Source organism: Panthera onca (assembly GCF_046562875.1).
Source record: "Panthera onca isolate mPanOnc1 chromosome E1 unlocalized genomic scaffold, mPanOnc1 haplotype 2 h2.Chr16_ul_5, whole genome shotgun sequence".
In the NCBI taxonomy this organism is placed as follows: domain Eukaryota; kingdom Metazoa; phylum Chordata; class Mammalia; order Carnivora; family Felidae; genus Panthera; species Panthera onca.
Window position 1 is genome coordinate 748,368 of NW_027675819.1, and position 288,358 is coordinate 1,036,725.

The following is a 288,358-nucleotide window of genomic DNA, read 5'->3' on the forward strand; positions in this document are numbered from 1 at the left end:
CTGTTGTTATTTCCTGGGGATACTTTTGAGGGGAATTCTTCCATTTGGTCATTTTGGATAGTTCCTAGAGTGGTGCGGAACTGCAGGGCACTTCCCCTGTGCTGTCTTGAATAACTCGCGTTGGCAGGCGGGCCGCAGTCAGACCTGATGTCTGCCCCCAGCCCACCGCTGGGGCCACAGTCAGACTGGTGTGTGCCTTCTCTTTCGCTCTCCTAGGGGCAGGATTCACTGTGGGGTGGCGTGGCCCGTCTGGGCTACTTGCACACTGCCTGGCTTGTGGTGCTGGGGATCTGGCGTATTAGCTGGGGTAGATAGGCAAGGTGCATGGGGGCGGGAGGGGCAGGCTTAGCTCGCTTCTCCTTCTGTGATCCGCTTTGGGAGGGGCCCTGCGGCAGCTGGAGGGAGTCAGGTGCGCCGCCGGAGGTGTGGGTCCGCAGAAGCACAGCGTTGGGTGTTTGCGTGGTGCAAGCAAGTTCCCTGGCAGGAACTGGTTCCCTTTGGGATTTTGGCTGGGGGGTGGGCGAGGGAGATGGCGCTGGCGAGTGCCTTTCTTCCCCGCCAAACTGAGCTCTGTCGTCCCGGGGCTCAGCAACTCTCCCTCCCATTGTCCTCCAGCCCTCCCATTCTCCGAGCAGAGCTGTTAGCTTATAACCTTCCAGATGTCAAGTCCCGCTTGCTGTCGGAACACACTCCGTCCAGCCCTTCCGCTTCTGCCAGCCAGACTCGGGGGGCTCCGCGTGGCCGGCGGGCTGCCCCTCCGCCCCGACTCCCTCCCGCCAGTCCGTAGCACGCACCGCCTCTCCGCCCTTCCTACCCTCTTCTGTGGGCCTCTCGTCTGCGCTTGGCTTCGGAGACTCCGTTCTGCTAGTCTTCTGGCAGTTTTCTGGGTTATTTAGGCAGGTGTAGGTGGAATCTAAGTGATCAGCAGGACGCGGTGAGCCCAGCATCCTCCTACACCGCCATCTTCCCCTCCGTCCTAACTCTATTATTCACTGATTTAATACAGAATATTTTTCTCCAACATAGAAGAGGTGTCATATATTAATGTCAAATTTAAAAAAAAAGAATTTGCTACCAAGACACAGAATTGAAATTATTTATTCTTATTTATTATTTTGAAAGAGAAAGAGAGACAGAGAGAGAGAGAAAGAATGAGTGAGGGAGGGGCAGAGATAAAGAGAGGGACAGAAATCCCAAGCAGGCTCCATGTTTTCAGGGCAGAGCCCCATGTGGTGCTTGATCTCATGAACCTCAGACCATGACCCGAGGCAAAATCAAAAGTCGTCTGCTTAACCAACTGAGCCACCCAGGCACCCCAGAATTTAAATTTTATTACTAACATGCAGAGATTTAAAAGTCTAACTCTAAGAAATTAGATAAAAAACGATCTATTAAATGAAGGATAAAATGGTAGAATAAGCAAAGAAATAAAAGTCTTTGAAATATAATTTTGAGTATATTCTTAGATTTATATTAACTTCTCACCTGTAAGAGTTTTCACTCCATCCATCAATTTATCAAGATCAACCTTCCCATTATCTATAAAAAAAAAGGTAAAGATAAAAATAATAAAATGATGCAGACTCAGAAAAACAGAGTATGAAAACCTTATATTGTGAAAGTCCACTTCTCTTCGTTGTGCTCTATGTCAATCCTCAACTTATAAATCCAGTTCTTCAGAAATCCTGTGATAGAAGACGTGCCCTATTCCCTGTCAGACATGAGCCAACTATCGTCCATTGGCCAAATCCAGCCCACTGCCACGTATCTTTTTATTTTTTCACCACCTATTTTTATATGGCCCATGAGCTAAGAATCATTTTTACATTTTCAAATGATTGTAAAACCCAAAAGGATATTATTTGTGACACATAAAACTTACACAAATTTAAAATTTTAGTGTCCATAAATAAAATTTTATTGGAACACAGCCACACTGATTTGTTTACACATTGTTTACAGCTGCTTTTGTACTACACCAACATAATTGAGAAGTATGACATCATCCACAAAGCCTGAAGTATTTATTATTTGCCCTTTATAGAAACATTGCTGACCCTGCCCTAGAAGATAGAGTCCACTCAGAGGCAATTTATACTCCTGAATTGTTTAGATTCACCCTACTTTATAAACCTGGAAGAAACTATTATTGATGTTGGCCATGTTCTATGACCCTCCTCAATTATGGTATATCCATAAATCCTACCTATCATTGTATAATAAAAGGAAAAATGAAGTAATCTTTCATATATTCCCAATATAATTTTTTAAAAAAGTCTTTTCAATTACTATGATAATCATGGAATGGCTAGTGACATATGACTGGTGTATTTTTGAAGCAATTGTTAAAAAACTTCATTCATCTCATTATAGGCAAATTTCCCTTTTTTTTTTTTTTCTTATTTTCCACTACTTTTATTTACTTAGTCATCATACATTAGTTACTGACAAGTGGTCAAGAAGTTCCTAAGAAGAGGTATGGTATTTAACAGGATCACAAAGATTGCCACTGAAACTGCTAGGTTGGCTCGTCACATTTCCACAGATTTTGATGGTAATGAGACAATGAGCCCAAATGGATTAAGATAGTTTATTACTTATACCCAAGAAGTAAGATCAGCATGGTGTTGGATCTCTGACACTTTAGTCCCAGAGTACAACACGGAACCAGCTGGACAGTGGACTGGTGGGACATACGATGAGTTGTTCTGCTGCTGGGGAGCTCACTCAAATGGTACGCAGCAAGTTTTATAGACTTATACAGAAATCTGCAGCTGTATCCTAAGGGAGAGAGGCGGAAAGTTGTGTTCAACTGAAACTAGGGAGATGAATGAGAAATGACCTGTGACTGTCTCCTGTAGATAGGGAAACAGATGGAGACACTGCTTGGTGGCAGCTCTTCACAAGGCTGTCTACTTCTCCTTATTCCAGGAGGAAGTGTGACGCTTTCAAGAAAGACTTTGGTAAGATTGTGGTCAAGATATATTTATGTGGCCTAGGTGGAGATGTGCAAAGTTGTTAGAGAAGAACCATTTCCCTCAAATTACATATCTAATATTTGAAATATGCTAGGTCTTAAGGGTACAAAGATAATTAAAGTACACTTTCTACTTTCAAGGACTTCAGAGTTTAGAAAAACTGGTATGCTGAGTAAATAAAATTCAGAGATAGTGTACTTTTATGGAAGACTCTGATCAAATTGCCTGAAATTTTCCCATATACACCACATAGTAATTTTCCTTTTCCATAAATAACAAGTTAAATTAGGAGATTATTATCTATTATTGTTGAGTCAAGTATTTTATTTATTTATATATATATTTTAATAGAATTTACTATCAAATTGGCTTACATACAACACTCAATACTCATCCCAACAAGTGCCCTCCTCAATGCCCATCACCCTCTTTCCCCTCTCCCCCACCCTCCATCAACCCTCAGTTTGTTCTCTGTATTTAAGTATCTGTTGTGGTTTGCCTCCCTCCCTCTCTGTTTTTAACTATTTCTTTTTTTTCCCCTTCCCATCTCCCATGGTCTTCTGTTAAGTTTCTCAAGATCCACATGAGTAAAAACATGTATCTGTCTTTCTCTGACTTACTTATTTCACTTAGCATAATACCTTCTGGTTCCATCCACATTGCTGCAAATGGCATAATTTTATTCTTTCTCATTGCCAAGTAGTATTCCATTGTATATATAAACCATATTTGCTCTATCCATTCATCAGTTGATGGACATTTTGGCTCTTTCCATAATTTGGCTATTGTTGAAAGTGCTGCTATAAATATTGGGGTACATGAGCCCCTATGCATCAGCACTCCTGTATCCCTTGGGTAAATTCCTAGCAGTGCTATTGCTGGGTCAGAGGATAGTTCTATTTTTAGTTTTCTGAGGAACCTCCACACTGTTTTCCAGAGCGGCTCTACCAGTTTGCATTCCCACCAACAGTGCAAGAGGGTTCCCATTTCTTCACATCCTGGCCAGCATCTATAATCACCTGATTTGTTCATTTTAGCCACTCTGACCACTCTGATCACTTGGTGTGACGTGGTATCTCAGCGTGAGTGTGGCTTTGATTTGTATTTCCCTGATGATGAGTGATATTGAGCATCGTTTCATGTGTCCATTGGCCATCTGGATGTCTTCTTTGGAAAAGTGTCTATTCATGTCTTCTGCCCATTTCTTCACTGGATTATTTGTTTTTCAGGTGTGGAGTTTGCAAGTTCTTTACAGATTTTGGATACTAGCCCTTTATCCGATGTGTCATTTGCAAATATCTTCTCCCGTTCCGTTCCATCGGTTGCCTTTTAGTTTTGTTGATTGTTTCCTTTGTAGTGCAGAAGCTTTTTAACTTGATGAGGTCCCAATAGTTCATTTTTGCTTTTAATTTCCTTGCCTTTGGAGAGGTGTCGAGCAAGAAATTGCTGTGGCTGAGGTCAAAGAGGTTGTTGCCTTTAAGCAAAGTATTTTAAATATACATATGTCCTATTGTAAAAGATAGATTACAAACTGTAAGAAGAATATGAAAATCATCTAGGCCTGGAAATCGGCTAACTTGCTTTTTTTTCCTTATAATTTAGAATATTTATTTTATATCATTGAATGATGTTTAGAGTTAAACCGATTTTTAAAATATCACTCTTATGCAGGGGCGCCTGGGTGGCTCAGTTGGTTGAGCATCCGACTTCGGCTCAGGTCATGATCTCGCAGTCTGTGAGGTCAAGCCCCCCACCTCGGGCTCTATGCTGACAGCTCAGAGCCTGGAGCCTGCTTCAGATTCTGTGTCTCCCTCTCTCTCTGCCCCTTCCCTCCTTGTAGTCTCTCTCTCTCTCTCAAAAATAAATAAGAAACATTAAAAAAAATTAAAAATTAAAAAAAATTAAAATGTCATGCTTATGTAAACATAAAAATATGCGAGATAAACTTGCAATTACTATAATTTCATATTTAGAATCTAATTCTTTTAAATTGCCGTTCAGCTCTTCAACTCAGAATCACTGGTGTCTGCTTTTGTCTCCAAAATATTGTCCAGTGTGCTATCAACAGCACTGGTGACACAGCATTTCTTAGATGAGGGCTCCACTAGAGTTTTTTATTTAAAGCTAACAAGAAATTAAAAATGTTTTTTGAGAGTAGTTGACACATAAGGCTACATTGGTTTTAGGTGTACAACGCAGTCATCTGATAGGTTTTTACACGTGATGCCATAGCACCACAGGTCTAGCTACCATCTGTCACCATACAACACTATTACAATACAATTGACTATATTCCTTATACAGTGTCTTTTATTGCATGACTTATTCATTCCATTACTGGAAGCCTGCATCTCCTACTCCTCTGCATCCATTTTGCTAATACTCACATCCCCACCCCTCCGGCAATCAGTTTGTTCTCTGTATTTACAGGTCTGATTGTTTTTTTGTTCGTTTATTGACTTTTTTTTTAGATTCTACGTGTGAGTGAATTGATATATTTGTCTTTCTCTGACTTACTTCACTTAGCATAATACCCTCTAGGTCCATCCGTGTTGTCCCAAATGGCAAGATTTCATCTTTCTTGATGAATATGGCTGAGTAATATTCCAGTGTGTGTGTCTTCTTTGTCCATTCATCTATTGATAGGCACTTAGGATGCTTCCATATTGTGGCTATTATAAATAATGCTGCAATAAACATAGAGTGCATCTATCTTTTTGAATCAGTATTTTTGTTTACTTTGGGTAAATACTCAGTAGTGGAATTATTGGATTATATGGTATTTCTAGTTTTAATTTCTTGAGGAACCTCCATACTGTTTTCCATAGTAGCTGTACCAATTTACATTCCCATCAGTAGTGCACAAGAGTTCTTTTCCTCTACATCCTCACCAACAATTGTTATCCTCACCAACACTTATTATTCTCATTGTTTTGACTTTAGCCAGTCTGACAGGTCTGACTTGATATCTCATTGTGGTTTTTATTTGCACTTCTCTGATAGTGATACTGAGCATCTTTTCATGTGTCTTTTGGCCATCTGTATGACTTCTTTGGAAAAGTATCTATTCAGATCCTATGCTCATTTTAAAAATCAGATTTTTTTTTTTGGTGTTGAGTTGTATAAGTTCTTCATATATTTTGGATATTAACCCCTTATTGGATATATCATTTGCAAATATTTTCTGCCATTCAGTAGGTTGCCTTTTTGTTTTGTTGATAGTTTCCACCACTGTGCAAAAAAGGCTTTTATTTTGAGGTAGTCCCAATAGTTTACTTTTGCTTTTGTTTCCCTTGTGTTAGAAGACATATCTAGAAAAATGTTGCTACAGCTGATATCAAAGAAATTACTGCTTGTGTTCTCTTCTAGGACTTTTATGGTTTCAGGTCTCACATTTAGGTTTTTAATACATTTTGAATTTATTTTTGTGTATGGTATTAAAGAGTGGTCCAGTTTCATTATTTTATATGTAGCTGTCTAGTTTTCCGGACAAATGGTCCAACAATACCATTTGTTGAAGAAACTGTCTATTCTCTATTGTATATTCTTGCCTCTTTTGTCATAGATTAATTGACCATGTCATCACGGGTTTATTTCTGGGCTCTCTATTCTGTTCCTTTGATCCATGTGTCTATTTTTATGCCAGCATCATACTGTTTTGATTAGTATGGCTTTGAAGTAGATCTTGAAATATGGAATTGTGATATCTCCAACTTTGTTTTTCTTTCTCAAGATTACTTTGGCTATTTGGGGTCTTTTGCAGTTCCAAACAAATTTTAGGATTATTTTTTCTAGTTTTGTAGAACGCGCTTTTGGTAAATTGCACTGAATTGTAGGTTGCTTTGGATAGTATGGACATTTTAACAATATTTGTTCTTCCAATCCCTAAGCATGGAATATCTTTCTATTTGTTTGTTGTGTCATCTTCAAATTCTTTCACCAATGTGTTATAGTTTTCAGAGCACAGATTTTTTTCCCTCTTTGGTTAAGTTTATTCCCATTTCATTCTTTTTGGTGCAATTAAAGTTAACAAGAAATTTTGACAAGTTGATGTCTGATGTCCATCCTCATTGCTTTGAACTTTATTTTACCTTTGTGAGGGATTTGGCAGTTTCTTTTGCCTTCACTTACACTGTATGGTGTATCATAGGCAATTCTTTTGTGTATGCATCATTAACAACAGGTAGTATAGATTTTCTACTTGTGGGTTTCTTTCTTTCTTAGGTCCAAAAAGCATTTTGTTGTAGCTTTGCAATAAAATTTTGAAAAACAGAATTGTGGTCTTTCCTCCAATGGTGAGATGTTTTCTTCACTAATCATAAATTTATACTTTGCCACTGTTTCCATGCTTTTCCTGTAGACACAACTTTCCCTTCAATTCTTAATGACAGCGCAATTTTTTTGGAGAAGTTTTTAAACAGCAATTAAACTCCACACATGGGGTACCAACAATACACAACTTAAAGTGGTAACGTGCCACAGTGACAGGCTAAAACCAAATTCACAAATGCAGACTCAATGACAAGAATGTAATAACTCTACTATGTGATTGGTAACAATTATAAGATGCATCCTGATTCACATGCTAAAATGTGAAAGTATTATTTACATATATATATTTTTTAATTTTTTTTTAATTTTAAAGAATATATATTTTTTAAATAATGAAATATGAGGCTGATTCTGATTCTGCCATGGCCGTATCAGCTCTCTACAATCTATTTTTCCTGATGATTAGACTAAAAGTCTAAAGAAAACACAAAAAGCAACAACACTAGACTGTAGAAGAGAACCAAAACTTGCAGAAGTGACTGGCAAGGGGAGTGAGCCTTCTGTTTTTGTTTTCTCTTTTCCCTAATGTCTTTGTCCTGAGGGTGGGGCCCCAATCACAGAACTGCGAGGCAGAGCAGGAAGCTAAGATTGATAAAAACTCCATCTCTTTGACCAGGGAAACCTGGAAAAGAGGCCCCTTCAGGTTGGAAAATATGGCGTAATTCCAGAGAGGAGAGAACAATGGAGAAAGGGATCCCCTAATTCTGTGTATGAATCTGTAAAAGTCTTGGGCTCACTTTTGAGTTGTGCATGCATGAGACAGATACAAAGAAAGCATTCTTGCAACGGCTTTGAGAACTGAATTAAGATTTAAACCAGGGCCCAAGTCTCAGACTAACCCAAGTGGCACATGCAGACAGACCCACAGCAGTAAAACAAAGCTTTGTAGAATGAACTGAGACTGGAACCATCCAGAGAAATGGGAGATGGAATTTGTGTTCTGAATCTCAGAGTTGATTACCTGCTAAAACAAAACCCACCAGCATTGTTCAATGAATTTTAAAAGGACCCAGAGTCTACACAACAAAATAGTTGACAAAGTTGAGGATACAATTCAGAATTATTTAACATACAAAAAGTTAGGAAAATGAGATCAATTATCAAGTGAAAAGGCAATCAACACATGCCAATCCTTGGATGACTCAAGTGTTAGAATTATCAAAAAAAAAAAAAAAAAAAAAAAGGCTCTAAAACAAATATTTTGGTCACAGAATCCCTTTACGCTGTTAGAAGTTTTTGGAGACTCCAAAGAGCGTCTGATTGTCTTGTATGCTAAATCGTAAAACAAGTGTTAACAAAATTCAAAGGACTGAAATCATGCAAAGTATGCTCGCTGACCACAACAGAGTTAAATTAGAAATGAACAACCAAAGGAAATCCGAGAAATTCAAATATTTTGAAATCAAACAACACATTTCAAAGTAATCCATGAGTCAAAGAAGAAATTACAAGAGAAATTAGAATGTATTTTTATCTGAATAAAAATTAAATACATGAGACACAGTGAAGGTGGCGCTTAAAGTAAAATTTATAGCCTTAAATAACTATGTTAGAGAAGAAGAGAGATCTCAAATCCATAATTAAGTCTTTATCTTCATCTAGGGAAGTAAGAGCAAGCCAAACCAAAGACAAGCAGAAGGAAGAAAATAATGAAGATTAGAGTGGATATGAGAACAATGACAGAGAAACTCAATGCAACCAAACATTTAGTCTTCGAAAACATCATCAAAATTGACTAGCCAAGAAAAAAAGAGAGAGGACACAGATGACTAAAATTAGTAATGAAAGAAAGGATTAACCTATTGAACTTAACAGTAATTTAAAGGCTAAAGAGGGAATACTGTGAACAACTTTATGCCAGAAATTAAACAACTTACATGAAATAGATTCCAAAATGGACACAAGCTGCCAAAATGGAATAAAAAAGAAACAGAAAATCTGAATAGTGTTGTAACACACAAGAAAATTAAGCATTGGAAATTTTCTCAGAGAGAAGGGACTATGTCCAGATGGCTTCTTTGGTAAATTATTACAAATAATTAAAGAAATAATATCAGTCCTACATAAATTATTTCAGAAAACAGAAGTGGGAAAAAACACCAATTCATTCTATGAGGCTAGTGCTACCTTAATATGAAAGCTAGACAAAGACATCACAAGACAAACTCCAGTGGTGATGCCTTGTAATGATACTGGGAAGGAATGAGTTTTAGTAGAAAAATCAAGAGCTCAGACTAAGACAAGTTAAGTTACAAGTTATTTGAGCTATCCAAGTGGAGATTGCAAATAGGTAGTAAATAAGCCAAATAGAGATCCAAGGAGTGTTTTAGGTTAGGAATATCTATCAGTGATTCATTACCATACAGATAGAATTCAGAGCTCAAAAAGTAGGTAAGATCACTTAGAGAACCCATCAGAGCCTTGAGTTATTTCAACGTTTTGAAAGAAGGTACAGAAAAGTAGAAGAGGGGAAGATAAGATGGGGAGAAAAAAACCCCAACTAGTTTCATAGAAATGGATCATTCTGCCCACTGTGTGTAGAGTGGATTTAAAAGTAACAAAATTATAGGCAGAGAGAGAGAGAGTTATCTAGCAGTCTAAGAAGAGATAAAAAGAAATAGAAATAAGGGTAGTGATACAGGGCTAAAGAGTAGGAATGGATTTTAAAAATATTTAGGAGTTTAAATAGGCAGCAGCAAGTAATTAAGTGGACAGAGATTTCTGGCAGGGTCAGTGAAGGAGAAAAAAGGATGATCAGTTTAAAAAGATATGGAATATATTAGATTACGAATTTTATCCTTGAACAGCTATTTGGGGTGGACTAAATAGAAATGTCTCAGAAGATTTAGAATAAAATAGTTTGAAGACTGGGGAGAAGACTGGAAAGAATATAACTGATGGTTCAAACAGATGGTTAAAAGTAGGGGTTCATAAAATCACTCAGGGAGAACACATAAAGCAAAAAAGCAAATGGTTCAGATTGGAAGAACTAAGAAATGAAGCGTTAGCAAGCGTATGATCACTTTTAAATTTAATCCGTAGAAGTTTTATTCTACATTCTGACTATTCCTCAGATAAACATTCTGGCTTCTCTGGTTTCTATATGAAAACATGTTGATAACTTTACATTTTAAAAATGAGGCAGGATTTCTTTTTACTTTAGAATGGGTTCTACTCTAAGATACATTTCCTTTCAGCATCAAATAATCCTAATTTCAAAAATTCTCATATGCACATTCACAGGCAAAGCTCTGCAGAAACACAGAGTAATAACCACAGTGCTTACCGTTAACTGGTAGGTTATCTGTTAGACTTTGAAGCTCCTCTCCTGTGAGCACGATTCCCATGTTTTCTAGAACAGTATTGACCTTACTTCTTTCAACCTTCCCTCCTTAGGAAAGAGACACAAAGAATGACAAAAAATATTAAAATATGAAAGAACATTAAATACTAGAAATCTATCAGTGCTCTGTTACTATTATATTGAAAATGTTTTTACTATTAATATGAAAAAACTAGGAATAAGGAAAAATAGAATCCTTTTCAGTACTATTAATATTGCTTTGAAACATGAGTACCAAACTCTATTTTAACATTGTGTTAAAGAGCCTTAAGCTTTACCTTGATGAAACTATGGACAAGAAATAATTTATGAAGGGATTTTGCAACTTAAGCTAAAGACAACTAATTGAATTTGCAGTAGAGAAGGATTTTGAAAAAAAACTCTCAGTTGCCAAAAAACTTGTACTGCTTTCCACTGGAACCTGACAATTACTTTATGCCTGGTTTATCCATACTGTGAAACAGTTTATGAACACCGAGTTTTTGGTGAATATTTTAAGATAGAAAACTATTTGTATTAGTTAAAAAGAATAGATAATTATCTTGTAAACTACCTAGCATGGTAGTTTACAGAGGGCTTTAGTTAAAATGTTAAAAATTTAGTTAAAAATGTTCTGAAGCTGAAGCAGGAGCTGAGGCTCAGAGTGCATGGAAAGGAAAATTTATTATTAAAATTGTAAAACAGGAGGCCTAGAGACTAGAAAAACTAGATAGGTAGGGAAAGAGAACTACAGGGAGGCCGACAAGTATCTGGCTATCATTGTCTCATTGTTAAGGTGACGATTTAGTTGATAAAGACACATAGCAAGATGCTATCAAATGGGCAGCATGGTGGACAACTTCCACATTAAATTAAAAAATAATCCTGCTCCCACTCTTCTGGAGGGCCTAGGAGTGCGAAGAGGCACTCTTCTTTTGACAGGTGACTCCTCTCAATAGGTACCAAGTGGCAGAGCTTTTAAGTCATTTCTTCATTCTCTTTATGTTCTTCTCTTCTTTTGGACTAAGCACTAGGAGGGAAAGCAAAACCAAAACAAATCCTAGGCACAAGTTGGTACCTTTGCCTACATTTTTTTTTTTTGTCTTAACTGAATCTCACACTAAAAACACATTCTTTTTAGGGGAATTATAATGAACATTAATTTATGATTTGGATTCTATCAGGAAACAATGTCCAATATTTCTAACAATAGAAACTATTTTTATTTTCTTTGCTTAACTAATTTTCAGACTACCTACCATTCTCTTCATGTTTTGTTTTATCTACCTAGAATTCAATTTACACTTTCAAGATTAAGTTATGAAAAATACAAGAAAATGTGGGACCTACAAAGATTTAAAAAAACTCATCACAAAATACCTCTTTTAAAATAAAGAAACTACATTTAAAAATCAGTTCATAAAAGGATGGCTTGGGTAAAGCTCTAATGATATAAATTAAAATGTTAAATCTCAAACTGCTCATTAACTCACCTTTGAAAGACTTCAGACCATCCAACAATCTATTTTGATAGATCTTCCCAGAAGCTACAATGCAAATCACACTCTATGTCAGACAAAGCATTATATAGATGCTCAGAAACATAATACATATACTTCAGAATTTCAGGGAGGGTTTTCATTTACTGAGTAAATATGTTCTTATTCATCCTCTAATAACAACAAAAAAATGAGACGGGATACAATAGTGACAATTATGCCATTCTAAACCCCTGACAGAACACTTGACAGTCTCCCTATGCTGGTTTCTTTATCCTTTGATTTCTCTTGTCCAATTCTTCTAAAATTCTCTCCCCTAATCACATTCCTTCATTTTTTTTCTTATAGTTTTGTCATTGGCTAGAGGGCATGACATGACAGCATTTATTTTGCCCCTGGTGGCCTGGGTTATATAGAGAGATAGAGATATATAGATTGATAGATATAACTTAAAATCTGCCTTTTCTAATTACTTTAAATATATATATATATATTTTTAAATGCTAAAAGAGAAATAAAAAAAATTAAGTTTATATATTTAGAGAGAGAGAGAGTGAGTGGGAGATGGGCGGAGAGAGCTAGGGAGAAAGAGAGAAAGAATCTCAAGCAGGCTCCATGCTGCCAGCACAGAGCCTGGAGCAGGGCTCAGTCTCACGAACTGTGAGATCATGACCTGAGCCAAAATCGAGAGTTGGACGCTCAACCGACTGAGCCACCCAGGCGCCCCTAAAAGAGAACTTTTAAAACTTCTCCCATGGTATCATAAAGCTAAGTATTCTAGAAAGCTACTAAAGTATCTTTATGGCTCACCATCAACTGGAAGCTTCTTTAGCAGCCTCTTTTGTTCTTTATCTGTTAGCTCAATACCCATGTTCCTCACAAAATCTGATAGATGTTGCACATTAATGTTTTTTCCTTTGAAAATATGAAACGTGATCATTCAAGAATTTTATAGAATTATTTCAAGTAATAATTTAATACTGTTAAGCATGTTTCTTCCTAACTTGAGGAAGTTCAAAGATATAATAAGATATATACATCCATACAGAATTGAGAAGGGTCATAGATCAAATTTGCTTAAAAATACTGAAAAGTATGATTTCTTAATCTGACAAGAAGTCAAAGTCGAAGAGAATAGATTTTACCTAAATAACTGTCTGATTAATGAAATATCAACATCAATTCATTTATACATCTTACCAGAGAATACTATATATTTAAATTTTTTTTTCTGAAATATGTTATTTGCTCTTGATACTGACAACAAATAAGCTTTTTTAAATGAATATAATCTATTGTCAAATTGGCTTACATACAACACCCAGTGCTCATCCCAACAAGTGCCCTCCTCAATGCCCATCACCCATTTTCCCCTCTCCCCCACCCCTCCATCCACCCTTAGTTTGCTCTCTGTATTTAAGAGGCTCTTGTGGTTTGCCTCCCTCTCTCTCTGTTTGTAACTATTTTCTTCCCTTCCCTCCCTCCATCATCTTCTGTTCAATTTCTCAAGATCCACATATGAGTGAAAACATATGATATCTGTCCTCCTCTGACTTATTTCACTCAGCATAATTCTTTCCAGTTCCAAGAATGGAAAAAAAAAGCTTTATTTTGCTGTTGCTTGATATACTCTGACTTGGGAATCTATTAATAATGTTGAAGTGAGTATTATTAGTATAAAACTCCAGAAAGTTCAGAAGTTATTAGTAAATTATAGGCTTTTAATTACTATATATAAAGGTAAACTGGGGGACATTAGGAGCAAATGTTTCATTAGAAAAGGTTGAAAGCTACAATTTACAAACCAGCAATAGAATGGTAAAAAATATGATTTAAAACTATACTACTATATAAAGTCTGCAGATCTTGGTTTTATATAACTTCCCACTGACCTGTAAAAGCGTTTAATCCACTACACAACTTTTTCATTGTAGCTCTCCCATATACTGTAAGAAGAAATGCAAATAATAAGAAGAGACAGTGAAACACACAAGTAATAGGAGAGGAAAATATTCCAGCAACACTTCCGTACTAACAATATTCTCTACTTTTACCCTCTTCTTGAGAATGAGTGTAAAGAAGTTGAATATGAAAAATATAACGTCAACAGTACAACTATGACTTAATCCTTCTATAAAAAATCAAACCTACAATAGTCAAGGGATAAGATTCAAAAGCCATTTGCTGTCCAGGGTCTACTTTTTAGCTCTAAGACTTTGAAGAACTTTCTTATTTCTATCAGGCCATGACAACGGGTTTATGTTTGGTACATGCTATTCAAAAATGTTTAAACTTGGGTTTCAGCAGTGATTTTCTCAGGTAATGTGTTCTCATTCAATATTCCCTGATGTTTTAACAGACCCAGAAAGATTTATTTCCTCCATTTGGATTACAAGATAAATTATTAAGCACTTTGAAGACAAATCCTTTATATTAGCAATTGGGGGGGGGGCAGTTATCACACTGATAGACTAACAGATTTTATTTCCAATTTAATATTTTTTTTGAAAATTTTATTTGGGTAATTGTAGATGCATATGAAGTTAGTAGAAAAAAATAGAGAGAGATGCCTTGTACATTTTTGCCCAGCTTCCCTTAATGATAAGACTTACAAAGCCATAGAATAATACCAAAAACAGAATACTGGCATTGAGACAATCCACCGATGTTATTTAGATTTCGTTAGTGTTACTTGTACTCATGTGTATGTCTCTGTATTATTAAATTCCAGACAATTTTATTACCTGTGTAGGTTCATGTATGCACTGCCACAGTCAAGATACTGAACAGTTCCAGTCCCACAAGGACCCTATTATAACCACATCCACCTCCTTCTGCCTCCACCAATCCCCTATCTCTAAATCCAGGCAAGCTCTAATCTGTCCTCCATTTCTAAAATTTTGTTATTTCAAAAATGATATGTAAAGATCTTACAGTATGTAAGCTCTGAGGTTGGCTTTTTTTAGCTCTGGATAATTATCTGGAAATTTGTCCAAGATGTTGCATGAATCAGATAGTGTACTTTTACTGATGAATAATAGTATTCCATAATATGTATGTACCACAAGTTTGTTTAGTCATTTACCTGTTGAAGGAGACTTGGGCTGATTCCAGTTTTTGGCTCTTACGTTCATGTACAGATTTTGTGCGAACATAAGTTTCAAATGTGTAATTGCTACGGTAGCTCTATGCTTAGTTTTGTAAGAAACTGGTACTTTTTCTATAGTGATTGTATCACTACATCCCCACTACCAAGTATGAGTGGTCCGGTTTCTCTAGCATCCTCATCAACATTTGGTGTTGTCATTATTTTTTATTTTAGCTATTCTGATAGGTATGCAGTGATATCTCACTGCAGTTTCAAATTGCACTTCCTTAATACCTAATGACGTCAAGCATCTCTTCATGTGTTTATCTGATACCTGTATATCCTCTTTGGTGCAATGTATTTTCATTCATATAGTTTCATATATTTTCCCCATCTTCTTATTGGTTTGTCTGTATTTTATATTGCTGAGGTTTTCTCAAATCAAAAAAAAAAAAACCCTTTTAATGTTTATTTATTTTTGAGAGAGAGAGAGAAAGACAGAGCACGAGAGGGGGAGGGGCAGAGAGAGAGGAAGACACAGAATCTGAAGCAGGCTCCGGGCTCTGAGCTGTCAGCATAGAGCCCAAGACGAGGCTCAGCCAAAGTCAGACGCTCAACTGACTGAACCACCAGATGCCCCTATATTGCTGAGTTTTGCCATAGATGCTGCTTCTTTGTCAGATGTATCATTTGCAAATATTTTCTCCCAGACTGTAGGTTGTCTTCCACCATCTCCACACAGCTTTCCAGAGTGAAAGCTTTTAATTTTAATGAAGTACAATTTATCAATTTTTTCCTTTTGTGAATCATGCTTTTCGCATAATATGTTTCTAAATCAATGTATTCTTACTAGGCAGCATAAGCATAAATTACATAACTCAAATGTTACCAATAAGAATACAGTGAAAAATATATCTCCTTTATAAACATCTCCATTGTCAGAATTCTCTTCCTTCTAAGGAACAAACATTGACATTTTTTGTGTATCTTTTTTAGAGATATTCTATGCATATGTTTGTATATAAGAATAGAGCTGACTGGTTCTTTTGATGGCTCCATATATTAAATTGACTAGATGTTCTGTAATTATGGAATCAATTTTAAAATGCATCAAAATGGGTATAAATTGCTTTTCCTTGCATTTTCAGATACCATTGTTTTAAGAGAATATATCTTGTTTGTTCAAATATTCTCTTCCCCTCTGTATCAAGTCTGTCTTATGGGAGGATTATATTTCTGTTCCCAATGATACCATGCAATTTGCTTTGTCAAATGAAATATTTGAGTCTCTTCTGAGTAGAAACTTTAAGAACTATCACATGGCTCCATCATCTCTCTTTTTCCTGTTACAAAAGTGACACTGTCCAGACAGGGACTGTTCTTGCATCCTATGCCCTATAGTAGAGAACAGATGGACAGCCAACCTATGGGCAGTATCTAATATTGAGTGTCATGCAAAAAAACTCTGTTGCCACTGAGATTTGGGGGTTGTTTGTTGCTACTGCGGCATAGCTAGCTGATAATAGGAACTGGAACCACAGGGCGCCTGGGTGGCTCAGTCGGTTGAGCGTCTGAGTCTTGGTTTCAGCTCAGGTCATGATCTCACAGTTCATGAGTTCGAGCACAATGTTGGGCTCTGCACTGACACTGAGGAGCCTCCTTGGGTTTCTCTGTCTCTCTCTCTCTCCCTCTTACTCTGCCCCTCCCCTGCTTAGGCCATCTCTGTCTCTCTCAAAATAAAGAAACTTAAAAAAAAGGAACTGGAACCACAAGTGTGTTGCTGTCTTAGCAACAACAAAAGTAGTAGCAAAAACACCAAATCTATGTGGCATTGGCTCTGGTCCTGGAAGTGTTTGGTGAAGAAATTGTTACTGGAGCCTGGAATGAACCCATGCCTTGCAATGGTGTTGGTGAGTTTATCAATTTCAACAACTTAGAAGGCAGATAATGTACTGAATATGCTTGTACTTTAAAAGAAGAAGCTGGGTGGGGCGCCTGAGTAACTCAGTCATGTAAGCCTCCAATTCTTGGTTTTGGCTCAGGTCATGATCGCACAGTTTGTGGGTTCGAGCCCCACATCGGGCTCCATGCTGAAGCCTGCTTGGGATTCTCTCTTTCTCTCCCCCTCTCTGCATCCCTCCTCCACTCCCTCTCTCTCTTTCTCTCAAAAATAAATAAATAAACTTTAAAAAAAAGAAGAAGAAGCTAGGAAATACAGTGTTACTAGAGTATCTGGTTGATATTGGCAGCAACGGACAAGTTACTACAAAAAGAAATGAACCCAGAAAACAACTGGCTGGCTAGCAAGCAAGGATAAAGGAGAACAGAGAGAATCCAGAGAGTCTGGGTGTGACATGGCACAAAAAATGAACTAGTTCTCATCTTCTACAAATCGAAGATAACACCTGGAATTTCTTTTAGTGACCAAGGGCATTCAAAACTAAGGCTTCTGGCAAAGACAATATGAAGAGTGTGATCATCATTCCTTTTGTTGAAACCTCTGATTTGATTAACATGGTGCCTAGTAAATCCTCCAAATTTGAAAAAATAATTCAGGAACAAGCATCTTAGGTTGTGCTTCTCCTCAGGGTAGTCTGATAAAACTCAAGGGGTCTACAATTAAATCTAATGAGAAGCACATCTCAAAAAGAATTGTAGATGTAACTACTGGCACATTAAGCAAGTCGTAATCAATCAGATAAAAAGTCAACCCTATTTTAGTGTAAAACTTAAACTAAAAGGTACTCTGTTCATGACTTAAAGTGGGGTTCCTGCCCTCTACAAATAGGAAGTACACTAAGAAAGTTGCCCCAGCCCCCAAGAAGGGGTTATTCTTCAATGCCTTCTTCAGATGTGAGAAGAAGAATAATGGAAAAGGGTAGAACTTCTTCAATCCCATAACCAAGATCCATAAAGAACAATGAGCTGGGAATCTAATCATCATGGTAAGATTTTTCCCAAAGAACTTAAAAATATTTTCAATGCTCACCATCAGTGGGCAGGTTGCATTTGAGATCCTTAATTTCATCTTCTGTGAGTTTCCATCCCATGGTTTTCAAAACTGAATCAAGTTTATTGGCATTAACAATCCCTCCTTAGAAAAGCAAAATGGTCAAGAAATAGCCAAAGGAAAGAAAAATACAGTTTCTATATTTAAATAACCTATGGGCCCACATGGCTGTAGTGTAGGTGGAAATATAAAGGGTGTCCCCTGTCAGAAATATTTTTCTTTTGCAGGCAAGGGATCTTTTTCTAAAATTTTTGTTTGGGGGATTTTAGTTCTTAGAAATTTCCGTCTGCAGAAAAAAAAAAAACAAAACTGAAATCTTGAACTAATTGTCCAGAATGCATTTTATTATAGTCAATTAGCATGCTGTATAGTTTTTAGATTTAAATAACTTAAATAGGCTCATATATAGCATGACAGTTGACTTGTTTTAACAAATACATCAAATTGTTGACATATACTAATGTTATTTTCAGCAGGAACATCAAGTGTCTATAGTACAAAGAGGGTCAATAATAGATAATAATAGATAATAGCTCTTTAAAAAGAACCTCTTTCTTTAGTGGGATCATGGGGACAGGTTTACAAAGCATAAGCTTTAAAAGGGCCTGCATTACTATTTAATAATTCATAGTAATGAAAAACATTATTTTATCTTCTCACTAATAAGTGGGCTCATTTTTGTTTATTTTATTGATTGTCTCAACGCCTAACCAAATTCCCCAAATATTTTCCCTTTAATTTTACTGTTCTGACACAGACTTTATTTTCTCTTATGTAAAATATTATTTAAATTTCTATATGGAGATGATTTGCTCACAGGTCTATATCAGAAGCTAGGAATGATATCAGTATTTAAGGAGGTTAGTGAAGTTCACAATTGGATATCTAGGACATAGTATAATGTGTCTCTTAGAATCAACTGGCTTTGTATTATGCTTCTCACTTACCATTAAGAGACTTCAAACCATCCAGTAACCTATTCTTGTAGACTTTTCCTTTAGCTACGTGGAAACATAAATCAGGTCATACACAAGTAAGTGATGTGGAGATTCACCAAGGCAGCAAGTCATTATTTAATGTAAGGAGGATTTGTAATTTTCTCTAGAAAATTTCCAATTTACTTTCAAATTTTTAAAAATGATATAGCCACCAATGTATCCACTCTATTCAATTATTGACACTTAAGCATGTTAATCTTGTAATCTTAGTGCTTTTTTTTAAATTCCTTTTCAGCTCTCTAATGTCCTTTTCTGTTCTCTCACCTAGTTAGTACCCAGTATAACTTTTACAATTCCCCATCTATAGAACCACAACTACAAAAGGTACTTCTTAGCCCTGATGGCAGGTTGTGAATAAAGCAGCAACTGATTTCCAACTAAAAATTAATGGAATTCCTTCTTAAAAATCTTCTCTTGAAATGTTTTTATTGTAAAGAATTTTAAATATATACAAAAGTAGAATAGAAACAATGAATCCCCACATACACTCAGCTTACAGTTACTGATGTTCTACCATTAGATAGCATCCTTTTAAGGTGAAAACGTACCATTCATTTTTTTAAAAAAATTATTTGCTTACATAAGTGTATAAATTGAACCATATCACAATGGCTGTACTTTTTCGGTCTTTGTTTTTGTTTAAGTGCCTTTTTCTATTTCTTCCTTCGGAGTCTATGGTGCAGCCACAAGTCCCTAGATGATTCATGTTAACAACCTAGAATATACCTACATATTATCTATCAGTATGTGAAGATACATAATTACATGAGTGAAATCATTCATACTAAGTAGTTTTTGAAAGCATTTTTTCTATGCTATCAGAAAGTATATAGAAGTTCCCATAAACAAAATAAGAAATGCGTGCTTCCTTCAAGACCATATTAATATTTTAAATGCTTACCATTAACTGGCAGGTTTTTTACGAGCTCTACACATTCCTTATCTGTGACAGTTACTCCCATGTTTTCCAGAACATCTCCTACATCACTGACATCAACCTCTCCCCCTTCAACATAACAAAATGGTCACAGATTAGTAGAGAGAAGGGCCTAACCACAGCCCCCCCCAAACCTGTTGACCCTTTGCAGCTTCAGCTACAATAGCTGAATGAGCAAACACACACAATATGTTAACTGTTCGCCACTGTCATTAATTGGGGGTAGAAATAGAATTTCTCTCTTACGCTTAGTAAAGTAATAGACATACTGATGCAGTTTATATAATACAAATTAGGACACTGTAGGCATAAGATCCATTTATTTTCTAAGGATATCATCTCTCCCCTAATCTCTTAACGATAACGGAATTTTATCTCTGTGAAAGTTTGCTGTATCATTAGCTATGCTAATTCAAATTTAGGCTTTCAAAATCAAGAATAGTGACTATTCTTGGCAAATATTCCAGAAACTAAGAAATTTGCTACTATAAATTCACACTGAAAAATTAGTGCTAAAATGCAAATGTTCTAATGTGTAATTCTGGGCAACTGTATGCAGATATTCATCAATATAGAAGAAAAATGGGTAGAATAGAATAAAAAAGGGAATGTGAAAATGATGGTTCTCTATAAAAATATAAATTAGCTAAAGAATAAAGACATTAGATTTATAGAAACTTCTAATTAACCTGTAATAGTTTCCACTGCTTCCATCAATTTTTTGAGCTCCGTCTTCCCATTAGCTGTAAGAAATATCATAATTTGGCAATATTATAAAAAGATAAAGGAGCTAAATTAAGAAATAGAGATTCTCCCCACAATTTAATCTCACCAGCCAAAAACTTCTATGCAATGGATTGATTGCAAAGAATTCATTCTATGGTAGATAGAGGGTTAACCCAAGAAAGCTTTCTCTGTCTTATGCTTGCAGGAATGTTACAGTAGGCTAAGTATGTTGTTTGGTCTCTGATAGCCCTTCTGATGCAAACGCAAGCTTCTTCCCATGGTTGATGTTGAAAACATTTTTCATGTTCTATCTTTTACTAATACTTTTCTTTAGTTATTTCAACTATTAACTTGGAATGGCTGGTTATGTGTTCTCAATCTTTTGTTACCAGCACATGCATAAAGTTTGGGTAAATGTTTCTACCTTTCTATGTTTGGGAAAAAAGAAATCATTAGCTAAAGCTAGAGAGTTATAGCAATATGGCATTGTTCCAATATCAGGAAGGATTGATCAACCCCCTAAGACCAGCTACTTTATTTACTGGGCCAAGTACAAAATGAAAACGTGGGACCCCTTGTTCAAAAATCAGGAAAAAAAGCTTTGCTTTTTTTTTTTCTTCCACAGTCTTGTTCCCAAACTGTCATGGTGGTGTTTTTGTTTTAGTTTTTGTTTATAAGTCAGCTGGTAAATGTTGCACTGTCACAGGCATGGCATCTTCTAGGGTTGAGTGCAGAACCTCACAGGCACCCTGGGTGGTCCCATTACTCAGCACGCACGAGGCTCACTAGCAGCAGACTTCCTTCCTTCCTCCTGCCGCCAGAACCACACATCTGAAAATTGAGTCACGTGTCTCACTTTCCTATGCACTGGTTGCCTCAACTCACTATGGACAGGCGACTCCCAAGAGTAATGCAGCCTTGACATGGGGACACACTAGATACCTGGAAGGGGATGAGGAACAGGCTTGACCCTGCCAGCCCAGAGTGGGGACTGCTGCTGCCATGTCTTGTCACAAGATGCCTTCAGGTACAGGTTGCCAATGCCAGCCCTCCCTGCAACCATGCCCAGGTCCCTGCTGGGGTCACGGGATGCAGATGTTGCCAGGCATGGTGGTGAAAGGGAGGTTGGCCATACCAGAGGCTGTGGAGTGGTTGATCCAGAATACATCCTGGGGACTAAATGGCAGGGGCAGTAACATGCCTGAACCAGGGTGCCAAGCCCCAGCCATGCTCTAGTTTCCCATCAGACTTCAATTAGGAAACACAAATTCAAAGATAAAATTGTGAAGACTCTCTTGTGGCACTTGGGCAGCTCAGTCGGTTGGGCGGCCGACTTCGGCTCAGGTCACGATCTCACCACCCGTGGGTTCGAGCCCCGCGTCGGGCTCTGTGCTGACAGCTCGGAGCCTGGAGCCTACTTCAGATTCTGGGTCTCCCTCTCTCTCTGCCCCTCCCCTGCTCACGCTCTCTCTCAGTCTCCAAAATAAATAAACATTAAAAAATTTAAAAGCAAATTATGAAGACTCTCTTGATGGCCAAATCAGAGCACTAAACCCCAAGCATGGCACTCTTGAGATCACGGCTCTGTCCAACTAACCTCACTGGTTGCACACCACCATTCCTCAAAGCAAAATAAAGGAAGGCCTACAATTTCACAAATCTATAAACCAAAAGCCTCAAGAGGATAGCTGACTGCATAAACCATAACCCCTGTTCCTTAGGTCTTTCTAACATTTCTGAGTGATGTTTTAAAGCATAATGAGAAGGTAAGTGATTCGACTTGAAGAACATGAAGCTGGAATGGGCAGGTGACAGAGAAGCCAAGCGTGTGCAAGAGAAGCAAAGAAGCCTAAGACTACACCTTTTTTCTTTTCTTTTTTTTTTTTTTTTAAAAATTTTTTTTTTCAACGTTTATTTTTTTATTTTTGGGACAGAGAGAGACAGAGCATGAACGGGGGAGGGACAGAGAGAGAGGGAGACACAGAATCGGAAACAGGCTCCAGGCTCCGAGCCATCAGCCCAGAGCCCGACGCGGGGCTCGAACTCACGGACCGTGAGATCGTGACCTGGCTGAAGTCGGACGCTTAACCGACTGCGCCACCCAGGCGCCCCGACTACACCTTTTTTCTATTAATGAGCCAGTTTCCCCATTGCGGAACTTAAGGCTTGTCTAAGTTGTGGTTGGTTGCAGGCTCCTTTAGGCATTAACAGTCCTCAGCTGGGGACAAAGCAAAACTATCTGCTGCAATCTGGTGTTGGGCTTGTTACCTGGAAATATATACTGTTAACCTCAATGAAGATGACTAGGAAACAGTGTTCCTTTATTGATTTATTTTGATTTGATTTAGTTTTATTTTATCTTCTTCAGTTCTAGTCTCACGGAGACTTTTTAGGGAAGGCCTCCTGGGCTTCAAATCACATGGTGCATGTATATTTGAGGCAACTGTCAATGAATACAAAACAAAACACAAAAAGCAGCCAACTACCTACCGATACTCTGATTTCCTCTCAGAGCGTAGAATCATAAATGGAAGTGGATGCCCAGACAGATACTACATCTCTACCGCCCCACCTCCGCCTCACGTTTATTTAGGTGCAGCCACGTGACCGGTTCTCCACAAAGGGATGGCTAAGGAAATAACGTGTGCACTCTCTCTCCTTCATGCTCTCCTTTCCATTCCATTATTCGATAGAAACGATGACAAGGCCTTAAAAAGGAATCCAACAGGCAAGGAACCTGGATCCCTGTATCGCTGAATGGAGAAGAGCCACTGTCCGTTACCCAAAGATACTCTCGCCTTGGACTTTCACGGGGGAAAGAATTTAACTTCTGCTGCATTTAACCGGGACATAATTTCAGGTTTGTTTTTAAATAAAAATGTAGTTTACCCTAAATAATACGTGATCTGTTCTTAAATGAAGACTGTTCATCCCTATCTTTGCAAATGCTTCTAATTTCTTTTGGTATACCAAATATCACTAGTTAATATACATTCTCTTACACAAGCCCATAAATGTAAACTCCTAAGGCTCATTATTATCTACAATGCTTACCACTAAGTGGCAGATTTTCTGCCAGAGCTTCACGTTCCTTTTCAGTGAGTTCAATTCCCAGATTTTCCAGAACATTGTCTAGGTTATTGGCTTTAACCATTCCTAAGAAACAAACAGGAAGTAATCATAAAAAAAAATATTACGTGATTTCCAAAGATTATATATAATTTTTTTTCTCACATGCATTTTAGTATGATAAAAAAAACAAAGGAAAAGGTACAATTTATTTGTATTAGTGAACAGGCATATAAGGTTGACTCAGTAAATCACCTAAAATGATGTCAAGAACAACTTAGATAAAATGTTCTGAGGTTGGGGGTGCCTGGCTGGCTTAGTCAGTAGAATGTGTGACTCTTGATCTTGGCGTCGTGAGTTCAGGCCCCACATTGGGCATTTAGCCTACTTAAAAAATATTCTGAGGTTGAAGCATTACTGGGTGACAGGCTGTGATTATGTGTTTAAAGTTACTATTTGTAGTATTAAGTAATACTCATCTGTTAAAAGAGGGGCCAAAAGAATAGCAATGATAGGACTGTCCCCATGGGGAATACAGAGAGAATACTGTGCAGGTCTGTCCCCAAAACAAAGCCAAGGTATCAGCTGAGAGGGATAGTTCAAGATTCAGATCATCAATGTTCTGCTATTGCAATATACAAAAAGTATATTAAAGATGAAAAGACTATAAAAATGGACTCAATGCTCTCAAAGAGAAGTGTCACGAATAACACATTCACCACAAAATTCTCCAAGGAATGTTGCTGACTGGAATTATTCCAAGTATCTGGCATGTCAGGAGGCCAACTGCCACCTGCAAGAGGCTTCTCTCATTAAATAGCAGCAAACCTTCTACCCTTTTCCTCTTTCCCTTCCTACTTCCCCTTCTGGTCTCTTTTTCTAAGGACCTACAGGAAGAGGAAGTAAAAAAGCATTTTGGCCACAATACCATGCTTCTTTTCCACATTTGCTGTTGCTGCTATTGTTGTTAACTGGTCTTTAGGAAAGAATGTTTTATAGAAAATAACTTGAGGGGCGCCTGGGTGGCTCAGTTGGTTGGGCGTCCGACTTCGGCTCAGGTCATGATCTCACAGTTTGTGAGTTCGAGCCCCGCGTCGGGCTCTGTGCTCACAGCTCAGAGCCTGGAGCCTGCTTCCAGTTCTGTGTCTCCCTCTCTCTCTCTGCCCCATCCCCACTCATGCTCTGTCTCTCTTTGCCTTAAAAATAAATAAAATAAAAAAATAAATTAAAAAAATAAAAAATAAAATAACTTGATTTGTGCCATAAAATTATTAAAGATCACTCCAAAATCCTTTGTATTGTTGTTGGGCAAACACTCAGAAAAACTGCCTATGATATTCTGTATATTATGTGTTGTATAAATTAGATTTCAAATGATTCTTTGGGGGTGCTATTTAGAAATATTCTCCAAGAGTGAATGGATCCCTTGCAATACTATACCATGGGTGATTATGCAAAAGTACTTAACATAATGAAATAAAAAAAATCTAAATACAGGAATGTAGACATGACTCAAAACCTGGGGGTAAGATGTTTGTGTTGATATTTGTGTTGACATTTAGCAGACTTTTCTGCTAATCATGGTTCTTAAATACCTTTTACAGACTTCACACCATCCAACAATCTGTTCTTATACACCTTTCCAGTAGCTATTAAAAAAGAAAAACCATAATTTATATCCAAAGGAAAAGAACATGGACACACAGTTTTTGGGCAACTGGGTAATTCTAGGAGCAATCTTTTTTACTCTTTCCCTAGGAAATCTGTTCTATCTCCTCATCAAATAAAAATTATTTTAGGAAAAAAATTGTGACAAAAATGTACCCAGTGTTCAGCAACAAAGAAGACTGCTGGGAAGACTATACTGTGCAGGAAAAAAAAAAAAATCACTACTTCTTTATGTCCCCTCCCCCCTTTTTTTTTTAACCTGTGTCTCACTTCCCTCAGTTTCCTTCCTATCATGCAGGCCTCTCAGGGGCGTGACTGGGTAGTGTTATTACAACCTGCATCAACTCTGATGGCAATATGGTTATGGTTAAAGAGCTGGGTTGACAGGTTGAATCTGTACGTCAGCAAACTTAATTTGTTTTAAAAAATTATTTTCAGTACTTTTTAGGAGATACAAAGAGACAACAATTTAGAACTGCTGACAATGACCCCCAAAACCAATGTCCCCGGAAAGGCTGTTCTGAGACTTATATGGCTCACCGTCGATAGGCACCGTCTGTCTCAGCCTCACTAGTTCCTTTTCAGGGAGCTCGATCCCCAGGGCTCCCAGGACCTTTAGCAGATCGTTGGCATCAATCTTTTTTCCTTTCAAAAGACAGGAACATCAGTGCGTGACAATTTGGAATCTAATGATTCCAGATAATGAAAAAATGATCACCTTCAGCTCGGAAGTAGCGAGCGAGTAAAAGGAAACACATACAACTACACAGAATCACAGGGAGGCCACAAATAGAACACAGGTCCTTAATCTCCTAAAAGGCATACTCTCTTAGTGATGGATCTGTGTGCATCTAATGCAGCAGAGGGTAGATTTGCTTTTAAGATTGGCCAGCAAATTAGAATGATGGAAATCATGGAAATTTATAATTTTGGCAGGGGAACTTAGAATTCTGGGGAGATCCTAAATTATGTGATTTTTCTCTTCATATATGCCTATCAAGGTATGGGATTATTTGAATATTAGTGAGGTAAGTGATATTATTGCTTTATTAAAAACATTTGGGCCAGATTTCTTACCAAGACACAGAATTTTCATTGTATTTTTAAAATTTAAGTTGTACAAATAAATACAGCATAAGATTCTGAAAACAAGTATTCAATGAGACATAATATAAAGACATATAAACAGTTTGGGGAAGTCGAGGAGATATTTTAAAAATAGTACAATTTTATAGTAACTTGCCACTCACCAGAAAACATTTTCAATGCATCCATTAACTTTTTCACTTTAACCTTCCCATTATCTGTTAAGAGAGCCATGTAAATCAAATACAAATATAACACCGGCACTCATTAGCAATATGGAATTTAAAAAAGAAAGCAATATATGTATACTCTAATATTTTATCCTATATTCATCTTGAGCCAGAAGTTCTAAAATATTACTAGAGCTTTGAGTCATTGAACTACAGAAAATTAAACCTCTGGTAGTTAAGGATGAGATATAAAATTAAGTCACCGTTTCCCACAGAGTCTGCTTCATGACTCCTATACGTTGGGAAACTCTCCACTGTTTACATCATGCACAAGGAACAGAATTTACAATTTTTGTGTGCTACATATTAATGTTTGTATCTGGCTCTTACAATTGATCTCCTTATGTAATAGGCTGGTACTTAGTAGTTCCTGACTTTTTTGTTTTTTTTTTTTTGACACAGAGTTTCTTACTCCTTTATTCCCTATGAGTAAATTAATGATCACTTCAGTGATTGGCTTGAGATAATTTTAAAAGGAGAGATTCTGTATATTTTTAAATCAATATTTAAAGACATTAACATGAAAGCATATTACAAAGATAGAAATTTGGGATTCTATAGGATCTCAGATTCATTTTTCCTTACTAGACCAAAAACAACTAAGACATTGCATTTGCACAAATTATTATTTTTTGTCTAATTTGTAGATGACAAATATGTAAATAGAAGCTTCATGTCATCTTTGTTCTTTATTATCTTCTGGCTCTAAAAGTACAGAGCAGGCCAATACTCATTTTTAAACAATTTATTGAGATATAATTTGCATACCAAACAAATTCATCCATTTCAAGTATACAAGTGAACAGTTTTAGGATATAGACTGAATTCTGCAACTATCACTGTAATCTAATTTTGGAACATTTTCATATTCCACAAAAGAAACCTCATTATCAAAAAAGAAACCTCATACCATTAATTTGCAGTTCCCATCTATAGCCCCAACCGCAGTCCTAGACAATCACTAATCTATCTGTGTCAGGGAAAGTGTCAGGACTAAGTGTCAGTATATTATATGAGGAAAAGATTTCTAAAAATCCAAATGGAAACATTAATATGTAGTACATACAGATCTGCTTATTCTGGACATTTCCTATAAATGGAATCATACAATACGCGCTCTTTTGTGACTGGCTTCTTTCACTTAGCATAATATTTTCATTGAACCACTGCATTTCAGCCCTAATTCAGCTTCAATTGTATTTCAGTGTTTCTAGTTCTCCAAGGGAGCTGCCTGAGAATGTGGCCTTTATTTAGATCATGGAATTTGAAATAGGAGTGGGATATTATGTAGCTTCAGAAAAAGGCAAAATTCCGTATGTTATAGCCTGAGTGTTTGCAGACCGCTCTGAGAAAATGAATGAGTGCTATCATACGGCTTTGGAATGTGCCTCTCATGTTTAATCTCCCACATTTTCTCTTTTATTTTCCTATTTTTTTCTGTATCTCCTCTAGACCGTTTTTCATGTTATTTTCACCCCTAATTATTTATCTATTCCCTCACTTTTTGTAGTCCTAATCAAACAACTATGTTTTTAGCATTCCTTTGGATCCAGAATTAAAAAGATTGATGAAATATGTTAATAAAATGACAAGAAAGAATATTACTTTATTTTCTTTCTGAGCTCATTTTTAAGTTTTTACAAATATCTTCTTACTGGCAAACAAACTTCTTCAGAGATGATTTTATAGAAGCTCACAACTCAAGTTATATTCAGTGATGCAAAAATTTATATGCTTACTCACCATCAACAGGTAGGTTCTTTATCAAATCGCTATTTTCCATTCCTGTGAGATTCATTCCCATGTTTTGCAAAGCAGTGTCTAGGTTAGCAACATCAACAATCCCTCCTTGGAAGAAAGAGAAGAATGTAAGCAACATTGAATAACCTTAGAATGTGACAATAGCTATGAATTACTGTGTGTTATAGATATTGGTTTCACCTTAAAGAAAAAGGTCGAATGTATATTCGGTTGTATCTAAGAGTGTCAGTAATAAAGGTGGAATTAGAATTTCCTCCAATGAGTAATTGTGGGAATCCATTCATATAATTAGCTTTTAAAGACTGTGGCAGAACTTCAAGATGATTTACAGAAATACAGAAAACAAAATTCATATGCTTCTGCCAGTAGGAAAGTATTATTTTTGTTTGCTGAACAGTTTACATGGTTCTTTCCTCTGAATAAATTTTCCCAAAAATGTCTAATAATTTCTCTCATTTTGTGAGACTGAAATATATATATAGTAGAATATGCATGACATACATTTACCATTTTAACCATTTTTCAGGATAGAGTTCAGTGGCATGGAATATACTCACCTTGTTTTAGAACCATCACCCACTATCCATCCCAGAAGCTTTTACCTTCCCAAATTAAAAGTCCGTACTCCTCAAACAATACTCCTCATTCCTCCCTACACCCAGCCTCTGTCTCTACGAATCTGACTGCTCCAGGTTATCTTACGTTAATAGAATCATACAGTATCTGTCTTTTTGTGATTGGCTTATTTCACTTAGCAAAATGTCTTCAATGTTCACCATGTTGTAGCCTGTGTCACAATTTCTTTCCATTTTAAGGTTGATGAACACACAGACTGAGCCCATCTCTTGGCTCTTTGAATAGTGCTGGATATACAAATTTGGATACGCACTACAAAAGTCTGAATGTCTGTGTGCCCCCCTACCCCCTGCCATTCATATATTGAAAGCCTAATTCTCAAATTGATGGTATTAAGAGATGGGTCCTAGGGGCGCCTGGGTGGCTCAGTCGGTTAAGCGGCCGACTTCGGCTCAGGTCATGATCTCCCGGTCTGTGGGTTCGAGCCCCGCGTCGGGCTCTGTGCTGACAGCTCAGAGCCTGGAGCCTGCTTCCGATTCTGTGTCTCCCCCTCTCTCTGACCCTCCCCCGTTCATGCTCTGTCTCTCTCTGTCTCAAAAATAAATAAATGTTAAAAAAAAAAAAAATTAAAAAAAAAAAAAAAGAGATGGGTCCTTTGGGAGGTTATTAGGTCATGAGGGCAGAGCCCTTATGAATGAGATTAGTGTCTTTATAAAGGATAACCTGCAGAGATCCCTTGCCCCTCCCACCTTGAAATGATACAATGCGAAGTCACTGTACAAATACAACCCAAAGGAGGGCCCATGCTGGCATCCTGATCTTGGACTCTAGTCCCCAGAACTGTGAGAAATGAACTTCTGTTGTTTATAAGCCATCCAGTCCCTGGAAATTTATTATAGCAGCCTGAATGAACTAAGACACATGCCCAGAAATGGAATTGCTGAATCATGTAGTAATTTTAAGTTTTTGAGGAACTGCCATACTGGTTTTCATAGTGGCTGCACCATTTCACGCTTCCACCACCAGCGCACAAGTGTTCCAACTTCTCCACATTCTCACCAACACTTGTTATTTTCTGTTCCTTTTTGAAAAATTTTATTTTTTTAAATGTTTATTTTTGAGTGGGGGGAGTGGAGAAAGCATGAGCGGGGTGTAGTGGGGGGGGGCAGAGCAAGGATAGAGGATCCAAAGCACAGCGTGATGTGGGTCTCAAACTCACGAACTGTGAGATCATGACCTGAGCTGAAGTTGGATGCTTAACTGACTGACTGAGCCATGCAGGCGCTTCTGTCCCTTTTTATAAAATCGCCATCCTATGGGGTGTAAGGTGGCATCTCATTGTAGTCCACTATAAGTCTAATTGTTCATTTGTAGGTAGTCAGAATGCACTGTGGTTGCCCGTAGGGTTTTTTGTTTTGTTCTGTTTTGGTGTTCTGTGACTTCCTTACGATATGATTAACCAGAGACCTCTTAAGCAACATTTTAGGACTCATTACGTGCCCTGTGTTTTAGGACCCATGTCTTTGAACAATCACAAAAAATTACCAACTGTTAGGTCTTCAAATTAGCATTTTCTTTCTTTGTCTCTGTTAGCTCTTTTGTATGCTGTTGGATAAATTGGCAGATTTTTCACTCTGACCCTCAGGCCTCTTACTCCTCCTTCCTGTTTGTAACGTTTTTGTCTCTATGCTGGAATCTTGGTAATTTTTTCAGAGTTCTATTCCAGTAATCCAATTAATTCTTCATTTACATCTGCTAATAAAACCATTATGTTTTTAAATTTTTCAGGCTAGACGTTTCATTTCTAGAAATTTTGACTCCTTTCAAATCCATTTTTTCCTGTGCTAGTTTTTAAGAGTATTTCCATTTTCCTTTTGTGAATTTAGTCATTTAAAGCATACTTATTTTATGGACTATCTAAAATATTTGTATCATATGAAGTCTTTGGGGGTTCCATTTTTTATCGTATATATTGGCAAATTTTTTTTAAATATACTTTATTGTCAAATTTGTTTCCATACAACACCCGGTGCTCATCCCAACAAGTGCCCTCCTCACTGCCCATCACCCACTTTCCCCTCTCCCCCAACGCCCATCAACCCTCAGTTTGTTCTCAGTTTTTAAGAGTCTCTTCTGGTTTGCCTCCTTCCCTCTCTAACTTTTTTTTTTCCTCTTCCTCTCCCCCATGGTCTTCTGTTAAGTTTCTCAGGATCCACATAAGAGTGAAAGCATATGGTATCTGTCTTTCTCTGCCTGACTTATTTCACTTAGCATAATACCCTCCAGTTCCACCCACGTTGCTACAAAAGGCCAGATTTCATTCTTTCTCATTGCCAATGTAGTATTCCATTGCATATATAAACCACATCTTCTTTATCCATTCATCAGTTGATGGACAGTTAGGCTCTTTCCATAATTTGGCTATTGTTGAAAGCACTGCTATCAACATTGGGGTACATGTGCCCCAATGCATCAGCACTCCTGTATCCCTTGGGTAAATTCCTAACAGTGCTATTGCTGGGTCATAGGGTAGATCTATTTTTAATTTTTTGAGGAACCTCCACACTGTTTTCCAGAGCAGCTCTACCAGTTTGCATTCCCACCAACAGTGCAAGAGGGTTCCCATTTCTTCACATCCTGGCCAGCATCTATAATCACCTGATTTGTTCATTTTAGCCACTCTGACCACTCAGCGTGAGGTGGTATCTCAGTGTGGCTTTGATTTGTATTTCCCTGATGATGAGGGATGTTGAGCATCGTTTCATGTGTCTGTTGGCCATCTGGATGTCTTCTTTGGAAAAGTGCCTGTTCGTGTCTTCTGCCCATTTCTTCACGGGGTTATTTGTTTTTCAGGTGTGGAGTTTGCGAGTTCTTTATAGGTTTCGGATACTAGCCCTTTATCCAATATGTCGTTTGCAAATATCTTCTCCCATTCCGACGGTTGCCTTTTAGTTTTGTTGATTGTTTCCTTTGTAGTGCAGAAGCCTTTTATCTTGATGAGGTCCCAATAGTTCATTTTTGCTTTTAATTCCCTTTTGGCAAAATTTTTTCATCTTTTGTAATTTTCTGTTTCAAGTTCATTTTAAGAAAAGTTTTATAGGGAAAATTCTTCTGACCATGATGTGAGGATGAATTTCTTGAATACTAGAGTTACTACAATGCTGGTGCAAACTTTAAAAAAATTTTCTTTTAATATTTATTTCTGTTGAGAGAGAGAGAGAACGCACGTGCATGTGAGTGGGGGAGGTGCGGAGAGAGACTGAGACAGAGAACCCAAAGCAGGCTCTGCACTCTCAGCACAGAGCGTATCATGGGGCTCAAACCCACAAACCATGAGATCATGACCTGAGCCAAAGTCACACACTCAACTGACAGAGCCACCCAGGTGCCTCACTTTTTGTTAAATTTTTGTGAGTTCCTGGGCCATGCAGGGAGTGCAGATATGAATTGGAACCAACATGAACATAGGTCCATAGTCATGAATTTTCAAAGAAGACATTTCTTCATGATCTTAGAATCCATGACTATACACATAAACTTCCTTTTACCTACTTGTGCTGATTAGACATTTTTCTAGTTTACCATTTCCTTAAGGGTGAAGTTATTCAAGAGTTCTACTTTTATGTGGATTTTTGCTTCCATCTTAAGGTAAAAGAATGGTACAGGAGGCCATTTCGTAAAATAAATACAGAAAAGATCTTTGGAAAAAACATGAATGTAGTTTTACACACACATACACACACAGTGGTAAAGGCTTCTCATCTGCTTTTCAGATTCAGATTCATCTGCTTTTTTGCTATACCTGTCACTCACCTTTAAGGGTTTTTACACCATCCATCAACCTATTTTGGTACACCTTTCCAACAGCTGTAAGAAAGAAAGAAATCAGACCACACCCATGAGAGATTAAGTTAGGCATTTAGGAAAGACAGACATCATAATTTACCCCCAGAAAAGGCCTAATTTAATTGTAAATAACCAAGAAAACAATTAACAAGTAGAAAAAATTTTCAATATGGCTCCCTGGCTTCTGAGGGAGTTATTATGGGCACTCTACTATGCTGAAACACACACATCTTAATTCCCTAGGCCTCCCTTTAATTTCCCCATTTTCCCTTTCTGGTATTTTCTCACTCTTTTTACTTTCCTGTATGTCCCTGTTTATTCTTGAGGATGCCTTCTGACTAGAATCAAAAGTTAGAATAGACACTTCCTTGACTTAATACCAGGTTAGTGACCGAAGGGGCCAATGATTCTATAAATAAAGTGGCACTGCTGGGGTTACTTCTTAAACTGGAACTGCATAATTCCTTCTAAATCCTGTTCTTATCAAATGGAAATAATTCTAGAACTTCTCAAAACATAAACACAAGTCTAAGTTCCTTAAAGGCTACATTGTTTTTTTTAAATACTCACCATTGACTGACAGATATTTCTTTAGTTTTGAGCACTCCTTATCTGTGAGCTCTATCCCCATTTTTTCCAGAATACTTTGAATATCACTGACATTAACTTCTCCTCCTTCAAAGAAAGAAATGTAAGTAGATGAAAAGTTTGGATATGACCTAAAATCTCCAAAATATGAAAAAAAGAAGTCATTTATCTATTTAGCAGATCATGCAACAGCTATGAACAAAGTAGCATGAGACCTTTGCGCCATCAGACATCATGGAAACAGAATTGTTCCCTTTACTCAAAAAATTCAATATCTATAATTATGGAGTAAAGCAATTTTTTTTGAGTAAAGCAATTTAAGCAAGATATAAGTGGCTTGGGGGATTCCAAGTTATTTAAAATATCACAGATATTTAAAATTCAGTGTCTCTGTTATTACCTTAATTATGAGTGTTGTGTCTGGTTTTACTTCACTACTTAATATGTTAATTCAGCATAATGTGCATTTGCCTTTGAGAACATTTAATTCTATTACACAAGTGAAGTAAGTACATTAGTTCAAGTTTGTAGTTTACAAAACACGGGCTACATCTTTTAAGATGTTTTGCAGTACAGACAAGTAGTTAAGTAAAGGGTATGTAAGTGAGATAGAAGGGAATGAAAGAACTGAGCAATATTTAATACTCACGAGGCATTACATGCACATGGAGAACCTGTTCACTAAATATATGCTAGGCTAAATGTATAAGAAGCGTTAAATATTTGCGATACTCTAAAATTGCTTGAGGCACCAAATATTCAAGATGTGGAAAATATTTATGACACTTGTTCAAATGACTCTAATTTGGCAATCCATTGGTGACACCATTTTTAGGTCTTCTGTGTCCTCTGCTCAAGGAACACAAAACCTATGGCTCTTTGATGGCCTTAATGGCAAGCTACAACTATTAGCTACAGGTACTTGTCCTTGTGTCTTTCTTTTTTTGTTTTTGTTTTTTTTTTAAGTTTATTTACTTTGAGATAGAGTGGGGAGAGGGGCAGAGAGATTGAGAGAGAGAGAGAGAGAGAGAGAGAGAGAGAATATCCCATAATGCAGGCTCTGTGCTGTCAGTGCAGAGCCTGACATGGGGCTTGATCTCACGAACTGTGAGATCATGACCTGATACAAAGTCAAGAGTCAGATGCTCAACTGACTGAGCCACCCAGGTGCCCCTAACCCTGAGTCTTTCTGAAAGAGTTTGTGTCACAGGCTAGAGCACTTTCCATCTGTGGTCCATCTGCTTGAATCTCAATTCTGGTCCTTATAACCACATCAGCAGCAGGGAAAACTAATGCTGCTGAACAGAGAGAGACACAAAACTTATTATGCACATCACACACCTTAGATTCAAGTAGTGTAGTCCTTCCATTCACTCTACCCTGAATTTGTTAATGTATTCCATATTTCTGCCCCATTTTTGCTGTGTGTTTTTATTTTATTTTGTTTTGTTTTGTTTTGCTGTGTGTTTTTAAATGATGTAATACTGTGTGACTCAAACATTTTAACTGGGTCCATGAGCCTTTCTGTCCTGCGCACTCTGGGCTAGTACTTTGAGGCTACGTTTGCAGAAAGTCAGTTTCCCTTCATGACACTCAGATTATGCATATCGAAGTACTGTTTGGAAGAAACCTCAGAGGATAAAGAATTTTTTATCAAGCATTGCACTTCAGTATATAGTGTAAATATCAAAAGTTAAAATTCCATACAATTTATCACATATACAAGGACTACTTGGAGTAAAAGAGGGTATTAAAAATAATTCGTTAAAATTAATCTCCCTCCGTGGTAAACCATAACAATCGAGGATGTAAGATCACTCTGAAGTTAAACTCTAGGCTAGGAGTCAGCCAACTTTTCTATAAAAGTTTATAAACAATAGGAAATATTCTAGGTTTTGTAGGACTTATGATCTCTGTCACAACTACTCAGCTCCACCTTTGTATGGTAAAAGCAGCCATAAATAATGCACAAACTAATGGGCTGGATGTGTTCCAATGAAATTGTTTACACAAACGGAAGCAGATTTGGCCCAAGGGTCAGAGTTTGCCAACCCGTAGTTTAGACAATTAAAGTAGAAACACTTCCCCAATAAAATGGTAAAATGGCAGAGTAAAAAGGTAGTGAGGGAGAGTTGGAATAGAGCATTAAAATATAACTTAATGTACGAATTAGGAGCTTAGAGTCACAGTAATTGTTCACTAACCTGTAACAGTGGCCACTGCATCCATCAATGTGCTGAGCTCAACCTTCCCATTAGCTACAAGGAAAGCCAAAATAAGGTAATAAGGCCAGAGAGCCATATATAAACAGACAAAAAATAGGGTAAATTGGGAAATAAGAGATCGAAGTTCATTAGCTCCACTGCTTTATCTGACTCAACTATAAGGATATAAACCCTGGATTTAAAGAATTAACTCCACATTAGTTGAGGGAGAGTCTTTATCTCTTGGACAAAATGGAGTCTTGAATGAACCTCTTGAATTTGAAGGCTGCTCTCCATCTTACTGGCAGGGTGAGAGGTCCCAGTGACTTATTTGGCTGTGTAGCAATTTATCAGCTTTGGTTCAGCCACATTTGTCAGAGGAGTCTTTGGGGACCACCTTTCTTGTCTTCTTACCTTTTCCCAATTTGTCTTTCTCTAGTTTCTTTGTCTATCACAACTGTCTTGGGATTTTTGATCACATAAATTGGTGACCTGTTTCTTCGATTAACACTATATACACTTGTGTGTAAAGATACGTATGTATTTCTCTTTAACCCTAAAAGATGGGTAGATATTTCAGAGAGTCTCCAAACTGAAAGGACTTGTGGTAACATAATAACTAGTTACAAAGGGGATTCAACAGTTCACTGAAAGCTAATGGGTTAATAAAAATTCTACGTGATGAGTCGAATGTGCAGACTTGCTCTCCTATGTCCTAAGGCTTCATGAAGTCCTTGTGTAACACTAGTAATTATTTTTTTTTTAAAAAAGGGTCATGAGTCATAAAAAAAGCAATAAACTTTAGAAGAATATTATGCCTTATTGGTAATAACTTGGAAGTAGGATGGTTCTGAGGGGGGGTTTCAAGAGAAGGCCAAGTTTGCACCCGTGTGCTAAGTATGAACAAGTATTCCCTTGTATACCAATGAAATTGGCCAGGATGTTGCTGGTTGTTTCAAAATGAGTATAATTTCTGCCAAACCTTCTTTGGAAAGCAGAAAACTGCATGACTGATGATTAGGCAATTGTCTTTTTGCTTTGATAACATTTATACCAATGATTTGGAGCCCTTTGGTTATGTACTGCTCAAATGAAGTGTTAGAAGGCCAGCCTATATTTGACGTTCCTCTTGAAGACTTTCTGTCACTTTGAATTATTTGTATTTTTCACTGTTTTTCATTTGTTTAGTCTAATTATTCCATCATTCCATTCATTCTTCAATATTTATTGCCTCTAAATATAAAATGATGTAGGTATGGTTTCTACTTACAAGAAAATCACAGTTCATAAACAAAGAAGAGTGACATAAAGACACTCACTTTTTATACAATATGCTGAGTATATAATAATATATGTGTGAATAGGATGAATTTTAAACTAAGAGGAAGAGTAAATAAAGTGAATTCCAGGGATCAGGGAGCTCTGGAAAAGGTAAACTTTGAGATTAATTTTATAGACAAGAATTGGCCTGGTGAAATATGCCTAAGTATTTTTGTTCTAGGAGTTGGAGAGTATGTGGAAAAGGACAATTGGATAATCAAATCAGATGCCATGGTACAAGCATTAAATAACAAAGAAGATCTGTATATTAACTGAAGAAAATTTCATGAATTATCTACTAAATTTCAGGCACCATATGAGGCACTAAAAATTAAAATATATTTAATAATAAATTTAATATAATTTCTGAACAAGTCAGTTTCTGGGGTGAGACGGACAAGTAAACATACTGTAATAGAGCAGTTGGGTTGACGTACAGCAAATGATAAAATCAGGAGATGCTCCCGCTAAAATTCATCCATTTATAGCTACTGCTTTGCAACAGGGTGGAGAGCCGACTATATAAGAATCTTGAACCCTGCCTATATCCAATACTATGGTTCAGACACTGAGGTGTTATAGGGCAATGTGGAAGCAGGAAATAATATAAGATAAAGCCAAAAGGAAAGCAAGGGTCAGATCACAGACGTATGAAATAGTCAGCACTCCTAATTGGTAGGACTTGGTATTCAATGAGATGTGGCACTAAGAAAAAGTTGCAGTGAAAAATACCAATTCGGGTTTTCTAAAAAATATTTATTTATTTTTTGAGAGAGAGAGAGAGAGAGAGAGAGAGAGAAAGAGAAAACGAACAATTGGGGGAGGGGCAGAGAGAGACACACACACAGAATCTGAAGCAGGCTGTAGGCTCTGAGCTGTCAGCACAGAGCCCAGCACGGGACTCGAACTCATGGACAGCGAGATCATGACCTAAACCAAAGTTGGAGGCTTAACCGACTGAGCCACCCAGGTGCCCTGAAAAATGTCAATTTTTAAATTTGTTTTACTGAGAACATGATGGTGCCACCAGCTGAGAAAGGGAATGTATAATTAGGAGATAGTTTTTGGTAGGTATTTTTAAATATAGTGAATTTAAGATCTGAGGCTTTGCTGAGCAAGAATGAATTTGGCAGATACAACCCAACAGGAATCTGGATGTGGTTTTACCCAACCCATATTTGGGGAGGAATTTGGGCTGCAGAAAAACATCTAGAAGTTTTCAGCATATAATGACAGTTGGAAATAGGAGTGTGGATAATACTGTCCACTGAAAATTGTAACACGGAATTGTAAAAGTTAGAGTGATTAATGGGGCTTAGGACACAACTATTTGAGGGATACTAATAATAGGGAAATTAGTCATATTTTTCTTCCTTCCTTTCTATTCTATAGCCTATGAGATTCATTTTGCTTCTTGTAAATTCATTACTGGGTCAGAAAGTAGTTATAATAGTTCTGTGTGTGATGCTTGGAATCCAAAAGAGAAGAGGTTAAAGATATGGGGCTTATAGAAATGAAGAGAAGGCTAGTTTCTTCTCTAAGCTTTGCAAAAATGTCATTTCGATACTAGGTAAAACTAATTATGGACACACTCATGTACAAGTGCAGAAAGTCTCCTGTAAGATACAGTAGTATGTGAAACACGCACCGGTAAGTGGTAGATTTTCTGTCACATCTTCGTGTTCCTTTTGTGTGAGCTTGATTCCCAAGTTTTCCAGGACAGTGTCCAGGTTATTCACCTTGACTTTGCCTCCTTAGGAAACATACAGGAATGAAACATGAAAAAAAATGAGTTTAAAATATTAGAAATATATTTTTGAATGTGAATTGTTATCTGAATATATAGACTTTGTCATTATTACAATAAAAAACAAAAGAGAAAATGTACTTATGTGATTATTACTTTTCTGTATGAACTCCCATTTAACATGTCTAAGAGCATTAAATAATCAACAGAAAAATCAGAATTAGTAATTCTTCCTTTAAACCTTGAATAGAAGCCTGTATTATAAACAGCTCATGAAGGGATAGGCTACATGATTTGATTATAACCAATATTAGAGAGAATAGGAATGAGCTTTGATGATAGGACCTCATTAATTTATTAACTAGCTAATATTAAAACAGAGTGAAGATCATAAGGTAACCTTAAAAACAAGCAGAATCTTAGCACTTTTTTAGATAAAATTAATCATTTTAAAGTGAACACTTTAGTGGAATTTGGTACATAGTCACAATGTTGTACAGATATCACTTCTAGTTCCAAAACATTTTCATCATCCCCAAAGGAGAGCCCATACATATTAAGTAGTCACTCCCTACTTCCCTCTCCACCCAGCCCCCCGCAACCCTAATCTACTTTTTGTTTCTATGGATTTGCCTTCGATCTTCCTTCATAACAAGTTTTCCTTACACAACTCCCTAAAAATTTGGTAATCCTTTTCTTCATAATTTGCTGTGTATGATTAGATTTTTTGGGTTGTGAGTATGGATTCCTAGAAAGATGTATTGAGACATTATAGCATAAAATATTATGATGATGAAAGTAACTAAGTAACTGGGGTGCCTAGGTGGCTCAGTCAGTTAAGCATCTGACTCTTGATTTCAGCTCAGGTCATGATCTCAGGGATGGTGAGTTCAAGCCCTGCGTCTGGCTCTGCACTGTCAGTGCAGGGCCTGCTTGGGATTCCCCTTCTCTCTCTCTCTCTCTGCACTCCCCCACTTACTATCTTTCTCTCTCAAAGTAAATAAATAAACTTAAAATAAAAGAAAGTAACTAAGTAATCTATACATAGGAAGCTAGACAGGACTCGCATCTAAATGATAAATGTGAACCTTGAAGATTTCAGATGTCTCTGCCTTTCTTATCAGGCTTTTAACCTACCCTTAGTGGATTTCACCCCATCCAACATTGCATTCTGAAATACGTTTCCAGCAGCTAGAGGAAAAGGAACAATTCATGTCAGAAGGGAAATGGTATGAACATTCACTTACTTACAACTTCAGTAAAACAACTGTAATTGAGTGGGAAATGTGTTCTGTCTCGGTATTAAATTTAAAAAGAAGTTATGGAAAAGAAAACTGTCTCAGTGTGACAAATATATGTATTTTCTGGCAAGTAGGCGACTGACAGCTGAGGGAAACACTATTATGTTGGAACAATCACACATCTTTCCTTTTTCGGTTGACTTCCCCTTTTATTTCTTTTCCTAGTCCCCTCCAGTTTCCTTCCTTTTCTTCCTTAGGATATAGGCTGATCAACTACCTGACACTCAGATGGCAAAGCTATGGCTGAAGGGTTTGGTAAACTGCAGACTAAATCCAAATGACAATGCCTTTTCCTAATCAATTTCAGGATTTTTCAGAAAGCCCTCGACAGGTAAAAATTTTAAATTGTTCACACGGGCCACAAAACCAAGTTCCCTGGAAAGTCTTTGTGGCTTCTGTATAGCTCACCATCCATTGGCAGAGTTTCCTGCAGCTTTTTAAGCTCCTCAGCTGTGAGCTCGATCCCCATGCTTCCCAGAACTCTCTCCAGATCACTGACATGAACCTTTTTTCCTTTGAAAATACAAGAACATTAATGTCTGAGAATAATCATTCCATGAAATGGTGAAAAATTCATTCTCATTATAATGCATCCCCCCCATCTGAGGAAATGGAAGGGGAAAAGGAAACACGTTTACACAGAATTATGGGGAAGTCACATAATAGAACATAACCCCTTAGTGTTTACAAAAGGAAGGTCTTTTATTTCTGGGAACAAGTCTGCCCTGCTGAGAACAAATTTGTTTTACAATTGGCCAGCAAATTAAGATACTAGATGGAAAACATATAAATTCAGCTATCATTTATTGTATTTATTCTTGTCTCTGAATAATGTGGCTTTTTTCTACATAATGACAATAATTTGATCCTGTCAAAGCTTTACAGTGTAACTGGAATAAGTGTGCAATGCACAATATAATGATTCCACAACTCTAGACATTAATCCGTGCTCATGATAACAAATGAACTCTTAATCCCATCAACTTATTTCACTCATCCCCTCACCGCCTCCCTTCTGGCAACAATGTGGTCTCTATAGTTAAGAGTCTAGTTTTTTTTTTGGCTTGTGTTTCTGTTTTGTTTTGTTTTGTTTTTTTAAATTTTTTTTAATGTTTATTCATTTGTGTAGAAAGAGAGAAATACAAAGCGTGAGTGGGGGAGGGGCAGAGAAAGAGAGGGAGACACAGAAGCTGAAGCAGCTCCAGGCTCAGAGCTGTCAGCACAGAGCCCAATGAGGGGCTCAAACTCACGAACCATGAGATCATGACCTGAGTCGAAGTCGGATGCTTAATTGACTGAGCCACCCAGGCGCCCCATTCGTTTGTTTCTTAAATTCCACATGAGTGAAATCAAACGGCATTTGTCTTTTTCTGACTGATTTATTTCACTTAGCATTGTACCCTCTAGATCTACTTAAAAGTAATTTCTTATTGAAAGATTGAGCGACATTGGCAAAAACAGCTGAGCAGTGAGTGGGTTGCTTCATGAAACTATCCTTCCACCGAAACACTAAATGAGTGAGAAAGAACTACCAGAATCAGTTGATTCTGGAACTGATTAGAACTGATTAGAACTCTGGAAAAGAGTCCAAGTTTGGTACATCAACCAAGTGAAAGCAGAATTGAGAAAAAGGTGACTTATAGTAAGAGAGCTTTGTGGCATTTTGACCCCCTTCCCCAAACTGTTTTTGATCATCCATCCCTGTGAGCAAAATATTTTCCAGGACAAAAGTGACAGTCTCTTATTTACCTGTAAAAGGTTTCATTCCATCCATATGCGTTCTCATTTCAACCTTCCCATGAACTGTAAGAAAATGGAAATCAAATACACAGTGGTATTCACGGAGAAATGCAAAACAGGAAGCACAATGGCATTCATTGGCTACTGAATTTTATCCCCCACCTATCCCAAGGAGCACAAAAGGACATGGAAAATAATCATTCTACTTGTTACAAAGGTGCCTGTTTTAACAACTGCTTTCATCCATTGTCATATGGCAAAACTCTAAAGGTGTGAGATTCAAAAGTCACCTTTTCTCATCAGACTTTATTTTTAGCTTTAGACTTTGGAAAACCAAAGATGATTTGGGCCACACCAGGGAAAACAAAATTTAAAACTGGGATCTTATTCACCACTGTTTCAACTGGACTTTTGAAATTATCTCTTTCTTTACTGAGATTCTAATTACTATTTCCTTTCATGTTCACTGACCCAGGCAGACCAGTTTACTCTTGATTTGCATGACGTATGATTTGCTTGAGGGCAATATTCATTTTGAGCTTAACTTCCCAACTCTAATGATGTGCATAGTTTTCATAGTAGACACCCAATTGAATTTCATACAAATTAATATTTAAAAAGACATTAATATGTTAAAGAACAGAAATATCTCACAAATAGATGATTTTTGAGATCTATATTTTGCCAAGAAAGAAAAACGACCTAAAAAACTGTCACTGTTGGTAAGTTACTTGAAAAATTCCTGATTTTAGATTGTAAGTAATAAATTATAGTATACAATATCTAAAAACCCCTATACGGTGGAAAATTTACAAATGAAGGTCCTGGATAACTCAAAAATATTTACTGAAGTATTAGAAGTACGCAGTGACTCTTAGCAGAAGCTGTGTGACACTTACATGTACACAATAACAAGTATTAGAACAGGGAGCAGGATAAATATACATGTATTCATTGGTTGCTAAATCTAGGCTAACGAGAATCTTCCTTGTTTTTCTTCTGGATCTTTTGAGGCAGAATACTCCAAAAGTTATTTCTGTAGTAAAACCATTTAGTGAGGTCAGGAAAGCATGAAGATACATGTCAGTTTTATGGGGCCACTGGAAATTCTCAGAAACAAAGATGATAACACCTATTGGGTGTAAAACTTGCTATTTAACTTGGGTCCTACTTCAACTGAATCTTGCCCTCTCCAGTAAATTCATATCTCCGTCCTGACAGACACAGTATGAGAAAAGCTTTGCCCTAAATGGGGTCTTTCTGTCCCAAATGATATAATTGGGGCTCTATGCTTGAGCCTTAATCTTTCACAAAACTTCTTTTTAAGCTCAATACTGATGGTAACTCTTCAGATGAGCAGATCACCAATAAGCAATAACTTAAAAATTTTAACTCTGGGGGTGCCTGGGTGGCTCGGTCGGTTACGCATCTGACTTCAGTTCAGGTCATAATCTCACGGTTCATGAGTTCAAGCCTGCATCAGGCTTGCTGCTGTCAGCACAGAGCCCACTTTGGATCCTCTGTCCACCCCCCTCTTTGTCCCAGCCCCCGCTTACGCTCTCTTCGTGTCTTTCAAAATAAATAAATTAACTTTAAAAAAATTCTAACTCTGACTTAAAGAAAAAAGGATTAATCATTCCACATGTCCATTTTATTTCATGTGTACTTTTTAATCTCACAATGATTTTCATTATGTTGGTTGATCTGAAATTATTATTTTAAAATAAGGAACAGAAATCAATGGCAATACCAGAGGATAGTTTCAAATAATAGCTATTATTTCCACCCATAATTCTGCTTTTTTTAGCAATATTAAAAAAAATTCCACCATAATCTCAAATAGACAAAAAATAGTTTTCTATTATGAAAGCTGATTGTTCCATATCTAGTCTCATTCATGGATACACCATTGCAAGCAAAGAAAACAAGACAATGAAGACCACTTGCATGGTCCTTCTTGTATACTACTAGTGGTAAAAATTAGAGAATAAATTAAATGAATTAACAAAAATATTTTTAAGGGTACAGTGCTTATCTTACACAATGATGTGAATAAATGCGCCTTAATAAGATGAGCAAGTATTGATTCATCTAAGGTTATATGATAGTTAAGGAATGTTCCAGACAGATACTTCTTAGCCCTACTATAACGTTCTCAGGCTGATATTTAACATTTGCTTATTTAGCTTGAGAATTCTTTTAGCCCCAATTCAGAATGTACTAAACTTTAGACTTTGTCTCTAGCCCATCAAGGGAGATTAGAGCTTTGGGAACAGTCAGTCCTTGAACCATGGAATCCAGCTCAGAATGAGGGGATGTAAGCAGAGGCATAGGTGGGGGCCACTGAGCATTCAGGCATTCCACACATTCAGGCCTGAGTGGTTACTGTTCCTTTTCCCCTCAAGGGTATCTGGAAAACTTGGTCCTATTCCTTTGGTGCAGGAAATAGGTCCTACACTTCATATTCCTCCTTTATCACGCTTTTTTTTTTCTTTTAAGAGAGAGAGAGTGAGCGCGCGTGTGCACGAGAGAGACAGAGAGAGAGAGAGAGAGAGAGAGAGAGAGAGACAGTCCAAAGCAGGCCACACTCTGCACAGAGTTGGATGCAGGGCTCGATCCCACATCCCTGGGACCATGACATGGGCCGAAATCAAGAGTTGGACGCTCAACAGACTGAACCGCCCAAACGCCCTTATTCTGGCTTTCTACATGTCCTTGAAAATGGTGAGGCGAAGACAGAAATGCTATTTTAATAACCTCCCACTTAGGGGTACCTGGCTGGCTCAGGTGGTAAAGCATGCAACTCTTGATCTCAGGTTGTGAACTGAGCTCCACCCTGGGCCTAGAGCTTACTTAAAAGAAATTAAAAATAATTTCCCACTTTGGGCTCTGCTCTCTTTTCTCTATAATTTTTAAAAATTTTTTCTGTGTTAAAGCTTCTTCTATTTAATGCACCCCACTCCCTTCCCTCCACAGCAGGGTCTCTCTCTAATTTTGTTCAGTTCTAATAGTGGCCTTGGCCTTGGCCATACTCCAAGTGGAAATGAAGTTATTGAAAATGTCAAGGGGCAAAACATGTTTACTTTCAGTCTGAGTCATCTTTCATGTTTTCCGTCTTCTTAATGCCAAAGTAGAGTTTTCAGAGATTCTTTTATAGAAGCTCAGATTAACCAATTCTAACCAATTCAAACATATCTTAAATACTCACCGTCAGCTGGTAGATCACGTGTCAGATCATTAATTTCCTCTTCTGAAAGGTTCATCCCCATAGTTTGCAAAGGAGAATCCATTTTATCGACATCAATAATCTCTCCTTGTGAAAAAGTAAAGAATATGGGGAAAACTCACTGATTCCAAAATGTGACCACTCGCATTACTCACAGTGCATTAATGATTATCAGTCTCATGAGGAAAACAAGATGTAATATAGTCTATTCACATATATCAAGGGGGTCAATAAGGATGTTAGACTTCGAATAGAAATCTTCCAGGTGAATGAGCAATTTTCAAATCTTTCACAGCAAATGGTAAAATCAAACTGTGGCTGACAATGAGGGTTTTTTTTTTTTTTTTTCCTGAACTCCCAGATTAGATGCCTCAACTCCCGACAAAAATCTATAATCAAGTTCTGTTTCCATTTATGTGGAGGACGATGTTATTCAGACCAACCTTCCTCTGGAAACTGAAATCTTGGATAAAATGTAAAAAGCATCTCCTCAAAAGTACTAAAGAGCTGATAAGAGAGTAAGTTACTAGTGCAAAGTCTCATCAAAAGTAGGAACCTAGGGAGGTAAGCAGAGCCCTGTTACTGTTTCTGTTCTAATGATACTTGCTCCATCTGGATTTGAACTGTCATGTTGATGACCTCATGGAGTGTGGGTGATTCTGTCCAAGTGCCCAGCAGCAGCAAAGGCAAGTATTCCTTAGGAACATGCTTCCATCCTTAGCCTCAAAGGTTTCTTTCTATAATTTTCCAAGGAAAATAGCTCACGCTCAAAAGAACCAAACACAGAACGAAACAAGTTACCTGAGAGACAATAAGCAGAAATAACGGGCAGCAGCAACATGCTCATAAAAACTTTAGATTTAGAAGTTATCAGGCACAAATTACAAAACTATTGTGCTTCCTATGTGTAAAGCAATGGAAAACAAGCTAAAAGTATCTGCATCTGCAGGAGATAGGAAACAATACAAAATGACCCAGGATAGCCGAAAAAGAGAAAAAAAAATGTTTAGAAATGAAAAGAAGGGGGAAAGAGGAGGAAGGAGGGAGGAAGGAAACAAGACAGCTGTATGGGAACATGAAGGGGACCTTGAACCACGTGGAACTCATCCTCTACCCACTAGTGAATCTAGGGCTGTGGGAAAGTCCTTTGGGACAATCCTCGGTTTAGTGCCAAGTAGAGGTGGTGTGTCTTTCCCGAGCTTCCTAGTGGGCAGCTCACGGTGTCTACGGGGCACTCTTACTGGTGCACACCGTGCATATGGCATTGTCTGCACCCATGGAGGCCGGAGCTACAGCCAAGTGGGTACATCACCACGTGGTTAAATCTTGACTCACAATAACGCGGATCTGTATTGAATGTGGAAGATTTCGATGTTAAAGTTGAAAGGCTAGTCAGTATTTCTATACCACAGAAAACAAGAAATAAGGGTGCATGATATGCTTTCATATTTCTTCATTATGTTGGGATTTATTTATTTATTTTTTTTAATTTTTTTTTTTAAACGTTTATTTATTTTTGAGACAGAGAGAGACAGAGCATGAATGGGGGAGGGTCAGAGAGAGGGAGACACAGAATTGAAACAGGCTCCGGGCTCTGAGCTGTCAGCACAGGGGCCCGATGCGGGGCTCGAACTCACGGACCGCGAGATCGTGACCTGAGCCGAAGTCGGCGCTCAACCGACTGAGCCACCCAGGCGCCCCTATGTTGGGATTTAAACTTGGCACAACAGTAAACACGTACATGTGATAAGTCCTCTCATAATATAAGTGGTTTTCAAACCCTAAGAAATCAATCTTCTCACCAGGAAATATGTCACACAGCAAGTGGAAAATGAAAGAAAAAAAACCAAGACAAATACACTCCTACTAAAAGTCACACAAAAAAGATGTTTCTATAAAGAACAGCCAGAACTGGGCGGGGTGGACAAGGGAGCGTGTGTGTGTGCGTGTGTGTGTGTGCGTACAAGGGCTGAGGAGTGAGGGGTTAGATCTACTCATAGCAAAAGATTATAAAGCTGTTATACTCAACACAATTTAGAGCATGAATAAGCAGACCAATAGAACAGAATGGAAATTCTCAAAATAGACAAGTGCACGTGGAAATCAAGTATATAGTTAGGATGGCATCTCAAATTCAAGGATGTGGTGACAGACTTTTAAATAAATGATTTGGGACAACTGTAGAGCCGTTTTCAAAAAGATAAACTAGATCTGTATTTCCCGATGGAATGCAATGTGAAATAAACGGTATTACTTATGAAGTATTCTTGTGAAAAAATGTTGAAGATGAAAATAACTAAGCCATCAGAGCTGACTCCTGGTTTATGAGGAATACGGACAACAGAGAAACAAGAGAGATGAGAAAACAGACAAAAACGGGTAAATTTAGTATATGGGAAATTTTTCTTTTTTTAGTATATAGAAATGCTACAAGACAATTGGCAACCCAGTTTCTTAAAAAAAAATCAGTGCCTAAAAAGAAAAGACGAAGAAGGTAGAGGAATAGCTGTAGAGTACATGAGATTTAAGTGTCATAATAGATGCAGTGTGTAAAGCTTGTTTGGTTCTTTATTTGAATAAGCTCACTGTAAAAAATATTTTAAAGAAGGGAAATTTAAAAATTAGCTGTATAATGGTATTGCAGTCATGTAAAAAAATCCATACTTTTAAGAAGATGTATACTGAAGTATATAAGGACTAAATGAAAATTTGCTTTGAAATATTTCAGTCAGAAATATAAAAAATAAATCAGAGGGGAGCCTGGGTGGCTCAGTCAGTTGAGCATTGGACTTCGGCTCAGGTCAGGATCTCGCGGTTTGTGAATTCAAGCCCCACGTCAGGCTCTGTGCTGACAGCTCAGAGCCTGGAGCCTGCTTTGGATTCTGTGTCTGCTTCTCTCTGCCCCTTCCCCGCTCATGCTCTGTCTCTGTCTGTCTCTCAAAAATGAATAAACGTTAAAATTTAAAAAATAAATAAATAAATAAGAAGCAAGTGAGATGAATCTTCATAACTGTTGAATCTAGGTTCATTCTATTATTCTTTATTCTTTATCATTCATTATATTATTCTTCCTACTTTGTATACATTTGGAAATGCTCATTATAGCCAAAAGGCAGAAAGAACCCAGATGCCCATCAAAGGATGAGTGAATAAACAAAACATATACACATACAACAGAATGTGTTATTAGGCAACAAAAAGGAATGAAATTGTATACCCATGTTCACAGAACATATTCACAATCACTAAAATGTGGAACCAACTCAAGTATCCACTGATGGATGAATGAACATATATACATATAGTAGAATATTATTCAGTCTTAAGAAGGAAGGAAATTTTGACATATGTTACAACCTGGATGAAACATGAGGACATTAGGGTAAGTAAAATAAACTAGTCACGAAAATAGACACTGCATGATTCCACTTATATAAAGTATTTAGATTAGTCAAAACCATACAGACAGAAAGTAGAATGGTGGTTGTCAGGGGCTCGTGGTAGGGGAGAATGGGAAGTGTTTGTTTAATGGATATAGAGGTTTTTTTTTTTTTAATTTTTTTTAACGTTTATTGATTTTTGAGACAGAGAGAGACAAAGCATGAACAGGGGAGGGGCAGAGAGAGAGGGAGACACAGAATCTGAAACAGGCTCCAGGCTCTGAGCTGTCAGCACAAAGCCCGACGCGGGGCTCGAACTCACGGACCGTGAGATCATGACCTGAGCCGAAGTCGGACGCCTAACTGACCAAGCCACCCAGGCATCCCTAATGGATACAGAGTTTTAATTTTACAAAATGAAAAGAATTCTGGAGACGGATGGTGGTAGTCATTGCACAAAAAATGTGAAGGTGCTTAATAACACTGAACTGGACACTTAAAAATGGTTAAGGTAATAAACTTTATGTTATGTGCCTTTTACCACCATAAATAAATTGGAAAAAAGGAAGAATCGAATATTGATACATGCTACAATATAGATGAACCTGAAACCATCATACTAAGTGAAAGAAGCTAATCATAAAGACTACATACTATCCCACTTATATGAAATGTCCAGAATAGGTAAATCTATAGGGACAGAAAATAGATTAGTAAGTTGCCTAGGGCTTGTAGGGTGGTGGGGAGAGAATAAAAGGGTGATAGCTAAAGGATATAGGGTTTCCTTTTGGGGTGTTCTGGGTATTCACAAAGTCCTTTGATAAAGCTACTAACTATAATGAAATTGTAATTAGTCCCAATAAAGTAAATGATAACCCAAAAAGGGACATTCAGTGACTCAGACTAGAAGGACATGGGGTAGAATGGGGAGATGACAAAGAAGAAATTGGAAGAAAATAAGAAGAGAAGTTTCGGTCTCTATCTCTGTATTGTCTATGAAACCACCTTTTTACCATGTCATTGAGAATTGAAGAGACTGCAATAGGTTACAAGGTTCCTTGAGCGGAGCACGTGGGTAGCTCAGTCACTTAAGCATCTGACTCGATTTTGGCTCAGGTCATGATCTCAGGGTTGTGGGATCGAGCTCCACGTTAGGCTGTGGGCTGACAGTGTGGAACCTGCTTGGGGTTCTCTCCCTCCCTCTTTCTCTGCCCCTCCCCCGCATGCTCGGTCTCTCTCTATCCAAATAAATAAATACAAAATAAATAAACAAGCTTCCCTCAGAATACAAGTTCCCAAACACAAACAAAATAGCAGTACTTCTTATAATGTCAGAAGACAATTGATTCTGTGTGGGATAACCAGGAGAGCGTCTCGGTACCAAAGAACAGTTGGTATAAGATTACTACAAAGGGTTTATTCAAGTACAAAAGTCAGCAAATATTTGAGGCATCTGTTAATATTGTACTATCACTCGCTAGGATTGCCATTCTTTTTATTTGTTGCTCTCATTTGGGGAAGAAACTCCTTTCATTTATTCTATTCATTAATCAAATATTTATTACATAGCGAATATGTAAAAGATACTTTGCTGGGTCGGGGGAGAAAGATTTACAATGAAGGATCAGGCAGGGTCTCTGACAAAAGAAGCTCACGTTTTATAAAAGGCAAGAGTGGTACTCATTTGTAATACAACTAGTTAAGTCAGAGTGAGGTGAGGAAAGGTCTCTCGGTGTTTTAGCTTATATTACTAGGGTAATAACGATAGTACCACAATTGTAAAAGAGTATAAAAACAGAGTTTTCTCAGCTACTGGAAGAGCCACTGGCATCTTCCTGAGGAATAATTCTTCATTGTGTTGAAAAGCCCGATGAATTGCACAGCACTGAGTATCCTTGACGCTCAGGGAATATGATGCTAAGAGCATCCACTTTTACAATCACTTGGTGACAACAGTTTGTAACAACCAGATATGCCCCCAACATATTTCTAAAAGCCCCATGTAGCTGCTTTGGTCAAATACCACAATGAAAACTATGAATTCAGTTTCTGACAAAATCTATGATGTCTGAAGGACAGTCATAGAAATGTCCTACGCAGCACCTGGGTGGCTCGGTTGGTTAAGTGTCTGACTCTTGATCTCAGCTCAGGTCATGATCTCATGGTTCGTGGAATTCAGTCCTGCGTTGGGCTCTGTGCTGACAGTGCAGAGCCTGCTTGGGATTCTCTCTCTCTCCTCGCTCTCTGACCCTCCCCCACTCTCTCTGTCTCTGTCTCTCAAAATAAACTTTAAAAAGAAAGAAGTGTCCTATAAAACTTATAACACACAATATTTGAGTGAGAAAATTGATCTGAAGATATAAATCTAAATATTTTGAGGATATAGGGATGATGGGAGAAAGGAAGTTTTTTCAGAGAGTGTTAAATGAAACAATGAACTACAAACAGAACTTCATTCTGCTCCCTGGAGTTTATAAAAATGAAGAAATAGGACTTTTACATTAGGAATTAATCCCTCCTTAAGATCTGCAAATATCTTCTGAGTGCTTTAGAAATTCTGGTATGCATGTTCACAAGCGCTAACTCCCTTCAAAGACACAGTTATTTCTAAAATCCTCACCATTAAGTAGCAGGTTTTCTGTCAGTTTTTTCTGTTCCTTTCCTGGGGGCTTAATCCTCATTTCCCCCAGAATGCTGTCCAAGTTACTCACATTAACCTTCCCACCTTAGGAAAGCAATAGGGATGGGAAATAAGAAAAATGGAATGTTTCCACAATATTAAAAATGCATTCGTTTCTGTGTATTATTAACTTAATCAGCCCGTGCTAATGATATGAAAAAAGAGAGAAAGTGTAATTTATGTCTTCATATTATCATTTAACATTTTAAATAGTAGTACCAAGACTCATTTGACTTTTCTAATTATCTGGAAAAATTTAATAGGATGGGTAAAACCAGAACCTGTCTCCTTTCACCTTATCTTGGGACAACTTGAGACAGCAAAAGGTGCTAAGGTATATTTTAGCACCTTAGGGCTATTAGACCACAGATCTCATTGCTGCAGACAAGAACAGGAGCCATTCTCATTTTCCTGAACTCCCAGGTCACTTCCACTGAACAATTGCCAGTCCTTCACTTCAGTGTCTGCGGTATAGACCTAGATTTGATTTTCCAATTTAAGATTTTTTTTCATCTTATTTCCATGCTCCCTGTCCCCCTGACTCTTCTCTGGCCTTTTGTGGCCTGTGGAAACCTCAGCATTACTTATGATTCACAGTGAAAGAAGTTGTTGATATAATAAACTTAATATAAGTTTTTAGGATAGCATTCATTTCTATTTAGAGATGTGTTCTGTGAGTTTTTAAAATGTCTTCTTAGTGCCAAATTAGTGGCTTTCGAGAGTCTTTCCATCACTTCATACGCCCAAGACTTCCCAAGTGGTTCAATGCTATATTAAATGCTCAGCATTAATTTGTAGATTCTGTCTCATATTTTTAGGTTCCTTTTCTGTAAGATTCAACCTCATGTTTTCCAGAACAGTGATTGTTGTTATATCAACATGATTGTTGATATCAATCATCCTCACCCCTAGGAAACTGAAAGAAATAACACCAAAATGTAGTCACTCTTAAATGTGACCAAAACTATTAATTCGTGTATAATATACAGTTACAAGTTCTAGCACAAAAAACATAGCTAAATACATTGTTCAAATATTTAAAATATGTTCAATAATAGAGTTAGAGTAAAATATCTTCCTTTGGTCAGTCCATAGAGCAGAAAGCTTTAAAGGTAATCGGTGAGCTTCTCAGTGAAATACACCAGTGGGGATAACAAATTTCATCCTTCCATCCAATAAGCATGATTTTTTTGTTGATGATACCCAGAGAAAAATTTCTTTTTCTGAGTAAATTTCCTTAACCATTACTAATTTTTTTGTTTATTATAATCACTTTTCAGACTAGACTTATGTTCTTCTTTGCCACAAATTGTAAACTTTTCAATAAATTATGGAACTCTATCCCCCAGGATAGAACATACATTGTCTGCAAAAGCACGGGCGGATTAAAAGAAGCATAAATATCTTATCAAAATATCTGAAAAGTGGCAAGTATCAAAATTTAACATCTTATGTATATTTTCATCTTTAAAGGCCTTCATTGCACAGCAAAGGAAACCATCAACAAAACAAAAAGGCAACTACTGAATGGGAGAAGATATTTGCAAATGATATATCCAGTAAGGGGTTAAAATCCAAAATATGCAAAGAACTCATACGACTGAACACCGAAAAATGACAAATAATCCAATTTAAAAATGGGCAGAGCACATGAATAGACTTTTCCAAAGAAGACATGTAGATGGCCCACAGACACATGAAAAGATGCTCAGTATCACTAATCATCAGGAAAATGCAAATCAAAACCCAATGAGATATCACTTCACACCAATCAGAATGGGTAGTATCAAAAAGATAAATAATAAGTCTTGGTGAAGGTGAGGAGAAAAGGGAGCCCTTGTGCACTATTGGTGGGAATGTAAATTGGTGCAGCCACTCTGGAAAATAGTAGGGAGGTTCCTCCAAAAACTAAAAATAGAAGTACCATGTGGTCTAGTAATTCCACTTCTGGGTATTTACAAGAAACAAATGGAAACGCTAATTTGGCAAGATACTATGCCATTTTGTTTGCTGCAGCATTACTTACAATAGCCAAGATGGGGAAGCAACCTAGGTGTCCATTAACAGATGAATGGATATAAAGAAGATGTGGTGCACATACACATAATGGAATACTACTCGGCCGTAAAAAAGAATGAAATCTTGCCATTAATGACAACATGGATGGACCTGGAGGCTATTATGATAAATGAAGTAAGTGAGACAGAGAAATACAAATATCGTATGATTTTGCTTACTTGTGGAATCTAAAAAGTAAAACAAACAAACAACAGACTCATAAATAGAGAGAACAGGTGGTTGCCAAAGTAGAGGTGGGTGGGGGATTAGGTGAAATAGAAGATTAAGAGGTGCAAACTTCTAGTTATAAAGAAAATAAGTCAGAGGGATGAAAAGTATAGCATAGGGAACAGAGTCAATAATGTAATAACTATGACCACAGAAGGCAACTACACTTCCCATGGTGTTTCATAATGTGTGTAATTGTTGAATCACTATGTTGTACACACGAAACTAATGTTATATGTCAGTTATCCTTTGGTTTAGAATAAATTAATGAAAAAGGCCTCCGTGCCAACCATCAGCCTATCCTGACAGATGTATCAGCTTTAAGAAGCATACAAATCAAAATCTCACCAAAATTCGTTATTAAGCAACAGAGAAGCCATCATTTCACAAAGTCAGATTTTACATTTCCATACAGTACAAATATACTCTCAATAATTTTTAAAAATATATGAAATGGAGAAAATAAGGCCACTCTTCATTCACTGGCACCTAAGGCAGTTATTGCTGGCCCTCTAACAGGCAGAACCCCTCCCATCCATTTATTCTTTGTAATTTCTCATTTATTTCCATTTCATACTTTTCAATGCCTTCCTTTTCCTCTTCTCATTTTAAAATTTCAGAATCACAGTGTATTCAAGAATAATAGCCAGGATTTCTCAACCATGGTCGCAGGATTTCTGACTAAAGCCACCTCATTCCCAACTAAGAATGAGATGACACCGTTGGTATTTCTTCGTAAGAGAAAACAGTCATTACCTTGTAAAAGATTTTTTTGGACAATCTTTTTCACTTAGATATGAAATAGAATTATTAGAGAAATTCTCACCATCGACTGGCAGATTGTTCACCAACTCTCCCTGTTTCTTATCTTTGAGTTCTATCCCCATGTTTCCTGGAACTTTTTTCATGTCATTGACCTCAACCTCTCCTTCAAAGCAAAAGAAGGGAGACTTCTGGTATTATTGTGAATGATGTCGTGATTCCACACAATTAAAAAAAAAAAAATTGCCTTTGTAGCATTACAGCTAACTGCTGAATGAAAAGAGACCCAGCCTAAAAAAATAGGCCTTTGGGCCTACAGAGAAGGTTTCTCGTTATTTCTAGCATAATCTCTGAATGATAGGCAGGGCAACAGGGCATGCGATTTGAGTATAAACTTTGCAGTACATTAGAATGATACAGATTGCTGATCTAAATAGTTTTATCAGCACCTTTATTGCTTTGAGATCACCTCTAACTTTACCAAAACTTTCCTTCACTTTTTACTGTGTTAAACTGGAATTTAGCTTTCCGCCATAAAAGAAGGTATGCTAATTATTGGCAGAGATTTCAGATAATGACTTGGGAAACAACAAAGAGCACTGAAGTTTTATTGCTAAGAGTTCTGATAATCTATTATCTAACTGTAGGCATTTATACATAAACATTTTTATAAGATGTGTAAGACAGATTTTAAAAGTCCATGCAATCATGATGTGGAAAGAGCATTATATTGTAATTTAGTGGAAATAATTTGGTTCTTAGATTTCTAGTAGCATCTTACTCTTAGTTGTTATTCTATTACCTGTTTTGGCTTTTATTCCACCCATTCCATCCATTAAGATACCAACATCAAAGTTCCCATTAGTTGTTAAAAAAAAAAAAAAAAAAAAAGACTTAGTTGGGATCCAGAAAATGATAGAGCTTTAGAATGAAAACATAAAGTACCCATACTGTAAAAAAACTTAAGGCAGAGTCCAGTATTTCCACTATTTTATTTGAGTCCATTTTTAATTTTTAATTTCAGGCTTTCTGGGGTTCAATTTGTATTTGCAAAATGGACTCGGAGTCTAGGAAAAACATTTTATGATGCCACACTAGTTCATAAACTCTACAGGACAGTTCATGCTCTCTGTGTTCATCTTTGTTCTGGCAGGGACAAGACTCATGCAGGTACCAAGAGTAAAAGAAGTAAAGGCCATAATTCTCATCTCATGTCTTTTACTAACATACTTTCTCCTCTTCTTTCTAATCACTGCGTCCATTTCAGTATGGCTGCTGACTAATTATTACTCTACCACTGCAGTAATTGCTATTAGTTCTTTATGACTCCAAACAATTATTATTTTTTCTTATTCTTTTCTGCTCTTTTCAGTTGATTCATCTTTCCATACTCATGGATTATTCATTTATCAATTCATACATAAAGGGAGACAGATATAAAGCCTCACTCCAAGGAACCACCAAACAGACCAAATAATGACAGTTCTTTGGCAATAAGGCTTTGAAAGAGCTCCAGTTCCCCTCTGCTCCCTCCAGTGGTTTCCAGGCTACTAGTTTTCACTGCAAATAGAAAATGTTATTTTTCAAGGCTATTATGGAGCTGTGAGACAGAGGATGGGAATAGGGCAAATTAAAATATCACAAAGCTCACTATTCTTACTGAGATTCAGTCTTTTTTCTCTTAAATCCTCCCCAGATTGCAGCAAACCTTTGGTTAATTTCCAGTTCTGAAAATGTTAATTTTGACAATTTTTGCCAGTTTGCTCATTGCTCTTATGGAGGAGAGAGTTTTTCGGTGGCTCCTATTCTGCCTTTTATCTGACATCGACAAGTGAGTTTCTGAAGCTAAAAATAACCTCTGGCAATTGTTGATAGTCCCACTTCATTATTTTTTCCAGATGTCCCAGGGAAACTTAAAAGCATAAAGAAAATAAGCAAATAAAAAACTAACTACAAGTTTTTCATTGGTACACAGTAGTACTTGAAAATTAAGGAATGATTTAATAAAAATATCTTTTGGGGAAAAAAAAACTCACCCTATCAGAAGGGTATAAAACCCATGGCAAAGACATAACTAAATAGTATATGAATCAAGTGAAAAAAAATATTTTTCCAGGTAAGAGGCAGTATTCAGTAAAATGTTTCTAGGTGATATTGCTTGACCTCAGTGGATTGTGCTCAGCTAAATATATTCTTTTTTGGTTTATTTAAAGTGGGGATTACTTTGTGATACATCACACTTCAATCCTTATATTTTATTTAATACATACAATACTGACCTTGAATCGTGAAGTCTGGTCCAAGGATATGATGATCCATACCTACATAGAAGTAGCAAAAATGTCATTCATATTGGCTGAAACCAAAGCCCTTGTTCCTGTGAAAACTACTAACCTGACTGAGGCCCCAGCAACATTCTCAGCCTCTACTAGAATACTAAGAATTGTGATACACTAGACATTACGTTCCTTGGGTCAAGGACTATGTCTGTATTTCGTGGTCACTGTATTTCTGGCACTGAGCAGAATACATGATATATAGTGCTCAGTAAATGTTTGTTAAATAAACGAATAAGTATCAACTTTAGATTAATATATTGAGAGAAAAAATAATTCTTATTTCAGCTACATAAGTCCTATAAAAAATGTCAGCTGCAAAACCCAAATTTTCATGAAGGCATAATGATATCTAAATCATTCACCATCAACTGGTACATCTGAAGCATCTGAAGCAACTGGTACATCATTAAGTTCCTCAGCTGTAAGTCTGATTGCCATGTTTTCAAGAATAGAGTCAAGGTCATGGTCATCATCTTGCAACCCAACAAAAGAGAAAGATATGAGGACATTAAAATAAAAATCAAAATATAATATAAATTCCTAATGTATGGTGGTATCAATTTCATCATAAAAAAAGAGGCTAAGGACATTTAAATTTTTAAAGAGAAATACTAATGGACTAAAATTATCTATTCATTTATACCCAAAATATCCTACACTGAAGATAAGCTTACATAACACAATACATCAGAATAAGGCTGAGACACCACTCAGGTTAATTTTAGCAGCAAAACTGCAAACATAATAGTTTTTTTTATATAAACATTTATACAAGGAGATTCAGTTTGGTCACTGTATTTCAAGATATACTATCTTAAATTTTTATAGCTGGGCCTAAATTTTATTATTTCCACATCAAAAATCTAGGTAAACCTAAATATTTAGAACACCTTTTAAAAACAAGACAAAATTATTTAATCAGTATGAACATATGTGTGTATTAAAACTAATCGTGGAAATATATATGAGAATGGCAGGGGGCAATATTTAATAAGAAAAAAAGCAAAACACAAGAGTCTCAATCTGACATCTTTATTTGAATCTCACTCACCTTTTACATCTGCACAATTCAGCAAACTAGTCTTATATATTCTTCTACTAGCTGTAGCTGCAAGAAACACATAATTTAGGTCATAGAGAAAACATCTAGACATGCTAAAACAATATCAAATATCCAAGTTCAGAAATATACAGCATAAAATAATTTGCTCCTAAAATTTACCTAGTATCTTCTAGAAATAATAAAACAAAAAATGTAAACTAAATTCTTAATATGGTAAATCAATTCTTTAGCACCTGAGACAATTATTAATATTTACCAGGCCAAAGAAAAAACACTTCCTTATGTTGTATTTTTTCTGAGTCCACATTTTACCCCCTCTACTAGTAAGTATAGTTCTACATCTCTCCTCGTCCTCCTCTCCAACCCAAGGCATCTCAATGGAAGGAAAAATAACTATCAATATTCCTTAGTCCAAATGGCAAGACTGATGATTGATGAGCCTCTTGATTTAGACATATTTTTAAATGGTAATTTATGTATTCCTAAATATTAAAAATAATTACCTTTAGAATTATGGGTATTTTTAACTCTAACTTCTAAGTGATCTAGAATAAACATGGAGATTTGGATTATAAAAAAATTGTAGGCTATAATTCTAATTCCCTCAAGATTCTACCTGATACTTGCAATGGCTGAACAACTCCCTGGATGACTATATTAACTCTCTTGAAGACTATTCTGATATTTGAAATGCCCACCATTAATTGGAAGTAATTTCTTTAGCTCCGAATGCTCTGGTGAGGACTCTATCCCCGTATTTTGCAAGACATTTTCCAGGTCACTGAGGTCAACTTCTCCTCCTGCAGAACAAAAGAAGTAGAGAAAGATGACATTTTAAAAAATAGCATAATTTCCAATTATTAAAGAGAAATAAAGCATAATGATACCTGCTAAAAAATAAGCAGTCAGTTACAGACACAAAATGAACAGTGTTTCTTTAACACTGGTAAAAGAGATGCTCCCATAATAATGGTTATAAAGTAATATTTCACAATTGAATAAGGTTCATATAATTTAAAAATTATTAGAGTAATAAAGATGATCGGTACAAATAACATAGGGTATGGAAATTAAGCTAGAAATCAATAGCAAAAGCTACTAGGAAACTCCCCTAACTTTGGAAACTAAAGAATGCCTCTCTAAATAAATCATGTGTCAAAAAAATAAACCATACTGGAAGTTAGAATATTTTGAATTGAGTAAAAATAATAATATTACATATTAAAACTTGTAGGATATGGTAAGGTCGTGCTGAGGGAAATTCACAGCCTTAAATGCATGTAATAGAAAAGATGAAAAGATCAATAACCCAAGGTTCTATCTTAAAAAGTTAGGAAAGAACAGCAAATTAAACCCCTCAAAAGGAGAAGAAAAGTTCTAAGGACAAAAGCAGAAACTACTGAAATGAAAAGCAAACTTTAAATAAAATCAATACAACCAAATGTTGGGTTTTGGAAAGACCAACAAAAGTGATACATACCTGCACTAAGACTGACAAAGGAAAAAAAGAGAGAAAGCACAAAGAATAAATATTTCTAATGACAAAAAGGACATTACTAAGAATAGCCAAGAAGAGTTTAAAGAAGTAAATAAAATTGGGAGGATTTATGCTTCAGATATCAAGACATATTAAATCTACATTAAAATAGTAGGTATACTGGTGCAAGGACCAGCAAATAGAACAAAGAACAAAAAGAATAAAAAGTCCAGATATAGCAACACATTTATTATCTTTCATTTATGAAAAAGCTAGCCTTACATTAAAGTAGGGAAAGGATCACCTTGTCAATAAATGGTGAATATCCATTTAGAAGAAAAAGGGACCCTTATCCCACATCATATAGAAAAATCAATTAAGTGGATTATAGATCTAAATGTGAAAGGAAAATAATAAAGCTCCCAGAAGTTAAATAGGAGACGTTTTCATGACCGCGGTGTATGGAAGGATTTCTTCAACAGGCTCCCAAACATTCTAACTATAAAAGAAAAAAGGTTGACTAATTCAACTACGTGTCAAAGAGAAACTTTTGTTCATCAGAAGATAAAATACAAGAGGAGACACCACACGGCACTGCCAATGCCCCTGCGGAGAAGCTGAGATCACCACCGAATTTGAAATATTTAAAGTGGATACAAAATTGTTTCAGTAATGCAGACAATTAAGTGCGTTGCTGTGGGTGACGGTGCTGTTGGTAAAACGTGTCTCCTGATATCCTACACAACAAACACATTTCTGAATATGTACCGACTCTTGGTGACAACTATGCAGTCACCATTATGATCGATAGGGGGCCATACGCTCTTGGACTTTCTGATACTGCGGGGCAAGAGGACTATGACAGATTACAACTGCCAAGTTATTCTACAAACGTATTTCAACGTATTTACGAATACATTTCTACAAATGTATTCCAGTCTGTTATTCAGTGATCTCTGCCTCCTCACTCGAAAATGTGAAGGAAATGTGGGTGCCTGAGATAACTTACCACTGTCCCAAGACTTTCTTGCTTGTTGGGACCCAAATTGATCTTAAAGATGACTCCTCTACGATTGAGAAACCAAGAACAAAGAGAAGTCTATCCCTCCGGAGACTGCTGAAATGATGTGAAAAGCTGGCCCATGACCTGAAGGTGGTCAAATATGTGGCGGGTTCTGCACTCACAGAAAGGCCTAAAGAATGTATGTGACGAGGCAATATTGGCTGGCCTGGAGCCTCCAGAACCAAAGGAGAGCTGCTGCTATGAACAACTCTCCAGAGTCCTTTCTGCACTGCTGGTGTCAGCATTGTACTAAAAGCAATGTTAAACTAAAGATGAAAAATTAAAATTCATTTCTGCAATAATGACAAGTGCCTTGCACCTACAAACATGCACTTGTGTGAGACAAGGCCCATAGGTATGATTCCCTTCCCCTTCTCAATATTAGTTAATTCAGTAATTGTGTATTGTCAGAAAGTGATTAGTACTAGGTTTTTATCTTGTTGTTTCAAAAATATTTTTTTTGTTGTTTAAAAGCAAGGCATGCTTGTGATGACTCTGTAATCGACGAATTTGGGTTGTTAAAGCTACTCCCAGGCTCCATCCACTCTCGAGTTGCAAATATTTATGTACCCAACATGAAAGCAGCCAAATACATAAAGCAACTATTAATAGATATGTAAAGGAAGAAATTGATAGCAATGAACTAACAGTAAAGGACTTTAACATCCCACTTATACCAAATATATAAAGCAACTATTATTCTGGAGAATAATCTGGGAAATCCAGGTTTTTTCTTTTACCTTTATTGGGGGGGGGGGGGAGGAGAGAGTATGTGGGGCATTTGTTTTTATTTAGTCATGTTTTTTAAATTCATTAGCCACTGGACAGCTCTTAGAGGGAAGAGGATGGACTGACTCCACATTCCATTTCCTAGATCAAGTTTAGAACACTTGTCCCCCACCTGGTACTCTTAGGAAGGAGTATAGTAAACGCCTCATTTAATAACATACTCATAGTTAAAAGTTGCCTTTTCTCTCCACCCATGAGTAGGTCCAGTACTTGATGAAATTCCTGAAAGTAGGGAGAACCTGTCTGGCCCCTCCTCTTTTCTAGGATGTACTCTATACGTGACTGTGACTTTCAGGGAAATTTGATTGCCATATGCTATTTTTTTGACATTACTTTCTAACTTCTTTCACTGATAAATGAAGAAAAGTGTTTTGGGGGGTATTTTGAAATACATCCAATGGATTGAGTGTGTAATTAAAAAACATTTTTCCCTATCAAAAAAAAAGAAGATAAAATATAAGTGAAAAGTTAAACTATACAGTAAGATATTTATAATTTATATAACCTGCAAGGGACTTGTATCTAGAGTACATTAAAAAAAACAAACAGGTAAAAGATAAATGAAAAATGCAATATGAATTTCTGGGAAAGATGGCAAAGTAGGAGGATCCTAAGCTCATTTGTCTCATGGATACCCCTCGATACACCCGTATCAGTGTAACCAACCCAGAAAACAACCTGAAGACGGTCAGAACAGACCCTCCACAGTTAATTGAAGAGAAGAGGCCACAATGAAAAGAATGGGAGGAATAATGGAGATGTGGTTAGAACCAGACCCCCAGGAAAACCAACCACAAATGTGAGGGATGCCACAAGCACGGAAAAGGGAGAGGAAGAGATCTCCTGCCAGGCACCCCAGACATGGGTGACCTGCACTGTAGAGACAAACCCCCGTAATATTTGTCTTTGAAAGACAGAGGGGCTTAACTTTTTTTTTTTTTTTTTTTTTTTTTTAACTTTTACAATCACTGGAGCTTAACACCTAGAATTTTAAAAATCACTTGGCTTGGCTCTGGGAGAGCTGGAGGGCAAGAGGAAACAGTCTCCATCCTTAAAGAGACAGCATAACAAACAGCCCTGCAGGGATACAGCATAGAAGTGGCAGTTTGAAAAGTGGCTGGGATATTGAGAAAGGAGATTTATTTACTAATCTCAGAACTTCTCCTGGAAGGGCAGGGATTTTTAGGAGACTTCTCCAAGAATAAAAGACCTGGCAGGCACCATTTCTCTCCCCTACCCCCACCCTAATCCAGATACCCAGACAGCTGCAGGAACCAGCTGGAACACTTGCCATGTAGCTTGCTAACACCGCTTCACCCACTCCTGCATTCTCCTGCAGGCTGCCCCCTCCAACCATCCCCACTGGGCAGGAGTCCATCCAAAGCAGCACTAGATGCCTCTCATCTTGTAAGCAGCAGGCAGCTCCAACACTGTCCAGGACCACTCCCAAGTGACTCTTGCCCTGGGAGAGGGAATATAATCACACACATCAGTTTGACTATATTCCCAGCTCTGGGATGGGTACAGACCTCTGACTGCCAGCTCTACCCACCAACGATGATCTCACAGCAGGCAGAAGAAAGTGAGCACCCTGAAGTTTGGTACAACCACAGTTCTGGCAAATGGGGTGAGGCCAGGCATCTGGTCTGACCCAACTCAAGCCCAAGGTGGCCCCAGACTGGCCCTTTAACATCACAGGGACCAAACCTTGTCCACAACAGGCAAAGAAGGCCATTGCAGATGACAACTGATGGCAAACATGACTCAACAATCACAGCCCTAGGGCATGCAACACCCAGAGAAGACACCTGAAATGCTAGTTTTTGGTGAACAGGGGACATTACACAACAGGACACTACAGGGCCTCTTCTTCATAAGACCACTTTTTTCAAGATCAGGGACATAGCTGACTTTCCCAATACATAGAAACAGACACAGGGAGTTAGACAAAATGAAACTGCGGCTTATGTCCCAAATGAAAGAACAGGTCAAAAGCACAGCAAAAGAGCTAAATGAAACAGAGATAAGCAATATACCCAATAGAGAATTCAAAGTAATGGTCATGAAGATACTTACTGGATGTGAGAAAAGAGTAGAGGATCATAGTGAGAAATTCAACAAAGATATTAGAAAATATAAAAAAAGAACCAGAGATGAAGAACTCATTAACTAAAATTAAAAACACACTAGAGTGAATAAATAGTGGACTAGAGGAAGCAAAAGAACAGATCATTACTGAAAGAACAGTAATGGAAAGCAACTAAGCTGAAAAGGAAAGAGTAAAAGAACAATATAAAATGAGAAGAGAGAACTCAGTGACACCATCAAATGTAATAACATTAGCATTATAGGGATCCCAGAAGGAGAAGAGAGAGAAAAGCAGCCAGAAAAATTTGTTAGAAGAAATAATAGCTGAAAAATTCCCTAATGTGGAGAAGGAGACAAATCAAGATTCAGAAGACTCTGAGTCCCCAACAAAATAAACCCAAGGAAGTCTACACCAAGACACATAATAATTAAAATGGCAAAAAATAGTGGTAAAGAGAGAACTTTAAAAGCAGCAAGAGAAAAAAGTTATATGCAAGGGAAACTCCTTAAGTCTATCCGCTGATTTTTCAGAAGAAACTCTGCAGTCCAGAAGGGAGTGGTATGATATATTCAAAGTGCTGAAAGAAAAAAACCTGCAACCAAGAATACTCTATCCAGCAAGGCTATCGTTCAGAATAGAAGGAGAGATAGACAAACAAAAGTAAAAGGCATTCCTCACCATTAAACCAGTCTTACAAGAAATGTTAAGAGGAATTCTTTGGAAAGGAAAGGCCATAATCAGGAGCAAGCAAATTAGGAAAGGAAAAAAATTCACGGGGGCATACAAACATAACCAAAGTGGTAGATCAATCACTTATAAAACCAGTATGGAAGCTAAAGCATAAAAGCAGTAAAATCAATTATAGCTATAGAAATCAGTCAAGGAATTCACAAAATAAAAGGAAGTAAAATATGAAATCATACATATAAAATGTGTGTGTGTGTGGGGGGGTGAAATTTAGTGCTTTTAAAATGGGTTCAAACTTAAGCAACCAGTACCTAATATAGGCTGCTATACGCATAGGATATTATATATAAACCTGATGGCAACCACAAATAAAAAAACGTGTAATAGATATGCAAAAAACAAAAGAAAAAGATATTGAAGCATATCACTAAAGGCCATCAAACCACAACGGAAGAAAGCAAGAGAAGAAAGGAACAAAGAACTACAAAAGCCACCAAAAGCTACTAGAACCGATAAATGAAATCAGCCAAGTTACAGGGTACAAAATCAATATACAGAAATCTGTTGCATTTCTACACGTTAATAATGAAGTAGCAGAAAGAGAAATTAAGAAAACAATCCCATTTTCAATTGCACTAAAAATAATAAAATATTTAGGAGTAAATTCAACCACAGAGGTGAAAGACCCACTCATTGAAAACTATAAAATATTGATGAAAACATTTGAAGATGACATAAACAAATGGAAAGATATTCCATGCTCATGAAGTAGAAGAACAAATATTGTTAAAATGTCCATAGTATGCAAAGCAATCTACAGATTTAATGAATTCTCTATCAAAATACCAGTAACAACTATAACAAAGAGTCCTAAAATTTATACGGAACCTCAGAAACCCCAAACAGCCAAAACAATCTTGAAAAAGAAGAACAAAGCAGGTGGTATCACAATTCCAGATTTCAAGTTATACTACAAAGCGGTACAAATCAAAACAATATAGTACTGGTATAAAAGTAGACATATAGATCAATAGAAAAGGGTAGAAAGCATGTAAAGCATATTTAGGCATATAATCCACAATTATATGGTCAATTAATCTTTGACAAAAGATTATACAATGGGAAAAAAAGACAATCTCTTCAACAAATGGTGCCGGGAAAACTGGACAGCTACATATAACAGAATGAAACTGGACCACTTTACACCCCACACCAAGGTATACTAAAACGGATTAAAGACCTAAATAGGAGACTTAATACTATAAAAATCTAGAAAAGAGCACAGGCAGTAATTTCTCTGACATCGGCTGTAGCAACATTTTTTCTAGATATGTCTCCTGAGGCAAGGGGAATAAAAGCAAAAATAAACTATTGGGATGCCATCAAAATAAAAACTTCTGCATAGCAAAGGAAATAATCAACAAAATTAGAAGACAACCTATTGAATGGGAGAAGGTATTTGCAAATGATGTATCTGATAAAGAGTTAGTATCAAAATGTATAAAGAACTTACACCAAGTCAACATCAACAAAACCCCAAATAAACCAATTAAAAAATGGGCAGAAGACACAAGCAGACATTTCTCCAAAGAAGACATACAGATGACCAACAGACATGTGAAAACAAGCTCAATATCACCTATCATCAGGGATACACAAATCAAAACTACAATGAGATATCACCTCACACCGGTCAGGATAGCTAAAATCAAAAACACAAGAAACAACAAGTGTTGGTGAGGATGTGGAAAAAAAGGAACTCTCGTGCACTGTTGGTGGGAATGCAAAGTGGTGTAGCCACTGTGGAAGACATTATGGAGAGTCCTCAAAAAAACTAAAAATAGACTATCCTATGATCCAGTAATCACATTACTGGGTATTTATCCAAAGAATACAAAAACACTAATTCAGAAGGATATGTGCACCTCTATGTTTATTGCAGCATTATTTACAATAACCATACTATAGAAGCAGCCCAAGTGTCCATCAGCTGATGAATGGATAAAGAAGATGTAGTGTGTGTGTGTGTGTGTGTGTGTGTGTGTGTGTGTATATGTATGTGTGTGTGTGTGTGTGTGTATATATGTACACATACACACACACATACATATATATATATACACATACATACACATACATATGTGTATATATATATATATAATGGATATATGGTATATATATATACATATACATATATATATAATGGACTATATATATAATGGAATATATATATAATGGAATATATATGTAATGGAATATATATAATGGAATATATATATAATGGAATATATATGTAATGGAATATTATTCAGCCATAAAAAGAATGAAATCTTGCCATTTGCAACAACATGGATGGAGCTAGAGACTATAATGCTAAGTGAAATAAGTCAATCAGAGAAAGCCAAATATCAAAGGATTTCACTCATATGTGGAATTTAAGAAAAAAACAAACAAAGAGAAAAAAAAAGAGTGAGAGAAACTAAGGAACAGACTCTGAAGTACAGAGAACACACCGATGGTTACCAGGAGGCAGATGGGTGGGTGGGTTGGGGGATGAGTGAAGTAGGTAATGAGGATTGAAGAGTACACTTAGCTGATGAGGACTGAGTAATGTATAGAGCTGTTGAATAATGTATAGCTGTCACTAGAATGTACACCTGAAACTAATATAACACCTTATGATAAATATACTTGAATTTAAAAAACAAATAAAAAATGTTTTAAAAATTCAGTATGTAGAACACAGACATCCAAGCAAATAGGCAACAGACATGAAAGGAGCTTTATCGTAGAGGTATCCAAATAACCAGTAAACATGGATGCTCAACATCATTAATCATTAGGGAAATCCAAAAATAACAGTGGTATACCACAGCATGCTCACCAGAATGGCTACAACGGAGAAGAGAGATAATACCAAGTATTAGCAAGGATGTAAAGCAATGGTTGATGTGTCAAATGGTACAACTGCTTTAGAAAATGGATTGACAACATCTAATCAAGTACACACAATCCCATCTAACAACAAAGAAATTTCATTTCTAGGTGGATGGCCTAGAATTGTGCACATATGTTCACCAAAAGGCATATACAAGAATATTCATAGCAATATGTTCTTCATAACTGCTCCAAACTAGAAATGTCCTGTGACGGTAGACTGGATACATATCTTGTGGTATACTGATGCAGTGGAATATCGCACGGCAATTCAGGTACAACGAGCTAGTCAGAAATCATTTTACCTACTACCGCACATTCTCTAAAGATCTCCTTGACTGTAATTTGGTAGACTGTACAATATGCAGCAATGAAAACTAACAAACTGCCGCTACATGCAACAATGTGGACAAATCTCAGAGAATAAGATGTAATACAATGTTACGTGAAAGAAGTCAGACATCATGGAACACAGATCAGATGACTGCATTTATACAAATTCCAAAAGCGGGTGAAACTAATCTGTGGTCCTAGAATACAGGATGCAGTTACCTCCAGAGAGTCCAGAGGACATGACTGTGAAGTGGTACAGTGGATCTTCTGTATTACTGATAATGTATTTCTTCATCCAGGTGATAGATAAATATGTATGTCCACTTTGTAATAATTCTTAAGCTGGACACACTATACAATGTAGTAATTACGTGTTTCATACTTCAGTAAAATATTTATCACAGGAAAAAATATAATTTAGTGTAGACTTGGGATCTCATATTTATAGTAATTTCTCACTGACCTGTAATAACTTGTACTGAATCTATCAATGTTTTTAGATCAGTCTTCCCTTCAGCTAAAAAATAAGACATAATGGAGATACAAAGCAGGTTCTTTAAAAAATTATAAAATAAGAAACCAGAAATAAGCTGAATTTCATTATTCCACATCACCATTTGGGCTCACTTGAATTGCTTAATTCTTAGTTTTATGACATTGATTCTATGTTACTTTTTAAAATTTTTTTAATGTCTTAATTTATTTTTCTTTGAGACAGAGAGAGACAGAGTGTGAGCAGGGGAGGGGTAGAGAGAGAGAGGGAGACACAGAATCCGAAGCAGGCTCCAGGTTCTGAGCTGTCAGCACAGAGCCTGACGCAGGGCTTGAACTCACGGACTGTGAGATCATGACCTGAGCTGAAGTCGGACGCTTAACCGACTGAGCCACCCAGGTGCCCCAAGACATTGATTCTATTTTAGTAAGCTGGCCTTTGACCCTTGAACCATAAAGTCTGGCCCATGGAAAAATATGCTTTTACTCAGCTATTTTAGTCCTTATAAACAGGATAGAAAATACCATCCATGCAAGTTAATTCTCTAAAGGCCCTCGATTCTGGTAATGCTATGACTCTTAAGTATGAGTCTCTAGTGAAGAAAAGTCTATTTTCATCTCTGGTTTACTGCTAATATACTCTGATTCTCCCTGTTGCTCAGAATTGCTGCAAATGATTACAATGTACAATGTATTAGAAGTAAGTATTAGTGGCCCGACCAAAGGCAGTTTTTGTTTTCCTTAGGAATCATTCACTTTTTCGCTCATTTACTCTATCATCTCTCACTCAACATTTATAGGGTGCTTACTTATAGGCCAGACACTCTGCTAGGTACTAGATACAGAATACCCTTTTCTATTCTAAGGTCACATTAAAGTGACAAGACAGGCAAAGAAGCATACATTTACACAATGTGGCAATTATAATGAAAAATGTATGCAGTTATTGTGGAAACACAGAGAAGAGACATCTAATGGAGCCTGGGTATTTAAAGAACTTACTAGAAAAAGTGCCCTCAACTCTAATAAGCAATGGTGAGGAGTAGGTCAAACAAAGGGGAAGGGGAAACTCTCTGAATAGCGGGGAAAGTATAAGCAAAACAAAGATGCGACAAAAAGCATGATATACGTATGCTTGGAATAAAAGTTCAATGTTAGTGAGGGTAAAATACTAGATTGGACAGATAAGGCCAACCCAGATAATGAAAGAACTTGTTTGCCATAAAAAGGACTTGAGACATTCCCAAGTACCAAACTGAAAGCCATTAAAGGATTTTAAATTGGTGCAGAATGTCATCAGATTTGCATCTTATATGGATCACTCTAATGTCTAATATTTTGTGGAAGCCCTTGTAGTAGCTGAAGTCAGGAATGAAAGGACCTAAAATAGGGCAGTGGTAGCAGGGAGTGAGAGAAACTGATGGATTTACATATGGGATTTTTTCCAATGGTTTATTATGAAAATTTGTCAACATATAGCAAAGTTGAAGGAACTGTGCAATAAACACCCATATGCCCACCATCTGATTCTACTATTTAACATTTTACTATACTTGGCTTGTCACATATCCATCCATCTACCCATCTGTGTGCAGCAATTTTTAAATTTAGGTTTATATAAAGGTAAAACTTACAAAATTAGGTGGCAGATAATCCAGATCGTGGTTGACAGGAATTGGGGGAATCAAAAATGAATTCCATATATCTAGCTTAGGTGAATAGATGGATAGGGAGAGCACAAATGAGATTGAGAATACAGGACTAGGAGACTGGACAGGAAAATACTGAATTCAGTTCTAAATTCTAAATTCAGTTCAGTTGAGAAAAAGAAGCGTCCCACGGAATATCCAAGTAGAAATGTGTAGCAGGCATTTGGATACACCAGTTTGAAGCTGTATAGAAACACAGATTTACAGTCATAAGCATGTAGATGATAGGTTGAACAAAAGACAGTGATGAGATTACCCAGGTAGAGTATGCAAAATGAAAATCAAAAAATGAGAAGATCCAGGTTAGGAGGAAAAAAACACAGAAGCCAAAGGAGAATAATTTCAAGAAGGTGAGAATTATCACTGATACAAAAGACAGTAGAAAGCTCCAATAAAAAGTCAATAATGTCTAATGCAACTAGCAAATGGCAGGTTACTGGTGCCCAGAGAGAACTTTCAGTAGTATTATGGGGCTGTGTCAGAAGAGAGGAATGATGGGGAATGTGAGAAGGGTACACAGTGGGCTTGCATTTATTTCCTTTTCCGTCGTTTAACTGTGTTTCCTCAACATTCCCAGATGTGAAAGATGGTCTTGGAATCAGTCTAGTCAAGTGCTTTGTATTCTATATACATTCAGAAAATGGAAGACAGGATTAGTTCTTGTTCTAGAACTACATTTTTCCCTAAGATTTTACATCACAAAATTAATCTGGTTTCAGAATAACTCTTACATAGACCCTCGAGACCAAATTTTCCTGAAAGACTTTTTATATCTAAAATGAGTCACCATAAAGTGGAAGTTTTCTTTTCATCTCTCCAGAATCTTCTTTGGTGAGTTCAAAGCCCATGTTCCCTAGTATCTTGTCCAGGTCTCTGACAGCTACTGTCTCTCCTTAGGGAAAGAGAAAAAAATATGAAAATGCCTACTAATGCTGAAATGTTCCATATATTTTACCCATTCATTATAGACTTGGCAGAAATATGCAAGATCCATGGAACATGTTTCAGTTTAAGGCAGAGCTTCAATATGGTTAGAATTAAGCTCACTTCTCTTAAACCTTTTTGGAAAAATAACCATATACCCCATAAACTTCTAAAGGAACGGAATTACTTTCCAGTGTATAATTTTTATGATAGAAACAGGCAGGGGGCGCCTGGGTGGCTCCGTCAGTTGTGTCCGACTTCAGCTCAGGTCATGATCCCACAGTTCCTGGGTTCAAGCCCCACATCTAGTTCTGTGCTGACGGCTCAGAGCCTGGAGCCTGCTTCAGATTCTGTCTGTCTGTATGTCTCTCTCTCTCTCTCTCTCTCTCTCTCTCTCTCTGTCCCTCCCCCACTCATGCTCTGTCTCTGTCTCTCAAAAGAAACTAAATGTTAAAAATTTTTAAGAAAAATAAATAGGCAGTTCCAGTGAAATGAGAAAATCACCATGGTTGGAGTAAGAACACAAGGGTTGAATATTGTTCTCTACTATATATTATCTACTGGAACTTAGGTAAATAACCTAACTTTGAGTCCTAGTTTTCTGTTGTATGAAACAAAGATGAGACTATCTCTCAGAGCTTCTGTGAAGATAAAATAACACTTATGAAAAGATCTAGAACTCTGTCAGGTATGTAGCAGACGTTTGATACGTTTTGTTTTAATTTTTTTTTTTTTACATATATTTATTTTTTAGAGACAGAGCGAGACAGAGCAAAGTGGGGGAGGGGCAGAGAGCGAAGGAGACACAGAATCTGAAGCAGGCAAGCATTCAGCACAGAGCCCAACGTGGGGCTCGAACCCACGAACAGGGAGATCATGACCTGAGCTGAAGTCGGTCACCTAACCAACTGAGCCACCCAGGCGCCCCACGTGATACATTTTAATAACTACATCTAAGCCAAAGTAGCATTGGCTTCCTTTTTTTTTTTTTTTTTTTTTTTAGCTCTAACTAGATCATTGCCTGTGCTAACCAAAATCACAGAATAATTACATTCTTATTCTGCGTTTCACAATTAACCTGCAATAATAAATTCTGTCTCTTGGAAAATTTGTTAAAATTCATATCAATAAGATCAATATAAAAGCCCCAAAGAAAACAACCTACCAAGATAAAATAATTTCAATTATATTGAATCCATATGTTGGAGAGTATCAGGATTCTTTATCACATGATTAGGAAATAAGACAATAAGTGATACATTGCGAGTGGTTTGTTGATTCATCATCAGTCTCACCTTGGAAAGGTAAGATTTCATAATGATACAGCTTCTTGTTAGCTAAAGACAAGGCAAAATTCAAATCACAGAGAAAGAGAAATGGAATTCATGAAACTGCTTAAGTTTCATAAAGAAGCACTTTTCTGATTTGGCTTATACATCTCGAATACCTATCTCCATAATAATATAAAAGCTAGGTCAAAATCTTTTCCCCTTGAAGCAGCTGTGAGTGACATCCTGCCATGTTGAAACATGTGGTACAGGTATGACATCGTAAATTGTACTCATGTATTTTTCTTTTTCATATTCCTTTTCTTCCATAAAACTTTTCTATTCAGCCATAGAATTTATATAACTCAGAGGAAAGAGGGTTTTTTTTTTTTAATTTTCAAAAGCTACTTTTTATAAAGCAAACCTGAAAATCTAACATTTCATTTTACTGTGAACCAGAGGGTTGAAAGGGAAAAAAAAAATGACACAAGGAAGCTCCCTTTCCTCCTTCTTCCCATAGCCTGTTTGGTAAGAAGAGGAGGGGAAAAGTCCGTTAACTACCTGAAGGGAGTGGGTGAGGGGAGGAGAAACAGGTGATGGAGGAGAAACAGTTTCACATCTGAAACTGGTATCACACTGTATGTTAACTAACTGGAATTTAAACAAAAACTTAAAAAATAGAGTTAACCTAGTTTCTTCCGGTTTAAAATAAAAAGTTCCTTTTTGGTTGACCTAGTTTATTTTGGGAAATTCTCAGTTTTTCAAACCTTTCCGCACTTCCACTCTGAGAGGCCTCCTCGTAGTATCAGGGAAAGCTTGGGGGTCCTGCTGCCCGTGAAGGAGGGCGGCCAGACCTTGGGTTGCCCTCTGGATTCTCGATAGCCTCTTCAACAAAATCCACATTTCATGAGTCCTGACATCTCCTGCTGAAGCTGATGGCCTGAGAAACTTGTGGTCTGTGTCGTTGTGGTCTGTGTCATTGTTGTTTTGTTTTTTAGCAAAGTCAAGGTTCTTTGGTCCTTCCTTCACTAACTTGGTTGGCTAAGCCCTAGCATTCACTGGTGATGAGGTCCTCTGTGTCTCAGTCAAGTATTCTGTTAGTCCCCAGACCATACTGTCTACTCCATAGCCTCTGGAGGGATCACCTCTCCCTTTGACTTGGTGTCCCATGGCAGACCCACTGACCCCCATCTCTGAGAAACCTTCTACATTGCTTACTGGGAGTACGTGGGAAAACTGGATATCCTTCATACCACACAAAGCCAAAGGGGGCAAAGCGGTGGCCTGTTTCCAGCCCTCCCTCTGCCTAAGAACACCATACCGCAATATCTATTCTGGTGAAAATGGCATCCTGTCTGGACACTCAGTGAGGTGGTGACATCCCAGAGTTCCAAATAGGAAGCACGACAAAAGGTCTCCTTGGTTTTTTCTATACCCTCACTCCCATCCCATCAACACATCTAGAGTTTTTCTTCTATCTTACCTCCTATCAGGGTTTGATTAGAAAGAAGGGTTGAGGGTAGAGATGATGGGGGTATGCAGCAGGCAGCAAGAACACTTGAACCTTCTTTTGAGAGAGAGAGAGAGAGAGAGAGAGAGAGAGAGATCTTTATCTCTATTTCTCCCCCCAGTTGCACTTTCTTAAACCATAGATTCATAAATACAGAGAACAAACTGTTGGTTGTCAGAGGAAAGGGGAGTGGGGGGGATACATGAAATAGGTGAACAGAGTCACAAAGATGAAAAGTACAGCATAGGGAATATAGTCAGTAATATCATAATAACGTTGCATGATGACAGATGGTAACGACATTTACCATGGTGAGCAGTTAGTTAAGTAGATAATTATTGAACCACTACATTGCACACCTGAAACTAGTATAACGTTGTATGTCAACTATACTTCAATACTTTAAAAAATATTGCTGAGAATACTCTTGCAAAAATATGTTTTAAAAGCATTACTATCTCAGGTGTGCCTGGGTGGCTCAGTTGGTTAAGTGTCTGACTTCAGCTAAGGTCATGATCTCATGGTTCGTGGGTGTGAGCCCTGCATCTGGCTCTGTGCTAACAGCTCAGAGCTTGGAGCCTGCTTCTGATTCTGTGTCTCCCCATCTCTCTGCCCCTCCCCCCCTCGCAAATCAATAAAACATTAAAAAAAGTTTAAAGCATTGCTCTCTCAGTTTTATATCAACTTCTTACCTGTAACAGCTTCAGCTTTATTCATTAGTTTATTAGGTTCAAGTCTTCCATCAGCTGTAAAATGAGGTACAAATTACAGAGATCATAATGAGGTTCAAACACATGAAATTCTTAACTGTGAAACAGCATAAGAAATCAACAATTTCCCATGATTTTTACTACAACTGTATTTCTCTCCCCCCCACCCCCGCCCATGCCTTCATATTCTTTTCTGTGCTCCACCCCACCAGGTACATAACCCCACACACCAGTATTTCCATTCAGAATGCTTTTATTACCTGCCCTGGTCTATAAAGTCCATGTTAGGACTACTTCACCTCTATTCCCACTTCTCTGCAAACTAGGGGGTCTAGGACATGAGCAGTCATCTTCCCTGTATAATTCTATTTTTACAGACTGATTCATTTAGTCCTGTTTCCTTCACATCCAGTTCCCTGTCGATATCAGTTAGGCCCTTCCTCTTTCATGCTCCCCTTGCCTGTGGAGCCCTGTCTGGTCCTAGCTGTGGTTCCCATTGCTCGCTCATCACCCTCCTTGGCCAATCTTATGACTGTCCCAGGTATGATCATATCACCAAAAGGGGGGAGGCAAGATAAGGGCTTTTTATCACATTTTGATTTTTTTTAACATTTATTCATTTTTGAGAGACAGAGAGACAGAGCGTGAGAGGGGGAGGGGCAGAGAGAGAGGGAGACACAGAATCTGAAGCAGGCTCCAGGCTCTGAGCTGTCAGCACAGAGCCCGAAGCGGGGCTCAAACTCACCGACCGCCAGGTCATGAACTGAGCTGAAGTCAGACACTAAACCGGCTGAGCCACGCAGGTGCCCCTCACATTTTGTAATCATATAAAAATAGTAGATAAATTGCTTAATGGGTAGGTTGTTCCACAACTTTCAACATTTTGATATTTTTTAATCAGATTTGCAAGTTAAAGGATTTGTCAGTGTTTCCTTAAATAACAGTAATGCACGTTACCCTATGCATAAAATGTTCTTAGATTTATAAAGTTGAAACTCCTGCCTTTTAATATTGTAAAAAACACAAACAAACTTGTATCTTGTAAATTTTTTCCTGCATTGAGCTATTTAATAGCAGTGTAATACAGCTGTATTTATTCTATAGTAATCCTTTTCTTCAGAAGCTGATTCTTCATCATGTCTTGATTCTGTTTTCAAAGTGCAGAATAGCATTTTAAAAGGAGAAAGGAGGAAAAATTGAAAAAAAAAAGTTTAAAGAACAGAATGTTGTGTGCCAGGCCTTTCTTGGTGGATTGGACTGGGTATACATGGTAACGGTGGCAGTTTAGGGTGCTACCCCGCTCCCAAAGTTCGAGCCCTTCGTCGGGCTCGGTGCTGACAGCTCAGAGCCTGGAGCCTGCTTTGGATTCTGTGTCTCCCTCTCTTTCTGCTCCTTCCCTGTTCATGCTCTGTCTCTCTGTCTCTCAAAAATAGAAAACATTAACATTTTTTTTAAATAATAAAAAGAATATTGTGGGATCTTAATGATGCTTTTTGAATCAGTGATACAGAGGAAAGGTTGCCAAAGTATTCCTAGAAACGTAAGTTTGGATCTAAAGTACTAACAAAACAAATACATTTCCATCTTTCTTCCACACCTCCCAAATGGAACTTTTGGAAACCATAAAATTTATTCTCAAGGAAGAGAGCCTAAAGCATAACACTTAAGGTAATTTTTTATTATTTTTTATCATTTTCTATGGTTCTTTCTATAAGAATTTTATATCTAAGAAGTTTACATTAATAAAAAGACTTCTCACAACATAGAACCATGTGAACGATGTCTATGTAAATGTCACCTTCAACTGACAGGTGCTTCAGAATCTTACAAAATTCTTTACCTGACATCTCCATCTTCATGTTTCCTAGAAAAGTGTCTAAGTTGCTGTCATCAACCTTACTTCCTAGGAGAAAAATAGAAGCGGTAAAAGCTACGAGAATGGGAAATGCTAATAATTTTCAATTTCAGAAAAATACTTCCTATTATCTTCACATCGCTATATTCCATTTCAGTGTGAAAAGAAGAGTCTTTTGACATGTATTCAGATGCACACTTTCAGTTCTTCTATCAGAAATAGAAACATGGGGGCGCCTGGGTGGCGCAGTCGGTTAAGCGTCCGACTTCAGCCAGGTCACGATCTCGCGGTCTGTGAGTTCGAGCCCCGCGTCAGGCTCTGGGCTGATGGCTCGGAGCCTGGAGCCTGTTTCCGATTCTGTGTCTCCCTCTCTCTCTGCCCCTCCCCCATTCATGCTCTGTCTCTCTCTGTCCCAAAAATAAAATAAAAAACGTTGAAAAAAAAAAATTTAAAAAAAAAAAAAAAAAAAAAAAAAAAGAAATAGAAACATGTTCTTTTGATCATTTTAAAGAGAATATGGCTATAAGCACAGGAACATTTAACCCAGTACAGCCCATATGATATTAGACAAGAAGTGTTACTGGCTGATGTTGAGGGAACAGTTAGGAGCCACTATGTAAACTGTGGTAGGGGCACCTGGGTGGCTCAGTCGGTTGAGGGTCCGACTTCGGCTCAGGCCATGATCTCACAGTCTGTAAGTTCGAGCCCTGTGTCGGGCTCTGTGCTGACAGCTCAGAGCCTGGAGCACGCTTCGGATTCTGTGTCTCCCTGTCTCTCTGACCCTCCCCCGTTCATGCTCTGTCTCTCTCTGTCTCAAAAAAATAAATAAACATTAAAAAAATGTGGTAAATAAGGAGTCATGTAGCCGTAGAATGGGGAATCAATTTTCAGCTTGTACTCAGAGGAAAAAGTGATTTCTCTTCCAAAATGATACATTCGGTATTCTCTGCCAGCCAATTCATCAGGAAGATATAACAATCATAAATGCAGATGAGCAAAATTAGAGAGTCTAAAAAGTATATAACAGAACTGACAAAATTTCATGGAGAAATAGAAAATATAACAATCATAATTAGAAATGTGAGCATCAAAAACACATGAGAAAAAGGTAGTAAATAACAAACAAGGCCAACATGGTTAATAGTGCTTAAATATTAAGTTTAGATCTGAAACTTTTTGGAAGCTAAGGCATAAAGGGGAACTCGGGTTATTACCTACACAAAGAAGCACACTGGTCTTTGGAAGAGAGATTTTTTTTTTTCTGATATTAAATTTCAAGGAGTGCCTGGGTGTCTCAGTCAGTTAAGCATCCAGCTCTTGATTTCAGCTCAGCTCAGGATCTCATGGTAAATTGTGGGATGGAGAGCCACATCAGGCTTCACGATGGAGCCTACTTAAGATTCTTTCTCCCTCTCCCTCAGCCCCTCCCCTGCTGGTGAGCACACCTGCCCTGTCTCTCTCTAAAAAATCAATCAATCATCTAAATTTCAAGACACTTTTCATCACTAAATAATCTAATGGGCAACATCTTCTGAAGATATAGTGACACTCTTGATATGGCCATTTTTTTTTTAATTTTTTTTTTTCAACGTTTTTTATTTATTTTTGGGACAGAGTGAGACAGAGCATGAACGGGGGAGGGGCAGAGAGAGAGGGAGACACAGAATCGGAAACAGGCTCCAGGCTCCGAGCCATCAGCCCAGAGCCTGACGTGGGGCTCGAACTCACGGACCGCGAGATCGTGACCTGGCTGAAGTCGGACGCTCAACCGACTGCGCCACCCAGGCGCCCCTTGATATGGCCATTTTTAACACCAGTTCCCAAAAGCAGTTGATATATACTATTAGGAAGTTGTCTCAAAAAAGGCATTTCTAGGGACGCCAGAGTGGCTCAATCAATTAAGCATCCGACTCTTGATCTCAGCTCAGGTCTGGATCCCAGGCATCTCTACAAAACATCTCTTCATAAATATTTTTTTGCTTATCAAAGCTACATATATGTGCTTATCCAAAAGTAGGTGGACATGGTCAAAGAAGTAAACCTTGAATTTCTGCAACCATAGAGGGCACTTAAAAATGGACGATATGAAGTGGTTTGAATGTGTGTATAATTTTGGCTTGGTGTCAGAGATATTCTTCTCACTTACACGTGCAAAATGTAAATCATTCCTTCCTTTTCAGCACCATCGTGGCAAGAAAGGGCAGCTTATCAGAGAATTCAGAGGCCTAAGGTTACAGAAATACTATGCAAACCCAAAGAAGAAAAGGGTCCTTAACATTATAATTGACAAACATTGTGCTAAAATTAAACTTTGAATTAGTGTATAAAGAGAAACTAGGGGCAAAAACATGGAGCCCATACAAAGAAATAACCAAAGAAAACAACGTTGAAATAACAAAAGATGGGGCGCCTGGGTGGCTCAGTCGGTTAAGCGGCTGACTTCAGCTCAGGTCATGATCTCGCGGTCTGTGAGCTCGAGCCCCGCATCGGGCTCTGTGCTGACCGCTCAGAGCCTGGAGCCTGTTTCAGATTCTGTGTCTCCCTCTCTCTCTGATCCTCCCCCGTTCATGCTCTGTCTCTCTCTGTCTCAAAAATAAATAAACGTTAAAAAAAAAAAAAAAAAAGAGAAAAAAAAGAAATAACAAAAGAAAAAAAACAAACCTGAAGAAAAATTTTCCTAACAGTAACAAAGATTTTCACTCATTTCTTAAAGAAGAATTATTGTAAATCAATATCAGGAACCCACTATTTATCATTTTAATATGTCTCACACAATTACACTTGAGTTAAAGTAGAGTAACTTGCAAACAGTGTAATTCTAAGTGCTGGTTTAGTCATTTTAATTAATGTGATTTTTTTCTTCACAAGGTCCTCAGTGGAAAGATAACTGCAGTTAAGACTCTGGTCTCAGACTAGGCAGAAGAGGTAACTAGAGCTCTCTAAAGGGCATGTTCTCATGTGCTACATACACATTTGACATGTGTGGAGTAAAGATACTAGACAATTATGCCAGTGGTAAATCAGTTTAAGACCATCTCAAAATCTAGCTAGGGTTTTCCCAAGAGATCTATAACCTACATATCATTAGCTATCTCCATTCAACTGAAAATTCTTACTTTCAGGTAGAAATGAAAATCCTGAATTGACTAAATTGCCAATGAACCCTTCTAAATTCACTTTCCCATCTTCTGAAAGAAAAAATGCATGTCAGAGAACAAGGAATATGAACAGAGATTGGCAACTGTAATTGCTATACTGAAAAACGTTTGATATTTTGTAGATTCCATCAAAAAGACAGACTCATGCGTATCATTCAGACACATACCCTCCTACCGTATAGATCCTCCTCTGTATGATGCTACTTAAAATAAGTAGAACCCAAGTGGGTAGTTGGTAGAAAAGAGCTCGGATAATCCATGAAGTGGATAAACCCTTTAAGGATTCTTGAAAAGTTCAAACACATGCATGTCAGCTAAGATAAAGGATACCTAGAAATGTTAAATGCTCACCCGTGATAGCCACATTCTTCAGGGATCTTTGAATCGCATCTTGGGATAATGGAACTCCTATATTTTTCATCATGGAGTCTAGATCATCAGGAGTGACCTCATTTTTCCTAATGGCGGCCAAAGTTTTCAAGGGGCCTTCTTTTTCTATATTCAAAAAAATATGCAATATACGAAGTTAAAAAATATGTAATATTCAGTGGGTCCTGAGTGACAATAATTACTACTAGTAGTACTACTACTGCTACTTCTACCACTTATTAAGTATTCAGCTTAGTGCTTGCTAAGCACTATGCTAAGTGCTTTATACACACCATCCCATTTTATCATTTAAAAAAAATTTTAGAATGTTTATTTACTTTTGAGAGAGACAGAGACAGAGTGAGAGTGGGGGAGGGGCTGAGAAAGAAGGAGACGCAGAATCTAAAGCAGGCTCCAGGCCCTGAGCTGTCAGCACAGAGCCCTAGGCGGGGCTTGAACCCACAGACCGCGAGATCATGACCTGAGCTGAAGTCGGATGCTTAACTGACTGAGCCACCCAGGCACCCCTCCACCATCCCATTTTAATACAAAGATTCTGTGAGGTTGTTACCAATATTTCCCTTATTTAACAGATAAGGAAACCTAGCCTTAGAGAGGCTAGTCTGTCTAAGCATACACAGTTATTAAATGTAAAGCCAAGTGTGAAGTGCAGGCTATCTGATTTCATAGAACGTTTAGGCGCTAGGCTAAACAGGGCATTGTAAATATTTAATTTGAGATTGAGGAATGATTACATATAAAGGAATCTCAGGACATCCGCTTATACTCATCTCTGGCATATCAGAGGCTGGGAATTCCATTAAAGCTAGGATAACTAAGCATAAAAGTAATTCTAGCAATTCTCTTGCCAAAAATTAGATAACCAGCCATAGTTTGATGTGACTATTCTTAATTTTTTTCATTCAATGGATACTTGGATATATCCAACACATACATACAAAAAGTCCCCCAAATAATGGAAGGATCAGCACTGCTATCAATACCAAAAAAAGGTAACATTCATTTCTGAAAGTATCATGGTTCAATTGTTCAAGTAAGAAAACAAATTTTAAATGTATTATGATAAACACTATCATATCATAAACATTAATCCTGTAAGAGATTTGCTTATAAACAACATACCTAGGAGAGTTTTATAGATCCCATTCAGAAAACCAGAGATTAAGGACAAAATATTTTGTCAGTTGAAAAAACATACCATTTTGGTTACATCCTAAACACCTACAATCTAGGGAATAATTTCATTTTTGTAGCTACCTAAATTAGGCCTTCTGAATTTTGTTCAGTTTCAATCTCGGGAATTAAAATTTAGAGGAAATTAAGCCATTTCAATTAATCTCAAGAACAAAGGCTCCAAGGAGACCCAGAAGTTCCACAGATATCACAGATATCTCACAGTTGGAGATGTCAATTAAATGAACACATTAAAACCAGATTACATTCAATGCCTCATGGCTAAGGCAGTGGAATAATGAGAAGAATACCTCTTACAAAATATGGAGGAAGCTTGTATGTTTCAACATATTCCTACATGTTTCAATAGTTAATCTTCTCATGATAAAATCCCATTTTTATGAACATATAATAGGATAAAAAAAGAAAAGGTAACATTGATTTTTTTTTTTTTTTTTTTAGTATAGCTGACACACAATGTTACATTAGTTCCAGGTATACAACTTAGTAATTTGACAAGTTTATACGTTACGCTCTGTTCACCACAAGGGTAACCACCATCTGTCCCATTACATCACTATTACAATATCATTGACTGTATTCTTTATGCTGTGCCTTTTATTCCTGTGACTTATTCATTTCATAACTGGAGGCCTGTATCTCCCTCTCACCTTCACCCTTTTTGTCCAACCCTCAAGACCCTCCCTTCTGGCAACCACGAAGTTGTTTCTGTATTTATAGGTCTGATTCTGCTATTTGCTTATTTATTTATTTGTTGTTTGTTTGGCTTTATTTATTTATTTATTTATTTATAATTCTTCGTTGTATTTTTAAGTGAACTCTACACCCAATTTGGGTCTTTTTTTTTTTTTTTTAACATTTATTTATTTTTGAGACAGAGAGAGAGCATGAACAGGGGAGGGTCAGAGAAAGAGGGAGACACAGAATCTGAAACAGGCTCCAGGCTCTGAGCTGTCAGCACAGAGCCCGACGCGGGGCTCGAACCCACGGACCGTGAGATCATGACCTGAGCCGAAGTCGGACGCTTAACCGACTGAGCCACCCAGGCGCCCCCCCAATTTGGGTCTTGAACTTAAAAGCTTGAGATCAAGAGTCACATGCTCCACCAACTAAGCCAGCTAGGTGCCCCTGTTTGGCTTTTTTTAGATTCCACTTATAATTTGAATCATATGGCATTCATCTTTCTCTGTCTGATTTATTCCACTTAGCATAATACCCTCTAGGTCCATCTATGTTGTCTCCAATGGCATGATCTCATCCTTTTTATGGTTTCCTTATTCATTCAGCTATTAACACTTAGTTAATCCCTTTTGAGTGATGGAAAAATACTATAAGTTCATAAAATTTAAGTCAAGAAAAGGTCAGGACTAGGATCCCTTACTGATTCATCATCCAGAGTACATTTGTTATATACATGATGTGTTTCAGCATTAGAAAACTGCACAAATGCATATAATCAAAACTAAAGGTTTCCACTCAAAATTTTTATTTTTAAAAAATTCTCACTTACTTTGAACTTTTGTAAAATATGGCATTTTCATTAACTGAGTCAGGAAATCTTTTAAGTTCACTTTCCCCTCATCTGAAAATGAAACATCAAGAAATGAATGGTCTTTAACCCAAAGATACAAAGGGATGAGCTCAAAAGATATGCATGCTTACCAAATCTTCAGAACCAAGTTAGTCCTGTTTTCTAACTCTGATTCTGCTAAACACACCTCAGACTATAAAAAGGAACATGATTATGATAACTCTTGCAGTCTTTTTTGTTGTAGAGCCAATGAGTGTTTTATGAATTTTACATATATTTTAACCACTTGGGACCAGTGTTTTTTGGTATGTGACATTCTCTGAATTTTTCAGCATTACAAGTCCTACTACCACTATCTATGTTACGAAGGAAGAAGATATTCCCTACAAGTACCATAAACCAAACCCCAACCGAAATACCTAATGGAGACTATATATATACTTATAAGCAAAGATATATTAGTAAAGGAAGTGTGCATCTTTTGTTTTTTATTGGCCATGTATTTGGAACTGAAGAAGAAGAAAAGTACCCCTTTGCTTTGCATGTAAGTTAAACCTCCCACTGGCAGGATTCCAAAAACACCACTGTAGCCCTTTGAGGACTGTGGGGAAACCAAACTGGTAAGTGTGTGTCACCACACTAAGGCTTGGCCCTGCATTTCAGGGGCTTGAGAGAGCTGCACAGCTCCTGTCCAATAAAAACGTATGATTCAAACCTCAGGAGGCAAAGCAATGGGATGAAGACAGGATCCCTAGGATAATTCAACATCCCTAGGATATCCAACATCCCTAGGATAATTCAATATGAGAATAATCCAAAGCAAATTCTCACCCAAGCCTAATAGGGAAAATCTAATGTTGTTGAACTCACTGCATTTGATTCCTAATCAATCAGCTCTGTGGGTTTATGAGTGAAAGTAAACACAAGTGTGATATGTAATAAATGACTCAGAAAAGAAATACTTACTATCAAGAGAAATGGATGTAAGCATCTCCTGCAATTCTTCCTCTGGCAAATAAATCCCCAAGCCTTTCAGTATAGGTTTTATATCATCAACAACAACTTTTTCATTGGTGACTTTGTTTAAGGCCTTTGCAAGTTCATTAACCTCTATCAAGAGAAAATACTTTCAGTTTAGATGCAAATTCTAAACAATTAGCTTAAACTATGATTCAAAAAACTAATATAGATACCTAGCATTTTTTTAAGCATTCACCTTAAATATTCTCTTGAGGTACATACACATGTAACTCTCATTTTATACCTACAAAATAGATCACTTATAGGGCAAACTCGTAGTAGAAATTAAGCCTTGATATCTGTCTCCTTCTGTCCATCTATCTTTGCCTCTCAAGTTTCTTACATCCTTTCGGTATGTGTCCAGGGATCTCTCTGCTGCCCCTAGTCACTGCCACCTCAAATCTACCTCTTTCCCGTTCCTTTATTAAACTTAATTTGTCTTATACTGATTCTCTTGTACTTAGATCTGAGAACCTTGGTATACACAAGTAACAGCTAATTAATCTGCTGATAGAATTGTTATTGTTTTTAATATATGAAATTTATTGTCAAATTGGTTTCCATACAACACCCAGTGCTCATCCCAAAAGATGCCCTCTTCAATACCCATCACCCACCCTCCCCTCCCTCCCACCCCCCATCAACCTAGAATTGTTATTTTTTAAATAATTTTTTAAATAATTTATTTAAAAAATTTTAATATTTTTTAATAATTTTTTAATAATTTAACAATAATAATTGTTAACAGAAGAGAGAGCTTTGCTTCCCCCTCCATGTCAGTTTCCTTCTTATTTAATAACAATACTTTAATAGTGGCCTAAGATAGGTAATACAAGAGAATGTCTTAATGATAGTAATTTCTGATGCTGTGAAAGATCCTACAGAGCTTTTTTTTTAGAGGTTAACTATCCTTCCTATCACTTTAAGTAGTTATGTATTCTGTCTAGGAAAAACCCGTATTTATTCTCTAATAGTATATAATCAATCTGAATTTAGCACTTTGGAATATGGATTTATAACTTCTGACTGTGATGACTGTACTTCCTAGGTACAAAATTTGCTGACACTGCCTTTGTATTCAGGTAAAACTTTTCTGCCTAGAAATAGACACCTAAAAATATGATAGCTATAAGGTAGTTAGTAATTCCATTATGTATTTGGGGAAAGACAAACTCAGCCATATTATAATTTGCAATGTTATAAAGTAGGTATTTTATCATTCAGATTTTGTGCATTCCCAAATCTATCCCACATCTTTCTACTTTATTCCTCATAGACATCTAAGTCATTCTCACATGTTTTGTTTGGGCAGGCTAGTCTCCTCATCTAGAATATACATCTAAATTCTCTCCCCAGTCCAGCAACCAGTTCAAGCTCTATCTGCTCCTTTAGGCTTCCCCAGATTATCATAGTTCGTTCTGATATACCATTATATATAATAATGGCATAATATCAGTATATATAAGATGTATTCTTCTCATTATACTTAAATTCTTGTAGCTCTTATGGCTGGTGCCACATGATCTAGTATACAATCTTCTAAATGTCTTTTTTTCTCTAATCTCACCATAATCTCCCTTGTGAGCACAAGACCCTTGTGCTATAATACTTCTACGATCTCTACTATGCATACCAAATAGACTCACTAATTGTTACTTGATTATTGACTATTTAATGTATTTTCTCCTCTGCTCCCTTAATGTTTCCATTCCTCTATCCTATTGTCATGCCTACCTACTATTCTACTTCCCTCCATTCTGTATTACTGAGCTTCTCAAATGAGTAATTTAGTATTTCTTGCCCCTATTTCATCACCCAATCTCTATTTTAAGCTCCCATAGCTCTCTTGGAACAATACTACTTTACATTTGACACTTTTTATAACTTATGGGGTACTTCTATATTAGTTCTTTTGACAGCCACAAAAAAATCTTATGAAATATATAGGACATGTACTATTATCTATAGTTCAGCACATATACCTGTATTTTATATTTAGATGAAGTGATTTGTCCAAGATCATGAGGAAGAAAACATTAGACTACAGGTCAAACATTCTGATGCAGAGCACAATGCTTCTGCTATTACAAAGAACAGCAAATAACCTCTCAATCCCCTTCTTTGTCAGATCTAATAATCTTAGCCTTCACTGTCCTCTGTACAATTTGGGTAGCTGACTACCTGCTCTCACGTCTTAATTAGCTTCCTTCCTTCCAATTACAGAATTAGTACACGCCGTGCCACGTGCTTAATGATTTACATTTTAACGGTGTTTGGTCTTAATACTCTTTAATATCAAGTTTCATTTCATTTAGCAATGTATTTTCAACATTTTCCCTTGTCAGCATATTATTCTAGGAGTATTATTTTTAAATGACCACATAGTATTCCACTGCATCCTATCTTCCTAATCCAAAATTCAGTGGAATCTTAATAATGAACCCTCTTAGAATTTTCTTTCAGAAGAATTGGCCCAATTTACACAAATACGTAGGTAGTGAAAAAAAAAAAAAAAAAAGCCATTCATTTCACCACATCCTTTCCAACTCCTATTTCTCCTTATTCTCTTCTTATTCTTCTGGAAGAACTTTAAGATCATGCTGTCAATCATTTCCTCCAACACCTTCCCACAAAAACATCTCTTCAGGAATTATATTACATTTATCAATTAAAGAGAAGTGACTTATGTATGATATGCGACATCTATCCATAAAATGGTAAAATCTTTCACATTTTACCTACCACAATCTTTCTCATTTTACCTTAAGGGGATTAGCATTAACTCAAAGATTGATAAAACAATCAAAGTAATGAAATTGACTAAACAGATTAAGAATCTAGGCTAGAAGGTCTTGGTCATTGCTTTTTCTTCTCTATATCATCTCTGAGATTTATTTCTCCTGATTGTTATCCAGCTGTTACCTCCATGAGGCAATTACATGGCCAAATTGCATCTCCAGCTTTTCTCATGTGCCTATTTCTCTGGATAGTCTCTGAGGTACCATCATTGCTACTAACTTGAAATAAATATACTTTCAACTAGATTCATTCCTTCATTAACCTAAGTTGGAACCCATGGTTCTGTTTTCATTTGTTTCTCTCTAAACCCAGACACCACAGTTTTTTCCCCTTTTAGCATATCTCTTTCATTCATTTTTCCTTACTAGTCCATACTGAGGACCCTATTCAGGTCCTCACCTCCCCAGGCCTGTATTATTTCCAAATTTTTCTAAATACCATTAAATACTTTCCCTCTCTCAATCCAATCTCCACACTGCAATGGGAGTGACTAAATTGATCATATCACTCTGTTGTTTAAAATCATTTCATTGGGGGCATCTGGGTGGCTCAGTCAGTTAAGCCTCTGACTTCGGTTCAGGTTATAATCTCGTGGTCCGCGAGTTCGAGCCCCACATTGGCCTCTGTACTGACAGCTCAGAGCCTGGAGCCTGTTCAGATTGTGCCTTCCTCTCTCTCTGCCCCTCCCCTTCTCACTCTCTCTCTCTCAAAAATAAACATAAAAAAAAAATAAAATAAAAACACTTCATTGGTTTCCATTATATTTTGAATTTGATTCAAATTCCTTACATTTTTTTTTCAATATATGAAATTTATTGTCAAATTGGTTTGCATACAACACCCAGTGCTCATCCCAAAAGGTGCCCTCCTCAATACCCATCACCCACCCTCCCCTCCCTCCCACCCCCCATCAACCCTCAGTTTGTTCTCAGTTTTTAACAGTCTCTTATGCTTTCACTAGACTTCAGCCAGAAAGGCCTTTCAGTTTCTTAAACATATGTGTTATTTCCTACCCTAGAACCATTCACAGCTTCTTCCTCTTGTCTGAAAGACGCTTCTGCCAACTCTTCCAGCAGCTGATTCCTTCTAATCCTGTAGGTTTCAGCCTAAATGTCACATGTCAGAACATGCTTCCCTGGCCATCCTATTTAAATTAAGTCCCTGCACCTTAACGCTCTACCTCCTCCTTGTACATTTTCTCCTTAACATTTAGCACAATTTGTAGTTATTTATTTGCTCATCTGTCTTTCTTCAGTGAATTCTCTGGGGTCAGAGACCAGTATTTACCTATCTTGGTTACCGGCATAGTGTCACTCATTTGCTGACTGAATGGATTAAATAAACGATCTTCCTGCTTCTAGTGGCTCCTTAGTCCAATCCACTGTTAAATCAATTTTTAGAGACAGCTTAGTACCTGACACTCTCTTGCCCAAAGACTATAGTGAGACCTGTTTTGAGCAAAACATTTAATATCTCCTCCAATGTAGACCTACCAACTATCTCTCATTCCTTATCTTTCAAATCCTACTTACGCCTCTGATCTTTTCTTCCCTTTTAAATCTCTAGGTGTCAATGTTTTCTGGTTTTCCCTCTACCTATCAAGCAAGATGCTACCCTTCCTTCACAGTTCCTCCATTTTTTTCATAGGAATCTAATCTTCACCTAAACTCTTAAAATAATATGCATCACTAATTTGCCCTTACAGAATACTAGTTATATTTTTATGTAAATGACCTATCTTTTCATCTAGATTTTAAGATTTCTCACGGCCTACTTTATGCATATTTTTGTGTTCAATATATGGGTGCTGATCATGATAATATTAATCTGTAAGTTATAGCATTAAATGAATTTTGAAACCGAACCATTAACCTATAATACAGTAAAAAAAAATAGCTGCACATGGAGTCCAACACTTGCTGTGGGGTCTTAGGTAAGGTACAATTTCCTCGAACTTTACTTTTCTCTTTCTTTATTGTAAGATTTCTACTTAACAGGATAGTCATAAAGAATAGTTAAAAAATAAATTATGTGAGGGGCGTCTGGGTGGCTCAGTCGGTTAAGCGTCCAACCTCGGCTGAGGTTATGATCTCACGACGATTTGTGAATTTGTGATTTCAAGCTCTGCATCAGGCTCTGTGCTGATAGCTCAGAGCCTGGAGACTGCTTCGGATTCTGTGTCCCTCTCTCTGTCCCTCCTCTGCTCATAGTCTCTGTCCCTCTCAATATAAATATATATTTTTAAAAAAAGAATAATTATTAAAAAATAAATTATGTGAAAGTGCTTGGTAAAACATCAAACACTATGCAAAAATATTATTTGCCAACCATTAATGATATTATTTGAAACCAAAGAAAATAAAGTATACCTTTAGAGACTATGAAATAAAACTATGTACTTTTGACCCTAAGATACTTTTAATACTGAAAATAAGAGTTAAAGAAGAGTTTTGGTAAGTTCATAAAACATTAGGCAATTAACTCTTTTTTTTTTCAATATATGATTTTTTGTCAAATTGGTTTCCATACAACACCCAGTGCTCATCCCAAAAGGTGCCCTCCTCAATACCCATCACCCACCCTCCTCTCCCTCCCACCCCGCATCAACCCTCAGTTTGTTCTCAGTTTTTAAGAGTCTCTTATGCTTTGGCTCTCTCCCACTCTAACCTCTTTTTTTTTTTTTTTTTTTCCTTCCCCTCCCCCATGGGTTTCTGTTACGTTTCTCAGGATCCACATAAGAATGAAAACATATGGTATCTGTCTTTCTCTGTATGGCTTATTTCACTTAGCATCACACTCTCCAGTTCCATCCACGTTGCTACAAAGGGCCATATTTCGTTCTTTCTCATTGTCACGTAGTATTCCATTGTGTATATAAACCACAATTTCTTTCTCCATTCATCAGTTGATGGACATTTAGGCTCTTTCCATAATTTGGCTATTGTTGAGAGTGCTGCTACAAACATTGGGGTACAAGTGCCCCTATGCATCAGTACTCCCGTATCCCTTGGGTAAATTCCTAGCAGTGCTAATGCTGGGTCATAGGGTAGGTCTATTTTTAATTTTCTGAGGAACCTCCACACTGCTTTCCAGAGTGGCTGCACCAATTTGCATTCCCACCAACAGTGCAAGAGGGTTCCCGTTTCTCCACATCCTCTCCAGCATCTATAGTCTCCTGATTTGTTCATTTTGGCCACTCTGACTGGCATGAAGTTATATCTGAGTGTGGTTTTGATTTGTATTCCCTGATAAGGAGCGACGTTGAGCATCTTTTCATGTGCTTGTTGGCCATCTGGATGTCTTCTTTAGAGAAGTGTCTATTCATGTTTTCTGCCCATTTCTTCACTGGGTTACTTGTTTTTCGGATGTGGAGTTTGGTGAGCTCTTTATAGATTTTGGATACTAGCCCTTTGTCCAATATGTCATTTGCAAATATCTTTTCCCATTCCGTTGGTTGCCTTTTAGTTTTGTTGGTTGTTTCCTGTGCTGTGCAGAAGCTTTTTATCTTCATAAGGTCCCAGTAGTTCATTTTTGCTTTTAATTCCCTTGCCGTTGGGGATGTGTCGAGTAAGAGATTGCTACGGCTGAGGTCAGAGAGGTCTTTTTCTGCTTTCTCCTCTAGGGTTTTGATGGTTTCCTGTCTCACATTCAGGTCCTTTATCCATTTTGAGTTTATTTTTGTGAATGGTGTGAGAAAGTGGTCTTGTTTCATTCTTCTACATGTTTCCGTCCAGTTCTCCCAGCACCATTTGTTAAAGAGACTGTCTTTTTTCCATTGGATGTTCTTTCCTGCTTTGTCAAAGATCAGTTGGCCATACGTTTGTGGGTCTAGCTTCTGGGGTTTCTATTCTATTCCATTGGTCTATGTGTCTGTTTTTGCGCCAATACCATGCTGTCTTGATGATTACAGCTTTGTAGTAGAGGTTAAAGTCTGGGATTGTGATGCCTCCTGCTTTGGTCTTCTTCAAAATTACTTTGGCTATTCAGGGCCTTTTGTGGTTCCATATGAATGTTAGAACTGCTTGTTCTAGTTTCGAGAAGAATGCTGGTGCAATTTTGATTGGGATTGCATTGGATGTGTAGATAGCTTTGGGTAGTATTGACATTTTGACAATATTTATTCTTCCAATCCATGAGCAGGGAATGTCTTTCCATTTCTTTATATCTTCTTCAATTACCTTCATAAGCTTTCTATAGTTTTCAGCATACAGATCTTTTACATCTTTGGTTAGATTTATTCCTAGGTATGATGCATAGGGGCACTTGTACCCCAATGTTGATAGCAGCACTCTCAACAATAGCCAAATTATGGAAAGAGCCTAAATGTCCATCAACTGATGAATGGAGAAAGAAATTGTGGTTTATATACACAATGGAATACTACGTGACAATGAGGAAAAATGAAATATGGCCTTTTGTAGCAACGTGGATGGAACTGGAGAGTGTGATGCTAAGTGAAATAAGCCATACAGAGAAAGACAGATACCATATGGTTTCACTCTTATGTGGATCCTGAGAAACGTAACAGAAACCCATGGGGGAGGGGAAGGAAAAAAAAAAGAGTGGGAGAGAGCCAAAGCATAAGAGACTGTTAAAAACTGAGAACAAACTGAGGGTTGATGGGGGGTGGGAGGGAGGGCAGGGTGGGTGATGGGTATTGAGGAGGGCACCTTTTGGGATGAGCACTGGGTGTTGTATGGAAACCAATTTGACAGTAAATTTCATATATTAAAAAAATAAATTAAAAAAAAAAAAGATTTATTCCTAGGTATTTTATGCTTCTTGGTGCAATTCAATTAACTCATTTTTAAAGTGAGTTAGATATTTTCAAAATTATACTCAAAAGTTAGATAATTCACACAGGGCATCCATCATGTGACGCTGCAAAATGTTTCTTGGTACCACAATCGAAAAGACAAAGATTCAAGTTGGAAGGATCACTGATCCCAATAAGTTAAATATATGAAGTTCCAAAGGGTGTCTGGGTGGCACAGTCAGTTGAGCGTCTGACTTTGGTTCAGGTCATGATCTCACGGTTCGTGAGTTCAAGCCCCATGTCGGGCTCTGTGCTGCCAGCTCAGAGCCTGGAGCCTGCTTCGGATTCTGGGTCTCCCTCTCTCTCTCTGCCCCTCCCCTGCTCACACTCTGCCTCTCTCTCTTTCCAAAATAAATAAACAAAAAAATTTTTTAAAAATAAATTAAAAGAATAAATTTCCATCAGAATGAGAATTCACATGTTCTCTATGCAACTATAAAAGGGAATGAGAAAGGCCTTTATATTCTGATAGGAACAAATATCCAAAATATATTACTGTATTAAAAAATCAAGGATACAGAACAATGTACATATCATGCTCTCACGTAAAAAGTGAGGGAGGGATATATATATATCATATATATATATATATTCATACATATATATACATACATATATTCATATTTTCTTGAATGATCTAAGTACTTCCTGCCTCAAAAATAAATAAAACATTAACAAAAAATTTAAAAAAAAAAGAAACTAGTTACTTATTAGTTAGTTACTGGGGAAAAGGAATAGGAACTGAATAGACCAGGCAAGAAGATTTTCATTGTGTATCTTTTTTTTTTTTTTTTTAACGTTTATTTATTTTTGAGACAGAGAGAGACAGAGCATGAACGGGGGAGGGTCACAGAGAGAGGGAGACACAGAATCTGAAACAGGCTCCAGGCTCTGAGCTGTCAGCACAGAGCCCAACGCGGGGCTCGAACTCACGGACCGCGAGATCGTGACCTGAGCCAAAGTCGGACGCTTAACCGACCGGGCCACCCAGGCGCCCCGCATTGTGTATCTTTAAATACTTTTTTACTTATTTTTACTTAAAAAAATTTTTTTAATGTTTTATTTTTATTTTTGAGACGGAGAGAGACAGAGCATGAGCAGGGGAGGGGCAGAGAGAGAGGGAGACACAGAATCCAAAGCAGGCTCCAGGCTCTGAGCTGTCAGCACAGAGCCTGATGCTGGGCTTGAACCCATGAATTGTGAGATCATGACCTGAGCCAAAGTCGGACGCTTAACCGACTGAGCCACCCAGGCACCCCAATACTTTTTTATTTATGATCTGTGTGAATGTATTACCTAGTCAAAACCCTTAAATTTATTAAAATATTTTTAGGGTCATGTATTTTTGGCAACCTTGTTAGAAGATATATTATTTGCTTCAATTACAAACTTGCAATGTTTCAAACTAGACTTACATGAACACAGGAAGCTCACCTTCATCTGAATACCCAAAATACTGAGCGTATACCATTCATTTAATCTTGTAGCATATTAGTTATATGTTGATGTAAGTAGTCCATCACTTTTCAACAACTAGCTAAAAGTTTCCTATATTCTAACTGTGTTCAAAACTTCCTAATTATTCTCACCTCTAAAATCTCGAAAACGCTTAATGCTCTTCAGTGCTAAAAGGGCAGTCTTTAGAGAAGTATCTCCCTTTTCTGTGAAGACAAAAACAGAAGAAAAATTAGTAGATTCAAGAAACATAAAGTACTTCCACAGTGAGCTAAATCGGTTCTCTTGCTGCCCCTTAAAGCATCTTATGGTTTTCTAGCTACGTAAACTTTTGTCCTGAATGCAATCTACAGTCTGCCTATTTAAATCCTATTCATATGTCAAAACCAGCTCCTAAGTCTAGATTTCTAAAAAGCCTTCTGTTGAACCTAGATGATACCCTCTAACCACTACTCTTTCCTTTTTCTTTCCTTCCCAAACTATTTTCTGGAAAGAAACGTTCTTATTCATCATAATCATATTGTCATTCACACATCAAACTGGTCTTATCTAGCTTCCACCCTCTCAAAACTGCTTTTACCAAGTTCACCCATTAACTATTTACTGCCAAATCAATGAATACTTTTTTTTGGTCTTATTTAATACTTTCCTCTTTCATTCCCAAATTAATGAATGCTTCTTAATTTGTTGGTCTTATCTAATACTTTCCTCCTTCAAACTCTTTTTTCTCTTTGTTTTGTTGCTATAGCTTTCTTTTGGTTTCTCTCCTACCGTTCGTTCTAGTTACTTCCTGTTACGTCCTTTATAAACTATTCTTTCTCCACCGTTACTTAAATGTTAGCATTTCAATGTCCTTGGCCCTCTTCTTGTTGCACTCTATAAACCATTCCTGAATTCTCTTGTAACTACAAACTGTATGTTGCTGACTCTCAAGTTTCTATTTCTAGGCTAGACCATTGTCTACTGCACATCTTCAACTCCGTGTCCACTCCATGCCCTCAAACACAATATTTCCTTTTTGTGTGATATATTGAATGTGGTTCAATGAATCCAATGTGCGATATATTGAATGTGATTCAATGAATTCAGTGAATTCAAATGAACTGATGATTTTATTTCCATGCAAATAACAACTCTTTGGGACAGATCAGATACATTTTTTTACTTCCATATTGCCAAATTTTAATTTGATCAGTTCTATATTTATCCCCCTGTGGCAGCTGGAGCACTGACAGTAGACGGAAACTTTCCTCATTCCAGTCTATCAAGGAAAATCTGCAGTTAAAAACTTTGATCAGCAGGCATTCAGAGAATGGTAGGTGGCAAATAAAGATCCTAGTGGATTATTCTAATTACATTTTGTTTTACCTTCATAACTTAAGAAGCTGTAAGAAAAGAGAGAGGACAACTTTCTGTGTGTGTGTTTTTTTAATATAATTTATTGTCAAGTTAGCTAACATTCAATGTATACAGTGTACTCTTGGCTTCAGGAGTAGAATCCATGATTCATTGCTTACATACAACAATATACAGTGCTCATCCCAATAAGTGCCCTCCTCAATGCCCATCACCCACTTTCCCCTGATCCCCACCCCCCCATAAATCCTTAGTTTGTTCTGTGTATTTAAGAGTCTCTTATGGTTTGCCTCCCTCTCTGTTTGAAACTATTTTTTCCCTTTCCCTTCCCCTATGATCTCTTGTTAAGTTTCTCAAATTCCACATGAGTGTACACATAGATCTCTCTTTCCTTGACTGACTTATTTCACTTAGCATAATACCCTCCAGTTCCATCCATGTTGTTGCAAATGGCCAGATTTCATTCGTTTTCATTGCCGAGTAGTATTCCACTGTATATATAAACTACATCTTCTTTATCCATTCATCAGTTGATGGACATTTGGGCTATTTCCATAATTTGGTTATTGTTGATAGTGCTGCTATAAACATTGTGGTACATTTGCCCCTATGAATCAGCACTCCTGTATCCTTTGGATAAATTCCTAGTAGTGCTATTGCTGGGTCGTAGGGTATTCTGCTTTTAATTTTTTGAGGAACCTCCACACTGTTTTCCAGAGAGGCTGCACCAGTTTTCATTCCCACCAACAAGTGCAAGAGAGTTCCCATTTCTCCACATCCTCACCCACATCTGTTGTTTCCTGAGTTGTTAATTTTAGCCACTCTGACCTGTGTGAGGTGGTATCTCAGTGTGGTTTTGATTTATATTTCCCTGATAATGAGTGATGTTGAGCATCTTTTCATGTGTCTGTTGGCCATCTGGATGTCTTCTTTGGAAAAGTGTCTGTTTGTGTCTTCTGCCTGTTTCTTCACAGGATTATTTGTTTTTCATGTGTTGAGTTTGGTAACATCTTTATAGATTTTGGATACTAGCCCTTTATCCAGTATGTCATTTGCAAATATCTTCTCCCATTCCATCAGTTGCCTTTCAGTTTTGTTGACTGTTTCCTTTGCTGTACAGAAGCTTTTTATTTTGATGAGGTCCCAATAGTTCATTTTTGCTTTTATTTCCCTCGCTTTTGGAACTCTCATCACTGTTATTTAACAGAGTGTTGGAAGTCCTAGCTTAAGCAATCAGACAACAAAATGAAATAAAAGGCACCCACATTGGCTAAGAAGAAGTCAAACTTTCACTTTTTGCAGATGACATGATACTCTACGTGGAAAACCCGAAAAACTCCACCAAAAAGCTGCTAGAACTGATACATGAATTCAGTAAAGTCACAGGATATAAAATCAATGTACAGAAATTGGTTGCATTTCTATACACCAATAATGAAACAATAGAAAGAGAAAACAAGAAATCAACCCCATTTACAATTGCACCAAGAACCATAAAATACCTAGTAATAAACCTAACCAAAGATGTAAAAGATCTATATGCTGAAAACTATAGAAAACTTGCGAAAGAACTTGAAGAAGACACAAAGAAGCGGAAAAACATTCCACGCTCATGGACTGGAAAAACAAATATTGTTAAAATGTCGATACTACCCAAAGCAATCTACACATTCAAGGCAATCCCAATCAAAATTGCACCAGCATTCTTCTCAGCGCTAGAGCAAACAATGTTTTAATTTGTAGGGAACCACACAAGACCCTGAATAGCCAAAGTAATGTTGAACAGGAAAACCAAAGCAGGAGGCATCACAATCCCAGACTTCAGGCTCTACTACAAAGCTGTAAACATCAAGACAGTATGGTACTGGCACAAAAACAGACACATAGACCAATGGAATAGAATACAGAACCTAGAATTCGGCCCCCAAGTGTATGGCCAACGAATCTTTGACGAAGCAGGAAAGAGTATCCAATGGAAAAAAGACAGTCTCTTTAGCAAATGGTGCTGGGAGAACTGGACAGTAACATGCGGAAGAATGAAACTGGACCACTCTCTCACACCATACACGAAAATAAACCCAAAGCGGGTGAAAGACCTAAATGTGAGCCAGGAAACCATCAAAACCATAGAGGAGAAAACAGGCAACAACCTGTTTAACCTCAGCCGCAGCAACTTCTTACTCGACATGGCTCTGAACTTTCTGTGGTTTTGACAGTTGTATTAACATCCTTCTTTAATGAACACTGTACGAAGTTTTCACAGACTCTAAGTATGAGTCTAGTTTGAAGTGTCTAGTGTCAATTGGCACAATGGATGCAGAGAAAAAAGAACTAGGATAATTGGATGCGCTAGATATATAAAAGTATTGACTAATGTTATTACAAATTATTTTTATGATATTCTCTTACTTATTTTCACCACTTTCTTTCCTGGTGTATTACTTTATATTGAAGACAGAAGAGGTAAACACAAAATTTAAATAAAAGAATGAAAAATTAAGATGAGGCAAAATTAGGTCTAAAGCAAGCAATAACTGGATTAATTTGCATCTTCTTTTTAAAACAAAATCATTTTATTATAAATCAACCCTCCCATCTCAGTTTAAACTGTTATTTTGGGTTTTATAACATATATCTGAAAGGAATTAGTTTTCACATATTAATTGGTTAAAAGAATGAGCATTTCTGAGAAGTCAGTTTTAATGTAAACCAATGACTATTTGTCTAACAATTTCTTACTTTTTAAACAATTGAAAACAAGAAACTTGAAGATTCATCTAGGGGGCAAACTTTAAAAATGACCACCTACCCAGTGGTAGTGTAGTTCCTATTAATTTTTTTATGTTTTTATTTTATTTCTGAGAGAGAGAGAGAGAGAGAGAGAGAGAGAGAGAGAGGGAGAGGGAGGAAGGGGCAGAGAGATAGGGAGACACAGAATTCAAAGCAGGCTCCAGGCTCTGAGCTGTCAGCACAGAGCCCGACACGGGGCTCGAACTCACAAATGGTGAGATCATGGTCTGAGCTGAAGTCTGATGCTGAGCCTCCCAGGCACCCCTCCTGTTAAATTTTTTTTTTTTTTCAACGTTTATTTATTTTTGGGACAGAGAGAGACAAAGCATGAACGGGGGAAGGGGCAGAGAGAGAGGGAGACACAGAATCGGAAACAGGCTCCAGGCTCCGAGCCATCAGCCCAGAGCCCAACGCGGGGCTCGAACTCACGGACCGCGAGATCGTGACCTGGCTGAAGTCGGACGCTTAACCAACTGCGCCACCCAGGCGCCCCCCTCCTGTTAAATTTTTTAAAGCAATATGTACATATTGTATATTCAGAAATATGCAAGTACTTATATTTTTCCCGTTAGCTGGAAGAACCTGCAAAATAAATGAGATACTGTGATGTAGGTCAAAGTAAGAAGTGGAAACCCAAACAAAAACATATGTTTCTCATTTGATCTTTCTACCTACCTCACATTGTATTATGGCTGTAAATATTTAACCTGTTCTCCCCACAGAATACTTTTAATTTGCTTACAGTTTAAGTATTCATTTTTCATCAGTAACCAAATGCTCAAAATGTATCCTCTCCTCATAATTCTCATGGAAATTTCTCCAAAATAATATCACTTTTCTCAAACAGTTATAAAGCAAAATTGTCTCAATGATGCTAAACATGGCATGTTATTGAAATGTAAAAGGCTTCCACATCTAACTGAATGAATTAAGAAAAGCTTCAAGGAGGTTACATTTTTACTGACTTGGCGGCATATTTGAAGGTTGACAGAAAGACTCATACGGAAAATGTATATAAGTGAGTATGATGCGTTCTGGAAACTATAAGTAGTTTTTTAATTTTGGATTTAGTTTAAATTATTCTATTTGTGTCTAGTAAGTGTCTTGAAACCTTACAAAAATGTGTCAGAAAGTTTGTGGGCAAAGGTTAATCTTAACAGGTCCAGTAACGGGAACTAGATTTAAAAAGGCCTTGTGCATTTTGTGAAGGAATTTAGATTTATCTATTCTCATTTCAATCTCTTCCCTCCATCATGCCCTTCATCAAACACAATATATCCTAAGCTGAATTCATCTTTGCACTAAAGCCTCCTCCTATATTCCCCAGCTTATTAAAATGCATCACTTGGGTGCCTGGATGACTCGGTTAAGTGACCGACTCTTGATCTTGGCTCAGGTCATGATCTAGTGGTTCGTAAGTTTGAGCCCCACATCAGCTCTGCGCTGAGAGGATGGAGCCTGCTTGGGATTCTCTCTTTCCTTCTCTTTCTGCCCCTAGCCAGCTCACACTCTTTCTCTCAAAAATAAATCAATACACTTAAAAAAAAAAAAAAAAAAAAAGACATCACCATGAAATGTCTCCCAAACCAGAAGTCTGTTAATCATTCTCAATTCCTCTCTCTTTTCCTTCCCTAACTTAACCAAACAATGAAGAATTTCTGCCTCCTAGAACTCATATCTGTTCCCTTCTTCCCATCCCTGGAGCCAATGCCTTACATCAACACTCATTACTTTTAACCCGAATTCTTGCATGCCTTCTAAAATGTGTCCTTGCTTCCAATCTTGCCCCCCTCTGCTCTTTCTTAACACTGCTATCATAATGCCCATTACAAAGTGCAAAATTAGTCATGTCACTTTTCAAATTTGACTTCTTCAATGACTCCCTAGAGTCTTCAAGATAAAATTCAAACTCTGTTGCTCAGAGAACAACAAAGATAAAAACAAAGCCCTTCTGGATCTGCTCTTGACTATATGGCCACTTCATTTCTTTCTTTTCCCACTCCTTCCACCACTATGCACCATCAAGTTGATAGTCAAACATCAACCTGAACTGTAAAGCTTGTTAAACACACACACACACACACACGCACGCACGCACGCACGCACGCACACATACACCTTGGCCATGATTCAGATATTCTGGGTTTTTAACAAATTCCTAGGTAGTTCTGATGTAAATCAGTCTGAGATCCAATGCTGTAAGTCCTACTGGACTACTTAGAGTTCCTTGGCTTCTCCATGAGCTTTGTTCTTCTGTACTTTGTACATACTGAACATTCCTTCCTAACTCCTTTCAGCCCCTTTCCCTGCACCTGCAATTCTTGGCTAGTTCCTACTCATATTTCAAAACTCAACTCCAACAGCATCTCCTCCAAACAGCCTCTCTGACTACCTTATCCAACCCTGTGTGGGTTAGGTACCTATTGTATACGTTCCCATAACACTCTGTTTACCTCTGTCGTGGTATTTAACAATTGGAATTCGCGTTGTTTGTCATCTTGACAGACTGTAAGCTCTTTTATCTTTATATACTTAGTGTCTAGCAAGCAACAGTGCTTAATAAACTTTCATTGAATGAATGAAATAGCTCACCTCTGAACTCTCATACAACTCACTATCATCACTTGTGGAGGAAAAAACTCAGTCCTCCTCCTGTGTTTCTTCTTTACTCTCACTCTACGGCCACGCTTACAGCACTCTGACACTAGATATGTGGGGGGTTTTCTCCCACCAAGCAATTCTCTGCAACACCAACTGAGTGTCATACAATTTAACGCAATTCTGACACTATCTACCTGGAGATGGCATCAGGTCTCACAGGTTAAGGGTTCAGTCCCATGAGACTGCTCCCCCTCCACTGCAGATGCCAATCACAAGTAGTAGGTCCCCAGGTTACCTACAACTTCTGTCCAACTTGGCTACAAATTGGAGGTTCCCATGACTTTCTCTCCCTTGGACTCAATTATTTCCTAAAATAGTTCACAGAACTCAGGGAAATACTTAACATTCATCAGTTTATTAAAGGATATGATAAAATATACAAATGAACAGCCAGATGAAGAGATACATAGGGTCTGGGAGGTCTGGGAGCATCCCAAGCACGGCAGCTCTGTCCCTGTGGAGTTGGGTCAGTTATCTTTCTGGTATGTAGATGTGTTCACCAACGTGGAAACTCCCCAAACCCCATACTATTAGGATTTTATGGAGACCTCCTCACATAGGCATAATCAATGATTCACTCCATTTCCAGACCCTCTCCGTTTTCTGAAGAATGCGGGTGGGGGATAGAGCTGAAAATTCCAAAGTTCCAATCATGGCTTATCCTTATGGTGACAAGTCCCCACCTAGAAACCAGAAGCCTTCCCAGAATCACCTATTAGAACAACAGATGCCCCTAGAGTTCTCATCACTTAGGGATTTGCCAGTGTTTTAGGAGCTCCGTGCCAGGAATGGGGTTGAAGGGCAAATATATATTTCTTATTATAAATCACAACACATCACATCACTATGTCCCTGGCTATTACTCAAGTACTGCCATATACCATTGTAAATTCACTAAACTTTTATCTCTTATATTGTTATATACCCTTTTGTTGTTTACAGCTTGCCTCACCAACTAGACTGAAAGCTTCCTATGAATATTTTATATTTACTCGATTATCTGACACATTACATGACCCCTTACATATCAAAGACACTCAGGATCAGGTCTGTCCCATAGTCATACAGGCCAGGCACTGCCTAACGCTGAAGGGTGCTGTTTACAAGCACCCATAAGTTGTGCTGTACAGCGGCTCCAGTCAATATGATTAATGAAACAATGCTTAAACCCATTTAATAATGGGATAAAGAAAATACTTTTAGGAACTGAATTTAAATGAATAAAAGAACCACATAATAATTGGCAAAATTTGAAAATTATACCTTGTTTTCTCTGAAACCTCTTAGGATTCAATCAGTCTCCTCCCACAAATGTCTCCTGCAGAGGGGAGAAAGTCCTCCCTCAGTCTCTTCCTGGCTCAGAGCAGTTTCCCTTCAGCACAGCTTTCACAGAGAATGACCTTGCCTTCCCTGAAGATGCTAAAAACATACACACAGATACACTCTGATGGAATCAACACAGGATACTTCATGGGTCATAAAAAATCTTATTAATCTTATTCAAAGATTTTTCTGTCAAGATAAATCTATGATCTCAGTAGACACGCTCTCTTAGAGTACTTTTTCCATTAGGATAATAAAGAAAAAAATTATTGGGGAGTGATGAATGGAGGATAGGGAAGGGGAATGGAAAATTTGCTATCACTTTATTTGGAAAGTCAACGTAGTTATATATACCATCAACATCAAGCGTTTTCACTAACATCTGGTGTTCTTCAGGCTTTACAGAAACACTGAGGTCATCAAAAGCATCTTTCAAGTCACCAATCTGAATTCTGTTGCAGTTCATCAAGTTGACAGTTTGGAGGGCAGTACATAAACCTGAAAACACAGGGGGATTCTATAGGTCATATATTTCAATTAATATTATCATTATGATTCCAAAATTAATAAGCCAAACATCCCTTTATTCCAAGCATATTTCCCTGAGATGTTCAGTTATTTTTGTCTCAAACTAAAAAAACTAAGATGACTCAGTTTTGTTTTTGTTTTTTAACTTAACTGCCTTACCAATGAGTTACACAAATCATCATACACTCAAGGTATCAGCTTCTCAAAAGTTAAAATAGGCCATTGCATCTTTTAGGGAAATGTTTCATTGTATATGCATGAGACAGAATTTGGGGCTTACTTCTGTCTATATGAAATAGCCCAAATTTCAGAGTATAAAAATATTAGTCCTGAATTTTCTTCTGCTTATTTTGCTACTGCTTTCATTTTTTGCATATTCTTCATAACTTTCACTCTATTATTAGAAGTCCGCCAAGGAGTGTGGGAGTATTAAGGTGCCCCATTCCCAGCTCTTATCTAAAACCTCTAGGGATTTTCCCTTCTAAATGGGGTCCTTAGGATTAGAGCCAAGCCTCTGTCTGCCTTTTCAATGACTCCCACAAATCATGGTACACTCAAGGTCACTGTTTGGATTATAATCTCTAGTTTATCTAAGAGAATATTTAAAAGGAGGCAAAGTACTGGTACTCAAAAGAATTGCAGGAAAGAGTTGTACTATTTAGTAAGACATTATTAGATAAGACATTTTCCAACAAATCCTAATTCATGAGTGCCTTATTTCTCCAATAAATCCCAGCAGGGTTTTTTTGTAGACATTACAAACTGATTCTAAAATCCACATGGCAGTGTAAAAGTCCTAGAATAGTCAAAACAACTTTTTTTTTTACATTTTTTTAATGTTTATTTTTGAGAGAGAGAGAGCGCGAGAGAGCGAGCGAGCAAGCAGGGGAGGGGCAGGGAGAGAGGGAGACACAGAATCCGAAGCAGGCTCCAGGCTCTGAGCTGTCAGCACAGAGCCTGACATGGGGCTCAAACCCACGAACCATGAGATCATGACCTGAGCTGAAGTCGGACGTTCAACTGACTGAACCACCCAGGTGCCCCAGTCAAAACAACTTTTTAAAAGTAGAACAAAGTTAGAGGGCCAATACTACCTGAATGGTTTCAATGTTTATTGCAAAGCAACAGGAGTCAGACAATGTGGTTTGTGTAAAAACTGACAAAGATTAATAGAACAGAAGAGAGAATCCAGGAAATAAATATATATGTATATTTATATGATTTGTTACAAAACTACAAAGGAATTTCCGTATAGAAAGTATAGAGAAAATACAATCTTTTCAACAGTGGTGCTGGAACAAATGAAGGTCCATATGCAAAAACAAAACAAAACAAAAAGGAACTCTGATCCATACTTTATTCCACATATAAAGATTAACTCAAAATAGATCACAGAGCTAAAATACAAAACCAGAGGTGCCAGGGTGGCTCAGTAAGTTAAGCATCCGACTTCAGCTCAGGTCATGATCTCCCCGTGAGTTTGAGCCCGCCTCAGGCTCTGTGCTGATAGCTCAGAGCCTGGAGTCTTGCTTTGGATTCTGTCGCCCTCTCTCTCTGCCCCTCCCCCACTTGTGCTTTTTCTCTCTCTCTCTCTCTCTCTCTCTCTCTCTCAAAAATAAATAAAAATATTAAAAAAATATTTTTTAATGCAAAACCAAAACCCATAATACTTTTAGAAGAAAATATAATAAAACATTTGTAACCTTGGGTGAGGCAAAGATTTCATACATGTGACACCAAAAGCACAATATATAAAAGAAAAAAAAAACTAATTAACTGGACTTCATCAAAATTAAAACTAATGCTCTTGACACTTAAGAAAATGAAGACACTCAGAGAAAAATGTGCTCAGTAGAAGACTCGGAGAAAATATTTGCTAAGTATATATCTCATAAAGGACATGTATCCAGAATACAAACAGAAATACAAAAAAACCCATCCAACTTTATTTTTTTTTATTTTTTTTTAACGTTTATTTATTTTTGAGACAGAGAGAGACAGAGCATGAACAGGGAAGGGTCAGAGAGAGAGAGGGAGACACAGAATCCGAAACAGGCTCCAGGTTCTGAGCTGTCAGCACAGAGCCTGACGCAGGGCTTGAACTCACGAACCGTGAGATCATGACCTGAGCCGAGTCGGACGCTTAACCGACTGAGCCACCCAAGCGCCCCAAAACCCATCCAACTTTTTAATTTTTTTTTAACGTTTATTTATTTTTGAGACAGAGAGAGACAGAGCATGAACGGGGGAGGGGCAGAGAGAGAGGGAGACACAGAACTGGAAGCAGGCTCCAGGCTCCGAGCCATCAGCCCAGAGCCCAACGCAGGGCTCGAACTCACGGACCGTGAGATCATGACCTGAGCTGAAGTCAGACGCTTAATTGACTGAGCCACCCAGGCGCCCCCCCATCCAACATTAAAAAAGATCTGTACAGACACTTTATAAAGATACACAGATGACAAATAAGCACATGAGAAGATGCTCAACATCATTAATCAGTGAGGAAACACAAATTAAAACCACAATGAGATACTACTACACACTTATTAGAATGATTAAAATTAAAAAGACTGACTCCACCAAGCACTCCCAAGGATATGGAGGAATTGGACCTCTTCATACACTGCTGGTGGAAATGTAAAATGGTGTGGCCACTCTGGAAACCAGTTGGCAGTTTCTTAAAAAGTGAAACATACACCTACCATGTGAACCAGCCAATCTTTGGTAACTACTCAAGAGAAAGGAAAGCATATATTCATATGATGAATATTGTTGTACACAACTGTTCATAACAGCTTTATTTATAAGAGCCCCAAACTGGAAATAGCCTAACGAGCCGCACCAGGTAAGTAGATAAACTTCAGTGTATCAGCAAAATGGAGTGCTATGCCAGTAATAAATGACAATGAACTGCTGATACATCCTACGTGGATGAATCTCAAAATAATTATGCTGAATGAAAGCATCTAGCAAAAAAGAATATACCCATTTTATAAAAGTCTGGTAAATGCCAATGGATCTATACTGGCAAAAAGCAGATCAGTCGTTGCCTACGGATGAGGAAGAGGATGGGAAAAAGGCAGGAGAGATTACAAAGGAGCATGAGGCAGTTTTGCAGGTCAGGGATGTGTTCATTACATTGATTGTGATGACAGATTTATAGGTGTGTGCATATGTCAAACTGTGTACTTTTAATTATAAAAATATACAGCTTTTGAATATCATTTATAGCTCACAATACTGTTTAATAATAACAAAAGGCAATGGGAAATATGACCCACCTTCAAATTCAGGAGCTGGCTTATTTGTGTTCAAAGCCTCCAAACTTTGTTTGAGACTTACTTCACTATTTTCTAAAAAGTAAAGTATAAGGATTATAAAATGGCAAGGTGTCAATATTAATAATCATCATTAAAATAACCATGACAGGGAATGGTGTGTGTGTGTGGGGGGGGGGGGTGGGGGGGGGAGGGGACAAATTTTGTTAATGTCTGAAAATTAGCCAGATAAAAACTAATCAATTTAAAATAATTTTACCACGAATCTATTCCCTTAAAACAAGAAAAAATTCTAACGGTATTATTTGTCTTAATTAAATATTGATGTATACATTTTACAAATGTGATGCCAGACAGAGGGTGACTCTTAAAAATATTTCCAAGAGTAAAAAAATATTAATTTTAATTTGTTCTCAGTATGCCTACATTCTCATTATGTTTCTAAGACCTAGTTTATCTAAAACATACATATATAAAACATATCCCAAGCACACAGTAAAACTAGGACTTCAACAGAGATTGTTCTTTTAAAAAGGACTCACCATCAATAGATGCTTGACCCAGAATTTCCTGGAACGTCTTGTTGCTTAATAGAATTCTAGCCTTCCGGAGTTGGGACCTCAGCTCATTTATAGGCATCTTATCATTTCTGATCTTATCAAGAGTTGTAATCTCTTTAAATAAATCTGTAAACATGTCAAGAATAGAGAAGTGATGAGGAAGTTGAGGCAAAGCCCTTTTTTAGACTTAACACCCTAACCTGCACAGAGTAGATGCATTACAAAAGGAATTCTGAGTTAGAGGGCTTTCAAAACATGTCAGTGGGCTCTGTTTTCAGAAGTCACTTAAACAATAAGCAAAATTTAACATACCCCTAGCCAGCTAAAAGTTGAGTTTCTGCAACATTTTGTAGAAGTTTGCTTTTATTTATTAACTATTTCTCCTCAAAGGTTTTTCTACTACATGCTCCAGTCTTTCATAGACTGTAAAGCATTTCAAGAACAGCTTGATAATAAATAGCTTAGAATGAAGTCAAATATCAAAAATAGAACCCAGCTAGTTGGCAAAAGGAAAACTGAAAAATATAAATCTGTTATACTCTGAAAAACAGTCACACCCTCTCCTAGGCATTAGAAAGCCTCTCTTTCTTGCTAGCCTACCTACTAGTATTACATGCAGTAAATCCTTTTTTTTTTTTTTTTTTGTACTTTTTTTTAACGTTTCACTATAGGTGAGAAAAAGAAGCATATGGAAATTATCGGAGGTGAGAGAAAATTGTATTAGATTCACCAGGGGAGAAAATGTGTACCTTATACTGGAGCATATACTGAGACAAACTATTTTGCTTTAAGAAAGCATATTCTAGGAATGTAATTCTAAATAATTCATTACAGTCAAAGCACAGATTAAATATGATAAGGAATAAGAAAGCAGATTATAACATCTTGATACAGCAAAGAAAACTTAAGGAATTAAAAATACAGGGGAAAACAAACTATATTTTAGAAAAAGAATACCATTGAATGATCTTAGAAATTTACTTTTAATTTTCATTCTTTTACTATACTTACTATTGAATGGTGTTGATGGTTTAGGTGAATTAATGAAAACATCAATTACATCTTTTAAGATCTTTTTACTTTCTGCAAAGTTAAGAAATAAAATGGAATTTAAATAGATTTTAAGCTCATTAAAGCAGGGATCTGGTATTGTTTCAATTTCATTCAGCTTTCAAACTTCTGTGACCATAATGCATGGTAAGAAATACACTTAGATTATGAGCATGTGCGTGTGCACACACACACACACACACACGTACACACACACAAAAAGGGAATGCAAGGAAACACAATCTGGGAATTGCAAGGTACAGTTAGGATTCAGACCTCCCCATCCCCTGCCCCGAGGCAGGTCATAAGACACTCATGTGAGAGATGCCCTTGCTATACCCAGAGGGAGGGTGCATCCTTATCTCTGAAGACTGAGGGTTGGAGGGACACCAAGAGGAATCTGAACGAACAGACCTTACTAAGTTTCCCCTGGTTTACCACGCTCAGCTCATCTCATTTTGTCCTATCACAGTTTTCTACCACTTTCCACACTTCATCAAAGCTAACACCAAAACATTCAGCTTTAACAACTCCTTATGAATATTCCCCTTTCATGTAAAATTTATATTAACTTTGAATGCTTTTCTCTTGTTGATCTGTCTCTTGTTACAGAGCTCCAGCTGGGAACCTAGAAGGGCAGAAGGAAAAGATTGTTTTCCCACTCCTACAGAAGCCTGCTTCAGGGGTCATAGGCTGGTAGCCCACAGACTGAATATAGCTGAGAGTCAGTCATGTCCATTGTCCTAGGGAGTGGTGGGGTTTTCTTTCCATTTGAATTTAACTATCTTCATCTAGGACACATGCTCTCAAGTTACCTTACAGTCCACACCCCTTCCTTTTGTCTTACAGCCAACTCATTTTATTAATTTTGCATTACGTGCCTGGCTACCGCAGGCATTTGAGTTAGCGGACTCTGCAGAGCCTGATTCAAAAGTTACCCTTCTCTATTGAAGTCTATTGTAATTTATCTAAATGGCAAATATTGGAGCTATGGCACTATACCTTTTGAAGTGGCAGGATAATTTGACCCATCTTTCCTATTCGAAGCAGTTAGCTTGGCCTTAAATATTTCCTCACTCCTGAGATTTTTGTAGACTGAGAGTTTTGGTAGGGACTATGTTTGCAAAAACCTAGAATCATTGAAGAAAATATGCCAAATGCCTAAATAGAGAGGAAGAGTTTGTCTGGAGACAGAGACAGAAGGAAAGAGAGGGACAGGGAGGGGTTGAGAGACTAGAGGTTTGATGGGAAAGAGTGAGAATTACCCTGTGGGAGCTTCCCTTCACACAGATGCAGGATTACCACAGGCTCCAACAACAAAGCATCAGTAGAAACACAATGCAAGGAAGTTTTAAAAGCTCTTCCTCTGTCTCCCACATTATGGTGTGACTTTGGAATGGGAGAGGGTGCCAGTAATCAACCACCCTGCCCCCAGGGTCTGATTTAATTTAATTGAAAGAAAAAAATGATTTCAATTTCTGGTATTTAGTAGCCAGATATCTGGATCAGCCCTCCTACTAAAAACAACTAAAAATTCTAAATAAAATTATTGCTATAAAAAAAAAAATCTTGGGGCGCCTGGGTGGCTCAGTCGGTTAAGCGTCCGACTCCAGCTCAGGTCATGATCTCACAGTCCGTGAGTTCGAGCCCCGCGTCGGGCTCTGTGCCGACAGCTTGGAGTCTGGAGCCTGTTTCAGATTCTGTGTCTCCCTCTCTCTTTCTGACCCTCCCCGACTCATGCTCTGTCTCTCTCTGTCTCAAAAATAAATGTTAAAAAAAAAAATTTAAAAAAAATCTTGAATTCATCAATGTGTTGCCAAGAAAGTAAGAAATTCCCAGACCAAACAACTGATGAAAGGCTGTAATCCAGAAACACGGCGACTGTTTTTACCCAAAGAGTGTTTGCCAAAGACAAAACAAAACAAAATTGGATGAATTTTAGTTTGTAGTTTCAAAGGCTCAGACAAAGCCTAAGTTCCTCCCAAAGTGGAGGGGAACGTGGGGTGGTTATCCTCAATTTACAAAAATGTTTCTCTAGATTTCAAGACCCAGAAAAAAATATCAAGAATAAGAAAACGTTCCTCCTTTATAGATAATTTGACTTTTCTCTCTAGCTACCTTTAAGATTTTTCTTTCTCTTTGGTATGTCACAGTTTCATCATGATAACCCTATGTATGGATTTCCTTTCATCCTATGTGGGATTCACTGGAATTCTTGTATTGGTAGGTTTAGGTCTTTCTCATTCTGGAAAATTCTCAGCTATAGTTCTCCAAATATTTTCTCTGCAACCACTCTGTCTCTTCTCTCCTGTGTGGCTATATATCACATCTTTTCATTCTTTCTTTTTCTAGCTTTACTGAGATATAACTGACATGTAACATTATATTAGTTGTAACTAATATATAACGTAATCAGATACACATATATATTTCAAACTGATTGCCACAATAAGTAGACCTCTTCATTCTGCCTTCCTTTTAGCTTCTTCTTCTTCTTTTTTTTAATGTTTATTTATTTGGGGGAGAGAGAGAGAGTAGGAGATGTGCAGAGAGGGAGACAGAGGATCTGAAGAGGGCTCCATGTTTACAGCAGTGAGCCCAATGCAGGGCTCTAACTCACAAACCACAAGATCATGACCTGAGCAGAAATCTGATACTCAATCAACTGAGCCACCCCAGCGCCACTAACCTCTTTCCTATATTCCAACTCTGTCTTTCTATGCTGCATTCTGTATAATTTCTTCAAACTCCTTTGCACTTCATATTTCTCTCTTCACCTATGTTTAATCTGCTAATATTGTTGTCTGCTAATTAATTTTAATTATTATTTTTTTAATTTCTTTAAGTCCTGTTTCTTTCTTTTCAAATTTTAGTTTCCCTTACATGTTTTCAAATTTATCTTTTTTTAGAAGAGTACAGAAAGAGTGAAATTAAAAGAATAGAAAATACATATATATCCAAAAATATACTGTATTGCATATTCGCAGGTTGCTCAGAGAGTAAATCTTAAAATTTCTCAACATAAGAAAAAAACCCCTTTTTAACTATGCATGGTGACGTGTTAACTAGATCTATCGTTGTGATCATTTCATTCTATATGTGAAATATATATACAAAATGTCACAAAATCAATGGTAGAGAAGAAAATGATACAGATGAAAACATAAATTGAGGAAACAATAAACACGATAGAGAGGATCAGAAAGCCAGGAATTAGTTAAGAGTTATTAAAATTGACAAACCGCTAGCATAAATGACCTAAAAAGAAAAAAGATGGGGCGCCTGGGTGGCTCAGTAGTCAAGCGTCTGACTTCGGCTCAGGTCATAATCTCGTGGTCCATGAGTTTGAGCCCCGTGTCAGGCTCTGTGCTGACACCTTAGAGCCTGGAGCCTGCTTCAGACTCTGTGTTCCCTCTCTCTGACCCTCCTCCACTCTCTCTCCCTCAAAAATAAATAAAAACATTTTTAAAAATCTTTAAAAAAGAAGTATCTGATTTTATTTATTTTTTAAAATGTTTGAAACATCTTTTTAAACATTTTTAATGGTTATTTATTTATGTTTGGAGGAAGAGAGAGAGGGAGAGAACAGGGGAAGGGCAGAGAGCAGAGAGAGAGAGAATCCCAGGCAGGCTCCGTCCGTCAGTGCAGAGCACTGTGAGATCGTGATCTCAAACCGTGAGATCATGACCTGAGCCAAAATCATGAGTTGGACGCTTAACTGACTGAGCTACCCAGGCACCCCAAGAAGTATCTGATTTTAAAACCTGGATAAAAACAGTACTTGTTTCTACTAGTCTTCTCCAAATAAAGAAGAGTATCCACACACTTTCCAAAAGGGTTACAACAATTCTCAGTAACCAGTTTATAAACATAGCAGTCCCATAACAATCTTCCTAAACCTATGGTATTAGTATTCTTAAAAAAAAAAAAAAAAAAAAATGAGCCAGCATGAACACGTATAGTCTAAACAGGAAAACTGAGAGGTAACTCAAGAACTCACCATCTGTTTCAGAGTTCAGTAACACCTCAGGTTTTTCTTCATTTAAAGGTTTCTCCAGGCCCTCCAACGCAGATAAAAGGTCTGTAACTTCAACTTTCCTATCAAAGACACTATTAACAACGTTACATGCATCTTCTATTCCTAAACAGAGACATGACAAAATACAAAGATATCTAGTTGGTCAGTCTATCCAGAGAAGCACATAACAACTTGATTTGGGTGAGATGTATTCATTTTCTAGAATACCCAGTCTTGAGAGATTTTGCCTCTCTGAAATATTCTCCAAACTGAAAGCTCTACAACATTTATAGGTTTACAATGCTTATATCAGAAAACAAGACACACTGAAATAGTTTACCTTACTAGTTCAACACAGGAAGGTAAACAAAACAACAAAATACCAAAATTATCTCTAAGAAAATAGTGCCATGATGGGGAAACAAAAGGGGGCACTTGGGTGGCTCAGTCAGTTAAGTGTCTGACTTTGGCTCAGGTCTTGATCTCACGGTTTGTGAGCTCGAGCCCCACATCAGGCTCTGTGCTGTCAGCGCAGAGCCAGCTTCAGATCTTCTGGCACTCTCTCTCTCTGCCCCTTCCCTACTCATGCTCGCTCACTCTCTCTCTCTCAAAAATAAATAAACAAACATTTAAAAAAAGGCAGCCCTTTCTGTCTTTATCTAAACATTTGGAAAGAATGACAGTGTTGTTGATGACATGCCAATAATTTGTTGCTTTACTAACTCAAGTGTTATTCATTTATATCTTTTAATCTCCCTTGTATCCAAGTTACAACTGTCTTCTTTATTATGTCCTCCCTATTTTTTCCCCTTCATCATACTTCCTAAAGAGTTCTTTATTAGTCTTTTGAAAGAACCAACTTTTGGTTATATGGATAAGTGCGTGTGTGTGTGTGTGTGTGTGTGTGTGTGTGTGTGTGTTCTATTTCACTAACTTCAACTTTCCACTTTGTTAGCTCCTGACTAGCACTTTTCAGGGGGATTGTACTGCTCTTTTGTTGTTTATGCTGCTGGTTAGCTCTGTAAACTGAACGTTTAAGATAAATTGTTCTGGAGGCGCCTGGGTGTCTCAGTCGGTTAAGCGTCCCACTCTTCATTTTGGCCCAGGTCATGATCATGTCAGCTGCGCTGACAGCAAGGAGCCTGCTTGGGATTCTGTCCTTCTCTCTCTCTGCTCTTCCCCCCCGTCATATGCACTCTCTCTCCGAAAATAAATAAACTTAAAAAAAGATAAATTATTTTTGATATTTCTTGTTTTCTAATAAAAGCATTTAATGCTATAAAATATCCTGTAAGATTGTTTTGGTCACACTCTACACGATTTGATACATAGTGCTTTCACTGTCATCATTTCTAAAATCTTTCAGGTTTCTTTTATTCTTCCACCAAGGAATTACTTACAAGGCAATTTGTTTTTCATCTTAAAAGCAACACTTTTCCTTTCTGTCACAAATAATTTTAATGTCACAACATCATGGTCAGACTATGTGGTCTGAATGACTTCTGATTTTCAGAATTCACTGAAATTTTTATTTGTGGCTTAAATACATCATCTATTTTTGTGGATATTCCATAAGTATTTGAAAAGAATGTGTATGTTTTTAGCATACAGAGTACTCTAATCTGTTTCTGAAGTCAACTTTGTTAATATTGTCACTTCAATCTCAATCTCTTTCTCAATTTCTTTCAATCCGTCTATTTCAATCTTATCTATTTAGAATTCAGTGTTTACCTGGAAATAGATATAAATATGGTTGTGTTTTATGGGCATTAGTAGAAATCCAACTTATATAAAGCATTCTTTGTTATACACGTATTCCATTTTTTCCTTTCTTCATGGAACCGTATTATTACTGAGGTCTCTCTCTGGTGCAAATGTAAATCTAGTTTACTGTTATGACGTGTATGTATGGACCATATTTTATTCAACCATTTCCCAAATCATGGACTCATAGATTGTTTTCATTTCTTCCCTCCCATAATGTTGCAGGGAGCATCCCTGTACATGTCTCTACAAGAAACTTCTCTGGGCTATTTATCTGACAATAGAATTATTGGATCATAAGAAATATGCATACTGAATTTGACAAGTACTGCTAGATTGCAATCTGGAATGCTGTACCATTTTACCTACTCACTAGCAATTTGTGAGTATTGCCAACTCTCTTCATACACATATTTAGCTATGTGGGTTTCTCCTCCTGTATACTAAGTCTTATATCCTTACTTATTTTTCCAATTGATTTCTTTCTTTCTACTGTTGATTTGCAGAATTCCCTTATATTTGAGATATTAATTTTTTGTTAGTTATCTTGTAATTATCTTCTTCCAGTCTGTTACATGTTTTAGAGTCCTTCATTTACCAGAAATCCTTAATTTTGATGTGATCAAATCCTTTTTTACCCCATGGTTGTGCTTTTGGGGAGTAACATCTTTAAGAAGGCATCCATAACCACAAGGCACAATAGTTTTTCTTGCATTTTCTTCCAACAGCTTTATAGTTTAATCTTTGAGATCCATTTTAACATTCATTTGATTCTTTGAAGGTTATTTTTGTATATGGTATGACATAGGGATTCTACTTCATTTTCTCTGCATTGTAAGGCAATTTTCTCAAATCAGAAGCTAAATAATACATCTTTTCCCCCACTAACTGATGATGTCATTTCTATCACATTCCGAGTTCCCATTAATAGAAGTCTCTACTGGGTTCCATATTGTGATGCACTGGTCTATTTTCACAGGTCTATATTAAAACAGCATTATGCTATGTACTAACATGTGACAAAGCAAGATCTTTATCTTTTTTTTTCCCAAAAGGGTCTTAGCTATTCATAGATCTATAATCTTCTATAATGAATATAGCATTAATTTGTCAAGGTTCCCACCAAACTTATCCTGAGATAGTGAGTGGAACTGCATTCCAAGTACAGATTATTTAGAGAGAATCCACTTATTTCAATACTTCTTTTAAAACCCCAGTTTTAGGACTACAGTTCTCAATCTCAATGTCTGTGGTCCAAGGCTGTTTTAGTGTCCCCATGATAGAACTGTGCTGAAATTTCAAAACAAACCGAAAAAAGTTAAGCATTTAGCCAATGTTTTTCACAAGGAGATAGAGAGCAAATGTAAAAAAATATATATATGAAGAAATAAACAAGAAAGATAAGAATACAGAGGGGAAAAGTCATTAGATGTGATTTAAAAAAGCAAACCTGTTACTTTGATTATAAGATGGATAACCCCATCAGCATTAGTGAGGACAAAAGAAAGAATATAGCAATAAAACACATGACAAGGAAGAAAGAGAGACAACAGAAATTTTTTTAAATAATTCAAGAATATTACAGTATGGAAAATATGCATCTATGTGTGAAAACCTAGAGTTTACAACATGAACTGAGTTTAAATGAGAAAATGCATAAAAGGGGGGTTTGGTAGAGTATATATAAAGTCTATATACACACATACCTATACATACACCAACCCCCAAAAATGAAGTTTCTGTTCATATGCATTTTGAATTTCATACTTACTGTGGCACTCGATAAATTCATCACTGTTGTTCAATTCTCTGATGAAATCCTTAAAACTCACCACTTCATCTTTTTTTAAAAAAGAAAAAAAGAAAGAATTTAGGTATTATTGTAAAAAGGACCATTTGATGTTATAACACCAGAGCTATAAACACAAAAATAATGGAGAGGACTGGTAATCCTATTGTGACACATGTGATATGCAGAATAGACCTAAAATAAAGCTGTCAGAGATGCACTTTGAACATCAATTCCTCTGATAAAAACCCGTAAATTGATAGACAAGAAACAACTTTTAATTTCTCTTTTAAAAGATATATGGCAGTATATTTCCTTTGGCATTTAGAGTGAAACTTCTGAAATATGCAAAATTTGTTATTTTAAATTGAAATAATTACTCACCGTTAGGATTAGTGTTATCCAAAGTCTCCTTTATTTTATCATCTGTTAGATAGATTCCAATGGCATTTAAATTTTGCTGAAGTACAGGAATGTCTTTAAGTTCATTTTTGTAAATGTTGATGTTGTAAAATTGATTTTTATTTCCTGGGAAGAGATAATCACCTTCAGTTAGAAAGGAATTTTCATGTTTCTCCTTTATATTTTAATTTTTTTTAATGTTTATTTATTTTTGACAGAGAGAGAGAGAAAGACAGAGCATGAGCTGGAGAGGGGCAGAGACAGAGGGAGACACAGAATCTGAAGCAGGCTCCAGGCTCTGAGCTGTCAGCACAGAGCCTGACACGGGGCTCGAACTCACAGACCGCGAGATCATGACCTGAGTTGAAGTCAGACGCTCAACCGACTGAGCCACCCAGACACCCGTCTCCTTTATATTTAAAAAAAAGTGGGGAAAAAAATCTCCCAAGATATAAAATTATACTTAAGAGAAAAGGCAGTATTTGTATTTATTTATGTACCTACAATAATTTAAAATAGGTGACAATAGGTACACAGAAATGTATAAATATAAGTAAGGAAACTGGGGGAAAGAAACAGAAGAGCAGCAAAAATAAGACAAAAGAGAGCAACAGACAAAGTACATTTCATAAGGTCATATACATTAAATTTTGCAACAATATCAAATGTGCATGCATCTAACAAGAGCCTTCCAAATATAGCAAAAACTTGCAGAATTAAAGGGAGGAATGCATGAACCCATAATCAGAACTGCAGATTTGAAAATCTTGCACTTAGTAATTAATAGAACAACTAGAATAAACATCAGGAAGAATTAAGGGCGCCTGGGTGGCTCAGTCAGTTAAGTGTCTGACTTTGGCTTAGGTCACGATCTCACAGTTCATGAGTTAGAGCCCTGTGTTGGGCTCTGTGCTGACAGCTCAGAGCCTGGAGCCTGCTTTGGATTCTGTGTTTCCCTCTCTCTCTGCCCTTCCCCTGCTCGTTCTCTCTCTCTCTCTCTCTCTCTCTCTCTCTCTCTCTCTCAAAAATAAATATTAAAACAAAAAAAATTTTAATGTTTAAAAAAAATCAGAAATTAGAATATCCAACAAAACTAGCAAACAATCTAACCAAATGATATTTATAGAACACTACCCAACAACTACAGAATATACATTCTTTCAAGTGCACATGGAATATTCACCTAGGTAGACCACATGCTAGTCTTTGAACCAAATCTTAATGAATTTAAAAGAATTTAAATTGTACGAAATAAATTCTCTGACCAAGGTGTATTACATTAGAAATCAGTAACAAGATCCCTAGCACATGTCCAAATATTTGGAAATTAAATAATATAGTTCTTTAATTTTTTTAATGTTGATTTATTTTTGAGAGACAGAGAGAGGCAGAGCGTGGGTGGGAGAGGGGCAGACAGAGAGGGAGACACAGAATCCGAAGCAGCTCCAGGCTCTGAGCTGTCAGCACAGAGCCCGACACGAGGCTCCGACCCAGGAACCATGAGATCATGACCTGAGCCGAAGTTGGACACTTAACCAACTGAGCCACCCAGGTGCCCCTAAATAGTACATTTCTAAATAACTCATGTTTCAAATGAGATATCACAAGGTAAATTAGAAAATATTTTAGGGCGCCTGGGTGGCGCAGTCGGTTAAGCGTCCGACTTCAGCCAGGTCACGATCTCGCGGTCCGTGAGTTCGAGCCCCGCGTCAGGCTCTGGGCTGATGGCTCGGAGCCTGGAGCCTGTTTCCGATTCTGTGTCTCCCTCTCTCTCTGCCCCTCCCCCGTTCATGCTCTGTCTCTCTCTGTCCCAAAAATAAATAAAAAACGTTGAAAAAAAAAATTTAAAAAAAAAAGAAAATATTTTAAATAAGTGATTATCAAATCACAACATATAAAATTTTGTGAGATGCTGTGAAAGTGCTCAGAGGGAAATTTGTAGTTTTAAATGCTGGAAAGGTATAAAATCAGTAGTACAAAAAGTAGTGGTATGAAATTCTTTTTTCTTAATGTTTATTTTTGAAAGAGAGAGAGCGCGCCTGCGAGCATGAGTAGGGGAGGGGCAGAGAGAGATGGAGACACAGAATCCAAGGCAGACTCCAGGCTGGCACGGGGCTTGAACTCACGAGCCGTGAGATCATGACCTGAGCCAAAGTCGGACGCCTAACCGACTAAGTCATGCAGGCACCCCTGAAACTCCTTTTTAAAAAATTCTTTTTTAGAGTTGTATAATACTCTACTGTACATAGAAACTAAAGTTTATTCAACTAACCTCCAATGTTTACACATTAAGTATTTTCATTCTTTTGCCATCTCAAATAATTCTGTAATGAATAATCTTATGTATCTATATTTTCACATTGTTGGAAGGTATCTTCAGGGAAAATTCCTAGAAGCAGGATTGCTGGGTCCAAAGGTAAAGGCATATGTAGTTTTGTTAGACATTGCCAAATTCCCTCCATTAGACTGGTAGCATGTTAAACGCCCACCAGCTATAGGTAAACGTCTTTTTCTCTACAACCTAACAGTTGTGAAGGTTTTCAATTTTTGCCAATCTAATGGGTGAGAAATTGTATGTCCATTTCAATTTGCATATTTCTTATTATGAGTAAAATCAAACATCTCTTAATATGTTCATAAGCCATTTAAGATCTTTTTTATGATTTATATATCCATGACTTTTGCCCATTTTTCTATTTTTCTTCTGTGATATACATTATAGTTTCTACCATATTGTTATTTGTTCTTTGACTTTACCTATGATATTGTATTAATAGATAAAATTGTTTTTTTTTTAAATTTTTTCCAAGATGGATGTCAGAGAGCTTACTGCCTATGTTTTTTCCTAGATTTTTTTTAAACGTTAAAAAAATTTTTTTAACATTTTTCATTTGTTTTTGTGAGACAGAGAGAGAGAGAGAGAGAGAGAGCGAGCATGAGCCGGGGAGGGGAGGAGAGAGAGGGAGACACAGAATCCGAAGCAGGCTCCAGGCTCCGAGCTGTCAGCACAGAGCCCGACGCCCACAGACCGCGAGATCATGACCTGAGCCAAGCCAGACACTTACCTGAGTCACCCAGGCGCTCCTCTTCCAGGAGTTTTATGGTTTCAGGTCTTACAAGAGCAAGTATTTAATCATAGTCTAAGATAGGAATCCAGTTTCATTCTTTTGCATGTGGTTGTCTAGTTTTCCCAACACCACTTATTGAAGAATCTGTCCTTTCCCCACTATATATTCTTGCCTCGTTTGTCATAAATGAATTGACCGTATATGCAAGGGTTTATTTCTGAGCTCTCTGTTCTGTTCCACTGATGTCTGTTTTTATGCCAATACCATAGAGTTTTGATTACTATACTTTTGTAATAAAGTTTGGAATCAGAAAGTATGATGGCTCCAGCTTTGTTCTTTCTCAAGATTGCTTTGGCTATCAGGGTTTTCTATGGCTCCATACAAATTTTAGGATTGTTTGTTCTAGGTGTGAAAAATGCCATTGGAATTTTGATAGGGATTGCATTGAGCCCGTATATCGCTTTGGGTAGTATGGACATTTTAACATTATTAATTCTTTGACTCCACAAGCATGGAATATCTTTCCATTCATTTGCATCATCTTCAATTTCTTTCTTCAATGTCTTATAGTTTTCAGTGTACAGGTCTTTCACCTCCTTGGTTAAATTTATTCTTAGGTATTTTATTCTTTTCAATGCAATTGTAATGGGATAGTTTTCTTAATTTCTTTCTGATAGTTTATTAGCAAATAGAAATGCAACTGGTTTTTCTATTTGATTTCATATGGTGCAACTTTACTGAATTTGTTTATTAGTTCTAACAGTTTTTTTTTAATAGGGCCTTTAGGGTTTTCTACATATAATATTGTGTTATCTGCAAATAGTAACAGTTTTATTTCTTTCTTTCCAATTTGGATGACTTTGTTTCCTTTTCTTGCCTAATTGTTCTCGGTAGGACTTCCAATACTATGAACACAAGTTGAGTAAAAGTAGTGAGAAAAATTACGGCATAGGGAATATAGTCAATAACACTGTAATAACATTTTATTGTGACAGATGATAACTACACTTATCATGGTGAGACGTGAGCAATACATAGAATTATTGAATCACTATGTTGTATGCCTGAAACTAATATAACATTTTATGTAAACTATATTTTAGTAAACAAAACAAAACAAAAAAACTGGCAAGAATAGGCATCCTTGTCTTGTTCCTGATCTTAGAAGAAAAGCTTTCAGTTTTTCCCCATTGAGCATATATGTGGCCTTTCGTATATGGCCTTCATTAAGCTGAGGTATGTTTCTTCTGTACACACTTTGTTGAGAGGTTTTTTTTAATCATAAATGGATGTTATCTATCATAAATTGATGTTTGGCAGTTTCTATCAATTTAAATATATATCCCAGCAATCCCATTTCTAGGTATTCAACTAGGAGAAATGAAAATATATGTCCACACAAATACCTGTACATAAATATTTATAGCAGCTTCACTCATAATCACCAAAACCCAGGAAACTTCAATAGTTTATCAATTGGTAAATATACAAACATTACATTCATGTAATGGAATAATACTCATCAATAAAAATAAACACACTGCATGCAAAAAGTTGATGAATGTAAAGTATAATATGCTATGTGAAAGAAGCCAGACTCAAATGAGCTTCATATGTTATGATTCCATTTACATGACAACCTAGAAAAGGCAAAACTTTAGAGTCAAAGAATAGATCAGGGGTCACCAGGAATGAGGGTTAGCGAAATGGATGGACTACAAAAGGACACAAAGAAACTTCTGTGGTGATACAGTCTATGTGCTGTTTAGTAATGGTTACATGACATTATTTTTAAGAATTCAAAAAACAATATACCTAAAAAAAGGTGAATTTTACTACACGCAAGTTATACTGCAATAAATATAAATTTGCTCCTCAAAAATATAGTCAAGAGAGTAGTTGAGAATACATAAAAACAGAAAAGATAGGTATAAAATCCACTTTGCTAGGTTGGTCAAAAGTTTTAAAGTTGTCTTCTTTTTATTTTTCAAATTTTTATTCAAATTCTAGTTAGTCAACATATAGTGTACTATTGGTTTCAGTAGAATTTAGTGATTCATCACTTACATATGACACCCAGTGTTCAACGTAACAAATGCCCTCAATACCCATCATCCTTTTAGCCCATCCCCCGCCCACCTCCTTCCACCAACCCTCAGTTTGTTCACTATAGTTAAGACTCTTCATATGGTTTGCTTCTCTCTTTCCCCCACCTTCCCCTATGTTCATTCGTTTTGTTTCTTAAATTCCACATGTGTGAAATCATAGGTATTTGTCTTTCTCTGCCTGACTTATCTCACTTAGCATAATCCAGTCTGGTTCCATCCACATTGTTGCAAATGGCAAGATTTCATTCTTTTGATGGCTGAGTAATATTCCATTACATATAAATATACATACACCATAACTTCTTTATTCATTCATCAATCCATGGACATTTGGGTTTTTCCCATAATTTGGCAATTGTTGACAATGCTGCTATAAACATCAGGGTGCATGTGGCCCTTCAAATTAGTATTTGTATACCTTTTGTGTAAATACCTAGTAGTGAAATTGCTGGGTCATAGGGTAGTTCTATTTTTAACTTTTTGAGGAAACTCCATATTGTCTTCCACAGTGGCTGCACCAATTTGCATTCTAAAAATTATTTTCTCATTGTTTATAATATTCTAATAAATTCAGGTCAGATATACCTAGTGAATAATCTCAGAGAACAGTATATAATCTAATATTTTTCTAGCACTATCAAAGTAAAACCACCCATAACTTTGAGTTTGGGGTAAATTTAGCAGTCTTTGCCATATAATTCAAACACAAGTTATATAAACTAATACTGTATTGTTTTATCTTTAAAAAAATTTAATGTTTGTTTATTTTTGAGAAAGAGAGAGACAGGGAAACCGAGAGCGAGTGGGGGAGGAGCAGTGAGGGAGGGAGACACAGAATCCGAAGCAGGCTCCAGGCTCTGAGCTGTCAGCACAGACCCTGATGGGGGGCTCCAACTCACAGACCACAAGATCATGACCTGAGCCAAAGTCTGACGCTTAAACAACTGAGCCACCAAGGTGCCCCTATATTGTTTTATCTTTATATTGTTTCTTACTTACCTGTGCTTTATCTAATCCTGTGTGTTTTTTAAAAGATGTTTTAAAAAACATCTTTTTTTTAAAAACATCTTTGTTTGTTTGTTTGTTTACTATTTTAGGGAGAGAGAGAGCACAAGCTGGGGAGAAGGATGAAGGGAGAGAGGAAATCTTAAGCAGGCTTCATACTCAGCGCGAATGGATGCAGGTTGAGCCCATGACCCTGGAATCATGACCTGAGCCGAAGTCAAGAGTCAGTTGCTCAACCAACTGAGTGACACAGACGCCCCAATCCTGTGTTGTTTTAACATGAAAACCACTGCCTGTCCTTCCACACAGAGCCAGTAGATACATATTAAGTGGAACTCACCTGAGGCTTTAGGCATGTTCAATGTATCACAGAACTTAATAAAAAAATTCTTCAAAGGTAATCTTGCCATTTTCTGTAATGCAAAGTAAAATGTAGATGAAGGAATTACTGCTTCTGAATTAATCTGTCAGCAGTTAATAGTCAAGTTATAACAAAGGTGAAAAGCCCGGGGGTCAGCCTGTACTGTTCCTTCTTCCTTAACTTCTGCATACATATGATTATCAATTTCTATTCAATTATTTCCAAATACTGCTTGAATATATCACTATATTAGTTAATGCCTATGCTATTACAATAGCATTGCTAAAAATCTATCGCATCAGTCTCATTTCTCTCCATTTATTTTAAACAATGCAGCAAGAGAGGTCTTTCTCTTTAAAAAAAAAATCTGGTTACTCCTCTGAATAAAACCCTTCAGTAGCTCCTACTTGTCCAAAAACTACAAAAGCAAAACAAAACAAACACACGGTGGGCAGGCAAAGAGGCTATAGGCCAATATTCCTTACAAATGTGTTAACATCTAAGTGAAATTCTAGAAAATAGGGTTTAGCAGTATAAGCAGAAACTAAAGTTCTAGATACCTTTAGGACATGCATTTTCACTGAGGGTGATAGGCTTTCAGGAAGGAAAACAGGTTCTTGGAGGGGAAAAAATCTTAGCCATTACAATGGTTTGTGGCCACAGTACATAAGCAAATATTTATTTTTGGCATTAAACATTCATAGCGTGTGGGATGGTGAAAAAGACAAAAATGTCTAAAAAGTCTCCTTAGGGGAGTGATATTTTTTTTTAAAGGTTAAGAAACACCACTTTTAGGATAATGGTAACCACCTAAATTTACTCTGGAGAAATCTAAGAAAAAGGCTTAGAAATCCATAGGACCAAAGATGGCATCTTGATGTGGAACTCAGTGCACAGAATTTGGTGGTGAAGGAAAAGAAAGAAGCAGTTAAAGATGAAGTCCCTACTAAACAGTATCAAAATGTCAGAAGGCTCACTACCCCCACCTCCCACCCTCTGCCCCAAAGGTGCCATTAAAGTAAACGGACTTCATTTACTTCAGTAGAAACTGAAGACAGAGCTCCACACTGAATGTGCCACCCAACACCCTCAACTCTTTCAACAAATCAGGATAGAAATGGACAAAGGAAGATCTGAGATGGGAGCCAACAACTCAGAAAATAGACTGTGTAGAAAGACCAAGTCAGCTCCAAAATAAAGACTCAAGTAAAGTAAAGGTACACAAGGTAGAATGGATATGACAAACTATAGTAAGGGACATAAAGGATAGACATGAAAAGAACCAAAAGGAAAAAAAAAAAAAAAAAAGGAGGGGGAGAGAGAAAAGGAAGAAAAAAAAAAAAACCCAATGCAAAAAAAAAAAAAAAAAAAAGTAGAAAAGTTTACAGCAGAAGTGACAGAGCCCAGAAATAAACCCCACATATGCTCAACTAATATTTGACGAGGCAGCCAAGAACATTCAATGGAGAAAGGATGGTCTCTTCAACAAATGGTGTTGGGAAACTGAATAACCACTTGGGATACTCCCCAAAATTACCTCAAAATGAATTAAAGATTTAATTGTAAGATCTGATACTGTAAAGAAAACATAAGGAAACAGCTTTCAGACATTGGTCTTGGCAATGATTTTTTGGACATGACACCAAAAGCACAAACAACAAAAGCAGAAATCAACAAGTAGAACTAGATGCCATTTAAGATTTTTCTTTTTTTTAATGTTTATTTATTTGAGAGAGAGAAAGACACAGAGCATGAGCAGGGAGGGGCAGAGAGAGAGGGAGACACAGAAACTGAAGCAAGCTCCAAGCTGTCAGCACAGAGCCCGACATGGTGCTTGAACTCAAGAATCATGAGATCAAGACCTGATGTCGAAAGCTTAACTGGCTGTAGTCGGACGCTTAACCGACTGAGCCACCCAGGCACCCCAGAACTACATTCAACTTAAAAACTTTTGTACAGCAAAAGAAACAATCGGCAAAATGAAAAGGCAACCTACAGAATGAGAGAAAATATTTGCAAACCATATATCTGATAAAGGATTATTATCCAAAATATATAACAAAGAATTCACACAGCTCAATAACAAACAAGCAAATGAACTATTTTAAAAATGGGCAGAGCAATAGAATAGGCATTTTCCCAAAGAAGACATCCAAATGACCAACAGGTGCATGAAAAGGTGTTCAACATCACTAACCATCAGGGAAATGCAAATCATAACCACAATGAGATATTGCTCAAACCCGTTAGAATGGCTATCATCAAGAAGACCGGAGATAAGGATTTGTGATGATGTGGAGAATGGGAACCCTCATACACTGTTGGTGGCAATGTAGATTGGTGCAGCCACTATGGACAATAGTATAGAAATTCCCCTCAAAATTAAAAATAGAACTACGATATGAACCATCAATTCCCCTTACAAGTGTATATTCAAAGGAAACGAAAACAGGATCTTGAAGACATACTCCTGTGTCTATTTCAGCATTATTCACAATAGCTAAAATATGGAAACAATCTAAGTGCTCATCAACAGATGAATAAACAGAGGTAGTGTGAAAATAGACAACAGAATATTTTTCAGCCATGAGAAAGAGAGAAATCCTGTCATTTGCAACAAGATGGTAGGATCTTGAAGTCCTTATGCTTAGAGGAGATAAGCCAAAGACAAATGTTGTATATATCGCTAATATGTGGAATCTAAAAAAGCCGATCTCACAGAAAGAGAGCAGAATGGTGGTTACCAAGGACTTAGGGGGTGGGGTGATTGGGGAGATACTGTTAAAAAGTACAAATTTGCAGTTAAAATGAATAAATTCTGGAAATCTAATGCTGTGCTGATCTAATACTGTATTACATAATTGAAAGTTGCTAAGAGACTAGATCTTAAATGTTCTCACCACAAAAAAAGAAATTGTGATAATTACGTGATGTGATAGAGGTGTTAGATAACATTACAGTGATAATTATATTGCAATATATAAATGTATCAAATCAACACATTGGACACTCTAAACTTACATAATGTTATTATATGCCCATTCTATCTCAATTTTACAAAAAGGAAAAGAAAAACTCTGTGGAGGTGGAGTGGGGGGAAAAAAAAGCTCTAAGTCACTAATATTGAGGATGAAAATGAAGGTATCATTACAGATGAAGCAGAAATCAAAAAAGATAAAAAGCAGATGTCAAGGACAACTTTATCCAATACATTTGAAAAGTCAGATGAAGTGGACAAATTCCTATAAAGACACAGCCTGCCAAAATTGACAGGAAAATAGAATATTTTCTTGGTAATACCATACAATTTCAGAAATTAAATCAATAGTCCAGAATTTTTCCATAAATAAAACTCTAGGCCCATAAGGCTTCACCTGTGAGTTCTGCTTAACATTTGAGGAAGAAAAAAAATCTCTTACAGAGAATAGGAAAGTAAAGAATATTCCCCAACTCTTTTGAAAACGTAACAAAAATGATATTCAACAATACCAGTCATTAAAATAACGCAGTTATTTTGTACATTTATAAACATCTGCTTCCTTGAGCCAATGCCGCAGGCAACACCCCCTGAGGTATTCCTGGATATCAGCATAGTTTACCTTCCAAAGGGTTAACACGTGGCGAAGGGCCTCACGGACTCTGTTGTACTCTGTGCATGGCATTCTGACTGAATACTGCCCGTGCCAGTCAGTTCACAAAGTGACCTCATCTCCCAAGTACCACCACCCACAGGGATAAAGTAGGCCCAGACTCACCCATCTGTTCAGTTTCACAGAGCTCAGGCTTGGCACACTATGGTGGCACTGGTGCTCACCAGTCATCTCACTGCAGCGCCCCCCCCCCCCCCCCCCCAGGGTGCCCTCCATTGCTGTATATCCCATCCATACATCTCCCATCCCCACTGGTAGATGATGGCCTTTACAACTAGATGCATTCAGACTACTAACCATGTTCAGGTCCATGTCTTAATACTTCATCAAGTAAAACATTAGCTGCATGAAAGTCATTGTTCATCAATAATGCCTTGAGGCTAGAGACATCAATTAGATCATTCTGGAGAATTTGAATAGTAATGAAGAGTAGCTGTGTCACTGAGAAAAAAAAAAAAAGAGCAAAAACGTGCTTCAACAGCAGAAATAAGAGTACATTGTTCACTTTCACTTAATGGGCTTGAGTTGCATAAAAGAACTTTACATGAAATTACTAGTAGTTTTAAAAACCATTGTGTAGGGGCGCCTGGGTGGCGCAGTCGGTTAAACGTCCGACTTCAGCCAGGTCACGATCTCGCGGTCCGTGAGTTCGAGCCCCGCGTCAGGCTCTGGGCTGATGGCTCGGAGCCTGGAGCCTGTTTCTGATTCTGTGTCTCCCTCTCTCTCTGCCCCTCCCCCGTTCATGCTCTGTCTCTCTCTGTCCCAAAAATAAATAAAAAATGTTGAAAAAAAAAAAAAAACAAAAAAAAAAAACAAAAAAAACCATTGTGTATTGTAACAGCTAGCAGTTACTGAACACTAAGTGCTGGAGACTCTTCTGAGTACTTCTACTTTACCTACTTAAGTCTATTATTACCTATAATAATTCCAAGATAGGCATTATTATCCCCATTTTTCAGATGAAGGAATTGAGGTTAGTGAGATTTAAAAAAAAAATTTAATGTTTATTTATTTTTGAGAGAGACAGACAGACAGACAGACCACGAGCGGGGAAGGGTCAGAGAGAGACAAAGATGCAGAATCTGAAGCAGGCTCCGGGTTCGGAGCTGTCAGCACAGACTCCAACGTGGGGCTCAAACTCACTAACCGCGAAATCATGACCTGAGCTGAAGTTGGGCGCTTAACCAACTGAGCCACCCAGGCGCCCCGAGGTTTGTGAGGTTAAGTGATTTACTAAAGAATACACTGGTATTAAGTGGCAGGGCCAGGATTCAAATCCAGGCACGATATTTCCAAAGCCCATGCTCTTAACTACTGTGCCTTTCAAGTAGACGTATGTAACTGGTCAACCATGATGCCTACAGCTACATAATACTTCATATGTGGACCCTGAAATAATTGTGAAGCATTACAAAGAAGTTTACATCAAAACTTTATTGCCTTATTTCACTTAAAGTTATGTTACAGAGACAAAATAAGAAGAAGAAGAAGGTGCTGTTTCTGTAAGTCGTGCTCTTTATATTTATCTTATAGCCCCACAAATCTTGACAGCCTTGGTCACTTTCCAATGCCTTCAAACAGTTGTGGTTGTTGATGCTGTTTAATTTAATCCACATTTTACTAGCTGTTCTCAGCAGGAGGGTTGGTTTCACATAAGCTACTCCATCATAGTCAGAAGTAGAACCAGGTAACTCAAGCTTTATAGGTAAATTTGATGCCCTGCTCTGGTTGAAAATTACTGTTTAGGTTATTACTTTACTACAAAGCTATAGTGATTAAGACCATGTGGCATAAGAATAAATAAAAATCAATGGAATGGAACTGGGAGTCTAGAAATAAATCCATACATTTCTGATCAATTGATTTTTTACAAGGATGGCAAAACCATTTATTTAAGGGGGAAAAGAATGATCTTGTCAACAAATGATGCTGGGGTAACTGGCTATCTGCATGCCAAAGAATTAAAGTGGACTCCCATCTCACACCACATACAAACATTAACTCAAAATGAATCAAAGATTGAAATTAAAAGGCTAAAACTATAAAATTCTTAGAAGAAAACATTAGTATAAATCTTAATGATCTTGGATTATGTTTAGACATGATATCAAAAGAAGTGACAAAAGAAAATATAAACTGGATTTCACCCAATTTAAAAACGTTTGTGCTTCAAAGGACACCACCAAGAAAGCGAAAAGACCCATAAAATTAGAGAAAAGATTTGCAAATCATCTATCTGATAAAGCTATAGTATCCAGGACATAAGAACCCTAACAACGTGACAAATAACCCAATTTTAAAATAAGCAAAGGGTACATATCTCTAAATGGCCAGTAAACACATGTAAAGATGTTCAAAGTTATTAGCCATCAGAAAAATGCAAAACAAAACCACGGTGAGATACTTGTGAGACTAGGCTAGAATAAAAAAGACAGACAATGTAACAAGTACTGACAAGGATTTAAAAACTTTTTTTTTATTTTTTAATGTTTTTATTTATTTTTGAGACAGAGACAGAGCATGAACGGGGGAGGGGCAGAGAGAGAGAGGGAGACACAGAATCGGAAGCAGGCTCCAGGCTCTGAGCCATCAGCCCAGAGCCTGACGCGGGGCTTGAACTCACGGACCGCGAGATCATGACCTGAGCCGAAGTCGGACGCTTAACAACTGAGCCACCCAGGCACCCCAGTACTGACAAGGATTTAAAGAAATGTACAATGCTGTTGGGAATGTAAAATGGGGCAGCTGCTTTGGAAAATGTTCCAGCAGCTCCTCAAGTTGAATGTAAAGTTACCACGTGACCCAGCAGTTCCATTCCTAGGTAGGTACCTGAGAGAAATGTAAATGTACGTCCACACAAAAACCTGTACTCAAAAAAATGTACACATGTTCATAACAGCATTATTCTTAGTGGCCAAAAAAGGGAAACAACCCAAATGTCTATGAACTGATAAATGGCCAAAGAAAATGTGGTATAACCACAGAATATTATTCTACCACGAAAAGGAATAAAGTACTCATTTATGTTATAATGCAGGTGAACCTTAAAAACAGTATGCTGGGGCGCCTGGGTGGCTCAGTCGGTTGAGCGGCCGACTTCAGCTCAGGTCATGATCTCATGGTTTCGTGGGTTCGAGCCCCATATCGTGCTGACAGCTCAGAGCCTGGAGCCTGCTTCAGATTCTGTGTCTCCCTCTCTCTCTGTCCCTTCCTCGCTCTCTCTCTCTCAAAAATAAACATTAAAAATTAAAAAAAAAAAACAAACAACAGTATGCCAAATGAAAGAAGCCAGACACAAAAAGCCACAAATTATATGATTCTAGTTATATGATGTTCAAAAATCAACACAGATAGAAAGCAGACTAGTGGTTGTCAGTGGCTGGGGAGAGTGGGGAAATAAGCACTACAGGGTACAGGGGTTTTTTTGACGTGATGAAAATGTCCCAGAATTAGAGTGTGATGGTTGCACAACTTTGTGAATATACCAAAAACCACTGAATTGAACACCTTAAAAGGATGAGATTTGGGGCTCCTGGGTGGCTCAGTCGGTTAAGCAGCCGACTTCGGCTCAGGTCATGATCTCGCGGTCCGTGAGTTCGAGCCCTGCATCAGGCTCTGTGCTGACCGCTCAGAGCCTGGAGCCTGTTTCAGATTCTGTGTCTCCCTCTCTCTCTGACCCTCCCCCGTTCATGCTGTCTCTCCCTGTCTCAAAAATAAACATTAAAAAAATTTTTTTTTTAAAAAAAGGATGAGATTTTATGGTACGTGATTTATATCTCAGTAAAAATGTACATTTGATAAATAATGCCATTGATTATAAAGGTGTTCTAATTTTAGAGATATTCAAACGTGAAGAAAAAAAGACATTTGTTTCCCCAACGCATTTAGAAATACATTGTTGGCAGGGGTGTCTGCATTTGCGGAGAGTTCTTTGGTAGGTGTTCTCTGTAGACATGGGCGTTTAGGGAAAGATGCTGGTGTTGAAATGGTTTCCCTAATTTCAAGGAGCACGAGAGGAACTTTGGGGACAAAGACCAAGCAATTGTCTTTATGCAGCAGGGGCAAAATGATGTGGTTAGGCCACAGAAATGACATGGTAGTAAGAATGATACAGGGATTAATGGCCCAAGCATTTAAAGAAACTAGATAGATGAAGCTAAGATTTCTATAAATGAAATCAATGGCCAGTCCATTTGGGTAAACCTGAAAACTCCAAAGGCCTGTCTTGAGACAGCACAGAGGGTAGTGGTCCTTCACCCAATTTCCACACCTGATTTAATTCATAGATCCAGAACCCCTTGAGTGAAGAAAAATTTATCTCCTCTTGAGGAAGGACTTTATATTAACAGCAAAGGTATTTACTGTGTATCTTCTTCGACCCTGTTTTATTTCTTTTCCCTCCTTTATAACTTTGTCCCATTTTCACTTGTTTTTTTTTTTTTTTTTTTTTATATCGCATAAGCTGCTTGAAATCCTTTTTGACACTATAGAGACTACAAATTAAACACTTGAAATCCATTTAGTGATTTTTTTTAAATGTGATTTCATTATCTTTATTTTACAGTCACTTCTTTAAACTGGAAGTATTCACTTACCTACGGACTCTTTGAAAGGTGGACTTCCTTTAATTCTTTCAAAGAAATCTTTTAAATTCACCTCATTATTATCTGGAAATATCAAAATCAAGCATATTGTCATTAAAACCCTGATACTCAGTCAGTACACAAAATAAAGGCTCTGATTAACAATACCTAAAATCTCATTCTACCTTATTTTCTCTCTCAAATGGCTGAAACTATTTCAATGTAATTTTTCATACTTTCAGGAACCACACCTATTGATCAGTTAATGATATTAATAGTTCACTTTTTTTGACTTCTTACTCAAAAGTAAGAACTTAAAATAACTTTTGAGTTCCTTATGTATACTAAGTATCCTTTTATGATGCTTCACATTTATTAACTAAAATATGCACAAGAATTCATTCTATAACATGCTTGATGTGCCTATCCTTAAAAGATGAAAGCAAAGAGAAATTAAATAACTTGTCTAGGTCACAAGAGCCAGAAAGTGCTCGAGGCTGTATTTGAACTAAGGCAGTCTAAGGCCAGAGGTGACAATGTTAACTATTGGGACACACACACACACACACACACACACACACACACACACACAGGAAATAAAATGCAGTAATGTAACCACAGCAGAAAATATAGGGCTATACCTACAATGAAAAGACTTTAACTTATAACAAAATGGCAAGCTGGGTAGCACAGGAATGATTACAAATTCCTAAAGATGCTGTATGAAATACTTTATTCTATAAATGCATTATCAAGTTGTATGAAAAGGAAATAATAAAACGTTAAGTGGGCACAGAGATCCAGAGGGGAAAACCAAGTGAATACTAAGCCTACAGCTATTTGGGGATACATATTAGATCCAAAAGCAGCAAGGTGCTTGATTTAAATGTTCATGCATATTCATAAAAGAAATCTTGGGTCCTGCTACACGGAGAGTTTGAATTTAGATACCAAATGAAACTGGGATGCTTAAAGAATTTCAATCCAGTGAAAGGGAGATTAAAATATTATATTCACTGGCCCATGTAAACACCAGGGTGACCTAAATCTTCCCAATTTTGAGAGGCAGTGGGTAAAAAAGATCACCTGTGAAAAATCTCCTGCAACTCATGTGGGCTTAGGGTCTAAATTTATACCACTCTCATGATATGAAAAACTCCAGGTCAAAACATAAAAATTGATTGAGGTCAATAATAATCTATGGCAAAAGCAATAACCAATCAATGCTGGGGAGGTACTCTTAAACCTAAGACATGCTCATGGGATTCCCATAGAAAAAACAAGCTGGTTAAGATAAACCCCAAATAAAAAGCCACCTAAAACTGGTAAAACTCACCAGCTTCTAGAAGTATTCCCACACGATTTGACACTTAAGAGTGGATGTAAATAGGAAAGGAGATCAAGTTCACAATACATGAAGTCAAAGATGGAAAACAAAGATAAATATGTGACCACTTGGAAACAATGATCAAGACTAAATAATTATTCTTCTGAGATGTAATGAAACCTTGGGTATTTCCTTTGGTTAAAAAAGCAGAATGGGACAAGCAAAATAAAAGGTGAAATTGGGTCTCCTCTGAAGAAAGACTGCAGATCAAAATGAAGCTGCTGATGTCATGTCTTTGTTTTATTACATAATGGTATTTTCCCACCCATGCTTACAAGAAATGAATGCTAATTATCTAAATAAGCATATGTAGAGTATGAACAGATAGATACGGTCAGTAAATAAATTAGCAGACTATTTTGGCTCTAATTTATATCAACCTAGGCCTCACTGCGACTGCCTTTAGCATTTTACCTCCATATAAAACACTCTAAAACTGGTTCCTATAAACAGGAAAAAATGAGCAGAATCTCAAGCCAAAAAAAATGCTCACCACCGATGTCACAATATTTAAGGGCTTCACTGACGTCCTCCTCAGCTAAATTAACATTCAAACTTTTCAGGGCATGCTCCAAGTTACGTATGCCAATCTTGCCATTATCAACACTTGTCAAGATATAAGCAGCTTCTTTAACTGCTACAAAGATAAATAAATATATATAAGATACTATTATTTTAAAAAATGCAAAATAGTTTGTCCAGAGTCCACTATAGGTGAACTCTCAATTTAAGTATATATATTTAACTAAAATCTCTGCAGAAAAAAAGCAAAGTATTTTCTACTTGTAACTGACAACCTATTTATTTCAAGCAGCATTTAAAAAAATTAAGGGCGCCTAGGTGGCTCAGTCGGTTAGGCATCCAACTTCAGCTCAGGTCATGATCTCATGGTTCCTGGGTTTAAGCCCCGCATTGGGCTCTGGGCTGAAAACTCAGAGCCTAGAGCCTGCTTCAGATTCTGTGTCTCTCTTTCTGCCCCTCTTCCACTTGTCCTCTCTCCCTCTCTCTCTCTCTCTCTCTCTCTCTCTCTGTCTCTTAAAACTAAACATTTTAAGAAAAGAAAAAATTAAACCAAAAAATTATATGCAGAATATGATGGGTTACCTGAATCCACTCATCCATTAAATACTGAGTAAGCTGTGACCCTTTCTTAAATAATAGTAACATCCTGTACATGTAGATCTAAAGACTTCTATCAACTGATGAAATAAACGAAAAAAAAATGCTAAAATTTGAGATTAAAGCTCTTGATCTCCAGGGCCACTACCAGTCTATATTGTGCTTTTGTGTGAATTGAAAAAAGGCACCCCTCTCTATGTATCAATTACAAAGAGGCATACCTTCCTCTAGGTAGCTGCAATCTAGCATTGGTGGTCCTAGCCTGGAGAGCACAGTGGAATGTAGAATGCATTTCAGTCTCTACTTGTACCCTCTCAACCAGGCATCTTTGTGCAAGCACAACCCATACAACCAAATGTAGTCCTGTTGATACCACACCAATTTAAAATATAAAACATGATCATTACTGGGAGTTTCAATTTTTTGTCAATACCATTTCTCACCCCATTTCTCTCTCAACCCCAAAACGAAGTTGTCATGTATGTTTCCACAGTCCGAAAATCGTTGCATTATACTAACAGATCTAAACCTTCAGTTGGAAAGAATACCATAATACCATTTTAGACCTATATTCATTTTTACTAACATTTATTTTATAGCTACTAAGACCAACAATGAAAATTTCAGCCCTCTTAAAGAGTTTCCTTTAAATTCCTTGAAGACAGGGACTGAATTTGTCATGTCTGTAAATAAAATTATAATACATTATATAGTTGGTACTATGAGAAAAATGTGTGCCAGATATGAGCACTGAGCACTCAGATATAAAGCACTGAGACAGTTCACCTAACCTATAACTCTGAAAAGTCTTATGGGTTGAGGAGTGATGTTTGAGCTGAGTTTGGGGGGAAAATGTGAATTTGTTTGACAGAAAATATACAGAAAGGAAACAGCACATGCAAATATACGGAACCAAAAGCACATGGAAGATATGGAACCAATTTAAATTATAATAAGTAATATGGTTACAGAATAAATACAAATGCAGAAGTGATGAGAGATGAGGCTAATGAGATAAGAAGACAGATTTATTGTCATTCTTTAATTCCATAAATATTCACAATTATATAAGTCAATAATATAAAAGATTTGAAACAATGCCTAGCACAGTAAATATCATCTAATATTAGCTATTAAATTAGCTATTAATAAGGGGCTTCTGAAAGCCAAAATTGTGCTAGGATCTGGAGAAACAATGCTAGGACTTGTAGCAAAATGGAAACATGGTTCTTGGCCCAATGATGCTTCCAGGCACGTAAGAAAAAGAATCATTAACCAAATAATCAAAAATGTGACTAGAAAACAACCAGATTTTAACATGGGCAGAAGACCTAAATAGACATTTTTCTGAAGAAGACATACAGATGGCCAACAGACACACGAAAAGATATTCATCACCAATCTCAGGGAAATGCAAATCAAAATAACAATGAGATATCACCTTACACGTGTCAGAATGACTAAAATCAAAAACATAAGAAGTAACAAGTGCTGGCGAGGACGTGGAGAAAAAGCAGCCCTTGTGCAATGTTGGTGGAATGTAAATTGGTACAGCTGATGTGGAAACAGTATGGAGGTTCCTCAAAAAGTAAAAACAGAAATACTATTTGACCCAATAATTCCACTACTGGGTATTTACCCAAAGAGAACAAAAACACTAACTCAAAAAGGTATATGCACCCCTATATGTTTATTGCAGCATTATTTACAACAGCCATGATATGGAAGTATCTCAACTATCTATCAATAGGTGAATGAATAAAGATGTGGTATATTATGGAATTTGACAAAACCATGGAAAAGAATGAGATTTTTTTTGCCATTTGCAACAACATGGATGGACCTAGAGGGTATTATACTAAGTGAAATATGTCAGACTGAGAAAGACAAACACCATATGATTGCACTCATATGTGGAATCTAAAAAACAAATAAAAAAAAGAAAAGCAAAATCAGACCTATAAATACAGGAACAAACTGATGGTGGCCGGAGAGAAAGGGGGATAATGGGTAAAAGGGGTAAAGGAGAGTAGGAGATACAGGTTTCCAGGAATGTAATGACTATGTCATGGGAATAAAAGGCACAGGAAAGGGAATATAGTCAGTGATATTGTAATATTGTTGTATGGTGACAAATAGCTATGTTTGTGGTGAGCATAGCAAAATGTATAGAGAATCACTACACCTGAAACGAATATAACATTGTGTGTCCACCGTACTCAAATAAAAAAAGTTTAATGAGAAATTATATTATTTTGGTCTTAATGAATTAAGATAATTCAAAGTTCTCTAATATTTTTGCTACTTTTTTTCCTAAGTAAGCTCTACACCCAACATGGGGCTTGAACTCATGACCCTGAGGTCAAGAGTTGCATGTTCTACCAACTGAACCAGTCAGATGCTCCTACTTTTGTCACTATATAAGCTAAAATATATTGAGCATTTCTAGTGTCATTTAAAAAAATATTAATGGGTATTTATAGTATGAAGTAAATGCTATGAAAAAGACATAGTTTAATGAAAGCTTATAATAAAAGAAGCTGACCTCGACTAGCAGATAATGACAGGCTCCCTAGAGGAAATTGACATTCATTCAATTTTTTTTTTAATGTCTATTTTTGAGACAGAGAAGGAGACACAGAATCTGAAGCAGGCTCCGTGCTCTGAGCTGTCAGCACAAAGCTCAGCACAGGGCTCAAACTCACAGACTACGACATCATGACCTGAGCCAAAGTGAGACACTTAACCAACTGAGTCACCCAGGCACCCCATCACTCATTTGAAAGATGAGTAAACATTAACTAGGCAAAGAGTGTCAGGGAAAACTATTCCAGGGAACAAAATACGCAAAAGCTTTGTAGTTGGAGTTCTAAGGAAATGAAAGAAAGCCATTGTACTTGAAAATGCAGAAAGCAAGGGTAATGGTACAAAATTATACCAGAGAGCTAGGACATGCAGGATTTTGATCTTTAACAACAATGAAAAATGTTTAAAGAGTTGAAAATAGGGGGACATCACACAATCAGATTACTTTTTTGAAAAAAAAAAAATTACTCTGGCTGGAGTGGGAAGAATGGACTAGGAATCCATTGGCACCTGGCAATGATCCTAAAAAATAACTCCTTCATAGGGAATGCTTTCTTGTATACATATATAAAGTCCTTACCATCTGCTGTTGGTAGTTTCAGATTTGAAGACAAAGCCTCTTTCCTAAAGTCTGCAAATTTAAATAGAGAGATTATGCCATAAGGAACAGCATCCTGATTTTACCCAGTTTGGAAGAAAACCAATGGATAAATTACATACTTCATTTCTCAATAACATTTAGCATTGACCATCCCCTTCTTCTCAAAATCCTCCACTAGCTTCCAGAATAACGTTCTCTACTCATCTTCCTCTTACTTCTTAGACTCCATGGATTCGTCAAGCTCCACCAAGCTTCTTAACTGTGGCTGAGATTCTAATGTTACAAATGCTTCCTTTATCCCTAAGAGAACAGCTTAATCCCCAGGCTCATATATTCAATAACGTGTTTAATTATTAGTCTGAATTGTCCTTTTTTAGTCCTGCCTGCCTACCTATCTATCTAATTCTGGAGCTTTTCCTAAGGACAAGGTGCAGTTATACGCTTCATCCTATACATTTTCTACACAAATGCAAATTGATACAGAGATCTATTTGAGGGACAAGTGATAGAAACAAAATATGTCCATTTGCATAGATGGACCACATCGCAGTTAGAGAGCAGTTTAGAATAACTCACAACTAGTACAGGTATTACCTTGAAGCAAAAGGAGGTTAGAATCAAGATACATTATATTTACATTAATTTTTAAAATGTGATCCAAGCAGGATTAAAAAAATATAACTAACCTATTAAAAAGTACTTTCAAAATAGTAGGTTTGGCAATTTTACAAGATAACTCTAAAACAGAATTTCTCAACCTGAGCAAAATTACATTTGGGGCCAGCTAATTATGTGGGGGAGTGCTGTCCTATACATTATAGGGTGGTTAGTAGCATCCCTCACCTCTACTCACCAGATCCCAGCATTCCTCCCCCATCAGTTTTGACAATCTAAACTGTCTTTGCAGATTGCCAGTTTTCCCTGAGACACAGATCTGATCTCATTTTTTAGCTGAAGTTAAATTTAAAGGCAGGGGATGGCTTTCCAAGTATTGATAAAACCCATCTGGGTATATCCCAGATAAGAATATGGATGGATCAGGTAAATTCTTTGTAAATAGAGCAAATAGCCAGATCAACACTTACACAGAATGTTATATAGACCAATGGTTTAATTGTTCAACAATAACTTGTATTTTTCAAAGAGCCTGTCACCTAAAAGAAAAAGAAAGCTAGACAACTATTAGGACCTCTCTAAAATTCATAAAAGGAAAGGGATTAACTTTGAAATGAAATTACTCTAGAAAGAAACATTTTAAAGCCATATGACAACGTATATAAATACTTTCAGACCAAGTTTACAATGCAGTCCAAGAGATCATCCAGGAATTTGATACTGTAATAACTAAATCTCCGTGAATATAGAATATAAGATATATCTCTAAATCTGATCTGTAGTAAATTGCATTTCAATACATTTACAGTAGTATTTAGGAACTAAGTATTAAGATTTAATTAATTAGTATTTGGTAAAATATTTTAAAACCTTGGATAAAATTTTAGAAGAAATTTTTATTACAAGTTGCTGGTTATCTGCTCAATCAACTCACCGTCGAGCAAGGAATCATCCAACACTTCTTGAAAACTATTATCAGTGAAATAAATTCTATTGGTGTTTCCAAGTACATCTGCATAGTTGTCCTTGCCAGACTGATCACTTTCTTCCATACATTCCAATGTACCGATGATGTCATTCAATACTACAAACACAGAGAATATACATGCAACATGTAATTCAGTCCATGGATCTAAATTTTTGGAACATAACAGTAAAACTGATGGATTCTTCCAGTTTTGCACTGTCCAAAATGGCAGCCACTACCCACATGTGGCCATTTAAAAAGGTAGAGCAATCCGTTCTCCACTATAGTTTTCTATAGCCCCTTATCTTTATTCTTAAAATTATTTTGTTAAAACTCTGGGTTCTGCGTGGGCTATTCCTTTATGAACAAAAAAGTATGCCAAAGTTTCTCTAGGGATTCTATTAACGAGCTCACCATTTCATAAAAAATACCCTCCATTCGTCACACCTGCTCCCAAACTCCAATCCTTCCCTTTCTACTTTCTTTCCCTACACCCCTTGCTCCTGTCAGCTCACTTTACCCAATTTAGAGAATCAGCAAAGCCTATTATGTTTAGCATGATAATATCAAACATCTGAACTAGGAAATCCATGACTGACCACCCCCCCCTTAATTAAAACAAACAAAAACCTCTTCACATTTCTAAAGTACATGTCTAAAAAAATAATCTTTCAGAATTCATTAAGAGAAATATATAATAAATTACTTTAAAATTAGCTAATTTATGTGAAAGTATAATTTAATATATTATGTTGTTCCATGAGTTAGTCATTAGTCATTGGTAAGAAGTTTCAAAAATAGGCCATGTGAGGAATGGTTGAAAGGAAATCTGAGTCCAGAGAAAAGATGATTCAACATAAAAGAAAGAAAATATAAGAGCTCTCCTCCCATCCCTGGAGGGCTACTGACGGGGAAGAGTCCAAATGTTAAGTTTGGGAATGGAATTATAAGGCAGGATTTCCATCAAATATGTGGAACAATTGACTAGTTCTACAGCTGTCCAAAAATTATGGAATGCGCTGCTTCAAAGAGTCATAAGGATTTCCAAGACAAACAGTAGGATGAGTGTCCCTTACGATTAGCCTGTCCCTGAAGCCCACTAATGTGTTTTTTAAATTTTTTTTTAATGTTTATTTCTGAGACAGAGAGAGACAGAGCATGAGTGGGAGAGGGGCAGAGAGAGAGGGAGACCCAGAATCTGAAGCAGACTCCAGGCTCTGAGCTGTCAGCACAGAGCCCGACACGGGGCTCGAACTCACAAACCGCGAGATCATGACCTGAGCCAAAGTCGGACGCTCAACCAACTGAGCCACCCAGGCACCCCTAATGCGGTTTTTAAATAAACATGTAAAAATCGAAAAAACTCCGTATCTAATTAACACAGAAACTATCAAATCCTCTACTATAGACCTCATTCTCTGACCACAGTAAACTAAAAATAAACAACAAAGAGAGGACAATAATGAAATTCAAATTCAAATTTAAAATTTTTAAATTCATTTAAAATTTTTCAAATAATTGCTTTCAAATTTAAGGTTTTTCTCTTAGGCAACTCTTACATCAAGGAGAAAATCAAAATACAACTGAATATGCTTAGAAAAAAACAAGAATAAAGACTTTGATAAACCAAAGTCTTACTGAAATGAAAATTGATAGTCTTAAACATTTATTTCTCAGTAAGAAGAAAAAAGTAAGTTCATAATTTAAACAACTTAGAAAAACTACAAAATGGACAAAAGGGAACAATAGAAAGGACATCCTAAAGATAAAAGCAGAATTTTTTTTTTACTACAAATAGAAACACTAAAGATAAATCTAAGATGTAGAGCTTTAAAAAGAGAGATAATTAAAAGATCTGCTAGGAAATCTAGAAGAAGATATATATATATATATGTGTGTATATATGTGTGTATATATACACACATATATACACACACACACACACACACACAAATATATATATACAAATTTAAGAATGAGAAAATAACCAGACACAAAAAAATCAAAAGAATTATCACTGCATAGGATTGTACTAATATTCCCAAAAAACACTTGAATAAAATAAATTTCCTAGGAGAATAAAAATTACCAAAACTGACAAAATAAAACAGAGGATGGCAATAAGCAGTCCACCAAAATCAAAGTCAAAGATGAATAATAAACTAGAAAAAAAATGGCAATAGACAAGACAGAACATTAATGTCCCTTATATATAAAGAGCTATTTAAAAAAAAAAAAGAGCTATTTATAAATTCATATGAAAAAGACAATCTAATTAAAATAAAAGAAAAGCATATTCGACAATCATATGAAAAATGTTTTACCTCACTAGTCATTAAAGACATGCATATTAAAACAATAATAGAATTCTTTTACCAGCAGAATTTTCAATAAATAATATCCATTACTGATAAAAGTGTGAATTTTTACAAACTTTTTGGAGGATAATTAAGCAGTAGCTGTTAACATCTCACATCTGCATATATTTCAGTCTAGCAGTGTGACTTCTGAGGGTTTTATCCCCCAGGAGAACTTTATGCACATATATACATACAACAATGCTCATCAAAATGTTTCAGTGGTGAAAAATTGGCAAATTTTCAGATTTTTAATTGGCAAATATCATCAAAAGTGTTGTGGATAAAATGACAGTACATCCCCCAAATGGAATATTATTGCAGTCTTTAAAAAGAATGAGGTTGCGGGGCGCCTGGGTGGCGCAGTCGGTTAAGCGTCCGACTTCAGCCAGGTCACGATCTCGCGGTCCGTGAGTTCGAGCCCCGCGTCAGGCTCTGGGCTGATGGCTCGGAGCCTGGAGCCTGTTTCCGATTCTGTGTCTCCCTCTCTCTCTGCCCCTCCCCGGTTCATGCTCTGTCTCTCTCTGTCCCAAAAATAAATAAAAAAAAAGTTGAAAAAAAAAAAAAAAAAAAAAGAATGAGGTTGTTTATGATACAATGGAACATGGAACAATATCTAAGATACACTGTTAATTTCTTTAAACCTGCAAGTCGTGGAATATTATGGACATGGTAATTTTATTTTAAATTTTTTTTTTAACGTTTTATTTATTTTTGAGACAGAGAGAGACAGCGCATGAACGGGGGAGGGGCAGAGAGAGAGGGAGACACAGAATCGGAAGCAGGCTCCAGGCTCTGAGCCATCAGCCCAGAGCCTGACGCGGGGCTCGAACTCACCGACCGCGAGATCGTGACCCGGGCTGAAGTCGGACGCTTGACCGACTGAGCCACCCAGGCGCCCCCATGGTAATTTTATTTTAATTAGTTAATTATTAATTAATTGATTGATTTATTTAGAGAACAAGCAGGGGCAGAGAGAGAAGAAAACAGAGGATCTGAAGTGGGCTCTGTGCTGACAGCAGAGAGCCCAATGTGGGGCTTGAACTCACAAACCATGAGATCATAACCTGAGCCAAAATCAGACATTTAACCAACTGAGCCACCCAAGTGCGTCTAATTTTTAAATAATATCAGAATACACAAATATTCATAGATTCAAATAAAAAAGGCTAAAGGGATATTTACCACACTTTAACAGGGATATTTCCAGAAGGTGACATTACATGAGCCTTGCACTTTATATCTCTTACATTTCTGGTCACTAAATTTTTTTATAACAGTTTCAAAATTACCATTATTATATAATAAAATGTCCTTACTTTAGCTATTGGAAAACATCATAACCTTGTCATTTTCCCAATCTTTTCCATTCAAATACAAATTCTTAAATGAAAAACAAATGTAATCAAGTTTGCCATAACTGGAAGAGTTCAAATGTAGATGAAACAAACATTTGGCACAGATACTACAAAGAAGATCTGAGCACCAAATATAATGTTTGGCTACGTGACCTCTGAATGAGTCCTGTGTTGTTTGCCATTCAACAGTTTTACCATAAAGTTCTTACCAACAAAAGTGGAAAATTTCTGAGTGTCCTTCAAAGCCCTCATACAGTCTTTAACATTCACCACGTTGTCATCTGTAAGAGAGAGAGGGGAGGGGAACAGACAAGAATCCCTGGAAAACGTAATATTAAAAAGCTCATATGAAAATCAAAACCAGCATACAATTTCTTTACTTTACATACAAGATACTTGGGATTCATTTTCACCCACTGTGCCTTGCAATTAACCTTACAAGATTGTAGATACGCTAGTTCTGATTCTACCTGTAAGGCAACTAACCTACTAAGAAAGTTGTAAGTCCAATAACTTTACTTGGTACAAACCAGCAAAGCTAGGTTTTCTATTCACAGAGCTGGAATTTCCAAACTATGTGTTAGTCACTAAATCAAGATCTATCTAAAGAGAGTGGATACCAATGAGCCCACTCCCCCACAAAATTTCTACCTGCTTGCTAAGAGTATTCTCATTAACTGTAAAAAAGGACTTTAAAAGAAAGTCTCCTCTTTAAGGACATTTACAGCAATACAAGCAAATACCTATAGATATTAGCTCAAAGGAGCCCTATTCGCTTGAACAAAAACCTTGCACACTTTCTTCAGTTACTCCTACCCAAAACAAAAAAATGGATAATAATATTTAAATGCTTACCAGAAACAAGATCTGACTGAAGAATTTTCTCTACCTCTTCTTCAGGTGACTTAATCCCAATATTGCCTAGAAAGCTCTCCAAGTTCTTCCCAGATATCATGTCACCTTCAAGCCCATCAAGAGCTAAGACAATGTCTTGTAACTCTAGAAACAGAAAAAAGTGATTCGGTAATTGAACTAACCTCTGACTTAAAAAACAACAGTAGCCATCACTCAAGACTTTTGTCAGTGGTAGTCCATGATTTATGATCACCTCTTGAATAAGAAATCTCAGTGAAGAATCCAGCCCTCAGGAAATTCTAAGTCCAGCAAAACAATATGCTTGGTCTGCCATGTTTCTTTGGTGCTAATATAAAATTGGCACAACCAAAATGGTTGCTATGGCTGAATTTTTCACTGCAATGACACAAAGTAGTTATTTTAAACTAGAGCTCTAATGGTAGCAAACAAAATTAACTCATCCTGGTGGAAGTGAAATAGATTTCAGAATCATGAGAAATGTAAAATTGTAAACACAAGTATCACAAAGACTCACTCACCTTTTCTTTTCAATTCTACCAAGATCCAGTTGTACTCTGGCATCTGGAATTTTGCTTTATTTCCAGCCCTTTCAAAGGAGGCGGTGTTAAGTACATTCAAATCCTGGCTCCAGGATTTGTGACCTGAAACTATCTGACCTTGAGCAAATTATTACTATTTAACCCCTCTATCAAATTCAGTAGTCTTATATCTAAAATAATTTAATAATACTATCTACCTCACACAGTTAATATGGAGATTAAATATATGATGTATGAAAAACACTTAAAACAACATTAGGTATATAGCAAACACTAAGTGTCATATTAATAGCAATAAAGTTACTATTATTATTATTATTATTATTATTATTATTAAGCCTTCAGGAATAGCTGCAAACAGTAATCACAGCTTCTTAGTACCTTCGATCCCGCTTCACTTTCTGTCCCCCTAACATCTCAGCGAGGCAACTGCAAATGACAGTCACCTAAAAACCTGTATCAGCTCTGCTTGTTTTACCTAAAGCTTGGTTCCCTTTAAAATATGGTTTCTTTGCACAGACACCTTAAGAGGAGTCTGCTCATCCTCCCATGCTCCACATAGGACCAGGAAGCAGAGAAACACTCCTAAGATTCTGCTGTCTGGCTATTTTAGTTCCACCTTCAATCAAACCTATCCCTCCCCTGAGATTCAGGCCTGTCATTGACCTACACTACCCTCCGGACACCATCATCTACTGACTTTCTGATCACTCTTTCACCTTCTTGGAGGATCTTTGGTCACCCTGCTCATAATCCTCCCTTAGCCCCATTTCCCATTATCATCTGATGACAATAAGAATGACCTTGACCTCTCAACTCCAAAAACTTTCACTTCCTTTCCAAAGTCATCCAGATCAATGGCTATCCTTAATCCTCATCAATACCTAGAACTGCCTGCCCAACCTCTAAAATCTTCAACTACAAGATCAGACACTGACCATAATCCCTTAAAACTGTGTGTATACTGAAGGAAAGCATAGAACTTGATCCACAATATGCCTGTTTTCTCAGCCCCTCCAAGTTTGTCAACAAATAGTCCAGGCACAGTGAACTAACCTTATCAGTCAGTAATGAAGGGAACAGTCTGAGCATATGACAGTCAACCTTGCAAGGAGACTTTTCTAAAAAGAGCAGTTTCAGGCCTGCTATGTTAACACTTTTCTTCCAGGGTGGCCCTTCCTCACTCTTCCCTGTAATTATTGGCCTTTTCTTGCACTGGCTGACAGATTCCAGTGTCAACCCCCAATCATTATGACCAGCTCCCAGATTCAGGTACCTAAACTACACCTTTCTCCTTTTTCACTGTTCTCCTTTCTCAATGGTTTAGTTTCCATTTTTTTTTTCCTTCCTCCACATAAAAAGTTATCTGTCCTGAATACCAGTCTTTCTGAACTCTGTTTTCTGATTTCAAAATTAACTACCATTTACCAAGTATATAGTATGTGCCTAATAATTAGATTATGTGCTTTATATGTGTTTTTGCAGTTGATCCTGACAACTCTAGGAGAAACGTGATTTTATTAGCTTCCTTGTTTTAAAGATGAGGAAACCAGAATGACCTACAGAGACTACCCAGCTGGTAAGTCAAAAACCCACAAACCACCATGTATCAAACTCCATAGCCCATGTTCTTTTCTACCTGTGTGCATTGTTTCCTATAGCACGGCTAATCTATTTCACTATACTATATTGATGCTAATTATGTTACGTGACCCAGGTAACATATTTATATGTCAACAGGGAATTATTAAGTACTTTTCTTAACCTAAAAGAGAAACAATGATGTTAAAAATTTTATACCAGGGCAGAGTGGTTATGAAAAATCTGAAAAGTATCTATCTACTTCTTTACACCCAGAAATGACTCCGCTTCCGTTTTCCTAAACATATACCTATGTTGTTATTCTTCTCCTGACAGCGCTCATTGACCAAACAGTCATTTGAATGTTATTCAAATAAATTACCAGTGATAATTAAGTTTTAAACTTATTTTCCCAATAGAAAAGTACACAAACTCCATGAGTATGATCTCCATTGGTTTTAGGTCTATGATTTAACTTTTAAGCAAAAATGGAAGTCAAGTGGTAGGAAATAGCCATGGTACCAAAATGCACATGGTCACTCTTGTATGTTAACAAAATCCAAAGAAAGGAACATGAGGAATGTCTACTAAAGGAAGAGGTAGAAGATTTCTGAGAAATTCTATAATATATAAGCCTTTACACAGGGTAGAGTCCTAAGTCTGAGGCTAAAAATGGTATAGAAAATTTTCATATCTGAAAAATTGTAAAGCTAGTATCTGACTTTACATAAAGTCCAGAACAAAACACACACACACACACACACACACACACACACACACACACAAATAACAACAACAAAAAAAGGGATTTAAAATAGGTTACACAGGCCCCATTCCAGAAAAAGGCATTTTTCTTTCATCATGGATGCTGCCAACTTTTAATCAAAATCAAGTTTTGCCTGCCTTAAAACAGATCAATGCCAACATGGTAAGCAGAAATTAACAGAACTAGAAATTCTAAAAAACAAAACACAAAGACATCCATTCAATAAAAGTAAATTTAACAGTCACAAATAATTTACTAGTTACCTTTTAACCTGGAGGCATCACGAATATCCTTTACCACTTGTCCAAATTCTTCTATTTGTACTTCATCATCTTCTGCAAGAAAAACATTTTTTTTCAGTTTATTTATTTATTTTGAGGGGGGGGGGGAGGGGAAGAGAGAGAGGGAGAGAGAGAATCCCAAGCAGGCTCCATCCTGTCAGCACAGAGCCAGACAAGGGGCTCGAGTCCACGACTGTGAGATCATGACCTGAGCTGAAATCAAGAGTTGGACAGTTAACTGATTGAGCCATTCAGGCACACCCCCACCCTCCCAGCCTTTTTCCTTTTTTAACATACACCATGGTCAAAAAGAGGATCCTAGGTCGGGAATGCTTACGTTCTTTCTCACGTTTCTAAAGCTCTGTTGAAATACTTAAGCAGTTCACTTGGTCATTTCCCCCACTTTATTCAGAGAAACTCAACTTTTATGATTTATATATTGAGGGACTCTGTAAGATTTCATTTAGAAGAAAAGGATTCTACTGCTTTACCAGCACCAAATATAAATACAAAACCAAAAATAACAAGGTTCAAAACTTTGCAAACCACTGCATTAAAATAGGAATTAAATCACATTGTACTGAAGGTCCAATAAAAGGTCTCAGTAAAAGAGAGGGAAAAAAATCGCTATTATCAGGTAGTATCATATTTTCATCAACCCTCTTCATCTCAAATATGTTAATAAACAAAACAACCAACACACTTAAAGTTCAAAATTACCAGTCTCACTTAAACAGGAGCTTAATGAAGAAAAAGGGGTAAGTAATCCTCACAGGGAAAGACAGTTCTTTGACAAAGACCGTAGACAGCATGCTCTTGTTACGAGGCTAGTTTTGCATAAACATTTCACATAAAAGAGTGTAACAGTACATTTGTAACTTCAAGGTATGAAAAATACGAAGGAGTGGAAATGTTCACCTGTGGTTGTGTACTACCTGTCTCCTACATGCAGAACATCAGCAGTAAATAATAGTCTTATTTGAAAAACTGTAGAGGTGCCTGGGTGGCTCAGTTGGTTAAGCGTCCGACTTCGGCTCAGGTCATGATCTCATGGTTCATGAGTTTGAGGCCCACAACGGGCTCTGTGCTGACAGCCCAGACCCTGGAACCTGCTTCTGATTCTGTGTCTCCCTCTCTCTCTGCCCCTCCCCCCACTCCTGCTCTGTCTCTCTGTCTCTCTCTCTCTCAGAAATAAATGCTAAAAAAAAATTTTTTAAGAAAAATTATAGTCCATGGTCTTTGTTTTACTTTGTAAACTCATTTTTGTTTTGTTTGAATCTTTTTTTACTTGCTAACTTAGTAGTGGTGGTGGCCACCACAAAGTCTATTTTACAGTATGGATATCTGAAGTCATGTTAATAAAAAAACGGGAATAGATCTCTTAACATTTCCTAACAGTCCCCTCTGTGTTCACGGGATATGCCATTTTCCAGTTACATGTTACACAACTTGAAGGTAATCAATGCATATTTGATCAATTTAGAGTAACAATAAATTAGATATTAACATTTTTTCTGTTGGACAACCAAACAATCTGAGGTTTCTTTATATTTTCTAAGTGTATATATTGGCATATCAACCAAGTACAAGATACAAGGAAAAAAAAAAGATTGACGAAAGGCAGACCGACAGTCTTATGTATCTTTTAATTGTAATATTTGGAATACTTACCATCCACTGTTGTTAATTTCAGCACAGCTAGGAATTCATTTTTTTTCAAGTTACTATTCAAGTTAGACAGAGTGGTCCACAGGTGAGAAATCTTCATCTTCCCTTTGCTGAGATTATGGAGGTTTTCAATAGCATCAGGCAATACTGAAAGGTAGATCACACACAAGTTTTACAACACCCTTGTCCAAGAAGTTAGTACAGTTAAACTATTACCTGGAACAGTCAGGAATTAAGGTTTTTATGGCTAAGAAGAATAACAAATACGTTATAAATGATTGCCAATTTTCAAATATTAAAACACAATAAAATATTGAACACCAAAATTAGTGTTTCTTTGAGGATTCTGAAATATTTCAAGAACTTATAGTGACCCACTGCTGAATAACCAATATAAAGAGTCATTTTCATTGACTTATAGATTTACAGAAGTCTGAATTCATAAACAACTCCAACTGATTAAACCATGAATTAAACCATAAAACCAAAATAGCTTTTGCTCTACATCTCCCCCGAACATCGTTCCCTGGATCTTACTTTCTCTTCAATCTACTACTGCAGACCATGGAAAGAAATTTTGTGGGGTTTTTTGTTTTGTTTTGGTTTTGGTTTTAATTCCAATGGAAAACCTTTGGAAGGTTTAAGGGGCAGGGAGTGAAATTATCTCATTACCAATGTGTAAAAGGATCACTCTACTACTGTATAGAGAACAGACTCTCTGGAAGATCAAGCAGTTAGGAAGCTAGTTCAGAGAAAAAGATGACAGTGGCTTCAGCAAGGGTAACAGTGATGAGAACAAGAAGTGGACAAACATAGGACGTGTTTGGAGAATAAAACTGGAAGTATTTTTAAAATTTTTTTTTAATTTAAGATTTTATTTTTAAGCAATCTCTACACCTGATTGTGGGGCTCAAACTTACAACCCAGAGATTAAAAGTCGCTCGCTTTATCAACTGCACCAGCCAGGTGCCCCAAGACTGAGAGTATTTACTGATGAATTGAATGAGAAGCTGGGGCCATGAAGAACTCCTAGGTTTAGAACTTAGCAGCTGAGTGGACAGTGGTGTCGAAAACTGAGGTAAGAGAGCCTAGGTAAAGAATAAGATCGTTGGACAGCAAGAATTCTTTTTTATACATATTAAGTATGAGATACATGGGGAGTCAAAAGAACAGCAATATTATTTAAAGCAATAAGATGATTCGGGAAGAGGCTTAGAGAATGGGACTCAGAATGGATCCTGGGATCATGCTAATATAAAATCCAGTCAGAAAAGAAGGAGCCAGAAAACAAGACCAAAAAAGAGCTAGGTCTACAATGGAATATTATTCCGTTATGAGAAAGAAGGAAATCCTGACATTAGGGACAAAAGAGTGACAAGCACTATGCTTGGTAAGATAAATCAGAGAAAGACAAATACTTATAAGGTCTCACATCTGAAAAAGCAGAACTCAGAAACAGAGTAGAATGGTGGTTACCAGGAAATTAGGAAGAGGCTGGTCAAGGGTACTAATTTACAATTAGAAGATGAATAAATTCTGGGCATCTAAGGCACAGCATTGTGATTATAGTTAGCAATACTATATACTTGAATGTTGCTAAGAGAATAAATCTTGGTGTTCTCACCACAAAAAAAGAAATGATCATTATGTGATGTGATGATGCTGTTAGTTAACACTATGGTGGTAATCGTATTGCAATATATAAGTGTATCAAATCAACACTTTGTACACCTTAAATTCACACAATGTTATATGCCAATTATATCTCAATTTTAAAGAAAAAAAAGGAAGAGCCAATAAGGTGGGGAAAAAATGAGATGACGGTGTCACAGAAAACATAAGGAGAAGAATTTTGAAGAATAAACATATTAAATTAAAAATAATGGTTGAATCATTATGCTGCACACCTGAAACTAATGTAATACTGTATGTTAATTACACTTGAGTTAAAAAAAAACTATAGAGGTAAATAAGATGAAAATAGAAAATTGGCAAATGGAGTTAACAAAGTGAGATTTAACTTTTGTAAAAAGCTAAGGTGGAATGTCAAGGTCAAAAACCTGAATGAGTGGGTTTTTTTAAGTTTATTTTATTTCTATTTTGAGAGAGACAGAGAGAATGAGAGCAGGGAAGGGACAGAGAGACAGTGGGAGACAGAGAGACAGCAGGCTCCATGCTGTCAGTCAGCACAGAGCCCAACATAGGGCTTGAACCCACGAAACTGTGAGACCATGACCCGAGCCAAAATCGAGAGTTGGATGCTCAACCAACGGAGCCACCAAGGCACCCCATGAATGAGTGTTTTTATTTTTTATTTTTGAATGTTTATTTTTGAGAGAGAGAGAGAGAGAGAGAGAGAGAGAGAGAGAGAGAGCATGAGCTGGAGAGGGGCAGAGAAAGAGGGAGACACAGAATCTGAAGCAGGTTCCAGGCTCTGAGCTGTCAGCACAGAGCCTGACACAGGGCTCAAACAGCTCAAACAGCACAGAGCCTGACACAGGGCTCATGAACAGCATGATCATGACCTGAGGCAAAGTCCAACGCTTAGCCGACTGAGCCACCCAGGTGCCCCCTATAAAGAGAGAACTGGCAATATAGAATGACAATAGCCAGATTCCCCTTCAATTTCCAATGCAAAACACACTCTATACTGAGTTAAAATATCAATAAAAATAATATTTGGTGATGAATTGAATCAGGGAAGTGGAAGTGGTGGAGCTAGGGCCATAAGGAAAAAAAAGACCAAGAATGACTCCTAACTTTTCAGCCTAAACAACTGAGTGATAAGCTCAATAGAAAGGAAAATCACCAGATGCCAGAAGTGAGGAAGAATTATTGTGTGTGTGCCTGAGCTGACGCCATGGCAGTCAGATGGTATAATGCATAAGTAGAGAACATAAGCTCTGAGTTGCTTTTTTTAAAAATTAATGCACTTATTTTGAGTGAGAGAGAGGGCATGCGGAAGGAGCAGAGAGAGGGAATCCCAAGCAGGCTTCTCACCGTTGCATGGATCCTGATGCAGGGCTTGAGCTCACAAACTGTGAAATCATGACCTGAGGTGAAATCAACAGTCAGATGCTTAACTGACTGAGCCACCCAGGCGCCCCATGAGTTGCCTTTTTTTTTGAGAGAGAGACAGAGTGTGTGCATATGGGAGAGGGGCAGAGAGAGAGAGAGAATGCTTTTTTTTTTAAAATATAACTTATTGTCAAGTTAGCTAACATACAGTGTGCTCTTGGCTTTAAGAGTAGATTCCCATGATTCATCGCTTACATACAACACCCAGTACTCATCCCAACAAGTACCCTCCTCAATGCCCATCACCCATTTTCCCCTCCCCCACAGTCTCCCCATCAATCCTCAGTCGTTCTCTGTATTCAGGAGTCTCTTATGGTTTGCCTTCCTCCCTCTTTGTTTGAAACTATTTTTTTCCTCTTCCCTTCCCTCATGGTCTTTGGTTAAGTTTCTCAAATTCTACATATGAGTGAAAACATGATATCTCTCTTGCTCTGACTTATTTCACTTAACATAATACCCTCCAGTTCCATCCATGTTGTTGCAAATGGCAAGATTTCATTCTTTCTCATTGCCGGTAGTATTCTGGTGTGTGTGTGTGTGTGTGTGTGTGTGTGTGTGTGTGTGTGTGTATCACATCTTTTTTATCCATTCATCAGTGGATGGACATTGGCTCTTTCCATAATGTGGCTATTGTTGATAGTGCTATTATAAACATTGGGGTACACGTGCCCCTATGAATCAGCACTCCTGCATCCTTTGGATAAATTCCTAGTAGTGCTATTGCTGGGTTGTAGGGTAATTCTATTTTTAATTTCTTGAGGAACCTCTACACTGTTTTCCAGGGAGGCTGCACCAGTTTGCACTCCCACCAAAAGTGCAAGAGGGCTCCCATTTCTCCACATCCTCACCAACATCTGTTGTTTCCTGAGTTGTTAATTTTAGCCACTCTGACCTGTGTGAGGTGGTATCTCAGTGTGGTTTTGATTTGTATTTCCCTAATGATGAGCGATGTTGAGCATCTTTTCATGTGTCTGCTGGCCATCTGGATGTCTTCTTTGGAAAAGTGTCTGCTCATGTCATCTGTCCATTTCTTCACTGGTTTGTTTGTCGGGTGTTGAGCTTGGTAAGTTCTTTATAGATTTTGGATACTAACCTTTATCTGATATGTCATTTGTAAATATCGTCTTCCATTCGATCAGTTGCCTTTTAGTTTTGTTGATTGTTTCCTTGGCTGTGCAGAAACTTTTTATCTTGATGAGGTCCCAATAGTTCATTTTTGCTTTTATCTCCCTTGCCTTCAGAGACGTATCAAGTAAGAAGTTGCTGTGGCTGAGGTCAAAGAGGTTGTTGACTGTTTTCCCCTCTAGGGTTTTGATGGTTTCCTGTCTCACATTTAGGCCCTTCATCCACTTTGAGTTTATTTTTGTGTATGGTGTGAGAGAGTGGTCCAGTTTCATTCTTCTGCTTGTTACTGTACAGGTCTTCCAGCACTATTTGCCAAAGAGACTTTCTTTTTTTCCTTGGATACTCTTCCCTGCTTCATCAAAGATTAATTGGCCATACCTTTGTGAGTCCAATTCTGGGTTCTGTATTCTACTCCACTGGTCTATGTGCCTATTTTTGTGCCAATACCATACTGTCTTGATGATTACAGCTTTGTAGTAGAGGCTGAAGTCTGGGATTGTGATGCTTCCTACTTTGGTTTTCCTGTTCAACATTACTTTGGCTATTCAGGGTCTCATGTGGTTCCCTACAAATTTGAAAGATTGTTTGTTCTAGCTCTGAGAAGAATGCTGGTGCAATTTTGAGTGGGATTACACTGAATGTGTAGATTGCTTTGGGTACTATCCACATTTTAACAATATTTTTTCTTCCAATCCATGAGCCTGGAATGCCTTTCCATTTCTTTGTGTCTTCTTCAATTTCTTTCATAAGTTTTCTACAGTTTTCAGCATACAGATCTTTTACCTCTTTGGTTAAACTTATTCCTAGGTATTTTATGGTTCTCGATACAATTGTAAATGGGATCGATTCTTTGATTTCTCTTACTATTGCTTCATTCTTGGTGTATAGAAATGCAACCAATTTCCGTACATTGGTTTTATATCCTGCGACTTTGCTGAATTCATGTATCAGTTCTAGTTTTTTGGTGGAGTCTTTTGAGTTTTCCATGTAGAGTATCATGTCATCTGCAAAAAATGAAAGTTTGACTTCTTTGCCAATTTGGATGCCTTTTATTTCCTTTTGTTGTCTGATTGCTGAGGCTAGGACTTCCAACACTATATTAAACAACAGTGGTGAGAGTAGACATCCCTGTTGTATTCCTGATCTCAGTGGGTAAACTCTCAGTTTTTCCCCATTGAGGATGATATTAGCTTGGGCTTTTCATATGTAGATTTGATGATGTTAAGATATGTTCCTTCTATCCCAACTTTCTGGAGGGTTTTTACTAATGATGCTGTATTTTGTCAGATGCTTTTTCTGCATCTATTGACAGGATCATATTGTTCTTATCCTTTCTTCTATCGATGTGATATACCACATTGATTGATTTGCGAATATTGAACCAGTCCTGCAGCCCAGGAATGAATCCCACTTGATCATGGTTAATAATTCTTTTAATATACTGTTGAATTCAATTTGCTAGTATCTTGTTGAGAATTTTTGCATCCATGTTCATCGGGGATATTGGCCTGTAATTCTTTTTAGTGGGGTCTCTGTCTGGTTTGGGAATCGAGGTAATGCTGGCTACATAGAATTAGTCCAGAAGCCTTCCTTCCATTTCTATTGTTTGGAACAGCTTGAGAAGAATAGGTACTAACTCTGCTTTAAATGTCTGGTAGAAGTCCCTTGGGTAGCCATCTGGCCCATTTGTTGGGACTCATTTGTTGGGAGATTTTTGATAACTGATTCAATTTCTTCACTGGTTGTGGGTCTGTTCAAATTTTCTATTTCTTCCAGTTTGAGTTTTGGTAGTGTGTGGGTGTCTAGGAATTTGTCCAATTTCTTACAGATTGTCCAGTTTGTTGGCATATAATTTTTCACAGTATTCTCTAATAATTGTTTGTATTTCTGTGGTGTTGGTTGTGATCTCTCCTCTTTCATCTGTGATTTTATCTATTTGGGTTCTCTCTCTTTTCTTTTTGAGAAGTCTGGCTAGGGTTTTATCAATTTTGTTTATTGTTTCCAAAAACCACCTCTTAGATTAATTGATCTGTTCTACTGTGTTTTTTGTTTTTTGGGTTTTTTTGGATTCCATATTGTTTAGTTCTGCTCTAATCTTTATTATTTCTCTTCTTCTGCTGGCTTTGGGGTTTCTTTGCTGCTCTGCTTCTAGTTCCTTTAGGTGTGAGGGTAGATTCTGTTTTGGGGACTTTTCTTGTTTCTTGAGATAGGCCTGGATTGCAGTGTATTTTCCTCTTAGGACTGCCTTTGCTGCATCCCAAAGGGTTGGGAATGTTTTATTTTCATTCTCATTTGCTTCCATATATTTTTAAATTTCTTCTTTAACTGCCTAATTGACCCACTGATTCTTTAGTAGGATGTTCTTTAACCTCCATGCATTAGGAGGCTTTCCAAATTTTGTCTTGTGGTTGATTTCAAGTTTCATAGCATTGTGATCTGAAAATATTCATGGTATGATCTCAATCCTTTTATATTTATTTAGGGCTGCTTTGTGACCCAGTATGTGATCTATTTTGGAGAATATTCCATGTGCACTCGAGAAGAATGTGTATTCTGCTGCTTTTGGATAAAAAGTTCTGAATATATTTGTCAACTCCATCTGGTCCAGGGTATCATTCAAGACCGTTGTTTCTTTATTAATTTTCTGCCTAGGTCATCTCTCCATTACTGTAAGTGGAGTATTAAAGTCATCCACAGGGAAGATGGCGGCGTAGGAGGATGCCGGGCTCACCGCATCCTGCTGATCACATAGATTCCATCTACACCTGCCTAAATAACCCAGAAAACTGCCAGAAGACTAGCAGAACGGAGTCTCCGGAGCCAAGCATAGACGAGAGGACCATGGAAGAGGGTAGGAAGGGCGGAGAGGCAGTGCGTGCTACAGACTGGCGGGAGGGAGTCAGGGCAGAAGGGCAGCCCGCCGGGCAAGCAGAGCCCCCGAGTCTGGCTTGCAAAAGCGGAGGGGCTGGACGGAGTGTGTTCAGACAGCAAGCAGGACTTAACATCTGGAAGGTTATAAGTTAACAGCTCTGCTCAGAGAGCGGGAAGGCTGGAGGACAACGGGAGGGAGAGTTGTTGAGCCCCGGACGACAAAGCTCAAATTGGTGGGGAACAAAGGCGCTCGCCAGCGCCATCTCCCTCGCCCATCCCCCAGCCAAAATCCCAAAGGGAACCGGTTCCTGCCAGGGAACTTGCTTGCACCGCGCAAACATCCAACGTTGTGCTTCTGTGGATCCATCCCACTGGCGGCGGGTCTGACTCCCTCCCGGTGCCGCAGGGCCCCTCCAGAAGCTGATCACGGAAGGATAAGCTAGCTGAGCCTGCCCCTCCCGCCCCTGTGCACCTTGCCGATCCACCACAGCTAATACGCCAGATCCCCAGCACCATAAGCCTGGCAGTGTGCAAGTAGCCCAGATGGGCCACGGCACGCCACCCCACAGTGAATCCCGCCCCTAGGAGAGGGGAAGAGAAGGTACACACCAGTCTGACTGTGGCCCCAGTGGTGGGCTGGGGGCAGACATCAGGTCTGACTGCGGCCCCACCCACCAACGCAAGTTATTCAAGACAGCACAGGAGAAGTGCCCCGCAGTTCCGCACCACTCCAGGGACTATCCAAAATGACCAAACGGAAGAATTCCCCTCAAAAGAATCTCCAGGAAATAACGACAGCTAACGAACTGATCAAAAACAATTTAAACAATATAACAGAAAGTGAATTTAGAATAATAGTCATAAAATTAATCGCTGGGCTTGAAAAAAGTGTAAAGGACAGCACAGAATCTATTGCTACAGAGATCAAGGGACTAAGGAACAGCCAGGAGGAGCTAAAAAATGCTATAAATGAGCTGCAAAATAAAACAACCACGGCTCGGATTGAAGAGGCAGAGGAGAGAATAGGTGAACTAGAAGATAAAATTATGGAAAAAGAGGAAGCTGAGAAAAAGATAAAAAAAATCCAGGAGTATGAGGGGAACATTACAGAACTAAGTGATGCACTAAAGAGAAATATTCTACACATAATTGGTATTCCAGAGGAGGAAGAGAGAGGGAAAGGTGCTGAAGATGTACTTGAAGAAATCATAGCTGAGAACTTCCCTGATCTGGGGAAGGAAAAAGGCATTGAAATCTAAGAGGCACAGAGAACTCCCTTCAGACGTAACTTGAATCGATCTTCTGCATGACATATCATAGTGAAACTGGAAAAGTACAAGGATAAAGAGAAAATTCTGAAAGCAGCGAGGGATAAATGTGCTCTTACATATAAAGGGAGACCTATAAGACTTGTGACTGATCTCTCTTCTGAAACTTGGCAGGCCAGAAAGGAATGGCAGGAGATCTTCAATGTGATGAACAGAAAAAAATATGCAGCCAAGAATCCTTTATCCAGCAAGTCTGTCATTTAGAACAGAAGGAGAGATAAAGGTCTTCCCAAACAAACAAAAACTGAAGGAATTCGTCACCACTAAACCAGCCCTACAAGAGATCCTAAGGGGGATCCTGTGAGACAAAGTACCAGAGACATCGCTACAAACATGAAACCTACAGACATCACAATGACTCTAAACCCATATCTTTCTATAATAACACTGAATGTAAATGGATTAAATGTGCCAACCAAAAGACATAGGGTATCAGAATGGATAAAAAAGCAAGACCCATCTATTTGCTGTCTACAAGAGACTCATTTTAGACCTGAGGACACCTTCAGATTGAGAGTGAGGGGATGGAGAACTATTTATCATGCCACTGGAAGTCAAAAGAAAGCTGGAATAGCCATACTTATATCAGACAAACTAAACTTTAAATTAAAGGCTGTAACAAGAGATGAAGAAGGGCATGATATAATGATTACAGGGTCTATCCATCAGGAAGAGCTAACAATTATAAATGTCTATGTGCCAAATACAGGAGCCCCCAAATATATAAAACAATTACTCACAAACATAAGTAACCTTATTGATAAGAATGTGGTAATTTCAGGGGACTTTAACACTCCACTTACAGAAATGGATAGATCATCTAGACACACAGTCAATAAAGAAACAAGGGCCCTGAATGATACATTAGATCAGATGGACTTGACAGATATATTTAGAGCTCTGCATCCCAAAGCAACAGAATATACTTTCTTCTCGAGTGCACATGGAACATTCTCCAAGATAGATCACATACTGGGTCACAAAACAGCCCTTCATAAGTATATAAGAATTGAAATCATACCATGCATACTTTCAGACCACAATGCTATGAAGCTTGAAATCAACCACAGGAAAAAGTCTGGAAAACCTCCAAAAGCATGGAGGTTAAAGAACACCCTACTAAAGAATGAATGGGTCAACCAGGCAATTAGAGAAGAAATTAAAAAATATATGGAAACAAACGAAAATGAAAATACAACAATCCAAACGCTTTGGGATGCAGCGAAGGCAGTCCTGAGAGGAAAATACATTGCAATCCAGGCCTATCTCAAGAAACAAGAAAAATCCCAAATACAAAATCTAACGGCACATCTAAAGGAAATATAAGCAGAACAGCAAAGACAGCCTAAACCCAGAAGAAGAGAAATAATAAAGATCAGAGCAGAAATAAACAATATAGAATCTAAAAAACTGTAGAGCAGATCAATGAAACCAAGAGTTGGTTTTTTGAAAAAATAAACAAAATTGATAAACCTCTAGCCAGGCTTCTCAAAAAGAAAAGGGAGAGGACCTAAACAGATAAAATCATGAATGAAATGGAATTATTACAACCAATCCCTCAGAGATACAAGCAATTATCAGGGAATACTATGAAAAATTATATGCCAGCAAACTGGACAACCTGGAAGAAATGGACAAATTCCTAAACACCCACACACTTCCAAAACTCAATCAGGAGGAAACAGAAAGCTTGAACAGACCCATAACCAGTGACGACATTGAATCAGTTATCAAAAATCTCCCAACAAATAAGAGTCCAGGACCAGATGGCTTCCCAGGGGAGTTCTACCAGACGTTTAAAGCAGAGATAATACCTATCCTTCTCAAGCTATTCCAAAAAATAGAAAGGGAAGGAAAACTTCCAGACTCATTCTATGAAGCCAGTATTACTTTGATTCCTAAACCAGACAGAAACCCAGTAATAAAAGAGAACTATAGGCCAATATTCCTGATGAATGTGGATGCAAAAATTCTCAATAAGATACTAGCAAATCGAATTCAACAGCTTCTAAAAAGAATTATTCACCATGATCAAGTGGGATTCATTCCTGGGATGCAGGGCTGGTTCAACATTCGCAAATCAATCAATGTGATACATCACATTAATAAAAGAGAAGATAAGAACCATATGATCCTGTCAATCGATGCAGAAGAGGCATTTGACAAAATTCAGCATCCTTTCCTAATAAAAACCCTCGAGAAAGTCGGGATAGAAGGAACATACTTTAACATCATAAAAGCCATTTATGAAAAACCCACAGCTAACATCATCCTCAATGGGGAAAAACTGACAGCTTTTTCCCTGAGATCAGGAACACGACAGGGATGTCCACTCTCACTGCTGTTGTTTAGCACAGTGTTGGAAGTTCTAGCATCAGCAATCAGACAACAAAAGGAAATCAAAGGCATCAAAATTGGCAAAGATGAAGTTAAGCATTTACTTTTTGCAGAAGACATGTTATTATACGTGGAAAATCCGACAGACTCCACCAAAAGTCTGCTAGAACTGATACATGATTTCAGCAAAGTTTCAGGATACAAAATCAATGTACAGAAATCAGTTGCATTCAACAGTTGCATTCATCAGTTGACAAATAAAGAAACTGATCCCATTCACAATTGTACCAAGAAGCATAAAATACCTGGGGATAAATCTAACCAAAGATGTAAAAGATCTGTATGCTGAAAACTATAGAAAGCTTATGAAGGTAATTGAAGAAGATATAAAGAAATGGAAAAACATTCCATGCTCATGGATTGGAAGAATAAATATTGTCAAAATGTCAATACTACCCAAAGCTATCTACACATTCGATGCAATCCCAATCAAAATTCCACCAGCAATCTTCTCGAAACTAGAACAAGCAATCCTAAAATTCATATGGAACCACAAAAGGCCCCGAATAGCCAAAGTAATTTTGAAGAAGACCAAAGCAGGAGGCATCACAATCCCAGACTTTAGCCTCTATTACAAAGCTATAATCATCAAGACAGCATGGTATTAGCACAAAAACAGACACATAGACCAATGGAATAGAATAGAAACCCCAGAACTAGACCCACAAATGTATGGCCAACTCATCTTTGACAAAGCAGGAAAGAACATCCAATGGAAAAAAGACAGTCTCTTTAACAAATGGTGCTGCGAGAACTGGACAGCAACATGCAGAAGAATGAAACAAGACCACTTTCTCACACCATTCACAAAAATAAACTCAAAATGGATAAAGGACCTGAATGTGAGACAGGAAACCATCAAAACCCTAGAGGAGAAAGCAGGAAAAGACCTCTCTGACCTCAGCCGTAGCAATCTCTTACTCGACACATCCCCAAAGGCAAGGGAATTAAAAGCAAAAATGAACTACTGGGACCTTATGAAGACAAAAAGCTTCTGCACAGCAAAGGAAACAACCAACAAAACTAAAAGGCAACCAACGGAATGGGAAAAGATATTTGCAAATGACATATCGGACAAAGGGCTAGTATCCAAAATCTATAAAGAGCTCACCAAACTCCACACCCGAAAAACAAATAACCCAGTGAAGAAATGGGCAGAAAACATGAATAGACACTTCTCTAAAGAAGACATCCGGATGGCCAACAGGCACATGAAAAGATGCTCAACATCGCTCCTCATCAGGGAAATACAAATCAAAACCACACTCAGATATCACCTCACGCCAGTCAGAGTGGCTAAAATGAACAAATCATGAGACTGTAGATGCTGGAGAGAATGTGGAGAAATGGGAACCCTCTTGCACTGTTGGTGGGAATGCAAATTGGTGCAGCTGCTCTGGAAAACAGTGTGGAGGTTCCTCAGAAAATTAAAAATAGACCTACCCTATGACCCAGCAATAGCACTGCTAGGAATTTACCCAAGGGATACAGGAGTACTGATGCATAGGGGCACTTGTACCCCAATGTTTATAGCGGCACTCTCAACAATAGCCAAATTATGGAAAGAGCCTAAATGTCCATCAACTGATGAATGGAGAAAGAAATTGTGGTTTATATACACAATGGAATACTACGTGGCAATGAGAAAGAATGAAATATGGCCCTTTGTAGCAACATGGATGGAACTGGAGAGTGTGATGCTAAGTGAAATAAGCCATACAGAGAAAGACAGATACCATATGGTTTTACTCTTACGTGGATCCTAAGAAACTTAACAGAAACCCATGGGGGAGGGGAAGGAGAAAAAAAAAAAGAGGTTAGAGTGGGAGAGAGCCAAAGCATAAGAGACTCTTAAAAACTGAGACCAAACTGAGGGTTGATGGGGGGTGGGAGGGAAGCGAAGGTGGGTGATGGGTATTGAGGAGGGCACCTTTTGGGATAAGCACTGGGTGTTGTATGGAAACTAATTTGACAATAAATTTCATATATTGAAAAAAAATAAAGTCATCTACAATTACCGTATTATTATCAGTAAGATTGCTTATGTTTGTGATTAATTTATAAATTTGGGTTCTACCAAGTTGGGGGCATAAACATTTACGATTGTTATCTCTTCTTGATGGATAGGCCCCTTAATTATGACAATAATGCCCTTCTTTATCATTTGCTACCGTCTTTACTTTAAAATCTAGTTTGTCTGATATAAGTATGGCTATTCCAGCTTTCTTTTGACTTCCAGTAGCATGATATATGGTTCTCCATCCCCTCACTTCCAATTTTCAGGTGTCCTCAGGTCTAAAATGAGTGTCTTGTAGACAGCATATAGATGGAACTTGGTTTTTTATCCATGTTGATACCTTATGCCTTTTGATTGGGGCATTTAGCCCATTTACATTCAGAGTTATGACTGAAAGATATGGATTTAGTGTCATTGTGTTATCTGTAGGTTTCATGATTGTGGCAATGTCTCTGGTCCTTTGTAGTCTTTGCAGCATTCCACTCACAGAGTGCCTGCAGGGTTGGTTTAGTGGTCATGAATTCCTTCAGTTTTTGTTTGTCTGGAAAAGCCTTGATCTCTCCTTTCACTCTGAATGACAGCCTTGATGGATAAAGGATTCCTGGCTGCATATTTTTCCTATTCAGCACATTGAATATTTCCAGCTACTCCCTTCTGGCCTGCCAAGTTTCAGTGGACAGGTCTGCTACTACCCTTGTGTGTCTGCCCTTGTAGGTTAAGGCCCGTTTGTCCCTAGCTGCTTTCAGAATTCTCTCTTTATCTTTGTATTTTGCCAATTTCACTATGACATGCCTTGGGGCTGACCTGCTTCTGTTAATTCTGAAGGGAATTCTCTGGGCCTCCTGGACTTGGATGTCTGCTTCCTCCCCCAGATTAGGGAAGCTCTCAACTATAATTTGGTGAAACAAACCTTCTGCCCCTGTCTCTTTCTTCTCCTTCTGGAATTCCTATGATACAGATATTATTATATCTCATTGAATCACTTAGGTCTCTAATTCTCCCCTCGTGGTCTAATATTTTCCTCTCTCTCTCTTTTTCAGCTTCATCATTTTCCATGTTATCTTCTATTTCACTTATTCTTCCCTCTGCTCCTTCATCCTTGCTGTCTCTGCATCTAGTTTATTTTGCATCTCATTTACTGCATTTCTTAATTCATCATGACTATCTCTTGTGTCCTTGATCTCTGCAGCAATAGATTCTCTGCTGTCTTCTATAGTTTTTTCAAGCCCAGCTCTTAGTCTTATGACTATTATTCCAAATTCTTGTTTAGATATATTGTTTATATCTGTTTTGAGCAATTTTTCTGGCTGTCATTTCTTCCTAGAATTTTTGAGAATTCTTCTGTCTAGTCATTTTGTCTAGTTTTCTGTCTTTTACGTGTTTTAATAGTTTGTTATGTGTCCTGCCCCTGTGAGTACTACTATGTTAAAAAGGGGTCATATACTATCCAGGGCCTGACCCTTCAGGAGGTGTTTTTGGAGTGTGTCACATGCTCTCTGTTGTTGTGACTCTGGTTGCTTTATACCCCTACTCGCACTGGTGGTTTGGACTTTCCACCAGGCGTGCTTTGATTTGTTCATTGAAGTAACCCTGGAAAAAATTAAAAAGGGGAGGGGGTGGAAGAAGCCTTATCCCATAGAAAGAGGGAAATGACAGAAGCAGGGAAAGAGAAAAAAAAATTGAGCAGGCAGAGAATCAGAGAAACTATATGGCTTAATCTAGAGAGAGAGAGAAAAATAAAGAAGGAGGAGATACAGAAGAGGTGTAAAATGCATAGATTAAAAATGCCTGCTTAAACAAATTAACAACCAGAATAGAGAAGGGAAGGAAGAAGAAGAAGGAGAAAAGACAAGAAAAGAAAATATGTATTTCCAAAAATCAAATCAGAAAATGAAAAACTGCCGGACCGTTGTCCGATGGTGCCCTGGAACCAGTGGTTGTGCTGGTCTGGAGGAGGGACCCTCTGGTTGGGTAAGGGTCAATTCTCCCTCCAGCAGATATGCAGTTGCCAGGCATGGTGAGGCAGGGTTTGGTGTAAGCAGTCCAACCTCCACTGGGGGCCTGCTGTCCTGTTCCCTGAAGCCCCACCATGTTGGTGATTGGAGGAAAATGGCATCGTCGCAGTTTCTCCTCCCTAGACCAAACCACCCTGTTCAGGCAGCCCTCACAGCACAGCACAGGCACGATCTGGTCAGTTTGTCCCGCTCCACAGTCTCCTGCACCTCCCAGGCACTCAGCTGGGATTCAAACCCCAACGTCTTAAAGGATCCCACTCCACACACCCGGGTTCTGGGGTGGCACCACTCTGCCAAGCTGACAAAGGGCCTCTCAGGACAGAATCTTAAGCAGGATCCATGCCCAGCACAGAGCCTGATGTGGGGCTCCATCTCACAACGCTGCGGTCATGACCTGAGCTAAAATCAAAAGTCGGACACTCAACTGACTGAACCAACCAGGCACCACTCTACCCGAGTTCTAATCTTAATTCTACCACATACTAGCTATGTGACTTCTTTAACCTCTGGGCTGTGGTTTTCCCATCCATAAAATAAAAATAATAGAGTTGATGTGAGAATTAAGTGAGTTAATAAATAAAAATTATTTAGAACAGTACTGGCACATAGTAAACCCTCAATAAATGTGAGTAATATAATAAGTATTATTGTTATTACTTGATACAGACAAGTCTAGAATTATAGAGGTGCGTACTTAACACCAGGGCCCGGGTAGCTCAGTCAGTTAAGCGTCGACTTCAACTAAGGTCACGATCTCTCAGTTTGTGAGTTCGAGTCCCCCATTGGGCTCTGTGCTGACAGCTCAGAACCTGGAGCCTGTTTCGGATTCTGTGTCTCCCTCTCTCTCTGCCTATCTGCTGCTCGCACTTTGTCTCTTGCTCTCTCAAAAATAAATAAACATTAAAAAAAAATTTAATACAAAACAAACAAACAAAAAAAAGACAGGGCCCAGCTTTGCACAGTGGCAGTATCATAGCCAATGAGGTTTATCCGAGGCGCAATTATTGCTAATTGAAAACTTTTCCCCAAAAAGACAGGGCCCCGGAAAATCTTTCCATCTGAAAATTATTAATAAAAACACTTTAGTCACCTTTTTAGGAATTCAAGAAGAAAGCCTGTTCTCTGCCAGAGGTATGACTAGAAGGAATAAAATCTCCAATGATAACCTAAATCCCAAGGCCATCATGTGTGAGTGTCAGGTTCCAAATCAATTTATATAATACATAAATCTCAAAGAATTAATATAAAACTGTCACCAGCTAATATCTTTATGGAAAAAAATTAAATTGGATCCCAATTTCACTCTAAACATAAAAATCAATTTCAGGTGAATTAAAGACTTAACTATGAAAAAGAAATACTTAAAAACTTTTAGGAGAAAATATTGGGAAATATCTTAACGTCCTCAAAATAGTGACAGGCTTCTATTTTCCTTATAAAGGCTAAGTTATCTGCTAAATGTGAGAAGGGCTAAGGTTGGAGTAGGAATGGAAGTTTGAGAGAATGGAGATTGTTAATTAGTTATTTCAGAGAGTAAAAGAATAAACTAACTGGGAGAGGGTGGGAATCACATAATTCCTAGGTAGTGCTGAGGGCCACCAGACACTGATGGTCAAGATTTCAAAGTGTTCAATCTGCTGAGCTATATAATTTTCTCTAGAAATGATGTCAGCCACGAGGAAAAGCCAGGGTTGGGAGTTTTGTAAGACAGGTGCAACCAAAGGGCAATTTAGGGTACTGAAGACTGTAGGGTATTCGAGGTACACAGACCAGTGATTTTCAAGTGGATAAGGAAGAAAAGTGAAAACAGGGAGACTGGTGGGTAAGGACAAAGTTGAGGGATAAATGGATAGAAGGTCCCAATGAGGTATACAGAACCAATAAGCTGTCTGGTGAAGAAATGAGCAGCCAGATGAAGAAAAAAGGAAAGCAGTGAATATAAATGTGCAATATTTAACAACAAGAAAGGAAATTTAACTATAGATACGAGTAAGATAATATACTATACAACTCCGTGATAATAAAACTTTTTAACTCGGGGTGCCTGGGTGGATCAGTTGATTAAGCATCCTACTTCGGCTTGGGTCACGACCTCACTGTTTGTGAGTTCGAGCCCCACGTCGGGCTCTGTGCTGACAAGCTCAGAGCCTAGAGTCTGCTTAGATTCTGTGTTTCTGTCTCTTTCTGCCCCTCCCCGGCTCGTGCTCTCTCTGTCTCTCAAAAATAATAAAAATGTTTAAAAACAAAAACAAAAACTTTTTATCTCCACGAAACTAAAATTCCTAGGATAAATGAAGTGACTAACAATGCAAATAATCTCTTCATCCAATTAATCTATTATGTTCCACCTTGTATAGAAAGCAAATTAAATTGATTTCTAGTGTAAGGTAAAATAACTGTTACTTAAAATGCACTATTACCCAACAGCTAAGCACAAAATAACAAAATGCTACTTTTCGCTTCAATTTTTAAACTAGCTTCACTCCATTTAAAATGTACATATAAGACCTTGTATTTCTTTACAGTGAGCTTCTGAGTGGCCAAGACTGTCTTTCTCATCTTAACAGCTCATCAGCTTAACAGAAAGCATATATAACAATGGCTCAGTAAATATTACTGAATAAATTGGAAGATGGAAAAAAATATATAAACAAATGAAAGAGGAAATTCTGCATATGAGTACTCAGCGCTAGTCACTAGATGGCATCACTTCCCCAAACTGGGAAGACGTTTTACATCTTCCGAAAAGGAATTTTATATACACGGTTCTAGCTCTTTATAGTAAGTGTGAGGATAAACAGGAAGCTCATAAAAACTTTCAATTCATTTGCACATGGAAGTGCTCGAGATTTAGAAATCATTAACAGAGAAGATTGAAACCAAACATCAGCAGTAAGCCAGGCATCTGTTTGGCTGATGATCTACAGGATGACTACCTCTTCTAGTCTGCTACACTCTTCTAAAGTTTGTCACACCAGTTGGTCCACTAAAAGCACAATATATGTTGGGGTGGGTGGCTCAGTCGGGTAAGTGTGTCCAACTCTTGAGTTCCGCTCAGGTCACGATCTCATGGTTTGTGAGATCGAGCTGTGCACTGGGCTCTGTAACTGACAGTGTGGAGTCTTCTTGGGATTCTCTCTCTCTCCCTTTCTCTCTCTCTGCCCTGCCCCTGCTCTTTCTCTGTCTCTCAAAATAAATAAATAAACTTGAAAAAGTAAATAAAAGCACAAAATGTGATGTTCTTACATAATTTTTCAGAGAAGCGTTCCGTATTGGTCATCATTGTATCAATGAAATCTTTAAAATTCACTTTTTTCGTTTCTAAGGAGAAAAGAATATTTTCTTCAATATCTTCAAATGTTAATTATGACAACTATAGAATTATGTAAAATAAATTATAGGGAGATAACATGATTATAGCCATCAGCTAATACCACTAAAAATATATGGTTCTAAGAGGAAAAAGCAATTCAACACACAAGGAGAAAGTAAAACTGAAAAATGCCAGGAAAGTTAATCAAAATCTTTCTAGTTACAAGCGTACAACATTTTTAATTTTAACTTACATTATCTTGTCTTGGCCTGACAACAACTCAAAGATATGTCGGTAAAGAATTAGTGTATTATTTTATACATTTTAAAAAATACTTAGACATGATATCATGATTTTTTTCCCCAGGTCACAAAAGGAAATACAAGATCAGAGATTAGAAGTGAGCTTTCTTGACCTCTGGTTTCTCCCACCTCAGGCTACCATTCACTTTGTTATCTTTATTCCAGTATGCTTTTGAAACTATTAAACATTTTAATAGTCATTCTATACTTAGAAAATGTCTTTCTTTGATTATATATAATATCCCAATATTAGAATGGATAAAGATTTCTAAGAATTTTCTAAGGCCGCATATAAAGGTTTTATATAAATAGGATGAGCTTTTGATAACACTACTCCTTTGTTTATCCCACTAAAAAAATCAAATTCCAGTTCTAATCTATAAAAGATAAGGCACAGCCTATTGCCTATTTCCAAGATAAAGAATCTTTGAGAAGTTTACTTTAAGGAGCACCAAATTACTTTGTATTCTTAACCAAATATTTAAAGACTTGAAAAAAATGAGACTTTGAAAAATTCTAGGCGAATGTTAGAGTTAATGAAGATTTACATTCACTAACAGGAACATATAACTTTCTAAAGCAATAGATTCCCTATTTTTGATAATGTCTATTTGATACACAAATGTTTTAGCTGAACCACTGAACCCACCTCCCATTTGAAGAACATTATTGTTTTAAGGACAAAATTACTTTTTATTTTTATTATTTTTTAATATAGTTTATTGTCAAATTGGTTTCCATACAACACCCAGTACTCATCCCAACAAGTGCCCTCCTCAATGCCCATCAGCCACTTTCCCCTCTCCCCCACCCCCATCAACCCTCAGTTTGTTCTCAGTATTTAAGAGTCCTTATGGTTTGCCTCACTCCCTCTCTGTAACATTTTTCCCCCTTCCTCTCCCTCACAGTTGAAGAACATTATTAACACCACTGCATCTGCGTCTGTGCTTCCCCCATTCTATTCTACTGCTTCTCTACAGAGAGAACATTGCTGAATTTTTTAAAATTAACCAAGGTCTTGCTTTTTTACATAAAATTTTACACAGGATAAACAAAATATTCCTTAATTTTGTTTTACAGCTCTATAAAAATAATCACACTATAGCAACCTAGACTTGCTTTTTTCATTCAATATATTTCCAAGAACCATCCATATAGTATATTGCTATAGTTCATTTTCACTAACGTACACATTATCAGTATTTCATCATGCATCAGTGGTAAATACCACAATTTATTTATACATTCTATCACCGATCATGTTGTTTCTTTTTGTTCCTTCCTTCCTTCCTTCCTTCCTTCCTTCCTTCCTTCCTTCTTTCCTTCCTCCCTTCCTTCCTTTTTCTATTAGGATCAGAGCTGCTATGAGCACTTTTAACATGTCTCCTTGCACATCAGTGCAGAGATTTTCTGGGATGTATCACTAAAAAATGGATTTTCTAAGCCATGAAGTATGAAAACCTTACAGAATACTACATAATGTTTTTCAAAGTTCTTTCACCACTTTTGCCTTATTTACCAACAATTAAATTAACAGACCTTAATTTTTGCCAATTTGGTCAGCATCAAAAGGTATTTCATTGTGACCTAAATTTTGCATTTCCCTGATTACTATGATGTATAAAAAGACTTCATATGATTATTAGCAACTTATGTTTCTTCATCTGGCAATGGCTGTTCTTGTAATTTGGCCATTTTTCTCTTGGGTTGTTAATTTATAGGGGTTTTCTATTTATTCTCCACAATGATCTTTCGCTGTTATGAGTGTTACAAATAATCTTTACTCTGGAATGCCTGGGTGGCCCAGTCAGTTAAGCATCCAACTTTGGCTCAGGTCATGATCTCACAATTCATGAGTTCAAGCCCCGCTTAGGGCTCTGTGCTGACAGCTGGGAGCCTGGAGCCTGCTTCAGATTCTGTCTCCCTCTCTCTCTGCTCCTCCCCATCTCATACTCTGCACCTCTCTCTCTCTCAAAAATAAATAAACATTAAAAAAAATTTTTTTTAATAATAATCTTTGCTACATTTGTGGCTTGTATTTTCATTCTGTTTGTATTACCTTTTAATAAAGAGAAGTTCTTATTTTTAATGTAGTCAAATGTATAAATCTTTTCTTTTCTGGTTAGTGATTTTGTATCTTAAAAATAATTCCTTGTAACTCTAAGTCAGAAAATTTTTCTTCTTTCTCTAAAGAGAATTTTAGTGTTCGTATCTGGAAATCATTACTGAATATGATATATAGGTAGGGATCCAATTCTATTTTTTACATTTGAATAATTAATTATTCCAGCACCATTTATTAACTGGTGCTTCCCCTCCCCCCCAGTAATCTGCCACCTCATTATATATGTTTCCTTATATGTGTGTAGATATATTTGGAAGTTACTTATCCTGTCCTATCAGTCAATTTCTCTATCCCTGTGCCATTTTCACACTGTTTTACTTACTGTAACTTTATAATGAGTCTTAATATCCAGGGTAGCAAGATCCCTCCAACACCACTCATACACCCTATCCACGTTTTTCTTCCTCAAGAGTGTTTTAGCTACTCTTGATCTTTGTTTATGCATACAAATATTAGAATCAATTCATCAAAAAAGTCAGGGTTTTATTAGAATTGCTTTAGATAAGTAAATTAATTATGAGAATTGGCAGACTTGGGGGTCTCTGAGTCCATTAATATGGGATATATTCCAATTTATTTAGGTATTCTATAATGTCTTTTAACAAAGTCTTATTTTCTCACGTAAGGCACATAACTTCTATTTGTTCTATTCTTTTTTTGCTTTTCATTATGGAAAAATTTTAATACACACAAAATAAGAAATATATTGTAATAAAAGTTCACATACTCTTCCTGTACTCTTCACATACTCTTCATGGCCATTCTTATTTCATCGATAGCCCCACACACTTGTCTATCTCACAACCACCCTTTCTCTTTAGAAAAGATGCTGCTAAGTTATAAGGGTAGAGATACTCAAAACTAGTACCTTCCTTATGAATTATAGGCTTTGGCATAATAAAGAGTCATTTGTCCCATTTAATGACTTCTGTCCTGACCTCTTCCTTGTCAGAAAGCAAAACCACAAACTCTACTTTCTTTTTGTTTGTACTTTTGCCTATAGGAAAAAAATGTCTGGAAAGACTGTTAATACTGGATATTTCTGGATCATGGGATTTTGTGTGTTTTGTTGTGCTTTTGAGTATTTTTCTGTATTGACTTCATTTTAATGGACTTTTTTCTAATCAAAAAAATAAAGTCATTATTCTGAGGGAAAAAAATAGCAAAGTGACCATCTTTTCACATGTGTCAACCCAGTTTTCACTTACTGTCAGCTTCAGTCAACTCTGTGATCTTCTCAAATTCTGGCTTAGAAAGGTAAACTCCAAAATGCTGAAGACAAGTATTCATATCCTCATAATCAATATTTTCATCTTTAATTTTATCAATGGCTTTAATGACATCAGTCAACACTGAAAATAAAGCAGTATGCTAATGAGTATTAAATATAAGTCAAAAAGAAAACACCAATAGTAAGATGAATTTTAGTTCTAACACTAAATAAACAAGCATAGAAAATAACTTCAGAAATGTTATATATGAAAAGAATTACCAGAATCTTTAATACCGAAAACCAACAAAGTACAAAATGAGAGCCAAAAATATATTCTACTTTGCTATAATCTCTGTATCGAAGGAAGTGCCAATTTAATTGCAATTTAAGTGCACAGGAACAAAAATATTATACAATTTCCCCATTTAATTTTCTAACAATTTAAAATTTCTTAGTAGTCTGTTTCTCGGTAGCAGATACAGAAATAAGTAGAAAACTTTCAATCCTGAATAATGAATTGGGGTAAGATTTTGTAGCAATACATGGCTCAGTCCCTGGTTAATCTTAGTTTATCTTCTGTGTACATAAATATTATCACTTGGAAATAACTATCCCCCATGTCTTTTTATGATACTTTGGAATATATGCTTCACAAATTTGGGCAGTATTCCCTCCATTAAATTTAAACAAATTTTTACTGCAATGAAAGCTTTAATGTTTATTTTTGAGAGAGAGAGAAAGGCACAGCATGAGTCAGGGAGGGGCAGAGAGAGAGGGAGACACAGAATCTGAAGCAGGCTCCAGGCTGTCAACACAGAGCCAGACATGGGGCTCAAACTCAGGAACGGCGAGATCATGACCTGAGCCAAAGTGGACCCTCGATCAACTGAGCCACCCAGGTGCCCATGCAATAAAATTTTCTTAAAATAACTTAGAAACACATAGAATTATTAAGGGGGTCGACAGGTATGCATGCGGGTGTGTTTTTGTGTAAATTTTGGAACAAACTAAACTCAAATAGATTTTCTCTAATAGAAGATTAGGATAGGGAAAGTGAGGAAGCTGGGCAGTGGAGGGCATTAAAGCCATTATCAGGAGTTAATCGACTTTAGGCAGTCACTGGATGTCATTATGGATTACTAAACAAAGAAATGATCAAAATGATGTCTGAATTAGATGATTCTTAAAATGATTCTTAAAAAGGTAATTTTTATGTATAAATATGTAGAACAAGATATATGATACTATCTTGTGAAAGGAATTTTTAGATGAAAAAAATTCTCACTTAAAAGTAAATAGCTTTACTGGGCACCTGGGTGGCTCAGTTGGTTGGGCACCTGACGTCAGCTCACGTCATGATCTCATGACTCATGGGTTTAAGCTCTGTGTTGAGCACTGTGCTGACAGCTCAGAGCCTGAAACCTTCGGATTCTGTCTCCATCTCTCTCTGCCCCCTCCCACTCTCGTTCTCTCTCTCTCTCAAATATAAATAAACATTAAAAAATTTTTTTTAAAAAAGTAAACAGCTTGTGAGTGATGTCAGTAAGATGGTTGAGTAGGATGCCCTGGACCCTTCTTCTCCCCACAAACACACTGATTCAGCAGAAATTAAAAAATAAATTCCTTTTGTGAGAAATTAGAAACTAACGGACAGGCTCTTGTATCCCAGGAGAATGCAAAACCAGACGTACTGAAGCTGGTACAGAGATTTGGGACACCCTCCCACAAGTGCTGCCTCCAATGCAGCACCATATGATCCAAAAAAGACTCTAGCTCCCAGCTTCAACCAAGGGGAAGAAGAGTTTGGTCCACATATCCAGAAATTCAGCTTTTCCAAAATGCCTCCCCAGAAGATTGGCGTCTGTTTTGCCAGCCTTGGAGCTCTGATGGGTCTAGCACAGTCCAGTATTTGGGGTAGAATAAAGCGATGGCTTGGGCTGGTAGAAAGCAGTGATCTTCCCCTCTGTTCAGCACAGGATTAGATTAAAATTCCGAGCTGTTAGTTTCCTCCTGGAGAGGTAAAGAGTTTATCCAGCACATCAACTTTTTCAGGGCGTCCCAAAGAACCATCAGCTATCTTGTCAGTCCTAGAGCCTGGGGAAGGAAAAAGGTGGTAGAGGCCTAGGGCCTATCAGGCTGGGCCGATGGGTGGGGGTCTTCTCCTGTATAGGGACAGTATGTGAGGACTGGGAGAGCTGCCTGCTTTTTCTCTTGCACAAACACCAACACAGAAAGTCCAAATGGAGATTTAATGACTAAAAAATATGATGACTGAAATTAAAAGTTCAGTGGATGGACTCAACAGCTAAAAGGAGGAGAGAAAGGTAAGAATCAATGAATTGAAAGCAACTGAAATCATCCAATGAACAACACTGAGAAAATAAACTGAAGAAAAAAATGAACAGTTCCAGAGACCTGTAGGAATATAAAAATGATCTAACATTTGTGTCCATCAGAGTCCCAGAAGAAAAGAGACTTAAAAAGGCACTCAAAGAAATAATGCCTGCACACTTCCCAAATTTTTATCAAGAGACATTAACCTACAGATCCAAGACGAAAGTGGACCTCAAACAGGATAAATCCAAAGAAATCCATGTCAAGATCCATCATAATTAAACTTCTGAAAACTAAAGACAAGGGAACATTTTGAAAGCAGCCTAAGAAAAACACTATAGGGAAAGAAAACCAATTTGAATGACAGAATTTCCAGCAGAAACCATGGAAGCCAGAAATAAGTGACACAATATTTTTCAAGTGCTGAAAGTAAAGAACTATCAACGTAAAATCCCATATTCAGAAAAACTATTTTTCAGGAATGAAGAGGAAATCAAGATGTTCTCAGATGAGAGGAAACTAAAAGAATTTGTTGTCAATAGACCTAAGAATGGATAAAGGAAGTTCTTAAACAGAAAATAAAGGATAAAACAAAAAAACTCTGGAATATCAAGAAGGAAAAAAGAAAATGGTAAGTCAAAATATGGGTAAATATAGTAGGCTTTCCTTCTCTTGAATTTTTTAATCAAGTCTGATGGTTGAAGTAAAAATAATACCACCTGATGTGGTTTTAAATATATATAAGGAAATATTTAAGGTAATTATATCATAAAGGAGGGAGGGATGTATATGGAGATAAGGCTTCTGTATTTCACTTGAACTGGAAAAATGATGACACCAATAGTGTGATAAGTTATGTATATATACCTGAAGCAACAACTTTAAAAGAGATATACTCTGAAACACTATAGATAAATCAAAATGGAATTCTAAATATGGGCAAAAGATTTGAATATATATTTCACCAAAGATATATGAACAGCTAGTAAGCATGTGCAAATAAACTTGACATTATCAGTCATTAGGGAAATGCAAAATTAAAACCATAATGAAATTCCACTACACAATTATTAATTATAATGATTATAAACAAAAAGATAATACCTAAATGTGGAGGATAGGAAGAAACCAGAATCCTTACACATTGCTGGTGAGAATGAAAATGGTATAGCCACTTTGGAAAACAGTTTGGTAATTTCTTTAAAAGTAAAACATAAATTTACCATATACACTAGCAATTATTCTCCTAGGAATCTACCCAAAAGAAATGGAAACATGTCCACAGAAAGACTGCAATGCAAATATTAATTTCAACATTACGCATACCAGTCCCAAACTGCAAATAAGCAAAGGTCATACATTGGTGAATCATCAACAAAATGGAATATACCTATAAAATGTAATATGGACTTATTTAACCATACAAAGGAACAAACTACTGATACATACAACAACATGAATTAGCCTCAAAAAAAGTGAAGTCAGGCACAAAAGACCACATGTTTTATGATTTCATTTATATTAAATGTTTTTTAAAAAAAGGCAACTTTATGGAAACAGAAAGCAGATCAGTGGTTGCCTGGGAATGGAGGTAGAGATTAATGATAAATGGGCACAAGAGAATTTTAGGAGTGAAGGAAACGTTACAAACCTGGATTGTGTCCACTTCTGATTATATATCCCAAAGAATTGAAAGCAGGGGCTCAAAGAGGTATTTGCATACCCACATTCACAGCAGCACTAGTCACAATTGCCAAGAGGTAGAAGCAACACAGGTGTCTATTAATGGATGAATGGACAAACAGAATGTGGCATATACATGCAATGTGATATTAGCACGAAAAGGAAAGAAAAATCTGGCACGTGCTACGACATGGATGAATCCTGAGGGCATTATGATAAGTGAAATAAGCCATTCATTCACAAAGACAAATACTATATGATTCCACTCAAGTATCTGGAGTAGGCAAATTCACAGAAACAGAAAGTAGAATGATGGTTGTCAGAAGCTGGAGAGGCACAGATGGGTAGTTGTTGTTCACTGGGTATAGAGTTTCAGTTTTGCAAGATGAAAAAGTTCTAGAGATTCGTTGTACAACCGTGTGAATATACGTAACCCTAATGTTATTGAACTGTACAGTTACAAATGGTTAAGATGACAAATTTTATGTTACGTGTTAGATACCACCATTAAAAATAAATTTTAGGGGCACCTGGCTGGCTCAGTCCAAAGAGCATGAGACAATTGATCTTGGGGTTGTCAGTCTGAGCCCCATGTGGAGTGTAGAGATTATTTAAATAAATAAAACGTTAAAATAAGATAAATTTTAAAAACAGTATAACGGGGGAAATGGGAGGGAGAAGTCGGCTACAACCACGACACTACTTCACAAAACAGCAATGAAACGGTGACTAAGTTCGTGAATGAATGATTACAAGGTAAAGCACTCAAGAAATTTGCTAATATTGTCTTTAAGAACACCACTTAAGCAATTCATCATAACTGACAAATTATAATGTAGCTTTTTTTTTAAGTTTATTTATTTTGAGAGAGAGAGAGCACACAGGGTAGGGGCGGAGAGAGAAAGAGAGAATCCCAAGCAGGCCCTGTGTTGCCCACAAGAAGTCCAACACAGGGCTTGAACTCACAAACTGTGAGATCATGACCGGAGCCGAAACCAAGAGTCGGACGCTTAATGGACTGAGCCACCTAGGCGCCACAATAATGTAGTTTTTAACATGAGACTTCATGTAAGTATAAGAGAAAAATCTCTTCCTTTGGATTAATTTTTCTCTATCTGAGAAATCCTTTGGGAAGACACAAAAAGCTTATCTTTCATTTTTAGCATATGAATAAACAAAAGGAAATAAAAACAGCAAGGCTTAGTATCTTTCATTTCTCATTTTAATCTTGCTGAAAAATATTTAATTATTTGCATAAAAACCCAAATCATTGCAAGCAAAATTTTTAACAAACTGATTGTGGTGTTGATTGTATGACTCTATACATTTCATGAAAATTAGTGCATGAGTGAGTTTTATGTATGTAAATTATAGCTTAATACAGTTTTTTTAGAAATGTTCTAAAACAAGGGAAACAAAACCAGTATTTCATTCAAACAAGTTCCTTATAAAAAAATTAAAAATCAAATCACCCATCAGTTGCTAAAAATGGGGCTAATCACCTGTTGGAATCCCTCATTACCTTACTATACATTTATGTAGTACTTTACAGTTTTTAAAATCCATCTAACAATTCTGTGAGGGAAGCAAGTTAGCTATCACTACCCTAATACATCAAGTTTTCATGGCTTGCCTGAGAATTTCAGAACTATTAAGTATCTACCCAAAAAGCAAACTCAGTTCAGTTGAACCTCTTTTCAACCTAACCACTTCTTTCCTCCAAATCATTTTAAAATAAATTTCCTACCTACCATCACATTCAGGAAGACTTTGCTCCTTGGAGAGAGCGCTCATAAAGTCATCTAACTTCACCATTCCATTTCCTGTAAAATAAAGACTTTAGATCATGCATTCTTTATATTTTTGCATAAAAGGTAAATTCATAGTTTCATACAACTATGAAAAAAATTACTTCTTCACTTCATCATAATTCTATTTCTCCTTTCATATCCTGTCTCCCTAGATGAGTCTCTGAATTAGGTCAGTTCGTTTCATTTTGATAATTACTCAATAATTTTTAAATACCTATTATAAAGTGCAATGGACTGAGCTAGGTCCTCAATTTTTGATAGATATAGGAAAAAGGAAAGGTGACCATATAGATGGACCATGAGAAACTTAAGGAGTCTATTTCATACCATCATGAAAACCCAGTCAAAATGCTATCCATTAAGACACCTTGACAATACTGACCAATCCTGACAGACCCAAGTGTCCCCATTACTATCAGCTGATCCAATTAACTACCTATTTTTAGATATACACCCTCCACAGTGATCCTACCAATCCTGATAAGCAACATGAAAGGGCTCAATAATTTTAGTAGCACCTACACCTTAGGTTTTTTTTTTTTTTTAATCTTCTTTCCCATTTGCCTTAGCTAAGAAATTTTGCTCAGGTTCTAAGAATTCATTTCTAACATATTCCCAAGTCAGTCTTTCCCCAAAATGTTGCCTCTGCCCTCTCCTCAGCTGAACTTCTGTTGTGGATGGGTCTTACTTAATGATAAAACAACTTCTCCAATACAAAAGCTCTTCCTGGAAACTTAAAATCTGCCTTGAACTTAGGCTGGTGACCGGGATATGCTATTTAACATCTAGATGCTAATCATCTGCCTTGATTGGTTAAGTACCATTAGCCCTAAATTCCTAGTTGTAGCACTTCCTTACCATTTTGGAATCTCCGGTTATTTCTTCTTGGATGCTTTAGGCTATTTGCTCAGAGATTTTTGTACCCCTTGGATTTTGTGCTCTTATTGCCTGAACCTCCCTACAACTGGGCCAGCCTTTCCAGTACCTGTCCCATACGGGAAGGCATAGCTAGGGATAGTGATAGAGTGTTACATAACAATTCTGAGATATAAAAGGCCTAGTCCCTCCAAACCAATGCATTAGGGCAGATTTTCCAGGAATTTTTTTTTCCACTTTCCATTTTTATATCTGTTCTTTTAGAATCTTCTTTAGCATGGCCCATTCTGTTCCATTCCTAGTTGAGAACTTACTCCATCATTTAATACTATCCCATAAAAGTATCTAATTTTTTCAAAAAGTTTGGTATTATCAGTCTCACCATTTTGAGTAGTCTTTGCCACAATCTCCTTGAACTCTTTGTCTGATAAAGTAACTCCTATTGAAGGCAAAATGGATTGAAGTTCTTCTGCAGCAATGTAATTTTCTTGGAGTTTATTGATAGCTTCACAGATGTTTTGTAAATATACAAAATGTAGAAGACTATTCAGCCACAGAATTTATGTGTCTTAAGCAATAATTAGCCCCCAAAGTCTTTAGCAATTAGAAAACAAGTTTTATCTAATTATTATTACCTCATATGACTGCTTTTTTCTTCATATTTCTGTTGTAGCTTACATTATACCTAAATATTTCCCATATAGCTCAAACAGAAAACAATCTTGAAGTTCTATAAATGTTTATAAACTACTTGTTTGGAGGAACAGCCTGTTCCAGTGACCCAGCCAATGCTGCTTGGTTCTGATTAAAATATAATGAACGAGTTCAAGAGATCACAACAACAAAGTGTTTTGTCTAAATTCCAGGATTCCAAGCAAACAATGAGAGTTCTTCCCCTTCCCATCATTTTAGGCTACATGTTTTCAGTTCACAATCTTCAAAATCATAAAATCTTAGCAGTAGATACGCATGGCCGTCATGAGTCCCCTAATATCATGCACTGAGATAGGCATAGTATCACTTCTCTGTAATTCCCACCAAAAATGCATAACCTGAACTTACGAAGAAATATAAGGAAAACCCAAAACGAGGGACATTTTACAAATTAACTAGTCAATACTCTTCGAAAGTGTCATGGTCATGAAACTATCCTAGATCAGAGGAGACTAAGGGACACATGACAACTGAATGTAACGTGTGATCCTAGATGAGACCTTGAACCAGGAAAAATACATTTATGGACCAATTGAAAAAAATTGAATAAGGTCTTCAGATGAAATAGTAAATAATATTGTATCAGTGTCAATTTCCTGATTTAGTTCACTGTACTGTGATTATACAAGATCTTAATACCTGGGAAAACGAGATGAAGAGTATATAGAAATGTCTTTCCCTTTGTGTAATTCTTATGATTTAAAAATTATCATAACATGAAAAGTTAAAAATGTTTTTAAAATGTATATCAAATGACAGTCACATTTCAGAAATGCTCAATTACCATCAATTTATCTTGAGAAGTTATACCAGATAAACTATTTCACACTTCTCTTTACAAAGAATATTAAGTATGGCAAAGGTTGGCGACACCAGCAAGATAGATAAGCACTTTCTTCCACAGGCTGCTTCTACCCATGGGCTAAATGCCTACTATTCCACTGTTCCTTTAACAAGTGTTTTAATCTTACTGGAATATAAAGAACTCAGAATTAGGAATGAGGCACAGAGTAATAGTAGTGTATCAGTAAAGGAATCAGAAAGAACATTGTTGTGCCTCCTTAAAAGAGCACATTTTCTGTTCAACTGAGTTGTTTAAAATTTGTATTACTGTGTAAGAACCACTAGTATTTCACTAAGCACTCATTTTAACAATTACCTTCAATATTAAATGCAATAAAAAGATAAGTTTCTTTCAAGAAAATAAACAACTTGAGTAACTTCAGCCAAGGACTATAGGAAGGAGTATTTAATTAAGTTCCAAACACAGGACTTCTGTGATAGAGGTACCACGGAAGGAGGAAACTATATATTGGTTGGAAAACCTTGCTCATCTTTGAGAAAGACCATAAAGCCCTGGGGACCCAAACTGTAAAATAGTAGTTATTTTATCTTTCTTCATATTCCCATGTCCAAAAGAGATGATATCTGAAGCATTATCATATCATGTTGGATATGGATATCATATATTTAAATTACGGAACCTGAACAAAAATTTCACATAGACTCCTTACATATTTAGTTTAAAAATTATAAAATAAGCATTTCCAAAAGAAAACAGGCCCTCTATTTCTAGGGAACTTGAGTGAGTTGAATTAATCTCTGAATAAACTTCTTGGTCAAAGTTAGGCATCTGAAAAAGGGAACACAACCATCTAAAAAGGCACAACTTAAAACCACTGTGTTGTATACACTGATCTATATACCAGAAGTGGTGATTACTCAATAGCACTGACAAATGAAATGCAAACAACTGTCTAATCAATGGTTAATTCAGCTTGTTTCTGTGATGACTCAAGAACTCAAGGACCTATATTTTGACTTACATATATGATACTGACCCAGAGCATTCACTGCAATCTTTTCTTTCGACGAAACCCGTTTTAGGAGGCTGGAATGCCTTCTCACAGCTGGCTTCTGAAGTTTCGGGATACTAAAATTATCACTTTTATCCAGAGACTTTTTGAGGCTTGTAATGCTCTTCAAGCTATGTGACGTAGACTTTGAGTCATGAATTTCAATCTTCTCTGAACTTTTCTTAAAGTTTATGCCATCCTTTGAATATGGTTCCCAGAATCCTGTATCACTGCTATCAACCCCATTTAGGAATTTTTTTATTTGCAAAGGATTTTTTGATCTTTTAAGTTCAAGGTAATCATTATCCTCCATAATTTTATGATATTGGAGGTGTTTTCCATTTAACTTTGGGAATAATGATGGTTCACGTAGTCTGGAAGAGAAACTGCTTTTCATCCTATACTGTGGATAACATTCTGATATATTTGATAACTTTCTGTTTGAGGTAGATTCATCCAAGGCAGATGATTCCATACCTGCTAAGCAAGAGAAACATATTTAATTATTCTATTTACCTGTACCATTTGTAATAGTTTTTAAAAAGTAACAACTAAGTCCTCATGAAAACTATTCAAGAAATTATCAATTGCTTAAATAAACAAAGTTTAAAAAGTTAAATAAGGTTAATATGTTGAAAAACTAACAGAGCTGATAACTAAGACTGAAATATTAACTAGGTTAAATATAATCTTCTGGTTTAATATATTTAAATTCTTTTATCCAAAGCTATTTGAAGTTGCACCAAATCAAAAGTGATAGCCTACTGAAGGTTGTAGTTCTCATTCCCCACTCTGCCAATTTTGAAAGATTATAGGCTAAATATGCCAATACAGCTACAAATCCCTTAGTTATGAGCATACTGAAGTATAAGGAAGTTGGAGTGGGGAAATTTTTATTTATAAAATCAGAATACAGGGGCACCTGGGTGGCTCAGTTCGTTGGGCATCCCAGTTCGGCTCGGGTCATGATCTCACTGCTCATGGGTTTGAGCCCCAGATTGGGCTCTGTGCTGACATCTCAGAGCCTGGAGCCTGCTTCAGATTCTGTCTCCCTCACTCTCTGCCCCTCCCCCACTCACGTTCTGTCTCCCTCTCTCTCAAAAATAAACATTAAAAAAATTGTTTTTCATTTAACATCAGAATACAAATATTTACCCTCCTAAAGATTCTCAGTACTTGTGGGAAAAAATAGTTTGTATATAAAATAACCTCTTCAGAAAAATATTAATACAATGTCCCACTGGGGCTTCCTTTATAAAATTCATCTGATGGCTCAGAATAGTACCTTACATTTGAATAACACATTTTAAAGTATTTCAAATGTTATAATACTTGATTTTATGATAGACTATTATTCTCCTCTTAGAAGTTTAAAATATGTTTGATCATTGAAGGCAAAACTTATAAAACATTGTCTGAAGTTTTCAGTGTGTATAGTGGTAATACATAATAAAATTACAGCTTAACAGAGGGAGGGTAAAAAGATCTATATAAGGGTAAAACTTCTATATTCCACTTGAAGTGGTAAAATATTTATTTTAGCATACTAGAAAAGGTTAAGTATGTATACTATAATCCTTAAAACAACCACTGGAAAAATACAGAGATATAGTGAAAATACATATAGAATAAATTCACATACTAAAAAAATGCTCCCCAAAAAAGAAGGGAGAAAATGGTTGAAAAACAGAGGAAAAAATAGAAAACAAATAATAATATGGTACACCTGGTCTGAATGTATAAGTAATTACATTACATATGATCTAAACACTCCAATTAAAATACAGGAATTATACAAATAAATACAAAAAACATCACCCAACTCTGTGTGGTTTACAAAATACTTCAAAACTGGTGATATAAGAAGGTTAAAAGTAAAAGGATGGAAAATACTTACCATCTAAGCACTAATCAAAAGAAAACTGGAGTTATATTAGAATCAGAAAAAGTAAACTTGAGAGAAAAGAAAATTACCAGTGATCACATACATATTGCATAATGATAAAAGAATCAGCTCACCAAGAAGATAGAACTATTCTAAATGTGAATTCACCTAGCAACAGAGATTCAAAATGCATGAACCAAAACCTGACAAAACTGAAAGGAGAAATAGACAAATCTACAATTATATTTGGAGACAATATTCCTTTCTCTATAACAGAACTAGTAAAAAAAAATCAGCAAGGATTCAGAAGAATGAATAACATGAATTATTATGCATGGGAGTGGGTATGTGATTATTAGTAATATCTATGTCAGAAAAGAAAAATTAATGAAAAAACTTCCACATCAAAGACAAAATTAGAATTCAAAATAAACTTTGAAACGTTCAGGTAATAATAGCAAATTGAACAGCCTTCAAACACTCCATTTAAACTAAGGAATTTTGGGGATGCCTGGCTGGCCCAGTCAGTTAGGTGTCCAACTTCAGCTCAGGCCATGATCTCGCGGTTTGTGAGTTGGAGCCCCACATCAGGCTCTGTACTAACAGCTTGAAGCCTGGAGCCTGCTTTGGATTCTGTGTCTTCCCCTCTCTCTGCCCTCCCCGGCTCGCTCTCTCTCTCTCTCTCAAAAATAAACTAAAGGAATTTTTAAAACATCACAAATCCATAATAACAAAAAAGAAGAGGAAAAGAAACTACTACAATTAAATTTTGGAATCTGGAAAGCTGATGAACTTAGTAGACCTGAAAAGGCTGAACCATAAGGCAGAATGGGGAAAGCCAAGAAGCAACCCAGTTCATAACACAAAAACTCCAAAAGCTCATAAATTAGTAGCATTTAGGTATCTCTAAAAGTGAGGGTAAGAGTGAAGCTAAAAAGAAAGAACTGGTTAAAATCCCTTTAAGTAGTAATTTGATACCTAGGGTCTCTTCACACGGCCAGATATTCACTTTTATCCACTGGGCACAGCCAGTTATTGATCTTCTCCTACTCCAGCAGGAAAGTGACAATTCATCAGAAAGGGTTAAACACAAGGGCTCTGGATTATGGAATACTAAACACAATAGAGGGTAGGAGTATTACCTGCAAAACTCGGAGGGAGGCTTACACTGAATAATGGGAACTTCAGTCTTTCGTCTTATTTAACACCTGGAATTCTATGAAGCAAGGCTATACCTGCGGGAAGGATATTCAAAGTTTCTTTGAACACTCTGACCATCTCAAAAGGAAATATACCCTAAAGACAGTCATATTAAGGGTTTTCCAGGCAAATAGCCCAGCCAGACCACCCGATAGCAGGGTTTCTCAGTCTCAGCAGTACAGGCATTTTGAGACAGATACTTCTTTATTGAGAGAGCTGTCCTGTGTATTGTAGGATACTCAGAAGCATCCCTGGCCTCTCACCACTTGATGCCAGTAATACAGATTGTGATGACCAAAAATGTCTCCAAATGTTTCCAAATGTTCCTGGGGGAAGGGGAAGTTCGGGGCGGGGGGCGGGGGAAATCTCCGAATCATCTCTGGTTAAGAATCATTATCCTACAATGGAACTGGAGAGTGTGATGCTAAGTGAAATAAGCCATACAGAGAAAGACAGATACCATATGGTTTCACTCTTATGTAGATCCTGAGAAACATAACAGAAACCCATGGGGGAGGGGGAGGAAAAAAAAAAAAAAGAGGCCAGAGTGGGAGAGAGCCAAAGCATAAGAGACTGTTAAAAACTGAGAACAAACTGAGGGTTGATGGGGGGTGGGAGGGAGGGCAGGGTGGGTGATGGGTATTGAGGAGGGCACCTTTTGGGATGAGCACTGGGTGTTGTATGGAAACCAATTTGACAGTAAATTTCATATATTAAAAAATAAAAAAAAAAAAAAAAAAAAAAAAAGAATCATTATCCTACAGCTCATAATCAGCTAGTTTTGCCCTCAGTCTCAGAGCTTCCAAATAGCTTTTGAGTTCACCATTCTCAAATATGAGTAGACAACCAAAGATCACCAGACATTTGAGGAACACTCCTAAAATGAAAAACAAACAGAAAAAAATACCTTGGAGGAGACAGAATATGAATGAAAAAGGAAATCTCAAAAGCATTGCAACAGAAGTTCTTAGTTGCAACAGAAGATATTGTTTGTGGAACAATAGAAATGCTCATGAAATAAGAGGAGGATATTATAATAAAATAACAGAGGGGAAAGAAATTATTGGAAATTTAAAAGTACAAATGAAAAACTAAATAGAAGCATTGGAAGATAAATTTAAGGAACTCTCTCAGAAAACATAACAAAGAGTGGCACCTGGGTGGCTCAGTCAGTTAAGCATCCGACTCTTGATTTCGGCCCAGGTCATGATCTCACAGTCGTGAGATTGAGCCCTATGTTGGGTTCTGCGCTGGGTGTGGAACCTGCTTAAGATTCCCTCTCCCTCTCCCTTTGCCCCTCTTCCACTCTCACTCATGAAATAAATAATAAATAAATAAAGCATAACAAAGAGATAAGAGAAAAAGGTTAAAAAAAAAAGGAATCATCCCATTATGTCACATATCCAAATATCAAGAGTTCCACAGAGACAGAAAAAATAGAGGAAAGGAAATCATCAACAAATTATTTTAATTTTCCAGAATCAAAGGACGCTGTATTCAGCACAATCGTTACAAAGAAACTTCTTTCAAGGAGACTTTCAGAAGACTAGAAAATATCCTATATGCTTGAAAAAAAAAAAAATCAGTGTCAAAGTCAAGAGTCAGAAAATTTTGCACTTCAATGGCAATACTGAAAAGTAGAAAACATAGAAAATTATTTACAATCTAGAATTCTGTACCCAAACTATCAATAAAATATGAAGACAGAATCTGTCATAGGAGGAGAGAAGTGAAAAGTCTCCAGCATGTTAATGAAGAAACATCTCAAGATGACAGTTGCACACAAAATGTAGAGGGCAACAAATTCATACTGAAGAACATCAAAATACTCTAAAGAAGATTTCTTCAAGAAGACAAAACTACTAGAATACCTTGTGCAGACAAACTTACGAAGAGGATATTTAGACAGTTGGCAGAGTCTAAGCTTCAATCAGTAATATATATACTTTTTTTTTAAACCAAGCAAATAAGTAAATAAGACAACTCAAAGAGGGAAAAATTGTACAGAAAGAGAAAGCAGCCACAAGATACTTACATGTGGCTCAGCAGCGAATAGTGTGTACATAAATATATTAACATAAATACAGAATTAAAACTTACTCAATTACCCTATGACTATATTAGGAGGATGGATAGGTATGGGAAGTGGATATGGTGGGGACAGGGAAAATGAAACAGAGCTAAATCCTTATTTTTCATATTAAGGAGTTTACTAGGTCTACCCAAAATTTTAAAAAATCAACAAGAAGCAATACAAACATGTTATTTACAGTCATGAAAACAAATATCAGGTAATCAGCTAAAATGTTTGCCTCTGGAGAAACTGAGGAAAGGATCAGGCAAGAGGCTGCTCTATTTGTAGCAAGTTTATTAGAACTATATAATTCTTTTTTCTAATCTTTTTAAATCTTTATTTATTTTTGAGGGAGGCAGAGACAGACTGTGAGCAGGGGAGGAAGAGAGAGAGAGGGAGACACAGAATCCGAAGCAGGTTCCAGGCTCTGAGCTGTCAGCACAGAGCCCAATGCGGGGCTCGAACTCATGAACCGTGAGATCACGACCTGAGCTGAAGTCAGACACTCAACCAACTGAGCCAAATTGAGCTTAAAATTATACACATAGATAATCTTGACCAAAGGATGTCCGGACAGAGAAAGAAAAGGGAGTGACACCATGTGTAATAGGAAGAGATTTTTAAAAACATACTTAATGGAGAAAAACAAAACTAATCATGAATGATACTGAATAATATACTAAAAACAATTTTTAAAAAATGTTTTAATGTTTATTTATTTTTGAGACAGACAAAGCACAAGCAGGGGAGGGTCAGAGAGAGAGAGGGAGACACAGAATCTGCAGCAGCCTCCAGGCTCTGAGCAGTCAGCACAGAGCCTGATGAGGGGCTCGAGCTCACGGACCATGAGATCATGACCTGAGCCGAATTTGGACATTTAACTGACTGAGCCACTCAGGCACCCCTATATTAAAAATTTTTAACTGTCAATGTCAGGATGTCAGAATGACCCACAAATTGCAAATTACATTTTTTTTCTTAGTGTTATTATTTTGTTTTAAAGTTGACTTCATGTTGCAAAATATTAAGGGAAAGATAAAAGAAAATTATGGTAGTTACATAATCAATACTGATTAGGTATATTTAGGATTTAAACTTTTATCTAAAGAGTTAGAGTAATGGGGGGGGGGGGTGCACACGGGTGGCTCAGTCGGTTAAGCGTCTGACTTCAGCTCAGGTCGTGATCTCGCAGTCTGTGAGTTCGAGCCCCGTGTTGGGCTCTGTGCTGACAGCTCAGAGTCTGGAGCCTGTTTTGGATTCTGTGTCTCCCCCTCTCTTTCTGCCCCTCCCCCGCTCACGCTCTGTCTCTGTTGCTCTCAAAAAATAAGTAAAACATAAAAAAAAATTTAAAAGAGTTAGAGTTAATGGGGTCAGAGAAGGCTTTCAGATTCCATATGATAAAACCTACAAATTAGGATTTAATTTAAAGGCAATTTATTTATAAATAAAACTTGCTGTAGCAACAAGAGCTCACTTACAAAAATCTTCATACTGGTGCTGTAGTTCATCCAAAATAAATAGAATATCTCTAATATCCACCATGTGGTTACCTGTAATAGAAAGAGTAAGTTCAAGTGCTGTTATTTCTTTTTTGAACACAAATCTAGTTTCCATCCCATTCTAATACAAAAACAACACAGAGATGTGTGAAAGTAGGAACAGAGGTTGTGAATAATATCTAGAATTGTTAATAGCTCAGTATACACTGAAACATAAAAGACCATTATTTTCTTTTTCCCTTAATAAAAGAGTTTCCCATCAAAAGAAATTAGTCACATTTTAAGCTCCACAGCTAGGTAATCAGGTTAATATTTCATTCATTTAACAAATAGTGTTTTGAGAATTTACTATAGGTAGAATTTCAAGTTTTAGCTCTTTTGTCTTTCTCACTGGATTGTGAGCTCTTCAAGAGTACAGGATGTCATTTGTTTCCCCAATGCCTAGCAAATTATATACTTCCTAGCACTTAAAAACTAATTTTTTTGAGGGGCACCTGAGTGGCTCAGTCAGTTGAGTGTTTGACTCTTGATTTGGGCTCAGGTCATGATCTCAGAGTTCATGGGTTCGAGCCCCACGCTGGGCTCTGCGCTGACAGTGCAGAGCCTGCTTGGGATTCTCTCTTTCCCTCTCTCTCTGCCTCTCTCCCACTTGCACTGTCTCTCTCTCAAAATAAATAAATAAACTTTAAAAAAATTATTTTTTAAAAATTATTTTTGATAAAACAGGGAGGGGGACAAAACATAAGAGACTTGTAAATATGGAGAACAAATTGAGGGTTACTGGAGGGGTTGTGGGAGAGAGGGTGGGCTAAACGGGTAAGGGGCACTAAGGAATCTACTCCAGAAGTCCTTGTTGCACTATATACTAATTTGGACGTAAATTTAAAAAAATAAAAAATTAAATAAAAAAAATATTTTTGAATGAATAAATATACTAAAGGCTGTAAAGAATCATGCAATGTCTACATTGTGGATAGCAGTAAACCATTTACTTAGCATCTTACACATGTACAGCACTCCCATAATTATAACTTCTACCATTCCTTCCCTTGCCTCTGTCTAAAACCATTTTCCTTCTTGGACAGTGTATGACAGAGAATGGGGTCAGAGACAGTGACCTCAAATAATGTTGTTCCAATTGGACACCCAATAGTTCTTGCCTCCAAATGTCTAACTTCGCTTGACATTCAAGGTGAGAAAGACCAGGTGTTGACTTACCTACTTATAAAAATACTAGGTTTGTTCTTCAGCCTATGCCTAAAAAATCAACTATTCAGTTATAAGCATAAGCAAAGACCCTGAAAAGAAGATGCCAGTTTTTAATGTGCCTTTTGAGTCCAAGAATTATTATATACACTATGGTTTTGGTGTTGGGTAAGATTGATTCATTCTGCTTCTTTGAAAATTGGTAAGCTATGTCAGGTCCAGGACTTTAAATCACTGCAAAGCAAGTAAGTATTTGACCCAACCAAAGAAGTGCTACACCAATTGATGTTAAGTTGCCTTCTGATTAGAACTGCTTCTCACATTCTGGGGGTTTTTTTAATTATTTTTAATGTTTATTTATTTTTGAGAGAGACAGAGACAGAATGCAAGTGGGTTGGGGCAGAGAGAGGGGGAGACACAGAATCTGAAGCAGGTTCCAGGCTCTGAGCTGTCAGCACAGAGCCTGACGTGGGGCTCGAACTCACGAGCCACGAGACCATGACCTGAGCCGAAGTTGGACGCTTAACCGACTGAGCCACCCAGGCGCCACTCTTACATTCTGTTTTTTTATTTTCTTGGTATTTATTCTCATTCTGTTCTTGATTGTGGTTCTAACACCCCAGTGAACTTCTGGAACTTCTGTAGAGTCCATATCCCAAGTTCTTAGATCAAAGCATAAGTCCTAAAATAATTCAAGGCTTCAACCCTCAAACTCGTGAATTTGATCAGTGTAAAGTTTCTGTTGGATCATCCAAAAATTAATCCAATGGAGAAGGCTGTATTGTTTATATCTGGTCTCTACTTAAAGAACTCCCCTTTCTGGAAAGAGGTCCAACATTGACCAGTGAGCATGCAGTAGCCAACCATGTATAGATTTACTAGCTCTCGCTCAAATTTATTCCTTCTTCTATGCAATGACAAATACTTCTCACACACATCTAAGACAAATACTACCCATTTATATAGTCTCTGGTGGCCAAATAAGCATTACAGAATCTGAAATTACTATTTTGACCCCTATCTAGCTTATCAAAACCTCAATGAATAATTCCTGGTTGAGACTGAGACAATCAGTACAGTTACAGGTAGCATTTACTTCATAAGAGAAGTTCAAAACAGCTTCCCACTCTTACATTTGTCCTTCTGGAGGAAGCTCATATTGGAACTTTCCTTTCCATTCAACCTGGAAAATGTAACTATCTAATGTGAAAAAAAAGTATCCTAATCATCAAAGTCATATTCAAGGCAACATTACTTTGAAGGTGTTAAATGACTATTAACACATTTCCATAATCTCCACAATAGCTCCACAATATCAGAGACCTTCTCATCAAAAATCGTACTAGTTACTACTTTTCACCCAATTCAATTACTAGATCGGTAAATACCACGAGAGAAAAAACTACTGCACCAATATCCTATCTCAGAAACCAAACTACCAGAACTGTCATCAAGTGATTTTCCATATTCCTCTTGCCAGATCTTAATGAAGCAAATGCTTATTGGACTTCCTTGCAAATTCCAGCAGCATTCCTCTTCATCATGCATACTCATGAAGATATTCTCCATGTTATCAGTACTGCTCCAAAAAACCAAACCAAATACAAAAACAAGATGTTAAAACAGTACCTATATTGGGGCGCCTGGGTGGCGCAGTCGGTTAAGCGTCCGACTTCAGCCAGGTCACGATCTCGCGGTCCGTGAGTTCGAGCCCCGCGTCAGGCTCTGGGCTGATGGCTTGGAGCCTGGAGCCTGTTTCCGATTCTGTGTCTCCCTCTCTCTCTGCCCCTCCCCCGTTCATGCTCTGTCTCTCTCTGTCCCAAAAAAAAAATAAATAAAAAACGTTGAAAAAAAAAAAAACAAAAAAAAAACAAAAAAAAACCAGTACCTATACCAGGGTGCTACGACTTCTACTAGCAGGATAACCGACTTATATCACTCCTTACTTCAAAATTCTGTTACAGAAGAATCCATATCTCTTACCGGGGTAACCCAAAACTTTTGGCATTCTGAGGGTGTCCTTTCCTTTAATGTTTAAGTAAAATAGCCCCGACCCCACACCATACATTATATGAACAGCAATCAATACTCCCTCCAAAATTTGAAGATTCCTGAGTGTTTTATACTCTGGCAGTTGATTTTCGTTTTTTCTATTCCCGTGGACTCCTGATCTCTCTCACATTATCACATCCTATAGGTGCTATCTTCTCTCCACCCCAAGCCTACCTAACACAGAACCTACAGACCCTTTTCCTTTAAATCCACCCACCACATGACTAACACAAGGCTATTGTATATAACCAACTCTTACTAGATAACTTGAAATTAATGAGAGTAAGGGATTTCTTTATAGCACAGCAAGCACTACATAGTATTGTCCTAAAGTTCTACAGCCACTCTCTATTGATTGCTAGACCCCCATCCAATCTTAGGTTCCCTCAGTGTTCCTCTTCCAGCTGCCGATTAGCCACTGTTGTATTCTAAGTTCCTGTTGTTGTCTTATATAGAGTACTTTACCTTACCTTTTTGCTCAAACTAGGTATCTCCCAATAGGCTTTAGCTCTCATAATCAAACATACCTGTTAAAATGATTTTCCTAGTCAAAAGACAAGGACCTCCCCTATGAGGAATTTTACCTTAAGTCACAACCAGGTTATTAAAAATGACAAAATGAAAAAATCTTATTCTCTCTGGTTGGAGGAGATGGAGTGAAGGGTGAGACTTATTAATTCATTCAACATATATTTGTTGAGCAGTTAATATGTGCCACAAGCACTGTATGGAGTACTGAGGATACAATATTGAGCAAAAGTACACATGATATCTGCTTTCTTGGTATTTAGTCTTATTTGAGATACAGATCTTCACAAAACCATAAGAAATAGGGGTACCTGGGTGGCTCAGTCGGTTGGGCGTCTCATTTTGGCTCAGGTCGTGATCTCGTGGTTTGTGAGTTCGAGCCCCGCATTGGGCTCTGTGCTGACAGCTCAGAGCCTGGACCTTGCTTCAGATTCTGTGTCTTCCTCTCTCTCCCTGCCTCTCCCTCACTCACACTCTGTTTCTCTATCTCTCTCAAAAATAAACAATGAAAAAAATTTTTAAAAATATAAGAAATAAAAATTGCAACTGTGATTAGTGCTGTGAGAGTGTATGAGAACTTGACCTAGTCAGAAAAGTCATGGAAGCATCCTTAAAGAATAGAGTGGAGTTTAGATCCAAAGTATGAGTCGTAATTCACTAGGAGGGAAAGAATGCTCCAGGAAAAGAAAAGAATATATGTAAAGGCTATGGCAGGAGGAAGCCTGGTATATAACTGAAACTCTAAGAGGGCACAGTAAGCAAAGCAGAATGTGGTCTGAGATGACGCTGGAGATCTAAGGTAAAGGCCAGACATTGCAAGTCCTTGTACGTGACCTTAAAGGGCTCTTCATCCCAAGAAGTATTATTAGAGTTTATGCAAGGAGGTAACATGATCAGATGTGTGGGTTTTTTTTATTTTTTTATTATGTTTATTTATTTTTGAGAGGGGAGGTGGGGCAGAGAGAGAGAGGGAGACAGAATCTGAAGCAGGCTCCAGGCTCCGAACTGTCAACACAGAGCCCAACATGGGGCTTGAAACCACAAGCCTGAGATCATAACTTGAGCCAAAGTCGGACACTTAACTGACTGAGCCACCCAGGCGCCCCACAGATGTGTGTTTTGAAAAGATCATTCTGGCCATAGTGTTAAGGGGGATAAGACTGGGTGTGGGTGGGGGCACCTGGGTGGCTCAGTCGGTTGAGCGTCCGACTTCGGCTCAGGTCATGATCTCACAGCTCGTGAGTTCGAGCCCCCCGTTGGGCTCTGTGCTGGCAGCTCAGAGCCTGGAGCCTGCTTCGGATTCTCCCTCTCTCTCTGCCCCTAACCCACTCGCATTCTGTCTCTGTCTCTCTCAAAAATAAATAAACATTAAAAAAAAAAAAAAAAAAGACTGGATGTGGGTGGACTTGTTAGGATGAACAGTGATGGTCCTAAGGAAAAATTATGGTAACTTGGACTAAGGAAATGGTGGAAAATAGAGAGATTTAAGAGATATCTAGAAGTTTAAAATAATAGTAATTCACAACGGTTGCATGAGGAGAACAGAGAAAACAAGAGTTGTCAAGGATAATTCCCAGGTTTCTGCTTCCTATTTCTTGAGACTATTCTAGTGCCAATGGGTTCTATTTAATTCCTACAACAATCTATGAAATCAGCATAATTTTTCAGTTTAGCTCCCCAAGTACAAAGCCTAGAAATCCAGACCAGAATTCCATAAGCCAAAAAAAGAAAAAAAAAAAAAAAAAAAAAAAAAGCCACAGTGGTTTCATATGTAATTTCTGTTGCTTCTGGTAGAGCATGCCCTAAAGGCTATTTAATAATATGACTTGAGATTAAGCTTTAAAATCCCTATTTTATGGGCATCTTTATGCTCCAGAACATCCCTCCACTTATGTCTATCAACCCAGAACTCACCATAAATGACTACCTACTAAAATCCATGCAGCCTGGTTCTATCTTCACACTACATCCCAGCCACCAAAGACCCCCTAAAAGCCACCACTGACAAATGACAAAAACCTGTGGAAGCCCATGGAAAAGGATGCCATGTCTGATAATGTTCCTGCCATATTTACACAAACTGTTCCCTCAGTCTAAAATGTCTTTCTCATTCTTCATTACCACCTTCAACCAACTAACCCCTATTGATCCTTCAAGATTTAGCTCAGACATCACATTCTCTGATTATCTTTCCCTGGTGTTTCCAGTATACATTTGCAGCCTAACTACATTCTGTAACAGTATTTGCTATATACGACATTAAATTTTCATTTTATTTGACTCTTTCCACGCTAGAATGTGAACTCCTTTGGAAAAAGAAATGTGTTCTATTCATCTCTGTATCACCTTGCATAGTTCCAAGCACAGTAGATATTAAATGACTGACTCATTAAATACATGGATAATCAATGAATCAATCATTTATCAATCCATTATTATCAGACACCCCTGGTGACATATAAACATGTAATACAAAACATCTGCTAAATATATTCATAATGTTTTTTTAAAAATCTACATTTTGCAAAGAGTAACTGAATAGCATGAGAAGATTGTGTAATCAAAGCTATCTAATAAAGTTAAAAATTCAAGAAATTTAGGTCTCCTAATTTGTGAAGCCAATGCCCTTGACATTAAAGAAACCATCTCTCCACAAACAAGAAATGGAAAAGAGAGGAAAGTTTGAAAAGAAAATAAATACATTTTTCTCTTAGATTTTTATCAAACATACCAAAATCTAATAATTTTAGAAATTTCTCATTTAATTTTTCTAGACTATCTCTTACCACAGACACCAGTAAGCAACATTGATAGGTGGCAAGAGGTAAGAATCAAGAAGGAGAGATAAAGGATGAATCAGAGCACTGATATCCAAGAAAGGTATATTTACATAGTAATTCAAATAACTCACTGTCTATACTAGCATGTTTTATCACTTCCTGGAAAAGTTTCAGGAATTACAGGAATATCCATGCTATCCAAAACAGCAGCCAGTTCATCAGTCGCAACTCGACCACTTTTTATCCTACAGAAAATCTTCAAGGCATTCTGGAATGCTGCAAAAATATAATAAACAAAGAAGTTATTTTATCATGAGAATCAACAGCTTTTCTTGGAGGGGCTGATTTTGTGTCAACAGCCTACCAGGGTACAATACCTTTACATAGGCATAGGGTTTTCTAAAAATTTACCTGCAAGTAGGCATTTGCCCAATTCCATTTGCCCAATTTATATTAGGACCACATTCCTAATATAAAATGTAATATTTGCTATTATCACTATTGATATAATATTAGCAAAGATAGGTGGTATTTATTGAATGCTATCTATATGCCAAACATTGTGCTAAAAGCTATAGGCATTGTGCTAAAAAGCTCTGGATTATCTGATTATTCTGTATTCACCGCTTAGTTAAGCCTTGTAACTAAAATAATTTCATATCTATCAGTGGTATAATCTATAATAGCAAGGCAGCTTAATCTAAAATTTGAGGGCATCATTGTTTTAAAATGTAATTTAGAAAAAATAGTGTAAAAGAAAGAACAGAATAGATGCAAAATTTCTCTTCAGATTTTTTATATTACAAAGAGTTTAGCAATGGTTTAACCACTATTTAAAGGTCTTCTATTTCTCCACAGAAACTTCATTTTCTTATGCTAACAGTCCTTAACATCAAAAATGAATTGGAAAGATTTGCAACAATATGGATAGAACTAGAGTGTATTGTGTAAGTGAAATAAGTCAGTTAGAAGAAGACAAATATGTTTTCACTCATATATGGAATTTAAAAAACACAACAGATGAACATAGGGGAAGGAAAGGAAAAATAAGATAAAAACAATGAGACTCTTAAATACAGAGAACAAACTGAGGGTTGCTGGAGCGGAGGTGGATGGGGGATGGGCTAAATGGGTGAGGGGTATTAAGGAGGGCACCTGTTGGGATGAGCACTGGGTATTATATGTAAGTGATGAATCAGTGGATTCTACTCCTGAAACCAATACAACACTGTATGTTAACTAATTTGACTTTAAATAAATAATTTTTTAAAAATGAATTGGACAGAACACAGTTAAATGAAAATATTCATATTAATGAGAGAATTTTCCCTAAACAGATGTCCTCCTTAAAATCTAAACAGATTGATACCTGTGTCCTAATGCTAAATTTAAGTGATCCTCCGACTACCGCACCCCTTAATTTGATAAGGAAACACAATTCCCATAATCAACTTCAGAGAGCGAATCACTTTTTGTCAGACTACATTTTCTCAGAATTCAGGATATAACAAGCCTAGTGATCCACAAGTTCTTAGATTTGCACAATCATGGCGGAAGAACTGGGCATTATTCACTCATCCAACCAACCAGTTGTTATTGACCAGGCGAGCAAAAGTAGCAGAGGAAGGACCTCTGGGAATCCTCTCCTCCATAAAAGCTGTGAGAACACGGACGCAAACTGTCAGAATCAACTTTTTTCAAAACTCTGGCTATAAATCAAAGGCTTAGAGTAATCCAAAGAGTGTTTTCTTTCAGAAAAACGGCTGAACTTCAGTAATAGTGAGCTTTGTGGCATTTTAGCTTGCCATTATTCCCATCTTACCATCCCAGCTTCCCAGGAGCCTTGAAAACTAAGAGCCTACCCTCATGATGAAAAACAGCCGCCTGACAGCCAATGGAGAAGAATGAGTTTGGAACTTCTTCAAAGCCCCATTCTCTAAGAACTGTCATTATTAGACCTGTCTTGTGGCTCCCTGGAAGACCCTACTTGCCAAGCTGCCTTATTTGACCGGACTCAAAGCTTGCCCAAGGCAAAGAGCCTTTTCCCTGGAAGTACTCCTCAAACACAATCAGAGGCAATTAGTTAACATTATAACGGTCTGAAGTGGTGGGTAATAGTTGGAGCAAGCACTGGATGTTACATGTGAATGATGAAGCACTAAATTCCACTCCCGAAACCAGTATTATACTATATACTAACTAATTAGTTTAAGTAAAAACTTGAGACAAATGAACAAAAACCAGTCAGATTCAGGAGCCCTGCTCTTAAATGCTATTGCTGCTCTTCCAATGACATACTAATATTTTTTAGGATTAAAAAAAATTTTTTTTTTTTGGAGAGAGAGAGAGAACAGGGGAGAGGGGCAGAGGGAGGGAGGGAGGGAGGGAGGGAGAGAGGGAGAGAGAGAGAGACAGAGAGAGAGAGAGAGAGACAGAGAGAGAATCCCAAGCAGGCTCCATGCTTAATGTGGAGCTTGACTTGGGGCTCGATCCCACAACCCTGGGATTGTGACCTGAGCCAAAATCAAGAGTTAGATACTCCACTGACTAAGCCACCCAGGGGCCCCGACCCACTGATTTTTAAAAATCAAATAAACCCACAACTGTACAAAGAAGAAAGATAAAAGCAACACAAATTTCCCAACCAGGGCATGCAAAAAATGATGCATTTTGATTAATATCCTACTTGGATACCTTTCTATGTCTCTTTACGTTCATCAACGATTGTGAACATTTCACTCAATTAAAACAGTACATATAGTATACTGCCTTTTCACTAAAAATATGCCATGGACCTATTTACAAGTCAATAAATGTAGATTCATGCCATTAAAAAAAAAACAATTGGGGCAAATAATAGGCTAACAAACAAGCTTAAAAGGAAAATCTGGGAAATGAGACGTCTGTAGAGGCCTTTGAAAAGTTCCAACATATTCCTGAGCATCTAGATGGCCACACACATAAACAGGTCTGTACCCAGGAATACCAGAGTAGGTTCTGAACTCTCAGGTCTGGCTTACGTTGAGGATATACACACGCAGGAAGTGAAGGCTAAGGAAGAGTTGAAAACTATCTGTCTGAGTGTTGAAGGCATGCCCCAATGCACACATAGGGGTCCCTCTGGTTCTCCTCTACCTAATAACTGGCAACTAATTTTGCCTTGAAAGGAACTTAAGGACACAAGCACACATATATAAACTATAATGTGAAAATAAATATGTATAAAATATAAAATATAAGAAAAGATATTCATTGTGAAAGTGTCTATAATAGGAAGATAATTAGAATCAATAAAGGATTAGTTAAATAAATTATAGTACATCTACATTTTTCAGACACCATACAGCTATTAAAAAATAAAAGGATCGAGCACCTCGGTGGCTCAGTTGGTTAAGCATCCGACTATTCTGGCTCAGGTCATGACCTCATGGATTGTAAGATCAAGCCCCACATCAGGCTCTACACTGACAGCATGGAGCCTGCTTGGGATTCTATCTCCCTTACTTTCTGCCCTTCCCTCACTTGCTCTGTATCTCTCTCAAAATAAATAAAAATAAACTTAAAAACAATTTTTTTTAAGTAAAAGGCTGACCTACACTTACTGGCATGGGGAAAACTTTCCAAGACATATTACTCAGTTAAAAAAAAAAAAATCATGCTAGACAACAAAGTACATAGCATGATCCCTTTCTCTTAAAGTATAAGATGATCATATTTTTCCCTTTTATTTTCTTAGGGTCTCTTGATTTCTAACTGTATGCTTGATCTTTTCACTTGCCTCTATAAGACCCAGGTACTCTAGTTCTCTTCTGCCTAGTAACTGATAACTCATTTTCTCTTACAAAATATGTAAATATATACATTCATAAATGCATATAATAAAAGATGCTAAAGTCAACATTAACTTTAATATAGGAAGGATTAAAGAGGGTATTTTACATTTATATACTATTATATTGCTTGGATATTTTACTAAAAATAGTGTATTTGAGAATTAGGCATACTGTTTTAAGAGGAAGAAAAGAAATTTGGCACTTCTTGGTTGGTCTCAGAACATTTGACCATAAATAATAAATAAGGTCAAAATAGAAAACCAGAACTTGAAAAACAAAGGAATACATGATAGCTCAACTGTGGCTCGACAAGCAGGCAGTACTTAGGTACCCAAACACACTTACAAATCTAGTCAAGAAAAAGCTATAACCTGAAAACCAAGTAGACAAAGAGGAAACCCAGTGCTATAGGAGTTAATCAAAATGCCAAGTAGGAAGAAATTCAAAGAGGGAAAGCAAGCCAAGCATCACATCTATATTGCTAACTGATGCATACGGTAATGTATTAAATAACATTCACTACATTAATGAATAAACATTAAAGAGTTTTTCTTGCCTCTTGCTTCTTATCCAGGTATATAAAGATTATCACATTCATATATCCTTGATTCCAAGAAAATACAGGCTGGTTGACAGAAATATATAATCCCAAGGACAGATCATAGGAATTTGATCTTGCCTAATGGCAAAACCAAGGAACTGGTTTTTGTTTTGATTTGTTTTAACCCAAAGAACTGTTAAAATTAGGTCACAAACCCTAGAGATCTCAGAATATTGGAAGCACTGTTTCTATCAGTAACATGAATATTTCTTCCAATCACTTTCTTTGCTATTTATAGGAGTGTAAACTAAAAGTTGTTAGGAGATCCATCAGTGTCGGAAATTTTTAGGGAGAAATACAAGCAGATTCCAAAGAGAGCAAAGAAAGTACTATTCACAATGGAGAAGAAAACAGATATGAGATTTCAAAGGGAAAAAAAGAAAAAAACACATGAACAAAGAAAGGCCTGGAAACAAGAATGAAATTGGCATGTATAGACATTTGTGTCTATAACTGGAGCATGGGGTTCTTGCCTGGAAAAGATTCTACCAAGAGGAAAGTGGCAAGAAAAATTATAAGGGGGTGAGGATGTCAAGCATAAGGGTTTGGACCACATTCATTTCATCACAGGAAAAGCATCTAAATTTTTGAGCAGGAGAATGATATGACAAAAATCGTGTGTTAAGAAAATCTAGCAGTTGCATGCAGGAATAAGTGGAGATTATGGATAGAAAATTAGGATACTCATTGGGGTGGACAGGTTTTTAGTGCCTTTTATGAAATAACTCGTGTCTAATTTTTCTCAACCTAGGCTACAGGGGAAAAAACTATGTAAGAGATCTGAAAAAAACATAAATTCATATAACCATCCCACCCTAAAATCAGTGACAATCAAAATCATTCTTTTCTGCAATTTTGAAGAATCGTTTTTTTTTTTACCTGGATCCTGGGAGACCAAATAACAAACATCATTCACAGTCTTAAGGAAATCTGAAAAATCCAGCATTCCATTAACTATAATAATGGTTCAGAAACAGAAGGAAAAAAACTGCATTAGCAAACTCATTAAGAACATAAGATAAAAATGCAAACTAAAAATGTGAATAGAATTAACTGATAGTCTAGAGGAGCATTAACATTAAATATAGAATGTAAAAAGAAAACCTATCATAAAAACATAATTACACATTTTAATTATATAGTAAATAGTGCCCAGCAATAATCAAAATGATATAGATTAGAATTTAAGATACTGCAATATTCTTTACTCAAAGCTCTAATTTTTATACTTGTCATTAGGTGCAAAAAAATCATGCAATTTGTCAATTTTACATATATAATGGTTTTACCTGAAAAGAATAGGACTGATTTCATCGTGTTCTAGCTAAGACCCTCTATACCAGTGGTTTTAGGGGAGATTACAGATCCAGATGAGACTCTAATGAAAGCTTTGCCTCAAATCATTCCATCTCCTTCTCTCCTCTCCTCCTTTCCTCTCTCTCTCTCTCTCTCTCTCTCTCTCTCTCTCTCTCTCTCTCATTACACACACACACACACAAAATGCATTAAACAAATGCACAAAATATTGCACAATATTAAAATCTTCATCCAAAAAATCATCTCATTTATCACGCAAAAAGTAATGCCTATTTATTAAAAGAAAGAAAGAAATCTAAATTGTACAAATGAAAATTTCAGTAAGAAATTATTGCTTGGTTTGAGTGAGAAGTTGAAATTATGGAGCTTTTTTTTCTGCATGTTAATGCACAGGTCATCTCTGATGAGCAGCTAGAGCTGAAAATCCAGATTTACAAAGTGTGACAAAACACAGAATCAGGATTCTTCTGCCTCATTTTCTAGACAAGCATAGATCTGTGTCAAGCAACATCTTAATTTTTCAAGACTCTTCAAGTTAAATAACTCTAATGTCATTTTCCTCTTCATATAGTAAATGAGGCCAATTTTGAAAGGGTTTATCTGTGTTTGGAAGAAACTTATTATAAATTTACATTTTAAATTAATGTAATCTGAACAAAGTAACTTATAAAAGAACATTTCAGTGCTTCTGGTGGTCTGCAGGCTTCTACGTTCAGAGAAATTGACAAGGCTTAGTTGTTCTCATTTCTAAACCACAGAAACACTTTCTGGATTGGAAAATTTGTCAAGTTGTCTACCTCAAAAATTTTTTTTCAGTGTAATAACTTGAGAGTGGTTTCTCCTTTCCTTCAAAGAAACAATGAAACATTTGTGCAAATTTCAATCAATTATTTTGATTTGTTTTCTGACTTCTATGTGATTTAGGTTTAAACAAAAACCTTATAGATAAAACATCAAGAGCACAATCCATACAAGAAATAGTTGTAGACTAGACTTCTTCAGAAGTATGAACTTAAGTTGAAAGATATTCTTCAAAAATTGGGGTGGCTGGGTGGCTCAGCTGGTTAAATTCCGACTCTTGATTTTGGCTCAGGTCATGATCTCACAGTTGGTGAGTTCAAGCCCCGCATAGGGCTCTGTGCTGACAGGGCAGAGCCTGCTTGGGATTCTCTTTCCTCTCTATTCCTCCCTTGCCTGTGCTCTCTCTCACATATCCAGTAAAGGACTCGTATTCAGAATATATACATTCAAAATGCAATAGTAGGAACACAAACACATTTTCAATGGGCATAAGATATACAGGTAGCAAAAAAAGCACATGAAGATATATTCAAAATCATTTGATCATTCAGGAAATGTAAATTAAAACCACAACGAGAAAACACCATACATCTATTAGAATGACAATTTTTAAAGGCTCACCAATTCCAGGATTGACAAGGATGAGAAGCATCTGAAACTGTCATAAATTGTTCATAACAATGTAAAATAATTCAGCTGCTTTGCAAGCACAGTTTAGCAGTTTCTAAAAAATTCAAATATACCTACCATATGACCCAGTCATCCTACCATCAGGTATTTACCCAAGATAAGTGAAAGTATATGACTACACAAAGACACATAAATGAATGTTTACACCAGCTTTATTTGTAATAGCCAAAAACTAGAAGCAATCCAAACATCATCAATTAATGAATGGATGAACAAATCATGGTACATCCATAAGAGAGAACGCTGCTTAGCAATAAAAAGAAATAAACCTGATATGTACCAAAGCATAGATGAATCTCAGTATAATTAAGCTGAGTGAAAGAAATCAAACTAAAAAAATGAGTACTTACTGCATGATATCATTTATATAAAGTTCTAGAAAATACAAACAATCTGTAGTGACAGAAGCAGGTTAGTGTTTGCTTGGGAAGTAGTGAGGGGGGGTTGTGGAAAGAGAATGGGGGCTTACAAAGGGGTATAATGGGATTGAGTTTTCACAAGTATATACATATGTAGAAATTTTCAAATTGTATACTTTAAATATGTCAAGTATATACCTCAATAAAACTATAAAATATGCAGATAATTTAAAATCCATTGGAATAGCCAATTCCAAAAACAGTACAGAGGTTTTGTCTAAAAATTAAAAACAGAACTATCATATCATCCAGCAAGCTCACTTTTGGATATATACCCAAAGGAAATAAAAGCACTGTCTCAAAGAGCTATGTGCACTTCAAACATTGCAGCATTATGCACAATAGCCAAGAAATGGAAACAGCCTAAATGCTCACCAACAGATGAATAAAGAAAATGTAACCTCTATGTATATGACATATTCTGGAGGGTGGAGGGAATGGGCAGATGTTTGTCAAAGGATACAAACTTTAGGTATAAGATGAACAAGTTCTGGGAATCTGATGTACAGCATGGTGACTATAGTTAATAATACTATATTGTATCTTTGAAATTTGCTGAGAGACTATATCCTAAGAGAGTAGTGTTCTCATCACACACAAAAAAGGTAACTATGTGAGGTGATGGAGATGTTCTTTACTTGATAGCTGGTAATCATTTCACAATGTATATGTATATCAAATCATTATGTTGTACACTTTAAATATATGCAATTTATATTTGTCAATTATATCTCAATAAAGCTGGACAAGATAACATGACTTGACATAAACCATGTTCCTATAGGTATATGCATATCCTATGACCCAGCTTCTTCATTTCTAGAAATCTATCCTATAAAAATATTTACACAAATGTGCAAGAATTGATGAACAAGGATGCTCTTTATAGCATTATTTGTAATAGCAAAAATTTTAGAGGTAACTTCACCATTAATCAATATGAGACCAATTAAAATGTATATAACAAATATCCAGGAAAAATACCTACCAAATTATTAAGTGTGTACTATGAAGAATTGTAGGGAAAGATTGAGGTGAAGAGATAATTTTCGTTTTGTAATTTGTAAACTTCTTTAAGCTAAAAATACTAACTTAAAACAAAAAAACCTTTATATTCAGTTATTAAACTTTTTCTTGTATTTGCAATTTTTACCAAGATCTTCAATATAGGTCTACATTTTTTCAATGTAAAAATTAAGGAATAAAAATTTAAACTAACATATGTTATCTAAAATTGTTTGTATGGACACTAATAATGAAGCAGCAGAAAGCGAAATTAAGAAAACAATCCCATGTACAATGGCACCAAAAATAATAAAATACCAAGAATAAACTTAAGCAAGGAGGTGAAAGATCTGTACTCAGAAAACTATAAAACATTGATGAAAGAATGTGAAGATAACACAAACAAATGGAAAGACATTCCGGGCTCACGAATTAGAAGAATATTGTTAAAATATCCATACTACCCAAAGCAATCTACAAATGTAATGCAATCCCTATCAAAATACCAACAGCATTTCACAGAACTAGAACTAACAATCCTAAAATTTGTATGGAAACAGAAATGACTCCAAATAGCCAAAACAACCTTCAAAAATAAAAAGAAAGCTGGAGGTATCATAATTCCAGATTTCAAGTTATATTACAAAGCAGTAGTAATCAAACCAGTGTGGTACTGGCACAAAAATAGACACATAGATCAATGGAACAGAATAGAAAACACAGAAGGAAACATACAGTTAAATGGCCAATTAATCTTCAACAAAGGAGACAAGAATATGCATTTGGAAAAGAGAGTCCCTTCAACAAACGGTGTTGGGAAAACTGGACAGCAACATGCAACAGAATGAAACTGGACCACTTTCTTACACTATACACAAAAGTTCAAAATGGACTAAGAACTTAAATGTTAGACCTAAAACCATAAAAATCCTAATAGAGAGCAGAGGCAGTAATTTCTCTGACATCAGCCATAGCAACATCTTTTTAGATACATCTCCTGAGGCAAGGGAAACAAAAGTAAAAATAAACTACTGGGATTACCACAGAATAAAAAGCTTTGGTACAGCAAAGGAAACAACCAATAAAACTAAACAATAACCTACTGAATGGGATAAGATGTTTGCAAATGACATACCCAATAAAGGGTTAGTATCCAAAATATATAAAGAACCTATATAATTCAACACCAGAAAAACAAATAATCCATTTTAAATGGGCAGAAGACAGGAACAGACATTTCTTCAAAGAAGACCTACATATGGCCAACAGACACATGAAAAGGTGTTCAACATCACTCATCATCAGGGAAATGCAAATCAAAACCACAATGAGATATCACCTCACACCTATCAAAGTGGCTAAATTTAAAAACACAAGAAAAAACAAGTGTTAGCAATGATGTAGAAAAAAAAAAGGAACCCTTGTGCATTGTTGGTGGGAATGCAAACTGGTGTAGCCACTGTGGAATACAGTATGGAGATTCCTCAAAAAATGAAAACTACCATATGATCCAGTAATCGCACCTCTGGGAATTTACCCAAAGAATACATAAACATTAATTCATAGGTATATAGGCATCCCTATGTTTATTGCAGCATTACTTAAAATAGCCAAATTATGGGAGCAGTCCAAATGTCCATCGATAGATGAATGAAGATGTGGTGTGTGTGTGTGTGTGTGTGTGTGTATATATATATATACATATATATATGTATATATATATATATGTATATATACACACACACACACACACACACACATACAATGGAATATTATTCAGCCATAAAAGGAATTAAATCTTGCCATTTGCAAAAACATGGATGGAGCTAGGGAGTATAATGCTGAGTGAAATAAGCCAGTCAGAGAAACACAAATACCATATGATTTTACTCACATGTAGAATTTATGAAACAAAACAAATGAACAAAGTGGTGGGGGGCGGGGGTGGGGAACAGGACAAACCAACAAACATACTCTTAACTATAGAGAACAAACTGGGGGTTACCAGAGGGAAAGTGGATGAGGGGATGGATGAAATAGGTGAAGGGGATGAAAAGTATACTTATCTTGATGAGCACTGTGTAATATAGGGAATTGCTGAATCACTATATTGTACACCTGAAACTAATACAACACTGTATGCTAACTAACTGGAATTAAAATAAAATAAAAACAAATAAAGTAAAATAGGTTGTATGGCTTTGGAGTAGACTTTTATCTTTCTGTCCCTCAGTTTCCCCAACGGTAAATCCAGGTAATTGGAAGAAACTCCATCTGAAGTCTTGAAATCTAAAGTTCTAAAGATTTATTGCTTTGAATTTCTTTTTTTTTTTTTTTAATTTTTTTTTTCAACGTTTTTTATTTATTTTGGGGACAGAGAGAGACAGAGCATGAACGGGGGAGGGGCAGAGAGAGAGGGAGACACAGAATCGGAAACAGGCTCCAGGCTCCGAGCCATCAGTCCAGAGCCTGACGCAGGGCTCGAACTCACAGACCGCGAGATCGTGACCTGGCTGAAGTCGGACGCTCAACCGACTGCGCCACCCAGGTGCCCCTGAATTTCTAATAACAGTATTACTTAAAAGCCTTAAAATGTTCACATCCTTTGACCTAGCAATTTCAATTTTAGTAACCTATCTTTTGCCTGATGAGATAAAGAGAAAAAACCCAGCTTATAACAGCAAAAATATTAGAAATAACATATTTATTTAGATTATTTGTTATATAGCTTATTTTTCAAAACAATTTGTTTTTGTGCTTTGATCTGTTCCACAGAATAATTCACAGCTGCCAAAAGCCAAGCTCTCCAACCAGCCTGATGGCAGGGCCCGGGCGGTGGACGGATCGGGACTGCATGGCGGCGCACCGACAGCGAAGCTTCTCGTACTCCTGCTTTTATGTAATTTGGCCTTAGCATTGGTCAGGGAAGCCCCCCTACCAATGAAAGTACCTGGGGATTTGTCGGTTGGGGAATTGCCCATGACAGGCCCCCTGGGAAAAGGACCACGGGGGAAAGAAATAAGATTCCGCAGGGAAATTATGCGGGCCTATATCCAGCCCTTGCCACCCCCTGTAAAGACTCCCCTACCTAAAGGAAGGATAGCCCCATATATTTCCCAGCCAGGGAGGGGGACAAATGGATTTGAAATCCCCACCCTGGCAACAAAGGAATGTATCTATGGATACAAATTACTCCAACCCTAGGCCCACTTGGCCCCCAGGAGGCATTCCAGATGATAACTGGACCTGGTGGGTTAAGGTACAGAATGGTTCATTAGTTCCTAGGTATACACTGTCTCCCTGGGAGCGCATAAGGCGTGGGTTCCCAGGGCCGTCTTGGCTCCCTCCTGGCACCCCGGACCAAAGCGAATAACTTTTGTTCCTTATACGCAAATGGTTCAAAGAAACAATTAAGAAGTCATGTCCCTGTAAATGTTCCACTTGAGGTGTTGAGAGATAGATGACCTTTCATGAAAATAGCAAAGCAAATGCTTTATAGACTATAAATAAACATAGATACATAATGAAAATAATATGAAGAAATTAATCAATTTCTTGTAACGTTACAAGAAAATAACCATGTTGTCCCTTAATGGGTGATTACACAAAGGAACATTTTTAGAATTAGGTAAAGCCAAGAAACATAGATGACGCACGCTACAAGGAAATTGCTAACAAACATAATGCCACGGTTGCCGCAATAAAGCGGCCAGTCTAACACACTGTTGTTGTCCGTGTCCATTTGTTATTTTCGCCGACACCGTGAATCCTTCAGGAACCCCAGGACCTGCTGGGGCTGGACCCTGGCACACAGCCATTTAAAAAGGCAGTGTTGGGGTGCCTGGGTGGCTCAGTCGGTTAAGCGTCCAACCTCGGCTCAGGTCATGATCTTGCGGTTTGTGAGTTCGAGCCCCACGCCCGGGCTCTGTGCTGACAGCTCAGAGCCTGGAGCCTGCTTCTGCTTCTGTGTCTCCCACTCTCTCTGCCCCTCCCCCACTCATGCTCTGTCTCTCTCTCAAAAATGAATAAATGTTATTAAACATTTAAAAAGGCAGTGTGGATCTGTATTTATTTACATGGAAAGTTGCCTAACATATAAAGTTAATAGAAAAAGGTAACAAAATTGTATGCATGTGAGTCAACATATATTTTTTCTAATTATGTGTTTATGCATATGTATATACCACAGTTACACACATACACGCACACACATGCTTAGAAAAATCCTAGAAAAATATATGTAAAAATACCAAAGTTCAGCTCTGGGTAGTGGGATTACACATAAGTTTTATTTTCTCCTTTCTATTCTCCTATGCTTTCAGAGAATAAAGTTATTTCCACTTTGAATAATTATTTTAATAATAAATCTCCAAAAAATTATATGTCAAGAGAATTAACATATGGATAAATAAACATGTCAGAAAAAATAGAGTTGCTTTTTAGTCTTTCTAAAAGTTAGATTTATATTTATTATTTTATTTTTATACCCTCTGAAAGTTGTGCACAGTAGACACTCAAAAAATGTTGGGGTGACTCGGATAGATAGACGAATGCACGCTATTGTAACTTGTCAATTCCTGTTAGGTTGCTAAGTAACGTTCTATTGGTGGTCCATTTGACTCCTAGTATTCTCCATCTACAAATTTTTTATAATAACCAATCCACATCTTTTATTTGAGTAGCTTGATGCTTTTAACCTCAGAGTATTACTGTGTCATTGTGGGTATTAAGTTTATTTTATTTCTGACCAATCCTTCAACTTATCTATACCATTTTTATTCTAAACTTATCTCTCCTCCTTAATAAGCTTGGAATGATCTGTAAATGTAATCAGTTCTCTATTTATTATTTACTTCTTTAAGTATTGGACACTGACAACAAAAGAACAATTACTTTTCCAGAGGTTTTAAAATAAAATTATTAGGATTTTGATTTGCATTTTTTTGACTACTGAGGATGGAAAATATTTTTATATGATTATTGGCTACATATATTTTCTTTTATGTGATATTCTTATCCATGTGTCTTACTCACTTTTCTATTCCATTGTTTGTTACTAATTTGTATGAGTTCTTTACACATTCTGAAAACTAACCACTAGTCACTTCTGTGAATTGCAAATATTTCCAAGTTCATAACTTGTCTTTTTACTTTAAAGTGTCTTTTGATAAATAAAAGTTCTTAATTTTAACATAAATATATTAATCTGGTCTTTTATACTCAAACACTTTTGCCTTAAGAAATCTTCCCTATCGTATGCAAGTAGCAAAAATTAAAAGTCTAAAAATATCAGATGTTGATGAAAGTATGTCATAATCCAATCTAGTAATCAACCAATCCAATTGTACCGGAGGCCCAATTTTTTAATATTATCGTAAATGTGCAAAAAAAGTTTTTAGAACATATTATAAAGCTTAGCTTTCCTATGATGTGTAATTAATCTGACCAACATAGAACTTACATCCATGTTTGCAAACCTTAAACTAATAATGAAAACACAAAACTTACCATCAATATCAACAGTCTTTAGTGCCTTTTGCATTTCCGAATCACTTATAAAAATCTTCAAGGTGTGATGGATCATTGGCAGATCATTCACATAAATTTTACCACTTTGAATTTTGCTAAAAATTTTACAGGCCTTCTGAAGTGCTAAATACACACGACAAAACGGTTAATTAATTCAAACGAATAATTATCGTCAACCCCGCTACACTCTCTCCCAATGAAAAAAACAACAATGATCAGTAAAGGAAGAAAGAGGAGCAAGTCTTTGTGTTCTAATTCTTTGCTTTAAAATCAATCTCATGATTTCTTTAGGTATGTCTAGAGTTAATGACCTCCAAGTCTACAAGTTTCCTAAACAACTCTCAGAAACTGAGAAAAGTCATGCAAAGCTCACATAGCAAAGGCAGTCACCATTTTCCCTGGGAATGTTTAAATCCTTCTTCCATGCTCCCATATCACTTGGTACATATCTCAGACAAAGCTATTGGTATTGTGATTGCTTGCATGTCAATATCCCTCACTCAACTATCAGGCTCTAGGGGGCAAGATTTTTCATTCTTCAAGTGCCAGTGTCTACTTCAGAACAGATCCTCAAAAAATGTCTGTTGAATTAAACTGAATTTAGTTCAGTGGGTACTACCCTTAGTTTTCAGAAAAAGAGGTGCTAGATGACAGTGCTAAATACCAGAGAAAGACTAACATATTGATAACAATGTGTTTTTTTTAATGTTTACTTATTCTTGAGAGAGAGAGAGAAACAGAGTGCAAGCTGGGGAGGGGCAGAGAGAGAGCGGGAGACACAGAGTCTGAAGCAGGCTCCAGGCTCTGAGCTGTCAGAACAACCTATGTGAGGCTCGAACCCATGAACTGCAAAATCATGACCAGGGCCGAAGTTGGACGCTTAACCGACTGAGCCACCCAGGCGCCCCACGATGGCTTTAATAACAGGAGTTTTAGTAGAGTATTAGGGGTGGAAACCAGGTTTCAGTGAAATAGGAAGTAAATAAATAATTAAGGAAACCAACTCTTTCAAGAAGCTTCTTTGAAAAACATAGAGTATAATATTGACACAGTCCCTGAGGAAGCATAAGAAAATTCAATGAAAGAAAATTAAGAGTGAAGGGATTAGTGACATGAAAGGGACTCTTCTCCAATGAGAAAATAGGGAAGGCTATGGATGTTGTTTACAATCCTAACAGTTCTCCTCATGAGGAAAACTTTTTTTCCTTTTTTTCTGTATCTATATGAGATGATGGATATTAATTAAACTTACTGTGGTAATCATCTCACAACATATGTAAGTCAAGTCATTATGCTATACACCTTAAACTTACACAGTGCTACATCTTAATTATATCCCAATAAAACTGGAGGATAAAAGATGTCTGGGGCACATGGGTGAGTCAGTTGATTAAGCATCCAACTGCAGCTCAGGTCATAATCTCGTGGTTCGTGAGTTCAAGCCCCACATTGGGCTGTGTGCTGACAGCTCAGAGCCTGGAGCCTGCTTACGATTCTGTGTCTCCCTCTCTCTCTGCCCCTCCCCTGCTCACGTTCTGTCTGTCTGTCTCTCTCTCTCAAACATAAATAAACATTAAAAATTAAAAAAAAAAAGGAAAAGATGCCTAACATAGGGGCACCTGGCTGGCTCAGTTAGTAGAACACGCAACTTCTGATCTCAGGGTTGTGAGTTTAAGGCCCACGTTGAGCACAGAGATTACTTATGAAAAAAAAAAATAAAAAGATGCCTAATATGATGATCAGAAAGGAAAAATATGCTAAATGACTCCATAAATATAAAGGAGAGGCCCAAGATACGGGAGAGTTCAGTGTCAAGAAGTGAAGGGGGAAAAAAAAAGAAGTGAAGGGTACTATGTACCAAGAACTAAGTCCTAGTAAAATCAGTGACTCTAGTGCTTACTAATATATTCATTGGATGTAATATTCACACTTTTTTCCCAAAATATTTTAACTAAAATAAGCACATATGTTACATTTTGCCTATCAATATAACAGAAGATATTTCTAAAAAAAGACATTTATGAATCCTTATTTTACCTAGTTTGCTTATGCTTACTCACAGACTACAGCATTTGTCACATCATGTAATATTAGTTGATATCATATGCCATTAGGAGTAAAGAAAGCGACACTAATCACTGAAACAATTTCTAAAATGTACACAATCAGGTAATTTATTCAAGAAGTTCTAGAATCTATTATTACCGCTTAATTCTTGTGAGTGTAAGTGTCCTTGAGGTACTTCATTATATGATGTCTTGCAGAGGCTAGAAACCATTTCCCTTTTCCTGTCAAAGAAACAGCCACATTAGAAAGCAGCACAAAAACGAAACAAAACACCACACACACAAAATATTTATGCCATTTTTCCATTAAAATATTAGCAAACCTATCAACAGTTTGAGATTCTCCAGTCTCTTACTCCATAAAAACCTTTGTTAAAAGACCATCCAAGTGATAGTGAATTATATACTCTTCATCCCAGAATTCCCACCTTGCTTCTTTTAGACATCTCTCTATGGAGCAGAATTTACCCTGGTCAGTAAGCAGTGCCCATGATTCACTATCCTTTGGCTGTCGTCCAATTTTTGCTACTCTTAATTCAAGTCACAGCAAATTTTATAGAAAGTTATTATAGAAAGGAAAAACAAGAGTATCTTTAAATAGCAAAGAATCCCAGATTCCACAACCTGTCAGTAAAAATTTTTTGAAAAGATGATTTATCTAATCACCTAACATGTAAATAACTCAAATCATAGAATGTTAGTGTTAGAAGAAATCTCAAGGGTCCGTCTAGTACAAGATTCTTGTACAGATGTGGAGACTGAGGCCCAGAGATATAAAGTGAATTGTACAAGAGCCTAAGCTAGCAAGTGAGGTCAATAAGGACCCAACGTTAAGTTTTTGAATTCCACATACAGTGATCTTAGCTCTACGCCACCCTCCCTAGAGCATAGTCTTAGTTTGCACAAACTATTTTGCATACTTTATGTGGAAATGATAGATGATTCTGAAAAGAAAAACCCAAATCTTAATGCAACATTTAAGGGGAAAAAAAAAAAACAACAACAATGATTTAAATACCGAATAATTGAGGAAGATGTACAAAGGGGTGATAAAGTCTTGTGAACACTGTACTGATTCGGAAACTTGAGTGAAGACCTTTCTTTCTTAGTCATCTTCTCCTTCAACAGCTTCACTGAGGAAGAGGCAATCTAGAGCCAAATGCAGGAATGTTGGTGCCTGAGATCACACTGGTAAACCAGCATTACTGGAAAATAAACCTCTTAAAAAGATAGCTAATCATATCTGGGTTCCTCACTGATGTAAAATTGCTTTTTGTAATGGAATTAGAGTTTACATACACTAAAATTTTAAATAAACTATAGAATTTTTTTTGCAGAGTCATGTTTTTCTAAGTATGCAACTAAACCACCTTATTAATGTCGTGTCAATTTAAAATAGTGGATTTCACAAAGCAGGGCAAATCTATGGTATAGTGAAGAGAAGACCACCAGATTCTAGGCTACATATATGGGCTTTGACTAGATGAGCAAAATAATGTGGAGAATCAACACAGTTATTCAAATAACACAGGTACTTATGCTTTAAATCATCCTCATGACTGAGAAAATTATCCACTTAACATGTATATGCATAAGCATGATTCAAAAGTGGCAAGTAGCTGGGTAGACAGAAAAGCATCACTTTAGAAAATGAGGACTGTAATAATAGGTGTCTTCAATTTTACGTGGAGCCTAGAACCTTGTTTACATGGAGTCTAGGCCCCTTTTGAAGCACAGAAGTATGCAGAGTAAAATCTGTCTTTGTCTCAGCTCCAGGCTGGAAAAAAAAGAGAGAGAGAGAGAAGAAAGAGTACTCCTCTGGATTAGTTATAGTGATAGATCTACCCACACAAGTACAGAACTCAAATCTACACTAAATATGTGGGGTAGGAGAATAGAAACCAAAAAAGTCATTTAAAGTTGTCCCATGTTCATCACATCTCTGAAGTGCAGTGCAGAAGAGAATTCAAATTCTCTTGGAGGAGAATACTCTAGATCCAGACTCACGTGAGATTCCCACAGATTTAGATCAACAATATATGAGAAAATAAACAAAAAGTACAAAGCACCCAAGGACATAAGTTAATGAGTAAGAAGCAGACAAAGCAATAAACAGAAGATTTAGATCCACCAGGGACTTTATATTATATTTATCAGGTATCAGTCTTGAAACAACTAAAGAACATGACCAAAAAACACGACATAAGGCAGATTATAAGAAGAACCAAATGGGGGTTCCAGGGTGGCTCAGTCGGTTGAGCGTCTGACTTCGGCTCGGGTCATGATCTGGCGGTTTGTGAGTTCAAGCCCCGCGTCAGGCTCTGTGCGCAAAGCTCAAAGCCTGGAGCCTGCTTCAGATTCTGTGTCTCCCTCTCTCTCTGCCTCTCCCCTGCTCATGCTCTGTCTCTCTCTGTCTCTCAAAAATAAATAAATGTTAAAAAAAAAATTCTTTTTAAAAAGAAGAACCAGGGGCGCCTGGGTGGCTCAGTTGGTTGAACGTCCGACTTCGGCTCAGGTCATGATCTCGCGGTCCATGAGTTCCAGCCCCGCATCGGGCCCTGTGCTGACTGACAGCTCAGAGCCTGGAGCCTGTTTCAGATTCTGTGTCTCCCTCTCTCTCTGACCCTCCCCCGTTCATGCTCTGTCTCGCTCTGTCTCAAAAATAAATAAACGTTAAAAAAAAATTTTTTTTAATTAAAAAAAAAGAAGAACCAAATAAAGTTTCTAGAGGTAAAAAATATAAGCACTGAAATTAAATTCTCAATAGACAATTTAAACTAGAGATTATATTCAGCTGGAGAAAGATAAACGAGAAAGCAGATGGGAGAAATTACCCAGATGAGATAGACAGTATATCTAAGTACATCATATAGTGAATGAAGCAGGCTGAATGGTGGCCCCAAAAAGATAGGTCCATGTCCTAATCCTTGGAACCTGTATATGTGACTTTATTTGGATAAAAGGTCTGTGGAGAGGGAACAAAGTTAAGGATCTCAAGATGAGATATACAATGAAGTGTTTATAAAAATGGAAGGAGACTTGAGATATAAACACAGGGGAGAAGACCATATATAGAGCAAGATGGGGGCCAAGATTAAAGTTATGCTGCCACAGCCAAGGAATGCTCAGGGTCACTGTTACAACAGCAGAAGTGTTAACAGAGAGTATAGTAATAAAAATAAAGATCTAATGGAGAAGGAAGGGGAAAATGTCATATTCTTCTGAATGGGTTCCTTGTTACATTTTTTGTAAAAAAAAAAAAAAAAAAAAAAAAGAAGAAGGAGGAGGAGGAGGAGGAAGAAAAAGAGGAGGAACAGGGGAAGGAAGAGAAAGAAGAAGAAATATTTAAGATTGTGACATTTCAGGGGTACCTAGGTGGCTCAGTAGGTTAAGTGTCTGCACAAATTTCAGTTAAGGTCATGATCTCATGGTCATGAGATCAAGTCCACGTCAGGCTCCAGGCTGGGTGTGGAGCCTGCTTAGGATTCTCTCTCTCCCTTTTCCTCTGCCCCTCTGCCCCTTTCCCCTGCTCACACTCTCTCTCTCTTCTCAAAAAAAAAATGATTTTGATTGATGTGACATTTCAATACTTGGACTAAAATGTGATGGAATGTTTGAAAGCTAAAAACAATGCTCAAAAGTAAAACATTTTCAGATCATATGTACCTCAGTTCTTTCAGTATGCAACTGTACTTGTAAACTTTTCTTTCTTCTGAACTTTTTCTCTCCTGAAAAATCAGAGGATTTCTCTTCTCCACAGAGGAATATTGATGTTTCATACCTAAATTGCACAGAAAATTGGAATAATTCCTGAGTTGCTTTTTTTCTTACTTTTTCTTTTTTTCATCTTTTACCTATAGAAAATTTCAAGCATATACAAAAGTAGACAGACTAATGTGATGATTGGGGCGACTGGGTGGGTCAGTCGGTTAAGTGACTTTGGTTCAGATCATGATCTCATGGTTCATGGGTTGGAGCCCCGCATTGGGCTCTGTGCTGACAGTCCAGGGTCTGGAGCCTGCTTCAGATTCTGTGTCTCCCTCTCTCTCTGTCCCTCCCCCACTCATGCTCTGTCTCTGTCTCTCAAAAATAAATAGACGTGAAAAAGAATAATGTGACAATCTTCCCATGTACCCATCACCCAGCTTCAATAATAGGCAATCCTATTTCAGCTATATCCCTACTCCAGTTTCTTATTATTTTGAAGCAAATTCCAACATCATATTATTTCATGAGTGAAAATTTTAATATTAATTTCTACAAGGTGCTTTTTCTTTTATTTTTGAAAAAAAAAATTTAATGTTTATTTGTGAGAGAGGCAGCGCACAAGCAGAGGAAGGGCAGAGAGAGAGAGAGAGAGAGAGAGAGAAAGAGAGACAGAATCCGAAGCAGGCCCCAGGCTCCCAACGCAGGGCTCGAACTCACAAACTGCGAGATCATGACCTGAGCAGAAGTCAGACGCTTAATAAGCCACCCAGGTGCCCCAAGGTGTTTTTTCTTTTAAAAAACCACATTTAAAACACAATTATGACACCCTAAAAGTTAACAATAATTTCTTAGTATCATCAAACATGGTCAGTGTTCAAATTTCCAATTGTTTCATAAATGTCAAAATTTATTAACACTCTGCATAAGGATTCAGTAAGGTCACCATTACAGTTTGTTGATTGATGTGTCTTTTAGATCTCTTTTTTTATCTATAGGCTCTTTTTCCAAGTCTTTTATCATCCTCATTATCACTATTGCCAGGCAATTTGTACTATAGATTTTCCAGTCTGGATTTTGCTAATTATATCACCATGGTTGTAGAATTTTAAAGACTTGATCAGATTAACTTCAACAGATTAAGTGTTGAACCACTAAACTGTACACCTAAAACTAGTACTATACTATATGTTAACTGGAATTCAAATTAAAACTTAAAAAAGATAGCCAGGTGATTTTAACGTGTAGATAAATTTGATAGTCACTATGCAAACCACAGGCTTGTTCCTATTCAGAACTCCCATCAATTGGTCTATAACTCAGTATTTTATAAGAAATACCTTATTCTTCCTTATAAAGGAACTAAAAGCAAAACTAAAAGCTCTTTAGCAGAAGTGGCTCCTTTTTAGAGTAACCTGCTATACAAGGGCTACTTAAGTAATACAAAGGACAATGATAGGATTGAATCTATAACATCTTCAGATGAATTTGGCCCCAAGCAAAATTGTGATGTAGAGGTAATTTTTATCATGCACTTACCTCAACTGCCCTTCCTTAGCAGGTACCTTGCCCTTTTGACTCTCTATCCCTTTAAATCTAATCCCATGAATTCCTGCCCTGAGAGTGCCATTACCTTGCTCTTAGCCCCCCTGAATCTGCCCTATTATTAGTCTCCTCTGCAGTCCTCCACTCACAAAGGGAATGACTTTAACTCTTTTGATTACGACCCAGAGTATAAAATACATTTCTATTGAGATGTAGTACACATATACAAAGAGAGAGAACTGAAGTAATTTCACAAAATAATACTTATTATGTGAAAAACACTCTAGTGTCTTCAATATTATTCAAATTTCTTTTTAAACAAAATACCAGTTAGTGACCTCCTAAGTTGATTTTATAACACACAAGTGAGTCATAATCTAGAATCTACTGCTACTTTATATCACCCATCCTCTCCCCATATATCTCCATTGAGATCTTCATATTTCTGGAATAATTATGATTTCCACATTACTACATGATTTTTCAAATCCTTTATTATTTTTCTAAAGTATAAGTGTGTTTATGTTATGAGCTGCCTCAAACATTTTACAGAATTGGGATGACTTACTATAAATAATGAATAAGTGAAAACATTTGTTCTGTATCCTATTCTCCTAGGGCATTGTGTCTCCCAGGTAACCTAGTTTATACAGTGCTAATGAAAGAATGTAAAGGAACACTTCCACCATCTCCCATTCCTTCCTAGGTGACAAGTTTTATTGCGATGTTCTAGAAATAATTATTTTGCCTTTTGTCACTGAACATAAAGGAATAGTGGGATTCTCCATGAGATTATCACCAGATTTGTCAGCAGGAACCTTGCAGGCCAGAAGGCAGTGGTATGGTATATTTAAAATCCTGGGGGCAAAAAAAACCAAAAACAAAAACTTGCCAACCAAGAGTACTCTACCCCCCAAAGCTGTCCTACAGAACCGAAAGACAGATAGTTTCCCAGACGACAAAAAAAAAAAAAAAAAAAGGCTAAAGGAGTTCATCACACTAGATAGACTGACCTTATAAGAAATGTTAAAGTGGGGGTGCCGAGGTGGCTCAGTCGGTTGAACGTCCACCTTCAGCTCAGGTCACGATCGCATAGCTCGTGAGTTCGAGCCCCATGTCAGGTTCTGTGCTCAAAGCTCAGAGCCTGGAGCCTGCTTCAGATTCTGTGTCTCCCTCTCTCTCTGCCCTTCCCTTGCTCACACTGTCTCTCTCTCTCTCTCAAAAATAATAAATAAACATTAAAAAAGAAAAAAGAAATGTTAAAGGGAGTTCTTCAAGCTAAAATGAAAGGATGCTAATTAGTAACATGAAAACAAATGAAAGTGTAAATCTCACTGGTAGAGGTAAACATATAGTTAAATTCAGAATACTGAAATCTTGTAATGGTGGAAGGTAAATCACATATAACTCTCACATAAAGGTTAAAAGATAAATGTATTAAAAACAACAATAATCTGTTAATGGATACACAAATATAAAAAGATGTAAGTGGTGACATCAAAAACAAAATGAGAGTGAGGTGTTAAAATGCTGAACTTTTGTATACATTTGAAGTTAAGTTGTTACCAGTTTAAAATAGGCTTATAAGATGTTTTAAATTTTTTTTTTTTAACGTTTATTTATTTTTGAGACAGAGAGAGACAGAGCATGAATGTGAGTGTCAGAGAGAGGGAGACACAGAATCTGAAACAGGCTCCAGGCTCTGAGCTGTCAGCACAGAGCCCGACGCGGGGCTCAAACTCACGGACCGCGAGATCATGACCTGAGCCGAAGTCGGACGCTTAACCGACTGAGCCACCCAGGCGCCCCAATGTTTTATATAAGCCTTATGGTAACCACAAAGCAGAAACCTACAGTAAATATACAAAAGATAAAAAGAAAGGAATCAAAGTATATCACTAGAAGGGCACCTGGCTGGCTCAGTCAGTGGAACATGTGATTCTTGATCTCGAGGTTGTAAGTTTGAGCCCCACATTGGTTGTAAAGATTACTTAAAAGTTAAAAAATATAATTTTAAGTATATCACTAGAGAAAATCATCAAATCACAAAGGGAGAGAGTAAGAGGAAGAAAGGAACAAAGAAAACAAGCAACCAAGCCAGAAAACAAGCAACAAAATGGCAACAGTAAGTCCATACCTATCAATAATCACCTTCAATGTAAATGGACTAAATTCTCCAATCAAAAGACAGAGTGGCTGAATAGATTAAAAGAAAAAAAAAAAAAGACCCAAATATCTGCTGCCTCCTAGAGACTCCCTGTAGCTTTAAGGACACTTATAGACTGAAAGTGAAGGGATGGAAAAAGATATTCCATGAAAATGGAAACCAAAAGAGGGCAAATCTAGCTATAGTCATATTAGACAAAATAAATTTCAATAAATATTTTTTGTTTTTTGCTTTTTTAATTTTTTTAATGTTTGTTTATTTTTGAGAGAAAGAGACACACAGAGAGTGAGCGGGGGAGGGGCAGAGACAGAGGGAGACACTGAATCCAAAGCAGGCTCCAGGCTCTGAGCTGTCAGCACAGAGAGCAACACGGGGCTCAAACCCATGAACCATGGGATCATGGCCTGAGCGAACGTCAGTCACTTAACCAACTGAGCCACCCAGGCACCCCTCAATACGTGTTTTTTTTTTAATGTTTATTTTTGAGAGAGAGAGACAGAGCATGATTGAGGGAGGGGCAGAGAGAGAGAGGGAGACACAGAATCTGAATCTGAGCTGTCAGCACAGAACCCCATGTGGAGCTCCAATTCACGAACCGTGAGAGCATGAACTGAGCTGAAGTTGGACGCTTAACTGACTGAGCCACCCAGGTGCTCCCATCAATGGATGTTGTTTTTTTTTTAATGTTTATTTATTTTTGAGAGAGACAGAGACAGAATGCAAGTGGGTTAGGGGCAGAAAGACAGGGAGACACAGAACCCGAAGCAGACTCCAGGCTCTGAGCTGTCAGTACAGAGCCTGATGTGGGGCTCAAACCCACGAGCTGTGAGATCATGACCTGAGCCAAAGTCGGACGCTCAACCGACTGAGCCACTCATGTGTCCCTCAATGTATGTTTTTAAGCCAAAAATTACAACAAGAGACAAACAAGAATCATTACATAATGATAAAGGGGTGAATTAATCAAGAGGATATAGCAATTGCAGTGTTTATGTATCCAATATTAGAGCATCTAAACATACAAAACAAATACTAACAGATCTGAAGGGAGAAATAGACAGCAATGCAGCAATAGTAAGGGACACTTAAATACCCCCACTTTCAACAGTAGATAGACTAACTAGAGAAAAATGAAGGAGAACATTGAACTTCAACTATACTGGAAACCAAATGGACCTAACAGACATATAGAGAGCATTCTATCCAACAGCAGCAGCATATACATTCTCCTCAAGCACACATGCAACATTCTCCAGGATAGATAATTTGTTAGGCCACCAAACAAGTCTTTAAAATCTTAAGAAGACTGAAATCATATCAAACATCTTCTGTGACCACAAAGGTATAAAACAAGAAATCAATTACAAGAAAAAAAATGAAAAAAATGACATATGTAGCGATTAAACAATATGTTCCTGAACAACCAATTGGTCAAAGAGAAAATCAAAAGGGAAATAAAAAATACCTGGAGACAAAGTAAATGAAAACACAGTATACCAAAACTTATTGGATGCAGCAAAAGCTGTTCTAAGAAAAATGTTTATAGAGATAAACACCTACATAAAGAAAAAAGAGGGGCACCTGGGTGGCTCAGTTGGTTGAGAGTCCGATCGGCTCAGGTCATGATCTCACATGACAGCTGATAGCACAGAGCCTGGAGCCTGCTTTGGATTCTGTGTCTCCCTCTCTCTCTGCCCCTCCCCCACTCACACTCTGTCTCTGTGTCTCAAAAATGGATAAACGTTAAAAAATAAAACTTAAAAAAAAGAAAAAAGAAAGATCTCGAATAAACAACTTAATTTTATACCTCAAGGAACTGGAAGGGAAAAAGGAACTAAGCCCAAAGTTAATAGAAGGAAGGAAATAACAAAGCTCAGAAATATAGACTAAAAAGACAATAGAAAAGATAAAAGAAGCTAAGAGTTTGTCTTTTGAAAAAATAATCAAAATTGACAAATCTTACTAGACTAAGAAAAAAAGAAAAGTCTCAAATAAAATCAGAAATAAAGAGGAGACATTCAACTGATAACAGAAATACTAAAGCTCATAAGAAATTACTATGAACAATTATATGCCAACAAATTAGATAACCTAAAAGAAATTTATAAATTTCTAGAAACATACAAGACTGAATCATGAAGACATAGAAAATGTGAACAGACCAATTATTAGTAAGGAGATTGAATCAGTAATCAAAGACCTCCCAACAAAGTCCAAGATGGCTTCACTGGTGATTTCTACTAAACATTTAAGAATTAACACCAATCCTTCTCAAACTCTTCCCAAAAACTGAAGAGGAGGGAACACTTCCAAACTTGTTTTATGAGGCCAACACTACGGGTAACAAAACCAGACAAGGACACTACAAGAAAAGAAATCTGCCGTCCAATATCCCTGATAAACATAGATGCAAAAATTCTCAACGCAATATTTCAATAGTACATTATATTAGTACAATATTATTACAATACAATATTAATACTAATTAGTACAATACAATACTAATATTGTACAGTATTAGTACAATATGCTAATATTTCAATTGTACATTAAGAGGATCATAGACCATGATCTAGTGGGATTTACTTCTGGAATTCAAGGATGGTTCAACATAGGCAAAAAGGTAAATGTGATACCCCACAATATAGGGAAAAACCCATTCTTCTTCTGTGTTTCTCCTTTACTCCTCCATGACTACCACACTCACAACACTTCTGACACCAGATGTGTGAGGTATTCTTCCCCACCACCAAGCAATTCTCTGCCACACCAACTGGGTGTGGCACCAACTGGGTCCTACAATTTACCTCAATTCTAACACTATCTACCTGGATATACTGTCAGATTCCACAGGTTAAGGGATCAGTCCCACAAGACTGCTCCCACCCCACTTGTGCCAATCACAACTCCAGATTGTGACCTGTGCTTCGGACTCATCACCTATAAATGAGAGGCTCCCAAAAGACCCTCCTTGGATTTGATTAATTTGCTAGAAGAGCTCACAGAACTTAGAAAAATAGTTACATATGTTTACCAGTTTATTTTTTAAAATATGATAAAAGATACAGGTGAATAGCCAGATGAAGGGATACATAGGGCAATGTCTGGCAGGATCTTAGCACAGGAGCTTCTGTCCCCAAGGATTTGGGAGGACATCAGCCTCCTGGTATGTGGATGTGTTTACCAACCTGGAAGATCTCTGAATAGGCCTATACTATTGAGATTTTTATGGAGGCTTATTCATGTAGGTAGGATCAATTATTAATTCCATTTCCAGTCCCCTTCCCCTCTCTGGAGAACTTCTAGGTTGGTGAACACATCCACAGACTAGGAGGGTGACACATCCCAACCCCATGGGGACAGAAGCTCCTGTGCTTGGGACCCTCCCAAACCTCACCCAATGAATATCTTCATGTGACTATTCTTCTGTATACTCAGTCATGTCCTTTAATAAACTGCTGAACATAAATGTGTCCCTGAGTTCTGTGAGATGCTCTAGCAATTAATTAAACCTGAGTAGGGGTCATGGGGACCTCTGATTTGTACCCAAGTCAAACAGATTACAAAATCAATAGACAAAAATCAGTTGTATTTCTATACACTAACAAGAAACTATCAGAAAGATAAATTAAGAAAACAATCCCATTTACAATAGCATCAAAAAACAAAATACTTAGAAACAGATTTAACCAAGGAGGTGAAAGATGAGTACACTGAAAACCATAAAACATTAATGAAAAACACTGAAGAAGACACAAATAAATGGCAGGATGTTTTGTGTTTGTGGACTGGAAGAATTAATATTTTTAAAATGTCTTATACTACCCAAAGTGATTTATATATTAAATGCAATTCCTGTCCAAATTCCACTGGCATTTTTTGCACAGAAGTAGAATAAATAATCCTAAAATTTGTATAGAATCACAAGAGACCTCAAAGAGCTAAAGCAATTTTGAAAAGGAAATAGTAACACTTGTAGAACATAGTAAGCTCTTCGACATTGGACAATAATGTTTTGGATTTGACACAAAAAGCAAAGGCAACAAAAGCAAAATTAACAAGCGGGACTACATCAAACTAAAAAGTTTCTGGACAGCAAAGGAAACCATCAGCAAAATGAAAAGGGAATCTATAGAATGGGAGAAAATATTTGCAAACCATATATCTGATGAGTCAATATTCAAATATACAAGGAATTCATACAACTCAATAACATAAATAATCCAATTTTAAAAGGACTTGAATAGACATTTTTCCAAAAAAAGACATACAAATGGCCGACAGGTATATGAAATGGCTCACAATCGCTCATCATCAGGGAAATGCAAATCAAAACCATAATGACGTATCATCTCATACCTGCTAGAATAGCTGTTTTCAAGGAGGCAAGAAACGAGTATTGGCAAGAATGTGGAGGAAAGGAAACACTTGTGCACTGCTGGTGGGAATGTAAATTGGTGCAGCCACTATGGAAAACAATGTGGAGTTTCCTCAAAAAATTAAAAATATAACTACAATATGATCCTGCAATTCCATTTCTGGCTATATATCTGAAGGCAATGAAAACACTCTCAAAGAGATATCTGCACTCCTATATTCATCACAGCATTATTCACAACAGCCAAGGTATGGAAACAATATAAATGTCAATCAACAGATAAATGGCTAAAGATGTGTCATCACACACACACACACACACACACACACACACACACACACACACACAGGAATACTACCCAGCCATGCAACATGGATGGACCTTGAGGGCATCATGTGAAGTAAAACAGGTCAGACATAGAAAGGCAAATACTGGACGATCTTATATATATGTGGACTCTAAAAAAGCCAAATTCATAGAAACAGAGAGTAGAAGGGTGGTTTCCAGGGATGGAGGTGGGGGAAATAAGAAAAGAGAGAGGCTGGTAAAAGGGTAGAAACTTTCAGTTAAAAGATAAATAAGGTCTGTGGGCCTAATGTATAACATGGCTATAGTTGATAACACTATATTGCACAATGGAAATTTGCTAAGAGAGTAGAACCTAAGTGTTCTCACCAACATAGTAAGTAAATAAGGTAAACATGTGAAATGAGTAAAAGGTGGTAATCATTTCACAATGTAAACATATATTAAATCTTCACATTGTAGACTTAAATACATTATTTTGTCAAAAAAGACAAACTTGCAGGCATATGGATAATTGCTCTGCTGTAACTAGAAGCCCATGGTGGCTTATAGGCTTCCACATAGCTGTGAGAGAAATGAGAAAAAAAATGAAAAGAATGGCTACCTAGGAGTTAAAACTATACCAAAAGAAAGGCCACAAATATGCATGATCCTCCACACTTAGTACCTTATGAGAACACAGGAGCTACATTTTTGGTTCTCTCAAGCTTGCAGCAGTATAATTCCATTAAGTGAGTTCAGAGTTTAACTTACCTTTTTTTGTGCTCTAGCCTCAAACCCCTAATTTCATGTGAAATTGTCTTCTGTGTCATTTGAGAAAACTTGATGTCTTTCTTGTTGTCAATATGTCTCGATGGCAAGTTGGTTGCAAGAGAATTACAGCCTTCATCTGATAAATCGCTATTTTCTTCTGCCTGGGGAGTAACCAAGAGCCACAGTCAACCATGTTCTCTTTGCACAGGTAAGTTCAGTATGACCTTCTGGGTCAAATAATTCATTGTAGATAAATATTTTCTCTAAAGTGATGCTACCAGACAGAATTTTGTTGAAAAGGATTTAATTATCAGTGCATTAGTTCACATTAGGTACATGTTCTAAATGTCACCAACTATCCTTAGTGCATTATGTAGCTATAAAATGCCCAGCATTCGTGAACATAGCTAACGGTTGTGGAATCTAGTTCTTAAGGCATCTTTAAACTTACTTCATTAAATTAAAAACTCTTCTCCATGAACATAAGGGAAGGGAAGTGAAAATAATATAAAAACAGGGAGGGGGACGAAACATAAGAGACTCTTAAATATGGAGAACAAACAGAGGGTTACTGGAGGGGTTGTGGGAGGGGAGATGGGTTAAATGGGTAAGGGGCATTAAGGAGTCTCCTCCTGAAATCACTATTGCACTATATGCTAACTAACTTGGATGCAAATTAAAAATATATAAAGTAAAATTTAAAAAAATAATTAAAAAGAAATAAAAACTCTTCTCTACATCCACTATCAAGAGGATGAGAAGACAAGCCACAGACTGAGAGTAAATACTTAGAAAAGACATATCTGATAATGGGCTTTACTCAAAGTACTGTTATTCTGTATATTCAAAAATATATACAAAGAACTCTTAACAATAAGAAAAAGCACAACCCAACTTAAAAATGGGCAAAAGATCTTAACAAAGAAGACGTGCAGATGGCAAACAAGCAAATGAAAAGATCATTTGCTCAACATCATGTCAATAGGAAAGTGCAAATTAAAACATCAAGATACCACTACACATCTGTTAAAATGGCCAAATCCAAAATACTGACAAAACCAAATGCTGGCAAGGATGTGGAGCAAGAGGAACTCTTATTCATTGCTGGTGGGAATGCAAAATGGTACAACCACTTTGAAAGACAGTACTAAACATACTTATACCATATTTTGCAGCAATTACACCTTACTGGTATTTACCAAAGGAGTAGAAAACATATACCCACACAAAAACCTGCACACAGACGTTTAAAACAGCTTTATTCAGAATTGCCAGAACTTGGGGAAAAAAACAGTGCCCTTCAGCAGATGAATGGCAGTAGACTCAGTACATGAACTGTGGTACATCTAGAAAATGGAATACTATCTGGCACTAAAAAGAAAGGAACTATCAAGCCATGAAAAGACATGGAGGAAACTTAAATACATATTGCTAAGTAAAATAAGCCCATCTGCAAAGGCTACATACTATATGATTCCAACTATATGACATTCTGAATAGGTTAAACTATGAAGACTACAGAGACCAGCGGTAGTCAGTGGAGGAGGGAGAAAATGAATAAGCAGAGCACAGAAGATACGTAGGGCAGTGAAACTATTCTATATACTATAATAATGGCTACATGTCACTATACATTTGTCCAAACTCACAGAGTGCACAATACTGAATCAACCCCAATGTAAAGTATGGACTTTGGGTGATAAAGATATGTCCGTGTAGGTTTATTGATTGTAACAAATGTACCACGGTGGTGTAGGATGTTGATAGCGGAGGAGGCTGCACATGTATAGAGGCAGGGAGTATATGGGAACTCCCCACTCAACTTTGCTGTGAATCTAAAACTGCTCTAAAAAATAAAAGTCTATCGAGAAAAAAAATAAAGCAGCTATATTTCTTCTAAACAGACACCTCCCCCTCCAAAAAAGAACTAGGGCCTACGAGCAATGAACATGTTTAGAAAAAGAGGAATGAAGTGAGAAATATACTCTTTTGAAATGCGGCTGTTTGCAGGTCATCTGGGTAGCTCAGTGGGTTAAGCATCCAGCTCTTGGTTTCAGCTTAGGACATGATCTCACAGTTCATGAGTTCGAGCCCTGCATCGGGCTCTTTGCTGACAGTGCAGAGCCTGCTTGGGATTCTCTCTCTCCTTCTCTCTCTCCGCCCCTCCACTGTTCATCCTCACTTTCTCTCTCTCTCTCTCTCTCAAAAATAAAGAAACTTAAAAAAAAAAAAAAAAAAACATGGCTGCTTGCTTAAAACAACTGGACTGCATCTAGCTGATCAAAGGTATATTAGTTTTTAACCCCTGAACAAATTACAAAGGCCATGTATAAAGCAGATCACTAAGGGAGTTTAGAGAATCTCTATTTCTACACAAAATGTAAATTAAGGGAACTATTTCAGTGACTTTTAGGGTCTGCATACATTCATCTTACAACAGAGGCACACCTTTAACAACCTGCTTCAAAAAGGCAATCTGATTTGCTGCCCTAATATTTATTAGGAATGATGAAAAGTTTCCTAGAGATGTTGAGAAAAATGACTCAAAACAGAAACCAGGAAAATAAAAGGAGGAAGATCTAAAAAGACAGAGAGGCACAAAAACCTGTTATCAAAGACCAGATGAACAGAAGCAGTCAAATAGTGAACAGAAACTTTGATGATACAGAAAAGGAAGAAAATAATCTCTGAAATTCTGTGGTTAAAGGTGAACTGTCTGTGAAGTATAAACTACACAGTCTAAGGAAGACAAACTGGTATGATATATTAATGCTGTTAATTATTTTAACTTTTAAGAATCAGCTCTTCCAAATCAGCTCATGAGGATACAATCAACTAAGTATTAGGTATAAAAAAGTGGAACAGGTTAATAGACATATCACACTTCTTGGTACTTAGCAAGAAGCCTTGAAATTTTTTTTTTTTTTTTGCAGGGGTGGGGGGGCGCCTGAGTGGCTCGGTTGGTTAAACATCTGACTTTTGTTTTTAATTTTTTTAATGTTTATTTATTTTTGAGAGAAAAAGAGACACAGATGAGTGGGAGAGAGGCAGAGAGAGAGGAAGACACAGAATCCAAAGCAGGCTCCAGGCTCTGAGCTGTCAGCACATAGCCCGTCGTGGGGCTTGAACCCAAGAACCATGAGATCATGATCTGAACCAAAGATGGATGCTTAACCGACTGAGCTGCCCAGGTGCCCCTAACTTTTGATTTCAGCTCAGGTCATGATCTCACAGTTTGTGAGATCCAGCCTCACACCACGCTGTCTGCTGACAGCACAGAGCCTGCTTGGGATCCTCTCTCTACTTCTCTCTGCCCCTCTCCCACTCATGTTCTCTCTAGTGCACATGTGCTCTCTCTCAAAATAAATCAATAAACGTTAAAAAAATTTTTTTTTAATTTCTTTCGGATTACAGTATAGGTACATGTCATATGGTAGCACCAGATCCATTGAAAGCGTATATTTAAAAGGTTAAGACTCTCAGTTGACAATGTTGAATTTTTCCTGAGCCTTGTGCTCCTGGAAAACAGTGAAGATTAAAGGAATCCCTTCACCCTTTTGTGTTCTGAAAAATGGCTTGCTGCAAGGAATCACCCTTTTCCCCCATAAGCTTTAGATAAAACTCACAGATGCCACCCTTGTTTACCTATGTCAAGGCCAAATATCTTCAAAATTCCTTTTCTTTGCTCTACGAAATGATTTGCTAAACTGTTTTAACCCCACTGATTAATTAGAACAAAAGGATTATTAGCCAAAATGTGGTTAAGCTTTCCTCCTTCCTCCAGGCCCCTAAAATATTCTCTGATCTGTTTATCTCATCATGCCACTCTTTCATCCCACTTCCCCCAATCCAGTTCCTAGCCTTGTTGACTCCTCTCCATGAAAGAAAAGCCATTTTTGCCTAGCCCTTGAGCTCCTTGAAGATCTTATGGTCACAGCCTTCCCTCTCCTATTTCAATAAATAGTCCCTTAAAAAAAATAAATAAATAAATAAATAAATAAATAAATAAATAAATAGTCCCTTTCCTCCCTTGGAATAATCCTTTCGAATAAAGTCTCTCCTTACTAAGTCCGGGTTTGTTTTTTGTTTGACACAATACTGGCCAATGGATAAGAACATCTCCTGAATCACAGGGGAGAAGGCTAGAGACACTTGGTATCTTTTAGATTACCTTCTGGTTAGACTCCCACATCATTAATTATGTTACCTACAACCATTTATGTAGGTTTAAATCCTTTATTCTCCTAAAAAATTATCCCAGTCCCCTACCCCGCAAAATACTCTCAACATACACCACAGACCTCTTGATATTGCTGGGATGAAAGTTCATTATATGCCCACTAAAAGAACTCAAAACTCACCTTAGTTATTAAAAGATCCTATAATTATATTGCTCTATGAATCTGCTTACTGATTATGGGTGTGAGATAAATATAAACTAATTTTTTAATGTAAACTATTTTTAAAGAAGAAGAAGAAGAAGCAGCAGCAGCAGCAGCAGCAGCCTTTAGGAACTATTTTTGAAAAAAATACCTGGCAGAATAAAGGTACTTTACTTTCCATTTTTCAGTTTAGAGATAAATTCGGCCCTTGAGGACTCAAAGGTCTTGATGAACAAGTATGAATGAGCACAAAAGGATTTCCTGCCAAAAAAAAAAAAAAGATAAGAAAAAAATCATATGCCTGCTTAAGAGACTTAATTACATTTACCTACCTGGTTATCCCTGTAATGTAACACAGTATAATACCAAATAGATATTCCCCAAGCCATATATGTGTACAAAAACTAGAAAAAGCAGTTAGTAGATTGTAATTCGCAGGAGATCACACTGTACCTTAATTTTACCTTTTGTGGTATAAGAAGTAGAGAAATCCAAAACAAATGACATAAAAGGCAGAGAAATCCAGTTATATTTATTTATTCAAATAAACCCAGAGAAACAGAACTACTAACATAGCAGCAATTCCCAATGTTATTTAATGCTTACTATATACTAGACATTATGATGAACACTTTAACATAAATTATTTCATTTATTCCTTACAGATATTTTTTTAAGGAATTATCATTATCTTTATTTTACAGATGAGGAAAATAAAGACTCAGATCAAGTTGTCCAAGATTATACCGCCAACAAATAGCGGAGTCAGAATTTGAAGTCAGACAGCCTAACTCAAGAGCCATGGTCTTCAGCACCCTATAACATCGCCTCTCAAAAAAATACTATTGTAAACAAAAGATGCCTTAGCCTGTTTTAAATCAAAGATTTCCACATCACATACCAACCAATTTTCAAAATTCCTTGCATTTTCACAGGTTTTTTTTACTTATATCTGAGTTACAGTGGATGTGCTATTTATTACATTGCTAGTTATATTACATTGTTACAATTTTCAGGGTCATTTGCATACCATGAAGTTTTACTGCAAGTATTAATATTCTTAACAGAGATAGTACTTTAAAATCACTTACTTCTGAAATGTTATACTAATTACTGCTGAATGTGGTATGTCCAACATTCCTGGAATTCAAACCATGTTAAAAATCAAATGAAACCTTGTGACAAATAGCCATCTCAGAAGACATTAGGTGGCTATGCAGATTTCCCCAGCAACCCACTCGATGTAACCTCTTCGAGGTCTTCTCTCATGAGCTCAATCTTTACTTAGCAACTATTTGGTATAGTATGGTCTCCACCATTGTTACTGTCTTCACTATTCAACTGGCATTAATCATTTGCCTTGTATTTTTATTTGCCACATATACATCTCCTATATCAACTATAACTTATATTTCATGGATGGACTGAAAGAATGGATTGGTATCTTATCATTCTTTGAATTATTTCTCACAATAACAAGCACAATGCTATTTGTATAAAACAAAGGAAGGAGAGAGGTTCCGGAAGATGGCGGCGTAGGAGGACGCGGGGCTCACAGCGCGTCCTGCCGATCACTTAGATTCCACCTACACCTGCCTAAAGAACCCAGAAAACCGCCAGAGGATTAGCAGAAGGGAGTCTCCGGAGTCAAGCGCAGACGAGAGGCCCACGGAAGAGGGTAGGAAGGGCGGCGAGGCGGTGCGCGCTCCACGGACTGGCGGGAGGGAGCCGGGGCGGAGGGGCGGCTCGCCGGCCAAGCGGAGCCCCCGAGTCTGGCTGGCAAAAGCGGAGGGGCCGGACAGACTGTGTTCCGACAGCAAGCGCGACTTAGCGTCTGGGAGGTCAGAAGTTAACAGCTCTGCTCGGAAAGCGGGAAGGCTGGAGGACAAAGGGAAGGAGAGCTGCTGAGCCCCCGGACGGCAGAGCTCAGCTTGGCGGGGAACAAAGGCGCTCGCCAGCGCCATCTCCCCCGCCCATCCCCCAGCCAAAATCCCAAAGGGAACCAGTTCCTGCCAGGGAACTTGCTCGCTCCACGCAAACACCCAACTCTGTGCTTCTGCGGAGACAAACCTCCGGCAGCGGATCTGACTCCCTCCCGCTGCCACAGGGCTCCTCCTGAAGTGGATCACCTAAGGAGAAGCGAGCTAAGCCTGCCCCTCCAGCCCCCGTGCACCTTGCCTACCCACCCCAGCTAATACGCCAGATCCCCAGCAACACAAGCCTGGCAGTGTGCAAGTAGCCCAGACGGGACACGCCACCCCACAGTGAATCCCGCCCCTAGGAGAGGGGAAGAGAAGGCACACACCAGTCTGACTGTGGCCCCAGCGGTGGGCTGGGGGCAGACATCGGGTCGGACTGCGGCCCCGCCCACTAACTCCAGTTATACACCACAGCACAGGGGAAGTGCACTGCAGGTCCTCACCACGCAAGGGACTCTCCAAAATGACCAAACGGAAGAATTCCCCTCAGAAGAATCTCCAGGAAATAACAACAGCTAATGAACTGATCAAAAAGGATTTAAATAATATAACAGAAAGTGAATTTAGAATAATAGTCATAAAATTAATCGCTGGGCTTGAAAACAGTATACAGGACAGCAGAGAATCTCTTGCCACAAAGATCGAGGGACTAAGGAACAGTCACGAGGAGTTGAAAAACGCTTTAAACGAAATGCAAAACAAAATGGAAACCACGATGGCTCGGCTTGAAGAGGCAGAGGAGAGAATAGGTGAACTAGAAGATAAAGTTATGGAGAAAGAGGAAGCTGAAAGAAAGAGAGATTAAAAAATCCAGGAGTATGAGGGGAAAATTAGAGAACTAAGTGATACACTAAAAAAAAATAATATACGCATAATTGGTATCCCAGAGGAGGAAGAGAGAGGGAAAGGTGCTGAAGGGGTACTTGAACAAATTATAGCTGAGAACTTCCCTGAACTGGGGAAGGAAAAAGGCATTGAAATCCAAGAGGCACAGAGAACTCCCTTCAGACGTAACTTGAATCGATCTTCTGCACGACATATCATAGTGAAACTGGCAAAATACAAGGATAAAGAGAAAATTCTGAAAGCAGCAAGGGATAAACGTGCCCTCACATATAAAGGGAGACCTATAAGACTCGTGACTGATCTCTCCTTTGAAACTTGGCAGGCCAGAAAGGCTTGGCACGATATCTACAGTGTGCTAAACAGAAAAAATATGCAGCCGAGAATCCTTTATCCAGCAAGTCTGTCATTTAGAATAGAAGGAGAGATAAAGGTCTTCCCAAACAAACAAAAACTGAAGGAATTTGTCACCACGAAACCAGCCCTACAAGAGATCCTAAGGGGGATCCTGTGAGACAAAGTACCAGAGACATCACTACAAGCATAAAACATACAGACATCACAATGACTCTAAACCCATATCTTTCTATAATAACACTGAATGTAAATGGATTAAATGCGCCAACTAAAAGACATAGGGTATCAGAATGGATAAAAAAGCAAGACCCATCTATTTGCTGTCTACAAGAGACTCATTTTAGAGCTGAGGACACCTTTAGATTGAGAGTGAGGGGATGGAGAACTATTTATCATGCTCCTGGAAGCCAAAAGAAAGCTGGAGTAGCCATACTTATATCAGACAAACTAGACTTTAAATTAAAGGCTGTAACAAGAGATGAAGAAGGGCATTATATAATAATCACAGGGTCTATCCACCAGGAAGAGCTAACTATTATAAATGTCTATGCGCCAAATACCCGAGCCCCCAGATATATAAAACAATTACTCATAAACATAAGCAACCTTATTGATAAGAATGTGGTCATTGCAGGGGACTTTAACACCCCACTTACAGAAATGGATAGATCATCTAGACACACAGTCAATAAAGAAACAAGGGCCCTGAATGATACATTGGATCAGATGGACTTGACAGATCTATTTAGAACTCTGCATCCCAAAGCAACAGAATATACTTTCTTCTCGAGTGCACATGGAACATTCTCCAAGATAGATCATATACTGGGTCACAAAACAGCCCTTCATAAGTTTACAAGAATTGAAATTATACCATGCATACTTTCAGACCACAATGCTATGAAGCTTGAAATCAACCACAGGAAAAAGTCTGGAAAACCTCCAAAAGCATGGAGGTTAAAGAACACCCTACTAACGAATGAGTGGGTCAACCAGGCAATTAGAGAAGAAATTAAAATATATATGGAAACAAGCGAAAATGAAAATACAACAATCCAAACGCTTTGGGACGCAGCGAAGGCAGTCCTGAGAGGAAAATACATTGCAATCCAGGCCTATCTCAAGAAACAAGAAAAATCCCAAATACAAAATCTAACAGCACACCTAAAGGAAATAGAAGCAGAACAGCAAAGGCAGCCTAAACCCAGCAGAAGAAGAGAAATCATAAAGATCAGAGCAGAAATAAACAATATAGAATCTAAAAAAACTGTAGAGCAGATCAACGAAACCAAGAGTTGGTTTTTTGAAAAAATAAACAAAATTGACAAACCTCTAGCCAGGCTTCTCAAAAAGAAAAGGGAGATGACCCAAATAGATAAAATCATGAATGAAAATGGAATGATTACAACCAATCCCTCAGAGATACAAACAATTATCAGGGAATACTATGAAAAATTATATGCCAGCAAATTGGACAACCTGGAAGAAATGGACAAATTCCTAAACACCCACACTCTTCCAAAACTCAATCAGGAGGAAATAGAAAGCTTGAACAGACCCATAACCAGCGAAGAAATCGAATCGGTTATCAAAAATCTCCCAACAAATAAGAGTCCAGGACCAGATGGCTTCCCAGTGGAGTTCTACCAGACATTTAAAGCAGAGATAATACCTATCCTTCTCAAGCTATTCCAAGAAATAGAAAGAGAAGGAAAACTTCCAGACTCATTCTATGAAGCCAGTATTACTTTGATTCCTAAACCAGACAGAGACCCAGTAAAAAAAGAGAACTACAGGCCAATATCCCTGATGAATATGGATGCAAAAATTCTTAATAAGATACTAGCAAATCGAATTCAACAGCATATAAAAAGAATTATTCACCATGATCAAGTGGGATTCATTCCTGGGATGCAGGGCTGGTTCAACATTCGCAAATCGATCAACGTGATACATCACATTAACAAAAAAAAAGAGAAGAACCATATGATCCTGTCAATCGATGCAGAAAAGGCCTTTGACAAAATCCAGCACCCTTTCTTAATAAAAACCCTCGAGAAAGTCGGGATAGAAGGAACATACTTAAAGATCATAAAGGCCATTTATGAAAAGCCCACAGCTAACATCATCCTCAACGGGGAAAAACTGAGAGCTTTTTCCCTGAGATCAGGAACACGACAGGGATGCCCACTGTCACCGCTGTTGTTTAACATAGTGCTGGAAGTTCTAGCATCAGCAATCAGACAACAAAGGAAATCAAAGGCATCAAAATTGGCAAAGATGAAGTCAAGCTTTCGCTTTTTGCAGATGACATGATATTATACATGGAAAATCCGATAGACTCCACCAAAAGTCTGCTAGAACTGATACATGAATTCAGCAAAGTTGCAGGATACAAAATCAATGTGCAGAAATCAGTTGCATTCTTATACACTAACAACGAAGCAACAGAAAGACAAATGAAGAAACTGATCCCATTCACAATTGCACCAAGAAGCATAAAATACCTAGGAATAAATCTAACCAAAGATGTAAAAGATCTGTATGCTGAAAACTATAGAAAGCTTATGCAGGTAATTGAAGAAGATATAAAGAAATGGAAAGACATTCCCTGCTCATGGATTGGAAGAATAAATATTGTCAAAATGTCAATACTACCCAAAGCTATCTACACATTCAATGCAATCCCAATCAAAATTGCACCAGCATTCTTCTCGAAACTAGAACAAGCAATCCTAAAATTCATATGGAACCACAAAAGGCCCCGAATAGCCAAAGTGATTTTAAAGAAGAAGACCAAAGCAGGAGGCATCACAATCCCAGACTTTAGCCTCTACTACAAAGCTGTCATCATCAAGACAGCATAGTATTGGCATAAAAACAGACACATAGACCAATGGAATAGAATAGAAACCCCAGAACTAGACCCACAAACGTATGGCCAACTCATCTTTGACAAAGCAGGAAAGAACATCCAATGGAAAAAAGACAGTCTCTTTAACAAATGGTGCTGGGAGAACTGGACAGCAACATGCAGAAGGTTGAAACTAGACCACTTTCTCACACCATTCACAAAAATAAACTCAAAATGGATAAAGGACCTGAATGTGAGACAGGAAACCATCAAAACCTTAGAGGAGAAAGCAGGAAAAGACCTCTCTGACCTCAGCCGTAGCAATCTCTTACTCGGCACATCCCCAAAGGCAAGGGAATTAAAAGCAAAAGTGAATTACTGGGACCTTATGAAGATAAAAAGCTTCTGCACAGCAAAGGAAACAACCAACAAAACTAAAAGGCAACCAACGGAATGGGAAAAGATATTTGCAAATGACACATCGGACAAAGGGCTAGTATCCAAAATCTATAAAGAGCTCATCAAACTCCACACCCGAAAAACAAATAACCCAGTGAAGAAATGGGCAGAAAACATGAATAGACACTTCTCTAAAAAAGACATCCGGATGGCCAACAGGCACATGAAAAGATGTTCAACGTCGCTCCTTATCAGGGAAATACAAATCAAAACCACACTGAGATACCACCTCACGCCAGTCAGACTGGCCAAAATGAAGAAATCAGGAGACTATAGATGCTGGAGAGGATGTGGAGAAACAGGAACCCTCTTGCACTGTTGGTGGGAATGCAAATTGGTGCAGCCGCTCTGGAAAGCAGTGTGGAGGTTCCTCAGAAAATTAAAAATAGACCTACCCTATGACCCAGCAATAGCACTGCTAGGCATTTATCCAAGGGATACAGGAGTACTGATGCATAGGGGCACCTGTACCCCAATGTTTATAGCGGCACTCTCAACAATAGCCAAATTATGGAAAGAGCCTAAATGTCCATCAACTGATGAATGGAGAAAGAAATTGTGGTTTATATACACAATGGAATACTACGTGGCAATGAGAAAAAATGAAATATGGCCTTTTGTAGCAACATGGATGGAACTGGAGAGTGTGATGCTAAGTGAAATAAGCCATACAGAGAAAGACAGATACCATATGGTTTCACTCTTCTGTGGATCCTGAGAAAGGTAACAGAAACCCATGGGGGAGGGGAAGGGAAAAAAAAAAAAAAAAAAAAAAAAGAGGTTAGAGTGGGAGAGAGCCAAAGCATAAGAGACTGTTAAAAACTGAGAACAAACTGAGGGTTGATGGGGGGTGGGAGGGAGGGCAGGGTGGGTGATGGGTATTGAGGAGGGCACCTTTTGGGATGAGCACTGGGTGTTGTATGGAAACCAATTTGACAGTAAATTTCATATATTAAAAAATAAAAAAAATAAAAAAAAAGAACTATGTAAAAAAAAAAAAAAGAATAATTTTAACAAAAGAAGTACAAAACTTATACTCTGGAGACTATAAACCATTATAGAAAGAAATTAAATAAGACCTAAATAAATGAAAAGACATCCTATGTTTATGGATTGGAAGACTTAATACTGTGAATGTGACAATATTCCCTAAACTGATCCATGGAGTCAATACATTCTTATAAAAAATTCCAGCTGGTTTGTTTGCAGAAACTGATGAGGTGGTCCTAATATTCATATGGTAAAGCTCAGGCTCCAAAAAGCAAAAATAATCTTAAAAAGGAAAAAGAAGTAGGGGACTCACACTTTTCAGTTTAAACTACAAAGTGACAGTAATCAAGACAGTGAGGTACTGGCATAAAACTAGATATATAGATTAATGGAATAGAATTTACAATCCAGAAATAAACCTTCCAATGTTTGGTCAGCTGATTTTTGACAAAGGTACTTGCACATTCAATGAAGAAAGAACAGTGTTTTTAATAAATGGTGCTGGGACAACTGGACAGTCACATGCAAAGAGAATATTCTTTTGGATCCCTATCTCACATTTTATACAAAAAGTAACTCAAAATGGATCAAAGACCTAATTATAAGTGTTAAAACTATAAAAATGTTGAAAGAAAACATAACTGTAAATTTTCTTAACCTTAGATTAGACGTTTTTTTAATATATGACACCCAAACACAAGCAACAAAAGAAAAAGTTATACCCTGGACATCATCAAAGTTAAAAATCTTTTGTGCATCAAGGAACACTGTCAAGAAAGTAAAAAGATAATTCACAGGACAGGAGAAAACTTTTGCAATCATGTATCTGATAAGGAACTTATATCTAGAAAATATAAGGGACTTGTATCTAGAATGTATAAAGAACTTCTACGATTCAATAATAAGAAGATAACCAAATTTAAAAACGGATGAGGGTTATGAGTGGATTTTTCTCCAAAGGAGGTATACGTTTAGCCAATATTCACATGAAAAGATGCTTAACATCATTAGCAATCAGGGTAATGCAAGTCGAAACCAGATAAGATACCACCTCATACCCACTAAGATATTATCAAAGGACAGAAGTAACAAGTGTTGACCAGGATGTGGAGGAACTGGGACTCTGATGCACCGCTGGTGGAAATGGAAAGTAATGCAGCCTCTTTGGAAAACAGCCTGCACTTCCTCAAAAGGTGAAACACAGAATTACCATATGACCCAACAATTTCTCTCTTAGGTATATACCCAAGACAAATGAAAATATATACCCATGTAAAAACTTGTACATGAACGTTCATAGGAGAATTATTCATAATAGCTAAAATGTGGAAACAATCCAAATGCGTATCAACCGATGAATGGATAAATAAAATGTGTTATATCCATAGAATAGCCTATTTTTCAGCAGTGAAAAGAAACAAAGTACAGTTGACTTTAGAAAAACAGAGGTTTGAACTGTGCAGGTCCATTTATACGTGGTTTTTTTTTTTATAGTATAGCACTGTAAATGTATTTCCTCTTCCTTAGGATTTTCTTAAATTATTTTTTTAATGTTGATTTAGTTTTGAGAGAGAGCTGTCAGCACAGATCCTGATGCAGGGCTCGAACCCACAAACCATGAGATCATGACCTGAGCTCAAGTCAGACGCTTAACTGACTGAGCCACCCAGGTGCCCCACCTTATGATTTTCTTATTAGCATTTTATTTTCTCTGGCTTACCTATTGTAAGAATAGGGTATATAATACATATAACAACAAAATGTATGTTAATTGACTTTATGTTATCAGTTAGGCTTCTTCTGGTCATCAGTAAGCAATTAGCAGTTAAGTTTTTGGAGAGTCAAAAGTTATACACAGATTTTTGACTGCACAGGGAGTCAGCGCTCTTTACCCCTGTGTTGTTCAAGCATCAACTGTATTAATACATAACAGGACAGAGATAAACCTGGAAAACATTATGTTAAGTGAAACTAGTCACTACGGACCACATATTATATGATTCTATTTATGTGGAATATCCAGAATAGGGAAACTGATGGAGACAGAAAATAGATTAGTGGTTGCCCAGGGCTGAGGGAGATGGAGAAATTGGGAGGTGACTGTTAATAGGTATGGAATATCTTTCTGGGATAATAAAAATGTTCTAAAATTGATTGTTGTGATGAATGTGGTGAATACATCAGAATTCACTTAATTGTATGCTATATTGGGTTACTTGTACAATATGTGGATGATAACTCAGTAGTACCATTATAAATATTTCACTTATGGGGTGCCTGGATGACTCAGGTGGCTAAGCGTCTGACTTCGGCTCAGGTCGTGATCTCGCAGTTTGTGAGTTTGAGCCTCGCGTCAGGCTCTGTGCTGACAACTCAGAGTCTGGAGCCTGCTTCGGATTCTGTGTCTCCCTCTCTCTCTCTGCCCCTCCCCTGCTCGTGCTCTATCACTCTGTGTCTCTCAAAAAAAAAAAACATTAAAAATTTTTTAAAAAATGTTTCACCTAAAATTTTCATCTTTATAGAACAGTGAAATTAAGGAAGAGAAGGCTTTTTCAATATGATAAGCTGGTCCCCTTGAGTGGGCCTACTGTACTGTACAAATATCTCTTTCCTTTCTTTTTAATTCTTTTATTTTTAATTTCTTCCATTGCCCGCTTATCCCTCTCTTTTTCCTTCTTATGGTATAAGCCCCGAAGGGTGACAGTAGACATTTGTTGGCTCTGATGGCAACTTACATCTGAGGAGTTGCTTGGCTTCTAAAATAAACTCTAAACGACACTTACTGTTTTAAGATGTAGCTTACATTTTAGTTTTTTAAAAATGTTCCATCATGTTTGAGAAGAAGTGAAACTTTTCATGCAGATCTGTAAAAATCTAATTTCCCTGGAAGCTCCCACAGACACTTGTATGACTCACCATCAATTGGCAGGATTTTCAGCAGCTTCTCTAGTTCCTTATCTGTGAGCTCAATTCCGAGATTTCCCAGAACATTTTTTAGCTCACTAGATTCAATCTTCTCACCTTTGAAAATAAGAAATTTGGTATACATCTTCATTTCAGATAGCGGTAATCATTTCTTTTTTTTTAAAGTTTTTAAATGTTTTATCACTTATTTTTGAGAGAGAGAGCAAGTGGGCAAGGGGCAGAGAGAGAGGGAGACACAGAATCTGAAGCAGGCTCCAGGCCCTGAGCTGTCAGCACAGAGCCTGATGCGGGGCTTGAACTCACAAGCTGCGAGATCATGACCTGAGCTGAAGTCGGACGATTAACCGACTGAGCCACCCAGGCGCCTCCAGATAATAGTAATTATTTCTAATGAAAAAAGTTATTTTAGGATAATTAATACCATCTCCTTGTTTTCAGACTGAAAACTACAGTAATAAAAACAAACAAACATTTTCAACTACAGAATCAATGTAGATGATAGGTCAAATTTATTTTCTTAATGTGAACAAGAGAGTCTTCTAAAATCAGGACAGACTACTTTCAGATTGAAATTTGATCTATTAATTAAAAAAATAGATGCTTATATGAATTTTTCTTTGAAAAAGTATTTTAATTTAAAAAATAAGAATTATATGATAAATACAATAAATTCATTACTTCCATCAATTTTAGGCTTCACTCTCTAATTTGCTGTGCCATTCTATACTGTGGTTATTAAACACTGGCGAAGTGAATTACATTATTGGCATAAACAACAGAGATTGTAGAATTTGAAAGCAAGAAATCGTATGGTAATTTCATTGCAAAATCAGATAATTTTATATCAATACATGTAACACTAGAAGCAAATATTTCATTAATAAATATAGAGAAATGCCAGAATTTACAAGTCAGTGATGAAGTACCAGGAAATATTAGCAAAAACCAAAATTTAATGTAGATAATTGGAATCCTAATTTTATAGTAACTTTTCAGTCACCTGTAAAATCTGTGATGTTTTCCATCAGTGTTTCTAGAGGAATTTTCTCATCAACTATAAGAGAAGATAAAATCGCAGTATATTATAGATCCCATATATTATGGATCTCATATATTATATAGACTTCAAATATTACATTCTAGATATAATACAAAAGTTTGTGGGAAAACATGGGAAGAACTATAACAGTTGCACTTAACTATGTGTCAGGCCCCATCATAATTGCTAATATTTATTTAAACAAATATTTTTGAACACACTTTTTAGATTATTATTCTACTCAACTTTTATTCTAAGACAAGCATGAATAACAAGAAAATTCTAAACATGAAAACCACGCTATCGCAATGGTGCGGTTTGGCCTATAATATCTCAAATTTATTTGTGTTAGTAAGGGGAAGTTACTTAGAAGTGAATGTGTCTAAAGAATCTGCATTCTTGTATTCAAAACTGGAAAGACTCAACTACTAAACATGATACTTACAGAGAACATAAAAGTCATACATATCACACATATAAAAAACTGGTTTAATTTTGACTTTGTTAACTGGATACTCATAACCTCAAATGACATTCTCTGTGTTTTAGTCATTGATATGGTGTCTCACACTGCTCTTGGGCCTTCCCTTTTCCCTATGAAAAAGGGCATTCCCCCCCCCCCACCCAAGTTTCTTGTAATTAACCTCTCTCTAGGGTTAACTAGTATATATGATAATATGCTTACCACCAACATGCATGTTTTCAGCCAGATCTTTAAGTTCCGTATCTGCAAGCTTTATCCCCAGGTTGTTCAGAACAGTGCCCAGGTTGTTCATATTGACCTTCCCACCTAAGAAAAGTGACAGTCCATAAAGAATATTAAATGACTTCAAAAGAGAAGTTCTTACACTTTTTTGATACACATATCCCATTGTGAATTTCTTAAGCAGTAGATCATTATTCACAAAATTTGCTTCGGACCAAACAGAAAATGTTTGCTCTAAAGTGAAAAAAATAAATTAATGTTCAACAATTTTAGCACAGAGACAAAATATTTTAAGCAGTCAATTACAAATTTAGAACTATGGCTACTTCCCTTGAGACTTGTCTTGGGGACCAGCCTACAGAAACACAAGGTTTTAAATGGCATTTAATACTGAAATTAGTTTGAGAATTAGGTACAGAAATATGGGCTCAGAGTACAGAAAAGTCTCTCAAGAAATGGATGAAAAAGGGAAGAAAGAGATTGAGTTGTGGCCAAAAAGGGGTGTGGAGAGTTCTAGTTTGCTTATTTTATAGGATGGTGTATGTTGAACATGTAAATGGGCTGAAGAGGTTGAAAATGGCCAGTGGGGCAAGGTCTTAAAAGATATGGGAGACAGTGGAGTCAAGGGCATCCTGGTAAGCTTTGAGGAGGAAGAGGGACTTCTCACTCATCCTTTATACTAACATGGGTGTGCTTAAAGATACCTGAATAGGGAGGGATTGAAGATGTAAAGCTGAGGGCTATCACTCTTGCCAGCCTCAATTTTCTTAATGAATTAAAAAAAATCTGGTTGAAAAAAATGATGTTCAATGAATGCTTAGGGAATTCTGGTACTGGAGGCAAACATTATGTAGTTCTAAACAATAGTAGGTTGACTTTTGATGAATGAACTTCCAATTTAGTTTTTTCTATTTATTAAGTTCTCTGAATCACTGCTAATCATTTATATTTTTTCCCATGTAAACATGAAATTTGATATTTCTCTTCCTGAAAATTTCGAATATGACAAGAAAGTGTGGTGCTTTACTTCCAAGATAGAACATCAGATTCAACTGCTAAAATAAAGATTGAGGTCCAAAAAAGCATACATTTGCAATCAGTACATATGACAGATGGCAGCATTCAAATTCATATCTTGGAAACAGTATAAAATGAAGATCTCATATTCATTTGTATTCTTATTATGTTTCTCACTCACCTTTAAGGGACTTCACACCATCTAGCAACCTGTTTTTAAAGACCTTGTTATCATCTATAATAAAGAACACAATTAAGGTCATAGAGAAATGATGTGGCTATTCACTAAAACTCTAGTAAAACTGAGATTTTCATGATTTGCCCTAGAAACTTCCCTCATTAAAATAAAGTTTGAGAGAAAATTAGGGAAAGTTTATAATATGGTAAGTCTATCTAAAATTTAGCATACAAGGCACTCTATAACATGCACAGCTTTTTTGGAAAATATCACCTCTGACCTTTTATCCCCTTCCGGTCTAACACCACTTCTTTCCCTTGGTTGCTTCCCACAACTGCCTATAGGTATCTAAAAAGGTAAGGGTAGCCTCAGAAATGTAGTCCCCTTGATGGCATGAGTCAGCATCATGGGGATGATTATTCCAAAACAGAGAGTTAAACTGCATAGATGGAAATTTCCCTCTACAATAAGTGAACATTTAAATTATTTTGTTTGGCATTTGCTTGTTTATTTACTGTTGCATCTTAGCAAATGGGGATAGTTTGAGTTTCTAAAAAAAAAAAAAAAAAAGCTTAAGAGGGGACAAAACAAACACGGGGTAAAAAAGAAAGGCAAACCAAGAAACAGACTCCTAACTATAGGGAACAAACTGATGGTCACCAGAGGGGAAGATGGTGAGGGAAGGGTGACACGGGTGATGGGGATGAAGGAGGGCACTTGTGATGAGCACAGGGTGATGTGTGGATGTGTTGAATCACCAAATTGTACACCTGAAACTAGTATTACACTGTATGTTAACTAACTGGAATTTAAATTAAAAAATCTTTAAAAGCTTCAAAGAACACTTTAAGGTCACATCAGTATATAAATGCCTACCATTGAAAGGCAGATTTTTCAGCAGCTTCAAACGTTCCTTATCTGTGAACTCTATTCCCATGTTTTTCAGAATAGCTTTCACATCTTTGACATCAACCTCCCCTCCTTAAAAAAATAGACATCATTACATATACGAATTTAAAGGATCATCTAATGACTCCAAACAGGGAAAATTAATCTATGGCTATATAGATTGAATCGGTACAGAATAAAGAGCATAGGCCAATGAGACCTCTCCAAATATACTGACGATGACTTTCACAGAAAAAGAATTTGATCTCTAAGTGCTAATAAAAGAAGTCACAGTCACAATGACAATGGCAAGGCAACTCTGAACCCTGTGAGATTTACATTATGTATCTGCTATTCAATTGGAATATTATAAATTACTTATTCAAATAAATGTATAAAATAAGGTAAGATCTGTTAGTCTCATTTTTTGTCAGTTATCTGTAGTCTTTATCAAAATTTTACTTCATATATTATTTCACTAGTACAGAGTTTGGCCATTCTAAAAAAGAGAAGAACAAAATATACAAATAAAAAATATACCAGAAAACAAATGAGTTGCTAGTAATTTAATGAACCAAGAAATAAATGCCATAACTAATATGGCAATTGAGGAATAATGATGAAATGTAATTATTATAAATACTAAATGTTTTAGATTCATAATTTCTCTCTTACCTGTAGTAGCTTTTACTCCATCCATCACCTCTTTCAGACCAACCATTCCATTAGCTACAAGAAAAGGCACAATGAAAATAATGTCAGAAGCCCAGAAGACAAATTTAAGACATATATTTTAAGGAAACAATTCCATTAAAAATTCCTTACATCTTCATTTTACCTGAGACCATTTAGAAAATGCCTGGATCTCAGGGAGTTAAGATGATCTCCATCAATACAAAGGTCTCTTGTATACTAGAAACTGGGTCAGGAAAAGTGTGCTCTTCCTAGTATTTTGGATGCCATTATAAGCCATAGCTGAAGATACTATTGGAGTTGGCCAGGTATTCTGGTAACTTTACTTCATGTACCCACAAACAGCTGAGGAAGGGACCACTAATCCAGCTTGGTATGTTCTAAGATTGCTTCCTGCAGGAGATGTGTGTGAACTACATTAATGTATCAGAGCAGTTGATACGAAATATGGAAGGATGGAAGAGCCTTCACATGGAGGAGAAGTTGAGAAAAATGTCCAGGGACATCATGCTATGTGGGTAAAACTACAAGCAGCTCAACATGGCTGGAACAGTAGAAAAATGAGAGAAGATATGTCCACACAGGCAGATGGAGCTTGAAGGTCTCATGCACTATGATAAAAATCTTTGAACACGTTTTCGAATGAAGATTTCATTAGACAGGAGGATAGATAGAAGAATGGCTTGTTGACTTCTCTATAAATAGATTTTCAGATCCCTATTATTTTGCTTTCTTATTGTTTAGACTATTAGAGTCCTGACAGCACCCTCTGCAGTTTTTGGTATATTTACGGAGAGGTGATGCTGTTTTAGGTTAATTGTAATGAAGATCCAAGATTTATTCTGACTTTAAAATTGGGCTCTCCTCCAAGTGTCCATCAATAGATGAATGGATAAAGACGTAGAACATGTGTGTGTGTGTGTGTGTGTGTGTGTGTGTGTGTGTGTGTGTGTGTATGATGGAGTATTATTCAGCCTTAAAAAAGAATGGAATCTTGCCATTTGCAACAACATGGATGGAGCTAAAGAGTATAATGCTAAGAGAAATGTTAAAGACAAATACTATATGATTTCACTCATATGTGAAATTTAAGAAACAAAATGAGTAAACAAAGAAAAAAAAAAGAAGAGAGAGACAAACCAAGAAGTAGACTCTTAACTATAGAGAACAAACTGGTAGTTACCAGAGGGGAGGTGGGTGCGGGAATGGGTGAAACAGGTGATGGGGACTAAAGAGTATACTTATCACATATATATAGAATTGTTAATATATTATATACCTGAAATAATATAATTTTCTATGTTAACTACATTGGAATTAAAATTAAAGACTTCAGTAAAAAAAATAAAATTGGGCTCTCCTCCAAGCTTTCTAACATGTATCTGTCAATTAAATCTATTTTCAAACATATCAGATATAAAGGAAAAATTAAAAAACGGCCTGAGGTCATCTGTAGTGTTCACCATCAACTTGTAGATTTTTTGACAGCTTTGCAAGTTCCTCTTCCGTGAGCTCAAGTCCCAATTTTTTAAGGGTGTTGTCCAGGTTATTTACATGAACCTTTCCCCCTTAGGAAAGATAGAAGGTAGGAACATGAAAAAAAAGTGTATTATGCCAAAATTCTGCATGCATATCAACTTTCTATTTATTTATTTATTATGTTTGTTTGTTTAAGGTGAAGTGATTTTTTCGTGCATAGAGAAGGGGTGTACAGAGTTGAAAAAAAATGCAAGTTCCATATGGAACTTCCTACAAGATAAAATATACGCTGTTATCAGTTAAAATGTGGGTAGACTGCAAGAATCATAAATAAGGAATGATACCAAAGTGAGGAGCCAGGATTCATAATTGGAATAAAATTGTCAAGTTGGGGAATGTCAGACAGTATGACTTTTAATTAGGTCTTACTCACCATTGAGAGATTTCACACCCTTTAGCAACCTGTTGTGATATACCTTTCCAGCAGCTGTAAGAAAAGCCATAATTCATGCAATGGGGAAATTAACATGAAATCGCAAAAATGGTGTGAAATAAATAATAATTTAAATAAACAATTTCAAAAATAACATTTTAAGAAGAGTTGTCTCTAATTTTTAGTTTATTTCATCTAATATAATGAAGGTTGGAAACAGAAACCTCTCTCCTTGTGACAAACCTCTTTATTCCAGTACCTGAGGAAGTCTCCTTGCTCAAACATGAGTATAGCTTCCCTTTGCTTTTAAATTTCTGCTTCCCATCTTTATTTTTTTTTCATGGATCTCCAATCTTTCTTTTTTTTTCTCTTCTCATGATATGAACAAATTAGTAGCTTGATAGGTAACAATATGTTTATCTGTTAATGTCAACTCTTGTCTAAAGGGTTATTTAACTTCCAATATAAATTCTAAGCGACAGTGACAGGTTGCTATATACTTATAACTCAATTTAATATTTTTTCTTTTATACTTTTGGGGAAAAATAAATAGAAACAAAGTTGAAAATATTTGCACAGACCTAAAGACCAACAAAAGACCTCCATGACACCTCTATCAATCTCACCATCAATTGGCAGTGTTTTCAGTAGCTTCTCTTTTTCCTGATCTGTGAGCTCAATCCCCAGGCTTCCCAGGAAAATTTTCAGGTTATTAGAATCAACCTTCTCATCTTTTAAGAGAGGGAACAATAGACATATAAGCTTTCGGAACTCTGGTATTATATCAAGTTGTAAAATATGTACTATGAAGTTTAATGATATCCTAATTTCAAGATGAGGTGTTAGGCGAAGATATTCTCAATTGCAGAACCCTTGAGCATATCTTATGGTAATAAAGCATATCTTTATGAGCGTATCTTATGGTATCTTATGGTAATAAAATACCACATTTATTATAAATTGAAGACCATTTTTCCTAAAGCTGGAAAAAAACAACTTTCAGAATAAAATCTGATGAGTGAATTAAGATAACGCAGATTCTTATATAAATTATTCTTCAAAAACATTTGCTTTGGTAAGAATTATTGATGATATCAGGAATACATTATCTTGATCATTTCTAAGCTTCACCATGCCATTTTCTATACATTTCTAGATATTTTTCATTTAAACATTTGTGACCCGAAGCATATTACTTGCACAAGTAACAGAAAACTTAGGATTTAAAATTGACATATAGTCTTGTATCCTAGTGTAGAAACTTTCCTAATGTCAATCCATGATTCATATATTTAAAAATAAAACATCAGAATTTATAAGATACCAGAAATACCACTGAAAAAAACTATTATAAAGGACTGAAACCCTAGATTTACATCAACTTCTCATTTACCTGTAAAAGTTTGCAGTTCCTTCATCGGTGTTTTAGGAGAAGTCCTCCTATCAACTGTAGAAGAAAATTAAAGTCATAATGAGATATAAAAGACTCATGAAATATTGTGAAAGACAATGTTGGAGTAAATATAATAAATCCTAACTTACTATGTGCCAGGCATTATCTTAAGTACTTTATATATGCTTACTTAAGAACTATTTACTGAAGAATATCTTTCTAGGCTATTAATTTATTCAGTTTTCATTGGCTTCATTAATACTAGAAAGAAAAGCCTAAACATAACAACATGCCATTTCAAAAATATTAATTTTACTTATAGTTCTATACTATTTCAAAGCTATATGCATTAGTAATGGGAAGAAATTCAGAAGTACTGTCATCTAAGTGGCCTGCATTTTTCTTTTTAAAATGTGGAAGACTGTCTTCTAGTGACCATAATATGGGTAAAGAACATAAAAGACATTCATACAAAGGGCAATGTTTTCACGGTGACTTGGTAGCTGGCTGCTTATATGCTCTTTACATGCTTTGCCCATATTTATAGCTTCTTACTATCAGTGTAGATTACCATTCCTAAGGGCCCTTTCCCCTCAACCTTTATTGTCCAAGCTCTCCCAACATGGAACTATGGTATCTGGAAACTTGCTCACCATCACCAGGGAGATTTTGAGTCAGAGCCTCAAGTTCCTTATCTGAGAGCTTGATTCCCATATTATCCAGTATTGCGTTCAAGTCGTTGACATTGACTTTCCCATCTAAGGAAAGAGAGTCCATGAAGAAAATTATGTAACTTCAAAAAAGAGGTTCATAAACCTTTTAGAGACACATGCCCTGTTGTGAATTTCATGAGCTATATGCTAGTGTTCACAAAGATTACATATCATTTCAGGGGGGGTCATATATTCTCTAAAGCCTATTCACAGACCCCCCTTAGTAGTAAGGTTAATAATCCTTGTTCTAAAATGTGGAGAAAAAAAAACCACAGCAATTTTAGAACAAGAGACTAAGGACCTTATTATGCCTATAGAGAAAGTCAACTATGACATTAGAACGAAGGTCACTTCTCGTGAGATTTGTCTTGGGGATCAGACTACAAAATACAAAGTTTTAAATATCATTGAATAAATGCTAAGTGAATTCTAGTTCTGGAGGCAAACATTTTTTACTTCTAAACAATAGGTTTTGATGACTGAATTCCCAGTTTAGTATTTATCTGCAGCTGATTAAATTCCCTGAATCAGTACTAATTCTTGTCTGTCACATTTTGCTATGCAAACTTGAAATCTGGTATTTTTTCTCTTGAAAAGTTTGGAAGAATCTTGAGAAAGTAGAAGGCTTTCTTCCTAGATATAAAGTAAAAGATCAGCAGCTACCGTGAAGCTTGATCTTCAGTGGGAGCATAAATTTGCAATCAGTATATACGATCAGTATAGCAGCAACCACTAATACCTTGGAAACAGTATAAAAGCAAGGATCCCATATTGGTCTACACTCTCATTATGCCGCTCACGTACCTTTTAGAGACATCACAACTTCTAGCAACCTGTTTTGAAAGATCTTGTCATCATCTGTAAGAAAAGGCAGAATTTAAGTCACAGAGAAATGTGGAAAATCACAGAGAAATTAGGAAAAATGACTTTTCGAGAGTTTTCTCTTATTTTAATAAAATTTGAGAGAAAATTGGGTGAAATTTAGCACATCATGCACACCTCTGTTCTTCTTCCCAATCCTGCCTTTATTCACTTCCAATTATTAATCCTTTCTTCTTTCACAAATCCCAGTTTAACCTTTGTTTTTTCCTTTTTTGTTTTTCCCTATTGATAAAAAGACTCATCATAATGGAAATGCTGCTTCCTAATCTAAAAGTAAAACCACCTAGGGATTCATTTCAGGTATAAGTGGACTTTCTAAAAAAACATTTTTTTTTTTTTGAAATGGATTTTCTATATCCTAGAACTTAGGAAATGGAGGTAATTTTAGAGCTTCTCGCAGACGCAGAAATCTAAAACTTCTTTTTGGGGACAGCTGGGTGGCGCAGTTAATTAAGCATCCAACTCTTGGTTTTGGCTCAGGTCATATCTCACGGGTTGTGAGATCAAGCTCCGAGTCCAGCTCCGTGCTGACAGTGCGGAGCCTGCTTGGGATTCTCTCGCTCTCCCTCTCTCTCTGCTCCTCCCCAACTCACACATGCTCTCACCTTCTCAATATGAATAAATAAACTTAAAAAAAACCACTCTTTGAATACATCAATATTTAAAATGCTTACCCTTAAAAGGAAGAGTTTTCACCAGCTCCAAGCATTCTTTACCTTTGAGCTCGATCCCCATGTTTCCCAGAACAGCTTTAACGCTACTGACATCAACATTTTCTCCTTAACAAAAAGATCAAAACAATGACATACATGGAATTTAAGTACAATCAAATTATTGCAAATAATTAAACTAAATTATGATGCTAAAACAATAGGATTATGAGCTGGGGAAAGTAATGATCACTGAGCTCTGCCCAAATACATGGAGATAATGTCATTTATGGAAACATAATTGCCTTTTTTTAAAATAAGTTTATTTATTTTTGAGACAGAGAGAGACAGAGCATAAATGGGGGAGGGGCAGAGAGAGAGGGAGACACAGAATCAGAAGCAGGCTCCAGGCTCTGAGCCATCAGCCCAGAGCCCGACGCAGGGCTTGAACTCACGGACCATGAGATCGTGACCTGAGCTGAAGTCAGACGCTTAACCGATTGAGCCACCCAGGTGCCCCAGCTTTCTAAAGGCTAATAAGAGATGGCACTCTCACTCTTAAATACTGAGAACAATACTGAGGGGTGATCGGGGGTAGGGGAGAGGGGAAAGTGGGTGATGGGCATCAAGGAGGGCACCTGTTGGGATGAGCACTGGGTGTTGTATGGAAACCAATTTGACAATAAATTATACTTAATAAAAAAACAAGAGAGAGAGAGATGGCACTCTCAACGGCGGTCATGAGAATGTATCCACAGGAGTTCCAACTATGGAGAACATAATTAACCAAGGGCCCCACCTTCTGCTTTGAAATTAACCTGTGTTTTTTTGCACTAATGCCATATGTATCATTGGCACTGGCCAATCACAAGTGCAGCCAAGATACTAGGGGAGCCCTGTTCCTGGAAGATACAGAATGGTGATTCTAACCAGAGGATTCTTGAAAGCACTTTTGCCAGGCCCTCCTCAGACTGCATGACAATCTAGGATGCTTCCGCCCAAACATTTCTTCCTCTTTCCTTCACCTGGTGCCAGATTTGCCCTGCAGTCTGACAGCCTCCCAGCCTTTCAGGCATCCTCCTTATTTTCTCTTACGCAGGCATTTCCCCTAATAATGTCCTGGCATGTTTAACCCTGCCCCGGCTTTTGCTTCTTGGGAGGCTTGGACTAACATACTCAAAATGACAATGACACAAAGTGGGTATTATAGATCTCTTTTGTCAATTTTCAAGCTGCAGATGGCTTATCTTCATAATTCTATTGACATGAAGAATGTATCACCTCTCCTTTAAGTAATTACCAGGGTCTTTTCCAAAGATTCATTTCACCCTTTATTGTACGTTTTGGCTGTCTTAAAATAAGGAAAATGAAGCGTATTCGTGAAGAATACATCAGAAAATTCTCCAATTTCTGGGCTACTGGCTATGAAAACCTTAAACAAATAGGAGGTAAAAATGATAGAATTAGCCTAGCAATTAAGGCATGAAGAAAAACAGTACTGTAAAAATTAGGATCCTATGTTTACATTAACTTCTCAATCACCTGTGACAGCTTTCACGCCATCCATCACTTTATTCAGATCAACTTTTCCATTAGCTATGAAGAGAAGGGACAATTGAGACATGTAATCAATGTCATGAGCTCCAAAAAACATATACAAAGGATATATGTTGATGGAAAATTCCACATAAATTCCATTAATATCATAATTTTATACATACTTATATTAAATCTGTGAATTTCAAGGATTTAAGCTGATCTATTTTTCCAGTGTTTCTGGATCATTGGTATTTATCAGCTCTCTGGTAGCACTTCAGGTACTGCTGTGAGCCATGAGTGCCATAGCTCATATAGGAACCACTAATTCAAACTAGACTGTTAAATGTATACATCATAGAGTATGTAGTGCCTGGACAAGTTAAAATATCAGATTTTAACTAAAGGAAAGGGGAATGCATAGAAAGAGTCTTCTACATGGAAGAGGGGCTGAGAAATATAAAGTAAAACCACACCTGGGTACAACATATACAACATATACATATGCAGTGCATGGAGAACTATAGTCGGTTCAGCACTGCAGAAGAATAAAGTATGGATTTGGGAAAGGAAAGTTCATACAAGAGAGGTAGGTTGGACTCAGATTATTAAGGGATTTGTAAGTAATTTTAAGAAGCTTAGCCTTTATCTACTAGGTTATATAGAATCATTGAGTGGTTATAAGTTCAGGAATGATATGGACCAATTTGCATTTTATTTTAATTTTCTTTAACTTTAAATTATAATTAATTTTATTATTACAAAATTACATTTATATTGAAATATATAGAGAGTGATGTCATCAAGACGGTGACATAAGTTTTTCCTGACTTCAGTCCCCCTCACAAAAAGACCATCTTGCAAGTATCCACAGACAAGACACCATTGTGAAAATCCCAGGATATGGTTGTGAGGCTGATGAATCTCCCTGAACCACAGAGACTGAGAAGGACCACATTAGAAGGGTAAGACAATCAGCTATGCTCTGGCTGCACTGCCCCTCTCCCAGGCTAGTATAGTGCTGCACTGAGAGGGCTTCCCAGAGCTATGGTTTCTCTGGTGGGAAAAAGAGAGCCCAAGGTAGACATCCAGCTCCTCCAGAGTTGGGGGTTGCTTCCTGGAAGGCCCACCTGGGTCCTGTCCCATAGGTATTGGGGAGGGGGGGGAGGTATCCGTGGGTCTTAACCATTTGAGATCAGAATGAGATGGAGAAGGGAAACATGGCTTACATTAACCAGCACGTGGATCTTGGCAGATTGTTTCTCCTAGCAGCAGTGCCTGAGTAGATATCTGACACAGTGGTTTTGCCCATCTGCAGAGCCAAGATGGTGGTCCCTCTGGCCAGGGAACCATTCTGCTTGAGTTGGGTCCCGAGCCAATAAGCCTTTCTGACCTTGGAGCCTCTTCTATCACCCCATCCAGATGAGGAAGCAAATTCATGGCTCCTGCCTATTGCTGAGTATAGATAGTCCTCTGTCCTGCCTGACCAGAAAACCTATTGAGAGCATCCCAGAGACTGTGTAGATTACCCTACAGCCCCTCTTACAGCAGTGCCTGAGTGAAGAGCCCACTCATTGGCTCTGCCTCTCTGCAGAACTGAGCTAGTGGCACTATCTGGCCAGGGATATTGACGGATACTCCTGCCTGACTCAGGTACCCAGCCAATAAGACTTATCAGCAAAGGAGCCTATGATATAGAGACTGGGCTGGGAAGGAAATTCAAAGTCCTGACCAGGGATGAATATAGCTTCCAGCCTTATCTGACCAAGAAGCCTAACCAGAACACCTGGGAAGTTGCATAGTCCATCCTACAGATCTGGTTATAATGGTGCCTGAGCAGAGACCCCAAAATTGACAACCTAGAAGAAATGGATAAATTATTCCTAGAAACATACAACTTACTGAGATTGAATCATGAAGAAACAGAAAATCTGAAGAGACCAAAAACAAGTAAGGATATTGAGTCAATAATCAAAATCTTCTTCCCCAAAAGTCCAGGACAAATGGTTTTATTGCTGAATTTTTACCATTTAATGAAGAATTAATACCAATCCTTCTCAAATTCTTCCCAAAAAATTTAAGAGAAGGGAACACTGCCAAACTCATTTACAAGGTAGCATTTACCCTGATACCAAAGCCAGACAAAGATACTACAAAAAAATTAAAACTATAGGCCAATGTCCCTGATGAATATAAATGCAAAAATTCTCAACAAAATTCTAGCAAACCAATTCAATAGCACATTAAAAGGATAATATAGCATGATTAAGTGGGATTCATGCCTAGGATGCAAAGGTATTTCAACATGTGCGAATCAATAAATGTGACATACTGCATTAATAGAATGAAAGATAAAAATCACATGATCATCTCAATTGATGCAGAAAAAGCATATGACAAAATTCAACATCCATTCATGATAAAAGCTGTCACTAAATTAGGTAGAGAAGGAAAGAATCTCAACATAATAAAGGCCATGTATGACAATACTCAATACTTAACATCATACTGTAACAGTGAAAGGTTGAAAGCTTTTCCTCTATAATCAGAAATAAGACAAGTGCTCACTCTTACCACTCCTATTCAGTATAGTACTAGAAGTGTTAGCTAGAACAATTAGGCAAGAAAAGAAATAAAAGTCACCAGAATCAGAAAGAAAGAAAGAAAGAAAGAAAGAAAGAAAGAAAGAAGGAAGTAAAAGTGTGTCTATTTGCAGATGACATTATTTTAAGTATAGAAAATCCTAAAGACTCAACCAAAAAAAAAAAAAAAATAATAACTTGTTAAATTTAATGAATGAATTCAGTAAAGATCGAGGATACAAAATCAACATACAAAAATCAATGGTGTTTCTATATACTAACAATGAATTATCAGAAAAAGAAATGAAGAAAATAATCTCACTTACAACAGCATCACAAACTATAAAGTACTTAGGAGTAAATTTGGAAGAGACACAAATAGAAAGATATCCTGTGTTCATAGATTAGAAGAATTATTAACATTAAAATGTCCACACTAAGGCAATGCCATCTATAGATTCAATGTAATTCTTAAGATTCCAATGGCATTTTTTACACATGCATAAAATATAATCCTAAAATTCATTTGGAACCACAAAAGCTAAACCAATCCTCAAAAGAAGGGTAAAGCTGGACGATCACAATTTTTTACTTCAAACTATATTATAAAGCTATAGTAATCAAAACAGTATGGCACTGGCATAAAAACACACACTTGGACCAATGAAAGAGAATCAAGGGCTTAGATACAAACTCATACATATATGGCCAACTTCTATTTGACACAGAAGCCAACAATATTCAAGCAAGCCTAGAATACTCAATGGAGAAAAGAGTGTCTTCATTAAATGGTGTTAGGAAAATTGGATATTTACATGACAAAGAGTGAGATTAGACCACTGTCTTATACTGTTCACAAAAAATCAACTCAAAATGAATTAAAGAATTAAATGTAAGGCCTGAAATCATACATAAAACTCTCAAGGGAAACGTAGAAAAAAGCTCTTTGATGTTGCTCTTGGCAATGATTTTTTGGATGTGACTCCTATAAAGCACAAGCAACAACATAAAAAATAAACAAATAAGTAGGGCTACATCAAACTGAAAAGCTTCTCTGCATGGCAAAATAACCATAAGAGACCCTTAAACACAGAGAACAAACTGAGGTTGATGAGGTTTGGAGGGGAGGTAAATGGGTGACAGGCACTAAGGAGGGCACTTTTCAGGATGAGCACTGGGTGTCATATGTAAGAGATGAATCTCTGGGTTCTACTCTTGAAGGTAAGACTACACTGTATGTTAACTAACTTGAGAATAATAATAACTAAAAAAAGAATCAACAAAATGAAAAGACAGCCTATGTAATGGAAGAAAATATTTACAAACCATATATCTTATAAGAGGTTAATATCCAAACTATATAAGGAACTCATATACCTCAATAACAAAGAAACCAAATAACACAATTTAAAAATGGGTGAAATATCTGAAAAGACATTTTTCCAAAGAAGATATTCAAATGGCCAACAGGTCCATTAAAAGGTGGCCTATCCTCACTAATCATCAGGGAAATGTAAATCAAAACCACAATGAGGTATCACCCCACACCTGTTAGAATGGCTATCATCAAAAAGACAAGAGATAGAAAGTACTGGTAAGGATGTGGGGGAAAGGGAAGCCTCGTGCACTGCTGGTGAAGGTGTAAATTGGTGCAGCCAACGTGAAGAGTATGAAGGTTCCTCAAAAAATTAAAAATGGAACTACATATGATCCAGAAATTATGACTTGGGTATATATCCAAAGTAAACAAAATCTATGTCTTGAAGAGATAACTGCATCTTCACATCCATTATAGCATAATTTATAATAGCAAAGACATGGAAAAAACCTAAGCATCCATTGATGGAGGAATACATAAAGAAAATGTGGGGTATATATACAATGGGATATGAGGGTATATATGGGGTATGTATACAATGGGAATGAGTTTTGGAAGCGTGTGGGTGTTTAGGAATTTGTCCATTTCTTCCAGGTTGTCCAGTTTGCTGGCATATAATTTTTCATAGTATTCCCTGATAATTGCTTGTATCTCTGAGGGATTGGTTGTAATAATTCCATTTTCATTCATGATTTTATCTATTTGGGTCCTCTCCCTTTTCTTTTTGAGAAGCCTGGCTAGAGGTTTATCAATTTTGTTTATTTTTTCAAAAAACCAACTCTTGGTTTCGTTGATCTGCTCTACAGTTTTTTTTAGATTCTATATTGTTTATTTCTGCTCTGATCTTTTTTTTTTTTAATTTTTTTAACATTTATTTTTGAGACAGAGAGAGACAGAGCATGAACGGGGGAGGGGCAGAGAGAGAGGGAGACACAGAATTGGAAACAGGCTCCAGGCTCTGAGCCATCTGCCCAGAGCCTGACGCGGGGCTCGAACTCACGGACCGCAAGATCGTGACCTGAGCCGAAGTCGGACGCTTAACCGACTGTCTGCTCTGATCTTAATTATTTCTCTTCTTCTGCTGGGTTTAGGCTGTCTTTGCTGTTCTGCTTCTATTTCCTTTAGGTGTGCTGTTAGATTTTGTATTTGGGATTTTTCTTGTTTCTTGAGATAGGCCTGGATTGCAATGTATTTTCCTCTCAGGACTGCCTTCGCTGCATCCCAAAGCGTTTGGATTGTTGTATTTTCATTTTCGTTTGTTTCCATATATTTTTTAATTTCTTCTCTAATTGCCTGGTTGACCCATTCATTCTTTAGTAGGGTGTTCTTTAACCTGCATGCTTTTGGAGGTTTTCCAGACTTTTTCCTGTGGCTGATTTCAAGCTTCATAGCATTGTGGTCTGAAAGTATGCATGGTATGATTTCAATTCTTGTAAACTTATGAAGGGCTGTTTTGTGACCCAGTGTGTGATCTATCTTGGAGAATGTTCCATGTGCACTCGAGAAGAAAGTATATTCTGTTGCTTTGGGATGCAGAGTTCTAAATATATCTGTCAAGTCCATCTGATCCAATGTGTCATTCAGGACCCTTGTTTCTTTATTGACCGTGCGTGTGTCTAGAAGATCTATCCATTTCTGTGAGTGGAGTGTTAAAGTCCCCTGCAATTACCACATTCTTATCAATAAGGTTGCTTATGTTTGTGAGTATTTGTTTTATATATTTGGGGGCTCCTGTATTCAGCGCATAGACATTTATAATTGTTAGCTCTTCCTGATGGATAGACCCTGTAATTATTATATCATGCCCTTCTTCATCTCTTGTTACAGCCTTTAATTTACAGTCTAGTTTGTCTGATATAAGTATGGCTACTCCAGCTTTCTTTTGGCTTCCAGTAGCATGATAAATAGTTCTCCATCCCCTCACTCTCAATCTGAAGGTGTCCTCAGGTCTAAAATGAGTCTCTTGTAGACAGCAAATAGATGGGTCTTGTTTTTTTTATCCATTCTGATACCCTATGTCTTTTGGTTGGCACATTTAGTCCATTTACATTCAGTGTTATTATAGAAAGATATGGGTTTAGAGTCATTGTGATGTCTGTAGGTTTCATGCTTGTAGCGATGTCTCTGGTACTTTGTCTCACAGGATCCCCCTTAGGATCTCTTGTAGGGCTGGTTTAGTGGTGACGAATTCCTTCAGTTTTTGTTTGTTTGGGAAGACCTTTATCTCTCCTTCTATTCTAAATGACAGACTTGCTGGATAAAGAATTCTCGGCTGCATATTTTTCCTGTTCATCACATTGAAGATATCCTGCCATTCCTTTCTGGCCTGCCAAGTTTCAGAAGAGAGATCGATCACGAGTCTTATAGGTCTCCCTCTATATGTTAGAGCATGTTTATCCCTCGCTGCTTTCAGAATTTTCTCTTTATTCTTGTATTTTGCCAGTTTCACTATGATATGTCATGCAGAAGATCGATTCAAGTTACGTCTGAAGGGAGTTTTCTGTGCCTCTTGGATTTCTATGCCTTTTTCCTTCCCCAGATCAGGGAAGTTCTCAGCTATGATTTATTCAAGTACACCTTCAGCACCTTTCCCTCTCTCTTCCTCCTCTGGAATACCAATTATACGTAGATTATTTCTCTTTAGTGCATCACTTAGTTCTCTAATTTTTCCCTCATACTCCTGGATTTTTTTTATCTTTTTCTCAGTTTCTTCTTTTTCCATAATTTTATCTTGTAGTTCACCTATTCTCTTCTCTGCCTCTTCAATCTGAAGCATGGTCATTTCCATTTTATTTTGCAGCTCATTTATCGCATTTTTTAGCTCCTCCTGACTATTCCTTAGTCCCTTGATCTCTGTAGCAATAGATTCTCTGCTGTACTCTATACTGTTTTCAAGCCCAGCGATTAATTTTATGACTATTATTGTAAATTCACTTTCTGTTATATTGTTTAAATGATCAGTTTAAACCTTTTTGATCAGTTCGTTAGCTGTCGTTATTTCCTGGAGATTCTTTTGAGGGGAATTCTTCCGTTTGGTCATTTTGGATAGTTCCTGGAGTGGTGCGGAACTGCAGGGCACTTCCCCTGTGCTGTCTTGAATAACTCGCGTTGGCGGGTGGGGCTGCAGTCAGACCTGATGTCTGCCCCCAGCCCACAGTCAGACTGGTGTGTGCCTTCTCTTTCGCTCTCCTAGGGGCAGGATTCACTGTGGGGTGGCGTGGCCCGTCTGGGCTACTTGCACACTGCCTGGCTTGTGGTGCTGGGGATCTGGCTTATTAGCTGGGGTAGATAGGCAAGGTGCATGGGGGCGGGAGGGGCAGGCTTAGCTCGCTTCTCCTTCTGTGATCCGCTTTGGGAGGGGCCCTGCGGCAGCTGGAGGGAGTCAGGTGCGCCGCCGGAGGTGTGGGTCCGCAGAAGCACAGCGTTGGGTGTTTGCGTGGTGCAAGCAAGTTCCCTGGCAGGAACTGGTTCCCTTTGGGATTTTGGCTGGGGGGTGGGCGAGGGAGATGGCGCTGGCGAGTGCCTTTCTTCCCTGCCAAACTGAGCTCTGTCGTTCCGGGGCTCAGCAACTCTCCCTCCCATTGTCCTCCAGCCCTCCCACTCTCTGAGCAGAGCTGTTAGCTTATAACCTTCCAGATGTCAAGTCCCGCTTGCTGTCGGAACACACTCCGTCTGGCCCTTCCGCTTCTGCCAGCCAGACTCGGGGGGGGGGCTCTGCGTGGCCGGCGGGCTGCCCCTCCGCCCCGACTCCCTCCCGCCAGTCCGTAGCACGCACCGCCTCTCTGCCCTTCCTACCCTCTTCTGTGGGCCTCTCGTCTGCGCTTGGCTCCGGAGACTCCATTCTGCTAGTCTTCTGGCAGTTTTCTGGGTTATTTAGGCAGGTGTAGGTGGAATCTAAGTGATCAGCAGGACACGGTGAGCCCAGCATCCTCCTACACCGCCATCTTCCTCTCCGTCCTAACTCTACTATTCACTGATTTAATACAGAATATTTTTCCCCAACATAGAAGAGGTGTCATACATTAATGTCAAATTAAAAAAAAAAGAATTTGCTACCAAGACACAGAATTGAAATTATTTATTCTTATTTATTATTTTGAAAGAGAAAGAGAGACAGAGAGAGAGAGAGAGAGAGAATGAGTGAGGGAGGGGCAGAGATAAAGAGAGGGACAGAAATCCCAAGCAGGCTCCATGTTTTCAGGGCAGAGCCCCATGTGGTGCTTGATCTCATGAACCTCAGACCATGACCCGAGGCAAAATCAAAAGTCGGCTGGTTAACCAACTGAGCCACCCAGGCACCCCAGAATTTAAATTTTATTACTAACATGTAGAGATTTAAAAGTCTAACTCTAAGAAATTAGATAAAAAGCGATCTATCAAATGAAGGATAAAATGGTAGAATAAGCAAAGAAATAAAAGTCTTTGAAATATAAATTTGAGTAAAACTTATATTCTTAGATTATATTAACTTCTCACCTGTAAGAGTTTTCACTCCATCCATCAATTTATCAAGATCAACCTTCCCATTATCTATAAAAAAAAAGGTAAAGATAAAAATAATAAAATGATGCAGACTCAGAAAAACAGAGTATGAAAACCTTATATTGTGAAAGTCGACTTCTCTTCGTTGTGCTCTATGTCAATCCTCAACTTATAAATCCATTTCTTCAGAAATTCTATGATAGAAGACGTGCCCTATTCCCTGTCAGAGGTGAGCCAACTATCGTCCATTGGCCAAATCCAGCCCACTGCCACGTATCTTTTTATTTTTTCACCACCTATTTTTATATGGCCCATGAGCTAAGAATCATTTTTACATTTTCAAATGATTGTAAAACCCAAAAGGATATTATTTGTGACACATAAAACTTACACAAATTTAAAATTTTAGTGTCCATAAATAAAATTTTATTGGAACACAGCCACACTGATTTGTTTACACATTGTTTATAGCTGCTTTTGTACTACAACAACATAATTGAGAAGTATGACATCATCCACAAAGCCTGAAATATTTATTATTTGCCCTTTATAGAAACATTGCTGACCCTGCCCTAGAAGATAGAGTCCACTCAGAGGCAATTTATACTCCTGAATTGTTTAGATTCACCCTACTTTATAAACCTGGAAGAAACTATTATTGATGTTGGCCATGTTCTATGACCCTGCTCAATTATGGTATATCCATAAAGCCTACCTATCATTGTATAATAAAAGGAAAAATGAAGTAATCTTTCATATATTCCCAATATAATTTTTTTAAAAAGCCTTTTCAATTACTATGATAATCATGGAATGGCTAGTGACATATGACCGGTGTATTTTTGAAGCAATTGTTAAAAAACTTCATTCATCTCATTATAGGCAAATTTCCCTTTTTTTTTTCTATTTTCCACTACTTTTATTTACTTAGTCATCATACATTAGTTACTGACAAGTGGTCAAGAAGTTCCTAAGAAGAGGTATGGTATTTAACAGGATCACAAAGATTGCCACTCAAACTGCTAGGTTGGCTCGTCACATTTCCACAGATTTTGATGGTAATGAGACAATGAGCCCAAATGGATTAAGATAGTTTATTACTTATACCCAAGAAGTAAGATCAGCATGGTGTTGGATCTCTGCCACTTTAGTCCCAGAGTACAACACGGAACCAGCTGGACAGTGGACTGGTGGGACATACGATGAGTTGTTCTGCTGCTGGGGAGCTCACTCAAATGGTACGCAGCAAGTTTTATAGACTTATACAGAAATCTGCAGCTGTATCCTAAGGGAGGGAGGCGGAAAGTTGTGTTCAACTGAAACTAGGGAGATGAATGAGAAATGACCCTGTGACCGTCTCCTGTAGATAGGGAAACAGATGGAGATACTGCTTGGTGGCAGCTCTTCACAAGGCTGTCTACTTCCCCTTGTTCCAGGAGGAACTGTGACGCTTTCAAGAAAGACTTTGGTAAGACTGTGGTCAAGATATATTTATGTGGCCTAGGTGGAGATGTGCAAAGTTGTTAGAGAAGAACCATTTCCCTCAAATTACATATCTAATATTTGAAATATGCTAGGTCTTAAGGGTACAAAGATAATTAAAGTACACTTTCTACTTTCAAGGACTTCGGAGTTTGGAAAAACTGGTATGCTGAGTAAACAAAATTCAGAGATAGTGTACTTTTATGGAAGACTCTGATCAAATTGCCTGAAATTTTCCCATATACACCACATAGTAATTTTCCTTTTCCATAAATAACAAGTTAAATTAGGAGATTATTATCTATTATTGTCGAGCCAAGTATTTTATTTATTTATATATATATTTTAATATAATATACTGTCAAATTGGCTTACATACAACACTCAATACTCATCCCAACAAGTGCCCTCCTCAATGCCCATCACCCTCTTTCCCCTCTCCCCCACCCTCCATCAACCCTCAGTTTGTTCTCTGTATTTAAGTATCTGTTGTGGTTTGCCTCCCTCCCTCTCTGTTTGTAACTATTTCTTTTTTTTCCCCTTCCCATCTCCCATGGTCTTCTGTTAAGTTTCTCAAGATCCACATGAGTAAAAACATGTATCTGTCTTTCTCTGACTTATTTCACTTAGCATAATACCTTCTGGTTCCATCCACGTTGCTGCAAATGGCATGATTTTATTCTTTCTCATTGCCAAGTAGTATTCCATTGTATATATAAACCATATTTGCTCTATCCATTCATCAGTTGATGGACATTTTGGCTCTTTCCATAATTTGGCTATTGTTGAAAGTGCTGCTATAAATATTGGGGTACATGAGCCCCTATGCATCAGCACTCCTGTATCCCTTGGGTAAATTCCTAGCAGTGCTATTGCTGGGTCAGAGGATAGTTCTATTTTTAGTTTTCTGAGGAACCTCCACATTGTTTTCCAGAGCGGCTCTACCAGTTTGCATTCCCACCAACAGTGCAAGAGGGTTCCCATTTCTTCACATCCTGGCCAGCATCTATAATCACCTGATTTGTTCATTTTAGCCACTCTGACCACTCTGATCACTTGGTGTGACATGGTATCTCAGCGTGAGTGTGGCTTTGATTTGTATTTCCCTGATGATGAGTGATATCGAGCATCGTTTCATGTGTCCATTGGCCATCTGGATGTCTTCTTTGGAAAAGTGTCTATTCATGTCTTCTGCCCATTTCTTCACTGGATTATTTGTTTTTCAGGTGTGGAGTTTGCAAGTTCTTTATAGATTTTGGATACTAGCCCTTTATCCGATGTGTCATTTGCAAATATCTTCTCCCGTTCCGTTCCATCGGTTGCCTTTTAGTTTTGTTGATTGTTTCCTTTGTAGTGCAGAAGCTTTTTAACTTGATGAGGTCCCAATAGTTCATTTTTGCTTTTAATTTCCTTGCCTTTGGAGAGGTGTCGAGCAAGAAATTGCTGTGGCTGAGGTCAAAGAGGTTGTTGCCTTTAAGGAAAGTATTTTAAATATACATATGTCCTATTGTAAAAGATAGATTACAAACTGTAAGAAGAATATGAAAATCATCTAGGCCTGGAAATCGGCTAACTTGCTTTTTTTTCCTTATAATTTAGAATATTTATTTTATATCATTGAATGTTTAGAGTTAAACCGATTTTTTTTTTAATTTTTTTTTTTAACGTTTTATTTATTTTTGAGACAGAGAGAGACAGAGCATGAACGGGGCAGGGGCAGAGAGAGAGAGAGGGAGACACAGAATCGGAAGCAGGCTCCAGGCTCTGAGCCATCAGCCCAGAGCCCGACGCGGGGCTCGAACTCACGGACCGCGAGATCATGACCTGAGCTGAAGTCGGACGCTTAACCGGCTGAGCCACCCAGGCGCCCCAAGAGTTAAACCGATTTTTAAAATATCACTCTTATGCAGGGGCGCCTGGGTGGCTCAGTTGGTTGAGCGTCCGACTTCGGCTCAGGTCATGATCTCGCAGTCTGTGAGGTCAAGCCCCCCACCTCGGGCTCTATGCTGACGGCTCAGAGCCTGGAGCCTGCTTCCGATTCTGTGTCTCCCTCTCTCTCTGCCCCTTCCCTCCTTGTAGTCTCTCTCTCTCTCTCAAAAATAAATAAGAAACATTAAAAAAAATTAAAAATTAAAAAAAATTAAAATGTCATGCTTATGTAAACATAAAAATATGCGAGATAAACTTGCAATTACTATAATTTCATATTTAGAATCTAATTCTTTTAAATTGCCATTCAGCTCTTCAACTCAGAATCACTGGTGTCTGCTTTTGTCTCCAAAATATTGTCCAGTGTGCTATCAACAGCACTGGTGACACAGCATTTCTTAGATGAGGGCTCCACTAGAGTTTTTTATTTAAAGCTAACAAGAAATTAAAAATGTTTTTTGAGAGTAGTTGACACATAAGGCTACATTGGTTTTAGGTGTACAACGCAGTCATCTGATAGGTTTTTACACGTGATGCCATAGCACCACAGGTCTAGCTACCATCTGTCACCATACAACGCTATTACAATATCATTGGCTATATTCCTTATACAGTGTCTTTTATTCCCACGACTTATTCATTCCATTACTGGAAGCCTGTATCTCCTACTCCTCTGCATCCATTTTGCTAATACTCACATCCCCACCTCTCTGGCAATCAGTTTGTTCTCTGTATTTACAGGTCTGATTGTTTTTTTGTTCGTTTATTGACTTTTTTTTAGATTCTACGTGTGAGTGAATTGATATATTTGTCTTTCTCTGACTTACTTCACTTAGCATAATACCCTCTAGGTCCATCCGTGTTGTCCCAAATGGCAAGATTTCATCTTTCTTGACAAATATGGCTGAGTAATATTCCAGTGTGTGTGTCTTCTTTGTCCATTCATCTATTGATAGGCACTTAGGATGCTTCCATATTGTGGCTATTATAAATAATGCTGCAATAAACATAGAGTGCATCTATCTTTTTGAATCAGTATTTTTGTTTTCTTTGGGTAAATACTCAGTAGTGGAATTATTGGATTATATGGTATTTCTAGTTTTAATTTCTTGAGGAACCTCCATACTGTTTTCCATAGTAGCTGTACCAATTTACATTCCCATCAGTAGTGCACAAGAGTTCTTTTCCTCTACATCCTCACCAACAATTGTTATCCTCACCAACACTTATTATTCTCATTGTTTTGATTTTAGCCAGTCTGACAGGTCTGAGTTGATATCTCATTGTGGTTTTTATTTGCACTTCTCTGATAATGAGCGATACTGAGCATCTTTTCATGTGTCTTTTGGCCATCTGTATGACTTCTTTGGAAAAGTGTCTATTCAGATCCTATGCTCATTTTAAAAATCAGATTTTGTTTTTGGTGTTGAGTTGTATAAGTTCTTTATATTTTTTGGATATTAACCCCTTATTGGATATATCATTTGCAAATATCTTCTCCCATTCAGTAGGTTGCCTTTTTGTTTTGTTGATAGTTTCCACCACTGTGCAAAAAGACTTTTATTTTGAGGTAGTCCCAATAGTTTACTTTTGCTTTTGTTTCCCTTGTGTTAGAAGACATATCTAGAAAAATGTTGCTACAGCTGATATCAAAGAAATTACTGCTTGTGTTCTCTTCTAGGACTTTTATGGTTTCAGGTCTCACATTTAGGTTTTTAATACATTTTGAATTTATTTTTGTGTATGGTATTAAAGAGTGGTCCAGTTTCATTATTTTATATGTAGCTGTCTAGTTTTCCGGACAAATGGTCCAACAATACCATTTGTTGAAGAAACTGTCTATTCTCTATTGTATATTCTTGCCTCTTTTGTCATAGATTAATTGACCATGTCATCACGGGTTTATTTCTGGGCTCTCTATTCTGTTCCTTTGATCCATGTGTCTATTTTTATGCCAGCATCATACTGTTTTGATTAGTATGGCTTTGAAGTAGATCTTGAAATATGGAATTGTGATATCTCCAACTTTGTTTTTCTTTCTCAAGATTACTTTGGCTATTTGGGGTCTTTTGCAGTTCCAAACAAATTTTAGGATTATTTTTTCTAGTTTTGTAGAACGCGCTTTTGGTAAATTGCACTGAATTGTAGGTTGCTTTGGATAGTATGGGCATTTTAACAATATTTGTTCTTCCAATCCCTAAGCATGGAATATCTTTCTATTTGTTTGTTGTGTCATCTTCAAATTCTTTCACCAATGTGTTATAGTTTTCAGAGCACAGATTTTTTTCCCTCTTTGGTTAAATTTATTCCCATTTCATTCTTTTTGGTGCAATTAAAGTTAACAAGAAATTTTGACAAGTTGATGTCTGATGTCCATCCTCATTGCTTTGAACTTTATTTTACCTTTGTGAGGGATTTGGCAGTTTCTTTTGCCTTCACTTACACTGTATGGTGTATCATAGGCAATTCTTTTGTGTATGCATCATTAACAACAGGTAGTATAGATTTTCTACTTGTGGGTTTCTTTCTTTCTTAGGTCCAAAAAGCATTTTGTTGTAGCTTTGCAATAAAATTTTGAAAAACAGAATTGTGGTCTTTCCTCCAATGGTGAGATGTTTTCTTCACTAATCATAAATTTATACTTTGCCACTGTTTCCATGCTTTTCCTGTAGACACAACTTTCCCTTCAATTCTTAATGACAGCGCAATTTTTTTGGAGAAGTTTTTAAACAGCAATTAAACTCCACACATGGGGTACCAACAATACACAACTTAAAGTGGTAACGTGCCACAGTGACAGGCTAAAACCAAATTCACAAATGCAGACTCAATGACAAGAATGTAATAACTCTACTATGTGATTGGTAACAATTATAAGATGCATCCTGATTCACATGCTAAAATGTGAAAGTATTATTTACATATATATATTTTTTAATTTTTTTTAATTTTAAAGAATATATATTTTTTAAATAATGAAATATGAGGCTGATTCTGATTCTGCCATGGCCGTATCAGCTCTCTACAATCTATTTTTCCTGATGATTAGACTAAAAGTCTAAAGAAAACACAAAAAGCAACAACACTAGACTGTAGAAGAGAACCAAAACTTGCAGAAGTGACTGGCAAGGGGAGTGAGCCTTCTGTTTTTGTTTTCTCTTTTCCCTAATGTCTTTGTCCTGAGGGTGGGGCCCCAATCACAGAACTGCGAGGCAGAGCAGGAAGCTAAGATTGATAAAAACTCCATCTCTTTGACCAGGGAAACCTGGAAAAGAGGCCCCTTCAGGTTGGAAAATATGGCGTAATTCCAGAGAGGAGAGAACAATGGAGAAAGGGATCCCCTAATTCTGTGTATGAATCTGTAAAAGTCTTGGGCTCACTTTTGAGTTGTGCATGCATGAGACAGATACAAAGAAAGCATTCTTGCAACGGCTTTGAGAACTGAATTAAGATTTAAACCAGGGCCCAAGTCTCAGACTAACCCAAGTGGCACATGCAGACAGACCCACAGCAGTAAAACAAAGCTTTGTAGAATGAACTGAGACTGGAACCATCCAGAGAAATGGGAGATGGAATTTGTGTTCTGAATCTCAGAGTTGATTACCTGCTAAAACAAAACCCACCAGCATTGTTCAATGAATTTTAAAAGGACCCAGAGTCTACACAACAAAATAGTTGACAAAGTTGAGGATACAATTCAGAATTATTTAACATACAAAAAGTTAGGAAAATGAGATCAATTATCAAGTGAAAAGGCAATCAACACATGCCAATCCTTGGATGACTCAAGTGTTAGAATTATCAAAAAAAAAAAAAAAAAAAAAAGGCTCTAAAACAAATATTTTGGTCACAGAATCCCTTTACGCTGTTAGAAGTTTTTGGAGACTCCAAAGAGCGTCTGATTGTCTTGTATGCTAAATCGTAAAACAAGTGTTAACAAAATTCAAAGGACTGAAATCATGCAAAGTATGCTCGCTGACCACAACAGAGTTAAATTAGAAATGAACAACCAAAGGAAATCCGAGAAATTCAAATATTTTGAAATCAAACAACACATTTCAAAGTAATCCATGAGTCAAAGAAGAAATTACAAGAGAAATTAGAATGTATTTTTATCTGAATAAAAATTAAATACATGAGACACAGTGAAGGTGGCGCTTAAAGTAAAATTTATAGCCTTAAATAACTATGTTAGAGAAGAAGAGAGATCTCAAATCCATAATTAAGTCTTTATCTTCATCTAGGGAAGTAAGAGCAAGCCAAACCAAAGACAAGCAGAAGGAAGAAAATAATGAAGATTAGAGTGGATATGAGAACAATGACAGAGAAACTCAATGCAACCAAACATTTAGTCTTCGAAAACATCATCAAAATTGACTAGCCAAGAAAAAAAGAGAGAGGACACAGATGACTAAAATTAGTAATGAAAGAAAGGATTAACCTATTGAACTTAACAGTAATTTAAAGGCTAAAGAGGGAATACTGTGAACAACTTTATGCCAGAAATTAAACAACTTACATGAAATAGATTCCAAAATGGACACAAGCTGCCAAAATGGAATAAAAAAGAAACAGAAAATCTGAATAGTGTTGTAACACACAAGAAAATTAAGCATTGGAAATTTTCTCAGAGAGAAGGGACTATGTCCAGATGGCTTCTTTGGTAAATTATTACAAATAATTAAAGAAATAATATCAGTCCTACATAAATTATTTCAGAAAACAGAAGTGGGAAAAAACACCAATTCATTCTATGAGGCTAGTGCTACCTTAATATGAAAGCTAGACAAAGACATCACAAGACAAACTCCAGTGGTGATGCCTTGTAATGATACTGGGAAGGAATGAGTTTTAGTAGAAAAATCAAGAGCTCAGACTAAGACAAGTTAAGTTACAAGTTATTTGAGCTATCCAAGTGGAGATTGCAAATAGGTAGTAAATAAGCCAAATAGAGATCCAAGGAGTGTTTTAGGTTAGGAATATCTATCAGTGATTCATTACCATACAGATAGAATTCAGAGCTCAAAAAGTAGGTAAGATCACTTAGAGAACCCATCAGAGCCTTGAGTTATTTCAACGTTTTGAAAGAAGGTACAGAAAAGTAGAAGAGGGGAAGATAAGATGGGGAGAAAAAAACCCCAACTAGTTTCATAGAAATGGATCATTCTGCCCACTGTGTGTAGAGTGGATTTAAAAGTAACAAAATTATAGGCAGAGAGAGAGAGAGTTATCTAGCAGTCTAAGAAGAGATAAAAAGAAATAGAAATAAGGGTAGTGATACAGGGCTAAAGAGTAGGAATGGATTTTAAAAATATTTAGGAGTTTAAATAGGCAGCAGCAAGTAATTAAGTGGACAGAGATTTCTGGCAGGGTCAGTGAAGGAGAAAAAAGGATGATCAGTTTAAAAAGATATGGAATATATTAGATTACGAATTTTATCCTTGAACAGCTATTTGGGGTGGACTAAATAGAAATGTCTCAGAAGATTTAGAATAAAATAGTTTGAAGACTGGGGAGAAGACTGGAAAGAATATAACTGATGGTTCAAACAGATGGTTAAAAGTAGGGGTTCATAAAATCACTCAGGGAGAACACATAAAGCAAAAAAGCAAATGGTTCAGATTGGAAGAACTAAGAAATGAAGCGTTAGCAAGCGTATGATCACTTTTAAATTTAATCCGTAGAAGTTTTATTCTACATTCTGACTATTCCTCAGATAAACATTCTGGCTTCTCTGGTTTCTATATGAAAACATGTTGATAACTTTACATTTTAAAAATGAGGCAGGATTTCTTTTTACTTTAGAATGGGTTCTACTCTAAGATACATTTCCTTTCAGCATCAAATAATCCTAATTTCAAAAATTCTCATATGCACATTCACAGGCAAAGCTCTGCAGAAACACAGAGTAATAACCACAGTGCTTACCGTTAACTGGTAGGTTATCTGTTAGACTTTGAAGCTCCTCTCCTGTGAGCACGATTCCCATGTTTTCTAGAACAGTATTGACCTTACTTCTTTCAACCTTCCCTCCTTAGGAAAGAGACACAAAGAATGACAAAAAATATTAAAATATGAAAGAACATTAAATACTAGAAATCTATCAGTGCTCTGTTACTATTATATTGAAAATGTTTTTACTATTAATATGAAAAAACTAGGAATAAGGAAAAATAGAATCCTTTTCAGTACTATTAATATTGCTTTGAAACATGAGTACCAAACTCTATTTTAACATTGTGTTAAAGAGCCTTAAGCTTTACCTTGATGAAACTATGGACAAGAAATAATTTATGAAGGGATTTTGCAACTTAAGCTAAAGACAACTAATTGAATTTGCAGTAGAGAAGGATTTTGAAAAAAAACTCTCAGTTGCCAAAAAACTTGTACTGCTTTCCACTGGAACCTGACAATTACTTTATGCCTGGTTTATCCATACTGTGAAACAGTTTATGAACACCGAGTTTTTGGTGAATATTTTAAGATAGAAAACTATTTGTATTAGTTAAAAAGAATAGATAATTATCTTGTAAACTACCTAGCATGGTAGTTTACAGAGGGCTTTAGTTAAAATGTTAAAAATTTAGTTAAAAATGTTCTGAAGCTGAAGCAGGAGCTGAGGCTCAGAGTGCATGGAAAGGAAAATTTATTATTAAAATTGTAAAACAGGAGGCCTAGAGACTAGAAAAACTAGATAGGTAGGGAAAGAGAACTACAGGGAGGCCGACAAGTATCTGGCTATCATTGTCTCATTGTTAAGGTGACGATTTAGTTGATAAAGACACATAGCAAGATGCTATCAAATGGGCAGCATGGTGGACAACTTCCACATTAAATTAAAAAATAATCCTGCTCCCACTCTTCTGGAGGGCCTAGGAGTGCAAAGAGGCACTCTTCTTTTGACAGGTGACTCCTCTCAATAGGTACCAAGTGGCAGAGCTTTTAAGTCATTTCTTCATTCTCTTTATGTTCTTCTCTTCTTTTGGACTAAGCACTAGGAGGGAAAGCAAAACCAAAACAAATCCTAGGCACAAGTTGGTACCTTTGCCTACATTTTTTTTTTTTTGTCTTAACTGAATCTCACACTAAAAACACATTCTTTTTAGGGGAATTATAATGAACATTAATTTATGATTTGGATTCTATCAGGAAACAATGTCCAATATTTCTAACAATAGAAACTATTTTTATTTTCTTTGCTTAACTAATTTTCAGACTACCTACCATTCTCTTCATGTTTTGTTTTATCTACCTAGAATTCAATTTACACTTTCAAGATTAAGTTATGAAAAATACAAGAAAATGTGGGACCTACAAAGATTTAAAAAAACTCATCACAAAATACCTCTTTTAAAATAAAGAAACTACATTTAAAAATCAGCTCATAAAAGGATGGCTTGGGTAAAGCTCTAATGATATAAATTAAAATGTTAAATCTCAAACTGCTCATTAACTCACCTTTGAAAGACTTCAGACCATCCAACAATCTATTTTGATAGATCTTCCCAGAAGCTACAATGCAAATCACACTCTATGTCAGACAAAGCATTATATAGATGCTCAGAAACATAATACATATACTTCAGAATTTCAGGGAGGGTTTTCATTTACTGAGTAAATATGTTCTTATTCATCCTCTAATAACAACAAAAAAATGAGACGGGATACAATAGTGACAATTATGCCATTCTAAACCCCTGACAGAACACTTGACAGTCTCCCTATGCTGGTTTCTTTATCCTTTGATTTCTCTTGTCCAATTCTTCTAAAATTCTCTCCCCTAATCACATTCCTTCATTTTTTTTCTTATAGTTTTGTCATTGGCTAGAGGGCATGGCATGACAGCATTTATTTTGCCCCTGGTGGCCTGGGTTATATAGAGAGATAGAGATATATAGATTGATAGATATAACTTAAAATCTGCCTTTTCTAATTACTTTAAATATATATATATATTTTTAAATGCTAAAAGAGAAATAAAAAAAAATTAAGTTTATATATTTAGAGAGAGAGAGAGTGAGTGGGAGATGGGCGGAGAGAGCTAGGGAGAAAGAGAGAAAGAATCTCAAGCAGGCTCCATGCTGCCAGCACAGAGCCTGGAGCAGGGCTCAGTCTCACGAACTGTGAGATCATGACCTGAGCCAAAATCGAGAGTTGGACGCTCAACCGACTGAGCCACCCAGGCGCCCCTAAAAGAGAACTTTTAAAACTTCTCCCATGGTATCATAAAGCTAAGTATTCTAGAAAGCTACTAAAGTATCTTTATGGCTCACCATCAACTGGAAGCTTCTTTAGCAGCCTCTTTTGTTCTTTATCTGTTAGCTCAATACCCATGTTCCTCACAAAATCTGATAGATGTTGCACATTAATGTTTTTTCCTTTGAAAATATGAAACGTGATCATTCAAGAATTTTATAGAATTATTTCAAGTAATAATTTAATACTGTTAAGCATGTTTCTTCCTAACTTGAGGAAGTTCAAAGATATAATAAGATATATACATCCATACAGAATTGAGAAGGGTCATAGATCAAATTTGCTTAAAAATACTGAAAAGTATGATTTCTTAATCTGACAAGAAGTCAAAGTCGAAGAGAATAGATTTTACCTAAATAACTGTCTGATTAATGAAATATCAACATCAATTCATTTATACATCTTACCAGAGAATACTATATATTTAAATTTTTTTTTCTGAAATATGTTATTTGCTCTTGATACTGACAACAAATAAGCTTTTTTAAATGAATATAATCTATTGTCAAATTGGCTTACATACAACACCCAGTGCTCATCCCAACAAGTGCCCTCCTCAATGCCCATCACCCATTTTCCCCTCTCCCCCACCCCTCCATCCACCCTTAGTTTGCTCTCTGTATTTAAGAGGCTCTTGTGGTTTGCCTCCCTCTCTCTCTGTTTGTAACTATTTTCTTCCCTTCCCTCCCTCCATCATCTTCTGTTCAATTTCTCAAGATCCACATATGAGTGAAAACATATGATATCTGTCCTCCTCTGACTTATTTCACTCAGCATAATTCTTTCCAGTTCCAAGAATGGGAAAAAAAAGCTTTATTTTGCTGTTGCTTGATATACTCTGACTTGGGAATCTATTAATAATGTTGAAGTGAGTATTATTAGTATAAAAACTCCAGAAAGTTCAGAAGTTATTAGTAAATTATAGGCTTTTAATTACTATATATAAAGGTAAACTGGGGGACATTAGGAGCAAATGTTTCATTAGAAAAGGTTGAAAGCTACAATTTACAAACCAGCAATAGAATGGTAAAAAATATGATTTAAAACTATACTACTATATAAAGTCTGCAGATCTTGGTTTTATATAACTTCCCACTGACCTGTAAAAGCGTTTAATCCACTACACAACTTTTTCATTGTAGCTCTCCCATATACTGTAAGAAGAAATGCAAATAATAAGAAGAGACAGTGAAACACACAAGTAATAGGAGAGGAAAATATTCCAGCAACACTTCCGTACTAACAATATTCTCTACTTTTACCCTCTTCTTGAGAATGAGTGTAAAGAAGTTGAATACGAAAAATATAACGTCAACAGTACAACTATGACTTAATCCTTCTATAAAAAATCAAACCTACAATAGTCAAGGGATAAGATTCAAAAGCCATTTGCTGTCCAGGGTCTACTTTTTAGCTCTAAGACTTTGAAGAACTTTCTTATTTCTATCAGGCCATGACAACGGGTTTATGTTTGGTACATGCTATTCAAAAATGTTTAAACTTGGGTTTCAGCAGTGATTTTCTCAGGTAATGTGTTCTCATTCAATATTCCCTGATGTTTTAACAGACCCAGAAAGATTTATTTCCTCCATTTGGATTACAAGATAAATTATTAAGCACTTTGAAGACAAATCCTTTATATTAGCAATTGGGGGGGGGGCAGTTATCACACTGATAGACTAACAGATTTTATTTCCAATTTAATATTTTTTTTGAAAATTTTATTTGGGTAATTGTAGATGCATATGAAGTTAGTAGAAAAAAATAGAGAGAGATGCCTTGTACATTTTTGCCCAGCTTCCCTTAATGATAAGACTTACAAAGCCATAGAATAATACCAAAAACAGAATACTGGCATTGAGACAATCCACCGATGTTATTTAGATTTCGTTAGTGTTACTTGTACTCATGTGTATGTCTCTGTATTATTAAATTCCAGACAATTTTATTACCTGTGTAGGTTCATGTATGCACTGCCACAGTCAAGATACTGAACAGTTCCAGTCCCACAAGGACCCTATTATAACCACATCCACCTCCTTCTGCCTCCACCAATCCCCTATCTCTAAATCCAGGCAAGCTCTAATCTGTCCTCCATTTCTAAAATTTTGTTATTTCAAAAATGATATGTAAAGATCTTACAGTATGTAAGCTCTGAGGTTGGCTTTTTTTAGCTCTGGATAATTATCTGGAAATTTGTCCAAGATGTTGCATGAATCAGATAGTGTACTTTTACTGATGAATAATAGTATTCCATAATATGTATGTACCACAAGTTTGTTTAGTCATTTACCTGTTGAAGGAGACTTGGGCTGATTCCAGTTTTTGGCTCTTACGTTCATGTACAGATTTTGTGCGAACATAAGTTTCAAATGTGTAATTGCTACGGTAGCTCTATGCTTAGTTTTGTAAGAAACTGGTACTTTTTCTATAGTGATTGTATCACTACATCCCCACTACCAAGTATGAGTGGTCCGGTTTCTCTAGCATCCTCATCAACATTTGGTGTTGTCATTATTTTTTATTTTAGCTATTCTGATAGGTATGCAGTGATATCTCACTGCAGTTTCAAATTGCACTTCCTTAATACCTAATGACGTCAAGCATCTCTTCATGTGTTTATCTGATACCTGTATATCCTCTTTGGTGCAATGTATTTTCATTCATATAGTTTCATATATTTTCCCCATCTTCTTATTGGTTTGTCTGTATTTTATATTGCTGAGGTTTTCTCAAATCAAAAAAAAAAAAAACCCTTTTAATGTTTATTTATTTTTGAGAGAGAGAGAGAAAGACAGAGCACGAGAGGGGGAGGGGCAGAGAGAGAGGAAGACACAGAATCTGAAGCAGGCTCCGGGCTCTGAGCTGTCAGCATAGAGCCCAAGACGAGGCTCAGCCAAAGTCAGACGCTCAACTGACTGAACCACCAGATGCCCCTATATTGCTGAGTTTTGCCATAGATGCTGCTTCTTTGTCAGATGTATCATTTGCAAATATTTTCTCCCAGACTGTAGGTTGTCTTCCACCATCTCCACACAGCTTTCCAGAGTGAAAGCTTTTAATTTTAATGAAGTACAATTTATCAATTTTTTCCTTTTGTGAATCATGCTTTTCGCATAATATGTTTCTAAATCAATGTATTCTTACTAGGCAGCATAAGCATAAATTACATAACTCAAATGTTACCAATAAGAATACAGTGAAAAATATATCTCCTTTATAAACATCTCCATTGTCAGAATTCTCTTCCTTCTAAGGAACAAACATTGACATTTTTTGTGTATCTTTTTTAGAGATATTCTATGCATATGTTTGTATATAAGAATAGAGCTGACTGGTTCTTTTGATGGCTCCATATATTAAATTGACTAGATGTTCTGTAATTATGGAATCAATTTTAAAATGCATCAAAATGGGTATAAATTGCTTTTCCTTGCATTTTCAGATACCATTGTTTTAAGAGAATATATCTTGTTTGTTCAAATATTCTCTTCCCCTCTGTATCAAGTCTGTCTTATGGGAGGATTATATTTCTGTTCCCAATGATACCATGCAATTTGCTTTGTCAAATGAAATATTTGAGTCTCTTCTGAGTAGAAACTTTAAGAACTATCACATGGCTCCATCATCTCTCTTTTTCCTGTTACAAAAGTGACACTGTCCAGACAGGGACTGTTCTTGCATCCTATGCCCTATAGTAGAGAACAGATGGACAGCCAACCTATGGGCAGTATCTAATATTGAGTGTCATGCAAAAAAACTCTGTTGCCACTGAGATTTGGGGGTTGTTTGTTGCTACTGCGGCATAGCTAGCTGATAATAGGAACTGGAACCACAGGGCGCCTGGGTGGCTCAGTCGGTTGAGCGTCTGACTCTTGGTTTCAGCTCAGGTCATGATCTCACAGTTCATGAGTTCGAGCACAATGCTGGGCTCTGCACTGACACTGAGGAGCCTCCTTGGGTTTCTCTGTCTCTCTCTCTCTCCCTCTTACTCTGCCCCTCCCCTGCTTAGGCCATCTCTGTCTCTCTCAAAATAAAGAAACTTAAAAAAAAGGAACTGGAACCACAAGTGTGTTGCTGTCTTAGCAACAACAAAAGTAGTAGCAAAAACACCAAAACTATGTGGCATTGGCTCTGGTCCTGGAAGTGTTTGGTGAAGAAATTGTTACTGGAGCCTGGAATGAACCCATGCCTTGCAATGGTGTTGGTGAGTTTATCAATTTCAACAACTTAGAAGGCAGATAATGTACTGAATATGCTTGTACTTTAAAAGAAGAAGCTGGGTGGGGCGCCTGAGTAACTCAGTCATGTAAGCCTCCAATTCTTGGTTTTGGCTCAGGTCATGATCGCACAGTTTGTGGGTTCGAGCCCCACATCGGGCTCCATGCTGAAGCCTGCTTGGGATTCTCTCTTTCTCTCCCCCTCTCTGCATCCCTCCTCCACTCCCTCTCTCTCTTTCTCTCAAAAATAAATAAATAAACTTTAAAAAAAAGAAGAAGAAGCTAGGAAATACAGTGTTACTAGAGTATCTGGTTGATATTGGCAGCAACGGACAAGTTACTACAAAAAGAAATGAACCCAGAAAACAACTGGCTGGCTAGCAAGCAAGGATAAAGGAGAACAGAGAGAATCCAGAGAGTCTGGGTGTGACATGGCACAAAAAATGAACTAGTTCTCATCTTCTACAAATAGAAGATAACACCTGGAATTTCTTTTAGTGACCAAGGGCATTCAAAACTAAGGCTTCTGGCAAAGACAATATGAAGAGTGTGATCATCATTCCTTTTGTTGAAACCTCTGATTTGATTAACATGGTGCCTAGTAAATCCTCCAAATTTGAAAAAATAATTCAGGAACAAGCATCTTAGGTTGTGCTTCTCCTCAGGGTGGTCTGATAAAACTCAAGGGGTCTACAATTAAATCTAATGAGAAGCACATCTCAAAAAGAATTGTAGATGTAACTACTGGCACATTAAGCAAGTCGTAATCAATCAGATAAAAAGTCAACCCTATTTTAGTGTAAAACTTAAACTAAAAGGTACTCTGTTCATGACTTAAAGTGGGGTTCCTGCCCTCTACAAATAGGAAGTACACTAAGAAAGTTGCCCCAGCCCCCAAGAAGGGGTTATTCTTCAATGCCTTCTTCAGATGTGAGAAGAAGAATAATGGAAAAGGGTAGAACTTCTTCAATCCCATAACCAAGATCCATAGAGAACAATGAGCTGGGAATCTAATCATCATGGTAAGATTTTTCCCAAAGAACTTAAAAATATTTTCAATGCTCACCATCAGTGGGCAGGTTGCATTTGAGATCCTTAATTTCATCTTCTGTGAGTTTCCATCCCATGGTTTTCAAAACTGAATCAAGTTTATTGGCATTAACAATCCCTCCTTAGAAAAGCAAAATGGTCAAGAAATAGCCAAAGGAAAGAAAAATACAGTTTCTATATTTAAATAACCTATGGGCCCACATGGCTGTAGTGTAGGTGGAAATATAAAGGGTGTCCCCTGTCAGAAATATTTTTCTTTTGCAGGCAAGGGATCTTTTTCTAAAATTTTTGTTTGGGGGATTTTAGTTCTTAGAAATTTCCGTCTGCAGAAAAAAAAAAAACAAAACTGAAATCTTGAACTAATTGTCCAGAATGCATTTTATTATAGTCAATTAGCATGCTGTATAGTTTTTGGATTTAAATAACTTAAATAGGCTCATATATAGCATGACAGTTGACTTGTTTTAACAAATACATCAAATTGTTGACATATACTAATGTTATTTTCAGCAGGAACATCAAGTGTCTATAGTACAAAGAGGGTCAATAATAGATAATAATAGATAATAGCTCTTTAAAAAGAACCTCTTTCTTTAGTGGGATCATGGGGACAGGTTTACAAAGCATAAGCTTTAAAAGGGCCTGCATTACTATTTAATAATTCATAGTAATGAAAAACATTATTTTATCTTCTCACTAATAAGTGGGCTCATTTTTGTTTATTTTATTGATTGTCTCAACGCCTAACCAAATTCCCCAAATATTTTCCCTTTAATTTTACTGTTCTGACACAGACTTTATTTTCTCTTATGTAAAATATTATTTAAATTTCTATATGGAGATGATTTGCTCACAGGTCTATATCAGAAGCTAGGAATGATATCAGTATTTAAGGAGGTTAGTGAAGTTCACAATTGGATATCTAGGACATGGTATAATGTGTCTCTTAGAATCAACTGGCTTTGTATTATGCTTCTCACTTACCATTAAGAGACTTCAAACCATCCAGTAACCTATTCTTGTAGACTTTTCCTTTAGCTACGTGGAAACATAAATCAGGTCATACACAAGTAAGTGATGTGGAGATTCACCAAGGCAGCAAGTCATTATTTAATGTAAGGAGGATTTGTAATTTTCTCTAGAAAATTTCCAATTTACTTTCAAATTTTTAAAAATGATATAGCCACCAATGTATCCACTCTATTCAATTATTGACACTTAAGCATGTTAATCTTGTAATCTTAGTGCTTTTTTTTAAAATTCCTTTTCAGCTCTCTAATGTCCTTTTCTGTTCTCTCACCTAGTTAGTACCCAGTATAACTTTTACAATTCCCCATCTATAGAACCACAACTACAAAAGGTACTTCTTAGCCCTGATGGCAGGTTGTGAATAAAGCAGCAACTGATTTCCAACTAAAAATTAATGGAATTCCTTCTTAAAAATCTTCTCTTGAAATGTTTTTATTGTAAAGAATTTTAAATATATACAAAAGTAGAATAGAAACAATGAATCCCCACATACACTCAGCTTACAGTTACTGATGTTCTACCATTAGATAGCATCCTTTTAAGGTGAAAACGTACCATTCATTTTTTTAAAAAAATTATTTGCGTACATAAGTGTATAAATTGAACCATATCACAATGGCTGTACTTTTTCGGTCTTTGTTTTTGTTTAAGTGCCTTTTTCTATTTCTTCCTTCGGAGTCTATGGTGCAGCCACAAGTCCCTAGATGATTCATGTTAACAACCTAGAATATACCTACATATTATCTATCAGTATGTGAAGATACATAATTACATGAGTGAAATCATTCATACTAAGTAGTTTTTGAAAGCATTTTTTCTATGCTATCAGAAAGTATATAGAAGTTCCCATAAACAAAATAAGAAATGCGTGCTTCCTTCAAGACCATATTAATATTTTAAATGCTTACCATTAACTGGCAGGTTTTTTACGAGCTCTACACATTCCTTATCTGTGACAGTTACTCCCATGTTTTCCAGAACATCTCCTACATCACTGACATCAACCTCTCCCCCTTCAACATAACAAAATGGTCACAGATTAGTAGAGAGAAGGGCCTAACCACAGCCCCCCCCAAACCTGTTGACCCTTTGCAGCTTCAGCTACAATAGCTGAATGAGCAAACACACACAATATGTTAACTGTTCGCCACTGTCATTAATTGGGGGTAGAAATAGAATTTCTCTCTTACGCTTAGTAAAGTAATAGACATACTGATGCAGTTTATATAATACAAATTAGGACACTGTAGGCATAAGATCCATTTATTTTGTAAGGATATCATCTCTCCCCTAATCTCTTAACGATAACGGAATTTTATCTCTGTGAAAGTTTGCTGTATCATTAGCTATGCTAATTCAAATTTAGGCTTTCAAAATCAAGAATAGTGACTATTCTTGGCAAATATTCCAGAAACTAAGAAATTTGCTACTATAAATTCACACTGAAAAATTAGTGCTAAAATGCAAATGTTCTAATGTGTAATTCTGGGCAACTGTATGCAGATATTCATCAATATAGAAGAAAAATGGGTAGAATAGAATAAAAAAGGGAATGTGAAAATGATGGTTCTCTATAAAAATATAAATTAGCTAAAGAATAAAGACATTAGATTTATAGAAACTTCTAATTAACCTGTAATAGTTTCCACTGCTTCCATCAATTTTTTGAGCTCCGTCTTCCCATTAGCTGTAAGAAATATCATAATTTGGCAATATTATAAAAAGATAAAGGAGCTAAATTAAGAAATAGAGATTCTCCCCACAATTTAATCTCACCAGCCAAAAACTTCTATGCAATGGATTGATTGCAAAGAATTCATTCTATGGTAGATAGAGGGTTAACCCAAGAAAGCTTTCTCTGTCTTATGCTTGCAGGAATGTTACAGTAGGCTAAGTATGTTGTTTGGTCTCTGATAGCCCTTCTGATGCAAACGCAAGCTTCTTCCCATGGTTGATGTTGAAAACATTTTTCATGTTCTATCTTTTACTAATACTTTTCTTTAGTTATTTCAACTATTAACTTGGAATGGCTGGTTATGTGTTCTCAATCTTTTGTTACCAGCACATGCATAAAGTTTGGGTAAATGTTTCTACCTTTCTATGTTTGGGAAAAAAGAAATCATTAGCTAAAGCTAGAGAGTTATAGCAATATGGCATTGTTCCAATATCAGGAAGGATTGATCAACCCCCTAAGACCAGCTACTTTATTTACTGGGCCAAGTACAAAATGAAAACGTGGGACCCCTTGTTCAAAAATCAGGAAAAAAAGCTTTGCTTTTTTTTTTTCTTCCACAGTCTTGTTCCCAAACTGTCATGGTGGTGTTTTTGTTTTAGTTTTTGTTTATAAGTCAGCTGGTAAATGTTGCACTGTCACAGGCATGGCATCTTCTAGGGTTGAGTGCAGAACCTCACAGGCACCCTGGGTGGTCCCATTACTCAGCACGCACGAGGCTCACTAGCAGCAGACTTCCTTCCTTCCTCCTGCCGCCAGAACCACACATCTGAAAATTGAGTCACGTGTCTCACTTTCCTATGCACTGGTTGCCTCAACTCACTATGGACAGGCGACTCCCAAGAGTAATGCAGCCTTGACATGGGGACACACTAGATACCTGGAAGGGGATGAGGAACAGGCTTGACCCTGCCAGCCCAGAGTGGGGACTGCTGCTGCCATGTCTTGTCACAAGATGCCTTCAGGTACAGGTTGCCAATGCCAGCCCTCCCTGCAACCATGCCCAGGTCCCTGCTGGGGTCACGGGATGCAGATGTTGCCAGGCATGGTGGTGAAAGGGAGGTTGGCCATACCAGAGGCTGTGGAGTGGTTGATCCAGAATACATCCTGGGGACTAAATGGCAGGGGCAGTAACATGCCTGAACCAGGGTGCCAAGCCCCAGCCATGCTCTAGTTTCCCATCAGACTTCAATTAGGAAACACAAATTCAAAGATAAAATTGTGAAGACTCTCTTGTGGCACTTGGGCAGCTCAGTCGGTTGGGCGGCCGACTTCGGCTCAGGTCACGATCTCACCACCCGTGGGTTCGAGCCCCGCGTCGGGCTCTGTGCTGACAGCTCGGAGCCTGGAGCCTACTTCAGATTCTGGGTCTCCCTCTCTCTCTGCCCCTCCCCTGCTCACGCTCTCTCTCAGTCTCCAAAATAAATAAACATTAAAAAATTTAAAAGCAAATTATGAAGACTCTCTTGATGGCCAAATCAGAGCACTAAACCCCAAGCATGGCACTCTTGAGATCACGGCTCTGTCCAACTAACCTCACTGGTTGCACACCACCATTCCTCAAAGCAAAATAAAGGAAGGCCTACAATTTCACAAATCTATAAACCAAAAGCCTCAAGAGGATAGCTGACTGCATAAACCATAACCCCTGTTCCTTAGGTCTTTCTAACATTTCTGAGTGATGTTTTAAAGCATAATGAGAAGGTAAGTGATTCGACTTGAAGAACATGAAGCTGGAATGGGCAGGTGACAGAGAAGCCAAGCGTGTGCAAGAGAAGCAAAGAAGCCTAAGACTACACCTTTTTTTTTTTTTTTTTTTTTTAAATTTTTTTTTTCAACGTTTATTTTTTTATTTTTGGGACAGAGAGAGACAGAGCATGAACGGGGGAGGGACAGAGAGAGAGGGAGACACAGAATCGGAAACAGGCTCCAGGCTCCGAGCCATCAGCCCAGAGCCCGACGCGGGGCTCGAACTCACGGACCGTGAGATCGTGACCTGGCTGAAGTCGGACGCTTAACCGACTGCGCCACCCAGGCGCCCCGACTACACCTTTTTTCTATTAATGAGCCAGTTTCCCCATTGCGGAACTTAAGGCTTGTCTAAGTTGTGGTTGGTTGCAGGCTCCTTTAGGCATTAACAGTCCTCAGCTGGGGACAAAGCAAAACTATCTGCTGCAATCTGGTGTTGGGCTTGTTACCTGGAAATATATACTGTTAACCTCAATGAAGATGACTAGGAAACAGTGTTCCTTTATTGATTTATTTTGATTTGATTTAGTTTTATTTTATCTTCTTCAGTTCTAGTCTCACGGAGACTTTTTAGGGAAGGCCTCCTGGGCTTCAAATCACATGGTGCATGTATATTTGAGGCAACTGTCAATGAATACAAAACAAAACACAAAAAGCAGCCAACTACCTACCGATACTCTGATTTCCTCTCAGAGCGTAGAATCATAAATGGAAGTGGATGCCCAGACAGATACTACATCTCTACCGCCCCACCTCCGCCTCACGTTTATTTAGGTGCAGCCACGTGACCGGTTCTCCACAAAGGGATGGCTAAGGAAATAACGTGTGCACTCTCTCTCCTTCATGCTCTCCTTTCCATTCCATTATTCGATAGAAACGATGACAAGGCCTTAAAAAGGAATCCAACAGGCAAGGAACCTGGATCCCTGTATCGCTGAATGGAGAAGAGCCACTGTCCGTTACCCAAAGATACTCTCGCCTTGGACTTTCACGGGGGAAAGAATTTAACTTCTGCTGCATTTAACCGGGACATAATTTCAGGTTTGTTTTTAAATAAAAATGTAGTTTACCCTAAATAATACGTGATCTGTTCTTAAATGAAGACTGTTCATCCCTATCTTTGCAAATGCTTCTAATTTCTTTTGGTATACCAAATATCACTAGTTAATATACATTCTCTTACACAAGCCCATAAATGTAAACTCCTAAGGCTCATTATTATCTACAATGCTTACCACTAAGTGGCAGATTTTCTGCCAGAGCTTCACGTTCCTTTTCAGTGAGTTCAATTCCCAGATTTTCCAGAACATTGTCTAGGTTATTGGCTTTAACCATTCCTAAGAAACAAACAGGAAGTAATCATAAAAAAAAATATTACGTGATTTCCAAAGATTATATATAATTTTTTTTCTCACATGCATTTTAGTATGATAAAAAAAACAAAGGAAAAGGTACAATTTATTTGTATTAGTGAACAGGCATATAAGGTTGACTCAGTAAATCACCTAAAATGATGTCAAGAACAACTTAGATAAAATGTTCTGAGGTTGGGGGTGCCTGGCTGGCTTAGTCAGTAGAATGTGTGACTCTTGATCTTGGCGTCGTGAGTTCAGGCCCCACATTGGGCATTTAGCCTACTTAAAAAATATTCTGAGGTTGAAGCATTACTGGGTGACAGGCTGTGATTATGTGTTTAAAGTTACTATTTGTAGTATTAAGTAATACTCATCTGTTAAAAGAGGGGCCAAAAGAATAGCAATGATAGGACTGTCCCCATGGGGAATACAGAGAGAATACTGTGCAGGTCTGTCCCCAAAACAAAGCCAAGGTATCAGCTGAGAGGGATAGTTCAAGATTCAGATCATCAATGTTCTGCTATTGCAATATACAAAAAGTATATTAAAGATGAAAAGACTATAAAAATGGACTCAATGCTCTCAAAGAGAAGTGTCACGAATAACACATTCACCACAAAATTCTCCAAGGAATGTTGCTGACTGGAATTATTCCAAGTATCTGGCATGTCAGGAGGCCAACTGCCACCTGCAAGAGGCTTCTCTCATTAAATAGCAGCAAACCTTCTACCCTTTTCCTCTTTCCCTTCCTACTTCCCCTTCTGGTCTCTTTTTCTAAGGACCTACAGGAAGAGGAAGTAAAAAAGCATTTTGGCCACAATACCATGCTTCTTTTCCACATTTGCTGTTGCTGCTATTGTTGTTAACTGGTCTTTAGGAAAGAATGTTTTATAGAAAATAACTTGAGGGGCGCCTGGGTGGCTCAGTTGGTTGGGCGTCCGACTTCGGCTCAGGTCATGATCTCACAGTTTGTGAGTTCGAGCCCCGCGTCGGGCTCTGTGCTCACAGCTCAGAGCCTGGAGCCTGCTTCCAGTTCTGTGTCTCCCTCTCTCTCTCTGCCCCATCCCCACTCATGCTCTGTCTCTCTTTGCCTTAAAAATAAATAAAATAAAAAAATAAATTAAAAAAATAAAAAATAAAATAACTTGATTTGTGCCATAAAATTATTAAAGATCACTCCAAAATCCTTTGTATTGTTGTTGGGCAAACACTCAGAAAAACTGCCTATGATATTCTGTATATTATGTGTTGTATAAATTAGATTTCAAATGATTCTTTGGGGGTGCTATTTAGAAATATTCTCCAAGAGTGAATGGATCCCTTGCAATACTATACCATGGGTGATTATGCAAAAGTACTTAACATAATGAAATAAAAAAAATCTAAATACAGGAATGTAGACATGACTCAAAACCTGGGGGTAAGATGTTTGTGTTGATATTTGTGTTGACATTTAGCAGACTTTTCTGCTAATCATGGTTCTTAAATACCTTTTACAGACTTCACACCATCCAACAATCTGTTCTTATACACCTTTCCAGTAGCTATTAAAAAAGAAAAACCATAATTTATATCCAAAGGAAAAGAACATGGACACACAGTTTTTGGGCAACTGGGTAATTCTAGGAGCAATCTTTTTTACTCTTTCCCTAGGAAATCTGTTCTATCTCCTCATCAAATAAAAATTATTTTAGGAAAAAAATTGTGACAAAAATGTACCCAGTGTTCAGCAACAAAGAAGACTGCTGGGAAGACTATACTGTGCAGGAAAAAAAAAAAAATCACTACTTCTTTATGTCCCCTCCCCCCTTTTTTTTTTAACCTGTGTCTCACTTCCCTCAGTTTCCTTCCTATCATGCAGGCCTCTCAGGGGCGTGACTGGGTAGTGTTATTACAACCTGCATCAACTCTGATGGCAATATGGTTATGGTTAAAGAGCTGGGTTGACAGGTTGAATCTGTACGTCAGCAAACTTAATTTGTTTTAAAAATTATTTTCAGTACTTTTTAGGAGATACAAAGAGACAACAATTTAGAACTGCTGACAATGACCCCCAAAACCAATGTCCCCGGAAAGGCTGTTCTGAGACTTATATGGCTCACCGTCGATAGGCACCGTCTGTCTCAGCCTCACTAGTTCCTTTTCAGGGAGCTCGATCCCCAGGGCTCCCAGGACCTTTAGCAGATCGTTGGCATCAATCTTTTTTCCTTTCAAAAGACAGGAACATCAGTGCGTGACAATTTGGAATCTAATGATTCCAGATAATGAAAAAATGATCACCTTCAGCTCGGAAGTAGCGAGCGAGTAAAAGGAAACACATACAACTACACAGAATCACAGGGAGGCCACAAATAGAACACAGGTCCTTAATCTCCTAAAAGGCATACTCTCTTAGTGATGGATCTGTGTGCATCTAATGCAGCAGAGGGTAGATTTGCTTTTAAGATTGGCCAGCAAATTAGAATGATGGAAATCATGGAAATTTATAATTTTGGCAGGGGAACTTAGAATTCTGGGGAGATCCTAAATTATGTGATTTTTCTCTTCATATATGCCTATCAAGGTATGGGATTATTTGAATATTAGTGAGGTAAGTGATATTATTGCTTTATTAAAAACATTTGGGCCAGATTTCTTACCAAGACACAGAATTTTCATTGTATTTTTAAAATTTAAGTTGTACAAATAAATACAGCATAAGATTCTGAAAACAAGTATTCAATGAGACATAATATAAAGACATATAAACAGTTTGGGGAAGTCGAGGAGATATTTTAAAAATAGTACAATTTTATAGTAACTTGCCACTCACCAGAAAACATTTTCAATGCATCCATTAACTTTTTCACTTTAACCTTCCCATTATCTGTTAAGAGAGCCATGTAAATCAAATACAAATATAACACCGGCACTCATTAGCAATATGGAATTTAAAAAAGAAAGCAATATATGTATACTCTAATATTTTATCCTATATTCATCTTGAGCCAGAAGTTCTAAAATATTACTAGAGCTTTGAGTCATTGAACTACAGAAAATTAAACCTCTGGTAGTTAAGGATGAGATATAAAATTAAGTCACCGTTTCCCACAGAGTCTGCTTCATGACTCCTATACGTTGGGAAACTCTCCACTGTTTACATCATGCACAAGGAACAGAATTTACAATTTTTGTGTGCTACATATTAATGTTTGTATCTGGCTCTTACAATTGATCTCCTTATGTAATAGGCTGGTACTTAGTAGTTCCTGACTTTTTTGTTTTTTTTTTTTTTGACACAGAGTTTCTTACTCCTTTATTCCCTATGAGTAAATTAATGATCACTTCAGTGATTGGCTTGAGATAATTTTAAAAGGAGAGATTCTGTATATTTTTAAATCAATATTTAAAGACATTAACATGAAAGCATATTACAAAGATAGAAATTTGGGATTCTATAGGATCTCAGATTCATTTTTCCTTACTAGACCAAAAACAACTAAGACATTGCATTTGCACAAATTATTATTTTTTGTCTAATTTGTAGATGACAAATATGTAAATAGAAGCTTCATGTCATTTTTGTTCTTTATTATCTTCTGGCTCTAAAAGTACAGAGCAGGCCAATACTCATTTTTAAACAATTTATTGAGATATAATTTGCATACCAAACAAATTCATCCATTTCAAGTATACAAGTGAACAGTTTTAGGATATAGACTGAATTCTGCAACTATCACTGTAATCTAATTTTGGAACATTTTCATATTCCACAAAAGAAACCTCATTATCAAAAAAGAAACCTCATACCATTAATTTGCAGTTCCCATCTATAGCCCCAACCGCAGTCCTAGACAATCACTAATCTATCTGTGTCAGGGAAAGTGTCAGGACTAAGTGTCAGTATATTATATGAGGAAAAGATTTCTAAAAATCCAAATGGAAACATTAATATGTAGTACATACAGATCTGCTTATTCTGGACATTTCCTATAAATGGAATCATACAATACGCGCTCTTTTGTGACTGGCTTCTTTCACTTAGCATAATATTTTCATTGAACCACTGCATTTCAGCCCTAATTCAGCTTCAATTGTATTTCAGTGTTTCTAGTTCTCCAAGGGAGCTGCCTGAGAATGTGGCCTTTATTTAGATCATGGAATTTGAAATAGGAGTGGGATATTATGTAGCTTCAGAAAAAGGCAAAATTCCGTATGTTATAGCCTGAGTGTTTGCAGACCGCTCTGAGAAAATGAATGAGTGCTATCATACGGCTTTGGAATGTGCCTCTCATGTTTAATCTCCCACATTTTCTCTTTTATTTTCCTATTTTTTTCTGTATCTCCTCTAGACCGTTTTTCATGTTATTTTCACCCCTAATTATTTATCTATTCCCTCACTTTTTGTAGTCCTAATCAAACAACTATGTTTTTAGCATTCCTTTGGATCCAGAATTAAAAAGATTGATGAAATATGTTAATAAAATGACAAGAAAGAATATTACTTTATTTTCTTTCTGAGCTCATTTTTAAGTTTTTACAAATATCTTCTTACTGGCAAACAAACTTCTTCAGAGATGATTTTATAGAAGCTCACAACTCAAGTTATATTCAGTGATGCAAAAATTTATATGCTTACTCACCATCAACAGGTAGGTTCTTTATCAAATCGCTATTTTCCATTCCTGTGAGATTCATTCCCATGTTTTGCAAAGCAGTGTCTAGGTTAGCAACATCAACAATCCCTCCTTGGAAGAAAGAGAAGAATGTAAGCAACATTGAATAACCTTAGAATGTGACAATAGCTATGAATTACTGTGTGTTATAGATATTGGTTTCACCTTAAAGAAAAAGGTCGAATGTATATTCGGTTGTATCTAAGAGTGTCAGTAATAAAGGTGGAATTAGAATTTCCTCCAATGAGTAATTGTGGGAATCCATTCATATAATTAGCTTTTAAAGACTGTGGCAGAACTTCAAGATGATTTACAGAAATACAGAAAACAAAATTCATATGCTTCTGCCAGTAGGAAAGTATTATTTTTGTTTGCTGAACAGTTTACATGGTTCTTTCCTCTGAATAAATTTTCCCAAAAATGTCTAATAATTTCTCTCATTTTGTGAGACTGAAATATATATATAGTAGAATATGCATGACATACATTTACCATTTTAACCATTTTTCAGGATAGAGTTCAGTGGCATGGAATATACTCACCTTGTTTTAGAACCATCACCCACTATCCATCCCAGAAGCTTTTACCTTCCCAAATTAAAAGTCCGTACTCCTCAAACAATACTCCTCATTCCTCCCTACACCCAGCCTCTGTCTCTACGAATCTGACTGCTCCAGGTTATCTTACGTTAATAGAATCATACAGTATCTGTCTTTTTGTGATTGGCTTATTTCACTTAGCAAAATGTCTTCAATGTTCACCATGTTGTAGCCTGTGTCACAATTTCTTTCCATTTTAAGGTTGATGAACACACAGACTGAGCCCATCTCTTGGCTCTTTGAATAGTGCTGGATATACAAATTTGGATACGTACTACAAAAGTCTGAATGTCTGTGTGCCCCCCTACCCCCTGCCATTCATATATTGAAAGCCTAATTCTCAAATTGATGGTATTAAGAGATGGGTCCTAGGGGCGCCTGGGTGGCTCAGTCGGTTAAGCGGCCGACTTCGGCTCAGGTCATGATCTCCCGGTCTGTGGGTTCGAGCCCCGCGTCGGGCTCTGTGCTGACAGCTCAGAGCCTGGAGCCTGCTTCCGATTCTGTGTCTCCCCCTCTCTCTGACCCTCCCCCGTTCATGCTCTGTCTCTCTCTGTCTCAAAAATAAATAAATGTTAAAAAAAAAAAAAATTAAAAAAAAAAAAAAAGAGATGGGTCCTTTGGGAGGTTATTAGGTCATGAGGGCAGAGCCCTTATGAATGAGATTAGTGTCTTTATAAAGGATAACCTGCAGAGATCCCTTGCCCCTCCCACCTTGAAATGATACAATGCGAAGTCACTGTACAAATACAACCCAAAGGAGGGCCCATGCTGGCATCCTGATCTTGGACTCTAGTCCCCAGAACTGTGAGAAATGAACTTCTGTTGTTTATAAGCCATCCAGTCCCTGGAAATTTATTATAGCAGCCTGAATGAACTAAGACACATGCCCAGAAATGGAATTGCTGAATCATGTAGTAATTTTAAGTTTTTGAGGAACTGCCATACTGGTTTTCATAGTGGCTGCACCATTTCACGCTTCCACCACCAGCGCACAAGTGTTCCAACTTCTCCACATTCTCACCAACACTTGTTATTTTCTGTTCCTTTTTGAAAAATTTTATTTTTTTAAATGTTTATTTTTGAGTGGGGGGAGTGGAGAAAGCATGAGCGGGGTGTAGTGGGGGGGGGCAGAGCAAGGATAGAGGATCCAAAGCACAGCGTGATGTGGGTCTCAAACTCACGAACTGTGAGATCATGACCTGAGCTGAAGTTGGATGCTTAACTGACTGACTGAGCCATGCAGGCGCTTCTGTCCCTTTTTATAAAATCGCCATCCTATGGGGTGTAAGGTGGCATCTCATTGTAGTCCACTATAAGTCTAATTGTTCATTTGTAGGTAGTCAGAATGCACTGTGGTTGCCCGTAGGGTTTTTTGTTTTGTTCTGTTTTGGTGTTCTGTGACTTCCTTACGATATGATTAACCAGAGACCTCTTAAGCAACATTTTAGGACTCATTACGTGCCCTGTGTTTTAGGACCCATGTCTTTGAACAATCACAAAAAATTACCAACTGTTAGGTCTTCAAATTAGCATTTTCTTTCTTTGTCTCTGTTAGCTCTTTTGTATGCTGTTGGATAAATTGGCAGATTTTTCACTCTGACCCTCAGGCCTCTTACTCCTCCTTCCTGTTTGTAACGTTTTTGTCTCTATGCTGGAATCTTGGTAATTTTTTCAGAGTTCTATTCCAGTAATCCAATTAATTCTTCATTTACATCTGCTAATAAAACCATTATGTTTTTAAATTTTTCAGGCTAGACGTTTCATTTCTAGAAATTTTGACTCCTTTCAAATCCATTTTTTCCTGTGCTAGTTTTTAAGAGTATTTCCATTTTCCTTTTGTGAATTTAGTCATTTAAAGCATACTTATTTTATGGACTATCTAAAATATTTGTATCATATGAAGTCTTTGGGGGTTCCATTTTTTATCGTATATATTGGCAAATTTTTTTTAAATATACTTTATTGTCAAATTTGTTTCCATACAACACCCGGTGCTCATCCCAACAAGTGCCCTCCTCACTGCCCATCACCCACTTTCCCCTCTCCCCCAACGCCCATCAACCCTCAGTTTGTTCTCAGTTTTTAAGAGTCTCTTCTGGTTTGCCTCCTTCCCTCTCTAACTTTTTTTTTTCCTCTTCCTCTCCCCCATGGTCTTCTGTTAAGTTTCTCAGGATCCACATAAGAGTGAAAGCATATGGTATCTGTCTTTCTCTGCCTGACTTATTTCACTTAGCATAATACCCTCCAGTTCCACCCACGTTGCTACAAAAGGCCAGATTTCATTCTTTCTCATTGCCAATGTAGTATTCCATTGCATATATAAACCACATCTTCTTTATCCATTCATCAGTTGATGGACAGTTAGGCTCTTTCCATAATTTGGCTATTGTTGAAAGCACTGCTATCAACATTGGGGTACATGTGCCCCAATGCATCAGCACTCCTGTATCCCTTGGGTAAATTCCTAACAGTGCTATTGCTGGGTCATAGGGTAGATCTATTTTTAATTTTTTGAGGAACCTCCACACTGTTTTCCAGAGCAGCTCTACCAGTTTGCATTCCCACCAACAGTGCAAGAGGGTTCCCATTTCTTCACATCCTGGCCAGCATCTATAATCACCTGATTTGTTCATTTTAGCCACTCTGACCACTCAGCGTGAGGTGGTATCTCAGTGTGGCTTTGATTTGTATTTCCCTGATGATGAGGGATGTTGAGCATCGTTTCATGTGTCTGTTGGCCATCTGGATGTCTTCTTTGGAAAAGTGCCTGTTCGTGTCTTCTGCCCATTTCTTCACGGGGTTATTTGTTTTTCAGGTGTGGAGTTTGCGAGTTCTTTATAGGTTTCGGATACTAGCCCTTTATCCAATATGTCGTTTGCAAATATCTTCTCCCATTCCGACGGTTGCCTTTTAGTTTTGTTGATTGTTTCCTTTGTAGTGCAGAAGCCTTTTATCTTGATGAGGTCCCAATAGTTCATTTTTGCTTTTAATTCCCTTTTGGCAAAATTTTTTCATCTTTTGTAATTTTCTGTTTCAAGTTCATTTTAAGAAAAGTTTTATAGGGAAAATTCTTCTGACCATGATGTGAGGATGAATTTCTTGAATACTAGAGTTACTACAATGCTGGTGCAAACTTTAAAAAAATTTTCTTTTAATATTTATTTCTGTTGAGAGAGAGAGAGAACGCACGTGCATGTGAGTGGGGGAGGTGCGGAGAGAGACTGAGACAGAGAACCCAAAGCAGGCTCTGCACTCTCAGCACAGAGCGTATCATGGGGCTCAAACCCACAAACCATGAGATCATGACCTGAGCCAAAGTCACACACTCAACTGACAGAGCCACCCAGGTGCCTCACTTTTTGTTAAATTTTTGTGAGTTCCTGGGCCATGCAGGGAGTGCAGATATGAATTGGAACCAACATGAACATAGGTCCATAGTCATGAATTTTCAAAGAAGACATTTCTTCATGATCTTAGAATCCATGACTATACACATAAACTTCCTTTTACCTACTTGTGCTGATTAGACATTTTTCTAGTTTACCATTTCCTTAAGGGTGAAGTTATTCAAGAGTTCTACTTTTATGTGGATTTTTGCTTCCATCTTAAGGTAAAAGAATGGTACAGGAGGCCATTTCGTAAAATAAATACAGAAAAGATCTTTGGAAAAAACATGAATGTAGTTTTACACACACATACACACACAGTGGTAAAGGCTTCTCATCTGCTTTTCAGATTCAGATTCATCTGCTTTTTTGCTATACCTGTCACTCACCTTTAAGGGTTTTTACACCATCCATCAACCTATTTTGGTACACCTTTCCAACAGCTGTAAGAAAGAAAGAAATCAGACCACACCCATGAGAGATTAAGTTAGGCATTTAGGAAAGACAGACATCATAATTTACCCCCAGAAAAGGCCTAATTTAATTGTAAATAACCAAGAAAACAATTAACAAGTAGAAAAAATTTTCAATATGGCTCCCTGGCTTCTGAGGGAGTTATTATGGGCACTCTACTATGCTGAAACACACACATCTTAATTCCCTAGGCCTCCCTTTAATTTCCCCATTTTCCCTTTCTGGTATTTTCTCACTCTTTTTACTTTCCTGTATGTCCCTGTTTATTCTTGAGGATGCCTTCTGACTAGAATCAAAAGTTAGAATAGACACTTCCTTGACTTAATACCAGGTTAGTGACTGAAGGGGCCAATGATTCTATAAATAAAGTGGCACTGCTGGGGTTACTTCTTAAACTGGAACTGCATAATTCCTTCTAAATCCTGTTCTTATCAAATGGAAATAATTCTAGAACTTCTCAAAACATAAACACAAGTCTAAGTTCCTTAAAGGCTACATTGTTTTTTTTTAAATACTCACCATTGACTGGCAGATATTTCTTTAGTTTTGAGCACTCCTTATCTGTGAGCTCTATCCCCATTTTTTCCAGAATACTTTGAATATCACTGACATTAACTTCTCCTCCTTCAAAGAAAGAAATGTAAGTAGATGAAAAGTTTGGATATGACCTAAAATCTCCAAAATATGAAAAAAAGAAGTCATTTATCTATTTAGCAGATCATGCAACAGCTATGAACAAAGTAGCATGAGACCTTTGCGCCATCAGACATCATGGAAACAGAATTGTTCCCTTTACTCAAAAAATTCAATATCTATAATTATGGAGTAAAGCAATTTTTTTTGAGTAAAGCAATTTAAGCAAGATATAAGTGGCTTGGGGGATTCCAAGTTATTTAAAATATCACAGATATTTAAAATTCAGTGTCTCTGTTATTACCTTAATTATGAGTGTTGTGTCTGGTTTTACTTCACTACTTAATATGTTAATTCAGCATAATGTGCATTTGCCTTTGAGAACATTTAATTCTATTACACAAGTGAAGTAAGTACATTAGTTCAAGTTTGTAGTTTACAAAACACGGGCTACATCTTTTAAGATGTTTTGCAGTACAGACAAGTAGTTAAGTAAAGGGTATGTAAGTGAGATAGAAGGGAATGAAAGAACTGAGCAATATTTAATACTCACGAGGCATTACATGCACATGGAGAACCTGTTCACTAAATATATGCTAGGCTAAATGTATAAGAAGCGTTAAATATTTGCGATACTCTAAAATTGCTTGAGGCACCAAATATTCAAGATGTGGAAAATATTTATGACACTTGTTCAAATGACTCTAATTTGGCAATCCATTGGTGACACCATTTTTAGGTCTTCTGTGTCCTCTGCTCAAGGAACACAAAACCTATGGCTCTTTGATGGCCTTAATGGCAAGCTACAACTATTAGCTACAGGTACTTGTCCTTGTGTCTTTCTTTTTTTGTTTTTGTTTTTTTTTTTTAAGTTTATTTACTTTGAGATAGAGTGGGGAGAGGGGCAGAGAGATTGAGAGAGAGAGAGAGAGAGAGAGAGAGAGAGAGAGAATATCCCATAATGCAGGCTCTGTGCTGTCAGTGCAGAGCCTGACATGGGGCTTGATCTCACGAACTGTGAGATCATGACCTGATACAAAGTCAAGAGTCAGATGCTCAACTGACTGAGCCACCCAGGTGCCCCTAACCCTGAGTCTTTCTGAAAGAGTTTGTGTCACAGGCTAGAGCACTTTCCATCTGTGGTCCATCTGCTTGAATCTCAATTCTGGTCCTTATAACCACATCAGCAGCAGGGAAAACTAATGCTGCTGAACAGAGAGAGACACAAAACTTATTATGCACATCACACACCTTAGATTCAAGTAGTGTAGTCCTTCCATTCACTCTACCCTGAATTTGTTAATGTATTCCATATTTCTGCCCCATTTTTGCTGTGTGTTTTTATTTTATTTTGTTTTGTTTTGTTTTGCTGTGTGTTTTTAAATGATGTAATACTGTGTGACTCAAACATTTTAACTGGGTCCATGAGCCTTTCTGTCCTGCGCACTCTGGGCTAGTACTTTGAGGCTACGTTTGCAGAAAGTCAGTTTCCCTTCATGACACTCAGATTATGCATATCGAAGTACTGTTTGGAAGAAACCTCAGAGGATAAAGAATTTTTTATCAAGCATTGCACTTCAGTATATAGTGTAAATATCAAAAGTTAAAATTCCATACAATTTATCACATATACAAGGACTACTTGGAGTAAAAGAGGGTATTAAAAATAATTCGTTAAAATTAATCTCCCTCCGTGGTAAACCATAACAATCGAGGATGTAAGATCACTCTGAAGTTAAACTCTAGGCTAGGAGTCAGCCAACTTTTCTATAAAAGTTTATAAACAATAGGAAATATTCTAGGTTTTGTAGGACTTATGATCTCTGTCACAACTACTCAGCTCCACCTTTGTATGGTAAAAGCAGCCATAAATAATGCACAAACTAATGGGCTGGATGTGTTCCAATGAAATTGTTTACACAAACGGAAGCAGATTTGGCCCAAGGGTCAGAGTTTGCCAACCCGTAGTTTAGACAATTAAAGTAGAAACACTTCCCCAATAAAATGGTAAAATGGCAGAGTAAAAAGGTAGTGAGGGAGAGTTGGAATAGAGCATTAAAATATAACTTAATGTACGAATTAGGAGCTTAGAGTCACAGTAATTGTTCACTAACCTGTAACAGTGGCCACTGCATCCATCAATGTGCTGAGCTCAACCTTCCCATTAGCTACAAGGAAAGCCAAAATAAGGTAATAAGGCCAGAGAGCCATATATAAACAGACAAAAAATAGGGTAAATTGGGAAATAAGAGATCGAAGTTCATTAGCTCCACTGCTTTATCTGACTCAACTATAAGGATATAAACCCTGGATTTAAAGAATTAACTCCACATTAGTTGAGGGAGAGTCTTTATCTCTTGGACAAAATGGAGTCTTGAATGAACCTCTTGAATTTGAAGGCTGCTCTCCATCTTACTGGCAGGGTGAGAGGTCCCAGTGACTTATTTGGCTGTGTAGCAATTTATCAGCTTTGGTTCAGCCACATTTGTCAGAGGAGTCTTTGGGGACCACCTTTCTTGTCTTCTTACCTTTTCCCAATTTGTCTTTCTCTAGTTTCTTTGTCTATCACAACTGTCTTGGGATTTTTGATCACATAAATTGGTGACCTGTT

General features: G+C 37.2%; 1 protein-coding gene and 2 pseudogenes across 1 annotated transcript; 1 reads left to right on the forward strand and 2 right to left on the reverse strand.

Annotated features, from left to right (window-relative positions):
- Nucleotides 1-100,075: 100,075 nt before the first annotated feature.
- Nucleotides 100,076-123,788, reverse strand: LOC144615222 (uncharacterized). Its single transcript, XM_081794826.1, has 6 exons — nt 123,785-123,788; nt 109,515-109,655; nt 105,476-105,547; nt 104,447-104,590; nt 103,908-103,979; nt 100,076-100,596 (listed from the first exon to the last, which is right to left on the reverse strand). The coding sequence occupies exons 1-6, from the start codon at nt 123,786-123,788 to the stop codon at nt 100,310-100,312; spliced, it is 720 nt and encodes a 239-aa protein (XP_081650952.1). The 3' UTR covers nt 100,076-100,309.
- A 183-nt stretch (nt 123,789-123,971) lies between these two features.
- Nucleotides 123,972-223,000, reverse strand: LOC144615155 (EF-hand calcium-binding domain-containing protein 13-like; annotated as a pseudogene).
- Nucleotides 160,745-160,871, forward strand: LOC144615206 (U4 spliceosomal RNA; annotated as a pseudogene).
- Nucleotides 223,001-288,358: the final 65,358 nt, after the last annotated feature.

Coding starts and splice junctions, on each gene's coding strand:
- LOC144615222 (XM_081794826.1), bottom strand. Junction 105,548..109,514: donor ACTGAACTCTGAAACAGATG/GTGAGTTCTTGA, acceptor TTAACTTTGCAG/AAAGTAAAAAGATCTTAAAA. Junction 104,591..105,475: donor ACCATCAACACCATTCAATA/GTAAGTATAGTA, acceptor ACATGTTTACAG/ATTTATTTAAAGAGATTACA.